General features: G+C 36.4%; 2 protein-coding genes and 1 long non-coding RNA gene across 5 annotated transcripts; 2 read left to right on the top strand and 1 right to left on the bottom strand.

Annotated features, from left to right (window-relative positions):
- Positions 1-26236: 26236 nt before the first annotated feature.
- Positions 26237-207124, top strand: LOC145679811 (uncharacterized). Of its 2 annotated transcripts, none has more exons than XR_014130566.1 (3): positions 26237-26548; positions 28645-28750; positions 206582-207124. It is a non-coding gene; the product is annotated as an uncharacterized LOC145679811 (long non-coding RNA). The 2 variants fall into 2 exon arrangements; XR_014130565.1 differs by lacking the exon at positions 206582-207124 and adding an exon at positions 33402-33754.
- Mat1 (CDK-activating kinase assembly factor) lies at positions 63121-122694 on the bottom strand. 2 transcript variants are annotated; one of them, XM_081748664.1, is made up of 5 exons: positions 122560-122694; positions 99002-99120; positions 94852-94984; positions 83145-83464; positions 63121-63708 (listed from the first exon to the last, which is right to left on the bottom strand). In XM_081748664.1, the coding sequence occupies exons 3-5, from the start codon at positions 94973-94975 to the stop codon at positions 63169-63171; spliced, it is 984 nt and encodes a 327-aa protein (XP_081604790.1). In that variant the 5' UTR covers positions 94976-94984; positions 99002-99120; positions 122560-122694; the 3' UTR covers positions 63121-63168. The 2 variants fall into 2 exon arrangements, with proteins under 2 accessions (XP_081604790.1, XP_081604789.1); XM_081748663.1 differs by having other exon boundaries at positions 122490-122632.
- Positions 151838-153238, top strand: LOC145679414 (uncharacterized). The gene has a single exon (XM_081749996.1). It carries the CDS (start codon positions 151838-151840, stop codon positions 153236-153238), a length of 1401 nt encoding a protein of 466 aa, XP_081606122.1.
- Positions 207125-269750: the final 62626 nt, after the last annotated feature.

The following is a 269750-nucleotide window of genomic DNA, read 5'->3' as shown; positions in this document are numbered from 1 at the left end:
GATGTATCTCGAAGTTTTGAGGTACAATCACTCCCGCGTCCATCAATAAGAGAAAGAATACGTTATTCCAATAAATATTTCTGTGGTAGAAATTTAAAATCCCTCAGCCGAAATAAAGGTTTGGATAGGGTATCATGCGATGTTTGTTCTTTTGTACATTGAATAATATATTCCTGATTTTTTCTTCATTCATTCAGTGACGTAATGTGTGTTAGAAACAACATAAACCATATCAAAAAATATTAAATTACGTCGTATTTGGTCACTGTCTAGAATATCTACCTAGGTATATATGGATTAACAAGAACCTGTAGGGGAAGTGTGATCACGAGAGAGGAAGGTTGAATTACTGCTAGCCCTCCTGGTCCTTTGTAGATCCATAAAGACTATGTGGTTCGTGCCCAAATGAAATATTGTTGATAGCACACATGGAACGAGATTGTGGCGCCAACTTAATGATGGCGAGTCTTTCCGAAAAGTGTGCAAGAGACTCTGTAACATCCCTTGAATTGCCCTTACAGGAAACTCTGATTCCCCCAAGTTTGTCACACATCCTTCCTCCTCCCGTTCGTTTTGCTAATATATCAATAAATGGTGAAGCGATATGGGGGCTGAGCCAATGACAGGGAAAAGCTTTGGCTTGTAAGCTGAATGAAAGTATTTCATTTTCTTTTTTATGGAGTTTCAATTAAACAGCGGCAAGCAGTAAGAAACCAGTAAAGTTTCTTTCTTTATAATTCTTTTTATCACATATCTTTCTATAGATGTTTTCTTAACATTAGAAGCTAATTTAGAGCTCAAAAATAAGAGTCTAGCTGATCTCATAAAACTCGTTACTAATTAATCAGAATCTCTACGTGCAAAGATATGTTTGTTATACTTCATGGCTGTCAACTTTTAAACAAGGAATACATATTACTTTACTATTTATCTTACATTCCCAGCACCGCTACCGTGAACATTTAAGACATACATGGATCTAAAGGATACATGTAACTATCAGGAATCAAACTCGGTACTTCGGAAAACATAGCGGAAATGATAACTAGTTAGCAACGAGAAAGATAAATTATTATATTAATGACTGCATTTGTATTAAATAGAGCTGATTTGCTTTTATGGAATTTGCTTTTTAGATTTCAGATAATATTTTTAACTCGTGTAACGTGGGTTTCTGTCACCACGGCATGGCACGTCCTCGTGTTGCGGATTGAGGAAAAAGCCTCTAGATATAGAGATTAGCTGCGAATATACTGAATAAGCAGTCGCGGACAGATGACAAGGGGTGGTCCTCCAGCTTAGGGGTTTGGGTGAGGCTAACAACCTCATCCTGTGAAAAGTGGCACTTGTTCAGAAACATTCACAGAAGCCTCGAACTTACAAAATTCCCACATCGCGACGTTCGTAAATAATCTTGGACCTCACCAGACGGAAAAAAATACATAATCAAATTGATCACGTTGTAGTAGATAGAAGAAGACAATCTAGCGTAATTTATGTCCGGTCGTTTCGATGGGTTGTTTGTGATACTTATCACTAGCTAGTAGCAGCTATAATAAGAGAGAGATTATCGTTGAATAAAGGAAATATTCAATGTCTGAAAACGGAGAGATATAATTTAAAGAAATTAGAAGAGAGCGAGGAGAGAAAGGAATACAAGATTAAAGTTTCGAATAGATTCTCGGCTTTAGAAGATTCGGAGTGCAATAGTGTTTAGGACACTTGGATTGAAATTAGAGCTAGCATTAAAATTTCAGCAAAAGAAAAATTGGGGCACGCGGAAATACGTAGGAACAAAAAATTGTTCGACCAGGAATGCATTCAACTAGGGGAGAAGAGAAAACGCAAAGTTACGTTGGGTACAAAATCCGAATGAAATAACTACACAAACTTTCGTATACACCAGGCGGGAAACTTACAATTGTGCTACGTTTGTGCTGGATTGTGCTATTGAGATTTTTCGTCTTTTTTTTTAAAAAAAAAACAATAATCAGTATGCTAATCAAAAATTAGGTGGCGATGCTGACTTGACGTCAAGTGAAAATTGCCATTACATAAAAACTATCTATTAAAATGCCACAATAGCAAAAAAAAAAAAAAAAAAAAAAAGCCTGAACTCCAACCTGTAACTTTGGATTTCAAACCTTTGATTTACGGTTATTTGTGATTTCACGTTTATAACAAAGACTAATATTTTAAAATATGTGTACGTTAAATAAATTATTTAAATAGACCTTTTTCATAAAGTTTATGTATTTAAATTATTGTTCAAAACTTTTGTATAATAACCCTTCTCCAAAATCAATGCAAGTGAATTGTGCTGCCATCTTCGGAGTTCTTTTAAACTATATGTTTGTGGACGTTTATATGTTTGTGGCCAATTCTCTCGGATCTCGGAAACTACAATCTCTAGAAAGGTGACATTTCCACTGATCGATTGCAAATTTTACATAGATTGTCCAGTTCTAATTGAATATTTAAAAAACATGGCCACTATTTCTTTATTATATTTTTACGTGTACACTGGAAGTGTTGAAATTAAAAAAAAAACCTAAGCATCATATCCTATACGCATTATACATTGCAACACCACATGGTTGTATATAGGGGTTGTATATGTCTGAGTCGTTTGATTCATGGACAAATGATAATGAAATGATAATGATAACCATTTCTCCAGTCTAAGATGAATCTTTATTTTTGGAGTGTTTTGCCCAATGAACACCGTATATAACTGAGATTATAATTGATTGTGTATGTAATGTATTTGCTTATTACATACTGTATGCAAGAAGAAAGAAAACATTGATCATACATGAATTAGAAACTTCAACCGGAAGTAGGATCAAATCTTGCAAACGGTGCGAGATATTGAATAATCAAAAAGAAAACTCCCCTTTATAGTATCCTTTGCCGATTTTTATTACGACGCCTTTAACTTTTATCTGTAAAGGGACATGTGCAGATTTGAGGAATGGCTAGGAGATTCATGCTTATATGTGAATGATGCGCTGTGTAGAGAGCGCAGGTTCAGCAAGTATATATCTCAAAAGTTTCAAAATTGTTTCAAAACGAATGTGTTACATTTGTACTGGTTTGTGTCGTTTGTGTTATGAACCGGAATAAGTATTAACGGAAATAAGGTGGTGGTACTGGCTTGATAGTCAAGTTAAAATAACGATCAATTAAAATATTTCCAAATTTATTTCAAATTTGGTTTTGACGATTGTTAATAGTTTGTGCTGGATTGTGCCATTAAAAATTACGTTTCTACTACCAACTGGAAAATAAAGTTACGATGCTGGCTTGACAGTCAAAAGAAAATCTCCACTACTCAAAATATTCTAAAACTAACTTTAAATTAAGCTTAAACGATTGTGCTTCATTTGTGCTGGATAGCGCCGTTGAAAATCTCGTTTGTGCTGTTAAGCAGAATAAACAATAAGCTAGAAAAAGTGGCACTGTTAGAAATATAATAAGTGAGGAAGCCATAGTTGATGGAAGTATAAGAAAATACAAATTTTAAAAGGGACAAAAATAATTTATAAAAATAATTATCGTAGTAAGTTTTGGTGGTTATTCAAGTAAGTTTAATTGAACTGGGACTGCAATATTTAATTGTGTGTTGCAGTTCTGCAGTTGAAATCTTCATATCTGTTATCAACTGGAATACATAATAAACGAAATAAATTGGTGATGCTGTCTTGATAGTGAAAATCGCCACTATTTGAAATGTTTCACAACCGATGTCACGTTACGCTTAATTAGGTAGTCGAAGTTTGTGCTGCATTATGCATTGATATTTTTCAGTAAAAAGAATAATAATAAAAACTTAGGTATCGAAGCGTCAAGCGAAAACTTCCATTACTTAAAATATATTCCAAATTATTCAAAATAATTTGGAAACGATTGCGTTACGTTTATGATTGCCAAAAATGAAAATATTTCCAATCCAATTTCATATAAGGCTTTACCGACTGTCAATCTTTTGTGGTGGATTGTGCCGTTTAATGTTCATTTTTGCTATGATCTGGAATACATTAAGTGTCGATACTTAGTTGATAGTCAAGTAAAAATCGCGTCATTTAAAATCATTCCCACTCGATCTCTAAAAGAGAAATTTCCATGAACGCTGTGGCATATATTGACTTGTTTTGAATGAAGAGTTTATATCAACTTTCGTTTTCCTAACATTTAAACTTAAGGGATTTCCATCTTATAACATTTCCAACTCCCAGCCCTTTTCTTTCCTTCTAAGGGAAATATTAAAGAACACTGAAACACATCTTTAATTATTTTAAATTAAAAGCCTAAATACCAATTTTCATATCTCTAACCTTAAGGAATTTTGAGATATGGCAATCTTATTACAAGAATTATAACTCCAATCCTCTTTTCTTCCCATCCTTTTTGGTCCCTTTTATATATTAAATATCGAACAATCCTTAAACATATCTGTACTTATTTTAAATGCGAAGTCTAAATCATCCATGTCTGTAATCTTAAAGGATTTCCATATAAGGTCATCTTATTTTTAACAGTTGCAACCCCAGCCTTTTCCTGTCCCTCTTTTTTTTTCACCTGTAAGTGAAATATCAAACAACTCTGAAACATGTCTTTATGGATTTTAGTCAATCCATATACGAAAAGACTTTTAAGTGAAAAGTCAATATCCCTTTTAAAGATTCGGAGATACGCACATTTTACTACAATAATTGACACTCCCAATGCTCCCTTCTTCGAAGAATTTCCAAAAATTCTTCCTTAGTGGTATCTTATATTACACATTCTATGAACTGTCAAATTTTCAAATTTCTGGCTTAAGGTGTTTGGCTTGGGCGGTTAGCAGTCACTCACTTTCTCTTAGGATTTCTTCTTTTATATGTAGAGATTATTGCAAGTTAGGGTTAATCGATTATGTAGTTTGTGCTGGATTGTACCGCTCAAAATTTCTAATATCTTTAAGATAAGAATAAACGATGAAGAAAATATATGTAACGCTAAATGAAATTCACCGTTATTTAAAATAAATTCCAAATTGATTAAAACCCACTTCGAAACGATTGCGCTGGATTGTGCACTTGAAATTAACGTTTGCTGTTAACCATTCTTACATTTAATGTTTGCTGTTAACAGCAAATTAATATTTGCTGTTAACAGTGTTTCTGTTCTTACATTTAATTGAAAAGAGTATAAAATAGTAGAAATAAGGGTAGCTTAAAAGTGGTAGAGCACTTACCTCTTGCGCGTGGGATCCCTGGTTTGCTCCCCGGCCAAGTACGTTTGTGGTGAAAACTTCGTGACTGTGGGGTATCTCGGGGTACTCTCGTTTCCTTCCAAATTCTCATTCCAACAATTCTTCTATTATCATTCACTTGCCTTAATCATCCGTCTCCCTTAACCTAAATCGTAGACGCTAAACTGAAAGATTTCATTTTCATTTTCATTTCAAGTTATCCAGTTTTTTTAAAAGCTGTAGTGTGTGCTACACGTATAAACAAACGAAACCAGTTGTGATATTAATTTTATTTAGTACCTTGATATAAATGGATATTATATACTGCCTGAGTTATTACATTGAATAATGTCCTCATGTTTAGGTAACCAACCGCCATTACGAAACGAATTAAATTCATGCTTAAGAAAAAGAATCAACGATATAAAAGCATAGTGGCTTTATAATATTAATGTTAATTTCTGGTATGAAAGCTCTTCGTGGATTCGAGAATTATGCATTCAGGGTTAAGCTCGAGGAAATTTGTCCATGACAAAACATTAGTAGACTTGTCGCTTCTTGTACACAACAATAGCCCAGCAGCGGATCTAATTGAACTGGTAGTGTGTGTATATCCATGTCAGTGAGGCCGGACAGGCCCTGGGTAGGTCCATGGGGGAGGAAGATTTATTTTCTCATGTCTTTTGTTTTTGTCAACTCATTGATTATGGCAAAAATATATTTAACTTGAACTTGAATTTAACTCGAAGCTGTGCAAGCAATCCTGCAACGATTTGTTTACGTACGTCAATGGCTGTCTGTACTAGTTACAGAAGACAAACAAGGCGCAACACTAATATAATTTGATTTTTTTCTTTTTTGCAAAGGGAATCAATAAAATACTAGTGCACAAGTTTTGTTGTGAATTGAATAGGTTGCATATTTACGAATTTGCTGGATAATTTAAGTTTTGCACACTACCAAATGTTCACGCTAAAGTTATAAGTGTTCTACACACATATTTGATCCTGATGGCGTGCGTGTGTGTGTTTGATTCCATATATTTCAGGCTCTACTGCGGCGGTTCAAGGGTTTTCTTACAGTGGAGTCCTTATCTCAAATTACACATCAATCCAAAGTTGTCCTACATTGTCTAGTAGCTAATGCGAGTGCTCTCTGCGCGTGTAATCCCTTGCTTCTTCAATAGTTGGAGTGCTTGCCTCAGATACAAATCTGGGAAATGATTCGGATCCCACCTTAATCTGAAAATTTCATTTTATCATAACCTCGCTGCTGAAGGGATATTCAATTCCAATTAATCAAATGTGAGTGTAGAATTGAGAATATTTGTCTGTTGAATGAGAAGAAAGTAGGAAAACAGACATCTGCACATTATTTAACGCATCATCCAGATATTGTCCATCAGCAAAACGAAAGACTATGATAAATCCTCATAGTGTTCCTGACTTGTCATAGAAAATTCATTCTGAATAATATTTTCTTAGAAACATCGTTTTTTTTTGTAAAATATAAAATTCCTTCCATAAAGTATTATTGGAAAATACCGTCTTATTGAAAAAATACGGAAATTTTCGCTTCTTTGATTATTTGTGATTTTCTAATTCAAGTATAACGTTGGTTTCTCTGTAAAGAATTCTACAATTACAAAAACAACTTTACGTTATTCACTACTACACTAATCAACTCCCAATAAAACATTTTTTTGTTCGTACATTATTCTGATAGTTCCATAAAAATTTCGATCGAACTAGAAAATCCATTGCGTTCCACAGATTAGCCCTTTTATTTTCCTATCCAAAGATTTTTCATCTTTGATTATTTATTGAACTTTTTTTTCATTTCATAATGAATTAATGAAATGCTTTTCCGTATTATAATGAGGAAAGAAATGTGATACATACTATTATTTTCTCATTAAAGTTGAAATGTTCAAAAAATGCTCAAAAGTTCCCAGGCCAATCAGGTGTAAAAAAAAACTTCGTTTCTTGATAACAGAAAGCATTTTTTATCGTAAAAACGCCGTTCTTCTTAAACATTTGTATTTCTAATTAAGAGTAATCTCGTTATTTATATATCGCTCGTGTATACTGATCTCTTTTTCCATTGTTTCTTCTGTGTCACCCAAAGCGAATACCACATTTCTTTCTATGAGCTTCTTAAAATGTCTCATCAAGACCTGCGGATGTAGATTTTTATTTCTTGTTTTCAGTCAACCAATTGATGGAAATTTACTTTAATCGTCTTAACACAAATAGCAAATTCTTATGAATATGAGTTTTTGTATTAAAATATTGTATTTTATGTTCTGAATCAATTTTTCAAATAATTTCTCCTGTGAAGCTCACGAGAATATCCATGATTATTTCAGGGAATGAATCTCCTTATGTAGGAACTATGTATCTGCGATCTTTTTAGTCAATTCTCACTGTATGCTTTACTGAGTTTGCATTAGTTTCATAGTTTCTAAGACATACATTTTCTACTTTTAAACGACCCTAGCTCGTTAACAAAGCCCTTGTTGACTTATTTGGTGACTACCGTCAATTGATAGACACCTTACATTCGTTGTTATATGAGTAATCACTTCTGTTATTCTCATCTTCTTGATCGGGAATAGCCCATATAAGTAACACATAATCACAACCAATTGTTATCTTCGCTGATCTAGTGGCTAGCGCTTGCACCTTTTGTGTACGTGGTCTGGAGTTCGATTCCGAGTGAGAGAGCATTAAAATTTGAACGCATTATGGTGGTTCAGATTTTTAACTTAAACTATATATTCATGTCTCACAGGATTCGAATCAATCGTTATTCACGAAGAGGGGGCAGACTTTTCCAGGTATATTCATATATTCTAGCTTTTGTTTTACATATTGAGATAATAATACAGAGTATATAGGGTCTATATAAAAAGTAATGAGAAAAAATTCGAGAGGAACTTTATTGAAAACTGCCAATGAATTTTCCACGCTTGAAAGGTGACCTGGAATTTCTTTTCTAGAATGTCCTTCAAGCAGCGCATCGGGGAAGCAGCTTTGACCTCTTCTACAGTCTTATGGCAGTGTTCTTTGAGGGCTATCTTCACCCAGGAGAACAGTAGAAAGTCCACTACGGCCAGATGGGGACTGTAGAGAGGTTGAGGAAGAGTTATGATGCCGTTCGGGGTAAGGTAGTCGTTGATCACGAAGAAGATATGGCTTGCTGCATGGTCATGCTGCAGCTTCAAATTAGCGCCAAGTCTGGCCTCATCCGGTTGACCCTTTCCTTCAATTTTATCAGCACCTCCACGTAGAAAGCACCCATGACGTTATAATCCTTAGGTACACTCCGCATCAAAAAATTGCGACAGCTAACGCCGTGCAATTAGACCACCCAATATACACCTTCTTATCCCATAATCGTGTCAGGTAAAGATCCCCTCTCTCTGCTCCTTCCTTCTCTCCCATACTAAAATTAACTAACAACATGAGCTAGATTCTTATTTGAAACTACACATGTATTAGTTTCGGTAAAATGAAATAACAAAAACCGAGACAAAACAAGATTCATAAGTTGATGTAGGGAGAAACTGAAACACACACACAATGAAAAATTGAAACCAATGGATGTCTTTTACATAGAGATTCAGAAATGAGGCAGAGAGAGAGAGAGAGAAGAGAAGGGAAGAAGAAAAAGGAAAGGGAGAACAGATAAAACTGTGGAATTCAAACGTAGTAAGGAAATAACCTAACATTATAAAATTCCGTTTCCAGAAATCCAACAGTAATATAGAAATAATGTTTGTTTTTACATATTTTTTTCAGAACTATTCGAATGTATTGTAAGGATCCCCACATCACGACAAAAGCACATGTTAACACAATACGTGTTAGTGATTGTAAACAGCGTAGCAGACGAGAAGCCGACACGAACGACAACGAGGAACGCCGAAAGCAGACGGACCTCACGAAAAGACCCGAAGAGGACAGATGAAAGCCTGACCACCGAGGGACCCGGCATCAGTCGACCAACTGATCGCAACCTATCCTAAACACTGGAGGCTGCTATGAAGCGAAGAGATCATCCTAACCACAACTAATCCCTGGAGGCTGCTATGAAGCTAAGAGGATCACCTTAAATACCATACCTCGAGAGGGCTGTTATGAGCGGAGGTTTCCTAGAATCCTTGAGAACCCTGGAGGCTGCCATAAAGCTAAGGGGTTACCCGTACAGAACATTATAACCTGCTAACCTTGGACACTTTGTTGTTAGAACTTTTGTAAATAGAAAAGACTTATTTCATAATAAAATTGGTGAAGGGATAAAATCTCGGTCCATCATTGACTCTACACATAAGTCAATACAATATAGAGGATGCTTTAAACATTCATTATGTAACTTTCATAATGGATAACATACTCAATTTCAAGTTCATGATGGATATCATACTCAATTTCAAGTAGAACTGTAGATCTCCGAGACACATTTAGGATAATGTCAAACGTTTAACACATGCTTTGTTTCCGCGTGGTTCGATTGCAAATTCGGTAGTGTCCATTGGACGTACAGATCCAAAATACATTCTAATATACTCCATAGATAGCGTTGGTCATATCCTCCATTTCAGACTACTAGTGCAAACTGAACAAAAGAAACGAAACTAAAAAAAAAGAAAGAGATAATTAGAGTTATATTTTACTGTTAAATATTAATCAGAAATACCCTATATTAAAAGTCCAAACTGTATCGTAATGAAAAGTTAAAAATGTTGGAAACGAAAAGTTTATGTTCCTCATACATGTAGCATGTTTCAAATTTCAATGTGAATAAAACACATTGAATTATATAATGGGAACAAATTTTGTATCGAACTAGTATAAATAAAATTTTGTTTTCAAATAATCAAAGAGGTTACCATTTTCTAGTATTTTCCAAAGATTTATCCCAGCATTGGTTTCATCTCTTCCGGATATAACGTAATCTGCACAGATAGAATGGACACGCTAAGAGCTCAAACGGATCATCGTGTCAGTTGGATGATGTTGGTTATGTTATAGACCACCACTGGGCCGAGGATTCAAATTCGTAGTGACCCGGTAATTCGACTGAGACTCGGTAACCCAGTTAATAAAAAAATATTTTATTTATTCACTTGCGTTTAAACAGTATTTCGGTCAAAGATGACCAGGACTGGAGATGTTATCACCACAGCAGGAAAAAACAAGACGCCGAAGTTAACAGTTAATTAGATTCTCCAGACCAGGTATATCGGGCTCTTGCTCCGTTTTAACTTTGGAACATGAAGTGCATGTGTGTGAGAGAAGGAGAGAGGGGAAGAAATGGAAGATGCAAAGATAGGATAGTGAAACGTCAAGAAAAAGAGAAAGGGGACCGAATATAAATATGAAACTTGCTTATCATTGCAGTGTATGATGTAGACCACACACACTGTTTACTCAAATTATCGCCAGTGATGCCTTGTAAGTTCTCCATCAGAAGATGAATCTCTGTTTGCAGCCATTATTTATGTGAAAAAATCATACTACCTGATGGGGAATCGAACCAAGATTTTCCATTTGGAAATCTGGCCCGTTACCACTACACCACCGATTGCTTTAGCCAAACTTTGTTTAACAAATGGTGTAGTGTTTCTTTATGAGAACGATAATATGAAAAGTGTATACTGCAAATCAATGATGTCTTTGGAATGTCCTGGTAATTCTCTTGCCCTTTCCCAACCAACATTCCTAAATCATCTCTATCATCATACAGGTGTTTGCTTCCACATTCTTACGTAGTGCATGTCCAGTATGATATATCGATTCTTCACAATCACTTTGTAAAAAAAACTTTGGCGTGAACAGGAATTGAAGCCATGTTAGATAGCTGTATTATTAATAAGGCCATTATGTTACGCCTACACTATCATGCCATCTAAAATTACAAACCAAATATTACTTACTTTAGCCCTGATCTTTGGAACGAACCGGCTTCTTCCTGTAACGTTGTTTGCACCAAAATGCCCAAAGAAATTGATTTATTCGACGGCCTAGAGATAAATTAGTGCCTACTGATAAAGGAAAAACATACAATCGAGGAAAAAATACCGATCTCTATCACCAGACCGATCTCTATCAAACTTTCAACATAGATAACGTTTGTATCTGGGACGACTTTTATCAATGCAGTTTGACGGTGCAACGTAGGGGCCGGAGAGAGGGAGATATTTGTAAAAAAAATGAAAATGAAAGTGACTTCTTTGTGACTTCATCACTCTTGAACCACCCGACCGATCTCGATTAAATTTTCAACATAGATGAGGTTCTGGCCTAAGATGGTATTTATCTATTTTCTTTGACGTTATAACTTAGGTTTGAGGGGAGGGAGGAGTTAAAAAGAATAAATAACGCTTAACTCGTGAAACAGAGGATCAATCATGATTAAATTTTTAATATAGGTGAGGCTAGGGCCTGAGAAGATTTTTATCATTTCACTTTCACGGGAGAATTTGGGGAGGGGAATGGGAGAGGGAGATATACAAAAATAAATAAAACTTAATGACTCTTGAACTACAAAACCAATCTCGATCAAATTTTCAACCTAGACGAAGTTCGAACCTGAGATATTTCTGTCATAGCACTTTGATGGTGTAACTTAAGAGATGGTGAGGAGGAGTGACATTTTAAAAAGAACGAAAATTTACCAGTATAAGTGGGAATCTATAATTTTTTGGAGTCGCTGAGATTAACAGTGACACATCTGATGCTGTTTAAATCCAAATTCAGCCCCTCAACTTGGAGGAGGGGAGACATAAAAATGATCGAAATAATCAATATCAGTGTGCAATTCATAGTTTTTCAGTTCGCTGAGATCAACAATGACACTGCAGATGCCGTGCCCCAGAAAATAGGGTGGGGAGGGGATATATAAAACTCATCAAAAATGACCGATATCAAAGAGCGCTTTAGTAATACTAAACAGTGGCTGAGTAACGGAGCATATTACTATTTTTTCTCATTTTCACCCATCGAGCAAGTAGTTGATATTACTACTACTACTACTACTACTACTACTACTACTACTACTACTACTACTAATAATAATAATAATAATAATAATAATAATAATAATAATAATCACGTTACAGGAAGAAGCCGGTTCGTTCCAAAGATTAGGGCTACAGTAAGTAATATTTGGCTTGTAAATTTAGATGACATGATAGTGTAGGGGTAACGTAATGGTCCTATGAATAATACAGCTATCTAACATAGCTTCAAATCCTGTTCACGCCAAAGTTTTTTTTTTTTTACAAAGTGATTGTGAAGAATCGACATATCATACTGGACAAGCACTACGTAAGAATGTGGAAGAAAACGCCTGTATCATGATAGAGATGATTTAGGAATGTTGGTTGGGAAAGGGCAAGAGAATTGCCAAGACAATCCAAAGACATCATTGATCTGCAGTATATACTTTTCGTGTTATCGTTCTCAGAAAGAAACACTACACCATTTGTTAAACAAAGTTTGGCTAAAGCAATCGGTGGTGTAGTGGTAACGTACCAGACTTCCAAATGAAAAAATTTGGTTCGATTCCCCATCAAGTAGTATGATTTTTTCGCATAAAATAATGGCTGCAAACAGAGATTCATCTTTTGATGGAGAACTTGCAAAGCACCACTGGCGATAATTCGAGTAAACAGTGTGTGCGTTGTACATCATACACTTTTTTTTTGTTCAGTTTCCATTAGTAGTCTGAAATGGAGGATATGACCAACGCTATCTATGGGGTATATTAGAATGTATTTTGGATCTGTACGTCCAATGGACACTACCGAATTTGCAATCGAACCACGCGGAAACAAAGCATATGTTTTAAACTTTTGACATTATCCTAAATGTGTCTCGGAGATCTACAGTTCTACTTGCAATTGAGTATGCTATCCATTATGAAAGTTACATAATGAATGTTTAAAGCATCCTCTATATATTCGAATAGTTCTGAAAAAATATGTACAAACGTTATTTCTATATTACTTTGGATTTCTGGAAACAGAACTTTATAATGTTAGGTTATTTTCTTACTACGTTTGAATTCTACAGTTTTATCTGTTCTCCCTTTTCTTTTTCTTCTTCTCTTCTCCTCTCTCTCTCTCTTTCTCTCTACCTCGTTTCTAAATCTCTGTGTAATAGACATTCGTTGGTTTCAATTTTTCATTGTGTTTGTTTCAGTTTCTCCCTACATCAACCTATGAATCTTGTTTCGTCTCGGTTTTGTTATTTCATTTTATCGAAGCTAATACATGTGTAGTTTGAAATTAGAATTGCGCTCATGTTGTTAGTTAATTTTAGTATGGGAGAGAAGAAATGAGGAGAAAGAGGGGTTGTCTTTACCTGACACGATTATGGGATAAGAAGGTGTATATTGAGTTGCCTAAGTGCACGACGTTACCTGTCGCAATTTTTTTGATGCGGAGTGTAAAAATTCGAGGTGGACCACACCTTTGGCCTCAAAAACGACAATGATCATGACCCTGGTCTTCAATACGCTCATTCCAGCCTTTCTTGGTTGAGGGATTTTGCAGTGTGATATTCGACACTTTGGCATTTTGTTTCTGTGTCGTACTTAAAAGCCCACGTATCCTCACCGGTGATAACATTGTTAAAAAACTGAACTTTAGTCGTCTTTCGAAAGTTTCGGGAGAAACTTGGCACAGACTTTTCTCATCTGCAAATTCTTGGTAATGATGGTGTGCACAGCCGTTTTATCAATTACTACACGATCTGTAAGCATTCGAACATTTAGCGATCGGTCTCAGTTGAACACATCACACATACGTTGCACATTGTCCTCGGTTTTGCTCGTGGACGGGCGTCCTGCAAAGAGTTTGTTTTCCACACGCTCTCGACCGTCTTTGAAGCACTTGTGTCATGTCGAAACAATAGTTTTCGATAGGCCTAACTTCTGAACACTTTCTGGATCAAGAACAACGTCTCTATAACCGACTTTCCGAATCCCACAAGATTTTGATGGTGTACGCTCTACGATAGACAGTTGCATTTTTAAGCTTCGACCGAGCCTATAGATAAGAGTCAACTTAAACCGACTGCATGGAAGCTCATAGGCAACTGACGATAGGAACATATTGAAGCTTACTTTCCCCTCCATACAACTCGCTGGGGGATACAGTCGCGTCAAAAAGAAATTGGTTTCATTATGTATATATACAGGGTGCGACACGTAAAACCGGCCCGTAAAGTGAACACATAAAATAAAATGTAATGTATTGAATATGATTAACTACAACACATAAATGAAATGTAATGTATTGAATATGACTACTCACCTTCACAGCAGCCTTCACAGCAGGTGCTGAAAGTGTCCTCCGCCCACTTCAACACACATGTGAGCACGATTGAGGAGATTCATATATACCCTTGTCAGTTCTTGTGTTGTAATGCTATTGGTGACATCCTGGATCCTGGTTTTGAGTTCTTCAATTGTGTGTGGATTTGTTTCGTATACTCTTCCCTTTAACAGTTCCCATAAGTAAAAGTCACACGTGGACAAGTCTGGTGACCGAGGAGGCCACAAGCCTTTGCTGATTGTCCTCTCTCGTGTAAACATCTCATGTACAAGGGACAATGATGCAGCTGATGTGTGGCATGTTGCACCGTCCTGCTGAAAGTAACATAACTGACGCTCCTCTTCGGTCAAGTGTGTATAAAACTCCTCCAGGATTCCCATATACACGTCACTGTTCACTGTCGTCTCAAAGAATATGGGCCCAATAACGCGTGTGGCGGAAATGGCACACCAAACACCAATCTTCTCATCATACAAGGGTACCTGGTGGATTGCGTGTGGATTTTCTGTCGACCAATACCGGTTGTTTTGGGAATTTACGTACCCAGACAGGTGGAACCATGCCTCGTCACTCATGATGAGTATTAGTGGCTCCAAGAAACCACTGGCAACATTGCTCAACAGCCATGAACAGAAATGCACCCTCTTCTGCAGGTCAGGCTCCTTCAGTTCTTGCACAACACTTATCCGGTACGGTTTTAACTTCAGTCCCCTTAAAACACGTCTGCAACTTCTCTCACTCGCATGAACCTGTTGACTCAATCTCCTGGTTGACTTTCGAGGACTTCTTGTCATTATCTCCTCCATCTGCATCTTTAATTCAGGTGTGCAGACAGATGGTCGTCTGTTCCTGGGAGCATTTTGAACCGATCCTGTATGCCGCCATTTTTCAATCAATTCCTGAATGGTGCTTTCTGCTGGCACAGAACATGCTGGAAATTTCTCCCGAAACAAATTCTTTGTTTTCACAAAAGATCCGGTGAGAATGAACCCTTCAACAATGGCAACACGCTCGGGTATCGAATATGGCATTATCACACACTGACACTCACCCGGCTTAACAAAACGAGGCCTTTTTCTCAACTGGTTTCGACAAGTTTCACTGGCTGCAGCTGCACGTGACTGCTGCAGGTCACGTAAGTCGACCCGACCTCGACACGCCATCTCTTGGTAGGAAGGTAGATTGCCAAAAACACAATATACCAGAATATTACGACGGGCCGGTTTTACGTGCCGCACCCTATATATATATATATATATATATATATATATATATATATATATATATATATACAGAGTGTTAATGAACTATACCGACAAACTGAGAGAGGTGATTCCTCACATTAAAATAAGTGAAAAAGTTCATATAGACCTATGGTGAAAAGTGCATAGTTTCAGAACTAGGGCTGTCCAAAATAATGAATAAGCTCAATTTCAACAGGCCCTATTTCGAATTCCAGAAACTGTGGATGGAAGTCCTTATCAACGTCAAGGAAGATATGCGTACACAATCCAAAAGTGGATATTTCATCAATTTTTCAATAAGTGTACAGAGTATTCCCTACAGGGTGTAATTCTCATATATGCTTTCAATAGCATTTTCAGATATATCCTGATTTCAAGGAGGGTCCAAAGTAGGCAGGACGTAAGCCTTGACAACATTGCACATCCAATGCTTCGGAGGGAAGCCGGAAGTAGGAAACGGCACATCGATGTTTGTTTTTTTTTCGGAATAACGTGTGATGCGATGTATTTCGTCATGGTATATTTAACGTTTTCTTCACTTATAAGCGTGAAAGAAAAAATCGCAGCATGCATTTTCCCGAGTAGGAGAGACCGTTCTGTGCGCCAAATGATTCCGTGTTCCCTGCAATGAAGGCTTATCATTTGTCTACTTTGGACCAATCATAAAGTCAGAGCATATCTCAAAATTCGGTTGATGGCATGTCTGTGAATTTCACTCTGCAGGGAATTCTCTGTACACCAATTGAACATTAATGAAATGGGGATTGGGTATTAGTGACTTCCTATACGCTGATAAGGACCACCACCCACAGTCTCTCGAATTCGAAATAGGACCTCTTGCAATTTGGCTTTGTCGCGATTTTGGACAGCCCTAGCTCTGAAACTATGCACTTTTGCCCACAGGTCCATATGAACTTTTTCTCTTATTTTGACGTAAGGAATCACCTCCTACAGTTTGTCGGTTTAGTTCATTAACACCCTACGGCCGATGCTTGAATCTAGCGTAGTTGGCTGTGCACAGACCATCTCGCTTTCAAGGGTGGAATAATGACCATGCCACCATTGCCGACGAGTGGAAAAGGTTTCAAGATGTTAATTATCTTTAACCTATCAGAAACATGACGCCAGAAACCTTTGCAAAAAATATGAGAGAAAAATATATACTAATAAAAATGATAATTGAAAGCTGTATAGGTAAAGAAAGAAAAGGAAACAAAGTAGATTATTAAACTAGTTTTGGGTACATATACAGTATATGTATCAATATTAGTGAAGATCTGAATAATCAAAAGGAAATAAAACGTAGAATTGCTAGAAAAATGCTCTGGAAAAAAGAAAATTATGTTTTATTGTCTTTTGAACAAGACTCATCAAATATTTGGTAAAGAAATGGGTCCTAACTACACGGAGGCTAGACATGTGCTTATTGCCCTGACCCAAGGAACACAAGGCCAAGCGAAACTGTTTATGTATTGTAAATGTATTTCCTTAGATAAATATTTTATATATAAAACTACTGTGTGTGAAAGCAACGCATTATATAGTGACTATTTCGGGTGTATAGTTTTTATTATTAACTATTAGGGAAATACGCTTAATTAACCTTATCTCATGTACGTCCAATATCTTTCCAAATTTATATCAACAAAATGTTAATGACTCTACGAAATTGAGAAAAAATAGGCGCCTGCACTTAAAACTGACCATAAACCATCGAAATGTTGATACGAGAAAATTACGTGGTGAAGCGAGTAACCAATAAAAAGATTAGGAAAGATGGTTAATTTATTTGTTTGATAAAACGTAATAACTAAATGGAGGTAAAGTACTGTGTATGAAGAAAAAATAAGAAAATATGAAAATCAAAATTCTAAAATATGAAAAATAATAAATCTTAGTATGTAGTCCAATAAAGTAATTTAAAACATAGTAGTAGAGCATTCATCTCTAGGACATGGGGTTCGTGACTCGACCACAGCTGCCGCCAGTTTGAGGTAAGCTAACACCGTGTGTGTGTGGATTTTCTAAGGATTCTCCTGTTTCCTCATACTTTCTTCATTGCACCATTTTCATTCATTCCATAATCACTGTCTCGTTTAGCCTTCACGGCATAACCGTGAGATATAAAACTGAAAGATTTCATTCGATTTATGTCAAATATTCACTCAACCTTTTAAAACATATCAGGCGTCGGTTTACACCATTATCTATATCTATCTATAGTACTATACTTAGGTAAAAAAGAGCAGAAATGACTCATTCCTCCTTACCTATGATATACTGTCATAGATAAAAACGTGAAATTTGGGCAGAAAAGTATAAATTTTAGTCACGAAAGCGAGAGATAAGAAAGAAGTTTTGAAATACGTATCAAATTAGGGTAAAGAGAGGTTCAAATTTTGTTTGTCAAGAATAGAGTATCTCGCGAATCCCTTAAGTTAGGAAAACGAAACTCAGCATATAAACTTCCCATTAAAAATAACTTAAAGTGTAATTTTTTTAAAAAATTCCACACCTAAAGGGTAAGAGGGGATAATTTGTATAGTAATAAAATTTTCTACTATTTCTTCAGAAAATGCCAAATGTATGTATTCGTCGGGACGCAGACAAGGTTGGATGACGACAAGCCTGGACACTTAATTTTGGTCGCTCCCGACAAGGTTGGACAACGACAAGGTTGGACGACGACTAGCTTGGACAACGACAAGCTTGGACACTTCTCAATTTATCCTCTTGCGCCAGACTCGGACGAATTCCTGAGGTGTCCAAGCTTGTCGTGGTCGATCCCGACAAGCCTGGACACATCTCATTTTGGGTCGCTGACGACAAGGTTGGACGACGATAAGCCTAGACACATTCCTGGGGTGTCCAAGCTTGTCGTGGTCGATCCCGACAAGCCTGGACACATTCCAATGGGCCGATTTGGTGCATTCAAAGCACGTAGCAATAAGTTTGTTTAGCGCTGAAAGAGCAGCATTGCGTGAATTTCTACCAGAAGAGTTTCGTTGCGTTTCCAGGTTCGGGAGATGATAAATACCCCGGAAAGTTGCACCGCAGGCTCCATAAAGTTGCTTTGTTCTTTTTACCAAAAATATTTCAATCCAAATATAAATTTTGTGAAAATGAATATATTTGTGCGTGTGTATGAAAAGGTACAAGTTCGCGGGTATTGAGCTATTGGTGTTTTCTTAATGTTTGTTAAAAAGCAATAACCATATAGAATGCGGTTTGAATACAATTTCAGCATTAAAAATTACTTTCATAAGGTTAACAAAAGGGTATACACTTTTATATACAGGGTTTTTATGTACATTTAATTTGACAAATCAAAATATCTCTGGAACGAAGAAGAATTTTCAAATTCGGTTTACGCAAGAAGATAGATATTGTAGGGGGCACCGTGAGACGCTAGAGAGTAGAATCTGTGGACCTAGTCTTCTTCTTCTTCCCGAGTATTATCGATATGCAAAATACTCATTCCCCATTTCATCCACGGTAGTTCGCAGTGGAACAACATAAACAGTCTCTTTAATGTATCCTACCCCACACAAAGTGAGAACAGGTGATAATCCACTATTAGAGATCCTCATGCCAGAAATTCTAGAAAATTTCTATGCAGATTTTTCGAATATCACTTCTGATACGAACATCACCCTTATTGGAAATATTATACTGATATTTCCAATAAGTATATTATAATATATACACGGTGTCCGGTGAGGAAATGCAAAGATTTGGGATGTGATGGGGAGGTGGGTCGGGAAGGTCATGCTAAGCACAAATGCTTATGTAAACATAGGGTCTATCAAACGGTGGCGCCGAACTGAGCGGGTCCGTCAGGTTTTAACGCAGCACCTAGTCACAATTAACCACACATACATTTAATACAAAAGAGAACGCTAAGACTGCGACTATTCGCCGTGAAAAGCAATCGCAGAAATTTTAAACGTGTTCGCCTCTAGTGTTTGTGATTGTATTACGTGGTGAACGTTTTGAAGTTCCAATTCAAAATAGAATCAATTTCCAACTAACGTATTCATTGATTTTTCGCGTCTGAAATTTAGAATGGCGACGGTTTTCTACATGCTTTCAATTTATGCTTTAAATCCTGTTCACTTTCACACGCGACCACCTAAGAAAATGCAATGTTACGCATTTGATTTGCAAGATATCTTGATCAAAAGTTGTTAGTACATTCTCCTATCCTTCGACAATAAGGATATAAAACTAAACTATGATCAGTCTGGCGGTTTCTTATACAATTTTTGTCCCTGCGCATCTCAGAACGTTTAGTTCCTAGACCCGGGCTTAGTAGGCCTATTGGGAAATCCGGGCCTGCAGGAACAGATAATGAAATCTAATTGGAAACTTTCGAAATGTGGGCATAGAGAGAAAGGTTAATTATCAGACAAAATATATAATGAAAGAGAGCAGAAGAAATTAAGTGCTGTAACAGCAATATTAAAAAGATGGAATTAAAGAGAAGTAGAATGGGTGAGACTACGCACTAACTGAAGAATGCGATAGGCCAGGGGGAGCGAGAAAGAAGCTTAGTATTAATGCAGACTCTTCAGATCAAATCTGTAACACTTGTACTAAAAGCAAGTATCAGCATTTAGCTGCCCGTCTGTGTCTTTTTCCTTGGATTAGAGTCATAAAACTATCCACTCTTTCATACACTGATGTCAAGCAAGAGAGTTCCACACAGAATTTTTTCTACCATTCAAGACTACATCTGTATAGCTCAAACGATTGATTCAATTCTAACATTGCAGTTTGGAAACCCACACTTTCTTGTAACATTGTTCTCCATTGAGATGGCGTCTGTAGAAAAACACACTGTGCGATATTGGAATATTCTTGGTTTATATTTCAAAATTGCTCATGTTCTCATAGTCCGAAAATAACATTAAGATTAGCACAAATACTTCTTGTCCCAGCCTAATGCTGCTATGACACTGTTAGTTTCCTTTATTGTAGTTACTGGTTTAAATAAAATACAGTGATGCACCTATGAAAATATCCTAAATATAGTCTATACCCTCCTCAAAATATTCTAAATATATCCTATACCCTCCTCAAACAAATCCTGGGTACGGCCCTCTTTAAGACGAACCCCATTCTCAGCTTTTGAACATCCTACTAAGATACACGCAAACAAAAGTGCTCTACATGGTCATAGATCATGATTTTTTTTTAGATATTCCTTGTTCTATCAGATAGTCTTCCAGAAACCAGATATACTTAATTTGCTTACGATTGCTCATCAGTTGATCTCCCCAAATAACTCACTTCCATAATTGTTCATCAAAAAAGTCCAAATTTTTTTGCGAAGTGTAGGTCTACTCACGCTAATAATTGATTCACCTCCTGTAACGAAATAAGCGTTTTCACGAAAAGAATTTCATAACACTAGGCATTTAACCTGATCAAAGAAAGCATTTAATCTGATCGATGTTTAAGAACGCGCCCCTAGAGTCAGCGGTGCATGAAAACGTGGCTTTCACGGCAGATTCGAACGGTCCGTACTTACCATGATTTTTTTGGCGGAAATATTGCAACGATTGCTAAATACTGCTTGTAATTTTTAAGTAAAACGAAAACTTTGTAAATAATAATAATATCTTTTAATAAAAGATAAATAAATTTATAATAATTCGAAAATCCTCTAGTAGAGGGCAGTAGCTGACTGGCGAAAATCAGCCAATAGCGATATAGATACGAGCCATGCAACTCTAGTATATTGAAGGGCATGTATGTATGAACTGGAAACGCCTTAAGTGGTAGAGTTTGTTGGAACAGACATTTCAAATTGGGTCGTTGACGACAAGCCTGGACACATTACTCAAGTGTCCAGGTTTGTCGCGGTCGATCCCGACAAGCCTGGACACATCTCATTTTGGGTCGTTGACGACAAGGTTGGACGACGACAAGCCTGGACACATTCCTGGGGTGTCCAAGCTTGTCGTGGTCGATCCCGACAAGCCTGGACACATCTCATTTTATGTCGCTGATGACAAGGTTGGCCAACGACAAGCCTGGACACATTCCTGAAGGTGTCCAGGCTTGTCAGGATAGACCCCGAGATGCTTTGACATATCTCATTTTGGGTCGCTGACGACAAAGTTGGCCAACGACAAGCTTGGACACAAAACCTGTCCAGGCTTGTCGTCGTCCAACCTCGTCGTCGTCCAACCTTGGCGCGGTCCCGTATTCGTCTAAGTTGGAGGTATGAAATTCGGTATTTATAGTCTTAACTAAAAGTGAACATACATTTCAGCGTTTTCGAAATTTACAGTCCTAAGGGATAACGGGATGCAAATTTTTATAATACTAAACACTATTTTTCGAAAAAAAAAAGCCGAGGAAACGATTCCCTTAAGTTGGAGTTACTAAAATTGGAATTAAAACCCTTAACTAAAAGTAATAAACTACATCTTTAAGCTTTTTTAAAAATTATCTTCTTGAGGGAGTAATAGTAGTTATTTCTATAATACCATATTTTCCTTTCAGTAGTCACTGAGTTTGAGGATATGTTTAAGTTGGAGGTGCAAAATTTAGTTTATAAACTCTTAATTAAAAATAAAGAAATGTAAGTTTCGACGTTTTTGAAAATTCAACTCGTAACGGGAAAAGGGTAGAAATTTCAAAAATATTTAATTTTTTTCTTAGTTCAGAAAGGGCGTAGCGTACCTTAAGTTCAAGGTACAAGATCTCTTCATTTGTATTACAAAATATACACTGAACAAAACACCTTTGTAGCAGTTTCAGCAAGGTATTATCAGAACAAGGCGTTGATACATTGCCGGAACTGTTGCACAAGTGTTTTAAATGTTTTTAATATTTGGTCAATGTGCGTTTTATTAATAAAGAAAGTGGAATATATTCAAACCTATTCCGAACAATCGGTATTTCTCCATTAAAAATAACCGAACTTAAGTTTAAGCGTTCTTAAAAATTCCGCTGCTGAAAGAGAAAGGAAGCATTTTTTGTAACAGGCCTACACAAATTTTCGGTTTTATATCTATTATACATACAAGGGGGAGTGGAGTGGTTAAGAGTTCACCTCATGAAGGAGCCCTAGATTCGACCTCAGGCCGGGGCCGCGGTGGCTCATTGGTAGAGCGTTCACCTCTGGTGCTTGGGGTCCCGGGTTCGATCCCAGCTCCCGCCAAGCGAACTTTGTGGTGGACAAACACCGCGTGCGTGGATTTCCTCGGGATTTTCCCGTTTCCTCCCACTTTCTTCATTCCACCCTTTCATTCATTACTCATCACCGTCTCCTTTAGCCTACTGGCATAATCGTGGGACGTAAAACTCAAAGATTTCATTTCATTTCATTTCAATCTCAGGCCAGCTGAGTTTGTGATGGATAACATTGTATCCGTGGCTTTTTCCGGGTCTCAAAAGGTCCTCACACTTTCTCATTCCACCATAATCATTTACTTTCATTAATCACCCGTTCATTTAGCATCGTTTAGCCTACAGGGCATTATCATAGAACCGTAGGACATAAAACTAGAAACTTCATTCTTAACATACAATCAGGACTGTAGTCGAGGGTACACGCCGTATATGCTCTGCTTAAGCCTAGTCATTGGAGTATACCTTCTGCTTCAAACCATATAATATAGTATTTTCTACTTTCGTTTCATTGACTCCAATGATAAAGAGACTACTAAGTTGGTTACTAAATTCTCCATCTCTCTCTCTCTCTATGTATGTATGTATGTATGTATGTATGTATGTATGTATGTATGTATGTATGTGTGTGTCAGTCTGTCTATTACTTGCGAAATTTTCAATTTTGAGCCCCCCATTCGGTACAGCATCAAAACTATCTGAGAAAGTGATGCATTTTTTCGCGTCACTTTTACCGTTCCCGAGATATTGGCCAAAAAATTGACGATCTCGGGAGATTTGAGGAGCCATATCTCGGGAACCTTCATAGAGAGATGATATTGGCTTTGATCAATATCTAACAGGATAGTTATAATTTTGGTACCAAATAATAACCGGTGGCTACTGACAAGTAGCTTCCGGAGAAGACTTTATCAAGGTTAGTTTCACGTCTTATATTTTATCAAAGATTTTCATTGTTACTGTTGTGACTAGCTACTATTATTTGGATGTTATTATACAGGAAGCAATTAAAACAAAATTGTTAGTTTTAGGACCAGCTGGATAGATCGATGTAAAATGGCGCATTTTTGTTCTGAGTAGATATTCAAGTGTTTTGAAGGTCTATGGCTGTGATATTTCAATTGCTTAATAAAGCCTTGTTCTCTGCTGAAGAGAACAAAACTTGTTCGATATTTTTAAACTAGGGTATGGATATTTTTACTATCACGCCAATGGTAATACAAACTTTGATCGATGCAGAACCAATTAATTGAGAAAAAACATTTCACGTTTTAATGATTTTATAGAGTTAAATTCTGGCACATTCTTTTACTCCTGGCACATCAGACGCGATTTTTTTCTGTTCCTTCTAAGAATGAGTTGGTTCCTTCTCCATACCTACACTCATTTGTTATTAATGGTGTGATTTAAGTGAGGAGTGTCATCAAAAATAGCATGAAATGGTTTTAGAATGTTAAACAGTGATGCATCATTTATATTTTAATTGCATTAATTAATACATGTGTTTTACATTATTCCTTAAAAATTCCTTCTATGTTTTTTATAATAATCATAGATAATCATAAAACAGCATATACCCTCTGAAAATTTTAAAACTACAGCACTGCATACAATAAACAAAAAACAAAAGGACTTAAGCCTGAGGATATTCAATATTACTATCTCAATCCCAAATTTTGAGTTAGCATCACACAGCTTCGTCCCTCGTGGGATATAGTAGAGTAAAACTGTTTGTATTAACCCTTTATCGCGCCATTTTTCCGATCAGACTGTTTTTTTTTTTTTTTTTTTAATTTGTAGTGGTTTCGGTGTAGGAAACACGGGAATTTTTTTTTAAATAATGCAAATAATATGCGATATTTTATGGTGTTTCCATATAGGGTCTATGCAAAGTTGCGCGTTAAGATCTGCAAAGTACACTATCACCAGATGGAACCAATAAAACGCGACGAACGTCATCGTACTTGCACTTTTGCACTCATTACTAAAACCCGGAATTAATACCAAAATGCCATAAGTGCCATTATTGCAATTTTCATGATATTTTCAGGAAAAGTGCAATTTCACAATTTAGAAGCAATTTGTTGCCATTGTCACAGATTTTCTCTCCCACTACTCTTTACTTACTCATGAATGACAGCATACCACAGATCTGAGTCGCTCTTATCTGGCCAAGCGATAACGGTGTCTGATAATACTGGTCTATTTCCGTTAGAATGTGAAAAGTGGAAGAACGGGGATGCTAGTGTGTATTCAGTTCCCGGAATTTTGAAGGAGTGTTCGGTTCTTGGAATGACAAACGAAGATGCTTAATTTCAAGAAGTAGCCAGGTAGGCAGTTATTGTGAATCTTAGGCATGCGTGATACAGAACTGGTATTTATGCGTTTCAGTATTTCAAGATGCCGAAAGTTGATATTTTTGATAAGGATGATGCGTCTTCAATTAAGGTTGCTCAAAGTTTGCTTAAGAAGAATTCATTGAAAAAGGACAGTCTTCATTGCAACACATTTTGCAAAGTTACCAGATGCTATTGCCAAGCTTGAAAAAAAGAACAGACTCTCGCTAGTTCTCTGAAAATCTTCAATGATACTCTCAACGATCTGAGTGTTGTATCTGGTGACAAGGCCAAGTGTATTCGGCGTAAGTGTGATCGTGTTGTAAGTGCTAATCCAGATTTGGGAAAATTGAAGTACATCGCTAGTGTTATGGAAGGTGATGCTGATACAACTGTTGACGGTGACATAGATCCTTCCCAAATTACATACTTCAAGTATGCTCCAGTGACATCTGTAGATGTGGGAAGATCATTTTCACATCTAAAGCGAATTCTTTCTGACAGGAGACAAAGTCTTTCCTTTGAAAATCTTAAAAAGATGTTAACAATTTCAGAGAACAAAAATATGAAAAACCTTTCGTACGTGAAAATAAACTGCTAGTGTAGTGTAAAAGGACTTCACTTTAGTATTTCTTGTGCTTTGAATGTTTGTTCTAACGTAGCAACGTGTGAATAAAATGTGATAGTTTTTTAAAGTTATTATTTCATTGTTACTACTGAAAAATGGCGAATGAATTGTTAGATGTCGTCCCTTCCAGGGGCGGATCCAGGATCGACTTATGGGCGGTGGGTTGTCATACTGCTACTTTTAAGGGCTCCAAACTTTGGGATGCACTGTTAAAAATGATTTATTCAAAAATGAATACATTTTACTACTCAAAAAAAATTGAGTAAATTAGTCTCAATTTTGAGGAGAAAATAACTCAAAAAATGAGAATGAGGAAATTTAGTTGCATATTTGAGTCAGAGACTGGTTCTCAAAAACGAGTAATAATGTAGTCTTAAAAAATATTGTTTTATGATATAGATATATCATGGAATATCGTGAGATATAAAAGACAATTTGCAAATGCAAGATTATGGAAAACAAGTACGAACAAGCTAACATAAGAGCACAAAAGTCCTTTATAATCCTGAACTATATGTTCTCATTCTGGCTGATGGAGGAACTACTTAGCGGATGGATAAAGAGAAAGTTAACATGGACGACTTGTTTGTTTACAAATCATAGAGGATTTCGCAGGTAAGTACTGCTAGCAACATGAAGTTTTAAGTGTGAATGCAACATTGCTTGTGTGCGATCATTGTAATCGATTGACGGTTAATCAAGGCAATCCATTATTTTCCTTCGAAAATCATGAGTAATGCTTCTAGGTACTGGTTCCCAGATAGAATGCCCGGAAGCCTCACTCTATGCTTCTGGGCATTCTATATCTTAGACAAAGTTGTTGTGTTAATGATATGCGACTTTCCAATATATTCAGTAAATGGTTTACTTCTTTTTTTTTCTTTTTTTTTTGTGGTGAATTGGGGCGTGCAGGTTTACTTTTGGCGCTGCACTCTAAATAACTGTTGTTAAAATACAATTCTTTTAATAATTTCCTTCTTATTGTCCCCTAAAAGATTTGTGGCGGGTGACATGAAAAAACTCCCTTGCGGGAAGGTTCTAGATTACTGGTCCCCCATGTAGGTTAGTAGCTGGGTTGGTTTCTTTCTCTACTAAAGTTTATACATTTAATCTACACAGTATTGCCGAGCGAGCGTTAGCGAGTGAAGGCGGTTTAGAGCCCCGCAGGGCACGTTGTTTTCTGTCTTTATTATTTCTCAATGGGAAGGGGGACCAGTAATCTAGAACCTTGCCCTCACTTGCAGGCCCGTATCCACGCGGGGGGTCTAGGGGGTCGGGCTCCTAAATTTTTACTGCCTGCCTAAAATGTTCACAGTAGGCTTGCAAATGAACTATAATATGGTTGGATCCCCCCCCCTACATTTTTGGGCTGGCTACCGGCCTGCTCACTTGCACAGATAAAGTTTCAAGGGACCACCAGAAGTATTAGTTGAAAAATTGCAATTCCTTTACGATTGCCATATAAATACGGATTCCGTATCTGTTGCATAAAAGCTACAATGTAAAAAAAAAAAAAAAAAAAAAACAGGCATTACTCGAGCAGACTGTTTTATCAGTTTTGACACATTTCTTACATTCTCAGGTTGGGTTAAAGTTTTTTTTTTTTTTTTTTTTTTTTTTTTTTTAGCAGCACTAAATAACAAGCTCCAGTACTACATACAGATTAACTTCAGAAGGGCTCGATGTAAATACAGTGTGGACGTATGGCATAAACACGAACAAACTTGTGCTAGGTGGCAATAAAAGCATGAATGCTATCTAACCGAGTCAGTGCAGGACGAACCTGGTGGCACTGTTCGTAGGTTTCTTTAAGAAAATTTCCCTCGAGTGACACAAACTTTTCACTTTATCAAATTTTCCGTTGTTTGTTGAGTGTCCAATACTTATGACAGAAGTTATGTAATAATTTTAATTTAGCTATATTAAGGGAACTACCACCAGTGGCGTCATTTAGGGGGCAGGGAGGGGTAATTGCACCCCCTGAGATTGAGATTTATATAGATTTTTTGAGTAGAATAGTAATCAGTGAAAAACGCAAAATTTTCTTATATCAAGGGGTCTTGCCCTCTCACAAGCAAAATCTGAAATGACGCTTCTGCTACCAACCACATTTGTTTTATTCATTTACTTTTTCCTTTTTTTTTTTTTTTTTTTTTTTTTTTTTTTTTTTTTGCAAAAGTATACACACAGCCAACAAAATGAAATATAGTGAAATCTTTCAGTTTAACATCCCATGACTATGCCTTTAGGGTAAGGGAGACGATGATTAAAGCGAGTGAATGATGATGGAAGAATGAGAAAGTGGGAGGAAACGGGAGTACCTCGACAAAATCCACGAACACAATGTTGTTTATCACAAGCTTGCTTGGGTGAAAATCGTACCAAGGAAACCATGCACCTGAGGTAAGCGCTCCCCACTGAGCCACCGTGCACCCCACTAGCTAACAATGGGTGCAAATTATGCTACTTGCAGCACACACAAACTATTGCAATTGTATTGGTTTATTTCTGAATAACAAAGAACAATTTAAGTAGTGATGTTCGTTAACAAGAGTCTAATTGCTACTTCACATTATTCATGTATGCGCATTTCTAACATTGCAGTAAAACATTATGACAATGAACTACTTTGGAACTTCATGACTAGAAAAAGGTAAAATATATTATTTAATAGAATATATTTGTATGACAATTAAATCTTTATATTTCAGATGGATGCCGAATTTAAAAATTTGTTCGGCGCGACAGAGTCTGTTTTCAATGTCATCTGTTTGGCAGTGATAATTTTCTTTAAGGTTTCGCTAGAGAAAGTTCTTGGTGAGTAAGATCAAGTTTTCGTGTATATTTATCATATTTCAGGTTGCATGTATAAATATGTACACAAGAGTCTTATTTGTCATCAACACAACCCTACTTCTGGCAAAGCACCCATTTGTTTTTTTTCTTTCTTTCTTTACATTATCTTTTTATAGTGTCTATTCACAAACATTGTTTTATTGTTATAATACAATCGCAGCAAATAGTAGCTTTTATATGCTTTACTTTGAAAAGTAAAAATAAGTCAGTATTTTGAAACACGTAATACCTTTTAAATAAACGTACATGAACTCAAAATTACACATCTTTACAGAGTTAATACATTTACTTTCCAGGTTATACGTTTTGGAAATATCTAAATAGAAGGATGGTTTTATAAATAATTTGATTTGCATACTAATGGATGGTTCTAACGTCATCTGTATATGTAGCAGGGTTGGCAAAAACCATGGCTTTTATTGAAAAAACAAAAAAAAAACGGGTTTTTTGGTTTAAACCAGGTTTATTTGGTTTAAATAATTTGCTCTATATATTCATATCATATATGGACAGAAATAAGTTTGTTTCGCCTTGATGTTATTATGCAACAGCCGGGTTATGCTGGAAGGGGTCACATAAGCTTAAAGCGGAATAAAAACTGCTTCTCGAGTTACATCCGAGAAAAATTGTCCTCCATTTGAACTCGGAACCAGGACTAATTGGCCACAAATGCGATACGTCTGCCGACTCACTCACGAAGGAATCCTGATAAAAATACGTTGTACTGATCTTTAGATGCTTCTTAATATAGCTCTCAAGAGTCATTTCAGAAGGACAAAAAGATAAACAGTGCACAAGTGAAACCATTATACTGAATTACATATGGACAATTTCAAAGTACTACGGAGTACAGACGAACTAATTTAATTCAAGTTAGTTAACAACGACTTTTATTGGTCCAAATTAAAGAAATACAACGACTTAATTTGCATATCACAAAGATACGAATTATTTGAGTCCACTTTGGCTCAGACTCATTTATACATAAATAGATATCGAAGATACTTCTCATTTCACTAAATGCCTCTCGTAAGGTCTGTATGACCCTCCTTCCCCCCCCCCCCACACACACACAAAGTACGGCATTTCGATGTATTTTATCAATAGTAAACAAAACAATTTTTAGAATGTTTCTTTGATTGCAATTACATAACAATAATAACTACAAAAAAAATAATCACAAAACAAACATTTATAAACTTACATAAAAAAAAAAGTTGCTTTTGTAGTATAATCTTTTTGAGTAATGAATGGGGAATTTAGGTCTGAATATAATACGAATAATATACGGGAGTGAAACGTGATAATTCACAAATGTGTGTTCATCAAGATTTTACAAACACTTACACTTTTACGAACATTTTCGTTATTTGGTTTAAACCAGTTGGTTTTTTTGAAAAAAAAAAAAAAACAGCTGCTTTAAACATTGGTTTAAACCAGCCAACCCTGATATGTAGTCATTAAGTTTCCTTTCTATGAATAAAGAATCTGTATTCTCAAGCAGTGGCGTAACTAACAGGCTCCCGGTATTTAAGTTTCGGAGTATAACTTTATAATGTTTGGATGTTAAAAGCACTTTGCAGAGTTCCTCCGTGGCTAAGCGGTTAGCGTACGCGCTCTTGGCGCGGGAGACCCGGGTTCGATTCCCGGCGGGAGCTCATGTGGTTCGGATTCCACGTTAATCAGTAGGTCCACGTCTCACATAGCCTCGCTGCTGAAAGGGACGCTAAACTGAAATTCAACTCCATTCAAAAGCACTTTGCAGGTTTCATATTACTGCAAGAGTACTCTACTTAGAGGAAAAAGAAATCACGGAACCAGCTATAATAGATTTAGTGAATTCTACTCGGAAAATGTATCGCCTTTTGTTGCAACAACTAACAAGTTTCCGATGAGTAGTGAAGAAACAATTTAGTGAAATTTTAACTTGGAATTAATTAGCCAATTATTTAGTCGTAGATAACTTCCTATGTTAGTAGTGTTCTGGATTTGTGTACTTCTTTGCAACTGTATCTCACTGTGCCTCTGACGAAGCCAATCCTGAGCGATCATTCAGTACCGGTACATTAAAAGCCATCAAACTTTATATTCGTAGAACAAGGTCGAAGATGAAATTGAGCTCAGCCCCGTAACTTGGGCTTTTTCTTGGAAGACCAAACATTAATTAGACCTCCTAAAATATGTCAAGTTGAGGCCCCCTAGAATAATGATGGCATTCGAAGTGAAATCCTTACTAAACGTGTTCGATACTTCTTGGGGCGCCAGTTGATGGTTTACTAAAGTAAGCTCCAGATTACATATATGCTACATCTTAAAGGAATGTATTTCGTTCAGATAGTGGGGCAGCAGAAACATCTTAAACTATTTGCAATGCTTTTGAAAATAGTACGGTGCTTCACAAATTAACTAAATGAGACAATATGTTGAAAGTCTTACTAAATATATATTTTGTCTGGGGCTCTAATAGGACACATTTTACTGAATGAGGCTCGGAACACATTTTCGTTTCATTTTTTTTTTTTTTCCTGTTATGTGGTAAACCTATTCCAAGCTTTATTTATAAGTTCCTGTTCATATCACATCATACAAAGCAACAAAGTTTTAACTCAAATGAATCCTATCAAACAACTGGAAGCTTCATTGGGGGGGAAGGGGGCAGTTTCCCCATTCCCCCGCAAAAGTTACGGCACTGGTTGAGCCCTTTGCCAATCCTGAGCACTGAAAGCGAAGAATGGCACCACGTTGATATTGAGAAAGTAGTCAGCGAATTACTCTCCGAAAAAAAAAAAAAAATACGCCGGTTTAGAAATATGTGAGCAAGTTCCACAAGTTTTGACGAGTTTTCATATGTTAGTTGTAATGTGAACGTTAGGAAAAAAATTATTTCTGCTCTTGCCTTTGAGGTGAGCGATCCCAGGTTCGACTCCTGGTGGGGACACTCGGCCGAAAGAGTGTAATAGCTTTTTCAGACCTGCCATCTTGAGTGAAGTCTTTCTTGGGTTTCGTTCATTCATACCATTCAAATGCCGGGATGGAGGTACCTAATATAATGGTCCCAGGCTGCTTCCTTCCTTTCCCAATCCTTTCTTCCTTCCCTTTCATCATACAGTGGGCTCGTTGAGGGACGTCATCCTTTATACGGGATGGGCTAACGTGGCCTTAGATGCCGACAGCCCAGAAATCTAATTCCTAATTCCTAGAAATTATTTCTTTTAAGAAGCTTTTTAGTCCCATGGAATTGCTTAATAATAATAATAATAATAATAATAATAATAATAATAATAATAATAATAATAATGTGCAATTTTTGTATATTAGCAAGTAGTGTCTGACTATTAAATAGATGGAAAAGTAACTCTACTACTGTATAAATTGTACGTGTGCCATGAACGTAGAAAAAGGAAGAGCCCTTTTGACATTTTCGCGGTTGGAGGGGGGCATGCATTCTTAGTTACGCTACTGTTCTCAAAGCATTCTAGTAATTTGTTTAACAATTGCTAAAAAAGTAGAAATCGAATAACGGTGAAATTTTATATAACTTAGAATTTGTGGTGTGATTCATTGTTTCTTTCTTTCTTTCTTTCTTTCTTTTTTTTTTTCGTCACACATAAGCAGAAATGACTAATTTTCAGGTTTATTGTTTCCTTGTCTTGCATAGATGAAACAGATCGAAATGTTTTTGGTTACCTTTCAATTTCCTTATTTTTATAATCTTATTTCAATTGATATTAATCCTTCCAGAACGTGACAACCCTACTATTATTATAAAGATCGCCATAGACGAGTCATTCATTTGATGTTTATTAGGATCACGCAAGTGGGATATATATAATATTGTAATGTTAGTACCATAGGTGTTCATTTTACTCCGACCTCACTCACCTTCATTCTCACAGTGAATTGGCCCTCGCCCTCACCTTCGAAGAGAGTTGACCATCGCTCTCGCCTTCGTGTTGGGAATTTGTCCTCGCTCTAGCCCTGACAGTGACAGTTGGCCCTCGCCCTCGCTGTCCAAGCTTGTCATCGCCCTCACGTCATTATGGTTGAGAGAGAATTTGAGGGTGAGGATGCCCTCGAGAGGGCCATCCTCGCAAGGGTAAACACCTCTGGCTTAGTACGTCCGTTACACCGCTCAATAACTCTTCAACAAAAGATAATTTTAAAATTGTTTTCTGCAATCAACAGCTAGATAATTATCTCGGAGGAGTTCGTTAATGGATGTGATCCACCTACTTGTAGTGCTAGAAATAAACCATTTCCGGTTAACGTTGATCACTATAGAGCATAGACAGTAATCTCACATTGTATATTTTTTAATCGATTAAGCGTCCCTAGAATATATTCCATTTCCACTCTAATCACTCTGCTAAAACACTAAATGGTAGATCTACTACAACTTCTGGTTTCAATATTAATTGAAGAAATATTGCGTAATTCTCTTTACTGTCTTTACCAGAGTCTATATTATCGTATTTCAATTGATACTAATTCAAATTAGAACGTAGCAACACTAATATTATTCGAGATATCGCCATACACGAATAAGATTTATAAGTATTTCATTTTATTTTTATTTCTATTGTCATTAATTACACAATCTCTTTGTTTCCAGGGAGATGAAGGCATAGACACATTTATAGCAAATGAAAAACTTCTGGGAGGATCTCGAACATAGCTGTTGTTTATCTTGTCCATTGGCAGTCGTCACAGACTATTTTCCAACGAATGCATACATCTATCATAGTACTTTGTAGGCATATTCAGAGGGTTCATGTATCCAGTGGTGCCCACCCCCCCTTATGTCTATGACGCACCCCCCCCAATTGTCTATCCGTAGGTGTTCTTCCATGAAAAAATCTTCTTTTCGATTAATTTTACCCCCCCCTCATCAAACATATTTATATAGATTTTAACCCCCCCCCAAATATTTCAATGACGCAGTTTGCGTCATAGCCCCCCCTTGTGGGCACCCCTGATGTATCCTCATTGTCTTATCTAAGTTGTTATAAAAATTGTGCTCATGTATAGACTTAGTTTATTATTTGACAAATAAAAAATACAATGTACAAACATATTTTCCTTTAATCAAAATGAAACTAATATATATACATTTAAGTTTGTTTGTGTATGTGTGTGTGAATATATATATATATATATATATATATATATATATATATATATATATATATATATATATATATATATATATATATGTGTGTGTGTGTGTGTGTGTGTGTAACGTCGCATGATTATGTTTCAAGGCTAAAGGAGAAGGCAATGATAATGAAGTGATGCAATGAAGAAAGTAGGAGGAAACGAGAATACATCCAGAAAACCAGTGCACATAAAATTTGTCCACCATATCAGGCTTACTTGTTTAAAACTACGCAAACCAACATCACGAACAGTTTAAGTTACAAGAAGCTTGTGTGTTGATTAAATTAAAATTCTCATCTATGCTATTTATGGAAACAACAGGTATCAGCATAAAAATGTAACCTTGCAGATTCAAAATTGAGTAAAAAAGTACTTTAACAATTAGATTATATTAGTATCCAAAAATAGGAAAGGGAGTATTTATTCTGCTGCCTTGTTGGCACAGGGAAACTTCCCCAAAATTACAAAGGTAGATGAATTTCACACTGCACTAAAAAAATTATAGTAAGTACGCCTTCTACACATTAATATTGATGTTAGACATTTTCATCTTCAAAGCTGGGAAATAGAAGTAATTTTTGAAGTACTCGTATTTTTTCAAAAACTGATTTCTATTTTCCAACTTTTAAGAGGAAAATGTTTTAACTTCAATATTAATGTGTAGAAGGCGTACTTACTATAAATTGCCCAGTGCAGTGTAAGAGTAATCTACCTTTCTAGTTCCAGGAAACTTTCCCTGTGCCAGCAAAGCAGCAGAATAAGTACTTTTTTCTCATTTTTGAATACTAATAAAATCTCATTTTTGAGTACTTTTTTACTCATTTTTTTAAAAAAACCCTTCTCATTTTTGAGTAGAGTTTTTCTTAAATTTGAGAGGAAATATTCTCAATTTTTGAGAACGTGTGTTTCTCATTTTTGCGGCTATCTGAGCATTTCGAATACTTTTCTACTCACTTTTGAGTATACATGTTCTCAATTGTGAGGAGAGCATTACTAGTTTTTGAACAAAGAGTTTCTCAATGTTGATTACATTCATCTCATTTTACGGTTAACTTTCTCATTTTTGAGAAAATATGTTCTCGTTATTTTTGAGAAATAGCAGTTTCTCATTTTATTTAAGAATATTTTATCTCGCTTTTAAGAGAATTTTTACTCAAAAGTGAGTAAAATTTACTCAAATTTGAGTACATATTGTTCTTATATTTTGAACACCCACACATTCTCACTTTTGAGAACAATGTATTCGGAGCTATTCTGAGAACACAATGTTCTCAAATTTGAGTCAATTTTACTCATTTTTAAGTAAGTATTTTTAACAGTGTGGGTTTTATATATATATATATATATATATATATATATATATATATATATATATATATATATATATATATATATATATATATATATATATATATATATATATATATAAAATAAGAAAGCTTCGTCTTCTGGGGGGGGGGGGGCAAATTGCCCCTGGTCCCTTCACGGCTTGCGCAAGTTTCCAGAATTTTAAGTGGTAAGTACAAAGTGCAAAATTAAATATCTATTTTATTCGATTAGTAAACGAATTATAGCCTATTATAGCTTTTACATATTTTAGTATCTATTTTTCCCCAAAGTTCGTGATTGCTTGTTAATTTTATTTTGCCATTTTACCTGCCATTTTTGGGTGTTTATTTTGCAACTTTGCCAGCCATTTTCGGGCTTTTATTTCGCCATTAATTCCGGGCTTTACTCATTACACTCTGTCTAACACAGAAAAAGTCAACAGTTCAAAACTTGTCAACCTAAACGAGCAAAGAAAGCTCAAAAATGACAATATGTCATTACTCCGCGTGCAAGGGTCCAACGCAGGCTTACTATGACATCTAGCGGGAAATTTAGAACTTAATTAGTGAAAGGACATCTTAGCTGATACGCAAAGCTGCTTTTCTATGTCTGAACTAGAAACTACATGGTGCAATACAGTTTCAAAGTAAACCTTGTATATATGCAAAGTTGCACGCTAAAGGATTACATAGGAAGGTATTGTAGGTACATAGGAAGAGGAGGGTTCGTCTCACTTCTAAATGGATGGATTGCACGAGTAATTCGGTCCTAGTTTGAGATAGGTAGGGCTGAGATTGTAGCCCCTATTTGATCTCAAGGAGTTCCCATATCATATCTTGGATTCTGGTAGGTTGTTGTCACACCATAGGATTAGGCATCTTGTGCCAAAAAAAATGAAATGAAATGGTTCAGTTTTCCTTTCCACGGTTATGCCGGCTAGGCTAAAGGAGACGGTGGTGATGAAAAATGAATGGAATGGTGGAATGAATTAAGTGGAAGAAAACGGGAGAACCCCGAGAAAATCCACGCACACGGTGTTTCTCCAGCACAAAATTCACTTGGCGCGAGCTGGGATCGAACCAGGGACCCCATGCACCAGAGGTGAACGCTCTACTGCTCAGCCACCGCGGCCCTATCTTGTGGTGTCGAGACACTTCTCGAAAAAATTGGAGATATTAGCTTGTCTTAAAACCCTCAACCCCAATACTGTAGATATTTATAGACTCGCGGAGCTCCTTCGTGGCTAAGCGGTTAGCATGCATGCCTTTGGCGTGGGAGACCCGGGTTCGATTCCCGGCGGGAGCTCATGTGGTTCGGATAACAACTTAATCGTAGGTCCCGTCCCACAGTCTCACTGCTGAAAGGGACCGTTAAACTCAAAATCAACTCAACTCAATTTATAGACTCGCACTCGCTAATGGATTTCGCTCTACATTTAACTGTTGATCTCATAACAAAGGGACTCCCATTTTGCATATGAGAGGGTAAGTGCACTTATCCTTGATGCGAAATCACGGATTTATCGAAGTTAGACATCAATTTAGGCATATAACATATACCTATGAAGTATATAGAACATATATAGAATATGAAGTATGAAGATTTATACTAAATATGAAAATATTAAACAATTATGAAATATGAAAATTTAAAATACGCTAATTTGATTAAATATATCATGATACACTAAGATTCTACAGTAGTTTCTAATGCTCTACGAGACACGAAATTTTATATATTGCCTCTCTCTAGTAATAATGTTAAAGATTATTTTGCACGAAATATACTTTAAGTTTTTTTTTTTTTTTTTTTTTTTACATAAATTAGAAACAATTAGACATTTTAAAGGAAACAATTTGTATTCTATTGTAGACTATTATAACGGACGTATGATACGCACAGTGTATGGTGAAAAGTGAAGCAGGGAGAAGAAGAGCACTACATCGATTAACCTGATAACTTCACCCTCAAAGTTGAGACTAAGATTTTAGCGGGGAACCTACTACAGTCTTGGGAAGTAACGTAACGCAAGTAACGCGTTACTTGTAACGCGTTACTTTTTAAGTAACGTTTCCTAGTAACGCGTTACATTTTTTCCAAAGTAACTGTAACGGTAACGCGTTACAAATTTTTAAGTAACGTACCTAGTTTGCGTTACTTTTTTGCGTAACATTTCGGATGAGTAACTACAATATACTATGTATAAATTTCTTAGAATGGAATAATGGAGCACGAACGATGTCAGTGACCGACAATTCCTGCACTGTTCGCCTTTTTCCGTTTCGCCTTATGACCTCTAGCAATGAAATTAGCATATAAAACCTGTTATCACTTTTCATCTTAATGCAAGGCGGAACGGGAAATCTCGATGTGCATTTTCCCGTTTTGCCTTACGAACTTTACGTTGGTAGGCTTGCAAATACATTCCTAGATACAATTTGATTTGTATATTTACATAACAAAATATAGTGCCACTTGCTGCTTTTGGAAGATGAGAACAGCCTCAGGGAAATCACGTGTAGTGATTGCAAGCACCTGGAAGATTTTGTCGTAGATTTTGACAGCTCCAAATCAATACATTCAGTGAGTGAACTACGAGTGCAATGGTACTGGTAGTCTATTTTACTTTGAATGGTGTTGTTTTTATAAAGATGGAGAACGAAAGTATTTTATCGTTCGAACATTTGAAAGAATACTTTTTCTTAAAAGCTGATGATGGTGATCAGCAGTGGCGTATTTAGGGGTGGGACTTCCGGGCTTAAGCCCCCCCACCCCGGAATTTTACTTACTATAGTAAAGTATATAAAATATCTTGCAGAATTTTCACATTTTCAGGCAAAGACCCACCGAAACAAAATCGTAAGTACGCCACTGCTGAACAGAATTTAAAAGTAAAGTGGTGCCCCGGCGGGAAATATTTATCAACAATTAGGGTGCCATAATGAACGACATTCAATAAGGGTTTAATATGAATAAACGATGTTCTGATGAGCAGGCGTACTTTATTGATGTAATGTTGATGGTATGTAATATTAGAGTTCTTTTTGATCAGTTTTGCATATCCTAAAGTCCCGTGTTATAGAGTTTGGAACAACTAGCTTTAAAAAGCATGTATCGATTTTAGAGTTATTGGCAATTTTGATTCACCCCTAGTTCATGTGTTCTCATTTCGTCAGTTGTAGTGTAATGTTTCTCTATATTCTGTATTTTTAATTTTACATAACAACATTGTTATTATTATATAATTAGTTTAGCAGAATAATAATAAGCAACCACTTTTTCTAACGCATAGAGATGGCCACGAATCAAGCTAAAACTCGACTCGAATCCAAGTCGAGTTTCGAGTCAAGTCAAAAGTAATATTCTCGAGTCGAGTTCCGAACCGATTCACTGTTTTTGGCGTCGAGTTTCGAGTCCAGTCGAGTTTGATAAGTGGCTCGCTCGTTTTAACTCGTTTTGAAATCATGGGCTGATTACACTGGGAAGCGAAAGCCATGAGAAATGTAAGCTAAGCAGTAATATGGAATACTTTTATTGTTGCTCACAAGAGGGGACACTGCTCGCATCTCGTCTCGTCACGATAGCGAGACTACAAGAGATTTTTTATAAAAAGCTTAGCTCATCTCGGCTTAACTAAGCCGATGGCTCGAGCCGGCTCGCTTGGGGTGAACCATCGGTTCGAGCTGGTTTGGTTGGGATAAGCCATCTGCTCGGTTAGACTCAACTGAGCGAAGGGCTCTAGCCGACTCGGTTGGATGAGTTGTTGGCTCAGCTCACTTCTCGGTTTGAGTCTATAGTGAATGAGCTGTGAGCCGATCTGATCGAGTCGTTGACAATTCTAAACCCGGGCCGAGCAGTTTTGAAGATATTTGCCCAGTGCCCTATAACTTTTAACAACGTTTGGCTCGAGCCCGAATACTCAACCTAGACCCTCAACCCAAATTCAGAAGCTGGTGAACAATGTCCTTTACTCCTAGGCTTCACGACTACCGAGGTTGGTAATCAACTACTTTTTCAGTATTCATATATAAACCGCCTATCTTTCATGTTTATACATAGTGTTGTTATAATAATAATAATAATAATAATAATAATAATAATAATAATAATAATAATAATAATAATAATAATAATAATAATAATAATAATAATAGAAGTAGAAGAAGAAAAAGAAGTTGTAGTAGTAGTAGTACCATTGATAATAATTATATTGTCTATATAAGATACTTGAAGAGAGTACTCGAAACTATACACCAGATTTGACTCGACTCGACTCGAAACTCGACCCGAATTCGAGTCGAGTTGGAGGAAATTTTTCAAGCCGAGTTCTCGGGTCGAGCTCAAAGATGTCTGTTTCTAGTCGAATCGAGTTTCAAAGAAAACTTGCTCGAATTCACTCGTGCCCATCCCTACGAGTAACGCAGTATGGCATTTTAGTCAATGTTACATTACATTAAAATGTTCATATAGTTATCAAGTAAAAATTTGTCCTTGCATTTACATAAATCGATTTAGAACGTATAATAATAATAATAATAATAATAATAATAATAATAATAATAATAATAATAATAATAATAATAATAATAGCGGTAGTAATAGCAGTACGGAAACCTGAAGTAATAAGATTTTTTTCCACATATTCAAAGTTTCGTACCTAAAAGTAACGCGTTACTTTCGAAGTAAAGTAACAGTTACTTTTTTGAGGTAAGTAACGCGTTACTAACGCGTTACATTTTAAGAGAAAGTAAAGTAACTTGTAACGCGTTACATTTTTACAAGTAACTTACCCAACACTGACCTACTACAACGTAGAAGTTTTAACTTACGGCAAGTGACCTTCCAGGGACAGCAGGATGCTTATGCCCCTACTCCAGATGATGATGATTACCTGCTGTATGCCTTTTAGGTGGTTAATTTATTGGTTTTATTAAAAGTAACTAATTTTTAAGGATAGTTTTGCTTGAGATAGTTTTTGATATCAGGTCTACTTAAAAGTATTGAGCCTTTTGCGCACGAGATGGCGTTAGTGTCTCAAATCACAGGATATATGATTCACAGCAGGTCAAACCTAATGTCATTTCACAGCTAAGACTAGGTGTTGGTAGATACGTAAAAAGTGTTGGAATGTTTATAACCAGAGATAAGGTATTGCGCAATGAAGATGAGGGAACTCTCTACAAAACCGCGCAACATTTTACGGTTATATTTCGAAAAAGATGCAAATGGTGCAGAATGCTATGAAGAAATTTGTGCTGCTTACTGACATGATACGTTATGAAATAGGACAATCGTAAGATTGTTCAATCGTTTTCGTTCTGGAAATTTCAATGTCCAAGGTGCTCCTGGCAACGTGTGACAAATCACAGCAAAAGAACAGGATATTCTTGCAAAAGTCGAGCAAGACCGCTTTGTAAGGAGTCATGGTTGGTCCTATCCATTACGAAAGTGTTATAGTGGCTGAAGAATGCTGGCTACAAGAATATGCTTGACATTTGGATGCCACATGTATTCGATCGAATTTCCATTTGCGAATCTCTACTGAAACGTTAAGAACTTGAACTATTTCTGAACCGGTTGATAACAAGTGATGAAAAGTGGATAACATACGATAACAGTGTGTGAAAAAGATAATGGTCGAAGCGAGAAGAGGTACCATAGACTATGGCAAAGCCCATATCGATGCCGCGTTTGGTGGAATTGGAAGGGTATCGTGCACCACGAACTGTTGCCGCCAGCAGAACGATATACTCGGACCTGGTTTGTCGACAATTACCCCGAGTACATCTACCAATTCAAAAGAAAGAGCCAGAAGTTATCAACAGTAGTGTCATATACCATGCTGTCAACGTCAGACTGCATATATTTTTAACGAAAATTGAGAGAATTTGGGTGGGAGATTTTAGTTTATCCATCGTATACCTCGGACTTGATACCGTTATATTATCATTTGTTCTGGTCTGTATGGAATTCCCTGAATGGTGATAAATTAGTTTCAAAAGAGGTATGTGAAAATCAGGTGTCACAATTTTTGGACCAGAAACAACAGAATTCTATACCAACGAGAGTATGGTCTTGCCAAAACATGGTAGGTCAATGAACAAACCTGTACATACATGATTTCATAAACATTATTTTCAGAGCACAATAAATGTGTTCTAAATTTTTACCTCCAAAGACTCAATACTTTTTAGACAATCTGGTATTATTGGGTTTTAACTAATGTACTTTTCTTGTATTAGGAATTAGTCTATAGCGATATTCTTGTAATAACTACTTATAACTCCACATTTTTTTTGTCACTAGCGCATAAAATTTCTTTTTCTTTTCTTTTTTTCTTTTTTTTTTTTTGGCATGGAAAAGAATGGAATTAAAATATTATTTTTGTCAATTATACTTTACATCACACTATCTAAAATGCATAAATTAAGTACTTACATGGTGGGACAGACTTCTGTAATTACGAATAAGAATGTATAATACTCATCTCCTCAAACGAGATTTAAAATTCTTCCACGATCGTCAAGTGTGAGTCCCATCTACTTCAGCTATAAAAGCTACATAATTGGCGGAACTAATTTTGCATTTAAAATATTCTGTCGCGTAAGTGTTGTTATGGTAATAACACTAAACAATCAATCTATAAGCTATTCATTGTATCAAACCATGAAAGTTAACAGTCTTACAGTCGAGACTACAATTAACTTCTACGATCAAGATTAACTTGTCTGTGTTAATATCTACTATATGTAAACTACTTGGTTTGATATGAGTTTTTCTTTTTCTTTCTTTCTTTCTTTCTTTTTTTTTTTTTTTTTTTTTTTTACATATATTTCTACGCATTCCTCTTAAATAATATTGCAGGCTTAAAACATTTATTTTCTTGTTATTAAATATATTTTTGATCATAAAGGGTTAAATCAAGAAAATGAATTTTTCAGATAAACCAAGACAAATTGCAAAATATGCCGTTATAAAGTCTTTAAAAATGTTATGGTCAGTGGTTAAAAGTACGTTTCTAATTGAACCCATATGTACGCGTATAATACAGGGGAAACATAGTGTTTTTCTAGTGAAAAATGCATCACAAATTGCAAAGAACCAACAAGTTACTTTAGCCTTTATGACCGTGCACCAAAGATACAGGTAAATGCTTTGGAAATTATTTTTGGTGAAAACAGTGAATGGAAAGTGGAGTCTTAGGAAAGACACAAGATATTACTTTTTATATTTTAACATTATTTTATAACAATAAAAGTAATTTGAATTTCATTTTTGAATTTGAATTTATTAACAATAGTGACCACAGCAAAAGCCATAATTGGTCAGAAATATATAAACAATGTACACTGGAGAATTACATCATAGTTAGTACAAAATAAAACAAAATGAACAAATTTAAAAAAACAGTACATCAAAATAATTCAATCAGATACAATATTATAAGTCATACATAAGCTTTAGATATAAATAACAAAAGCTTGATTACAAAATAAAATTTCGATATTACCTCCATTCACATAGGTATTACTTAAATTGAAAACTGTGATATAATATATTACAATAGTAAAATATAATTAACACTAATAAAATTAGACAAAGATTTCATAGGAATATATATAACAAAAGAACACATTAAATAAAAATAAACATACATCAAACAAAAGACAATTAGAATTTCATAGACAATATATTAGACAGGGCAATGGCGAAATTATATATTTACTTGATAATACATTCTAAACATTGCTTTTTAAGTAAAGCAAAATTTTCATTAGATAGATCATTTCTTAGAGATTTTTTTGTTTATATTCTGTACACTATTAAATAGTGGAGTACCAATTAATTTGTGATTACTTAAGATAGATCGATAGTCCCTAGGATTGTGAGAAGGAACTCTAATACACAGATGTTCAATTAGGTCAACCCTGGCATGTATTGAACCATGAATAAGGACAGTCCACTAACATCTATATAACGTTGTAGGCTATATAACGTTTATAAAAATTAAGAACAATAGGTAATTAAAAATAAGATGATACTACTACTACTACTACTACTACTACTACTACTACTACTACTACTACTACTAATAATAATAATAATAATAATAATAATAATAATAATAATAATAATAATAATAAGCTCCGTCTCACAATAAGAAACTATACAGTAATCTTCCAAACTGCGTTAATTCAATACTGAAAGCGGAAGTAGTGGATATCTATAACTTCCGGTTGCAATAGGTCAAATATGGAAGTTGTTTTTCGGACTAGGGACGCGTTACTCAATGGTAGAGTACCCATCTCTGGTATCCGAAGTCCCTGGTTCGATCCCAGGAGATCTGAGTTAATGGTGACAATATCGTATCAGTGCTTCTACGTATGCGGGGGGGGGGGGAGCTTCCTTCTGCATCCATATTCCACTAGTTTTTCTATAGTCATTCATTTTTATGAATTATTCATCTCCTTAGCCTAAAGAGCGAAACATAGAACGTTGAACTAGAAATTTCATTTCACTTCTGTTCTTCGGACGCTGAATTTATATGAAGAATTCCTTGCTATCTGTTAAAGTTACTAGAGGAGAGGGTGCATATGTGGAAACCCAGTTTGTATTTAATTTGTAAAATAGCAGTGAATCGTTAATTTAACCTGGAAAATTGTCTGAAAATGCCTTAGAATGTTAGAAAAATGGGACCATAATTCGCAACTGCAAAAACCATATACGTAAAAAATAAAAAAGTATTTGGTACATGTACTAGCATATTTCGATTTTTTAAAAAAGTGAGGGTAATGTGGAAACACCCTAAAATTACAGTAAATCAATGTGTAAACACATAATGTTGTTGGATCATAATATGTTTTTAATGATAGTATGCTTTTAATCTGTAGATGAACAAAGACAACAAAAGATCTCAAATGATTACAAAGTTAAAAAGCTGAAAGTTACAAAGTAAACAAATTTCGATTCAAGGTTTTGTTGTAAACAGACAAAGATGTTATTTAGGCAAGTCCTGTTTGCAGAAATCACAAATATAAATGCCTGTTTTCACACCGGCACACTAAAAGTGACTCCATTTCTCACATAATTGACATTTAATCCATAGTTCACCACGCATATCTTTCGAAAATGGATCCCCATAAAATATGCACAGAGTGTATTTTTGGCTCTTCTACTCCAACTGGAAGGGAGACTGCAGAGTTTTTTTTTTAATTGGAGGAGGAACTTTGGGTATTTTTTCTAGTTTTGTTACCGCCTGTAGGCGGTTTCTGTTTAGGCCTATTCGTTAACTCTTACGGTTAGATAAGGATTCTTCGAGCTGTTTATTGTACGGAAACGATCTGAAAGCAGCGCAAGAACTCGGCTTACGATCTGTATTCGAAGTTTTCCTCTTCAAAAAGGGGTATTTTCCTGATTTCATATGGTGATACACAAACTTTATAAGAGATGCTCGGAACGTTGGGATCCTCTGAAGAGGTGCTTGGTACACTGGGATCCTCTAAAGAGGTACTCGGTACGCTGAGACCCTGTAATAAAAATCGTAGAGACAATTATTTGCCTTTTTTCCGCCTCTTTGTCAGTTTCCACTTTGCTTTACTCCTAAGCCTTACCCCTCTGCCCTGCCCTCATTTAGGCCATGAATAAAAAGTATCTAACATATAATTGTATGATTCAAATGTGTGTTATCTTCAATAAATTATTTACTAATAATAAAACAATGCAATGGACTTTAGGGTATTTCCCTCATCTGCGTGTTTCCAAGTTACCCGCACTGTAGTCAAATTGGATTATACGAGTTAAGTTAAAAACACGTTTGCTTGTGATTGATTGAATGCCACCAATACCTTCCCAATGACTCACTTTCACAATGCTCTGATATGTATTACACTACATCTATGATACTTTAGACTCAATAATACTACACGCTTACCTCCAAAAACTTCACGAAAATGTGTCAATAACAATCGACGCACCACCATTAACTACACTGGCCGACCGCTTCATAGCGTTATGCCGTGCCGAATGGGGACGAGGGTGATTGTTTACGGCAATCGCCGCAAGGGTAAGCTCTCTGCAGTCAACATATGTTACGTTTCCACATTTGCACCCTTTCCTCTACTATACAGAAATTGATATTGAAACCAGAAGTTTTACTAATTTGCACTACTTCTTGTGCCAATAGAGTAACTTAAGACCTGAGATTAAATATTTTTCTTTTTTCTGGGGGGGGGGGGGGAGAATTCTGAATACATATCAAAAAGCCGATTGTCTCCTTTTATTTTTTTCGCTTTTTTCCAGTTAATATTTTAATATTGAGTCTGAGACTGGTGGTAGATGTCTACCATTACTGGTTACGATAGACGAATAAAGTCAGAGATATAATATTTGCGGTATTGAATCTATACAAAAATAAATATTCTTCAGCCATATATGACCATTTTTCACTATGACTACCAGTGTTAAACCTGAAATCCTTAATTTTCACTCCTGGTATACTACAGGAATAAAACGTCGAGACAACTGCGTCAAGGGTTTAAAAATCTTAATAGTTTAGCCCCTATTAAGCTAGAAAGATAATTTTGGTATCAACATGTTCCTGAAGGATGGAGCTTACCACCGATATGAATTTCATATATGTGAAGGGTACCACGACGGAAAGTGGGAGGGTAATGTGTTTTTTTTATCACGTTTTTTTGGGGGCATTCTTCCCTTGAGGCACAGTCATAAAAATTGGAATGTAAAGCAATGAAATAGTCTACACCTCTACCCATTCTACAACTGCTTCAAATTCGAAAATGTTATTATTATTCTTGTTTACCTTCACTTTTAATATTCCTGCTCAAATAGCAGCTTGCGTGTGTGTCTTCATTTCTCATTTTTCATACTTTCATTCTCACCGTCGTGATTAGTATTATAAGAAAAGCGTGATTAACTAATCAGACTCATCATCAAAACGCCGAACACATATTTCAGACTTTGACCGTTTCTGGTTTTGAAAACTCTCCTACGTACAATGTAAGTCAATACTCGGCACCTTGTATATCACATCGTTAACAAATCATTATATAATTACTTTCTGTAAATAATAAGCAAATTTATAATAAATAATAAGCAATATTGATTTAATAGGGCGCCAATACTTTTACGGGGCACCACATCGTTTACTCATTTTCAACACTTCTTTTTTCTTATTGCTTGTTCGGCGCCCTCTTGCTACCAGCCCCCCCCCCCCCCCGTAGCTACGGCTCTGGGTGTGGTTATCTTCTCCGTCACGATGTAGGTTTTGTACATTTGCTAATCGTAAACATAAATATCATTCTCTGACAGAAGAGTTGCACTAAGTTGGAATCTCGCTATCTTCGATTCTGGACAGTGAACACAATGGCGAGGAAACAGCTACCATTTCCCACTTTCATTTCTCTTTATTTCATCACCATACGGCCAACAAGTGTGATTACAGAGTAATAAAGGAGTACACACGTGAGAATTTGTAGAAGATCTAGGCTTAATAATAGACCAAGGGCTTAGCTGGAATAAACACATTTCTGAACAGTGTACTAAAGCTAAGCGCATCTTACTACAGCTTTATAAATTAAAAGGCTATTTGTTGCAAGAAACAAGACTATATCTGGTTAACACTCTCATTTTGCCTCTGTTCGATTACTGCGATTCAATATATGGTAGCTCTCTCTCCACTCAAAATACTAGGGCAATTCAGAAAATACAGAATTACTCTTTACGCTTCTCTCTCAATTACAGAAAGCAGGGAGTAATCTACACTCCCCCAACACCCCCCTAACACCCCTCCAAATTTCTTTACACACACCCCTGGATGGAAAAGGAATACTCCCCCAAATCCAATTGTATCAATCAGTATCTTATAGGTTATTTATTACATCAAGTTAAAAAAGGTTTAGTGTTTAGGAAAGAAGGCAATATTCTTATTTATTTATTTCACTTCAAAATACGAAGCGACCTCGTTCTCATGTACGGCTTCGAGAACCACATGACCTCATTGTTTCGGGCGGTGTTTCGGTTGAAACAATTGACAAAACAGACCCGCTCATACCTACCCTGCTGGGCTTTGCGGTCGTTTCCGAGAGAAGAGATTGATAGACAGATGCAGATGACTGAAATTGGTAACGTCTCGAGCGGTCATTCATCTACCTTCTCCTAAATAAGGAAAAATGTGACAATACAGTAATAAGCATATACCAAATTCAGTTGGTAATTGCTACTCTGCAACAGGCTCGCAACCAGAGGGGGGCTAAGGAGGGCCTGGCCCTCACTTTATTTTTCATGTCCCCTCCAGACTTCAATACAAATTGCACAATTTAGATATTTCTAAGAGAATTTTTAATGATTTGACCCCTCCTAACATATCCATGGTCCCCTAAAGCTCTGTGGATGATTTCGAGCCTGCTCTCCAAGTGGTGTATCAACGGACGGACGTTAGAAGGGTGTAGTCAAAATATTTTTAGAAATGAAGAGAATGATCGAAGTAAGAATTATATATATTTTAGACTGAGTCTAGTGTTATGAAGGAACGCATTTGGCGCTAGCTTAATATTTTGTAAAGTATATTTTTATTTACGTAAATTCATTGAGTGGAACAAGGCTCATAGTGAGTTACTGTTCAGAGCCAATAATGTAGCCAGGAAGGGGAGATTAAGAGATCAAATAATATTACAACAATTAACGTTAACAACAGGGTTAGAATATTAAAATAATGAAATTGGAACTGTGTACAGTATAAATTACTAAACGAATGTGATTTCAGCATGGGACGAGGCAATTTTTTCCCAATTAATATTTTGGAAAAATATCACCCACTAAAACTTGCTGGCGGTGAATAAATTGAAATAATAGCAGAATTGTGCAAAATAATTACAATAATTCGTATGTAATCAATTCACGTCTAATTACTGGGTAAAATAGTGGAGGTTAATTCCTAATAGAGTGAAACCTTTCTTAACGGGCATCTCTCAATAGTGGACATCTTCATAAGAGGACAAACTTTCTTATTCTTCCATTCCATAAATATGTGTAGTGTGGTGTTATGAAAGATAATCCTGCCTTTTAGGAACACCTCTCATATACGGACAAATAATCGTGTTCCACCGATGTCCGTTTTGAGAGGTTTCACTGTATTACTTAGTTTCATAATAATAATAAATGCTCAAATGTGTGAACTTACTTTATTGAACCTGCCACTGCAAAGAGTTGATATTATTATTATTATTATTATTATTATTATTATTAGTAGTAGTAGTAGTAGTAGTAGTAGTAGTAGTAGTAGTAGTAGTAATAGTAGTAGTAGTAGTTGTTGTTGTTGTAGTTGTTGTAGTAGTAGTAGTATTGTAATAGTTGCGTAAAAAATATACTGTTTTCTTGTTTGAGTTTGTTTAAAAATTATATCACTATTCTGAGAGCACCCCCCTTTTATTTTGAACACTCCCCCAAGTAAAAAATTCTGGAGTACTTACTGAAAAGTCTTAGCATATTCTGCCGGTACTTAATGAAAACAATATCCTAACCATGTCCCGAAGACAATATCTCCGATACTGTTGTTTACTATACAAAATAAATTCACATAAAACACCACCTTACTTGCATCATAAATTAACATATAGATCAGAAATTCACCGTTACAATAACCGAGGAAGTAATAAACTGATTATGTCCCGGCATTCTTGAAAAATAACAGAGAAGGCATTTTCAATTTTGGCAGTAAGAATCTGGAACTCCCTACCAAAGTCAATCACTGACAAACCATACAATTCATTTAAATCATCACTCCAAACATTATTATTTAGAGATCAGAGACAAAGCATTGGCACACATGAAAGGTTTACTACAGTATGGAATTGGACTGAAATTGGTATGAAATTGGACTAACAGTATTAGTTTTTTTTTTTTTTTACATTTACATTTACTGAGTGTTTTGTTTATCCTTAGTATTATTGAATGTACTATGTTATGTTGTTATTTGTATATTGTATCTTATTTGTCTTTGTTTTTTTTTCTTTCTTTTTTGTAATGATGACAAGGGTTAGGTGGCAGGGCAGCCTCCGGCTAAACCTCGTCCGCTGAAATAAAGAGAAATTCAATCAAATTCAATTCAAATTGGCAGACATTGATCTGGCATACGGGAAAGCGGACGGTAATGACCGTGTGGCACAACGGTGTACAGACAAGTTTCCTAATCTTAGAATTCCACACCACGCAACCTTCTTCAGGTGTAGATCGAAGATTACAAGAAACAGGATTGCTGGAAGCACACAGGTCCAATGCTGGACGAAACAGAACCGTATGGACTGTGGCTTTTGAGGAGGAAATTCTTGCTTGAGATCAGAGAAAACCGTCCACCAGCACACGGGTAGTAACTGCTGAAATTAACACCTATCATCGGCAGGTTTAGAACATACTTCACGAAAACCAGATGTACTCTTTCCATGTCCAAAGGGTGCATGCATTACACGCCATCCTAATATATCCCGCTTCATGTCTCGTATTCTCTTCAAAGATAAAGCTATGTTTTCCCATGATGGAGTGATGAACACTCACACTCAACATTTGTGGTCTGAGGCAAACTCATATGGAATGTCAACTCGTGCCCATCAGGAACGGTGTTCTGTGAATGTGTGGGCATGAATCGTTGATAATTCTCATCAGACCGTACCTACTACCACAATGACTAACCGGGTGGGAGTATTGGATATTTTTGAAAGAGATTCTGCCTGAACTACTAGAGACTGTGCCACTGGCTGTTCATCGAAACATGTGGTTTATGCACAACGGTGCTCCAGCACATTTGCTGTGGAGGTGCGAAATTGTCGCAACACATCCTTTCCGAAAAATGGACGGCAGAGAAGGACCGGTATCTTGGCCACCTCGCTCATCCGATCTTAACCACTTAGATTTCTTTTCCTGGGGCCATATGAAACAACTAATCTGCGCGACGCCTGTGCAATCAAAGGAGGATTTGGTTGCTCAAATTGTTGCTGCAGCGTGGAGCATTCAGGAAACGCCAGGAGTGTTTCAATGCGTTCGCAGCGTCTTTCCCTTCGACGCCGCTGTAACCTTTGCATTGAAGTGGTGGGTTGAAACTTTGAACACCTTTAGCAGTATCCGTTCTGACAACCATCCTCTTTCCATGTAAACAAAAACTCCCCTCTGTACCTTGCTCCCTACAACTACCTTTTGTATGCAGTTCCATTATACGATTTAGATCCAGAAATATCAGCCCTTGTTACAGTACGTACAAATATCGTGAATGGAAGGAATATTTTGTTTCACACCCGTCAGTTTAGAACATTAATTGAAAAAAAACGTACTGTAGTCGCATTTGTGTGATGTACTGATCGAAATGAATGTGCTAAAACAGTTATGTATATTATTATTATTATTATTATTACGCGTTCTTTATTTGTCTGTAGTTCTTGTTCAATTACTGTAGTTGTAAAGGCAGATGCGTTCTCAAAAGCGTTGCGATATCATTAATATGAGCAGATCAGCAATCAGAATTTCTTTATTTTCTGTTACTTATCGGCTTGTGCCGTACGTATTTTTACATTCTAGAAAAGTAAAGTTTCCAGTGAGTTCTTGTACAACGACTTTACTAGTACTTTTTGAGGAGGTACGCAACCACACACAGTAATTTTTACTTCATCCGCCATCTTTTATCTTTGTGTATGAGTACTGACCTGCCACGTAATATTATTTCCAGGCAGTGAAATGTCCTTTACATGTTGTTGTCCACTCAATTTACGACATAAAATATCAGGGAATTCCCTGTCCCGCCATTGCACAAATCTGAAAACTCCAAATTTGGATAGAGCAGGTTAGGATATTTTGTCGATATCATGCCGCATCACATCTACAATCAGTAGTTTGTGCAATATTTAACTCCATGCTTTCGGCAGCCTATAACACGTAAACGACACGCTTTTCGTCCTATGTGTACTGGAACTTTTCTTTTCTTTCTTTCTTTTTTTTTTTTTTTTTTTTTTGTTTGTTTTGCTCTCAGGAATCACCCCTCTGTTTTTGTACAACGAATTTAGCTCCATACTGTGTAGCGTCATCAGAATCAATTTGACTACACTAACGCGACAAAAGTAACTGTTCTCAAAAACAGCATAAATTTTCTTGGTTACCTGATAATATTACACCACGACAGTGACGACGCCAGCTTTAAGTTCCTAGGGGGGCAAAGGAGGGGCAGATACATTTTCAGGGGGGCGGCTATTTGCCATACCAAAAATGACATATTTATTACGTTTGACTTATTTTACATTACATTGTGTATTTCGTTGCTGTTTTCATATTAGACCTATATGATTATAAATTAAACTTATTTCAAGTAAAATTTGTAACTAACAAATAAGTAATGTCTGCACATGAAATATTTTTTAATGAAACTTTTGAAGCCTAAACATAAATTGAATTACTTTCGCGTATGCTACAAGTAACACATTCTAGTACTATATAATACGTCTCTCTCTCTCTCTCTCTCTCTCTCTCTCTCTTCTATATATATATATATATATATATATATATATATATATATATATATATATATATATATATATATATATATATAGAGAGAGAGAGAGAGAGAGAGAGAGAGAGAATTTACGAGAAGCTGCTGAAAATGTCGTAGTCCAATACAAAAGGAGTGTAGGTACTAGGTAGAAAAATGAAACCGTAGTTTAGAAAAACATCTCTCTGTATGTACAAATCCAAATTTTCATATTAATAATGAAATTCTTATTGTTTCTTAGGCCTCTGAAGTGATTATGTGTGCCCAAACAGATAATTTCACAAACGTCCAGATCCTAACTATTATAACATTTTTGTTCCACCAAGGAAAGTCATCGAAGTAAATTAATTAGTAAATCAGTGAAACACCACCAGACTCTCCTCCGTTATACAGTGGTGAAGAAGTAAGTGGCTTAGTATAAACGTGGCGATTTTTCAACAAATTATGCTTTACATCCAGGATGATTAAAAGCAATGACTCTTCCCGAAATCATGGATGCAATTTATGACATTATTCTTGAAAATTACAGCATTTCAGCCAGTGGTGGATATAGCCCGGGGCCGGAGGACCTAGGCCACTCCAGTTTTTGAGTGACAAAAATGATATAAGCTATTATTTATATACTTTTTAAAGTGTATAGTACGATATACTTATTATAGTCGGAAGTCTGGCTGCACCTCGCTTTCTCAGTTTTTACCTTCTCAGCAAAACTTGTGTCAGAGGTTCTGGGCATTTCTTTGGAACTCGTCGGTAGCATAATTCAGAATGGCTTGGGTATGCGTAAGTTCTCGGCATAATGTGTTCCCAAAATATCTGTCAGGAGAATAAAAGATTGACGTCATTAAGAGAAGTCTTCTTCCAATTTGACCATAATGCTGATCAATTTCGCTCACAAATAGTAACCATAGATTAAATATGGTTGTACCACTATGATCCTGAATCCAAACAACAGTCAATGGAGTAGTAGCACTCATTTCTCCATCTCCCCAAGAAGTTCAAGAAACAGAAGTAGGTTAAGAAACTGTTTGCAACATTCTTCTGGGATAAGTATGGAGTCTTACTCATAGAATACCTCCGCAACGGTCAGATATTTAATCCAGAATCTCTATATTACTTACAAAACTGAAAGAAAAATTCAAAGTTCAACGCCGCGGAAAATGAAAAGAAAGGAATTCTGTTCCTTCAGGAGAATACACCTGTTCATCAAGCCCCTGCGAACACAACTGACATTGCATAATCTAGGATTTCAATGTCTAGATCATCATTCTTATTCCACAGATTTAGCTCCGTCTATTACGTGACTTATTTCCCAAACTTAAATAACAGGTGAAAGGATGCCATTTTAGATCTGATAGGGATAGTACTACGAACAGTGGTGCCAGGAAATCTTCAGATTTTTTAACTTTTCTGTAAAAACTGGAGCATTGCACAAGGTAGTATATTGACTCTCGGGGGAAGTGTAGAAGAAGTAAAACTTCACCATTCCACGTGCACTCCTTCTGGGTTGGGCTACGAATTTTTCACCAGTTCCTAGTCAATATGGTAGACGTCACATCAGTACCTTCAAACAAAATAAGTAAGGGAGCACTAGTATAAACCGATTACTAACTAAAGATCAGCACTCTGACATTATGTTTTATTGGGAATCAATTTAATTCCATAAATTTATTATTATCATTTGCAGGAAGGGAAAACACAACTCTTTTTATCCTCTTCAAAAAATTAAGCCCTGGGAGTTGCAAACTAAGCTGTTATAAGCACATCCTCTGAATATTGAAAGCCGAGAATAACGTTGCAGAAAAAAAGAAGTAGGGCCTATAGAACTTGAAATAAAACAAAATATGAAACTGAAAACTTCAAACCTGGATAAATGCAAACAAGTTACGTACTGGTTTTACCTTTCTTTTGTTTCCAATCGAAGTTGATCCAATAAGAAGAAAACAAATCGACCAAATCTACTATTGTTCGCTAGGCACAATTATTAAAAATCATAAGAAAGAAGTATAACTAAAATTTACCTCAAAAAGCGCTAAATTAGAAAACAGAAATATGCGTGCATACCCAGACGCTCAAAGAAGAAAGATTGAGGACTAATCTGCCGCAAAGTAAATGCGTGGAAAGTAGACTACAATTTGTCAATGAGATTGGTTATGATACTGATATAAAATGCTACATGTAGAATGTTTAAAGATTGTAGGAGTCTGGGGGGGCAGTCTAGGTGGCAGAAGTAGCTACTAGGGGGGCGCTCGCCCCCCTTGCCCCCCCTCTAGCGTCGTCACTGCACCACGATATATTCCACATACAGGTGTAAATCATGCCCTCCCCCCATGTCATTTCAAGATGAATTTAATGTTTCATTCTAAACGTAGCTTCTCCTGGAATAGCATCCACCCTTCAAGTAACTGCCACCCCTAGCACGGTGTCTCCTAAATCCACCCATGCCGTAAAGTTGTCTTCCAACTGATATTAAGAGTTTTATTCCAAAATCCAAAGTACCCACACAAGTACGACCCCTAAATTGTTTCAGTAACATCGAAATAATTTTAATCTGAATAAAGTTATACCGAAAAACGTAACATTCACCCTTATTATAATGTCTGGGTGGACGGTTGCTAATAATGCAAACTGCATTTCTGTTGATTTCAAATATTGAACTGAAACCGAACAAAACAGTCCTCAAAAAGGGCCCAACAGTTCTTAAACCGAACCGAACCGAACAGTTCCCAAACCGAACCGAACCGAAACCGGTTCTTGGAACACCCCTAGGTACCGAGTGGATCCATTAAACTCGAGCCTTAATGAAGAAATATGAGGATAGATTCAGTATAGATTGATATTGTGGTTCGTAGCGGAGTTAACGTTCTGATAATCTAACTGTCCCAATGAAGTCAGATATAACATATTGCAACTTTGTGTTATGTAGTTTGATTGATTTAATTATTTGCAATTTTGCTTATTTTAGTAACAGCTTTTCTTTATTTATTCACTTATATAAGTCCCTTGTCAGAAACATAATAGTTGCTTTTGTTTATCAAACTGTATTAATATTTCCATTGTATGCAGTTGCGTATCCAGGGGGAGTTTCCGGGGATCTGAACTCCCAAGAACCAAAATTTTAAAAAGTTGCTAGAATAAAACCTAAATTTGCGCTTTCAGTCTCCACATTGACAATAAGAGTTTTCCGGAGTAGGACACTGACCCCCCGAATAGAAATCCTGACTTTGCCACTGATTGTATGTAAAGTTTTGTTTATTGTTAGTGTGTTTTGATCATTGCACGTGGTAGATTAACAGATCACTAACAATACACGTCACTATTGATGGTAGAGGAAGAATATTTTTGGTAAATAAATAAACGATGAAGAAATTGATTCCCGACTGACGATAAGATATTAGCAGACTTATATACAAATGCAACTGAAGTTTCTTGTTCAGGTACCGATATTGAAATGAGACATTGAATAGTTTTCTTATTCAGAGAATGGGTTAGAAGTTTGAAGCGTAGCACCTACAGCTAATGCAAAAAGCAAAACTCCGGAGAAAAGCGATCCTACAAAGGCTGCCTTGTTTTGATGACAACATCGGCGCTATTAGAATACCTGATGACGGAACTGTTCCTAATTCGTGAAGTTGCAGATTCTTCACACACGCTGCAATATAATTTTATTCTTACATATAATATGACTGTAGACAAACAACTTCTCATTTTTTGGGTACGCTGTCTCTTTTCACAATATATACCCAGTAAGTTCAGCCATTTTACAATTGCAAAACACAATGCACAACTATCCTGAAGTGGTCACTTCTAGAGCGGGGGTAAAAACTCAAAGTCATCATAATCAGACGCTCACACTGACAATCATATGACTCGCTGTTACTCCACAATACAATGAACAAAATGGCCTGACAGTATTTTACATAACTGATGTAAGTGGACTCAACACTTATGGTATTGTGTCATCAAAGCGTAATTTCAAACGAGAAACAAGCATTAAAAAGTTTGAAATGCCGTAAATTCTTCATTTCGTCTGGTTAGCAGTTCGCCAACGTTGAGAAGAAATCACGGAGAATAGAAGCTTCCCAGCATACTAAAGAGGAACAGCTTAAGAAAGTCTCTCCAGCAAAGAGAGAGCACAAAACAAGAACTTTCTGTCGCAAATGTAATAAAACAATTACCTGTGACTAATTAATTTTATATTTTGTTACGCACAAATAAGAAATGTCACACGAACACGAAGTACATACTGCAGCAGTTGGGATTGTTGAATTTTTACAGGGAGAATGAGAAAGTCCGATTTCTATGGAATAATGGACGGATTTGTTTTCCTTCTCTCTGACAAGGGTCAGAAGGGATGGATTGCTTACGGCAAATCGTACCAGAAGAAACTGAAGAATTCCTAATTTATTTTGATCAACATTACGTATCAGGTAGTCTCTGGAGTATGCGACTTTCATCTTATGGTGATCTTACGATTCGATTTCTTTGCTAGCCTCTTTTGTTTCCTCGCAACATACCCGTTCACATAGGAACAATACAGAAAGAGACACGAACGAGGAAATTCCAAAAGGTTGAACCTGCCTATCCTTCCTTGTGGATGGACATTGGAAAAGGATGAGGCCATGGTTTCAACTGCATCGAACAAGTGTTGCTAGATGAATTACCGAAGAAGAGGGTAAAATGGAAGACGACTAGCCTTCAAAGGCGCTTGTTCAACTTAGTGATGGATTATTCTCAAGGAAACACCACTCATTAAATATCTGATTGGAATTGATTACTGCACAAGGCTGTAACTTTAGGGTATAATGTGTACAATAAGGGTCGTAGAGCGATTAACTTATTGGTTCGTAAAGTAACGTTTTTATTATTATTAGAACGTTACGTTGTTTTTCAGTGCTTGTAGTGTATATCAATTGCTTAACTATATAGACTTATATTAAGCATAAAGTTGTGAAATATGTATCACACTTAATGGGGCTAGCTTGTTAGATGTTTTCTCTGAAACTGTGTAATACCATATGATAATTCGACTTTTTTCTTTTTTAGTATCGAACCCGATGTTGTTATATAGTCAGAGTTACCATATGTCAGGTTTTTACCGGGACAGTCCCGGTTTGGAAGCTCTTGAAATGAAATGAAATCTTTGGATTTTACATCCCACGATTAAGGAGATGCGAGTAGGATAGAGGAGATAATGATTGTGAGAATGAATGAAATGGTGGAATGAAGAAAGTGAGAGGAAACGAGAGAACCCCGAGTTTATCCACGCACGCAGCGTCTGACTACTACAAAGCCCATTTGACGCAAGATGGGATCAAACTAGGGACCCCATGAACCAGATGTGAGTGTTTCTACCACTGAACCACCGTGGTCTCCATGAAGACTCTTATCCCGGTGTTTCGCCAGTTTACATTTTGTCCCGGTTTTCAGTCGTGAGAATATGTTCACCTTTTTTGTATGATTGTGGTATTCTAGATTACGTCTGTTTTACATATTTTTCACATTAAAAGCTACATATGTAATCTTAGTTTATAGTACATTTAAATATTGGTAGCATTGCATATCACGGCGTACAGTTATATAATCTTTGGATCTAATATGCTTGTTACTTTCCTATTCATCATCATTGATACATCCAATAGAAATTAAATAAAAATGTCTTAAACTGCTTCTGTCGATGAAAAGTGGTGGCAAATAGTGCGCTTTGTCGAATTATAGTGGCAAATTGTCCCTCAGCCCCGTTCTTCCAAACATGTTGTATCATAATTTATTTAAAGTTATAATAACTTATAGTTTTGGGTATTAAAAAAAAAAAAAAAACTACTGCCCTCCTAAAATTTTCTCTGCCTCCCTCAAAGACGTTAAAGCTGGCGTCGTTATTGGTCGGTCATAGCGCCAGGAAATTATAGTTTGGTTACTAGTTATTGATAATTATGCCCATAAACTTCCTTTGAGGTCCCGCTGGCTCAGTGATAGAGCGTCCACATCTGGTGCCTGGGGTCCCTAATCGATCACAGCTCGCTCTAAATTGGCCTTTGTGATAGACAAACACCATGCATGGTTTTCTAGGGGTTCTTCCGTTTCCTCTCACATTCTGTATTCCACTATTCCATTCATTCTCATCTTACCATACCTGGCATAACCGTCGGACGTAAAACTCAAAGATTTCATTTCATAAACTTCCCTTCACACTTTCTCCAGGCTTAGGACTGGTTACATTCCTTACAGGAATATAGGCGTGTTTATTTATTTTTTAATTTTTTTTTAAAGTGAATCTTGCAATGCTATTTTGATTATTGTTTTAGCCAATCAAAAACATTTCCTTTATATTTATGTATTAATTTTCTTAAAATAATTTGCAGGTATTACCCTTGTCAGTGATGATATGCACAGGAAGCGTGCTTTTATTTGTTACCCTATTCGCATACTGTCTCTGACTACAGACAAAATGAAGTTACGTAATTAGCAATTCGTTCGAACTTCCGGACATAAGCCAAAGCAGTTAAACATTTTTGCAGATCCTTTGTTTCCTTGTATTTCTCTAGAATATTCTTTATTCTCGTGTCGATGTTGATATACTTTTTTGCTCTTTTGGTGCCTGGCTTTCCAAATTCCATTCTCCTCCGCATAAAGATAGTGTTCACAGCTTCCTCTTTCAGCTTCTTCACCAACAAAAATATGTTCGAATGTTCTTTTCCCTATGATGCAATTAAACTTTCCATTCCATTTTTTCACAACGTTATTTGTTCTATTCTTTTCTTTATAGAAATTCCAACTCTCAATTTGCCATGTAGTGTTCTCCAAGCACTGATCTACAAAATAATTCGCAAACTCTACTATTTTCGGCGAGTCAGGTGCGTTCGACATGATTATCAATTATCCTTCCTCTATATCTTCTGTGAGTATAAGACTTAAAGCTCCACATCTTCTACAAAATAATTTAACATCTTCACTTTCTCTATAATCTTGCGTAAGTCCAAGCTCTTGTATTTTTCGCCACAAGCATTGCATGAAATGGAAATTACATTCCGAAACTTTTGTTTGTGGGAAGAGATCATTAAGAACCTTTTTTACAGCCGCTTCAAAATCAATTTTTAAAAGCTGAGGACTTCACTCTGAGGCCCATCTATTAAGCAAATTGAAGAATCTCCTATATGTTAATTCGGTTTTGCTTGATAGTAACGCGAATACAACGGGGAAAATGCTGTTTACTTCGTTAGTACTATCTAGCTCCACATGGATGAATATAATTGTTGAAATTGTTGGAGCAACTACTGAAAGTTCCATCCATAAAAAACGATTAGCCTTGTTTCAGCAGTATACTGGCGTCCTCAACCGCAAATATTAATATTGTTTGATCTTCAAAAACGTCGTCCACTACAAGAAAATTACCGCCATCAGGTAGACTTAAAAGTTCGTCCGGAAAACTTATGTCCAAACTTGTTGCAGGATTTTGGTCTGTACCTAATGCTGCTCTTCTTAAATTACAGAGACCAGACTTAACAATTTCACACCTCCGAATTTCTGTCACCAGATCCAAACCCTTTTCTTTCAATTCCTGAAACAAATGAAGAAAGAAAACATGTATTGTTAAGTTAGACGATACCAAATACAAATAAAATGATGAACTGAGTGCAGGTACACACACACATAATATTATATATATATAATATAGGGACGTAACTGTGGGCACGGTCCTCCCGAAGCTTGTCTTGTCTCTCCAAATATTTATTTAAAATTATATGTTATTCCATATATACATAAAATGATTATATATATATATCGGGGGTCATTAAGGGCTTGAGACAACATAGTGCTATGCCATATTTATGTTGTTCCGAGAAAAGCAAAATTCAGCAGCAGGAATATCACACAAATTAATGGAGGCAAGAAGAACACTATGATGTTTTACTGCCGTCTAACTCCGATTATTGCAAGCCTGTCTACGCGTCACCCTCTTCTTCGGAGGTTATGATTCATTGAAGCGTCATAATCAGTGCTATCGACTGCTGCTCTCTCTCTCTTTCTCTTCATAACAGTTTTACTTAGTGGACGCTAAGTTCACGGAACACGGATGTAAGAAAATAACAGGAATTAACGACCTGTGGAAAGAGTGGTAAAATGAACTGAACATCCCTGATTGAGATAAAATCAATAGAAAATTCCTTCTGTGAGCCAGAAATACTGGGCGCTAAATCTACGGGCGCTACATATATGGAACCGTTCCATCATTGTGACTGATGATGCGTCGCATTAAGTAAATTATCATGGTATTGATTGATCTCCCTCTGCTGAAACCAGCTGTTTCAATGAGTGAAACTTACAGTTGAAACTACAGCTCCCTTATATAGCAGAAACATGATTTCTTGGTTATCACACTGTAGTTGTACGTTTAAAGGTAACCGAAATGATGACTCTAACATTGCTTGGCTCATAGCAGGTCGATTTTAAAAGAACTGCGCCAAATGTCTGAATTCGTTCTGTCCAAATCCTTGAGCTGGGAGCTTATCACTAAGCAATGTATGATTATCTACAATTTAGTATACCAAAAGCGCTTTATTTTATAAATTCAACTCCGGTTAAATCTTATAACAATTCAATCTACAAAACAATATCAACATAAACTGTCCCAATTTATTTTTATTTTCTAAACTTCCCAGCATGTTATCTAAAAGTACTTCTCGCCCAACAATATATATACCTAGTCTTATCATAAATACTGTCTCAAAGTACATTGACACAAAATGGTTAGAGATATTTTAGTATCCTAATAACATGAGTTACACGGATGCATTATGAACCAAAATCACAAATAATTATTTAAAATGGCCACCATTAGTATGCATACAGTCCTTAAGTCTTTGTGACCACTCATCAATTTCATTATGCACCAAAACTGGAAAACCTGCAGCTCCCTTCCGAAAACACCGCTTTAAACTTTCAATATTGAAATGTCTCTTCTTGCAAGCCATCTCCTGAAGCTTGGACCACAATCTCCTGGTAAAGTTCAAAGGGTTTAGGTATGTACTTGCAGAAGGCCAATCTGAAGTGGAAATAAAGTCTAGAACATTTGCCTCCAGCCACTGTTGGGTTGTCCGTGCCTAGTGTGTGCCGGGGCTGAGTCCTGCTGTAGTTCCAGTTCTGTTCATGGAAGAGGGTGTTGGTGAGATTTTTGACTAGTCTCTCCTGGTACAATTTTGCTGACGTTTCGACCTCCCTTTCACAAAAATGGAGCTCCCTTGTACCCTCGTTGATCACATCCTAACACACCATGACTAAGGCAGGATGTTAACCCCTCTGGATCCTTGGAGACTTTTCACCAGATTCTCTAGAGAATGTTGCAAATATACTGTCATTTTGGGCACTGAAAGTCTCCTCAACACAAAGTCTTTCATCAGTGAAAAAGATATGACGGTGCCCATTTGCTGTGTAACGCTTAAGTAAGCGCTTTGCTTTAAGGAGCCTTTGGTGCTTTAGTTCATTTGTCAGGAGTTGTCCTTTGCGTTGTTTGTAAGCATGGAGTCCCAGGTCACTGCTTAACGTAAGAAGACAGACATTTTCGATATTTTTAGCTCACGAGTCATAACTGACTGTTTTCTAACTGGATTTTGTCGGACACGTGCCGTCACTGCTTTCACAAGTTCCGGTGTTCATACTGTGCGTGATCTTCCTTGTCGCAGACGATCCTTCACAGCTCCAGTCTCAACAAAGCGCTGGATAGTGTCGTGAACGACTTTTTTTAGAAACTAATTTGCAGCTTCTGGAATGTTTTGAAAATCTCTCCTGGTGATTTGCCTATCTTGTGCAACTCTATCACGACGACATGATTTTCATATTTGCCCCATTCCATTTTGAACTTTTACAACTGATACTTTTACACTTCCTCAGCTCATCCAGCAATGATTCACGCTTCACGATATCGCTCTTGACGTCGCTCGCTTGTATCGGCGGAAATATAGAAACCCTCAAAAGTTGGGACGTTGGGATTGTATTTTTGGTAAGACTATATATATATATATATATATATATATATATATATATATATATATATACCTAGGTATATATACACTACACCGGGTGTATCAAAAGTCTGGGGCCACAGGCTAACTTCTTCATGTGCAAAACTTTAAAAAAAAAAAATGTTGGACATAGGTGGTTTTCCCTCTAAAATGATGGATTTTTTCCAATCACATCAGGCGTTTGGGCACCACATTGCCACAGCACCCAATGTTAAATGAAAATGCAACGTTGCTAGTTCAGCACCCTGCTCTCTTGAGCCCTCATCACACAAATAATACAGCATTGTTGCGAAACGAATTTGAAGTATTCTACATTCAACTACACAACAAACTGCATGTTCACTGTGTCATTTTTGCGTGCCCTTCAGTTTCATGCAAACAGACTGCTGAATTGAAAATTTTCTTTTTCGTTTAGCAAAGGGCCCCTCACCAAAGTGGAGCCCAAACTGCTGGTGCATTTGGAAATATTCCACAACTTTAGATTGAAAAACATCTACGTCCAAAAACTTTCCTCTCTTTCCTTTTCTTCGTATCTGTACTCATAACGGAGTTGGCTATGGTCCAGCCTTTTGATACATTCGGTATATTACTAATTCAGCATGCGTCAAAGGAGAGAGACTTTACTCCTGGCACTAGTGTGGGGTTCGTATGTACTTGCAAGCTATAAGTGTTCATTTATTTATTAAAGTAAACTTCAATTTTGAAGAAGTTTCCACTTTTCGAATAAACTTAAAATGCTCCAGTATCCATGACACTATCACTGTAATATTAGGTATCACAATACCATTGCGACATATCTGCAACAAATTACCGTTGTTCAACATACCTCTGTAAAACTATTTAAGTACTGAATTAATCTTCTATTAACAAATTCCAGTTTCACAACTCTTAAAATTGTTAACAAATGAGTGCAAACAATTCCCATCAATAAAAATTGAGGGAGCAAGCGATATGGCACTGTTAAGAAATAACAAGTAGTGGAAATAACAATCTTACGTTTTTTGGAGGCAAAACATTTTTTAAAAATTACAAATTGGGTGTTTTTAAAGATTTACTGAATACTTCTACACTAACAAGCTAGTATATATATTTTAGTTTACTAAATGTAGCTAAACTTAATACTATGAATTACAAAATAATTATACTTTTTCCGTTACTAAATTTAGAAATTGTAAAGAATTTTACCATACGCACTTAAATAAAAGGCTAATAATATTTCAGTTATATACAAAGTTATAAAATCAGGTCTAATTGGTTATGATTAGTAACATAAATAGTGATACGTATTTAAACATACAAATAATTTATTGACTTTTGTATACAAAACATCACTGTTATCTCATCTCATTATCTTCTTCACTTTCCTCTGTCAAATGACTTCTGTTCTCTGGAATGTGATAAAGTCCAGCAAAAGCTTCCTGCAACGCTCTCATACAAGCTAATGTCGATTTATAACCACCGGCTTCTTCCTCTACTGTCGTTTCTCTCACATTATTCACGAAACCTTTGCGTTCCAGTTCACTCCAACCTGGGGGTACCGGACCGTTAATAATAATTTCGGGAGCACTGTACAAATACAAAGGTCCTTCCTCTACTTTAGGTAAGAATACACAAGATTGTTGACTCGCATGGCCGAATTTAATACCCGTAGAAAATTGTTTTACTGTTGGAAGTTTTTCAGGCTTCGATTCCTCATTTTCTTTCTGCATAATATTTGCATAAGTCTCTACAATGTTCTTGGCATCTCCTTCCTCCGCCATTAATTGGTCTATCATCTCCTCCTTGTTCTTAATTTTCTTTTTCTTCTCCATTTCTTCTTTAACCAAAAGCTTTTTCCGAAACTCTTCTTGCTGTTTTTCTTCCTCTAATAACACCTGTTATGGAAGAAAAAATATTAAATAAATAAAAGAAATGATGAATGGAGATGAAAGTTCGAATTATTAACCTCGTCAATATAATAAATCTCAAAGCATGCTGGTAACACTTATTACATTTAAGAGCCCTTACTACTCAAGTTCTTCCTTAATGCCGTTACACCACTTATGGAAGGTCGTTCACATTTGTGGTAACAAATCCGATCATTAGGTAGCAGTACGTATGCAAACAGCAGAGCGGTCATTCCGGGTAGTTCGAAAGCGCCCGTAGTTTAGATTCGTAGTGAAAATGGCTTCAATATATATGAATGGTCATATGGCTCCGAAAATAGAGGCTTCATGGGAAGGCTACATTGTACTATTTCCAACATTGTTTACAGTTATAACCAAATAAGTAAATGGTGTACGAAAAAAGGTTTTCCTGTAGCAAAGAAAGGAATCAACGTAGTATTGAATTGCAAAAACAAGGCATCTCTAATGTTGCTGCGACCTCAAATAATGGGCATCGTACGTGTAGGAAGTTTCCTTGAAGTAAGAATCCACCCACTCAAAGACAAAGAGCAAAAACAGTAAAATGTTCCTCCACAATAGAAAATAATCTGATTCCCGAAGCTTTACAATTTGCAAAGAAACACGGTTTGAGGTCACATGCTGAATTTGTTATATATCATAGAGAGAAAGATGAATTTTAGAAAGTTGAAGGAACACTATCTTCGAGAAGACCACTGAAGTTTGTAGCGACCCTGGACAAAGCACCTGGGGGGTTTATCTAACGGGATGCGATTAAAGTTTAAAAATAAATAAATAAATAAATAATAAATAAAATAAAATAAAATAAAAATACAATTTATTGTAAACGTGATCCCGTAGGTCTTCAAATTGATTGAAATCTCTCTCATGGCTTTATAGTTGTTGGTTGGTTACTGATGTACTGGAAAAATTCCTCTACGCACAGTGAACAAAAAGTCTAACGTTAATGCAACAATAAGGTCTATTCTAGTAGAATATTTCGGAGCAACTTTAGTGCCAAGATATTCTATCCTTATATGGCAGCGATACGTCTCGCGTTGTAATTTATTAGTATAAGGTGCTCAGTCATACGACAAAATCAACGGTGGCATACATGAATCGGGTGACATGTGTCATGGGAATTCATTTTACAGGCATTTCTGTGAAATCTCCTAATGGCTCCTCTAAGGTTTCTGTTGCTGAAATGTCAACGGCCGCGCACAAGACGGTCTCGAAAATTTTGCCCAAAAGAATGAAATAGACGTGATCAACGTGTTCTTCAATGTAGTTTCCTTTAGTGGAAACTCACATACAGGGCGACAGCTGACATACAGGCTTCTACATTGGCACACCGCTGGTGGCGTTATGGTTTTTCTTAAGGAGATGCGGGAGACAAGTTTGTGACCATAAATATGAAATGATTTTTTATGTATGTAAAATCTCAAACTACATTAATATGTAATTCAACTCTACCCTAAAAGTTACATATTCACTGTCTTGTACAGTTACTCCCCGATAGACACTGCCTTTACGAAGATATTTATATGTGGAGTAGAGAAAATTGCGGCTTCAATGAAATTTAGACCTACGTTGGATTGTGCTCACTACCAGAAGGGTCATCCCTTCCAAATTGGTCTAAATGGAGTATCAGACAAAGGGCGTCTTGAGAGAAGCCAGCAGTTCCACCAGTGATCAAACTGGCGGTTGATTGAAGTTTAATCGGGACTTTAGCTACGAGGGTATTTGTTCCGGTCAAGATAAAGATAATACCCGATGGAAACTGCACATTGAAAGTGGTCATTGAAACTTTAGAGCAGCGTTTCCCAACCATTTTCAACTTGCGGCACACTATGGGTGTAACTTGAATTCTCGCGGCACACACAGATTTTATTATGTTTAAATATAAAATACCATGCTATTTTTTTCTGTGATTACTGATCTCAAGCTCGATCACTGGTTTTCCACCATGGTACATCATTATGCTTATTTTTCACTCTAATTTAAAAATAGGAAACAATTGCAATGAAATATTAGACTTAGGTTTTTAAAAATACGCTTTCTTTTTCAAAAACTGCACACAAACTTCCACTAACAAGGAAGATCACTAAATAACGAACAAACAAATCTCTTTTACTTTTAAAACACAAATGTAGGTAACTCGTATGCATGTTTGTTTTGTCGAAAGGATTGAATATTTTAAAATTTGAAGTTAAAATAGTTTGTAACAATAAAGAAGCAATAATGGTCATAACGTCATAACAATGATAAATACCTTTTTCAATATTAAAAATGTACAAAAAAAGTAACGCGGTATGAAACTTAAAATATATTGTAGATTTATATTAGAGGTTCATAATAATGTGAAATACAAATATACATTTTTCCCTATGTCCTGAGATTTAATTGCTATATAATTAATAATTTTATTTTGATTTACTCGCGGCACACCAGCGGCCCATTCACGGCACACCGGTTGGGAAACGCTGCTTTAGAGAAACGATAAAGGAATAAATAATAAAATCTAAAATATATAACAAGAAAATGATTGAAAAATAACAGAAACTCATAACAGGAAAAAAATCTAAAACAAAAATTTCTCAGTGCATGTTAACCATTCCAATCGTACGAATGAAGAGAGAATCTAGTCACTAAATATCGCATTATTTCCTAGACCTGATCAAGATCTTTAGGTAGTCTGAGTTTTCTGGACATTCTACAAGAATGTGCGGAATATTCAGTGGAACGATAATTTTCACAATACGGACGGTTAGCGCCATGAATAACTACGGAGATCCGAGCATGGGAAATATTGCTTCAATGCAACATCTGAAAACGCAGCGTTCTTGACTGCTGTGTCAGCACGCTCGTTTACCAAAATGTCCACGTGTGCCGGCACGCAGGAGACAACGACGTCGCAATTTTGTTGTAGCTGATCCTATCTCTCAATAATGTCTTGCACTAAAGGGTATTTAGTGAAAATACTCTGCAGGCTTACAGTAACGCTTTGTGAATCAGTGAAGATAGGCACATGATGTAACAAAAGTTGAAGAACATGGTCAAGGACAAACTTAACTGCTGTTAGTTCAGCAGTAAATACTGAACACAGGCGATGCAGACTAAATTGAGCTATTCTTGTCCGTAACGAAGGCACAGTCAACAGAGTTATATCCTTGTGAGACATTGGTATGCATCACACTAGAATCGGTGTATTGTCCTAGTGACACTCCGAACTCCTGCAGGAATTCCAGTTGCTTGTGTGCTGTTTAGTGTGTGACGCCAAAAGAAAATCGAGTCTGGGTGGAGTAAGCAGCCATGTGAAACAGCACAAACACATAGCAAGCAAAGAGACGGCCACTCAAATTTGTCAGCAGTAAGACTTTCGCACATACGAACACACTATGAGGACGTAGAGGTCGTGCAGTCGTAAATCTGACCACTATGCAATAGGAAGTTGCTAAAATTATCAGATATATAATGCACATGTGCTGTATAATTTCTGAGAAGCTCTCACAACAACAGGCTAACAGTGGTTCATTTCCTTCTGCATAAAAGCTAGGAACAAGACTAGTGCGAAAGACCCCATTAACTAGCAGAATTCCCAGCGTATTCATTCCCGTTCTCCTGCTACTATCAAGTTGTTTCAGCAGGAGAACGAGCAGATGAATACGCAATACTCCCGTAGTCTAATTTGGACCGAATTAGACACGATATAATCATAGTAAACAGTTAAGTTTAACACCCGAGGTCCGGTGGGAATGTACAAGAAGTAAATTCAGAGCTCAGAGACAAGAAAATGAAATTTTTGAGTTTTACGTCCCACAGTTATGCCGGCTAGGCTAAAGGAGACGGTGATGATGAGAGATGAATGAAATGGTGGAATGAAGAAAGTGGGAGGAAACGGGAGAACCCCGAGGAAACCCACGCACACGGTGTTCGTCCATCACAAAGTTCACTTGGCGGGAGCAGAGTATGAACCCGGGGTCCCAAGCACACTCGGGGACAAGAGTACTCATGATTACGAATATGCTGTGTCCACGTTAAGCAGCAATCAAATGTCAAATCCAAAAACTGGGTTGTGTCTGCAAATATCAGACAAGTGCCACCGTGATACAAGTCCGGATCAACAAAGCAAGTTCGTTAGCGACAGAAGTGCACATACTGTGTTTTTTGGCTAGGATAGCGAAAGTCTGTCAAGACGATTTAACGTCAACTAAAACTGTCGAGTAATTCTACGAAAATATCTTGAGCGGCAATAAATAACAAGATTGTCAACGTAAAGCAGATCACATACATGAATCTTGATCTGCGATAGGAACAGTGTGGTGCTGACACTGCTTTGTGGCCACGAAGAGCGAAAGTCGTATAGCAGTTTCAAGATTCTATGGCGCAAAGTTGTGTCATAAGCCTAATCTAAATTTTTAAAAATACAGCAACAAGGTGTTGACGATGGAAGAAAGCTTCTACAATCTGGTTTTCGGGATTAGTAATATTCGAAAATTTGAAATGTTCAAGCATGGAAAAGATAGATGAAGGTATTAACGTGCGATGAAAACATACTCAAATTCACATGCATTAGGTTGCAGAAGTAGTGCTACGAACAGAAAACGACTAAGAAATTAAGGGTTACGGAACAGATGTTACAGAAAATGAAGGAAAGGAAAACATGGAAGGAGGTTAATACAGAAAAAACGTACAGGAAAATAAATTAAACAACGAATTCCAAAGGGAAACAGACAGAGAAAAGGACGAATTTTACAAAGGAAAATGGAAGACCAGAAGAATTAGAAAGAAGTAAGGAAATATGAGGAATTGTACAAGGTGAAATCTATGAAACTTCGAAGGAAACAAAGAGGTATTACGATGACAGTAGAAAATATGAATGAAAATGTGGCCAACGGGTGGAACGAAGTCTTAAGAAGATGAAAAGAAAATACTGAGGACTTATATGAAGATAGGAATAGACCACGTAGCCTAAATGTTGAAGTAAAAAATACAATAAATGACAATTATGAAGGGTTTACCATACTTTAGGATGAATTTGAAAAAAGATATATTGAGATGGGGAACATGAACTGATAATATACCAATCAAATTCATTAAGAAAAAGGGGGGTAAAAGGGCATAAAAGAATCAACCCGACTTTGTAATGAAATATATGAAATGGGAAGGTGACCAAAAGATTTCCTAAAAACCACAACGACATCGCTGGGTAAGAAAGATGTGTGAACTACACATCCATTACTATCACATCAGATGCAGCAAAAATTATGCTTCGAATACTGAACACAAGGCAGGGTTGGCAAAAACCATGGTTTTATTGAAAAAAAAAAAAACAGTTTTTTTTTTGTTTAAACCACATTTTTTCTTTTGTTTAAATAATTTACTCTATGTATTTATATTAGATATGGACAGAAATTAGTTTGTTTCGCCTTGGTGTTATTATGCAACAAGGTTATGCTGGAAGGGGTCACATAAGCTTAAAGCGGAATCCAAACCGCTTCTCGACTTACATCCAAGAGAAATTGTCCTTTTGGACACGAAACCGGGACTAATTGGTCACAAATGCGATTGCCGACTCACTCACGAAGGACTCCTGATAAAAATACGTTGAACTGATTTTTACATAGGCGTACTTGTTAATATAACTGTCAAGAGTCATTTCAAAAGAACAAAAAGACAAACAGTTATAAAAGTAGAATTACATATAAATCGTGAAACTCCCGCCTTAGCCATTGGGAAAATCCTGTTATTACTTTAAATGTATTTGTATGTAAAATTTTAAGGTCAACATATCGTAATCACTACGCTAAAACTGAGGTATTAAATTACAAATTTTGTATGTAAATATCATTCAATAAAATTAAAACAAAGTCATATCCAAGTTGATGTTGGAAGCTACGTAGGCAGTTGTTAAATTTTGCCAATTTTTATCAATATATTTAAGCGACCTTGGCTTCTTTATAAAGCAACAGGCATTCATTCAAGAAGAAATGTATAATTTGGTTTCATTTCGTATGTTTAGACTTAATATTCCTATGAAACACCACGGTTATCACGGAGAACACTTTCGCTTAATGGGACACCTCGAATCGCTACTTGGTTTACACTTGAAAGATGGGTTGTGGTTCGACCCAGGGCCGCCCACAGGGGGATGTATGGCGCAAGCTGCGCCATTGAGAAAAATTTTGGGGGGGGGATTTTACTCTACTTTCGAACTAGCAATTTTACTGTCGGAATAGCATTAAAACACGATTTTGAGAAGCTAATTTTCAAAAATTCTCCGGGGTGAACCCCCGTACCCTCTGCTTCGATACTCGATGAATGAAGTACCGCGCAAGTAGCCGTATGAAAGGAAAGGTTGGTTCGTTTTAAGAGAGAAGGGCCGCCCACAGGAGGGATGAATGGCGCAAGTTGTGCCATCGAGAAAAAAATTGGGGAAGAATTTTACTCTAATGTCGAATAAGTAATTTTGCTGTCGTCAGAATAAAATTGCAACACGATGCGATTTTTTTTTTTTTTTTTAAATCTCGAGAATGAATCCCCCTACCCCCTGCTTAGAAACTCTATGAATGAAGTACCGCGCAAGTTGCTATATGAAAGGATGGGCTGGTCGGTTTATCGCTTTGTGTAGGTAATTTACCCATTTTCTGCTGGGAGCATTTATTTATTTCTTATTTATACCATGTACGACACTTAATAAGTAATGCTGTTCAATTGCTACATGATGTATAATAAATAAATTTTGTATAGTTTTCTGTTTGTGCGATTACATTTTCCAGGGCCTGCGGTAAACTGAAAACCAGCTCAAAAGTGGCATCACTGTGTAAAATAGAGACTTTCCGTGAGAGGCCCCTCCAGTAGTATTCTATATATTCAGCTCCATGTATTGTACAGAGTGAAGCCAGCTAGGCAGTTATTCGTTTTTCGCAGATCCTGGAAAATGTAATCACACATTCACACACATAGAAAACTATAGAAAATATGATCATTCATCATACATCAAGTAGTAACAGAATATTGTTACGTATTATATGTCGTCCATAATAAATAAATAAATGAATAAATAAATAAATATAAACGTAACCGAACAGTAGATCGGTTAAAATAGCCTGGTACTGCGGTTCTCTCATATAATTTTATACTGCGTGAAATGACATCAATAAAACGACCTCAGCACGCACTCTGTATAGTATTTATCTCTATGACTTAAAGTGGAGAGAGAATGTTTCAGCAGACTACTAATAAAAGTAATGCCATTTTTATAATTACTACTGCCCCTACTACTACTACAAGCATTCTATAATACTACTACAGGAAATAAAAACAACAAAAATAACAAGTACTAGTACTATAAAAACTACTGCTACACTGGGCAATTGTTTTTAGAGGACTTGAGTTTTGAGGAGGAAAGAGATTATTAGTTTTGGGGGGGGAGTGCGCCATCAGCTTTGGGGGGATGGGCACCCCTGGTTCGACCAAGAATTGAACACGGGACCCCTTGATTAAAAGGTGAAAAGTAGATAAACGTAATGCGGATGGTTTGATATGTGGAAACGTCACCATTAAGTTCACACGATTTAAAGCATTTTTCGTTTCTTTCTTTTTTTTTTTTTTTTTTTTTTTTGTGTGTGTGTGAGTGTGTTTAAACCACCTTGGATTAAACCAGCCAACCCTGGTGTTAATATACAACAACCGGGTTATGCTGGAAGGGGTTACATAAGATTAAAACGAAATCCAAACCGCTTCTCGGCTTACATCCAAGAGAAATTGTCCTCTATTTGAACTCGAAACCGGGATTAACTGGCGATACGTCTGCCAAATCACGCACAAAGGGCTCCTGATAAAAAAATACGTTGTACTGATCTTTACATACTTGTTAATATAATTGTCAAGAGCCATTTCAGAAGGAAAAAAAAAAAAAAAACAGTTGCACAAATGAAACCATTATTCAGAATTACATATGGACAATTTCAAAATATTGCAGAGTACAGAAGAACTAATTTAGTCCAAGTTAGTTTACTACGACTTTTATTAGTCCAAGTTAAAGAAATGAAACGACTTAAAATTTGCATATCAGGAAGAAAAGTGAATAAAGATACGAATTAATTTAAGTCCACTTTGGTTCTGACCCATTTATACATAAATAGATACCAAAGATATTTCTGATTTCAATAAATGCCTCTCGTGGGGTTTGTATGACCCCCCCCCCCAAAAAAAAAGTACAGCACTTCGATGTATTTTACCAATAGTAAACATTATTAAAACGAAACAATATTTAGAATTTTTCTTTGATTGCACTTGCATAACAATAATAACAAACTATAAAGAAATCACAAAAGAAACATTCATAAACTTATAAAAAGAACAAAAGTTGCTTTTGTAGCATAATCTCTTTGAGTACTGAATGAGGAATTTAGGTCTGAATACAATACGAATAATATATGGGAGTGAAACGTGATAACCCACAAATGTATGTTTATCAAGATTTTACGAACACTTACACTTTTACGAACATTTTTGTTTTTTTGGTTTAAACCAGTTTTTTTTTTAAACCATTTGGTTTAAACCAGCCAACCCTGACACAAGGCAATACAAAAAAAACGAAATGAGGAAACAGAGAAAGTTGTTCCTGTTTAGGGCGAATAATGGTAAAGTGCTGCTTTTGGCTTATTAAGCATAATTGGAGAAAAGTTTGAATAAAAAGGGAAGGAGGTGAATATTCTGTTTATTGATCTAAACACACCTTTAAACACAAAATCTTTTGACCTGGTGAACTGGGGTACGTTGATGGGAGTTCTAAAGGAGGTGAGGTTCGAATGGAACGATCGAAGACTCATAAGACACTTATATATGAATCAACAAGTAAGTGTTGAATAAGAAATGAAATGAGAAAAGAAAAGTGAAATTAGAAGGGACGTTATTTAATACGTACGAGGGGATGCTGAAAAATTTGTAGCCCAACCCAGAAGCAGTGCAGGTATGTTGAAATTATACAGTTTTAAAGAACATATATGTATGCACTAATACAAATTTTCATATTAATAACAAAATCCTTATTGTGTTTTTCAGCCCCCTGAAGTGATAATGTGTGAACAACCAGCGAACTTCACGAACATCGAGACCAGAACTGTCATCAAATTTTTGTTCCACCAAGGAAAGTCACTGAAGTAAATTCATGAGGAAATCAGTGAAACACTATGGGACTCTTCTCCGTCATATGCAATGGTGAAGGAGTGAGTGGCACGATTTAAACGTGGTGATTTCTCAACAGATGATGCTCCACGTGCAGGAAGACCAAAAACAGTGACTGTTCCCGAAATCGTGGATGAAATTTATGAAATTATTCTTGAAAACCGCAGAAGCTCAGCAAAACGTTTGGTAGAGATTGTGAGCTTTCTCAGGAATGTGTCGGTATCACAATTCATAACGACTTAAACATATGCAAATTCTCGACAAAATGGGTTCCCAAAACTCTGTTAGCAGATCAAAAGCGTAAAAGAGTGAGGGCATTAAAGGAAGTCATCTTCCATACTGACCACAATGCCGACCAGTTTCTGTCAAGAGTAGTAACCATGGACAAAACATGGTTGTACAACTACGATCCTGAAACGAAACAACAGTCATTGGAATGATGGCACTCAGGTTCTCCTTCCCCCAAAAGTTCAAGAGACGGAAGTCGGCTGGGAAAGCGTTTGCAATATTCTTCTAAGATAAGGATGGAGTCGCACTCATAAGCTACCGGCCCACGGGTCAGAGTATTACTAATCACAAAACTGAAGGACAAACTAAAAGTACGACGCCGCGGAAAATTGAAAAGAAAAAAGAAATTTTGTTTCTTCAAAACAATGCTCCCGTCTATCGAGCACTGCAAACGTAACTGACATTGCACGATCTAGAGTTTCAATGTCTAGATCGTCCTCTTTACTCCTCAGATCTATCTCTATCAGGGTATTACTTATTCTCTAAACTCAAACAACAGTTAAAAGGACGTCATTTTCGATATGATAAGGAGATGATTAGTGCTACAAAAGAATGGTACGAGAAACAGACTTCAGATTTTTTTATGTACTAGTCTGTAAAAATTCAAGCACGGTGCAACGAAAAAGATTGGACTTCGAGGAGAGTATGTGGAATAACTGTAAAATTTTATCATTCCACGTATACTGCTTCTGGATTGGGCTACGAACTTTCCAGCAGCCCCTCGTCTCTAGAAGAGATAGTGAAGAAGCCTGCATAATGAAGATGGTATTTTGGTAAGGCAAAGGTTTAAGTCAGGGATGCAAATAAGCAACTAAATTTTACTAGCCCAACAAAAAAGCTACTGGCCCACATCTCACAATAGAAATCACTTACTTACCTTCGGTACGATTTTAAATACTCGCCCGCATCGATGAATTACTCGCCCGGCGAGTGGTTATTTGCATCCCTGGTTTAAGGGTATACGGTTTGGCATTTGGTGAGAAATCTGAACATAAAATTATTACGATGTTAGAAAAGTTAAGGAAAAGCTATGAAGAGTATGGAATGAAAATAAACGTTTAAAAGACAAAAGCGTTGGTGAAGGTAACGAAGTAGTCGGTATGAAATGTAGAAGTTGGAAGGGAGGAAGTAGACAGTATTACTAATGAAGATATGAAGTGTGAACGTAAAATAAAAGCAAGAACAGGAATAGTGAAAGAAACATTTAAGAAGGAAAGTCTAACTTACGGGTTCTTACAGGAAGAGGTAGGAAAAATACTTACTTCTAAATGTTTCGTGTGGAGTATTGTACTTTATGAAACAGCAAAAATGACGAAAAAAAGACTGCAGGGTTTAGAGATGTGGGTGCGGAGAGAGAACAAATTTAGACTATTTAAAACGAGGAAGAGAAACTGGTTGTAACATTGACTGGAAAAAAAATTATACCATGAGGAGCGTTTGAAAGAGGTTCGGGTAGGCAGATCATGTAGTCAGAATGGAAGAAAGTAGAAACGCTTTCAAAGTCTTGACTGGAAGACCAATCGGAAAACGACCATTAGGAAGATCTAGGCGCAGATGGGAGGACAATATTAAGATGGATCTCGCAGAAATAGGAATACAAAGTAGAAACTGGATCCAGTTGGCTAAGGACAGAAGTCAGTGAAGAGCTTTTGTAAACGCGGCATTGATTCTCTGGGTTCCATAGACCATAGAATTAGTTAGTTAAGGACCACAAAGAGCACTTGGTTCCCGAGTAACAGAGTTCACTTATGAACGTGGAAGTCTCTCGACAATAATAGGCAAACCGAACCGACTACATTACGCATACCAGACACTCAGCACCCACCAAAAACGTATACAGGATATAAATGCGACATTGACCAATTTATTTAAAATCAAAGAGAAAAGCAGTAAAATACAACGAAGAAAATAAGAAGGAAATGGAATATGAAAAAATTGGAAATTACAGAAAACAGACAGTTTGAAAAGAGAGATAATATTGTAAAATAATACAAAAATAAACAGCAACAGGTTAGAATATTACACAAGAATTAAAAGAAGCAGCAGACAAAACCTTCGGACAGAATCCAGAGGAAGAAATTAGAAACTGGTTTGATCAAGAATGTAAGAACATAATAATAATAATAAAGAAAATGGTCAAAGAAAGATGCTGCAGAGGGAAACAACAACTAATTATGAAAAGTATAAGGAGTTACATAAGAACAGAAACAACGAAACATGCAGGAGAAGGCAAGAAATAGAACACTACAGTTTTACGATGAAGCTATAAAAAGCAATACAAAATTAATAATGAAAACCTACCAAAAAACACAGGACATAAAAATCAAGAAGGTAGGATTAATGGAAAATGTGAGGAAAATGATACAAAAATGGAGAGAATATCTTCTAATACAATATGACAGACAGATACTCATAAAAAGGAAAGAAATGAACAAGGGACAAATAATCCTCACAGTGAAGAAAACGAGGATAATTCAACAAAGGAAGAAGAGGAAAAACTATGAGAAAAGCACGGAACAATAGATCAGCAAAAGAAGACGAAATAGTAACAGAATGAGAAAACTGGGAAATCCAAACGATAGAAGAAATTTGCTGATTAATAGAACAGACATAGAAAGAAGATAGAATACCCGAAAAATAGAAGGCACGAATAGGGCAAGGAGAGAAAACTGAATTTTCTAACTATAGAGGAACCATGTTACTAAATACAATACATAAAATATTAACAGAAATGATCGCCAGAATAATAAGAAAAAATACACGGTGTTTTCGAAGATCATTTACGAAGCTTGGGAAGCGAATCTAGTCATACAAACAAGAAAAAAAAAGTACCAGTACATATTTCCTCAGAATAGCTGAATCTCGGAATTACAGGCTGATGAAATCGAGGAAAAATGAACTTTAGAACTAAGTATCTCCAAAATAATTAGTCATTGAGCTGAAGAGACTAATTGACCAACTGACTAATTGACTAATTGTCTTAGATTTTAATATGTTCTACCCAAAAATACGTAATTCATAATCTTTAGGTGGCGGTGCAAGGGATTCACCCACAGAAAGTAAGGGTTTCTCGGATATTCCGTTAGGAAATTTGGGTGTAATTCATGACATGTAAAACGACGGTCCAATATATATATATATATATATATATATATATATATATATATATATATATATATATATATATATACATATATATATATATATATATATAAAACAATGTTCACTACCACAAAATCACTTAGCCTGGGATCGAAAGTGGGAACCCTAGGTGAACGTTCTATCACTGAGTCAACCATGCACCCCTTCCTCCCCACCTCTGCTGTAGTGGACAAAAGATGGTTAACAATGCATGAGAGGCGATGGCACATGAAAGCAATAATGTGGTTATGTAATAAACAATTGAACAAGGCTGTGCTAGAAAGATAAACATCTCAAACTGCGTATGTAAATAAACCTACGAGATGTATAATAACAAAGACGACAATACTACAGAAGTGCTGTGAGAGGCTGACCAAAGAAATCTATTTAAATATACAACGATCAGACATGTAAAATGAGTCCCCCTGTATCATCATCCAATACATTGGGACTTTTCTCTGCATCAGTTCCTACATAATATTGTGAAGTTGGTTTCTGTGCGACAGAGGAACGCGTCAGAGACGGTGCTGAAACTTTCCGCCATTGGCCCCATTACAGAGTTAGCATCCATAGCATCGTGTTGCTGAATACAGTCATATACGCCTGGCATTTCTTTAGATCATCATGCTGCAGCTGCAGTAATACAGGCAACGAGGTCTTCGCGTGTTGCGATAGGTATTTCGTACACTAGTTTCATCTTATCTCATAGAAAGAAATCCAACACAGTTATGTCAGGCGAATGTGATAACGAAGGCGAAGGCTCAGGACGGCCACTCCAACGCACTGCGAATATTTCATTTACGAAGTTTCCAACATCCGTATCAAAATGTGCAAGTGCGCTGTTGTGTTGCAACTATATTTGATGCTTAACTGCTAATTGGCACATTCTCCAGAAGTTCCGGCAAGATATCACGTAGAAAAGTACGGCAGCCACAAAGACGAATTAGATTAATAAATAAGAACCAATAGGATGGCCCTGCACTACCACACCGGACATTTAATATAAACATGTGTTGTTGGTGGTGGAAAAGAATAACATGTGGATTCGCAGAACCAAAGTTGGAAAGGCAGGTATAGTAAGCAATTTGCTGGAGAAACCATTGGCAAAATGCCTGATTGGCGGAGAAAGTTTTATTGCATCGTACATAAATTGAATGAGTGCATCTCTTCCTCATTGAGGACGCGCTACACATTGACATAGTGAGCGTTGAGCGCTCGGCCAATAGCATGTGGTGGTGTTACCAGGACGTGCCGCTATCGAACAAATACTTCTTCAGACTGATCCGTATAGACTACACGAGGTCAACCACGTTCTTGTCAAGGTGGCAAAACAGATCTCGTCTCTCAAAAGCAAACATAAAATTGTTATATTATATATATATATAAAGTGACGCTAACTTCCGATTCGGGAACCGTTCACTATATTGGTGACCAGCTTCCCGGCTATTACTTCTTGCCTCTCCAAAATAAAGTGTATGTCTGCCAGCTCAGAAGTGGAGTAGTCTGCCATCCTTACTACTGTAAATATACGTATTTTACTGCAGAAGATCAAGAGGTATGCAACACCATCACAATTAAACAGGGAATTACTGTCGTTTTACTTTTCTCACAAACTGAATAATAATAATAATAATAATAATAATAATAATAATAATAATAATAATAATAATAATAATAATAAAAAGAAAAAAGTGGCGACTACAACACGTTAATGTCCTTCTACACTATTAAGCCATACTACTGCAAGAAACCTGCGGAGAAGATACGAAGTTCGGATGGAAAGCTCCAGTGGAACCAACATGTGTTTTGTTACTACTAGTGACTACTACTAACACTGAAAACAGACTTTAGTGAATGGCCTATGCACCTTCTGTACTTCATTGTCATATATACAGCAGAAAAACAAACACTATTCTCATTCCTTCCTCTATTCTTTATGGAGTTACCTACAATTGCAAAAGTACACGACGGATATAAGCAACATCTTCCACACTAGTTCACGTTACTAAATTCATAACACTAGTGCTTTCGTTGTCCTGCACGTTTGATTTAACCCGATGCAAACGGCTATCCTACGTCCGTGTCCCCATACTACATATTATTATTCATTGGAGATTTCTAGGCGGGTTGTGGTGTACACAACCGTGTCCACGGGTTTTCTCAGGGTTCTCCCACTTTCTAGCACATTCTCGATCCGCCAACTCTTTTAATTATTCTTTAATCATCCATCTCCTTTAGCCTGAGGGGCACCACTGTGAAACGTTAATTAAAAGAAAGGTGGGTAAGTAGCTTCACAATACATTAGAAATTATATTTCTGGGAATTCAACATCTGTGGCCTTTTAAGCTCGTCATGTACGAGAGATGAAATCCGAGGAAGTAAGGCATCGCTCTGAGATCTTTAGGTTCCTGAGATTGCCTCGTGTGAATGACAAAATCCCGGAGAAAACTCACTCAGGATAGTTGGGCTGAAGACGCTTTTACACATTTTGACCGAGTATCCCGATCAGGAATCGCACCGGGACCACTCGCACCAAAAACTTCACAACTCTAATCAATGACGTAACAAGAGAGAATCCGCGCCTGTGGCGCGGAAGATTCGGATGCGATTCCCGACGGAAGCTCATGTGGTTCGGATTCCACGTTAAGCTCTAGGTCCACGTTTTATATAGCCATGCTGCTAAGAGGAACGCTAAACTCAAACCAAATGAGAGAGAATCCGGCCCTTAATCTATCTTCACAGTGGTACGGAGGATGGATAGATTTTACACGTTTTATTTTATCTTTGCATATTTGAACAATCCATGTTGTGTTCCTCTGTGAGTCGGCTGTACTCCACTTCTGTAGTATTATTGTCTTTGCTATTATCTACCTCAAAGGTTCATTTACCCACGTTTTTCGAAATACTTATCTCCTTTACACAAACCTGTATATTTTTTTGTTATTAACCAGTTTTGTTGCTTTCATGTGTCATTAGCTTTACTCCTTTTTTCTGCTACTGTGGGTGCGGAAGGAAGAGGTACATGGTGACTTAGTGATAGAGCGTTCACCTCTATTTCAAGAAGTCTGTCCTATATTCGATCCCAGGCAAAGGGAGTTAATGGTAGAGAACATCGTGTCCAATTTTTATTTTTCATTTTCTCCCATATCCTTATTGCACCAGTTCTTCCAAATCATTAAATATCTTAACCGGCCACAAGACATGATCGTAGGTCATTACACTGAAGATTTTGTTATGCTTTTATTTTACCCATTACAGTCATTTCCTGTTGTAATTTTGCAACCACACACAACACACCAAAAATCTATAAAAAAAAAAAAAAAAAAAAAAGTCAAAAAGTTCAAATACGAGCATTTAGGACTACCAATCACAGACAGAAATTTCATAATGGATATCATTAAAGGAAGAATACAACAAAGCATGCAATGCAAACACGCAATTTCTGAAAACAAAAGAAGACCGATAAAAATGAAAAATCTACAAAACAGTAATAGGCCAGTGGTAGCATATGACTCAGAAGTGCGGCCAGTGATAAAATAAAATCAAGTACATTTAATAATTTTCGAAAGAAGAAGAATAATTTAAAAAATCTATGGAGCAGTTAAAGAAAAAGAAACATGGAGAATTGGAAATGGTAAATAAATTTATGATATAATTCAAAGTTGGAACATACTTAGATGTATAAAATTTAAGTGAATAAAATAGCTACAAGAAGTATTAAGGATGGGGAATATCTACTACCACGGAAAATAACGAAGGAAAGACTTCATTCCAACAGAAGAAAAAAAAAGCAAAATAAATGCATAGATGGTGTTATAAGCGACAATACTGGAAGTCCAAGGATATATGGAGAAATTCAGGAAGATAACAGACTGAAGACAAGCACTGGAAGAAGCCAAAGTCACCCGGAGCCAGATGGTAAGATAAGGTAAGCATATAATATAAATTACAGATATCAATAGTAACGAAAAGTATATTTAATGTAACTTCCTACAATTTCAAAATGAATAATAAAGAGTGTAAATTTCGATGCGAACAAAATAGTGCAGAAGCAATATTAGCAATAGGATTTTACAACTATAGCTCAGAGCAAGGTATGAAATCTTTGAATTGATGAGGGTCGTCATTATTCTCTCCCCTCTAAGCCACTTGTTCTCCTTGTTCCACGGTGTTGTCGGATACATATTTATCCCTGCAAATGAGCACGACACATCTTTTGTAAAGAGCTGGACTGACACTTGTAAGCACAAATAATAGTGGGAAGATAAAGTAGAAGCAGTCTTGAACCAACTATGGTGTGTCATTTTTGAGGGATGTTGTTACATAGGAATCAGCAGCAGCTGACAGGATGAACTTTGCATTAAAAGAATGTTAAAATTTTATGATTTAACCGTAGGCAGGCCTAATATAATGTCTTTACATTTTAATACGATAGCAATTTTACAAAATAGTTTGATTTTAGTACTTTAGAAACAGACTCGACACTGGAGATTCACATTCGATTCAGCACACTCATATAGTTCTGATTCCTAGGTAAAGCTGCAGATCCACGTCTCATTAGCCTCGGTGCTGTTAAGAAACATTAAACTGGAAACAAACGACGAACCAAAAAAGAATTTAAGAGCTCTACTTCTCCAAGATAGGATTACCGATAATAATTAACGTAAACTTGAAATTAATAACAATAATAAAATATTAATTTCAACATTTTCAAAAATGTTCAAAAACTAAGAAATAAATACCGTAATTAATGTAGGAAAACACATTGCTATTTTGCGAAAGTAAAACAATTTGAAATAATAATAATAATAATGGTTACTTTTTCATTCCTAGCTTAGGTTGGAGGGAAATTTCTGTGCTGTTTCTAAGCCATACTTTGCACTAAAGAACCAAAAATATATTCAAGTACTCTCAAATACGATTTTGAAACACGTTTTCACAAATAGTGTCAAAGTTAGTCCCAAACAATTTCACTCACGCTTTTTTTTTTTTTTTTTTTTTTTTTTTTTTTACACATTCGTTGCAAGATTCACTACGTATACTTAAAGAGACTAAAAAGACACGCACATCAATTACTTTTTTTATTAACATTTTTTTATTATTTTTTGTTTATAACACAAGAAATATTTTATTATAATAAAAGATTAAGAAAATGGTTAATACTATAAATTTGAATTAAACTGCAAATTATAGTGATATTTGATTGTTCCGTTTTTAAATATAAAATTATGTATAACAATGAAACAATAATAAATTCCGGTTTATTTCAAGTAAAAAAAAAAAAAAAAAAAATCTCCCATTTTAAAAGAAGGCAAGGAACTTAAAATGTAACCTCGCTGAATTGCTAAACTACTGCGCTGAAATAAAAATTGTGCACTTCTCGGATCCCCCGTCTTGAGATTTAATTTCGGCTCAATTTTCTTTAGGAATTCCCTAGATTCTTGGCTAAAAACTCCCATAGATTCTGTAGCAAAGGCGATGAACACGAAATATTCTTTTAGTTTGGAATATTTCGTGTAGAACTACTACAAATATCCCTGAGCAGACAAACCGGTCAGAAAAGTTATTGATAGAACACGGTCTCTTTGCAACCACGTGTTTTCTTCTGCTGAAGAAGAACGGACCAAGCGTGCTAGTTTATACCTTGCTCTGGCATATAGCAAGAATGTATGTGATCAACGACAAAAATAATTGTATCATATCATTCTACTTACAGGCTTCTGTAATTTCTAAATCTTTAAATTTCCAGAGCTTTTGACTCTCCCCCTGGAGTCTTGGTCACAGAGATTAAAAACAGGAAGAAAAGGATCAAAAACATTAAGGAATGATATTTCTGTTCTTTTTCTTCCTATCTTTAACCTCCGTGAACAAGACTCCAGGGGAGAGTCGAAAGCTTTGGAAATTTAAATATTCAGAAATTACAGAAACCTATAAGTAGAATGATAGTTACAATTCCTGAGAATGGTTTTGCAATGTCTAATTGTATAATAGTTTTAAATGTGCAACATCACAAAGATTGAATTTTATTTAAATAATAACTGCGAACTGAATGTTACGTTTCAAAGAGATTTCATCAACATCTAACAAATTTTGATCAATGATAAAATGGAATTCAAGATATCCTCAAACTTCCCAGAACAATTCCATAAAAATGTCGTTTAAAAAAATGCCTGAATATCGGCGAAACAGTCTATAAAGCTGAAATACCTTCACCGTAACACAACATTCATCGTCAAATACTTAAATAACAATACAGAAGATTTACTTAAATAGCCCGCTCACATCCATTATTAATACAGATGAAATTTTCAATCAAATACACTTCTCCAATTGAGCTTAACTTCAGCTAAATTAGTTGTCACGAATATCTGTGGAAAGCAAAGTGATGATATAAAATTTAGGTTCACTGAAGTTCAATTTCAGTAATGTTGGCATTCTACACTTGTTTAATTATTGAATAAGCTCAATTCATATTAATTATTTTCCATTGACATTACAGCATATTCAATATCTGTCAGTATTTCGAAACAATAACTCAGTAAATAGAAAAAGTAACTAAAACGCAGACGTGAAACGTTATTAAAGGTAGAGAAAAAGCCGATGTTTAATAAACGCTACAAAATAAACTCTTCAATATTTTTTTAATTAAACTTTATAAAATAAATATTAATTTTCTAAACATTTAAAATCAATCAGAACAAGACAAAGCAAAACACAAGACAGTAAAATGTAAATTTACGAGCACACAATGACTGGAAAGGGTAAGGATGAGGAGAAAATACGCAATGAAGATCATTGTTACACACCTCCAGTTCCATTTCCTCCCGACTTAATTTCGCCTTATTTCTCAAAATTATCTCCCTGTTTTCTCTTTTGTATTGGTCAATTCTCTTATTCGTATTAATAATATCGATATTGTAGGTTAAATTAAATATTATTGTCTCCACTTCTTCCAAATAGTCATTATATTCCTTCAAAGTAGAAAAATCTTCTTCCTTCTTATTGAAATCCCTTAAGATTCTTTTCCGTATATCCACTTCTTTCTCAACAGTGGGATCTTCGAACATCTTTTCTCGAAAATTATTTCTTCGAAGTGGCACATTGCACTCAGGGCACGCACCTGAACCTGGAATAAACCATACTGGAAATAAGAATATTTTCCAGACACAAAAGATCAAATATGAGAAGTGACAATTAAGTAGTAGCAACATTAGTATATAAATTAGTTACGATGCTTGGACAATCATATAAAATACTGCCATTCACCTTTCTTTCAAAAGTCGCATTGTTAAAACCGTACATAGGACATTTTAATATTTCGGTTCCAAATCCAGATCTGAAAAAGGCAAAAGACACTTATTTGTTTGTTTCAACTCCATTTATGTGCCATTTCAGAAAGATGGCCAGAGGATTTTAAACATATTGTACATTTACACCTATTCAACATAATTGCCTCTCATATTCTGCACGTCTCCAAATATGTGGGATCCATCTGATACGGTCACCAGAATAGTTTTTGCTAGTAAAAACAATAAAATGTCCTGCTGCTCCATAAATCTCGTGCAGATTACATTAGCTGTGATGTGGAAGATTTGCTCCAGTTTCGGAAGCAATCTATACCTCAAGAAACTAATTCTCAACGAACGGAAATAATGATCTCGCCAACAGTTTTCCACATACACCTATCCAACACTTCAGTTACCAATGTAACGTGAGAAAGTGGATTACGACAGAACACATACAACTTACTGGTAGCAAGTCTGAAATCCGAATGTAAATTTTCATTCGGTCTTCTGAAATCCGGACGCAAGAAATCATGAGTTCGTGGGTACACTAACAGTGGGACTTAACGTGACGTAGAATGACTACTTCAATATACCATTACAAATGTACTTTAACTCTTCTACATTTCTAGTCTTTGGCGTGGGAGATCCGGGTTTGACTCCTCCCAGGAGCTCATGTGGTTCGGATACTACGTTAAGCTGTAGGTCCACATTTCATATAGCCTTGTTGCTGAAAAGAATGCTAAACTGAAAATCAAATCAAATCTCCTAAGTTTCTAACTTTTTCTGTGTGAGTGCGCAGAAACCTTGGCACGTGTACCCGGACAGTGGTCCAAGGTAGTTGTTATAGTCATGTACATGTTTGGATGTATTTTGCAGTGCACACAGAAATGTTCATTTTAAAGCCTTCACTCCAAATGATCGTTTGCGAGAATTGGATGTAACGGCTGCTACAGCATCCAAACAATATATAACAGCTCTCTCTTGATCTATAGTCACAGTCGAATAGGATTCCTCGAATTGTTCCCACTAGTTTATCGCAATCCTTGCAAACTAAACATGCAATGTATAAAAATGCACATGCAACGAACACTAATAATTCCTATCACTAATAATAATAATAATAATAATAATAATAATAATAATAATAATAAAATACAACTTTGTAAAGAAGGCATGTGTAAGTTGGAACAAAGAGTGGGCCAACCACCGAGGACTTACTGGCGTCGAGGGCAATACGAGACAATGTACAACATTTTTCTCAAGAATTGAATAGCCATATTCAATTTATAAAACAGTTCGTCATACACTAATATCAGAGGAACATAAAAACTGTTATAACGTTAAACAAAATATTTACTTACTAAAGAAAAGCAGAAAAATCCATTTATTTACATTTATGTAAAATAATAGAACACTTGACCAGTCTGCCAATGTACGGTGGTACACTCTACACTGGATGTTTCAACGCGAAGGATATTTTCAAGGCGGACATCAGTTATCCAAGAAAAAACTTTTAGCTCGATTTGAGAGATTACATAAGACATTCATTTTCAACAACGAGTCAAGCGGGCCGGATTAAAATGCTCAGTGGGCCGGGAGAGGTCCGAAGGCCGGTTGTTACACATGGCTGTTATAAAGCGTACCTTAGAATTGATTATGAAATACTATAATGAAAAGGGTTCAATCAGAAGATGTGTTCATCAACTCAAAAGTTTAAATGACATTTGCATTCACATTCACAGAACAATTATTTAATTTATTCAGTTATTAACACAACAAATTTTTAATTACTTTTTATTTGAATACACAATATTATCAGCTATTTACTATCTTTCTACAGCAGTATGACGAAAACTTGTTTTACGAAATTAAAGTAATAAAGGAAGATATAACCAATAAAAATGTACAGAAAAAATATCACATACAAATAAAAACTGATAACATAATTAATGGCATTTCACAAATATATTTAAAACCTTTAAGCTATTCAAGCAAGTATTAACATTTTTTTTAAAAAATAATAATATAATAACAGTAGTAGTAGTAGTAGTAAAAGAAAACAGGAGCAGAATAGAAAAAAAGAAAACATCTACATCAGCATACGATCATGACTGTCACATAAAAGACTCGAGTCATCTGACTTGGCGTGTACTGCCACTTTTTGCACTTAGCCACTTTTCAAGAAAACAGTATTCACAAGGTTATTAATTATTTTCGCAGATAATTAATTTCCAACTATATACAGGGTATTTCAAAATGATTTAAACAATTTCAACTCCATATATATATATATATATATATATATATATATATATATATATATATATATACAGTGTGCGAATTGAAAAATTTTCCCAGAGGGGGATGAATTTCACCTATATGCGCACCCAGTCCTCCCCCCCACACATTATATATATATATATATATATATATTTACTAACAAGTACAAAACAGTTGAGATGTGAGATCTTTCATAAATTTTCACTCAAGTAATATTTAGGTTCGCTACGCAAAGTAAGAATTGTTCCCTTTTTCTATCTTATCTTCATGTCCATTTAAAAATAATCCAGAGGGGGAAAAGTTATCCCTGCCAGGGATAAAATTTTTCTTCTCCAGGGTGGGAAAGATTTTTGTCAGGGGGGGAATCCCTGGCATCCCCCCCGCCAATTCGCACCCTGTATATATATATATATATATATATATATATATACATCTTTTCATTAATTGTGCAAATTACTTAGAAGTTTACACATAAGCACTCTAACTGTCCACGTTTCAATAGTAAAAATTACAATACAGTAGCTAACAAATGCTCAATGTGAGCCCTCCTTTTTGTTATCCTCCATACATCAGTTCGGAATCATGGAGGCCTCAGATGTGGAAAGCCTACCAGACGATTTTCCATTGCAAATGCACGCTGTTGTCTGAATCGTTGGTATCACTTGCGAATAGGGTTCTTTGATCGTGGCTCTGCACCGAATTTTGTGCGAAAGTCACATTAACACTCACAACAGACCGACTAACATGAAACTGGCGGACGCAAAATGCTTTATCTGTGCCACAGGCAGTCATTTTGCAACTCAGTAGTCTCAGACTTGCAACTCTTGCCTTTTGTCACATGGCGGAAAAATTTCGAACTACTATGACCATGCCAAAAACTTGAGGGTGTGATCGAAAGTATTTCAATACAATTTTAAACGTCGATAGAACTTTAACGCTATTGAAATGATCTTATCGTTCAAATCATTTTAAAAGATGCTATAAAATCGTAAAAGGATATTTTTACATGACTATCCATTTGACGTCCTTGTGGATACATGTTTTCATGGAAAGGACTAAGTGTTTAATTTGTTTAATATGTGATTTGGTATATATTGAAATGGTTCTTCACATTGTTCTGAGTTATTGAGGTCAAGTGCAGAAACTGACCTAAGTTTTCTATATACCTTGAGTATTTGTTTCTTCGATGATTACCGTCTCTTTAACTCCTGCAAGACACATGAGACTCCCTTGAAAGTCTGGTACGTAACACGATATGCACTACTGAAGAAGAAACCAGCAAGTGTCGAAATTATATAATAGTAAGTCTTTAGTGGCTATAAAGGTAAGAGATTCTTTTCATTGCTTAATGTGTATGAGCATCTTTAAGTAAATAATAACATGCAATAAGTCATATGAGTTGGGAATTATTGCCACAATCTCCCTACTTACATGACATAGCAGAAATTTGGATAAACCGTTGGAGCCAGAAACTCAGGGTCCGCAATCTTGTCTGGTCAAAACATCACCGCCCAAACCCTCTCGGATCAAAATCTCGCCTGGCCTCACCATACGAAATCTCGCCATAATGATTTCTTTACTGCAGACTGTTTAAAATATTGTCGCATACATAAATATTAACAGTTAAACCTTCGTTAACGCACATTTCTCAATAACAGGCTCTTTCTTTTTTTCTTTTTTTTGTCTCGAGAAAAAATATATGTATTATTACGGCACAGATCCTTTATTTTAAGTATATCTACGATAAGACATGGACAGACTTCATAACGGACAGAAACTATCAACTCTAACACAGGGAACACTTTCTGTAACTTTTAAAACAAATCTGAGCACAGTAGAACTAACTAACTCTATGGCCTATGGAACCCGGAAGTTCAATGCCGCGTTCACAAAAGTCCTCCACTGACTTCTATCCTTAGCTAACTGCATCCAGTTTCTACTTTGTATTCCAATCTCTGCGAGATCCATCTTAATATTGTCATTTCCATCTGCGCCTAGGTCTTCCTAAGGAAGGGTCGTTTTCCGATTGGTCTTCCAGTCAAGACTTTGAAAGCGTTTCTATTTTCTTCCATTCTAGCTACATGACCCGCCCACCTAAGCCTCCTAGACTTGACGACCCTAACAATGTTGGGTAAACCATATAAATTATGTAGTTCCTCGTTATGAAGTTTCCGCCATTTCCCATTCCCGTTCCTCTTGGGTCCGAATATTCGTCTCAGGATCTTGTTCTCAAATACTTACAGTACAGTACAGTACAGTACAGTAGAGTAGACAGAAAATTCAGTTCAAATGAATCAGCTGTTTTTCCATGATAATGATACAGACAATGTTGATCTGAATTTGGAAAAAAAGGCCTCTTCCTCTCTTAAAAACAGAATTTTCGAAAACGCTGGGATACACGTTCGCTTATTTGTAATAAGTTTACATTCCAAGTTTTATCTTCCTAATTCGTGGTATTTTTGGCAGAAATTTTGAACTCCTCTTCACCTACAGGATAAACGTTCAATCAAAATATGATATGATAAAATTCCAGTCCGAGGAAGATACTACCTAACGGTTCAGTGTTTCCCCTGATAATGGAACACACAACGTCCATTAAATAAATAAATTTAAAAAAAAAAAAAAAAAAAAAAAAACTAGAAATTGCATTTCCCTCCGGAAGAGTGAAGTTTTCTTGCATATTTAGGCAATAATTTTTCTTCTTTTGCAACATATTTCTCCTGCAAAATTTCTAAATATTTGAGAGCTTTTCAAAGTTTGGTATGCACGTTTAGAAACGTTGGGAGAAATTATTTTTGGTACGGATTCACGTCCTAAAAATGAATTTCATCTTTATCCTTATCCTTCTATTTATACCAAAAGTGGTAGGAATCTCCTACCTCCCGTTTTAGTATTACATATATACAGGGTATTTCAAAACAACAACGACAACGTTTGGGAGGTGATTCCTAACACCAAAATAACACGAAAAGTATAGACAAACTTGGGTGCACAAATGCTTCCTTTCGGAGTTATAGGCCGCCGAAAACATGAAAAAATAAACTTTAAAGGTCGCTAGCTCCAAAATTATGGGACCTACCGTAGTCAAGACTTCACTTAGGAACCAATATGTGCGCTATCCAAACATACATGTTTCAGAATCCTAAGGTACTCACACAACAATTTTTATAGAGGCAGTTCGGCTACGGTCATATACTTTGAAGCACTCACCAACTACCTTTATAAAAATTGTTGCGGAAGTGCCACAGGATTCTGAAACATGGATTGGATAGGACACATACTAGTTCCTAAATCAAGTCCTGACCCGACTACGATAGGTTCCATAGTTTTGGAGCTATGGACCTTTAAAGTTCATGTTTTCGGCAGCCTATAACTCCGAAAGGAAGCATTTGTGCATCCAGGTCGGTCTATACTTTTTGTCTTCTCTTGCTGTCAGGAATCACCTTCCAAACGTTGTCAGTGTTGTTTTGAAACATCCTGTATTGCACAAAGGTTATATGGAAGTGGACTTATAGTTTAAAGTGGGATCCCAATTCCCGTAATGAGTTCAAATTCAATGCTCTCCTACAGGAAGTCGAATCCGAGATCATGTATTTCAAAGGTGCACGAGCTGGTCTCTAGATCATAGGAGAGCTTATATTGTATTTCATGTTTGACATATTTCAACACCTTATATATCAATCTTTGATACTAAAGAAATACAGAACACTGAAAGTGAGGGGCTATATTTTCGAAATTTTAAAGCGATACGTCACGATTCACTAGGTACTTTCTGTAACAGTCTTCAAAAATTAGGATGTTGAAATGAAGTTGTTTAACTAAGCTCCTGTACAGCTTTAGTTATGCCATTTGAATAAATTGACTCATGCGAACTCTTTCCATGAAACCAAACTACTTCCTACGACTCTTGGTAGATAACATGGAACCCATCATGTCTGAGGCTTTGTCATTGCTGTTTGTTCAAGTTTAGCATACCATTTCCTATCAATCGAGGTTACGTGGGCCTACAATTTGAGGTGAAATTCGAACCACCCTAATGCATTCAATGCTCTCCCACAGGGGAACGAACTGGGACTACATGGACCAAAGGCGCGAGCGCTAGCCGCTAGATAAACAGAGAGGACTAGGTTTTGTCGTAAGCTCCTGGCAAATCAGTACTGGATTATAACTTAGTTCCAACCATGTGTTTTGAAACATTAGGATAAATTTATTATTTGGTTATGATATAACTAAAATACTGGTATTTAGAAGAGCGTAATGAAGCATTTGAAACAATGTGGTAAAGTAGAATTTTTTTTTTTAAAGATAAGATAAGATGATCTGATTGTTCATAGCTTACTTTAGCAACTTACTTTTTTGTGAAGAGCTTCAAGGGACTTTCCACTTAATGAATCAATTTACAGTATTTTATTATTATTTTATCTACACCAATTCTAAATAGAGGTTTAGACAAGGGATGGTTGAGTAGCGAATGGGAGGCGGTAACTGGCATGACAATAAAAATTATAAGTTAGCAACCTTCCACCAAGGAACAAGAAAGGCGCACAAATTGACTTCGCCAAATTTTAGTTTGCATCATCTTCATCCGTTGATCGATGATGTACTTGACAAGTGTTTCCGTACAACCCAGTTCCTAAGTTGATTTGGCCATTTTTATTCCTTGATGTTTCTATTCTTCTTCTTTCTGGTTTCAACCTCCGTGACCAAGACTCAAGGGAAGAGTCGAAAGCTTGGAAGCTTAAAGGAAATTTAGGAATTACAGAAATCTGTATGTAGAATGATAGTTAAAATTGCTGAGCGTGTTTTTACATTGTCTTACATCCCTTTAGTCTAACACTATAATATCTACAATAAATTAAGGAAAGTATACATAATTTCAAGAGGCGTAGTGTTAGGAAGTGCAGGACAAAAGAATGGAAATAACAGACGCAAAAGGGAAAAAGGAATTAGTCTATGATGGTTACAAATATGTGGTGAGGAAAGGGAAAGATTACATCTGTTGGGCATAAGCAAAGGGTAGGAAACTGCAAGGGAACTCTTTCAACAAATATGGACGTAAGGAAGTATTTTATGTATTTTTGTTATTTCTTAAACCTGTATCACACTATGCCTTCTTACGTTGGGCATTATACTTTTGATTTTTTGAAGATTTTTGTTTCAATAATGTACCTGAGAAATTTTATTGTGTATATGTATATATATATATACACAAAACTGCATCATTGAAAAAAGGTTCAACAGCAGTGGAACACAAGCATTCTGCAAATCGTTTAGGTTCTGTAATACCAAGAATACGCCAAGATATAAATCTAAAAGCAACAACGACATTTGAAAAAGCTCCGACAGTTGATTGCACAGGCAGGCACTATACACAGTACCAGATATTGAAAGGGCGACATTTCCAAGTTTGGAAAACAGTGAAGCGAGGCATCACAAAGCAACGTTGAAAACTTATCCCGAAAGAATTCCAAACAACTGCTGATTTATTATTAGGCACAATTTTAAAATTCTCTTATTCGGTTTTCATTAGATTTAATTATTTAATTCATTTGTTGCATTCAATATTTCTCATATTAATCTTAGATCACACTGTTTCAAATGGTAAATGGAGTATAAAGACGTATTATACTTTTTTTTCCTAAATGTTCAAGTTGTGTACTTATCTTTATGATACACTGGAACTTATCTTAGCTTTTACTCTTTCAGATGAAGAGTGTGAGCTTTTGCTGTATGGTAATGGTACGCACCAAGCAGAGAATAGGAGAATAGGATGTTACTCTTCAGCACAGATGAGAAACTGAAGCATTTTGAGATAAAATTTTCCCACTAACCTTGCACGATTTATTATTTTATTTTGATAGAACGTTCACTAGTAGTACCTTAAAACACATTACATCTCACACCAACACAGGCCTTGTTTCCAGATTCAAGAGGTGCCCTCATCTGTTCCCTAAGGAAACGTGGAACGTATACGAAGGGGACAGAAAGGGCAAATAATTTAAGTGAAGGATGGAATCGCAGATTTTCCGAACTCGTCAATGGAACTCGAACTCGTCCACGATTCTTCTGGAAGACTCTCAGCAACATTAGAAAGGATGAAGCTGTACCCAGTACAGCCATCTCTAGCATCAATTAGGAACTTTTCCAGGAAAACGTCAAAAAAGGGAACATAGAATACTAGGTCAAACATTACTGTTTCTCTGCAGAGAAATTATAGATGATGAAAGGGATATACAAAACTTTTTTGCGAGCTATTGGCTATTCTGTCAGGTTTTAATTTCTGAAGTTGCAAATTGCGCAATTCAAATTGTTTATTGTATTCCAATTTGTGTGTTTCAAATTCATTCGACAAGTATTACTTCGACAAAGTTATGCTGCAATAGCGTGATTTCAACTATGTTTAATGTAAACAGTGTACTGTGAAGTACAGTTGCAATTTGTGCAATTCAAATTATGTATTGTATTGCAATTTGTGTATGGCAGTTGTAATTTCAAATTCCGTACTATGTACTCTTTCGACAAAGCTATGCTGCCATAGTTTTAATTATGTTTAATATACATAGGGTATTATGAACTGTGTACTCTCCATTATGCAGAAAAAAGAAACTCGTATATTTGTTTGACATGCTAATGTATGTCTAACATACGATATATTCTTGAAATGTTCAAGTGTTATCTACAAAAGTCGTCGGAGAGATTTCCCATCACGAGTTTTTTTTTTTTTCCGACTCTCCAGTCCTTTTGTAGCGCCGTACTGATTATTTAGTGTAATTATCAGTAATCACTATTTATTTTATTATTTATGGTAACTTTTTTCGTCGGTGAGCTTTTTTCCGCGACACTGTTATTTGTGATTGACGTTTGGCAACACAGCGTGTATCATGTTTCATGTATATTTGGCGGAGTACAAAAATGAAATGAAATGAAATCTTGAGTTTTACGTCCCACGATTATACCAGTTAGGCTAAAGGTGACGGTGATTATGAGAAATCAATGAAATGGTGGAATGAAGAAAGTGGGAGGAAACGGGAGAACCCAGAGAAAACCCACGAGCACGGTATTTGTCCACCACAAAGTCCACACGGCGCGAGCTGGGATCAAACCAGGGACCGCACGCACCGGAGGTGAACTCTCTACCACTGAGCCACCCCGCCTCCTGGCGAAGTACAGTTTTTGTTTATACAAAAATTAATAAATACCTTTACCACATGAAAAGAGAAATGTTTCATTAACATTGACGAAAGTCACATTGCAGTCAGTGCGCATTATTGGCAATGCTTGAATAAAAATGTAACTGAACTGTCAATTTTAAACTATACACAATACAGTACATTTCATGCTACCTGGTGACAGAGTTATGCAACACAATTATATTGTTACTTTAACCTTGATTTCCTTCTAAAAGATACAATATACTTATCATCAGATGTAGGTAAAACATTGACCTAACAGACTCAAAAATATTTACGAACTGTCTTTGACATACAACACAATCTTAACATAAATGAATTATCCCCTATACAACTATATTCTTTTAGCTTCCCCTTAAAAACGAAATTCTTCAAAATGCTGATAACATTTCCACTTATTTTTAATGAGGAGTCATGTGCTTAACTTATTTATGAGATAGATTTCTGGCATAAATTTTAAACTGATGTCAGGATTTGCAGTTCATGCTCAACAAATAATAGATTCGACGGAAAAGATTTTTCCTGATTGTAATTTATTTTACGATGATAATACCTGGTATAATATTCTTATGGACGGTGAGTGACGATTATTTATCCATTCATCTATAAACCAGTCAATATTTTGCGTTTCTAGTTTCTAGTTTTGGCCTAAGAGCTTTCGGCCAGGCGAGATATTGGTCCCCGAGATTTCGGGCGGCGGACTTCAGCTGAGTAAGATTTTGGCCTTCAAGGTTTTGGCCATATGATGTTTGCCCCGCGGCGGATTTTGGACGGCAATGTTTTGGCCGTAAGATTTTGTCCGTATACTGCCCGAGACTTTTCCAACAGGGAGGAGGGGAGAGAAACAGACACAGATGTGGTCGCGAGTATACACGCCTTTATCCAAGCCTGCACATAATGCGTCATGTAAAACTATTTACCAACATTGCAAAATTTAACTACAATAAACATACTATAGAAAAAATCGGGAGTCGTGGTAATTCAATGGTAGAGTGTTTAACTCTGGTACGATCCCAGTTCACGCCATGTGGGCTTTATGGTGAACATATACTTTGTGCATGAGTTTTCTCGGAGATCTCTCGTTTCCTCACACTTTCTTCATTCCATCATTTCATTCATTCTCATCACACCCTCCTTTAGCTTACACAGCATAGAAGTGGGACGTAAAATTGAAAGACTTCATTTTATTTTATAGAGGAAATCCTTACATAGTATGCGTTTTCAGAATTTTAATAACGTAAAAAGGTGGATAGAAGACATAACAAAATGAGCAAATGCCGTAAATAATAGATGAATAATAAACATTTCTTAAGAGTTTATTTGGGGAAGGTCTTAAGGAGCTAGTTTTACTTTGGGTGATTGGACATTATATTAAGAAAAAAAAAAAAAAAAAAAACTACATATAAATCTACTCAACATTCGAGGCACAAATTTTACTCAATGAAACATCAAACTGATACGAGTTTTCTTTCCTTCTCCTTTCATTACTTTTACAAAAGGAATTATTATGGCTTCTATGACTGATTTAGCCGCCTTTTTGTTTTATTTGATTACAATAACATAAAAAAGTATCGTATAGTCGAACTCGAAAGATATAGATCAATTTAATCTGAGGGATTCAACGATAAATTAAGAGTTGTACCTAAAATTCTTATTAAAATAAATCTAAAACATGTGTATAAACTTTTTATTCTTATCGGTACGATAGTGGGTACAGAAAACACGCTTAATGTGCTGCGAAGTAACTACATACATACCTTTTAGAAACAATAGATCTACACAGCTTTCACATAATGGATGTCCACAGTTGTTAACCATAAGTTTCAACGAAGGATTCCGATATTTAGTAGTTTTACACCGAGGACACACCTGATCATCCATTTTTCACACCTACAAATAGAAAGTAACAGAAGAAGAAAAAATTAAATATACGAGTAAATCTACATGGAAAAGACTGCTTATCAACTATTCCATATTTTAACTGTACCCAAAAATAATAAAAGTATATTTTAACAAAAAATGTTTATTGTTCTAATTTAAACCATTTATTTTTTTCTACAGATGAATTTTCGATTTCCGCTGTGTTTATTCACCTACATAAGTAAATAAACGATGCATATGTTATTACAACAATAACACTTCGAGCTACAACTTTATTTACCAACCAAGAATAATTATATTTGCAACTGTAACAGGCTGGTTCATGAGAAGACATCAGTCGTTTTTCCAACTTGCCAACTGAAAGTCAGATCCTGCCTTTATGCTCAGTTACGCAGGGAAAGAGTAAAAGAATGGGATGAAGTGTGAAATAAGTACAGAGAAGTGATGGAAGCGTACCAGTAGTCATGAAACCGTAAGTGATGTACCTGTCACCACTGCTTCGTTAACGTCCGGCTCCTTGGTTTGCTATTTTAAGTCTATCTGATTTATAAATGAATATATATATATATATGGCGTACCAAAGTATCGAATTGGACTTTCCCGACAATATATTTTATTTTGGTACATTCAACATAACCTCCATTGCGATGTATAACCTTTTCAAATTGAGTACCATTTCCATAAGTTTTCATGGGTTTTATAATATGACGAAAGAGCACAAAAACGCATTTTTAATTTATTTAGAAGTAAGAATATTTCCTCTTTCAAACAAAAACAATCACCTAAGTTGAAATCCGAGCTTAATGATAGCAACAACAATCGACAAAACAGTCAACATGACCTGTGCTGACTGAATTATCTCTGGTTACAGACATTTTCACGAGACAAATCACGTACGCGATTTGAGTGTTGTGCAACAGATGGTCACTTTTTTTACTTGATTGTAAATGTGTAAACCATTTGTGACTACACACTACTTATAATATGTTCGAAAATCAGTTATGAACTTTCACGGTGACAGATTTCAAGTAAGAATGAACAGTCATCTGCTAAGTAAAGTGAAAAGTACCGCACCCACGCTCTTCTCAATCCTTAATCTGTTCTAACGATTTTCAGTATCTAACGTATACACAACGAAAAATGTACCATTCTGCCATCTTAGAAGTTTGTTAGTAAGGGGAGTTCTGCATAACTATGTTCTGCTCCTATCATAAATAAAGTAACCCGATCTTCATATCGTTCTCTGATAGTGCAGATATTTCACAATAACTGAACTATGCGTCTTACACATCTCAATCAGATTTTTAAGCTATACTATACTGTGTTCACAAGTTACTTACTACCATACACTAAGTGGTAGAAAACCATCTTGATAAAACCGTAATATTGTACATTGTCTCAGAATTTGTTAGAACTCCACTCAAACAACCAATTTACTCATATGGAGGTAATAACTGTACTCAGTTACAACAAGTCTGAAGCAATAAGTGTAATGATGTGTTTGGTCCTACGAAATGAGTCGTCTCAAAATTGGCTTGCAGTCTCAGGGTGATAAATGACAAACAGAAGTCAATGGCAATGAAATAAATTGACGGAATTTATTTTAAGCTTAAGCTCAGGAATTAAATTTCTGGATTTTCTGCATCTATAGCCATACTAGCCTGTGACGTATGAGCGATGACGTCCCTCAGCGATCAGATTGTCCGGGGAATTGAGGACGAAGAAAGAAATGGAGACGAAATTGTTTAAGTGGAAAAGAAAATGAAGTATCCGAAGAGAACCGACATGATAGTGATAAGCATAAAAGACACATGACCTTGGATGAAAACTAGGATCCTACGCAAGAAAGGGAGTGCTTCACTACTAAGCCACTGTGCTCCCGATCACGGTTGAGAGAAAAATGAAATGAAATCTTTGAGTTTTACGTCCCACGGTTATGCCGGTTAGGCTAAAGGAGACGGTGATGATGAGAGATGAGTGAAATGGTGGAATGAAGAAAGTGGGAGGAAACGGGAGAACCCCGAGAAAACCCACGAGCACGGTGTTTGTCCACCACAAAGTTCACTTGGCGGGGGCTGGGATCGAACCCGGGACCCCAAGCACCAGAGGTGAACGCTCTACCACTGAGCCACCGCGCCCCCACGGTTGAGAGATTTACGTAGTAAATCAGTTTGGCTTAAACCAGGGTTTGTGGTTTAAACCAGTTGTTTTGTTATATAAACTCTTTCTTTCTTTTTCGACATCTTTTGCATAACGCATCTTATGAAGATGCGACTAGAAACAGAACATTTAGGTGAGACACGTGTTCTTACATAGAGTTGTTCAGTTCAGTATTAAACTTACTTGTTAGTCACGTGTAGTTATTGTCTCCTAATATAAAGAAACATAAATCAGTCTTGTAAAATACTTCAAGTACAATCACTTTGCAAGTGCGGTATACAGAGAAGATAGAAACCAAAACTTGCTTTTCTAACAGAGGACAGTGGAAATAGTTTTGTAGATTGTCTGAAACAGTATGTTAACAGTTGTTTAACAATTGTGAAACCATGCTTAAAAGAAAGATTAGTAGTTGATTCAGAGAAGTCTCCAAACTGGCATTAAACGAAAAGCTGAAGATATGTTACGTCTTCTTAAACCTATTTATATCTTTGACCAAGTGTAGAAGAATAAATGCATTACAGAAGATTTAATAAGCATATGGCAAATTTTGAGCTTTAGTTGCAGAAGTATATACATTTTAACTCAGAAATCGCTACGATATGGTACTTTCTGAAGTTCATTTCTTGGTATTCCTGTTAGATTAAAATAAAAAAAGAAAAACACAGGAAATGATTTAACAACTATGGAAAAAGAAAATTTTTAGTTACGCAAAAAAAAAAAAAAAAAAAAAAAAAAACCATATTTCTAATCGCTTCTTTCTTTGATTTTGAAGTGACCATAAAAGCAAGCCATTTAACTATATTTTGATTCGACAGTAACGAAACAAGTGTCAGTACAATGGTGGAAAAGCCACAAATTTCGAGGAAAGAAATAGCAATGATTTATTTTCCGTTATCGAACTGCACATGCGTATATAGATGACGTTGAAACACTTTTTTCCTAATTTGATTTTGTTCACAATCACTAAGAAACAGTTTGGGAACCGAAAAGGCAAATAAGCTGGATTTTTTGTTTAAAGACTTTTAAAAAGCAAAGCTGATAGCTAGTTTCATGCATGGATATATGACTAACTGGTTTAACTGAAATGAGATACTAAGTTTAACATAAAAGTTACAAATGGTTTGCAAGTGGTTAATGGAAAGGGGCAGAGTAGAGTATAAATTATAGTTTCTAGTAGAATCAGTGTCTAAATGTCAGTAATCTTTGATGTATTACAATAACTTACTTACATATATTACTCCCAACATATATACAAATGATCATTATTAGCCATAATTTCATTTGAAATATGTTAATTTTTACTATAACAAGTTAATTACACGTTTGTTCTTAATGCTGAGTGTCATAACGCAATTTGCGAAAAGTTTCAGGGTAATATATATATATATATATATATAAAATTTTACGATCTACGTAGAGGAAATTTAAAATGGAAATCCGCGTTGCTTATATATATCTATATATAAAATTTTACGATCTACGTAGAGGAAATTTAAAATGGAAATCCGCGTTACTTTTTCAATTTGCGATACAAGAAGTTTATACTAAAAATAGTAATGAGAACAAAAATACAACTACAATATACACTACTACACTACTACGCTACTACTCCTTTATGTGGAAGAACTCTATTTAGTATTTTAATACAAATACAACTTCAAAATAATTTTTAATATAAACAAAATATAAATAAATAAACTGATTTAAACAAGCAAACAAACAAAAACAAGTTTAAAACAAACAAACCATGTTTTTTGGTTTTGTCACAACCCTGTTTCGGATACACTAATAAAGCAAAGTACTGACTCACCACTTAATCAAGTTTACAGTATTGCTGAATTCTCACTAACTAGTTGCAACTATTACCTTTTAAAAATTTATTTCTCTGTCTAGAAACAAAATGTGATGCAGCTTCAGGAAATCTTCGCTTTCTTCTGTGGTTCAAGACAGGCTGAACTAATGTGCAGCCCTTGTATAGAAGGAATCTACAACATAAAAGAGACAATAATTTTATTGGAAACACTGTAAGATACAAATTTTCAATGCGAACTGTTACAATGTATTGAAATGTACATTTTTGGCGAGCAATTGAAGCCGACAATGTGAACATTGGAAAGGATGCATAACAGGATTCCATATGCATTTTTAAAAGAATAATATTAATTCAGATTAAGACAATTCTATCATAGCACGAGATCAGAATTCAACATCTTAGTTTCTCATGAGTTTGACAAATAAATTGAAGCAATATTGGTTGCTCTCCCGTAACAGTCAAATTCCCATCTACCTATAACAAGACACATAACCCATAAGTATCTTGAAAATCCTTCCTCCATAATCTTTCGTCCCCCCCCCCCCACCCCAGCAAGAAAAGGGAAGAGACTTGTCAACGAACCGTTTCCTACTCTTACTTCGCTAACACTATCCTCACTACATTCGCTCTGTGTTCCATTTTTTTCTTCTTCAGTTGTTTAAATATTTGTCGACTTCTTTATTATTACCTTACATGTTGTTACTATTATTATTTACATCACTTTTTATTCTGCATTACTCCCATTTTTATTTATTATTGTATTTTTATAATTTAATTTATTATTTTTATTATTAATTATTATCTTCTGCTAATTTTTATCTTTCAATCCTTTTCTCTATATTATCAATTTTCTCTTTTAATTTGTAATTCTTTAGCTACCCTGCATATCTACCGCCCTAGCCGTTACGTTAGTTTTGTTTTCCTCCACTAAATTTCATCTACATACAGCTTGGAAAGACTATCATGTGACAAAGCGACCCTGCATTCCAAAATGACGTCCAACGGACATTCTAAACTTATATTTTGTTCTAATTTTTCCATTCCTTTTTCCCTATTTCTTTCCCTCCCTATTGTTTGCTCCTCCAGTTGTATTTTGTTTATTTCTTGAAGTTTAGAGTTCTTTTCCAACACCGAGACAATTTGTGATGTGTAAGACGGAACATATTTCCTTCTCTAGTTCCAAAATTTAAGGATTTCAACGAAAAACAAAATACAGAAAGCAACATAGGAATATGATGGAGATCCCATTTACGATTTTTTTTTTCTACAGTAAAAGTATGGAGATGTCAACGTTAATACAAGAACTGGATATCATGAATCTTCGTTACTTCCACAGTGAACTGGATCAGATTACTATTATCTAACAATAATTTGAATCGCAAATTCTGACCGTCCCTTTTCCTTGTCTTCATTTCACTGCAAATTGCGAAATAAAGAAATTCAGTCTTTGTTACGTATTTTTGGGGTGTCCCCATGAAGGCACACCTTCCAACCTCTAGAATAGTTTTAGTGTCCCTCTTTAAAAGCTGCATTCCAAATAAAAAATATATTTTACAAAACTTGTCTGAAAAATCTTGTTTTGTGAGACGTCGAACATTTCATATTGGCATTGAAAAAGCATACGAAAATTAAGCTCAAAGAAAAAGCGAGAGAGAGAGAGAGCGAAACTTTTTTGGATCTCACGTACCATAAATATTGTTCGCAAATTGTTGCATCATTTTTAATGCCAGAATAATTTTAAAATAAGAACAAACACTATTTTTTAAACTTATGAAACGAATCATTATATTTAAATAATCAACATGCACGGCAGTGCATGGCAACCAAGTTCCGCGAATAAAATGAAAACTGGCCTGCACTGCCTTAAGCATATTATACACGAACAAGAGTTTTGGGTAAAATCGCCGATTTCGAGGCTTTATAAAAACGATTCTATTAAGGGTAGAAACATGAAATTTAGAATGTAAGGAGATATCACACAGATGTACACATATGCCAAATCTCACATTCCTACCTTCAACCATATTTGAGTACGGGACCCCCAAAATATGCAGTTTTCAGGCTCACTGACTCACTCATCAAATTGATTAGGTACTTCCCAATTAGATAGAAACGCGAAACTTTGCATAAAGGTACCCTATAACAATTTGAGTACGGAAAAAGTCCAAAATCTGAGGAATGTCCTATGGGAAATTTTTTATGGGCAAAAAACTGTCCTTAGCCAGAAAAAAAATCGTTTCACTCACTCACTCATCAAATTGATTAGGTACTTCCCAATGAGATAGAAACGTGAAACTTTGCATAAAGGTACCCTACAATAACTTGAGTATGGAAAAAGTCCGAAATCTGAGGAATGTGCTGTAGGATTTTTTTATGGGCAAAAAACTGTTCTTAGCCAGGAAAAAAATCGTTTCACTCACTCACTCATCAAATTGATTAGGTACTTCCCAATGAGATAGAAACATGAAACTTTGCATAAAGGTACCATATAACAACCTGAGTATGGAAAAAGTCCGAAATCTGAGGAATGTGTTATAGTAAATCTTTTATGGGCAAAAAACTGTCCTTAGCCAGGAAAAAAATCGTTTCACTTACTCACTCATCAAATTGATTAGGTACTTCCCAATGAGATAGAAACATGAAACTCTGCACAAAGGTACCTTATAATGACTTGAGTATGGAAAAGTCCGAAATTTGAGGAATGTTCTACGGGAAAGTTTTTATAGGCAAAAAACTGTCCTTAGCCAAACAAGAAATCGATTCACTCACTCACTCATCAAATTGATTAGGTACTTCCCAATGAGATAGAAACGTGAAAGTCTGCACAAAGGTACCTTATAATGACTTGAGTACGGAAAAAGTCCGAAATTTGAAGAATGTCCCATGGGAAAGCTTTTATGGGCAAAGAACTGTCCTTAGCCAGAAAAAAAATCGTTTCACTCACTCACTCATCAAATTGATTAGGTACTTTTTAATTAGACAGAGACGTGAAACTCTGCACAAAGATACATTATAATGACTTGAGTATGGAAAAAGTCCGAAATTTGAGGAATGTTCTACGGGAAAGTTTTTATAGGCAAAAAACTGTCCTTAGCCAAACAAGAAATCGATTCACTCACTCACTCATCAAAATGGTTAGGTACTTCCCAATGGGATAGAGACGTGAAACTTTGCATAAAGGAACCCTATAACGACTTAAGTGTGGAAAAAGTTCGAAATCTGAGGAATGTACTATGGGAATTTTTTTATGGGCAAAAAAATATCCTTAGCCAGGAAAAAATCGTTTCACTCACTCACTCATCAAATTGATTAGGTACTTCCTAATGAGACAGAGACGTGATACTCTGCACAATGGTACCTTATAATGACTTCAGTATGGAAAGCGTCCGAAATTTAAGGAATATACAATGGGAAAGTTTTTATAGCCAAAAAACTGTCCTTAGCCAAGCAAGAAATCGTTTCACTCACTCACTTATCAAGTTAAATAGGTACTTCCCAATGGGATAGAGACGTGAAACTCTGCATAAAGTTACATTATAATGACTTGAATATGAAAAAAGTCCGAAATGTGAGGAATGTGCTATGGGAGTTATTTATTGCGAAAAACTGTCCTTAGTCAAACACAATCGGTTCATTCTCTCCCTCATCAAATTGATTAGATACTTCCCAATGAGATAGAAACGTGAAACTTTGCATAGAGGTATACCCTATAATGACTTGAGCATAGAAAAACTCCGAAATGTGTGGCATGTGTTATGAGAATTTTTTTATTGGCGAAAAACTGTTCTTAGCCAAGTAGAAATAGTTTCATTCTCTCAATCATCAAATTGATTAGGTACTTCCCAATAAGGTATAGACGTGAAACTTTGCATAGAAGCACCCTATAATGACTAGAGTACAGAAATAGTCCGAAATGTGATTAATGGGCTATGGGAATTTTTATGGGCGAGAAAATGTCCTTAGCCAAACATAAATATGTTCTTGTGCTATTGGAAATTTTTCATGGGCGAAAAACTGTCCTTAGAAAAGCACGGTTCATTCAGTCACTCATCACATTGATTTGTTAGTTTCCAATGAGATAATGACGTGAAGGTGTGCTTAAAGGTACCTTATAATGACTTGAGTGTGAAAAAAGTCTTAAGTGTGAGGAATGTGCAACGGGAATTTTTTATGGGTGTAAAACTATTTTTAGCCAAGCAGATATCGATTCATTCATTCACTCGTCACATTGATTAAGTACTTCTTTATGAAATATTGACGTGAAAGTCTGTATATTGGTACCTTATAATGACTTGAGTATGGAAAAGGTTTGAAATTTAAGTAATGTACTAAAGGAAATTTTTTATGGGTGAAAATTGTCCGTAGCCAAGCAGAAATCGGTTCACTCACTGATTGACTAATTCATAGCATTAATTAGGTACTTCCCAATGAGATAGAAGGATGAATCTCTGCATAAAGGTATCTTATAATGATTTGAGTATGGAAAATGTCCGAAATTTAAGGAAGTGCTATGGAAAAAAATTATGGGTGAAAACTGTCCTTAGTCAAGCAAAAAATGGTTCACTCACTCGCTCATCACATTGATTTTGTATTTTCAATGAGATAAGTCGTGAAACTCTGCATAAAGGTATCTTATAGTGACCTGAGTATGGAAATAGTCCGAAATGTGACGAATGTGCTATGGGAATTTTTTTATAGACGAAAAATTGTCCGTAACCATTAGGTACTTCCCAATGAGATGATTATGTGAATGTCTATACGAAGGTAGCTTATAATGGCTTGAATATGAAAAATATCCGAAATTTAAAGAATGTGCTATGGAATTTTCTATGGGCGAAAAGTTGTCCTTACTCAGAGATCGGTTCATTTACTCACTCATCATTGATTCGGTGCTTTCAAATGAGATAGAGAATTGAAACTCTGCATAATGGTACCTACCTTAAGTAATGACCTGTGTAAGTAAAGATTCCAAATTTAAGGAATGTACTACGGAAATTTGTATGGGCGAAAAACTGTTTATAGCCATTAGGTACTTCTTAATAAGATAAAGATGCGAAAATCTGCATAAAGGTACACTATAACGGCTTGAAAATGAAATTTGAGGAATTTGCTACGGAAATTTTTTCATTAGCAAAATAAACTGTCCTTACAATCAGAAATCGGGAACGATTCCGTTATTGAACACATCATGTGCGTAGTGATAATGTTGTCAATCGTCTGAGTGGTCGAGTTGGTGCCCTCCTCGCAGGTCTATTGGCTACCACGTGCGCCTTTGGTGTATGGGGTCCTGGGTTGGATTTCCGGTGGAAGAGCCTTTGGAATCTTAACTCTCCTCGATGTTTCTGTGTTCGTGTCCCTGTCGTTTTAAGTTAATAGAAAAATGAGCTAAGGTCACTGAGAAAAATCCGTTATCCGGATAGCGGTATAGTGTACAAATATACGGGATCCTTATGTTTACTACAGAAATCAATACTTAACATACGTTATCCATATGCTACTGCCCTCTTTCCCGCTTAGATGTTACACAATGTCGTTGCAGGATGTCTGACATCTAACAGTCTTCCGTACATTACGTACATCAGCTATAAGTTACATACGGTCATCTGTATGTGAGATCCTGATCGCCTACATACAGTCTTTTCGTTCGTGTGGAAAGTACGTTTATTCGGAACACTTATACCGAAAGTACGTTCAAATATACTTTTCAGTTATACGTTTAGTGTACGTTAAGTCCAACAACTACAGGATTTACACATGTAACAAACGTTTTTACGTACGCCACATACAGTTTTTCTCAGTGTGCGAGTAAAATAAGTGAAAGCTAGTAATAAGTAGTTAAGCAAGTTAATGAGGAACGTTCTGTGAATCAGTTAACTTTTGAAACCGTGGGCTAAGACACGTACATACTGCCGTAAATTTCGTGGTTGGAAACCCAGACCAGTGTTGCCAGGTCCCCAGCTAGAAAAGCCGCTACTGTACCGTCAAAATTCCACCAAGTTCCGCTACCCTTACTGAAATTCCGCTATTTTCCGCTACATTATAAAATTAAACTTAAATGATATAAAAAAAACTCTGTTAACAAAACTGAAAAAAAATCACACATTAATAATAGGCCTAACTTCTAAATGGAAAGCCCTGATTTAGTGCTTCACTAAATTTTATGAATTAAAAAAAAAAAAGAATTTCAGTCTTATTTGAATAAATCACTCACGGTCAATACTTATCACTTTTTTTATTATCATGTTCTTTATTAACATATTAACATTGTGTAACACAGGCCGGTAGTTAGCCCAAAACTGTAGGGGGGCGGTAGAAGTTAGAGGGGACACGATCCAACCATATTATACTTTATCATTATATTATAGTCTATCTGCAAGCCTAGCGTGGAAATTTTAGAGGGCAGCAAAAATTTAGTGGGACCGGTCCCCTGATTACGGGTCTGGTGTAACATCAGTTGTAATCATTTTTTCTTTTAAAAATAGAAGAAATGAAAGAAAAGGGATACACATGTTTCATTCGTTACTGCATACAATAACTTCTAAATAATTATGTAAGAATAATTACAATAATGTCACTTGACAACAAATTTAACAAAGATTAGCGTGCAAATAATGTTAATACATATATCAAACATAAAATTAATAAACGTTTCATTGCAATTACCTTCAAGAAAAAATATTTTTTTCGTTTAACGCTAATTTTTTTAAATTTCTCTCCCTATGAAACTACTATAAAATACTATTTAACTGCATAAAAAATTCTATACTTTTGTCTCAACAGTACTTCTACCTTACACCAAGTGTACCCTCTCTCCCCAAAACCATACTCTGATTTAGCCTGGACAAACATTAAATGCACAAGATAGATTTCATCTTATGCAGAATCGTTTTCACATATAATTTACGTTATACTAAAGACCTGACTACTGCAGGAAACATTTTGCTTGAACTGTTTAGTATGTCACGTGTCAGAACAACTAAGTCCCGAATTGATTAAATTTTGTCACATATTTTCTAACCTAACATAAATAGGCCTATTTTGTAATCTAATTTGTTCATTTCTTTCAAGCTATGGGGGAAAATTGGAGGTTTTAAGATAGTTTTCAAAAGTCGCTACATTTTCCGTATTTTTCGTCAGTCGCCGCTTTGTCGCCAGGGCAACGAAAAGTCGCTACGGTTGGCAACACTGACCCAGACAAGGAAAGCCAATATTTTTTTCTTTTTTCGGTAAATATTTTTCCTTTATTGCAGTCATTTGTATTAAATAGATATTGAAATTAATTTGATAAGTAAGATAATGTAGAGGTGAGAATGTTTAAAATTAATGAAGTTTTCGAAGAAATGAGAAATTCAATTGTTCGAATTTATGTGAGACTAGCAACAAAATGTAACCGATTTCGTAAATATATTGGTACCAGAGTTATATTATAGTTACCACAGACGTTATGTAAAAATGTGCTTGATACTTCGTGTCTCTATCTGTGAACAGTGTAAGAATCTCTTACGTATCAGCCTTTTCATCAACAGTGAGTTTCGTGCATTTGCTCTTCATATTTCCTGAATTTGCCCTTCGAGGGTTCGCCCCCAGACCCTCGCCTTTGCTCGTCCTACTTCCTCACACCTCTTAAGCTTACAATTCCCGAATTTCAAGTTTCTTTTCCTATTTCAACTATCTAAAAGATAAGATTTTGTATTTCAGGAAAACGCCTATTTAAATAACATGGTGATTTCTTCATCTCCCTTTAGACTCCTTAAAAATTAAAAATATTCAATTTTACCAATTTTCCTGTTGGTTAGTCCCGGGAGGCTACAATCGTGCCAAATTTCACCATTCTAACCCTGCCGGAAGTGCCTAAACATTTTGGGGTGTAGAAGATGTCCAATATAAATAACATGGAAAAGGTTTTTCTGTTCCCCATAAAACCACTCTAAATTTGGATATTTTCATTTTTACTGACTTACTTAGGTAATACTAACGAAAACATTGAAGCATACCGAATTTCACGTTTGTATTCCAATTCCAAGTACCTAAAATATGAGATTATTTGTCCAAAAAAAAAGGCCTATTTAAATAGCATGGGGAATTTCTTCATCTCCCCTTTAGACTCCCTAAAAATTAAAAATATTCACTATTGGCAATTTTTCTGTCGGTTAGTTCCGAAAAACTACAATCACGTCAAATTTAATCATTGTAGCCCTACAGGAAGTGCCGTATAATTTTGGGGTGTAAAAGGTGTCCCATATAAATACGTACCATGGGAAAGATTTTTCAGTTCTCCAGAAAACCACTCTAAAGTTGGAATTGTCTATTTTTACTGATTTACTTAGATAATACTAATGAAAACGTACAAGCATACCGAATTTCAATTTTTTATTCCAATTCCAAGTTTCTAAAACATGAGATTATATTTTAAAAAAAGACCCATTTAAATAACGTGGGAAAATTCTTCATCCCCCTTCATCATTTCAACTTTCCACGTCAACCGGAAGCACCCCTTTAATTTATGCCAGTTCATGTAGCTTTATATACAGTTAGGATATGTTGGTGGCAAATATTATTAAGTTTACAAGTTATTTGAAAGGTGTATATCATTGGAAGGAAAACCCGAGGCAGTATGAAACTGCGCAACATGCGCGTCATGTAATGAACTCCGTAATTTCGCAATGTGAAAAGGTAGAGAACAACTAGGTATATTGAAACAACAGCTATGTCTAGTGATGTAGCAGCGAGGATTCAGCATCAAGGGTTTTGGGCCCTGTTGATACTCTTCGTATTTAGGTAATGAAAAATGAGATGTTAGCGATCGTGATTTTGTAGTTCGGGTAAATGAATTGGAATCTCGTTTGGACATAACGCTCTGACAGATATTTAATAGAATAAATCCCCCTCCCCCCGCTGTTCTAGTGCCTAGCATGTGCACCTTTCTTATACAGATCTTGGGTTCGATTCCCGGTAGGAGAGCCCTTGGGAACTAATGTTGTATGTGACACATTATGACTCCTTTAAAAATGTACAATTTTAAATTTAAATCCAGCAATATACCACAATTGAGAATTCCAATATACGATATTGACATGGTGAACTACAAAAAGAAGTGAAATATGAACAAAAACACCAGTGGTGCAAAAAGTGCAGCCAAGTTCGTCAGCCTCAAAAAGTGTTGAGATGAGGATGGATGAGCCAAGTTCCTTGGCCACTGCATCTGAAAGGGACAATGGAACTTGGCGCGAGGTGTCTAACATATTCGAATACATTAAGATGTCTGTACCTAGTTTCACGGCCGAGACATTTCAGTCCTAAGGCTAGTGGTGACCCCCAAATCCACCACGATCACAAACACCACCCCTAAGGCTCGTTAACATCATTTACTTTGACACTTCGTGGAGGAATATAAATTTTCCTTGTCTGGGTTTCGAACCACCAATCTTACTGCATTATTCTGTATATGTGCCTTACCTCATTAGCAAAGTTGATATTCCTAAGGTTGATGGTGGTCCCAAACCCACCACGCCCACCACCAGTATCCCTAAGGTTCCTTAACATCATTTTCCTTGACACCTCGCGCCAAGTTCCAGTGTCCCTTTCAGATGCAGTGGCCAAGGAACTTGGCTCATCCATCCTCATCTCAACACTTTTTGAGGCTGACGAACTTGGCTGCACTTTTTGCACCACTGGTGTTTTTGTTCATATTACAAATGATAATTATTGTTGGAAAATGATTAAATATGTGCCTATAAATGTATAACGATAAGCAAGCATATATCGCATTATAACCATAAAGTAGAAAGTACACTTTGGTATCTATAGACGTATCTCATATTTAAAGATTAAATGTATGATTAAACTAATCCGGCTATCCAAATGTTTTAATAGAGGCTTAGAAACCACAGATGATTTGTTGAAAATATGCTTACAACTAGCAACATGTGTTTTCTTGCTTGACTCAACTCTTCTTTTCTACCTTCTCCACAAGTAAATTTTTCTCATCACTGAATGTTTCCACAGAAAACTGTGCTGACGTTTTGCAAATTCGGTTCATAAGTGTGTTTGTTATGGACCTAAGCATATGATGCATGGTGTGGACAAAGAAAAAGAACAACTTCAATTCAAACAATAACATAACAGCTCCTAAAACTAACTAAACTGCAACACTTGAAAAAATAAAATAAAATAACACAATTTACTAAACTGCAGCACATGGAAAAAAATTCAATTAGAACACAGTATAATTTAACATCTTTTAAAAATTGCCAAACTGCAGCACCTCCATGAACTATTAAGGTCCCAAACTATGCTTCATTTATCATTGGGGACATACACAAAACATTTAAATTGCTTGTAAAATTTGAAAATTTTTGTTTAACCTTCCAGAGAAAATAAAATACTGACTTATTTAAAAAATACTGACTTCGTCAAAAATACTGACTTTACTGACAGTTTGCATCCCTGTAATAATAATAATAATAATAATAATAATAATAATAATAATAATAATAATAATAATAATAATAATAATAATAATAATAAGAAGAAGAAGAAGAAGAAGAAGAAGAAGAAATTGAACTTACCGAGTCCTGTTGTTTTTTTTTTCGAACAGTTTCAGCAGTTTCACCTGCATTGTCAGCGGATCGACGTTCTTTAATAGAACATTATTAAATATCTTAAAATGTCATCTTGCAGTAATTGTGTGCAGAAAGACTAATAGTGTTGAGGAAGACTAATTTTTATAAATAACAGCAATTAAATTTGCTGTTAAAACGGATTTTCAGTGTATATAGTTTACATATTGTAAATATCTACAGTTTACAATATATTATCAATCACTTAATAGCTTATCAATAATCAAGGTCATCTTCAGTCTTTATTAAAAATTCTGTTATGAAGCGAAAAACTTTTAAGTTTTACGTCCCACGCTTATGCCGACCAGGCTAAAGGAGATGGTGATGATGAGAATGAATGAAACGATGGAATGAAGGAAGTGGAAGGGAACGGGACAACCCCGAAAAAAACCCACGCACAAGGTGTTTGGCTACCACCATGGTAGAAATAAGATAAGGTAAACCCACGCGCAGCCTGCCCGTTCGCGTGACGTCACCTTCGACACCAAATCACTGACCCTCCGAACAAGATGATACTATTGTCGCGCCCTCTCAGTTGACAGGTTGCTAGCTACATTTCTATTGAAGATTTTCTACGTTTTCTTTGATTTTAACATTTGGTTAACTTGTTATACGCTGTTGTGTATGACATTTTCTATGTATTAATATAAATATTGTATTTTGTACTGTACAACTCATCTGTATTTGTTACATTGACTAAAAGCTTTAAAAAATACCCTCATGCGCTGTGTATGGCTGTCATTTACAAAGCAGGAGGATTTAAGCAATTGTTAGAATTTTACCAAATGAATGAATATACTGTATACAGTAACACAACATATATGTTCTTTGCTACTACCACTTTAAATACTGCTTTTGGCATTAATTTGCTTATTATGTATCTCTCTATATAAAAGAACAAGTCCTGACTGACTGATTGATCAACGCCTAACAGGGCATAGATTTTTTTTTAAAATCCAAAGGGGAAAGAGAGAAAGATGAGTGGAAATTATTATCTTAAAATCTCTATACCTTGGAATCTTTCAATGTTAAAGACATGAAGTTTGGTATTTGAACTTCTCATTTAAAACAATTATACACACTTTTTTTTTTTTTTTTTTTTTTAAGCGTTTTGTGATATTTTGCCTAGACGAGAAGGAAAAGAAGTGGGAATGAGAAAGAGGTGGGAATTACAATTAATATAATAAGATGTCCATATCTCGGAATCTCTTAAGCTTAAACACATGAAATTCGCTATTTGGACATGTCATTAAAAATTATTAGATATGTATGTAAGCGTTTTTGATATTTGCTCTAGAAGGAAAGAAACCAGGGCGGTTATAATTGGACAGCCATATCATGAAATCCCTTAAAGTTATTGGCATGAAAATTGGTGTTTAGGTTTTTAATTTAAAATAATTAAATTTGAAACAATTAAAGACATGTTTCTGCGTTTTTTAATGTTTCTTTAGAAATAGAAAAAGGGGTTGGGGTTGTAATTGGTAAGATAAAATGACCATTTCCCGTAATCCCTTAAGAGTATAAACATCTTAACTAATGTATTTTAGCGATTTTGATATTACCGTTAAAAGGAAAAAAGACGGGAAGAAAATAGTTGCGAGTTGCAATTGAAACGGTTAGAGGATAAAGATGGTTTGTAACAAATTGTACATTTTGGGAAAATGTACACTATATCCGTTAACATACATCCCTCATCGTTTTCAAAACTCTTCACTGGGACGAGGACTCACTAAATGATCTGTTATGTAACATGACTTTCCACGTGCATGAACTGCCAAAATTTAACGTTTCGAAAAATATAACATAATACTTTCATCCTAAGCGCTTCAATTGTTATAATAAGGTAATATATCTCAAAATCCCTTAAGATTAGAGTTCTTAGGGATATGAGAAGTGAGAGGTCGTGGGAAAAGCAAATGTAGGGGTCTGAGGGCGAAGTCCCCGGCTAACCGAAGGCAGTTATTCAATAAAAAATCTGCATGAGCTAGATTTTACATGCCGGTTTCTTGGTGTTTGTTTTTGAAGCTCCAAGTTAATCACGTAACTTTAATCTATATGCACTTATTTTCTAATGTTCAGCAGTGGTTTATAAGAGAGTATTTTGGAATGAAAATTTATGTTTAAATTAACGTTTTTTTTTTTTTTTTTTTTTTTTTTTTTTTTTTTTTTTTTTTTTTTAAATCAGAGGCATGGGTTCAAGCAACGACCATCCAGATTCTCTAGGATTTAAGTACAGACTAAGAGGATATATAATGAGTAAGCATTCTGCTGCTTTATTACTCACGGTAAAAATGTTAAAGCTATCGAAGAATCTTCTGCGCAGCAGGAAACAGTAAGATCTACATTAATTGAAGATATATACTTGAAAAATTCCGTACTGTATGATCAATTATGTACAACAGTGCATCTGTTGATGTATATTTTACCAGAAAATATAAATAAAAATGAAGATCAAATATGTTCATTAAATAAACATGACCATGGTCTTGAATTTATAGCTGGGCGGGTAGGTTTCAAATTTAAAATCAAATATTCACAGTTCCCTGTGGAAGAATCTGCTGCAATACAACTGGACAAAATCAATCTCAAAAAGAGGACTGACATTTCTATCAAAGGAAACGTCTGGATACAATCAAAGTAGCTAACAAATATTTTCTTGCATATCACAAAAAAGAACGAGAATTTATCTGGAAAGAAATAGAGCATCATTAGAAAATTAACAAGTATAATGAAAAATTAATTTGTTAATAAGTGTGAATCGAAAGTTTTAACATATTTTATCCACTTAGAACAAGTATAAGAATAAATGAACTAAACAATCAACTGAAAAACTCTTCCCGTAAAAGAATATTTTAAAGAAAATGAAGAAAGTGGTGAAGTGAAAGAATTGAGTTCAGTAAAAAAAAAAAAAAAAAAAAAAAAAAACTGGTAAATGCAAGTGGATTAGGCCTACTGGGGACACCATTTAATAATAATAATAATAATAATAAAACACGACGGGCAATACTTCTAAGGTTGTGGGGAAACTTGTCTATACCGTATATATATAGATGAAAGCTTGATTGTTTTTGATGTAATAAGAGTATATTGAAATACTTGATTTACCCTACTTTTCTTTTTATGTGCATTTAAAAAACAAAAAAAAAAAAAAAAAAAATTCCCATGCCAGAATAAAATTCCAGTAATATAATAGGCATCTAAATCTGAAATAGCAAGTAGATATCTTGAAGTTAGGAGAAAACAGTAATTTCACATTGAGATTCCAAAGAGAATATACGGGAGCAAGCAGACGACAGAGCGACTCCTTTCCCGAGCGTGTGTCGAAGGTGACGTCATTGCGCGAGTAGGACGTAAGCGCGTTCGGTGATGGACTTACCTTGTCTTATTTCTACCATGGGCTACCACAAAGCTCATTTGGTGCGAGCTGGGATAGAACCAAGGACCCCATGCACCAGAGGTGAACGCTCCACCACTGAGTCACAGCATCCCCAGTTATGAAGTGAAATTTTAGGCAACAAGTGTATAAAAAATTTCGGAGTTCTTTCCATCTCTTTAATCTTACAGAATAGTAGATCTGATTTTTAAGCATTACAGGAAACAGAATTTGAATTTCAAGAGTTTTTCAAAGACAAGAATCCTAAATATCTATGACTGGAATCTTCAACACTGTGTACACAAATAGTGCAAGATGGCAATTTGAGATGTTAAATTATTTTCCAGTAAAGAGCACCGATCTGCTGCTGATGGCAGGAGAAACTGCTGAAGTAGTATGTCGAAATACTTATTATTATTATTATAATCATCAACAAGTGTCAATTTCTGTCAATAAGCAAGTATCCTACAACCTCATCAAATTTAAAATTACAATGTCGATACGAGGCAAAAACTGCTAATCAACAATCCTATATAGAAATACATTTTTCGTATTGTCAAAGTGTATTGTTAAAGACTGTACTATTTTGCTAATAGAACTGACTTAATTCTTCTCGACCTCAAAGAAACATTGTTAGATTTCTCACCATAGGGAAACTCGAAATTGCAAAACACGAGTCCATCAAAAGTCGCATTACCTCCTCTTTTGACAAGATGATACTGGATACAGTATAGAAAAATTTGAAGAGGTCATATCATATGCTGTGGAAGCCTATAGCATATGAAGATAGCCAGAGGGTCAACAACGGAACAAATATTGTACAAGTTATCAGCTGCAGTTAACAGAGAATGTTCTGTACCACTGGGAAGAAACAAGTTTCCCTTATGGTTTCGTTGCTATCTGTCAGCTTTACCATGTCGTCAACTGCTTTACACTGCTAGGAAAGAACCCACAAATATAAGTGGGTTCTTTCCTTTCCTTAAGATGCCTTAACAGGGAAACAAGTGCACTAACTTTATTATGAGTACGTAGTAGAACAAAATACTCAACGTTAAATTTGGATGAAGGAAACATTGACAACAACTGGGATTTAATTATGAACACCTTTATTTAAAAACGAATCCTTTGTGACTTCAAATTATACAGGTATGGAAAAAAAAATCAGATTTGTATAAGTTGATATGGTTATAACATTTAGTATAAAACACATGTTTAAGAATGCATTGTAGATTGTGTCTACATTGGTACTCCCAGTCGTGAGTTAGTATGTGTGGTGATTACTAAAATCTTAATAACTAAGTGCTAATTTTAGTGTTTTGTGTGGAAAAAGGACTAAGGCGAATAAAATGCAAAAATATTTGCGAAGCCGAACCTCTTCATTAGTATCTAGCCGTCAAAGGCAACAGGACTGGTTACCGAAATTATATTACAAATATAAGAATCGTTTTAAGTTTCCTAGGTCACACTAGGTGAATGTCAGTTAATCTTAACAAAATGTACCAGATGGTATCTGTATTAAAATAATAAACCAATAGATAAAATTTGCAGAAGATTAAAGATGTACTTCACACTCATTGAGCAACTAAGTGTAATGAAATAACAAAAGATACGTTTTTACCTGTTGTATCAAAATTAATCAGAATCTTCAGCATATTATGTTATGGCATAAATGGAAAGCCTCACATTGTGCTTTTCGAACATACTTTGAATCAGCCCTAAGTGATCATATTTGTGATAGGGATTAATAATAAGATGGTTAGAAGGCAAATTCACACACACACAAAATTCAAACAAGTCTTACGTGGATCAAATTAAAGAGTGAAATAGAAAATAAGATGCTAAGAAAGATTTTAGCATGAAATAAAAGGAAATTCTGCATTTGAAAGAAACCCTAAAGTCTATACCAGACAGTGTTCTGAGTCTGTGTGTTTTGCTACATGGAATTCGAACTAGGGAAATACTAACGTAGTAATATACGAAATAAATACGAAAACTACACGTGTACACGGACCAAACGAATGGTGTTTTATAGTTATGATTTAATAACTTAGGTACAAGTTGAGTTATTTACCGTAACTTCACATTGTTTATTGATTCAATTAGATTTAGTTTTCTATTAAGCTCAAAGACTATTTAAAATGTGGACCTACATCTTAACGTGGGATCCGACCTACATGAGCTCCCGCTGGGAACTGAACACAGGTCTCCCGCGTATGCTAATCATACACACTAAGTGACTCTTCACTTTGTTTACTGTTCCCTACATTACCATACTCTGTCCACATTCTCAAACAATATTATAATCACTTTCTTAACTTTTGTCTGGTACAACAAATGACGCAGACCGAGAACAAATTGGTAGGAACACAGAAATTCTACCTTAAATAAATTCTACCTTTAAAGAAAGACGATAACCGATACCCAAGAAATCAACCTATACTTACAATTTACTAGAAGCCTTTCCCGCTGGTCTAGTTTCTAACGCGCGCGCCTTTGGTGCACCGAGTTCGAGGTTTGATTTCCGTAGGAAGGCCTTGAAAATTGAACGCATTATGAATCGAATTCTACCTAAAACCGTAAGATCCATATCTCATTATAGCCTCGGTGCTGAAAAGCGAATACTAAACCTCAAATCAAGGTTGGTTGATTTAAACCAAAGTGGTTTAAACAGCTGTTTTTTTTTTTTTTTTCAAAAAAACCAACTGGTTTAAACCAAAAAACGAAAATGTTCGTAAAAGGGTAAGTGTTCGTAAAATCTTGAAGAACACACATTTGTGGGTTATCACATTTCACTCCCGTATATTATAGTATTATATTCAGACTTAAACACCCCATTCATTACTCAAAAAGATTAAACTACAAAAGCAAGTTTATATATATATACAAGTTTATAAATGTTCCTTTTGTGATTTTTTTTTATAGTTATTATTGTTATGCAATTGCATTCGAAGAAAATTCTAAATATTGTTTCGTTTTAGTAATGTTTACTATTGATAAAATACATTGAAATGCCGTATTTTTCTGGGAAGGGGGTCATACAAACCTCACGAGAGGCATTTATTGAAATCAGAAGTATCTTTGGTATCTATTTATACATAAATTGGTGAGAGCCAAAGTGGACTCAAATAATTCGTATCTTTATTCACTTTTCTTACTGATTTGAAAATTAAGTCGTAGTATTTCTTTAACTTCGACTAATAAAAGTCGTAGTGAAATTACTTGGACCAAATTAGTTTTTCTGTACTCTGCAGTATTTTGAAATTGTCCATATGTAATTTTGTATAATGGTTTCACTTCTGCAACTTTTTTTTTTTTTTTTTGTCCGTCTGAAATAACTTAATAATTATATTAACAAGTATATAAAGACCAGTACACCGTATTTTCATCAGGATTCCTTCGTGAGTGAGTCGGCAGACGTATCGCATTTATGCCCAATTAGTCCCGGTTTCGAGTTCAAATGGAGAACAAATTCTCTCGGATGTAAGCCGAAAAGCCGTTTGGCTTCCGTTTTAAGTTTATGTGACCCCTTTCAGCATAACTTGGTTGTTGCATAACACCAAGGCGAAGCAAACTTATTTCTGTCCATATGTGATATAAATACATAGAGCAAATTATTTAAACCAAAAAAAAAAAAAAAAAAACTGGTTTAAACCAAAAAGAAAAAACCTGGTTTAAACAAAAAAACTGTTTTTTGGTTTTTTCAATAAAAACCATGGTTTTTGCCAACCCTGCCTCAAATAACCAACACAAGAAAGAAGCAAACTTTAATACAAAACATACAAGGTAGTTTCCAGCGGAAGACTTGAAGCTTACGCAGTTCGGATTCTACGTGAAATTGAAAGAATAAGTTTCATATACCTTCAGTGTCAAAGAAAACTTTAAACTAATACCAGCCGTAATGTAACTACTGTACACAGTACACACTAAAATAAAGTACGTAAACTTCTAAATAAAAGCTTTTACATGTATCTACTCTACTAAAAGTGACGAATTGTGAATTGGGCCTTAACCCCTATGCTAATCGTCTACATTCGCTCGCAGAAACTTACTTCGGTTTCCGCACTCACCAGTAAGGTCACGGTAGTTATTATCTTGTGCACGCGTACGAAAAATATAAAAGTCGCTGATTGGGAAGGCTTTCGAAATATATGTACTGTAGTAACTATATGTATGCTGGTCTATCTTACAACAATAAATGACAACAAAAAACAGGTTCGAACTCTTAACTGCAATTTAGTAGGTTAAGCAAGTTTCAATATTCGTAAAAATACTAGCGTCTATTGTATTGCTTACTGATTACTATACAAGTAGGTTCTTTGTCCTATAAGACACAAATAACAAATTCTATCCAAAACATAGAACTCAATAACAAATCTCAGGACAGATTTACTTTAGCCCAGTATAAGAATAACGGCAATACACTTAGTATTTTTGCAATATTGGTCTATTATTCCTTAAAACTCTTAACAACAAATTTACATTTTCATTAGTTATACTAGGATGAAGGATTTGTTTCGCAGCCTACCGGGAAGTGTGGTAGCCGAAGAAAGCAAAGGACACAGGGCAACTCAAAAGAATAAAATGCTGAAACTACAGGGGCAAATGCTATTCAAATTCACGGACACAAAATTGAATAAATCCATGAAAGCAGCTTGTTCGAGTATCTATATAGTATGTAGTATCTCTCTTATGGAGATTACATAGTAAGACCTTTTTCATTGAAAGCGAATGTGAATGTGAACTAGAGTGTCTTCCCTTGGCTCGAAGTTTTGCGATTGCAAATTAAGTCGCTGTGTCTCAGAAAGATTCAATAATAGAATGTTATGTTTTTAAAATGAAAGTTCTTATCTTAAACTTGCGAAGATCAATGTGGATAGCTGACATTGTTTTGTTAAGAAATGAAGAGATAGAGCTTAAGCTATTCTCACAGTAAGAGCAACATTTCGTTTCCTTCTTTCTTAAATGATAAAGATAACTAAAAATGTTTACACTTTTTAAAGTAGCAACCAAAACAACTTCCCCAAGTACATTTATTTTATTGTTTTGTGGCACCAAAATTCTGTATGACTGCCCATTTTATTAATCGCGAGGAAATCTGCTTTAGGGACTCCTGCATAAGGATTCTGTTTAATCTTCTTCCTCCTATTATTATTAGTATTATTAAATGTTTCTAAAAATAGACATTCTACTCCCTATCCATATGAACTGTAGGAAAAGCTCCTGTCACATTACGGTTATCTGGGGGCAAAATATTGACACTAGCTACGAAAACGACAAATTTATATTACCATACGATATTTAGTGGAGATATTTTGTTATATAAATATGAGTCAGTATAAAAAGTAGTAAGCCTTTTGTGAATGAGAGGCGTTAGTGTCTCATTCCAAATCTCACGGCATGACGTCATTTGATACCTGAACCTAGTAAATATGCAAAAAGTGTTGATAAATTCCTATATCAGATGTAAGGTATTGTGAAGAAAATATGAGTGAACTTCCCGCAAAGTTGCGCTACAATTTACAATTTAATTTCGATAAAGGCTCAAATGCTGCAGGGGCCTGTGAAGGAACTTATGTTGTTTATGGAGAAGACGCGTTATCAAAAGCAACAGCCAAAAGATGGTTCAGTCGCTTTCGTTCTGGAAATGCTTTCCGCGGTGGGCGACCAATCACAGCAAAAGTGGATGATATTCTGGCAAAAGTCGAGCAAGGCCAGCCATCGCCAATAGCCTAAACATCCATTACCAGAGTGTTAAACTATTTGGAAACAAGTTTGACGTTTGGATGGCATATGATCTGACTCAAATACATTTACTGGATCGAATTTCTATCTGCAAATCTCTACTGAAACGCGACGAACTCAAGCCATTTCTGAAGTGGTTGATAACGAGTGATAATCTACAACAACAATTTGTGAAAAAGATCTGTTTGAAGCGAGGAGAAGCTCCACAGTCTGCAGCAAAGCTCACAATGACGCCTAAGAAGGTTAATTTAATTTTAATGGAGACGTCAGCATCGAGGCTATTTGTCTGCTCGCCTACGAAGGCTATGCTTTGCGTTTGGTGAAATTCGAAGAGCATCGTGCATTTAACAAGAAAGAAAGAAGAAAACGGTCAGAACTGGTCAACAGAAGGGATGTCGTATACCACACTAACAACCCCAGAAAGTATACACCTTTAACAACTCGTCAGAAATCGAGAGAATTTAGCTAGGTAGTTTTTTATGTATTCACCGTATAGCCAGGACATGGCAATGTCACACTATAATTTGTTTTGGTCTTTCCAGAACTCCCTGAATGGTGTTAAATTAGTTTCAAAAGAGGCTTGTGAAAACCACGAGTCTCATTTTTTAGCAGAAAGCACAATACTATAGCGATGGGATTATCGTGTGGCCAGAAAAATTACAGACGGTCACCAAACAAAATGGTGCGAATGTGGTTTTATACTGTTATTATTAGATCACAATAAATGGATTCTAAATCTTGACCTCCAAAGTTTTATTCTTCTTAGACATTCTGATATTAAAATAAATTATTCAGTCTGACAACGGATTAACACTTTTCGCTTACTGCTATTTTGTTATCGATTCAAAGATTAAAGACAATTCGCAAAGAAAGAAGCTTCCATTAGAAGGATCTGACTGCCTTTAGCATCTTCTATATACTTCTCGAAATGAACTAATCACTTCCTTAATCTGTGTTATAATATAATATCAGATTCCCTACAAACTGTAAAGTCAGAGAAATATGACAAACTTTCTACACGAGGCTTTTACACGAAAAACAACTTAAAGACATCAATGGATGAATAATTGAAAAAATAAAAGAATGATAAATACGGGAGTTATTATTAACAGCTCAACTATTAGAACAGGAAAACAGTAAAACTTATTTTCATTTTATATCTTAATTTATATGGCTTACAAAAATTCGTTACGGGTAAGGTAAATCCTCCGATTAATACGCAAAAAATGTTTTGTTAAGTACTGCATATATCCGGTAGTGTATGAAGCTATATTAAGTCAGTGTGATGGCTAATATCTTAGTACAACCAAGGAAAATATCTACAAACAGAATCAAGGAATATATAAGAAAATTTAAAAATCACGATCTGCTGTTTCATATCTATCCATTTCTAAGAAATATCTAATCATAGTATCACGGAGATCGAAATCATCAGTACAACTACATCGAACATTGAAAGAAATATGTTTGAGTTTTACAAGAACGAAGGAACCCAAGTTAAATTTGGTTGATAGACGCAAACTGGACAAGAATGGGATTATATTATCAATGATTTCATTTGGAAATTGAATTAGCTTCAAATTTGATATTAGCCTTCAATTCTTATTATGCACTTGCGCAGAGGAGTGGAAGAGGACCAACTAAATATATAGTAGTGAAATTCGTGGTTATATTCTGTGAAGTGATGTGGGATAGTTAATGTACTTTATGTTTCGGTAATTTTCATATTTTCTGCACAGCTGAGTTAAGATTGTGTGCTAGTTGGGCCAGCTATTTTTTTCGCGTGTTTTATGTATGAATAAGCATGTGAATTATATGATTTCATAATTCTTTGTATATTAAGCAACTAAGAATAAGAACAGAAGCGGTTATCGCAATCACGTCGTTTTTAGGGTGTGCTTTGCATTCTTATTCGGTACCAAAGTTATGAAGGGCAGGTCCTACTAACGGGGGGTTCTGATCCACGACCAAGGCTAGAATCCAGTGCACTTGCGGTGCATACGATTACACGAGGACCAATTCACACAGTACAGATCACTCCTCACTGCATAATCTCGCACATAGTAGCTGGATTACATAATTACACCACAGACTGAGATACGTACACTGCACTGTAAGCTTATTTCACTAATTAGGTTACGTTTTTACTATTAAAATAATGGAAAATGGTCCCACAGATGATTCTCTCTTTGGATTGTATAATATCTTTGCCTTTCTTGATCAGAACCTGTAGGTAGTTTCGAACCCTGAATATTGGGGGGATTTATTCCGTAGATGTAACCCAGAATGTTAGACAATAGATTAAAGCACTATCAGATATAACCTCCCTATTATACAAATGTCTTTTAGTGGTTTTAGCCACCTCTTCAAATAATGTCTCCCAACCTAAAGATGGTACCTAATGTTTCAACAAATGTGACAGCAACACAATCTTTTGGTTGGAAGACAAACTATTTGAAGAGACTGCTAAAACCGCGCACTGACTTATAGAATAGAAGGTTATATCTGATAATTCCTTAATCCATGGTTTTACTTTACAAATTTCTTTAAAAAATTATTTCTAACATTTGATATTGTCACGTAGTTGATAGTTCTGGCTCACATCTGCGGAATCTGACCCAATATGGAATAAGAATTTGAAATGTGAGTTTCTCAAGAAACAAAACGGTGTAGCGTACATGTGTTTCCTAAATTAGACCTTTGTTGGCAAGAACATTATGAATTCAGATGCATTTCAGAGGATTTAGGGACCACGTGTTTTAGTTACTCCTTAAAAATAACTCGTTCAACACGACATAATTATTTTTTAAAATAATAATTAATAAAACAGAAAGTACAAAACGGTTGGATAATTCTCTTCTTTAGTAAAATTTATATTTCCATCTTCTTCAATTGTATTTCCCCTACATATTGTTTACGTTGGCTTTTCCCTCGATTGAAATTACATTCATTTCAACGAAGATGACAAGTACTTCGCACCAATTCGAACATACCCGGCATGTCTAGTCCGATCACATCGCCATGGCTTTGTTTGCCTTTACAATTCGAACTTGCTTTCACTAGCAATTATATTAGGATTAGGAATTTGATTTCTGGGCTATCAGCACCTATGGCTATGCAAGCCCGCCATGTACGAGATGACGTCCTTCGAGGATCCCACTGTCCGGAGAATTGGGGACGAAGAAAGGATTGGGAAGGAAGTGATTGAGACAATTATATTAGGTAGGCTACCATCCCGGTATTTGCCTGGTGTGAATGAAGAAAACTTTACTCAGGCTGGTTGGCTTCAAAATGCTCTTATACTTTTTCGATCGAGTGTTCCCATTGGGAATTGAAGCGTTAGCAACAACGCTACGGTGGACCACAATTATTTTAGATATGTAACATGCATAAATGGGTTTGCTTGACATTATTTTTATTTTTGAAGTACAATGTTTCCGTTTCTAGTAGAGTCTAAAGTAAATCACATCTTTATTCTTAGCATTGGACTGTGAAAATACGGCAGTGCAAAGGGACATATTAAAACCCTTGTACGCACCGCATAAACATTTTTCACATGTATAATCCTTTTCATAAACTATTTCGTAATTTAAAACGTCAAGAACTTGAGTTTATTTTATTCTAGTAAAGATACTGACATGTTTTTAAAAGTTTGGTACTGAAATATAAATTCATTAATATAGTCCATCGCTATTTATAACATGCTTGACTATATTATAACAAATGCGTCTGGATTATTTTTTTTCTTTAAATACTATATCTACTTTTTAATCATAATTGTTTATATGCAACCATGTTAAAGCTTACCACTACCACATTAATCACTCAAATTTCCTTCCAAAATTTCGTGTTTACAACCGCTTACTCCGTATCCCACCTGATTTCTTTCTCCTTTTCTTCTTCTCTTATCTTCCCTTCCCACTATGCTCCAAGCAAACTTCGTCAAAATGAGCAGTTTTCGGTAGGTGAAATTCAGAAGCTACCCACTCGTTATTTGAACTTCTCTAAATTTTTGTCCACTCTCATAGTTTGCCATGGACTGTCATTCTCTTATTAAAAGCAAACACAAGTAGTCTCACTTTTTGCAATATGAATTATTTGGGGTATGATGTTCCGTACCAGAGTGTAAACGTTACTATATTTCTTGAACGTCACGAATGGTAAACTCAGAATTTTTGCATTTGTTTTTATAAATTTGGTGTTTTATATATAGACTTCTCAAAACAAGAAATACAACTAACCCTACAGAAAGCATTACCTTCTGCAGTTAGCCTTTCTTTAAACAGGGATGATTTTTTAAGGTACATACATACAACTTTACAAATATATGTTGGAGTGTGTATGTGACATTACGACTTATTTGAAAATGCCAAAACAATGTCTAAAGATCAAGGAGATTACTCAGAATTGGACTTTAAAAAAAGAACAACAAAAACTATTGCTGAAAGAAACAATTGGGATCTCTCAGACCCCACCAAAGTGTAAGTGTAGCTTATTTTAACCAGATGCAATTCCAGTTTAGGTATACATACTGAGAATCACGGGCGGACTGGGATGAAAATTTCACTGTGGAACAATTCCACCAACCAGTCCCTTTCAAAAAAAAAAAAAAAGAAAGAAAGAAAAGAAAAGAAAAGAAAGAAAGAAAGAAAAGAAAAGAAAAAAGAAAAAGAGGTCTACTTTATGCTTAGTATTCTCAATGTTCCTTTAGCACACAATCGTCGCATTAGTATGGGTATTCTACTATTTTAAGAGAAAGATTTTTTGTATATTTAGCTTTTTATATTCAACTTCATACAAAACAAAATTTTGGGAGTTGGCTGACTGTTATATAATTTAGCAATTTTATGAAATTATGAAGTGAATTAGAAATATGAACAAATAGCTACAGCCAGACATTGACATAGACCCCCTATACCTACATATCTTTCAGATTACATTTTCAAATTATGAGCAGGAGATAAAAATGAAGGGGAACATGGGGGGACGTAGTCCCTCACTACTAGAAAATATATGTTGCGTCCCCCCAACTTTTCAAAAATATTACAATGGGCAAAGATAGGCATCAGGGACGGCGTGCCGTTATGAGTCCTTCTAGTTCCCCTACCTTTTCAGATACACTTTTACCCCTGGTTATGAGTATTTTTTTTAGGACATCACTTTTCTGTGCTGATGTTGTCTACATGAATATATTGAAACATTTCCTTCTCCACTGACATAAGCATAAAGGATTCCAACTTATCCTGTGATAAAGTCGTTCTCAGTATATTTTTTTTTTTTTTAACGAAATTTAACACAGAAAAGCTTTTCTCGTATGCTACTTGTGTAAAAGAAAGTGTGAGCATGTACTTGTAGGCAAATCTTACCTTACAAGAAATTCCTGTCAAAAGATTATACATACACAAAAGTCTGTAGAAAAAAAAAACAACAGTCCTGACATGAACGACTGTTCAATAGGCCTAGATTTTACAGATATAGCCTACATCTTTTGGTTGGGTTATATTGCGCTGTCTGGAAGTCTTTCAGATCTACCGGCCCCTTGAAATTATAATGGGTCGTCCCCTGTGAAAAGCTCCACAACTCCACTATGGCCAAATCCACCCCTGCTTAGAATCATAATATATTTACTTCATTCATGGACATTTTGGGCCTTATGAAGAGTCATTCTGACGCGTGATTAGTGCCTTACTAAAGAGTTCGACTAACATGTTTTCTGCAGTAATAAGGCCTTTAGTATGATGTTAATGATACTTCGAAACGACTCTGGATAGGGTCATTTTATTCTTACTATCTTCCACAGTGTTTCTTAACGTTTAATGAATATGCTTTATTTCTAAGTAACTTAGGCAGTGATATGAGTTCGTACAACAGTTGTAATGGTTTCCCACTAATAATGCTACATACTTGTAAATGTAAAATACATTTCTCTACACTGTACATAAATTCTTCGCGGGTAACTATAACACTCTAATACAATCCTTTTTTCATGTGCACTCACTCGCTCAGTGCACCCTTTAGTACTCGTCAGACTTTCAGAGTAGTAACACTGCACTTGTAAACATAAAACACAGGGTAAATACACTGTGCAAAAATACTTACTACAGTTCTCTTTCACATACAGCCACTCATCTTACCGGTAAAATTATGATTGAATGACAACCTATTGTCAATCTGTACCCATAAAATTAATACAAACTATTTATAATATAAGGATTTGGGGGGGTAATGAAAAACAGATTCATATATATTTGGGAACCTACATGCAAATTTTTATTGTATCAGGCTGAATATTAAGTAATTAATGTAAGTAACATATTTTTGTGTTTGGATGCTCAACTTGGTCACACTATTAATCGACTCTCTGGATTTGCGAATACATCGAATCTACTACTCGAATCCGATCGTTCGATTCTGTTAAATTATGCCAATCAAAACTGAACTACTTGATTTGCTCACGCCAGGTGATCGACCAGCAGTTTTAGTTCAGAGATGTCGAAGTGAAAAACTATTACAGCAATGTGTCGTGTTATATTAACACAATAATCACAAGACGAAATTAAAATAACAATGAATAGTACAGAGAAAAGAAAATGATGTTGGGTAGGTAAAAGGGACAAATGCCGCCACCCTTAAGGGAAAATAAATGTAATTCAACCATAACACGAAACAATTGAATAAAAGCTACTGTGTTTACTCGCGTAATAGTCACTTTGTGTACCAATTTTTTAATGCGAAAATCCAACTGCGACTATTATGCGAGGAAAGCTGCTATTCAATTATTGCTGCGATCAAAATAATTTCGAATTTTGATACATACAGAATTTTGAACATAATAAAATATATAGTCTACATACGGTAAATATTAAAACTTGAAAAATTAAACTCGTAACTTACTGATTCATGGGAGGCAAAGAGTCTTTGCATTGGCACAGAAGAACGATATATTTACATAATCGGGAAACACATGAATAAGAACTAAATGTCCTTAGATTCCGAAAGCCCAGAAATCTCTCCCTCTGTCTCAATGAATAAGAACTATGTAATACCAGAAAGAAGAAACACGTTCGCACAAGAAGTGTCAGAGCTGTCCATACATCCAAAAGGCACTATTCATTCTCATTCGAAGTTTTACTTTGTCGTATCTGCGCCTGACGAATCTGAGTAACTGTTCTACAGAGCATCATCTTCACTTCTGCCCAAAGCGTTTAGGGATGAGCACGAATCGAGCCGAGTCAAAGGTAGTTTTCTCGAGTCGAGTTCCGAGCCGAGTTGCTGTTTTTGAAATCGAGTTTCGAGTCGAGTCGAGGTTGATACATGGTTCACTCGTTTAGCTCGTTTTGAAATCATGGCCTGATTAAAGTGGAAAGCGAAAGCCATGAGAAGTGTAAGCTGTAATGTGGAATACTTTTAGTGTTGCTCACGAGAGGGGACACTGCTTGCATCTTATCTCGTTTCGATAACGAGACCACAATAGATTTTTTTAAAAATAAAAAGACAGCCTCAAATGTCGTGAGCACCAATATATGTATATACTGTAGTTTTTACCATCAAGGATGAGACCTGCACGGTCGTATTTCTGAACCTAAGCAGAAGCCCAACCCGGGTAGTGATGTCAACGGGTTCGGCTCGGTTCAACTGAGCGAACAGTTCGAGTCGGCTCGGCTAATTGAGTCAATGGCCTGAGCCGGCTCGTTCGGGATGAGCCACCAAATCGGCTCAGGTGAGCCATCGGTTTTTGCCATCTCGGTTAGGTGAGGTGTTGACTCGGCTCACTTCTCGGTTCGGCTCGATACTAGATGAGCTGTGAGCCGAGCCACTCGATCCGTTGACAACCCGAAACCCGGGCAGAGCACCGCGATGATTCAGATAACTGCTAACTCCAGAACAGAAAAATAACAGGGTTGCCGGGGTATTCTAAGACGGATATAGGCCTATACAGGATGTGTCTCATGTAACCCCTCTTTAATCAAATTGATGTGGGTATCAATTATCTCCTGATATACACCTTTATGCTATAGCCGTGTTGAAGCAGCTCTCACGTTATGAATACTTGTAATTAATTAATTAATTAATACGTAAAATTTACCGTATTTTACAATATTTTATCATATATATATCGAATTACCCCCTCTAACCATAATTATCAACATTAAATCTCCTTGTCTTTATATATGTGACTGTGTATAGCTGTGTTGAAATGGCTCCCATTATGAATGATTAATAAAAGGGATAATTCAAAATTGATCACTTCTCTGAATATCTTATCATAGGCTATATGGAGAAATTACTGATTTTTCAGTATTAACATATTGCTTTATTAGTCTGTTTTTCTGTTAGTATCAATCATTATAAAGAATTCTAGTAACAAAAGAAATTATACTTAACTTTAAATTATCTTCATAATACTCTTTCGTAATATTCCTATATTGTCTTTAGCTTTATAATTTTCCTATGGTATTTTTAAATTCCTCATATTTAGAATTTCTTGCGAGAAGAATAATCGTCATCTAGTTTCTACATATTATTATTATTATTATTATTATTATTATTATTATTATTATTATTATTATTATTATTATTATTACTATTATTATTATTATTATTATTATTATTATTATTATTATTATTATTATTATTATTATTATTATTATTATTATTATTATTACCAATATTTGCAAAAGGTCTATTCCGGATAGTAATGTTGTTATTTGTATAATATGGGCAGCTCGTGGAAACATAATTGTATGCCACATCTTCTGACTTTCGAGTAAGTATGAAAAGAAAGTTCATCATTCCTATGCAATTCGATACAAAGACACATATCAAACAAGTTTCCCTTGTGGTTTAATACCAATCCAGTCCACCTAATAACTTAGTTTTACGAGAAGTGACAATTATCATGGTGTTCACTAAATCCTCTCATATCATGGTAAAAATGAGATGAAATCTTTATGTCCCACGGTTATGCTAAAGGAGACGAGTGATGATGAGAGATGAGTGAAACGGTGGAATGAAAAAAGTGGGAGGAAACGGGAGAAACTTGAGAAAACCCAAGAGCACGGTGTTTGTCCACCACAAAGTCCACACGGCGCGAGCTGGGATCGAACCAGGGACCCCAAGCACCGGAGGTGAACGCTCTACACTGAGCTACCGCGCCCCCCCCATATCTTGGTAAATAAAGTGCTGACTTCGGTTCTTAATATTTTGTATGGCCGAAAATTCTCTTTTATCTTATTCATTGGAGGCAAATGTTCTTACAGATTTAGACTGGCCTGCAACTGAACACGTGTGGTTTATTGTTCAACAGTCCTGCAACTCCGCAATTAAACAAGTTACCACCAAACGGAATCTGTAATCAGAGGTCCCTACAGAGGTTCAAACTTTTCTTTACTGAATAATATTAAGCTCTTTCCTTTTTTATAGTAGGCAATAAAAATAGGAGAAAAACAATATTACTTTTCTGAGGCAATGTGTCATTTATTTGAGAAAAGCTATGGTAGTCAAAATTTGCAGACACTCCTCAAATAACAGGAAGAATCCCAGAGCTATTTACAATTCTCTGCTTTCACGAAATATTTACGTGTGACACTTTGCGTGCTGAAATTATTATTATTATTATTATTATTATTATTATTATTATTATTATTATTATTATTATTAGTGAATATCTACAATATATTATCATTATTCATACTTTATCTTATTTCTGACAACAGTGTTACATACATAATTTTGTCTTCTTCAATCACAAGCCACTGTTGTGCTTATCCGATTCAAATCTGTCCTCCATATCGTTCTGCCTATTTACTCAGTAAAGTACTACTAGACTAATATTCATTCACAACAATTCTTTGATCCAATACTTGATCCAATTTGTTTTGTATATACCCACATTCATGTCCAGTTCCATCTAAAGAAACTAGTGTAAATACAATTTTGTTCCCGAGCGTTATAGTAGTGTAGTCTATGATTGAATTCCGGATATTTGAAGGCCCATAAATATGCAAATTACATATGGGCCGTTAAAATTAGAGCAATATGCATTGGGCCGTGGAGAACTTTGCAATTGAATAAATTTTACATGAATACCGAGAGAACACTTCGCAAATGTAGCATAGATTGTGTCTTAAGTTACTCACATACAGACCATGACAATAGTCTAGGAGACAAAGTTTGTGTTTGTCTCGTATCGAAAAAGTATCGTAAAAGTGGTGGTCTCTTAGGAAGTGTATATGTACCTGGAAACGTATGACTTCATGCCCACCATCACCCATCTTTTGCAGAATTAAGTGAACGAGAGATATATTTATTTATATATTACTAAGCTACCAGATACAATCAAAGAGGCCATTTTACATTGGAGCACTCAACAAATGAACAATAATAATAACACTGGGAAAGGAAGTGAAAGGATGGCGGCCAGAATCTGTATTTTAAGGTACCATCTCAACATTGACCTGGTGTAACTGAGGAAAACCGTGGAAAACCTCAGTCAGGATACTGAACTCTGGATTAGAGCATGGGACCTTCCGATTGCGAAGCAAAAACGCTGTAATAATAATAAATCTTTGAGTTTTACGTCCCACTCTTATGTCGGCTAGACTAAAGGAGATGGGGATGATAAGAAATGAATGAAATGGTGGAATAAAGAAAGTAGGAGGAAATGGACGAGCCCCGAGGAAATCCATGCACACGGTGTTCGTTCACCACAAGGTTCACTTGGCGGGAGCAGAGATGGAACCCGGGACCCCATGCACCAGAGGTGAACGCTCTACCAATGAGCCACGTCGGAACTTATAATAATAATGATAATGATAATAATAATAATAATAATAATAATAATAATAATAATAATAATATAAGTAGTAGTAGTAGTAGTACTGTCATTGATAATAATTGTATTGTGTATGTATGATACTTGAAGAGAGTACTTGAACTACACACACGATTCGGCTTGATTTGGCTCATTTTGGCTCGATTCGACTCGAAACTCGAACCAAATTCGAGTCGAGTTTCGAGTCGAGTTGGAGGAAATTTTTCGATCTGAGTTCTCGAGTCGAGTTCAAAGATGTCTGTTTCGAGTTGAGTCGAGTTTCTAAGAAAAATCGCTCGAACTCGCTCGTGCCCATCCCTAAAAGCGTTGGATATGCCGGTCTTTTTTAACCTTTTTGACACAGTGTCAGATGTTATCGAAGACCAACTTTGTACCGTCCACTTGCATAAAATTTATGCAGGGAAATTTTTTGACGAATGTGTTTACTTCACACTTAGCCTAAGGTGCGACTATTATGCGAGGGCGACTATTACGCGAGTAAACACGGTAAAGTAATATAAAATATAAACATTTTACCTTCATTCTTTGCAAAAAAATACACTTTAAGTACCATTACAAAAGCACAAATTTGGATTTTTCAAAAATTATCAATTGACTGTACCACTCCATACATCGATGTAATACCACCACGTAAGACAGGTAATGCCGAAACATGTTTTAAAGAAAGAAATTTGACTAAGATAAAGAACATTTTAGACACATTAATACTTTCCTAAATTTTTATTCATTTTCAACATGAATAGCAATTAAAACAAATGAAAGCATCGTCCGGTCAATACCTGAATACTGACTATTATAATGATTATATGTATTGTATTTAAGAAGCTTAGAAATTTCTCAAACTACTTTTGTTTTACCATGGACACTTGTGTTTACTATAATTTATACTTACATTTACCCGAAATTTGGACATTTATTTATTGATGAATGTAATAATAGGTCTAAAGATATGAACAAAGAAAGAAAATTGAATATTAAACTATATGTCTAACAGAATATCGTTATAACTAAATAGTTAAGGTGGACTCATAGTTGTTCAGTCTTATTAAACTATATTAATTATACGACGTATATGACTTTAATATAAATGTATGGCTAAATTATAATAGCGAGTGTTCAGAAAGTAACAATGCAGTTCATAACTTGCCGTATTTTATTTTCCATATACCACTTTAAATAACTGAATTTAACTTGAAGCTAAACTTTAATGTCATGGAAGTTAAAAGAGATGCTGGAAGTAATTCCCTTGAATTTGAAGACAAAGTTTCACACGTTTCTGAATGTTCTTGAAGACGTTATGCAGAACATCGGGAGTGATGTTCCGAATGTGATGACGTGTCAGTGCAGCTTGGAGTTCTTGTATGGTGTGCGGATTGCCTTCATATGCCTTTCCCTTCAACGTACCATACAGCATTGCGGTTAGGCATCTTCACTCCTGAGAACTTTGCTGCAAATGTAGCTTCTACTGCTGAGGTAAACTTGTCTCCATTGCGGAACACATGCTCCACAAGAAACACTCTTTGTTCAATCTTCAGGATGATGACCTGGATCTCAATAATGTCACACAAGACGTTGGTCTTCAATCAAACCGGACCTGTGAACAAATACAAATACCTGGTCAAATATGGTTCAAATATGTTAAACAATGGAAAATGTTGTATTACTAATCGCAATCATATCAGTCATCACTTAGCACACCACAACATGGCACTGCATAGTTACTTTCTGAACATCCGGTAGAATAAATATGTGATTAAACTACAACATTAAACTATATGCCTAACAGAACATCATTATAACTGAATAATTAAACTGGACTCACAGTTGTTCAGTCCTATAATTCTCAATAACATCATGAATATTCACTTACAGAGATAGTTCACTTATGTATTTAAGGGTATGAACAATAATCACAAATATAATTTTTTGCAGTGTCAAATCCACTGCAACTTGTATGTGCCCATTTCCCAAACATTACACATCTATACCACAACTCATTGGATTCAAACTCACCATAAACAGAGCAAATTTCATTATATACGTCGCTAATATATTCTGAACTGTCATAACAGAGTTGTGTTTTGTTTATTTCTTCATCTGGAGATGAATCAAAGTTATTTCTCTCTCTCTCTCTCTTTTTTTTTTTTTTTTTTTTTTTTTTACTCGTCTTCCATGTGAGTTTCTTTTCTTTTCTTTTTTCGAGTAATTCAATGTTTGGCGATTCATTAGGTTTCTTCTTAAGATCTTGTCCAAGTTCTTTCTCTTTCTTAGCCACAATTTTATGTTTTTTTTTTCCTTTTCCCACCTTCGACAAAAGTAGTCCTCATTGGTGTTTCCGTTGAGATTGTGAAATGTTGCTTCTAAACTCTCTTCTAATGTTCAGTATGATAATTAGTAATTATTTGTAATGGCTTTGTTTCTGTAGGAGACACAGAAAAATTTGATTTAAATAGTTGGTGATTTACCATTTACGTTGAAGAATTAGAAATTAAGGTAGCAGATTTTTTGTCCAGTTGAAATAGGACCAGACCCGTATCCACGGAGGGTCTAGGGGAGGCTGGCCCCTCCTAAATTTTTTGTCCCCCCTAAAATTTTAAAGGTAGGCTTGCAAATGAACTATAATATGGTTGGATCGGGCCCCCCTAACTTCTACCGCCCCCCTACATTTTAGGGCTGGCTACTGGCCTGAATAGGACTACTAAAGAGTGACGTTGATAGTTTAGGTTTAGTTGGTATTTGATGAGGAGGAGATGATGATACACATTCCTTTCGCTTCAGATTACTATCTGTTTTGGTCCATGGCAGTTCCTGAAATTACGATGATTCGTTAACTAGCGTAGATGGAAACAGCAATGACTGTCTTCTTTGCCTTTAAGGGCAATACATGATATCGACTTGGAATCGAGGAACTGACAAGAAGGTTACTGCAGACAATACGAGGGGCTATTCTCTGAACGTTAACTGCTTTCATTATATTGTAATAAATACAGATATAGCGTGAACCAGAATATTGCAAGACTTACGACTTAACCTTGTATTAATGTTATTTAGCTCCTGTTTAGCTGAGTTGTTAGTGTGTGCCACGTCGGTATGCATGATCTCTGGTCTTCTCAGTGGAAGCACTGAAATTTTCTTGAATTGACCAAGGATCATGAGGGAATTAGGGAGCTGCCTAAATTAAGAGGTATCGAACTCTAATCCCGAAAGCCAGAATAATAGGGCCTCGGAACCGATGAGCTCGCCAGGCGTCACTCATTTGAACGTAAGCCATCCGGCTGGCTATAGCCTTTCGTGGGTTGTAGCACCAGGAAGTTTAATTTAGTTCTACTCAGGGGCGGATCCAGGGGGGGGGCGATCGGGGCGATCGCCCCCCCAGAAGATGAAAACTTTCTTATTTTATACATATAAAGAAAACCCATTCCAAAGTTTGGTGCCCTTGAAAGTAGCAGTATGACAACCCACCGCCCCCCCCAGAAGTCGATCCTGGATCCGCCCCTGGTTCTACTTACATGTTAGCAAAAGTGGTCAGTATTTCAATACTGTGTAAGTAAAGTAAACTAGACGTAATTTTTTCTTATCTGTCCTACAGTTCACCTCATCTCAGTGTATTGAAAGGAATTACTAAACTTCTTGTCGCAGGAGCCCATGAAGTACTCAGGCTGACCATATGGCCCACACTTCAACCGATGACGCCACATGTGTCGTTGTGTATGTGCAAACGCGTTTCTTTATAATGGTAATAACGCTCTCTATGGTGTGTTTCTGGGAGTTTTGATCAGTTTGGCACCAATTATTGCATTTAGAAGGTTCGTAATTATTATAATGTGTTGACGTGATTTCTAATTGTTTCTTTCATATCTGTACTATTATATAAAATTTACTCACTCATCAAAGCATACTACTATAGCTAGAAACATAAAACTTGGACATGAAACTTCATTGCCATAAAAATAAGTGGTAAGAAACATTTCTTTGAAACACGTATTCTAAAGGAAGTTAGACCTAAACTTTCAAGTAAAAATTCCTTTAAAAAAACTTTCTTAAATCAAAATAATATTCGTTTGTTTCAAATAAATAAAGCAACACCATACTGTCTGTAATCTGAGACTACAAAATATGTAATTGCACAAAATGTGTAATACCGCCATATTAAGTTAAAGATTTGGAGTATCACTTCAAGCCACTGCTGCCACAACTGTTTTGCACGACGTAGGCCTTATCAGTACATCGGATACAACGTTAGTGGTTGACAAGAGCAAAATATTATGAGAAAGATCTCGAACTGTGAAAAAACTTTGAAGTGAGAGTTTGGAAAATGTATGTGGTGCTATTTTAGGTCTTTACTTTGATGGCCGACTTGATAACACATTGTCAAGAGAAAAGCTTGGCGAGAACTACTATCAGAGAACATTAATGGAAGAACATTTTTCTCTTGTGAAGGAAACTCTTTCTGTCTACGTTGGACACGTTACATCTACCTCTGAATTCAGTCTGGACATTTTTGAAAGTATTATCAAATAATGCCACAGCAGAGATGCCCGGAGGCCTCAACAGCGTTCTTGTGCTTGGTTGTGATGAAACACCAGTGAATACAGGAGTACATAATGGAGTACTCCGCCGGCTTGAATTGAAGTTAGGCAAACCTGTTCAATGGGCTGTTTGCCTCTTTCATTTTAATGAATTATCCCTACGTCACTTGTTCCAGTTCCTTGATGGCCCCAGTTCTGGCACTTTGTGTTATCTGGCAATCTTTAGACGACTGTGAACAGGTTCCGTTAGTAACACATGAGCTAATTGATTTCACCTTGCCTTCGCTTGATCCATCCATTCTTAGTAAGGATAAAAAAAATTATCTGATTGATATTGCTCTTGCCATTTCCTCAGGAATCTCCTCCAGTAGATTTAGCTGAACGCGATCCAGGGCGACTCAACGTGTACTGTTGGTTGACAACAGCGAACAGGATCTTATGAGTGTATGTTTCCACAACTAAACCTTCGCACAACCTAAACACCGTAGTGGAGGTTTATTATGAGAGTGTATGTTCCATTCTGGTTCCATATCAAAGTTCAACATTCAATTAAGGATGGATCTCGACTCGTTCACCAATTCATTGTGACCTCTAGGTATTTGGACAAAACTCATCTCGACGTGATCGACCCTGTGATTTCGCGAAATGCTTTCTTCCCATCTCCAGAAAACATTGTGATTGCGATGCTAACCGACGAAAGAGCACACATTCGAACACTTGCAATTGGAAGAGTAATAAAAGCCAGGGCCAGAGAAGTTGAACCAACCGGTGAAGCTAATGGTGTTCGCAAATTCAACATTCCTAAAATAAATTTTGAAGATAAGGGCTACATTGACATGACCGATTGTCAGACAACCCAAATGACCTCACCACCAGTCTTGAATAACATAACTTCCGAGAATCTGCAAACCATGCTGCAAGAAGAGGTTCCAACTGAATGGCCATGAAACACCCAAGCTGTAGAAAGATCTGTACAACTAGTTATGGAGGCATCCAAGAAAGTTTATGGTCATGTAAATGTGAAGGCTTCATTCGGGCTACCTTGAAATCCAGGAAGAGTATGGTCAATATAAAATTCAAGGGTCAGTATGAAATGTGAATTGTGAAACCTTCGAGAAAAACTTTTACAAACCAGAAATTGACAGTCCATAAGTTTTATAATGTATACGTTTATTTTTCTGTTTATTAAAACATAAACATTAAACATTCTAACCTGTCAGGCATTTGTATGAATGAAACATTTGAAGTCTAATAACTGTGTAGTTATAAAATGTTGCTGCTTTACTTAAAATAAATTAGTTATTGTGATTGAAGAATATAGTTCATGTACTAGTAAGAAAAAAAAATATCAAGTTCAAGTAAGTAAGTTCAATCCAACTGAAAGAAGAGAAAATATTATCCCAGGGTTCTAAAACCTTTTATAGTAGTTAAATATAACGTAAACACAACTTTTCTTTACTACTATGAAAGATGCTGTGATAAATATAGTATTAAAAAATAAAAAAGATAAATGTTTTGAATTTTTCAACGAATTTTCAAAATTTTGAAGCACCTCCTGCCAGAAAATAAGGTATCTATTTTCTAGGGTTTTGAAATTTCGCACAGCTACCTACATGTAGGTACAACTTTTCCGCACTATCACCAAAGGGCCTACGATTCTATTGAAAATTTACAAAATTTTAGATTTTTGCTTTTTTTTTTTTTGCCAAATTTTCGAAACTTCAGAGACCTTGCCAGAACAGAAGATATTATCCTAAGGTTCTGAAGTTTCACAGGGGTAATACAGGTACATGCAGGCATAACTTTTCCGTCCTACCGCAAAGAGGTTCTCAAACTTTCGACTTTTTCGACACCCCTTATGTTTAGACGTAATTTGAGTAACATCAGGGTAAACTTTAACACCTCTCCTACTCCAGTCAAACTCCCGACTTAAACATTATTGAATATCTTTGGAAACTTTTAAAGCAGCAAGTCGATATATATATTTCCTCTTCCATCGTTGATGACTAACTGAATACTTTATCTAGTGAATGATAAACTGTCTACCATTCATCTGGAAACAATTCATGAGTTATGTGCCTTTATAATAATACTCGCTAAAGCTCGCTGGGGGCTCCGCCCCCAGGCCCCCGGTCAGGCCTTTGCCATGAGGTGTCATGTTCTAGAAAACTATTCCTTCAGGAATTCACTTCCCTTTACAGCAGACACCTGTTACCAACACATAGTTCAATTCAACCGGTATTATTCCTTCCATATAACTTTGAAAAGCAAACACACAATTTATTAGAAAGAACTCTATTACTACTTCTACTCTGGCAATCATGTGCATGGCTTATTATGTACACTTTGCGCACACCTATACATGTTAGAGACAATAACAGAATTTATTTTCTCAAACATAAACAGCGGACACTGTCTTCCAATAGCCTACCTATTAAACCTTGCATTTTGCGATAACACTCACTGTTTACAAATGTGATTTTTGCAACCTTTCAAATATTTGTTCGTAGCATTTTTTTATATTATGTTTTGCCGTGTACTTTAGAACCATGTACTATAATAGTGTCCTTGTAGTTAATTGTACATATTACCTGCAGGAAAAGTAATTCATATCTGTGATATAAGGGTGGGAAAATATTTCAGTCTTCCTGCACATTTATTCTTGTATTTACAATGAAGACTACAATTTACTAGATAATTTACAAATATGAATATTGTTGGAGATTGTTTAAATATTTTTCATAGCATTTGAGTGAACACTACTTTTGTACTACAATGTAGTACAGTGGATTATAATGGAAACCTTGGGCATAGTTGTACATATTACCTCAGCAAGATTTCTTGAAAAGTTTCATATATACTGCACAAATTCTTGCAGTCTCTCTGTATATTTATTCATGTATTTTCAATGAAGACTACAATTTGTAGGTGATTTACAAATATGATTATTGTTGGAGGCTTTTTAAACATTTGTTGGTAACATTTGGGAGAACACTACTTTTGCACTGTAATGTAGAAAAGTCCCTTATAATGGAATCCTTCGGCATAGTAGTACATATCACCTGCAGAAAGACTTTTTGAAATATTTCATATTTACTGGACAATTTCTTGCAGTCTACCTGTATCTCTCGTCTTGTATTTTTATGAAGACTAAATTTGTTCATAATTTACAAATATGAATTTTGTTAAGGCTTTTTAAACTTTAGTTCATAACATTTGATTGAACACCAGTTTTTGCACAGTAACGTAGTACACTATATTACAATGCTGTCCTTTGGTACAAAAGTAATTATTGGGCAGCAGGACTTGCTGAAATGTTTATTTATACTGGACAATTACATACAGTCTTCCTGAAACTTTACTCTTATATTTTGAAGACGTTTATTTACTAGGTAATTAAGAATATGAATATTATTGGAGGCTTTTAAAAAAATTGTTTATAGCAACTTAAACAACACCACACTCTGCATTGTAGTAGAACATTGTACTAAAATCGAGTCTTTCTAATTTCTTATTACAATCAAATAACAAGACATCATTTCCTTAATCATCCTAAAAAACACATATATAACACGATTACTATTCCGATTTTAGAGGTGTAATTCCACGGACGCGGGCCCGCTACGTACCAGTATATGTGAGCAGTAAGTAGGAAGTCCAAAATCAAAGGAATTGAGTAGTGTAGAGGAACGACGTGAGCCTACTGTGCAAAAGACCTGGGTTCGATTCCCCACAAGTTTTTCTCTCACTTTTTCTTTCTATGAAAGTTTATTTTCTAGCATAGGTGATTGAAAATAAGCTTACACCGAACATGACTATTTTTTTCAAGTTTAAGGGCGGATTCGCAAACTACGCATCAGAATAAACATCACCTCGAAATTTCAACATCCTAGGTACAGCCATAACAAATTTCACATTTTTTCGATTTGCCCCGCGAGACATAAACGAATTTTAATGCTCTTTTTTCTGTCATAAACTATGTTCCTAGCTTCACTGCCTGACAAAATATGACGTTTCTATGGCGTGCGGAACTACTCTAAAAACCAGCATTTCGAAACGACAAAAAATTTCGACACTTCATTTAAATGGAAAATGTCCCCTTTTTCGTGATATCGGAATTTTCCCATTACTCACATCCCATGACGAACAAGTATGCAAAAATTGGTGTTTGTATGTTTTGTGGAAGTATGCAAACAATTAAGTGTGTTTCCGACTTTAGAGGTATATAATTCCACGGACGCGGGCCCGCTACGTACCAGTACTATGTGAGCAGTAAGTAGGAAGTCGAAAATCTAAGGAATTGAGTAGTGTAGAGGAACGACGTGAGCCTACTGTGCAAAAGACCTGGGTTCGATTCCCCACAATTTTTTCTCTCACCTTTTCTTTCTTTGAAAGTTTATTTTTATAGCATAGGTGATTGAAAATAAGCTTGACTTTATTATATACGGCATTTCATTCCAACCGGACCCGCAACTAAAACTATTAAATCGAAAGGGGCACTTTTCCACGTATCTTATATATTAAAATTATGTACGCTGCCGACGAGACAATTTTCAAAAGGTGCCCATTTGTGTGTGTGTGTGTGTGCGTGTATGAGCGTGTGTGCGCAGTAGCGTACGCAGGAATTTATTTCGGGAGGGGCCAAACTCAATATCAGTGTATTTTATATTGAAATTCCTAAACTTGTCCCAAAAATTAGGCTAAATTTACTCAAAAGTTGGAATTTCGGGGGTGGTCCGGACCCCCAGGACCCACCCCCTGCGTACGTCCCTGTGTGTGTGTGTATTTCCCTAAAATTAATATTTTATACTTTCCATTTGTGGTATTCACTTCAAATTTGGTATAACGCATGTATCTTAACGAGGAACATAAAAGGGGAGAGAGATATTTTGCAATCGTTTCCGGTTTGAAGCAGACACTGTTGTCGCGAGACAAAATGTATTGTTGTCTTGTATGGACACTATATCGTGAAAATGATGCCCAATGTTTCTTTCAGACTCTTTTTGGGGCACACTGCCTCCTCAGAGCGCCCCTGGCGAGATCAAAATAATACGTTTATAATACAATAACAAATAGAATGTTTACAGCAGTGCCCCCGGGGTAATACTCCGCCCCCCGAACATTGCTTCCGATAGAGACACTGGTGATGCTCCCTTTCCAAAGCTACATATGTTTGATTTTAAATCCTTCAGTATCGTCTCGAAACTTTACACGAACATACTGCCTAGTTTCGAGACCATCTCAACAGTTAGCGTATAAATATATCCTTTCCGTCTATGTCTGTAATAACGAAAATAAGTTGTTCACGCAATGCCAACAGAAACTATTTGGTAAAATGAAGCAACGTGATAAGAAAAAAAACGCAAGATAAAACAAGGTCTGCGGGGATTCGAACCCAGACCTGCTACTCAGAAAGCAGACACTTTACCGCGGAGCTAACTTACTACGTTGAATTCCGTTTGTTCTATTCTCCTTAATATACCACATAAGAGGCCAAATGAAGGCAATTCAAAAATATGGCAATTTTGAATTCAAGATGGCGACTTCTCCAATGATTTGTTTCTTCACTTAAACTGAACTACGTCCTTAATAACATAGCGAAACCTGGCTTACCTACCAAGAACACAACTTACAATTTTCATGCTTACAAATTTTTGAGCCGCCATTTTGAATCGAAGATGGCGACTTTTCCAACATGTAGGATTTTTCCCCTCACATGCACTGTACTCTACACACTTGAACGCAATTTCGTGATTCCACCATATCTACAAGTTGTGTAGAATTAGACGCCCGCTTATAACATTCCTAGCACTTTCTTACACCGAACATGACTATTTTTTTTCAAGTTTAAGGGCGGATTCGCAAACTACGCATCAGAATAAACATCACCTCGAAATTTCAACATCCTAGATACAGCCATTACAAATTTCACATTTTTTCGATTTGCCCCGCGAAAGGAAAACGAATTTTAATGCTCTTTTTTTTTATCATAAACTATGTTCCTAGCTTCACTGCCTGACAAAATATGACGTTTCTATGGTGTGCGGAACTACTCTAAAAACCAGCATTTCGAAACGACAAAAAATTTCGACACTTCATTTAAATGGAAAATGTCGCCCTTTTCGTGATATCGGAATTTTCCCATTACTCACATCCCATGACGAAAGAGTATGCAAAAATTGGTGTTTGTATGTTTTGTGGAAGTATGCAAACAATTAAGTGTGTTTCCGGCTTTAGAGGTATATAATTCCACGGACGCGGGCCCGCTACGTACCAGTACTATGTGAGCAGTAAGTAGGAAGTCCGAAATCTAAGGAATTGAGTAGTGTAGAGGAACGACGTGAGCCTACTATGCAAAAGACCTGGGTTCGATTCCCCACAATTTTTTCTCTCACCTTTTCTTTCTTTGAAAGTTTATTTTTATAGCATAGGTGATTGAAAATAAGCTTGACTTTATTATATACGGCATTTCATTCCAACCGGACCCGCAACTAAAACTATTAAATCGAAAGGGGCACTTTTCCACGTATCTTATATATTAAAATTATGTACGCTGCCGACGAGACAATTTTCAAAAGGTGCCCATTTGTGTGTGTGTGTGTGCGTGTATGAGCGTGTGTGCGCAGTAGCGTACGCAGGAATTTATTTCGGGAGGGGCCAAACTCAATATCAGTGTATTTTATATTGAAATTCCTAAACTTGTCCCAAAAATTAGGCTAAATTTACTCAAAAGTTATAATTTCGGGGGTGGTCCGGACCCCCAGGACCCACCCCCTGCGTACGTCCCTGTGTGTGTGTGTATTTCCCTAAAATTAATATTTTATACTTTCCATTTGTGGTATTCACTTCAAATTTGGTATAACGCATGTATCTTAACGAGGAACATAAAAGGGGAGAGAGATATTTTGCAATCGTTTCCGGTTTGAAGCAGACACTGTTGTCGCGAGACAAAATGTATTGTTGTCTTGTATGGACACTATATCGTGAAAATGATGCCCAATGTTTCTTTCAGACTCTTTTTGGGGGACACTGCCTCCTCAGAGCGCCGCTGGCGAGATCAAAATAATACGTTTATAATACAATAACAAATAGAATGTTAACAGCAGTGCCCCCGGGGTAATACTCCGCCCCCCGAACATTGCTTCCGATAGAGACACTGGTGATGCTCCCTTTCCAAAGCTACATATGTTTGATTTTAAATCCTTCAGTATCGTCTCGAAACTTTACACGAACATACTGCCTAGTTTCGAGACCATCTCAACAGTTAGCGTATAAATATATCCTTTCCGTCTATGTCTGTAATAATGAAAATAAGTTGTTCACGCAATGCCAACAGAAACTATTTGGTAAAATGAAGCAACGTGATAAGAAAAAAAACGCAAGGTAAAACAAGGTCTGCGGGGATTCGAACCCAGACCTGCTACTCAGAAAGCAGACACTTTACCGCGGAGCTAACTTACTACGTTGAATTCCGTTTGTTCTATTCTCCTCAATATACCACATAAGAGGCCAAATGAAGGCAATTCAAAAATATGGCAATTTTGAATTCAAGATGGCGACTTCTCCAATGATTTGTTTCTTCACTTAAACTGAACTACGTCCTTAATAACATAGCGAAACCTGGCTTACCTACCAAGAGCACAACTTACAATTTTCATGCTTACAAATTTTTGAGCCGCCATTTTGAATCGAAGATGGCGACTTTTCCAACATGTAGGATTTTTCCCCTCACATGCACTGTACTCTACACACTTGAACGCAATTTCGTGATTCCACCATATCTACAAGTTGTGTAGAATTAGACGCCCTTTATAATATTCCTAGCACTTTCTTACACCGAACATGACTATTTTTTTCAAGTTTAAGGGCGGATTCGCAAACTATGCATCAGAATAAACATCACCTCGAAATTTCAACATCCTAGATACAGCCATTACAAATTTCACATTTTTTCGATTTGCCCCGCGAAACAAAAACGAATTTTAATGCTCTTTTTTCTATCATAAACTATGTTCCTAGCTTCACTGCCTGACAAAATATGACGTTTCTATGGTGTGCGGAACTACTCTAAAAACCAGCATTTCGAAACGACAAAAAATTTTGACACTTCTTTTAAATGGAAAATGTCGCCTTTTTCGTGATATCGGAATTTTTCCATTACTCACATCCCATGACGAAAGAGTATGCAAAAATTGGTGTTTGTATGTTTTGTGGAAGTATGCAAACAATTAAGTGTGTTTCCGACTTTAGAGGTATATAAATAATTCCACGGACGCGGGCCCGCTACGTGCCAGTACTATGTGAGCAGTAAGTAGGAAGTCGAAAATCTAAGGAATTGAGTAGTGTAGAGGAACGACGTGAGCCTACTATGCAAAAGACCTGGGTTCGATTCCCCACAAGTTTTTCTCTCACTTTTTCTTTCTTTGAAAGTTTATTTTTTAGCATAGGTGATTGAAAATAAGCTTACACCGAACAAGACTATTTTTTTCAAGTTTAAGGGCGGATTCGCAAACTACGCATCAGAATAAACATCACCTCGAAATTTCAACATCCTAGATACAGCCATTACAAATTTCACATTTTTTCGATTTGACCCGCGAAACAAAAACGAATTTTAATGCTCTTTTTTCTATCATAAACTATCTTCCTAGCTTCACTGCCTGACAAAATATGACGTTTCTATGGCGTGCGGAACTACTCTAAAAACCAGCATTTCGAAACGACCAAAAATTTCGACACTTCATTTAAATGGAAAATGTCGCCTTTTTCATGATATCGGAATTTTCCCATTACTCACATCCCATGACGAACAAGTATGCAAAAATTGGTGTTTGTATGTTTTGTGGAAGTATGCAAACAATTAAGTGTGTTTCCGACTTTAGAGGTATATAATTCCACGGACGCGGGCCCGCTACGTACCAAACTATGTGAGCAGTAAGTAGGAAGTCGAAAATCTAAGGAATTGAGTAGTGTAGAGGAACGACGTGAGCCTACTGTGCAAAAGACCTGGGTTCGATTCCCCACAAGTTTTTCTCTCACCTTTTCTTTCTTTGAAAGTTTATTTTTATAGCATAGGTGATTGAAAAAAAGCTTGACTTTATTATATACGGCATTTCATTCCAACCGGACCCGCAACTAAAACTATTAAATCGAAAGGGGCACTTTTCCACGTATCTTATATATTAAAATTATGTACGCTGCCGACGAGACAATTTTCAAAAGGTGCCCATTTGTGTGTGTGTGTGTGCGTGTATGAGCGTGTGTGCGCAGTAGCGTACGCAGGAATTTATTTCGGGAGGGGCCAAACTCAATATCAGTGTATTTTATATTGAAATTCCTAAACTTGTCCCAAAAATTAGGCTAAATTTACTCAAAAGTTGGAATTTCGGGGGTGGTCCGGACCCCCAGGACCCCCCCCCCCCTGCGTACGTCCCTGTGTGTGTGTGTATTTCCCTAAAATTAATATTTTATACTTTCCATTTGTGGTATTCACTTCAAATTTGGTATAACGCATGTATCTTAACGAGGAACATAAAAAGGGAGAGAGATATTTTGCAATCGTTCCCGGTTTGAAGCAGACACTGTTGTCGCGAGACAAAATGTATTGTTGTCTTGTATGGACACTATATCGTGAAAATGATGCCCAATGTTTCTTTCAGACTCTTTTTGGGGGACACTGCCTCCTCAGAGCGCCCCTGGCGAGATCAAAATAATACGTTTATAATACAATAACAAATAGAATGTTAACAGCAGTGCCCCCGGGGTAATACTCCGCCCCACGAACATTGCTTCCGATAGAGACACTGGTGATGCTCCCTTTCCAAAGCTACATATGTTTGATTTTAAATCCTTCAGTATCGTCTCGAAACTTTACACGAACATACTGCCTAGTTTCGAGACCATCTCAACAGTTAGCGTATAAATATATCCTTTCCGTCTATGTCTGTAATAACGAAAATAAGTTGTTCACGCAATGCCAACAGAGACTATTTGGTAAAATGAAGCAACGTGATAAGAAAAAAAACACAAGATAAAACAAGGTCTGCGGGGATTCGAACCCAGACCTGCTACTCAGAAAGCAGACACTTTACCGCGGAGCTAACTTACTACGTTGAATTCCGTTTGTTCTATTCTCCTCAATATACCACATAAGAGGCCAAATTGAGGCAATTCAAAAATATGGCAATTTTGAATTCAAGATGGCGACTTCTCCAATGATTTGTTTCTTCACTTAAACTGAACTACGTCCTTAATAACATAGCGAAACCTGGCTTACCTACCAAGAGCACAACTTACAATTTTCATGCTTACAAATTTTTGAGCCGCCATTTTGAATCGAAGATGGCGACTTTTCCAACATGTAGGATTTTTTCCCTCACATGCACTGTACTCTACACACTTGAACGCAATTTCGTGATTCCACCATATCTACAAGTTGTGTAGAATTAGACGCCCCCTTATAACATTCCTAGCACTTTCTTACACCGAACATGACTATTTTTTTCAAGTTTAAGGGCGGATTCGCAAACTATGCATCAGAATAAACATCACCTCGAAATTTCAACATCCTAGATACAGCCATTACAAATTTCACATTTTTTCGATTTGCCCCGCGAAACAAAAACGAATTTTAATGCTCTTTTTTCTATCATAAACTATGTTCCTAGCTTCACTGCCTGACAAAATATGACGTTTCTATGGTGTGCGGAACTACTCTAAAAACCAGCATTTCGAAACGACAAAAAATTTTGACACTTCTTTTAAATGGAAAAGGTCGCCTTTTTCGTGATATCGGAATTTTTCCATTACTCACATCCCATGGCGAACAAGTATGCAAAAATTGGTGTTTGTATGTTTTGTGGAAGTATGCAAACAATTAAGTGTGTTTCCGACTTTAGAGGTATATAAATAATTCCACGGACGCGGGCCCGCTACGTGCCAGTACTATGTGAGCAGTAAGTAGGAAGTCCAAAATCTAAGAAATTGAGTAGTGTAGAGGAACGACGTGAGCCTACTATGCAAAAGACCTGGGTTCGATTCCCCACAAGTTTTTCTCTCACTTTTTCTTTCTTTGAAAGTTTATTTTTTAGCATAGGTGATTGAAAATAAGCTTACACCGAACAAGACTATTTTTTTCAAGTTTAAGGGCGGATTCGCAAACTACGCGTCAGGAATAAACATCACCTCGAAATTTCAACATCCTAGATACAGCCATTACAAATTTCATATTTTTTCGATTTGCCCCGCGAAACAAAAACGAATTTTAATGCTCTTTTTTCTATCATAAACTATGTTCGTAGCTTCACTGCCTGACAAAATATGACGTTTCTATGGCGTGCGGAACTACTCTAAAAACCAGCATTTCGAAACGACAAAAAATTTCGACACTTCATTTAAATGGAAAAGGTCGCCTTTTTCGTGATATCGGAATTTTCCCATTACTCACATCCCATGACGAAAGAGTATGCAAAAATTGGTGTTTGTATGTTTTGTGGAAGTATGCAAACAATTAAGTGTGTTTCCGACTTTAGAGGTATATAATTACACGGACGCGGGCCCGCTACGTACCAGTACTATGTGAGCAGTAAGTAGGAAGTCCAAAATCTAAGGAATTGAGTAGTGTAGAGGAACGACGTGAGCCTACTGTGCTAAAGACCTGGGTTCGATTCCCCACAAGTTTTTCTCTCACTTTTTCTTCCTTTGAAAGTTTATTTTCTAGCATAGGTGATTGAAAATAAGCTTACACCGAACATGACTATTTTTTTCAAGTTTAAGGGCGGATTCGCAAACTACGCATCAGAATAAACATCACCTCGAAATTTCAACATCCTAGGTACAGCCATTACAAATTTCACATTTTTTCGATTTGCCCCGCGAGACATAAACGAATTTTAATGCTCTTTTTTCTATCATAAACTATGTTCCTAGCTTCACTGCCTGACAAAATATGACGTTTCTATGGCGTGCGGAACTACTCTAAAAACCAGCATTTCGAAACGACAAAAAATTTCGACACTTCATTTAAATGGAAAATGTCCCCTTTTTCGTGATATCGGAATTTTCCCATTACTCACATCCCATGACGAACAAGTATGCAAAAATTGGTGTTTGTATGTTTTGTGGAAGTATGCAAACAATTAAGTGTGTTTCCGGCTTTAGAGGTATATAATTCCACGGACGCGGGCCCGCTACGTACCAGTACTATGTGAGCAGTAAGTAGGAAGTCGAAAATCTAAGGAATTGAGTAGTGTAGAGGAACGACGTGAGCCTACTGTGCAAAAGACCTGGGTTCGATTCCCCACAATTTTTTCTCTCACCTTTTCTTTCTTTGAAAGTTTATTTTTATAGCATAGGTGATTGAAAATAAGCTTGACTTTATTATATACGGCATTTCATTCCAACCGGACCCGCAACTAAAACTATTACATCGAAAGGGGCACTTTTCCACGTATCTTATATATTAAAATTATGTACGCTGCCGACGAGACAATTTTCAAAAGGTGCCCATTTGTGTGTGTGTGTGTGCGTGTATGAGCGTGTGTGCGCAGTAGCGTACGCAGGAATTTATTTCGGGAGGGGCCAAACTCAATATCAGTGTATTTTATATTGAAATTCCTAAACTTGTCCCAAAAATTAGGCTAAATTTACTCAAAAGTTATAATTTCGGGGGTGGTCCGGACCCCCAGGACCCACCCCCTGCGTACGTCCCTGTGTGTGTGTGTATTTCCCTAAAATTAATATTTTATACTTTCCATTTGTGGTATTCACTTCAAATTTGGTATAACGCATGTATCTTAACGAGGAACATAAAAGGGGAGAGAGATATTTTGCAATCGTTTCCGGTTTGAAGCAGACACTGTTGTCGCGAGACAAAATGTATTGTTGTCTTGTATGGACACTATATCGTGAAAATGATGCCCAATGTTTCTTTCAGACTCTTTTTGGGGGACACTGCCTCCTCAGAGCGCCCCTGGCGAGATCAAAATAATACGTTTATAATACAATAACAAATAGAATGTTAACAGCAGTGCCCCCGGGGTAATACTCCGCCCCACGAACATTGCTTCCGATAGAGACACTGGTGATGCTCCCTTTCCAAAGCTACATATGTTTGATTTTAAATCCTTCAGTATCGTCTCGAAACTTTACACGAACATACTGCCTAGTTTCGAGACCATCTCAACAGTTAGCGTATAAATATATCCTTTCCGTCTATGTCTGTAATAACGAGAATAAGTTGTTCACGCAATGCCAACAGAAACTATTTGGTAAAATGAAGCAACGTGATAAGAAAAAAAAACGCAAGATAAAACAAGGTCTGCGGGGATTCGAACCCAGACCTGCTACTCCGAAAGCAGACACTTTACCGCGGAGCTAACTTACTACGTTGAATTCCGTTTGTTCTATTCTCCTCAATATACCACATAAGAGGCCAAATGAAGGCAATTCAAAAATATGGCAATTTTGAATTCAAGATGGCGACTTCTCCAATGATTTGTTTCTTCACTTAAACTGAACTACGTCCTTAATAACATAGCGAAACCTGGCTTACCTACCAAGAGCACAACTTACAATTTTCATGCTTACAAATTTTTGAGCCGCCATTTTGAATCGAAGATGGCGACTTTTCCAACATGTAGGATTTTTCCCCTCACATGCACTGTACTCTACACACTTGAACGCAATTTCGTGATTCCACCATATCTACAAGTTGTGTAGAATTAGACGCCCCCTTATAACATTCCTAGCACTTTCTTACACCGAACATGACTATTTTTTTCAAGTTTAAGGGCGGATTCGCAAACTATGCATCAGAATAAACATCACCTCGAAATTTCAACATCCTAGATACAGCCATTACAATCTTCACATTTTTTCGATTTGCCCCGCGAAACGAAAACGAATTTTAATGCTCTTTTTTTATCATAAACTATGTTCCTAGCTTCACTGCCTGACAAAATATGACGTTTCTATGGTGTGCGGAACTACTCTAAAAACCAGCATTTCGAAACGACAAAAAATTTCGACACTTCTTTTAAATGGAAAATGTCCCCTTTTTCGTGATATCGGAATTTCCCCATTACTCACATCCCATGACGAAAGAGTATGCAAAAATTGGTGTTTGTATGTTTTGTGGAAGTATGCAAACAATTAAGTGTGTTTCCGACTTTAGAGGTATATAATTCCACGGACGCGGGCCCGCTACGTGCCAGTACTATGTGAGCAGTAAGTAGGAAGTCCAAAATCTAAGGAATTGAGTAGTACTGTGTTTGGTTGTTGAAGTGAGTAGACGTGTCTTCGCTCTCTGCAACAAGCTCTGACGTGTTTACCTTCAACGGTGCTTTCGTTAGCATTCAGTTTTGCTGTTGTTATTTTTCGTTTTTTTTTCTTCTGTTATTTTTGTGAGTGAATTCGTTGAATGAACCATGTCGTTAAAAAGGGTCAATACATTAAAATATGATTTTGGTGGTGTTTCACAGCGACCAAGTACCTTGAGTTTGCATCAGTGGCTCAGTGATTCTTTCAAGTTTTCTGTTGATGATGTCTTGAGTATTGAAATGGATGTTTATCGTAAATTGTTGTATGTGAAACTTCGTACCGAAGAACTTTGTGAAAACGTTTTGCGTGCTTCTGACGGAACTGTGTACTATAGTGATACAGATGGTCAACATGCGGTACCAGTTTTGTGGGCTGATGTGCAAATTGTAACAGTTAAATTGCTTTGTACACCAATGGAACTTGACGATTTTGAAATTAAGAAAGTTCTTGGGGACTATGGGATCATCTCTAAAATTTCTGATGAACTATATTCCGTTGATCATGTTTACCCTATACGAACCGGGCGTAAATTAATACGTATGGAAGTAAAAAGGCCTATTCCATCTTTTGTTGTCATCCAAGGACAAAAGTTTTGTGTCACGTACCCCAACCAGATCCGAACATGTCTCAGGTGCAATGGGGCTCATATGTACTCCAATTGTCCCCTTCGAGCTCCCAGTGATCCGAACAGTTATGCAGGGAAGGTAGCTCCTATATTTCGCAATAACGATCCTGCAGAGCGTCTTATGCCTAAATTTGACAGTTTGCCCATTCCTTCCCGACACTGGAACAAACCCACCCCTAGTGTATCGTGCTCATCTGATGCAAATGTACCTACAATAGACGCTTCTCAATTTCCGGAACTACCAAGTACGAATGTTTCCTGCGAGCCGAACAATGCTAAGAGTGTTTCCTCAGAAACGTCCGCAAGTGCGTGTTTTAGTTGTTCCACTGAAAAACAAGATGGTTCACAGCCGTTACTACTCCCATCTGATGCACCTTTATCAAATTCTGTTTCTGATCTCGAAACAGTTCCTGGGGGACAAGATCTCTCTGCTGCGCCGATTTCTACAACAATTAATCGTAATGAGAGTGATTCCCAAGCAAAGTGTGGTTCTCCTGAAGAAAGGTTTCATGCTCCCTCCCCCCATCTCAGTCTAGTGAGTCGGAGGTCGCTTCTCCTATCATGGAAGTAAGTACAATTAGTGACGACAATCGAAATCGACGCAAGCGTACGAAACGTAATGAATTGAGCCAAAAGCTATTTAAAAAGTCTGAAAATGAAACGAATGCGTCTCTTCTGTCTCCAAATACTGACGTTATGTCGTAATATGGTTCTTAATACAGTACATGTGCTATATTTTAATGAATTTAGTTTAAGTACCTTAAAACACGTTAGTCTCTTCTATAATACGTTAGAGTGATATGTATGTCATTTAGATGTTTTAAGCTTTCTTTTACTGTTTCTCTTGTCAGAAATTATGCCGTTATATTTACTTTCTCTGCTCATTCTTTTGTGTCGGTGGTTTTCTGTGCTTACCAGTGTGATGATGCTTAAAATTGCTACGATTAACATTAATAATTTGCAAAGTTCCGCCAAGCAGTTTGCTCTTTGTGACTTTTTGCGCATAGAGGGCATTGACGTTGCCCTTTTACAAGAGGTTGGTATTTCTGAATTAAATCTTAGTCCGTCCTATGTTGTAGAAAATAACTTTGACAATAGTGGCACAGGTACAGCTATTGCTTACCGACATTCAACAAATTTTTCTTCACCTGTGTTCCATCCATCTGCTAGAATAATACGGGGTAATCTAGGAGACATCAATCTTGTAAATATTTATTCTCCGAGTGGTTCCCAAGCTCGCACTAGGCGAAATGCTTTCTTTTCCCAGGACGTTGCTCTGTCGCTTGGACCCAATGTTGACAGGTTAATTTTGGCTGGAGATTATAATTGCGTTTTAAGACCTGAAGATCAAACGCCGGGATTTAACTACTGCCATGCTCTCCAGGAATTAGTTACTGGACTTAATTTACGAGACACATGGATCTGTCTGAAGCCGCAAGCACGGGATTTCACTTACCTATCACACCAGAGTGCGTCACGCCTTGACCGCATATATGTATCTCCCGTATTGGTGCCATGCATTAAGCAAGTTGAAATTGTCCCCACCTCCTTTTCTGATCACTCAGCTTATATTGTATCCTTCACCGTTCCTGATCTCACTGTTGAACGAGGTCGCGGTTATTGGCAATTCAACACATCGTTATTGGAAGACGATCAATTTTGTGCTGAGTTTCAATCCAAATGGCATTACTGGCTTAGACAACGTCAATACTTTCCCACTGTTAGTGATTGGTGGCATGCTTATTTCAAACCACGATTTGCAAGTTTCTGTCGCTGGTACTCAGCTGAAAAGTCCAGAGATCTTCGTAATTTGCTTTCCTTTTATACCAGGTGTTTGCGAGAAGCTCGCTGTGCTGCTGTTTCTGACTTATCTATGTTTTCTCAGGTTAAGCGCTATCAAGCTTTGCTTCTCAATTTGCATCGCCGCCGTGTAGCTGGCATCAAGGTCAGAAGCAAGGTTCCCATAATAGATGCTGATGAAGAGCCATCATTACATCATGTCCTCAAAGAAATCAAACGAGGCCAAGGAAAATGGATCCATCAAATCATAGATGACGACGGACACCTTCATAAGGATGTTGCTTCCATTAAACATGTGTTTTGGATGCACTACTCCGAACTCTATAGTATTGTAGACACTACTACAACGTCTGGGGAATTATCTGCTTCACTTTCTGGTATTCTTGATGATGCAGCACAGCAATCTCTTGTTCGAGCGTTTAGTATTGAAGATGTACATCACGCTGTTCTCGCAGCTCCGAAAGGTAAATCTCCAGGGCTAGATGGCATATGTGTAGAATGGTATGTTAAGTTTTTCCCTCTAATTGGTGAAACACTCACCTGTCTCGTTAATGAATATTTCAGTAATAACCCACAGAGACTGTACAGAAGTCCTGGTGTCACAGTATTTATTCCTAAGCAAGCACACCCTACAAGTGTTACTCATTATCGACCCATCACTCTCCTGAATTGTGATTACAAGTTGCTTGCTCGTTGTTTGAACAACAGACTCTCCCACTATATTGATCTTCTCGCTGGACCATTTCAATATGCACGAGTCGGAGTGAAAAAAATATATCACGTACTTCAAACTGTTCGAGATGTTATTGCAAATTTTCAGACTCACACTACTAGTCATGCTTTGCTATCCTTAGATTTTAACCAAGCCTTTGATCGTGTAGATCACAATTACTTGTGGTCAGTATAGAACCATATGGGCGTTGGAGACTTATTTGTCCGTTGGATTCGCGTCCTGTATGGTGACGCTCAATCGAAATTAAAAATCAACGGGTTCCTGACTACACCTCTTAAACTCAAACGCAGCGTTAGACAAGGATGTCCATTAAGCATGACTCTTTTTATAATTTCCATCTGTCCCTTCCTACACAGCATTGCGCAACGTATCCAAGGCCTTACTATCTGCAATGTTCCTGTTAAGGTGTATAGTTTTGCTGATGACGTGCATGTTTTCCTTCGTGATCCTCAGGATTTAGAAGTAGTTGAAGATTGCGTTCACAAGTACTCTGAACAGTCAGGAGCACGTCTTAATCGCTTGAAATCTAAACTTATGCCATTAGGAAATGGTTCTACGCATGCATATACCAATTTTCCTCAGATAGTGAAGGTTATGAAAGTACTTGGTATTTATTTTTCCTGCAACTTGGATGAGAGTATAGCAAAAAATTTTGAAGATGTCTTTCTGAAGGTTCGCTCTGTTTTACATCAACATACATCTCGTTCCCTGTCGTTGATATCTCGTGTCTACTTTGTGAATACATATGCATTTTCCAAGTTGTGGTACGTCTGTCAAATTTTGCCTATGCCTACATTTTACATTCAGAAGTTTACGAGCATTGGTAACTGGTTTGTGTGGACAGGTACGATTTTTCGAGTACGATATCCAATTCCATGTTTCCCATATGGTGCAGGAGGGCTCAACTTGATCCATGTTGCAAGTAAAACGAAAGCTTTATTCTCCTATATAGGATTCCAAAACATTCAAGGCATTGGAGATCAACTCAGCACGACCGTTCTTTCGTCTCTCCTAGCTACCAATGACGGAGTACTACCTGTCAACTTATCTCAGATTCCTCCCGACTTTTGGTATTTTAAAGATGTAATATGTAATTATTTTTACCTGTCTGCCCGTGGCCATCAAGCCTTACCTCACAGAGTGAAACTTCTCTATAACTTATTTCTACAAGAACAACCAAGCCAATGTCCTCACATAGTTACAAAATTCCCATCTGCGCATTGGCAACGTATTTGGGGAACAATTTCATCTACTGTTGTGTCAACCTCAGCCCGCTCTTTATGGTACAGACTTGTTAATAACATTATAGATACTAAGGCTAAACGACATCACCTTCATATTACAGATGACAACCAGTGTTCTCTTTGTGGACAAGTTGATACTATAGAACACCGTCTCACCACCTGCAACGGGTCGACCTCAGTTTGGAAAACCTATAGAGAAATGGTTCAATATTTGTGTAAAATAAGCATGGATTCTATTACTGTTCAGATGCTTTTGTTTCCTGATTTTAAGTTTTTTCCTAATGAGAAGCAAAACTCTGTTGTATGGCTCACTGCTCATACCATTGAATTTATTCTGTCCCCTAGTTCTCCTCAAGTACATCACACCTACAAAGATTTCCTGTGTTTACGATATGGTAAATTACCACCACCAAGAAAGAAAAAGCTCTTTGCGCATTACCTGAATTACCTCTTGTATGGGTATGCACTATAATTGACATGAAAGTACTTGTTATTTTCTCTACTATATATATTCACTTTGTAACTACAAACTGTACCAATGTGTAGTCTTAGTTGTTTTTTTTTTCTGGATTTTCAGCTGATATGTAATATGACTTATTAACAATAAACAAGTGAAAAAAAAGTAGTGTAGAGGAACGACGTGAGCCTACTGTGCAAAAGACCTGGGTTCGATTCCCCACAAGTTTTTCTCTCACTTTCTCTTTCTTTGAAAGTTTATTTTTTAGCATAGGTGATTGAAAATAAGCTTACACCGAACAAGACTATTTTTTTCAAGTTTAAGGGCGGATTCGCAAACTACGCATCAGAATAAACATCACCTCGAAATTTCAACATCCTAGGTACAGCCATTACAAATTTCACATTTTTTCGATTTGCCCCGCGAGACATAACTAACTAACTAACTAACTAACTCTATGGCCTATGGAACCCGGAGGTTCACTGCCGCGTTCACAAAAGCTCTCCACTGACTTCTATCCTTAGCTAATTGCATCCAGTTTCTACTTTGTATTCCTATCTCTGCGAGATCCATCTTAATATTGTCCTCCCATCTGCGCCTAGGTCTTCCTAATGGTCGTTTACCTATGGGTCTACCAGTCAAGACTTTGAAAGCGTTTCTACTTTCTTCCATTCTAGCTACATGACCTGCCCACCTAAGCCTCCTAGACTTGACGACCCTAACAATGTTGGGTAAACCGTATAAACTATGTAGTTCCTCGTTATGAAGCTTCCGCCATTCCCCATTCTCGTTCCTCTTGGGTCCGAATATTCTTCTCAGGATTCTGTTCTCAAATACTTTCAGTCTATGTTCTTCCCTCAGAGTAAGCGACCATGTTTCGCAACCATACAGAACAACAGGCATGATTATCGTTTTATATATTTTAAGCTTCAAATTCCTCGACAGAATTCGCGACGACAAGAGATTTTGAACCGAATAGTAACACGAATTCCCTGCTTTTAGTCGACATTTAATTTCTTCGTGAATATGATTTTCGTCTGTTAATATTGATCCTAAATATTTGAAAGTATCTACTTTATCAAAAGCATTATTTAATATTTTAACGCCTCCACAATTTGCCGTATTACGGTCCCGACGCACTTCCATGTATTTAGTTTTCTCTGCATTTACTTCTAAACCCATGTCCCTGCAAGCGTTTAATAAGATCTCTGCATTTATTTCTACTGTTCTCCTATCATCCCCTATTAAATTTACATCATCAGCATATGCCATAACCTGGTGAATGCCGTTCAACTCTAGGCCCTGGTTGCTATCTTTGATTTTCCTTATGGCGTATTCCAGCACAAAGTTAAATAATAATGGCGATAACGCATCTCCTTGTTTCAGGCCATTTTCGACGTGGAAGCACGTGGACAAAAATTTTCCTACCCGGACTTTACTTTGGGATTCACTTAAACATATCTTAATTAATCTAATTAGCTTTCTCGGTATTCCAAGTTCTGTAAGAACGTTGTATAATGTTTCTCTCCTAACCGAGTCGTAAGCCTTTCTAAAATCAATAAATAGTTGATGCACCGGGGTATTGTATTCCCACTTCTTTTCGAGTATTTGGCGAATGGTAAATATTTGGTCGATAGTTGATCGATTTCGTCTAAATCCGCACTGATAATCTCCAATAATTTCATCTGCGTATGGAGTCAATCTTGCTAACAGAATATTTGAAAGTATTTTATAGGATGTTGAGACATAAACGAATTTTAATGCTCTTTTTTCTATCATAAACTATGTTCCTAGCTTCACTGCCTGACAAAATATGACGTTTCTATGGCGTGCGGAACTACTCTAAAAACCAGCATTTCGAAACGACAAAAAATTTCGACACTTCATTTAAATGGAAAATGTCCCCTTTTTCGTGATATCGGAATTTTCCCATTACTCACATCCCATGACGAACAAGTATGCAAAAATTGGTGTTTGTATGTTTTGTGGAAGTATGCAAACAATTAAGTGTGTTTCCGACTTTAGAGGTATATAACTCCACGGACGCGGGCCCGCTACGTACCAGTACTATGTGAACAGTAAGTAGGAAGTCGAAAATCTAAGGAATTGAGTAGTGTAGAGGAACGACGTGAGCCTACTGTGCAAAAGACCTGGGTTCGATTCCCCACAATTTTTTCTCTCACCTTTTCTTTCTTTGAAAGTTTATTTTTATAGCATAGGTGATTGAAAAAAAGCTTGACTTTATTATATACGGCATTTCATTCCAACCGGACCCGCAACTAAAACTATTAAATCGAAAGGGGCACTTTTCCACGTATCTTATATATTAAAATTATGTACGCTGCCGACGAGACAATTTTCAAAAGGTGCCCATTTGTGTGTGTGTGTGTGCGTGTATGAGCGTGTGTGCGCAGTAGCGTACGCAGGAATTTATTTCGGGAGGGGCCAAACTCAATATCAGTGTATTTTATATTGAAATTCCTAAACTTGTCCCAAAAATTAGGCTAAATTTACTCAAAAGTTATAATTTCGGGGGTGGTCCGGACCCCCAGGACCCACCCCCTGCGTACGTCCCTGTGTGTGTATGTATTTCCCTAAAATTAATATTTTATACTTTCCATTTGTGGTATTCACTTCAAATTTGGTATAACGCATGTATCTTAACGAGGAACATAAAAGGGGAGAGAGATATTTTGCAATCGTTTCCGGTTTGAAGCAGACACTGTTGTCGCGAGACAAAATGTATTGTTGTCTTGTATGGACACTATATCGTGAAAATGATGCCCAATGTTTCTTTCAGACTCTTTTTGGGGGACACTGCCTCCTCAGAGCGCCCCTGGCGAGATCAAAATAATACGTTTATAATACAATAACAAATAGAATGTTAACAGCAGTGCCCCCGGGGTAATACTCCGCCCCACGAACATTGCTTCCGATAGAGACACTGGTGATGCTCCCTTTCCAAAGCTACATATGTTTGATTTTAAATCCTTCAGTATCGTCTCGAAACTTTACACGAACATACTGCCTAGTTTCGAGACCATCTCAACAGTTAGCGTATAAATATATCCTTTCCGTCTATGTCTGTAATAACGAAAATAAGTTGTTCACGCAATGCCAACAGAAACTATTTGGTAAAATGAAGCAACGTGATAAGAAAAAAAACGCAAGGTAAAACAAGGTCTGCGGGGATTCGAACCCATACCTGCTACTCAGAAAGCAGACACTTTACCGCGGAGCTAACTTACTACGTTGAATTCCGTTTGTTCTATTCTCCTTAATATACCACATAAGAGGCCAAATGAAGGCAATTCAAAAATATGGCAATTTTGAATTCAAGATGGCGACTTCTCCAATGATTTGTTTCTTCACTTAAACTGAACTACGTCCTTAATAACATAGCGAAACCTGGCTTACCTACCAAGAACACAACTTACAATTTTCATGCTTACAAATATTTGAGCCGCCATTTTGAATCGAAGATGGCGACTTTTCCAACATGTAGGATTTTTCCCCTCACATGCACTGTACTCTACACACTTGAACGCAATTTCGTGATTCCACCATATCTACAAGTTGTGTAGAATTAGACGCCCCCTTATAACATTCCTAGCACTTTCTTACACCGAACATGACTATTTTTTTCAAGTTTAAGGGCGGATTCGCAAACTACGCATCAGAATAAACATCACCTCGAAATTTCAACATCCTAGATACAGCAATTACAAATTTCACATTTTTTTGATTTGCCCCGCGAAAGGAAAACGAATTTTAATGCTCTTTTTTTTATCATAAACTATGTTCCTAGCTTCACTGCCTGACAAAATATGACGTTTCTATGGTGTGCGGAACTACTCTAAAAACCAGCATTTCGAAACGACAAAAAATTTCGACACTTCATTTAAATGGAAAAGGTCGCCCTTTTCGTGATATCGGAATTTTCCCATTACTCACATCCCATGACGAAAGAGTATGCAAAAATTGGTGTTTGTATGTTTTGTGGAAGTATGCAAACAATTAAGTGTGTTTCCGGCTTTAGAGGTATATAATTCCACGGACGCGGGCCCGCTACGTACCAGTACTATGTGAGCAGTAAGTAGGAAGTCCAAAATCTAAGGAATTGAGTAGTGTAGAGGAACGACGTGAGTCTACTGTGCAAAAGACCTGGGTTCGATTCCCCACAATTTTTTCTCTCACCTTTTCTTTCTTTGAAAGTTTATTTTTATAGCATAGGTGATTGAAAATAAGCTTGACTTTATTATATACGGCATTTCATTCCAACCGGACCCGCAACTAAAACTATTAAATCGAAAGGGGCACTTTTCCACGTATCTTATATATTAAAATTATGTACGCTGCCGACGAGACAATTTTCAAAAGGTGCCCATTTGTGTGTGTGTGTGTGCGTGTATGAGCGTGTGTGCGCAGTAGCGTACGCAGGAATTTATTTCGGGAGGGGCCAAACTCAATATCAGTGTATTTTATATTGAAATTCCTAAACTTGTCCCAAAAATTAGGCTAAATTTACTCAAAAGTTATAATTTCGGGGGTGGTCCGGACCCCCAGGACCCACCCCCTGCGTACGTCCCTGTGTGTGTATGTATTTCCCTAAAATTAATATTTTATACTTTCCATTTGTGGTATTCACTTCAAATTTGGTATAACGCATGTATCTTAACGAGGAACATAAAAGGGGAGAGAGATATTTTGCAATCGTTTCCGGTTTGAAGCAGACACTGTTGTCGCGAGACAAAATGTATTGTTGTCTTGTATGGACACTATATCGTGAAAATGATGCCCAATGTTTCTTTCAGACTCTTTTTGGGGGACACTGCCTTCTCAGAGCGCCCCTGGCGAGATCAAAATAATACGTTTATAATACAATAACAAATAGAATGTTAACAGCAGTGCCACCGGGGTAATACTCCGCCCCACGAACATTGCTTCCGATAGAGACACTGGTAATGCTCCCTTTCCAAAGCTACATATGTTTGATTTTAAATCCTTCAGTATCGTCTCGAAACTTTACACGAACATACTGCCTAGTTTCGAGACCATCTCAACAGTTAGCGTATAAATATATCCTTTCCGTCTGTCTGTAATAACGAAAATAAGTTGTTCACGCAATGCCAACAGAAACTATTTGGTAAAATGAAGCAACGTGATAAGAAAAAAACGCAAGATAAAACAAGGTCTGCGGGGATTTTTTTTTTTTTTTTTTTTTTTTTCACTTTTTTATTGTTCTTTAAGGATTACAGAGTAATTACATATGGAATACAATATACTATAACAGCAGGAGTATTACATGATTACATGATGAATATACAAATAATATTTACAGCATTTATACAGTAGAGAAATGTCACACAGATATCAACAAATAGGTTACAAGAGTGCTAAAATCGTGATTTGATGGAGAGAAGTAGAATTTTACCATGCTATTTTTGAACTTCAAATATATTCAGAAAGTACAATGTCCAGGTAGTTCGCAAATAGCTTTTTCTTTCTAGCGGGCGGAAAGTGTCTGTATTGAGCGCACAAGAAATCTTGATAGTCTGTTACAAAGCGTAGTTTTGAGGATTGTAGTATGTATTCAATCGTATGAGCTGCTAACCAGGTAATTGAATTGAGTTTAGTGGTTGGATAAAAGTGAAAGTCCGGTAGAACGAATATGCGAACTGTGGTAAGAGTAGGAACTGTACGGCAGATTTTGCTGACAGCTGTTTGGAATTTGAGCCATATTGTCGCTGCAGATCCACATTGAATTAAGCGATGCACAATATCATCTTCATTACCACATGTGACACAACTAGTAGTGTCACTAAATTTGAGACGGTGCTTTTTGGCATTCGTGGGGAGAAGCTCATTGACAACAGTGTACCAAGTCGATTGAACAGATCGTGGAATGTGACGAGCAAACACATTGCCCCAAATCTGGGACCAATTGTTGTTTGGATGTTTCAGTTCCATACGAGGAGGCTCAAGGTTCAGCTGGTTGAGGAGCAATAGATAAAAGCACTTCACTGAAGTTATTGATGCTTGTTGTTCAGCACTCATATAAATATAATCAACAACCACGTCTCTGAAATACCAGTAGCAACAAGGGATTGAATTAATATGGAGAGGCAAGTTTTTACCTATACGTTCGATACAATCAGCTAAGATACCATGGCTGACCCAATTTACATTGTGTTGAATATTTTCTAATGATCGAAACTTGAATAAAGCAGTAGCTTTACATTCAATATGAACAAGACCCAAACCTCCATGTCCGGTGGGTAGACATGTATATGGGTGTTTGACTCTGAAGACGTGACCGTGCCAAAGAAACCAATTTCCAACACTGGTAAGACGTTTCGCAATGTGTGAGGGCATAGGTAGGATCTGGGCTAGATACCATAGTTTGGAAAATGCGAAGACATTTAGAAAATACACTCTGGACCGTAAACTGAGTTGACGGGATCTGTGAAGTGGGAGAACATGTCGCACAGTATTAACTAACTGGTTGTAATTTAACTGTATGGTTTCAGCAAGGAGAGGCGTGAAGGTTATCCCAAGGATTTTTAATTGGTCGACCGTTCGTATTTGTGTGATAAAAGAGTTCTGTACAAGTGGCAGTATTTTAGTCTTTGCACGATTTACCAGTGTGCCAGACATATTCACATAATCTTCAATGCATGCTTCTACAGAATGAAGATCCTCTTGGTCACGTAAGAACACCGTCACATCATCCGCATAACTGCAAACTTTTAATCCATTATTATGAAAAGAAATCCCTTGTATATGTGCTGCAAGGTGCCAGAGTAGAGGACTAAGGGAAATAATAAAAAGGGTCATGCTCAGAGGACAGCCTTGTCGGACACTGCGTTTGATTTTTATGGGCTCACTCAAAAATCCGTTTATTTTAAGTTTTGTTTGTGCTTCATCATAGAGTACACGAATCCATCTGATGAATTTCTCTCCTATGCCAAACTTTTGTAGAAGCGCCCATAAATAGGCATGATTTACTCTATCAAATGCCTGATGGAAATCAATAGATAAAACCGCAGGAGTGCTAGAGGAAGCTTGGCAACTAGCAATTACATCCCGAATCGTTTGCAGAAGATGATAGATTTTCCTATCTCCTACACTTGCAAATTGGTATGGCCCTGCCAAGGATTCCAAATATGGTTGTAGTCTGTTATTCAAGCAGCGGGCCAGAATTTTATAGTCAGAGTTCATTAGTGTGATGGGTCGGTAATCAGTAACTAAAGTCGCAGTATTTACTTTGGGAATAAGGACTGTCACTCCTGGAGATTTATACTTTTGCACAGGCGCATCACTGAAATATTCATTGACTATGTCTGTTAATGTGTCTCCTATCAAAGGGAAGAAGCGTTGGTACCATTCTGCTGGAAGTCCATCTAGACCAGGAGATTTGTTAGAAGGGGCATTCATCACAGCAGATTCTACCTCTTCTTTCGAAATCGGGGTGTCCATCGCTCTAGCTGAATCATAATCGAGCACTGGAGAAAGGTTGTGGAAAATCTGTTGTTGGGTGTTTGCTTCGCCGCAGTCACCAAATAGGGAACTATAGTAGGTGTAAAACGCTGTTTTGATTTCAGAGAAAGAGGAAAATGTGTTCCCTTCGTCATCTTGAATGCGTGCTACTAATTTACTCGCACCACGCTTATACTCCTGTATAACATGATGTAGGGATGGCTCTTCTTCGAGGTCGAATATAGGAGATTTACTTCTGATAAGTACACCTTTCATTCTGTTTCTGGTCATGGTTAAAAGTTTTGCTTTAAATTTATTAACAGTACATAGAAGCGTACGATCAGAAAGTGCTGAATGTTGAGCATCACATAAACATCTGTAATAAAAATTGTACAGGTTACGATCATCTCGACTCTTCTCTGACGAATACCATCTGGAAAAACTAGAAACACGAGGTTTCAGATATTGATGCCACCATTCGCTGAGCGTTCGAAAATGTCGTCGTTGTGTCACCCAATAGTGCCATTTAGCTGTAAAAGCTTCACAGTAATTAGTGTCAGCGAGAAGGGAAGTGTTGAAGTGCCAGTATCCTCTACCACGTTCAATTTTGACATCAGGAATTTTCAAAGATATGGCGTATGCGTGATGATCAGAAAAGATGGTAGGAGTTACTTCTACGTCTATAATCTTTTTAGCTAGGCTGGGAGACAAATATATACGGTCAATTCTTGAAGCTGAATTATTCCGAACGTAAGTATATCCACGTTCATGTGGACGTTTCAATGGCCAGCTGTCTTGTAAGTGAAACCCTTTAACCAGTTCATTTAAGGTAGGACAGTAGTTAAAACCAGGAGATTGGTCTTCAGGACGGAGTACGGCGTTGAAATCTCCAGCCAGTAAAAAATGGTCAGTGTTTGAGGAGAAGGCAGATGGAACATCATGTACATAAAATTCATTCCTTTCTACACGATGTTGTGATCCAGATGGTGAATACAGATTTACGAGCTTTATGCTTCCTAACGTGCCAGTCATTATTCTGCCGGTTGGGTGAAATATTTCAGGTGTGAAGTTTACGTCACTCTTGACTACTATTGCAGTACCTGTGCCATTGGTGGTGTAATTATTATAAACTGTATAGGCTGCACCGAGATTTAGCCTTTCTAAGCCAACTTCCTGTAGTAGCGCGACATCTATATGCGACTGACTTAGAAAATCACGTAACGAAAATTCTTTCGTAGGTGACTGCAGGTTGTTAATATTGATAGTAGCTATTTTAATAGACATGATGATGAAAAAGAAAAACATTGTAGAAAAATGTAAATCGGTTTGTAAGGACATCATATTTTACACAAGCTATTGAAATCAGGAAGAATCGATATGCTGAATAGAAATATCCTACAAACTGCACTATTACTGGAAACGGAAATGTCATACAACGTTCAATGTTGTCAAGAAATTGACAAACAGGAAACAGACACGAAGCGTATACTGTACACAACTAACCTAAGGTTAGAGTACTTACTTTTTATCGGAGGAACATGTAGAAACGCTATGTTCAGACTGTTGATCACTTCTCTGAGAGAGGGCTTTACTCAGTTCCTGTCGTTTGGTGCGTTTACGTTTAGTATGGTCGGGGGAACTGGGTGCACTTCTTACTGTTTCTCGTGGAGACGGGTAGGCCTGCACTTGATCATCTGCTGGAAGACTGAGAACGGGGGAAGACAGAGACGAAGCACTGAGAGTTCCTAAGATTGGTTGAATGGGGGTTGCACTTTCATCGGTAATCATGGTACGGGAATCATCTTCTGGACAAGAGGGTAAGGAAGTAACCATATTTGAAGGGGTGCCAAGTGGAGAGGGAGTTGAACGTTGAGGTTGCGGTTTTGCCTCCGGAATATCACCTGGTTGTTTGTTCAGAGAGGGGCGCTCATCAGCCTCATTATCACAGGAAAAGGTGTTGTCACGATCAGCAGCACATTGAGACATGAGGGGTGGAAAATCACTGGTATTGTTGATATCAGATGACACAGGTGTTACGGTATTATGCTCACTAACATGGGAAACACAACTTTCGGACACTGAAATCTTTGGAGACACTGCAGGTAAACTTGCTTCACTTCCTCGTGGCAGAATAGGTGGGGCAAGGTTGGAAAATTTCGGAACAAAATCCGGGGGTGATGTCAAATTGGAGGGCTTTGGAACAGATACTCGTCCAGCATAACTCAAGCTACCAGAAACAGCCTGTGGGGGAGGACGGAGTGGACATGCGGAGTGTAGATGTTGGAGAGAATTGCAGCGTAAGCATGTCTTTTGTTGACCGGGATAGGTAACACAATATCTACTGTTCTGAATACTTATGAACGAAGGGATGGCATGTTTCAGTTCCATTTTGATCAACTTAGTACCTGTTCGTATAGGGTAGACATGGTCGGCTGAATAAAGTTCATCCTGTATACTATATATCTTGCCGTATTTCTCAAAGACATCCCTGACGTCATTATGTGACAACTCCAAGGGAGTAACATGCAGTTTCACTGTTAGAATGCTAACATTTGCCCAAGATACTTTTATGTCATATGAACTTTGTGAATCGCGAAACTTTACAACACCATTTGTATCACGAAGGATTTTTTCACATAAATGTAAAGAGACCAATTTGACAAAAATACATTTACGATACATGTCCATTTCGATACTCAACACTTGATCAACAGTAAAGGCGAAGGTGTTATGCAACCACTCATGAATTACAAGAGACGTAGGGCGCTCAGAGACAGGGCCAAAATCAAACTTCAGAGTGTTTACTCGTTTGAGAGTTGACATCTTTAAATGGAGCACAGTATTCAAAAGGAAGAAAACGAAAACTTAAGAAAAGCAAAAAAAAAAAAAAAAAAAAAAACACTTGAAAAAAATTAATAGAAGCTTCACTATATCAAACAATGGGAAAACAAACACTCACACGTAGAAAGCGAGGTATTTGACAACCAAACACTACGAAGTGAATCAATCACAGAGAGCGCGCAGCACACGTCCACACACTCCAGCAACCAAACACGTTATGGGATTCGAACCCAGACCTGCTACTCAGAAAGCAAACACTTTACCGCGGAGCTAACTTACTACGTTGAATTCCATTTGTTCTATTCTCCTCAATATACCACATATGAGGCCAAATGAAGGCAATTCAAAAATATGGCAATTTTGAATTCAAGATGGCGACTTCTCCAATGATTTGTTTCTTCACTTAAACTGAACTACGTTCTTAATAACATAGCGAAACCTGGCTTACCTACCAAGAGCACAACTTACAATTTTCATGCTTACAAATTTTTGAGCCGCCATTTTGAATCGAAGATGGCGACTTTTCCAACATGTAGGATTTTTCCCCTCACATGCACTGTACTCTACACACTTGAACGCAATTTCGTGATTCCACCATATCTACAAGTTGTGTAGAATTAGACGCCCCCTTATAACATTCCTAGCACTTTCTTACACCGAACATGACTATTTTTTTCAAGTTTAAGGGCGGATTCGCAAACTATGCATCAGAATAAACATCACCTCGAAATTTCAACATCCTAGATACAGCCATTACAAAATTTCACATTTTTTCGATTTGCCCCGCGAAACAAAAACGAATTTTAATGCTCTTTTTTCTATCATAAACTATGTTCCTAGCTTCACTGCCTGACAAAATATGACGTTTCTATGGTGTGCGGAACTACTCTAAAAACCAGCATTTCGAAACGACAAAAAATTTTGACACTTCTTTTAAATGGAAAATGTCGCCTTTTTCGTGATATCGGAATTTTTCCATTACTCACATCCCATGGCGAACAAGTATGCAAAAATTGGTGTTTGTATGTTTTGTGGAAGTATGCAAACAATTAAGTGTGTTTCCGACTTTAGAGGTATATAATTACAAATTCCATCTGTACTATAAACTAAATGTAATCCAACACCTCGTATTAATCATGTAAGTTGCATTTTGTTAGGATGCTTCCATTATTTTTTAAATAACTAAAACCATTGTCGATCCCCTGCTGCATAAAGATCACTTTCATCTCTTTTCCACAACCATCTTGAGGAATTCTTTTCCATGTTATTTCAGTGCTTTTAAATTTCGTTACATTCCCGTGCATGGGGAAGCTGTTTTTACATTTTGTTTTGTCTCATTTTTAGTTTGCATTTGTTCACCTTCTCATCATCAGCTTCTTCCAATATGTCCGGCTCACTACCGCAAATTATATACAGGGTGTTTCAAAACAACACCGACAACGTTTGGAAGGTGATTCCTGACACCAAGACAAGACAAAAAGTATAGACCAACCTGGGTGCACAAATGCTTCCTTTTGGAGTTATAGGCTGCCAAAAACGTGAAAAAATAAATTTTAAAGGTCCATAGCTCCAAAACTATGGGACCTACCGTAGTCGGGTCAAGACTTTACTTAGGAACTAATATGTGCGCTATCCAAAAATACATGTTTCAGAATTCTGAGGTACTGACACAACAATTTTTATAGAGGGAGTTTGCCTATGGGCATATAACTTGAAGTACTCACAAACTACCTCTAGAAATATTGTTGCGGAAGTACCGGAGAGTTCTGGAACTTAGATATTTAGATTGGACATATACTAGTTCCTAAGTAAAGTCTTGACCCGACTATAGCAGGTCCCATCGTTTTGGAGCTATGGTCCTTTAAAATTCATTTTTTTTTCACGTTTTCGGCGGCCTATAACTCCGAAAGGAAGCATTTGTGCACCCAGGTTGGCGTATACTTTTTGTCTTATCTTGGTGTCAGGAATCACGTCCCAAACGTTGTCGATGTTGTTTTGAAACACCCTGTATATCTTTGAATTTCCGTAGATAATCTTCTGTGAGAGGACTATTTGGTTCCTGTTAAATCCCATGCAGGCCTATGGTCACTTTCAAGTGCATTGCAATACTATCAATACTATCTTAAGTTATATTATGCAGTCATTGACAAATGAAAACAACATATATTATTCGTATTAGTTACAAAACACACTATTTTTTCATCCTTAACTGTACAGTCATGTTGGAGCCTTTATCTGGTTCTCCGACTGCTTCGTGCAAGTCTTAAGTTTAGCCTTGTGCATGAGTAGATCGGGTTAAGATGACGGGAGACTAAGGACTTCATTCAAGAAAGCACTAAGCTAAAAATTTTGAGAACCACTGATGTGATCTAGCTTTTCTAAATAAGGCAAAACTAATGTTTTTTATATATATCTTTAATATTAATAAAACATATAATAATAATAGCCTTTACTAATGTAAAATATTGTAGAAGTAACTTCAGTAAACACTGCTCATGGCTATTTATGAAACACAACCTGATAATAAATAATTATTTTTCCCAAAGCACTTAGTAACAATCCCAAACATTCCTTTTGTTTAATTTCGAAACAAAAAATAAAAAGTAATAAAGGTGGAATAAAAGATGATACAAAAGTCTAAGGGAGTGTAGGTCAAGGTAAAGGCACTGGATTACGTAATGCATTAGTCTGCGAAGCTCATCCATCAACCACGGCCGCACCAAACATGAGTGACGTTGAAATATTGACAGTGGTCAAACCAACAATGGTTTTATAACAAGATTTGTTAATCGATACATTTTTATCTGTCATTCATTTTATTTTGGAGAATGTCCGATGGGCTCTCCCGACTTCTATGAGTACAGAAAATGCCAAGTCATTTTAATACGCATTTCTTCACAGTGAAATGATAAGTATGGCTAGGAGTTTCGGTGGGTAAAAATGCTAAACTTAGTGGGAGAAAAGAAGAAAGAAAGTTTTTGGTGGAATTTATGATTATAGTACTATTACAAACACAATTTAATATTTTTGTATCAAATTCTATAGAACTAGGTATTTGGTCACTTAAAAAAAAGAATCTTTAATTGAACATTGAAAACATGTAAATGAATATCACAATTTGACGGATTTGATGACGTTTCAAGATGTGGAAGAGTAAAATAAAAATAAATTGAATTTGAGAGCATTCATCGTCTCAGTTTTGGGAAAATCACAATTTCGGTTTGTCAGGAAAATATTACATTTTGATACTGCGAGAAAGAGCTTAGAATTTTTTCTAACAATGACTCAAACTCTTTTATTTTACAAAAGCTAATTTGTAATTTTACTCTCTTTGGTTGGGAGTAGCAAAATTTTTAATTTCAGCAAGTATTTACATACTCCGCAATCTAAAAGAAGCAGGGAAAGTTTTTCATTTCTCCACTTGATACCTTCTTGGGTTGTTTTGATATCTTTTGCGCTATGTTGTGACATACTTTAAACCAAATTAGGGAACTTCTTCGTGGCTAAGCGGTTAGCGTACACGCTTTTGGCATGGGAGACTAGAGTTCGATTCCTGGCGGAAGTTCATGTGGTTCGTTTCCCTCATTAAGCTGTAGGTCCACGTCTCGCTGCTGAAAGGAACGGAAAATCAAATCAACAATTAAACCAAATTGAGATATTGTTGTATAATTAAGTATGCAATAAATCAACGTTAGTACTGGCGCGGTGGGTTACAAGAAAGAACTGAGGCCTACAACCGTATAATATATATGGACAATGAACGAAAAGTTAAAATTTGGTGCTTATTTAATGAGAATTTCTTGATTGGGTGTACAAGGATCTTTTTGGTGGAATTTGATGGGCATAAATTCTACTATAATTTGGAATCCCAAAAGTCATATGCAAACTTAAAAATACTCTAACAGCAATTCCCCACCAAATTCTATGATTAGGTGTAGCACCTAGGGATGCGCACGAGTCGAGACACACTTTGTAAAATTCGAGACGAGTCGAAACAAACTTATTTCCCGACTCGAATTTTCGAATCGAGACACGAGTCGAGTCGAGACTGCTCATAAAAATCTCGACCGAATTAGGGTAATTCACTATACTTGTCTTTCGGATATAAAATCTTCGTAGAATACGTTTGCTGAAATGATCCGATAGTTTCTGCAATGAATCGAAAGGTACAGTGCGTTTGGAGTGGGTTAAGGCAGTTTCATTCTACTTGTTAAACATGAAATGGCCTGATGAAAGCAAGATCATGCTGTTCGGGTCCATATTGTTTTGTATTCATCTTCTGAAAGCTAAATGTTCAATCTTAAGTTCCAGTTCCGATTATCAAATATGATAGCACTATATTGTATTTTTAAGTTTTATATCCCAGTGTTCTGTCGTTTAGGGTAAAAGAGACAATGAGAAATTGGTTATGGTAAAGGAATAAATGATGATAGGACAATCGAGATTATCTATGCGCTGAACAGGATTCGAACCTATGGCAGACAGGTCTTATAGTTCACCAACCAATTGTTTTAGACCGCTTAATTACGCAAGGCAGCAATATGTTGGCGAATTGTGCCTTGTCTTGTGGTACATTGTCTTGTCGTAGAATGCTTCTCTTTGAGCAGAATGCGGCTTCTACACCACATCACTAGAATTACGGGAGGTATATACGTTATGCTAGCTTAGAACGTTACGCTAGCTTATGTGTATTAAAGATGTGGATGAGGAACCAACTAGACACGAAGAAAATGACGACAAGTAGGTACTTTCGTTCAAACGATGTAAAAGATTGATTCTCATGTCACAGAATTACTCTCAGGAGATGTCTCTCTCTCAGTTCTTGGACTTGAACGTGATCAACTTTATGTAAAGGAGTGGAAAGTCAAATAGCAGGAAATAAGTCTAAAATATTGCCTGAATATCAATTATGTCCAGGCAGAATGTGCTACTTACAGAAGAAAATCCGCCACACATATAGAATAAGTGGCAAGTTGTGATTCGTGAAATCTAAAACGAGATAATTATATGCTCTGTGACATTACGCGTAATAGTTGTGGAATGTCTGGTTGCAGAAGTAATTAGGAAGTACGCATTGTCACTAAAATCATTAGTTTGAGGCTTGTTTGAGCTTCCTCAAATAGAGTACTCAGAGAGTCAATGGATTCGGATCATTCATCGAGTCATCTGGGAACCAAATGATAGATCAGTCGTGATAAACGAAAAACAGAAGTAAAATGAAATGAAATGAAATCTTTGAGTTTTAAGTCCCACGGTTATGCCGGTTAGGCTAAAAGAGACGGGAAAAACAGAAGTGTAACAATGTAAATTTATTGTGTGTAAAATAGAGATGTAGGTTTTTCCCTATAAACGCCGAATGTTTTACTTTTTTATTCGAGTACCATCTTTATTTTCCTCAAGTGAATTCTAAAATGAAGAAATTGCATTGCAACACTCGGTGCTTGTGAGTCCTATGTTCAGTGTGGTTCACTTTATCTTGATTGTTTTTTAGACTGACATTGCAATTGTTACCAGTAAGTGTGAATTACACAACCCAGAATATTACAAGCGTGTATTTAGTTGCCTAACCACCTTACCAAGCGCCTCAAAATTATACGTCTTGTCATGTATGATTCACCGGTTGCCTAAATTTAAGAAACACTTTATCGTAAACTTCAGACATTTTGTTAAAGCGTAATATGAGTACAATTTAGAAAATTAAAATTAAACGGACATTTTGGATTTAATGTTAGTTTAACACGGTGGCAAAAGTTTATTATTCATAAGATTTCGTCTTTATCGTTATATCGTGTCAGTATGCTTGAAATAGGAAACATGTGGAGCATTTAAAACTTTTTCCTCGTAGAATTTTATATTATAAGTATACTTGTTCTGCATTTATACTTCTACGCAAAAATGTCTTTAGCTTCTAAAAACATGTCATTAGTTGGAGGTTTTGTTAATGCATAAATTGAAAATTACAATTTTCTGCATAAAAGCTAACTATTATACATTTTCAGAATAGTTATTGCTAAAACTAGTAAACCTTTTACTAAATATTTTTCTCATTGAACCTTACTTTAATAACTCTACAGATAATTCGTTGGAGCTAGAAAACCCACTACATCCATCAATTTGCTCGTTTTCCTTCTTATCGAATGGCCGATTATCTTTGATGCTTGAATTTTCTCATCGTTTTTTAAAAGATGAAATTAAATATTGCTTCATGTTATGTTGAAAAAGAAAAGGTGAAGAGTATTGTTATATCTTCATTAAAAGTGATATTCTTTCAAAAAATCAAAACTTCCTGCAAAAAATCCATGCAAAAATCTACGAAGAGTACTTTATTCATGGGGATGTTCTTTTTGAACGATTTTCTCAAAAACGACTCAGACCATTTTGTTCATACTTCATAAATAAATATTTCGTTATTATTCTTACATTCATTATTCGTTATTATTCATTACGTTAATGTTATATATACAAATCACTTCCACGGGAATATTCACAAGGAGTAGTTTTCTCATTGCATGAGTATCTTTTCCTTTTACAATTTCTTAAAATAGCTCTCACGAGATTTTGTTGTTATTTTATAAATAAATATTTCATTAATAACCATAACACATGACATGACTTATTTCTTGTGGAAAAGTCCACAACGGATAGTTTACGGATGGGTTCTCTTTCGCCGAAAATGCCTTACAATTTTCTTCCCATTTTACAAGAAAATGTTTCATTAATAACTACAGCACAATATGATTTGGTCTGAAGAATTGGAACGAGAAAATTAATTCCGATGGTATATACCTTTTATATTGTTCTCAAAAGTCAAATCTCATCTGAATGGAACACATTTTACCTACGTTAATGAGGTTAAAAGAAAATGGAAAACGTACTAAAGATTCTTCCAGAATAACAACCTCCAACCGTCGTGCCTAAATTGCATGGGGATAAATCAATGTGTGACGGTTGAAGATCGCTACTACTCACCATCTGTAATGAGTAGGTACGAAGTGGGAACAGAAGAAAACCACATAAAGTTAACTTTCATTTAAATATTTGTATTCTTGAACTATCATGTGTTAATGTTGTTAACGTAAACTGTGTATAACGCATCAGATCACATATCGTAAGCATCTAAGAAGTTAGTCACGAATAACTCGTGCATAGCTGAGATACACATACCTTCTAATAGATGACTGCCTGGACTGGATGTTGAAGTCTTATAATGATGAATAGCTCGTGCTGCCAATAGTCTATCCTCGCCGACTATTGTTCAACCATAATCCAAGTTAATGGTTGTACTGGATAATGCTAGATCTTCCTAGATCTACTCCTGGACTGGGCTCACAGTTGACTGATTACTGTGATAAGAGTACAAGTGGTTCTCTCTGTTGATACTCCACTTCTGATCCAAATCCTTACGCACCATTTTTATTCTCAGTTTCCAGACATTCTGGAATTCATGTTGTTGACTTTTTGTATATCTCAGCTATTGGTAAAACATTGGTTTCACCCGAATTACATCGTGATCAAATTCTCAGACCAACAAATTTCTGCAAACCTGACAGTTATGCCATAGTCAAAGTATGTCACTGTTACAGCATTACATCTTGATGACATTTCAATTCTTCAACCAAAACATTGCAAATCACAATAACATACAAACTGACGACTTAGCGTCTAGCCATAACAAAACATAACATTCAACGCATTTACAAATTATTGACGTAAACAAATAAACACAAACACGTGTTTACACTATATGACAACATTTCATTACTATACTTTGATACAACATCTAATGACTGAGATGCTCTATTTCCAAAATAATATGTTCCAAAACCGTATATATCCACATGCCCCCTTCAAAACGAGGGAACTGCGTTCTCGAATAAATTTCTTTATAGAAATTGACAAAATCTTTGGTATAAAATACAAACAAAAATAATTGAATATATATTTTTCCAACACCCTGTATATATATGCATATTAATATAACTATTTATCATGTTTTGAAAATCTGTCAAACATCGTTTATTTATTTACATTCATTCTTTTTTTTAAAAAATCTTGACGAGAGTCTTTATAAAAAGTATCGGCTCCTGCCATCTATTGGATTATACACATAACTACATGTAACTATCTGTCACTCCTTGTGCTCTCAAATGTACATACATATACTTTCTGTTCTCTCGTTCTCGAAATTTTCCGTTGCTTTTAGTAGCAAAGTCCAAAACAGTGTTTGTTACCACTGCACTTATTTCACCAATATCAGTGTCTTCACCACTGATGTTTTAATAAACACAAAACACTTTATTATACACTCTTCATCTCCTCATGATACACTAATATATTCAGAAACAACGTCCCATCTCGTTGCATGACTTTTACAACACAATTAAAATTTGAAAATATAACAACCACTTCACTGTTAGTATCTTTCCTATTCGTACAGTTAGCAACTCTGAGTAACTTCCTTTCCGTAGATTGATTGCTCAGCAAAGTTTTTGGCAATGACATTGAGAAAGTTCCACGTATCTTCCTATTAGTCGCGTCGCTTCGATACTTACAGTTGACCATGAAAACGTGTCCGCACTTTTTCGTTAAAAATTAGAAAATTGTTTACAAAATTAAAATATCACATGGACGTACATACACTTTTTCACTTCTCGAGTTCGTGGATAAATGTTCATCCGTTTTTTCCGTCTCGAAATTAGATAATTTCGTGATTTCTAGTGCATCACTCTGAGTTTTGGTGTTGTGGAACGTCTCTTGTGTACCAACTATATCTGAGTTATTTTGTGCTAATTCCCTGTGCTTTGGATAGAGATCTGAATTATTTTCTGTGTTACTAGTGTGTTTTCTAGTGTGATTTTTATTACTAGTGCATATATTGGAACTGAATCGTAGTGCTCTATGTGATTAACATCGTCATATACCTTATTTTTATTTTCAACATTTCCTATCTGTTCTTTCTTCCTACTAAATTTACGTAATTTAATAACTACATATACTATAACTATAAACGTCGCTAGTACTAACACAGTTAAAGTTGTTAAAGCAATAGTAACTATCATAGACTTCTTCTCCATATTGCCTGTAAATATAAATAACTAGTTGTGAAATCCCGTTTTTATTTATATTAAAAACTAACATTACTAAATCTTTGTCTATGGTTCTTTTTCGTAAAAATATTACGTACTCTTACCATAGGTCTAGTATCAATGTTCTAAATCTGTTCATTATTCCCTATAAAATGCACAATTGATGCATATTCTGAACAATGACTAGTGTTCTAACAGTTATGTAACCTATTCGGATACTAAAATGCTATCCTTGTTACATTTTAATTCGTTTAACGCCGTATTTCTCATTTTTTTAAAGTCGTAAAATCCTACATTTTCACGCATATTTATGTATTTAACTACACTTTACTACTGGTTTTACTGTTATATGTAGGTACTACTATCTTTATTGATGTTTATTCCATCATTCTTTAACATTACAAAGTTCTATTTACTTAGAATTCATTCATATTGCATCAAAATCGTCGTGAATAAGAGTAACTTCTCATGAGTAGGCGTGGCTTGTTGCTATGAGTCAGCCATCTTGGCTTAGAGGCTACACCCATAACTACGGATTCCTCTCTCTCTTGAGACAAGCGATTCCATCCTACCGTGAGTAGTAACTTTCAGTGAACCGAAACGCTATAAGCTGTTGCTTCTCTACACATGAATATTGAAATAAGTAATGAACTGAATACTTTAACTTATTATTATAATAATAATCGATATGCCAATTGATTATTCTGTAACAATAATGAATCAATTGTCGCGGCCACGAACGGTCTCAAGGGGAAACTAGACCTTCGTGGTGGACTGGTAGGATTCTCAGTGTTAGAAAGTTGTAAAAACACCGCTTCTATCATTTGCATTTAAAGAACAACGAATAGTTTGTTCACGCTCCCAAGTAAGCTCTGGTAGAATTCAAAATATAGGTTTTATATACACGAGCGCTTAACTAATTTATGGGCGTACTGACAGGGTGTGAAGACACCGGCAGAGAACGATAGCCAGGAACAACAAGTATTTATATACCGCCAGAGGATAATTATAACACAACAAGAATAATTCACATCAGGGCCACCATTTATGTGGGCCAGGGTTCGAATCTCAATGTAGCCACCAAATTATGTCATCGGGTACATATCCCAACGATTCTGTCATCAAATTATGTGTATGACGCTGGGTATCGCATGTCACAAGCTGTTAACAATTATGTCGCGCGAGAACATTCCACCAATCTGTCACCAAAGTATGTCTTGGTGAAGGAGGTTGTTATTAGCACAATAATAATGAACAATAGCAAGAGGTAGCCTTGAAAAAGGCTGTTTATATAGGGACTTTAAATTAGTCCGTGTCAAAGAGGAGCTATGCAGCTCAGATGATAGATGGTTAAATAACATACAGTTTCAATAACAACCGAGTGAGGGCGCAAAGGCGCAGATGTCCATTTCAAGCAAATAGGCTATCGAATGACCACTCGTCAAGGGGACAGCTTTAGGGTCCCGTAGCAATAGAAATAACAAAAGCAAGGCGGTTTTCGTCAGAATAAGGACGAGGGTGATCAGTACACAAGAGAACGAATGATTACGAATATTAGGATATTAGTGAGTAGGCGTCAGCGAGTTGGAATACCACTGCTATCAGCCGGTTCAGAATACTTAGCAAATTAGCATATCAAAACATATTATATCATTAAACACGATATTACCGCTTGAACTAAAAGAGATCTAAGAAATCAAAAGTAATTAACAATTCATACAAACGATATTTAAGCAACAAAAGGTTTCAAAGTAATTTTGAAACTACTTGGGAGGTGATCCCCTTTACAGTTAAGCGACTTGATGGAAAAGATAATGCAAATGATAGGTACATGAAAATATTAAATAATCAGTGGTAACCCACCTGAGGTCCGTGGTCCTACCTCCAGGCACTCCAAGTCGAGATGGGAAGACTGGGTTACCTCGACGTTGCTGTAGCCATTTCGTACGCACCAGGTAGCACAATCACTTAAAAGCACTAAAAACACTATTACGATAAACTTACTTGTACTTCGAGCGGCTGAAATACAAGAGCAGGATAGACGGACGATGATCAGGACTTCATGTAAGACGATGTCGTCACTGAGCTTCGTACGGGATTAGAAGTCTTCGGAAATTTGGGACTTCGCACAAGCTGGTCTTCTCCTGGATGGATGATGGAATAGAGGTGAGACGAATGGAAAATGCAGTTCCCAGGTTAGAACGAGGTCCAACAGGATTTCATTCCAAAGGTCATCTGCTGTCTCCAGTAGACTACAACATTGGGCACGTCGATACGAGGCGTTAATATAGATATTGAGAAAGATTATGAAACGTTCACCAAAAGGAAGTATTGAGATTGTTTTTGAATGACGTAAACAACGCAAGTTCGAGTTAGGAAGAATTTTATTAGCTGGCTCGAATAAGTCCGTGGACTTGATACAACACAGGTGTGACTTCCTACATGAGGTCTTCTATGGATACGTAAATCAGCGTTATCACAGGTTAACTAATATTGTATGAGGAAGCGTTTAGGTACACAAGAGTTAAGGTTAATGAGAGATCTTGAGGAGATCCGTGTAGAGCCAGTGCTCAGATTAGGTAAGCAGAATCTGAGTAGAAGTAACTAAGTTTGTAGATTGGCTGTATACTCACAGTGAGAACAGAAGTACTGTCTAGTTGAGCACTTAGGATTGAATTAGTGATAACACACACTGCTCGTCTCCAATGATGAATCTTTATGAATTGACCGTGGTGAAAGGAATACCGTCGTTACGCCGTATGATGGAAGTTAACAGTCACTGCCGACACAATAGCACAAGTCAGAGAATGATGTAACAAAGTTTCTCCTGACCGAAGAACGGGCTAGAATAAGAGTGTCAACGTTCCGGCGTAGTTCCAAGTTAGACTGCGGACGATAAGTCCATGTCGTGGAGTTTGATGGAACTTTAACTGAAGGGGGAACAAGCGGGAGCTTGTGCCTCTTCGAAAGGTTATCGGAATTCCCCCGAAGGGGGCAACGTTCGTAGGCCCGCGCCTCTTCGAAAAACTATGTAGTTATTCCCCGATGATAATACCCCAATGAATCCCAATGAATCTCCTCGAAAAGAGAGAGTACTCACTTTTTGTTTAGCCCTTATCATGTTCACACGGCACTAAGATAGGGACGTGTGAATACAGGGGTAAGCCAGGGTTTTACCTGATTGGATTTCTAATTATTTATGAAACGAATTTAAGTATCTGCGGCTGCGCAAGCAGTCGGAGGGCGTATCATAAAAGCTTCCTTTACATGGGAAAATTTCTTGATACAAAAACCCTGATAACCTGAGAAGGTTAACATTTGACTTCATGTGTACAAAGAGTCACTTTTAGTTACAGATAGTACAATTTACTAAGACAATTTTAATTACACCGTGACTCTACCGACACATTATATTTCCAATAAAATTTCAAGGGTTTAAAAGTTCAAACTTTGCAAGTGTGCTTGTAAAAATAATAACTTAGGTCTGTGACAATTTATATTACTAAAACGTCCAAAAACAGAGTGAATGATCAAATTTATAATCGAACACTTGTGGTTGTATTGCGAGAAAAAAAGAGACTCTGTGTCATAGTTATTGAATATATTACTGGCTAGCAAAATAACCTTTTTAACCTTTAAGTTAACTAAATGAAATTCGGATTAATTCTGTCGTCTCTATTTATTTAAGATTGTGATAACCGAAAGTAGGAATCTATTACTTTCCTGTAGGAGGAAATATCTTCTTCAGACGAGAAAGGTTATGGTTTAACTGCTTCTTGAGCAGACAGTCAGCTGGCTGGGAGGGATGAAGCAGACAGAATATTTCATCCAACAAAAAAAATAAAGACAGCTGGAAGGAGCTTGAATGAGCGCGAAGAGAATGACTAACATTTCCCTGTTCTCTCGCTTTTCCTTGTTTTAAGATTTATGAAAAAATAAACTTGTCTACGCAATTAGAAAAATAATTGTCGTTAATTGTTTGAGTAATTGTGGAGTGTGGCAAAAATTTTGGCGCCAATTGAGATGGCGCGTGTGGCACACTACACAATAATTTTACTCTCATTTTAAAAAAAACTTGAATTTAGAAAATGAATTTTAACTTAAAATAACTTGTTTACATACAACTTAACGATAAATATAGACATGATGCATTATGACTGTATTCTATTTTTGACTATTTCTCGTCTATTATCTATTATTATTCCTACTTTTCTGTTTAAACTGTTTACTTCTTTTAACGACTTTTTCATACTTTTTACGACTTCTATTCTTTATTCGTAAGTTTACTTATCTAGTTTATGTTACTAGCATGTATACTATTTATCTATTTGTCTAGCTTTTACTAATAAACAATTCTTTTTACTTTTTGCTGTTTTTCATAGCTTTGAGCTACTGATTTCACTAATATTATGCTGTTATATAACCTAGCTATCATCTATTTACATGCTCGTATCTATTTTTATCTATGATGCTCTATTTACTATGCTTATTGTCTACTGCTTTTCTTTCTCTACCAAACAATGAGTTTTGCAGTATTAGTACCGCGTAACCATTCTCATTCAAAAACTTATTTGTTTCACCAATTCGAATAGACTACTCCTAGTTTTGTCTAGGATCACATAACCTAGGCTTTTCGACTCGTAACTACCACATGCTGTTGGTAAGTATTTCTACATTTTACCAATTGTTCCATAAGCTAATAAAATATTCCTTTTCAGGTTTTTATTGCAACATAGAATCATTTTTTTTTCAAAATATACCATTCTTTATATCCAAAAATGTAAAACTTTTTTTCACAACCCAAGGCACATACACCATCGATTTACATAATATGCTTACTTCATTAATACTTATTGATGATTATTATTATTATGATTATTATTATTATTATTATTATTATTCTTGATTTTGAACTTTATACTGCCGAATTGATCTATAAAGCTTACAATACAATACTAATAACAATAACGTAGTTGAAATTAATGCTATTATTATTCCAAAAAATACATATATAATATAATCTGTTTTTAGATGTAGTTCTGGGATTGATGTATCGACTTTTAATTTCAATAACTTTTCTTTTAAACTATTTAACTCCTGCGTATGTAACGAAAAATTAACCTGTCTCTCCGTCCAATTACCAATCAATTTAATATGTTTATTTTGAACTTGAATTACGCGCTTAGTTGGAATTACCAGCTCTCCTATTATTATGTTGTCAAATTTATCGTATTTTATGAAACTTGATTTAGATTTAGTTTGATCCAGTCTTGTGGAAGTCACTTCTTGATGTACACCCACTTTTGTCATGTACGCTTCCTTTTCAACAGAAGAATATATCACACCTGCGTGTGTATATCTGAATATCACATTCCCCAAAAATTTCTCAGAATTCTGCTGGCATCCTTCCAAAGAATTATTTAAAATAATATTATTCAGACACTTTGCCTCATTATCCATAGTTATGCTTTCACAGAAATACAGAAAACTTTTAAATTCGCATTTACTTTTATCTAATGAATGATATTTACCTTCCGCCAAGTAAACTGCTTCCGGTAACTCGTAAAATATTCTGGTATTATTTATTAAGTAGCCCATAGATATTATGTCATACATGATTGAAATACTAGTATCATATATGATTGGCGTTTTTAATATTAAATCAATATTATTTTCTTCGTAATGATATTTTACTAAATATACGCTAGACATTTGGTAAAACATCCCAATGTCTGACCTATAAATAGTATTCTTCAACACATCATGAAGACTTATTAACCTTTTAACATCAGCATTAGATAATATATGATATGTTAATTGATTATTTAATATGCTATTTACTATTTTATTTACTCTCTCCTGTACAAGATGAGCAAACAAATTTGCCATTATCTTGCGTTGGGATTGATGTAAATAAGAATATAGCTCTTGAATTTTATTTTTAAAATCTTGCAATACATGTTGCACTTTTACTACAATTCCATGGACTACAGAAATTTCATTATTAAATGACGCTTTTAGATCTTTAATTTCACTTAATAAATTTTCATGTTTATTTAACTTATCAATAGAATGAGACAACTGTTGATTATGTATTAGATTATATGTCGATAGACCAATAGACGATAATCCCAGTAACCACGAAAATATAAACCTTTTATTTCTATAATTATTATTACACCTAGTTTTTCCATTTTCATAAACAAAATGACAAGGTAGTAAATTTACTATGTTTTGTCTGAATTCTTTTTCTTTTACAGCATAGTCGTTAAGAATTTCGTATGCATCAGTACACTTATCATGTACTGGCACAGATTCTTGAAAGTTCAAATGCATCTTTACAGTAGTAAACACCATATTTATAGCATGTACGGCATATGCATTCTGCGTCAAAGCTAATCCAATTTCCGTTAATGTTATCTGTTGTTGTTCCTCCTCTGCTATGCCCATACTGATCAATAGTATTTGAAAAATGAAAATCTTGAACATGATGTTAACTGCAAATAATTGAAACTTAGAATTACTACCTGAATTTAATTTATTTATTTTAATAATTTTTTAACTCTTTTATTTAGTTAATACTTATATTTTTATTTATTTAATTTATGTTGTATGCGTACCTTGGATTATTCAACAATTCAAACAAATTTACTACATATCTCTAATTTAAAAAAATTCTCTATTTTCCTAATCACTCTAAATTCTGTAAACAATACATATTTACCAGTTCAGGGATTTTTCTGATGGAAACCAAAATTTCCTTTGATTTCGGGACACGGACTTTTGTTGATAAACAGCGGTCCAACTCGCTGTTCCACTGATAAAAACATTTTGTCTACAGATCCGTAACAAACAAAAACAAACTTATATACTTAATCTTATTCGTGTTTTTCGTCGCAAAAAAAACTTTTAACTTTTTGTGATGTAGTCTTTGAGTCGCAAAACCCCTTGGTTTTCACACGCGTTGTTTTTTTTTCTTTTTAGACATCACTGTCTAAATCCGAATCATCATCTTGCTTATCAGAATCTTCATCATTCGCGCTAATAAATGGTTTTAAACGCCGAATATCAATCGTGTCAATCTTTTCTTGCCCTTTCTTCGTCTCATATTTTACTTTATATGAATTGCTATTCATTTTTTCCACTATAACTCCACGAGTATTGAATCTTTTCCCAAAACAAGCTGGAATGCTTGCTCTCGGCAACTCATGTATCCATACCTTTTGACCAATGTCAAAGTTAAGTTGAGAAAACTTCTTCTCGATCTGCTTCTTTTGAGACTTAACTCGTTTTTGCAAATTTTGGTACGCTACCTTCCTTGCTTCTTTGACAGTTCTTATTCGCTGATCATTCTCCACATACTCACAAGGAATGTCCAGATCTTGTTCTAAGAACGTTCTGGGTTCACGCCCTGTTAGCAAATAATATGGCGAGTGTTTCGTTCCGTCATGAATTTGCGTATTCATGGTAAATACTATGCAAGGTAGTATTTGTGAATTCACGGTCTATATAATGCTTCATGACCTGCTGTATGGATCCTATGGCTCTCTCAGATGTTCCTATGTTATAGTGAGCATCTGTATTGGCGAAGTTTAACTTCATACCAAAACGCTCTGCCATTTCTTCCATCACTCGGCTTCGATGTATACTATGCCGGTCCATGGCTAGAATCTCAGGAATGCCATGTTTCGTGATTAGTTCTTCAAAAATCACTTCTGCTATAATCTCGGATGTTATAGCAGGAACTGCTTTAGCAATTATATAACGTGTAGCACTATCTACAAATACAATCACATATTTATTCCGATGGTTTTTAGATCTTTTAAATGGCCCAATCTCGTCCATAGTTACATGCTGGAATGGCATATAACTTGGGTACGTCTGTGGATGCAATGGTGTCCTACCAGCCTTACGCTTCTGAATCTGACAACTGACACACTGGCTGACCTTCTCCTGAAAAAACTTTTTCATATTCGGGAAATAAATAGATTTTAATGCCCGATTATAGCATTTGGTATAGGAGTAGTGTCCTCCTCCATAAATCGAACAATGCAGGTTTTTAAATACTTGTTCCCTTAATGAAAAAGGAATGCACAATAGAAATTTCTTTCCATTTGCCATCTTTTGTGTTCTGAAAAGTTTTCCATCTTTTACCACATACCAGCGTGCTTGACTCTCAGCTTTCTCGTCTGCTACCTCAGGATGTTCAATAGCATTCATAATTGGCCCGAAGAAAGAATCCTTTCTCTGCAATTCAGCTACGTCTACGTCTTCATCTAAAGTGATGTTTACTTCGAGATCTTCGGTCTTCACTGGTAATGCATCCAAATCAATGTCTTCATCCGTTGGTTGAATATCGGTACTCCTCGACAATACATCGCTCGGGTTCTTCCAAAACCGTATATATCCACAAGAAGATGATTTCCAGGGATGTTACAAACAATGGCAGCCGCAATTGAAAAAGTGTCTTGAGCAAGAGGAACACTACTTTGAAGGTGACACCTCCAACGGAACCAATAAGGGAAGTTACGTTATTGACAGGAACCAATAATGTAAGTATTTGAGTTACTTCAATCCTTTTTTTTGTATGTGTTGTAAGAAGGGATCACACCTCGTAGACTTTTTTTTTTAAACATGAGCGACCGCTTGTCGCACTGTTTTTGAAAATTCCTCTTCTAAAGGAAGAGATTGGGGTCATTTGTACAATTTTCAAATTTCTGGTTTTATATCCATTAAACCTTTTCTTTCCGTTTGAAAAAGAGCACATCTACTAGTAATTGTTATGAAACTGTTGAAAAGTTTATTTCTATTTTATATATTTAAATATTTACCGAATTGTATATGCACATTGAAGTTATGTAACTGAAAATCGCTATTTGTCCTAAAGTGTGTGTGTTTTTAATTTTCTAATGAACCAGCAATATTAGGGAAGACCCTTGAAATGATGAACAGTGATTCATATCTGGCGAACTTTAAAAGTAGCAAGTTTGAAATGAAATGAAATCTGTGAGTTTTACGTCCCACGTTTATGCCGGTTAGGCTAAAGGAGACGGTGATGATGAGTAATGAATGAAATGGTGGAATGAAGAAAGTGGGAGGAAACGGGAGAACCCCGAGAAAACCCACGCACACGGTGTTTGTCCACCACAAAGTTCACTTGGCGGGGAAGGGATCGAACCCGGGACCCCAAGCACCAGAGGTGAACGCTCTACCACTGAGCCACCGCGGCCCCAAGTAGCAAGTTTATATTGAATTTTAACTAAACTAGGTTTGAACTTGTGAAGAGAAGTAGTACAAACACGGTGACGAAAAAGACGACATGACACCATGGGAAAGGGATTATTTTTTGCAAAGTGCGTCACTATAAGAAAAAAGGTTAACTTTGGCATAATACTTACGTTAGATTAAACTTTGATATATGAAAGTTATGCTACTAAAACACATGGCAGAGAAATTTACATAATGAAAATAGGGATGCGCTCGAGTCGAGACATGTCTCGAATCTCGACTCGACTCGACTCGAATTCGAGTCGAGATTCGAGTCGAGACACACTTTGTAAAATTCGAGACGAGTCGAGACAAACGTATTTCTCGACTCGAATTTTCGAGTCGAGACACGAGTCGAGTCGAGACGGCTCTTAAAAATCTCGACTCGACTCGAATGTCTCGAAAATCTTTCTATAATTTTTAATATTATTTTGAAGAAAGTATTCACTCAGAAACAGCCTTGAAACCAACTCCAGCTTTTATTCCTTTAGAAAGGTACAGAACGCATAAAATTAATAGTTAATCTTTAAAGATCAAGATTTAATTTTCAGCTCAATTCAGTTAATTAAAACTAGTAATTAATGTCGTTGTATTTGGTTGTACTGTAAATATAATGATAATAATAATAATAATTGATTATCTAGTTTGTATAAAACTATTATCCGTAGTCTAAATCTAGTTTGTATAAAACTATTGCGATAGAGTGAACTTCATAAATTATCTGAATGAGCAGTTGGTAGTCTATAGTAATTTAGCATAGTTATAATTATTGTGTTTTCGTTCCCATGAACGCAATAGGGTTACGTAACTTCTGGATTATTCGCTTGCCCAACTATTCTCAGGCTTTAATATGTTGCAGCATATCACGAGCTACGGATAATATATAATGTAACATTTGTTGTACATCACATATTATGATATGAGACTATTTTACATAGTATATCTTATCTAATATAAATAAAATAAAGAGTTTGTTTGTGTGTTTGTCTGTCTGTCTGTGCGACCTGGGGACTAGACGAGTGGACCGAGATTTCCCAAAATTTGGTCACGGGTACCTTAGTCCAGGCCCCAGATCAAAACGAAGCGTATTTTTTTTAAAATTTCGAACCAGGGGGTCTCGGGGGGGACGTTTACTGGGACCGACCTGGGGACCAGACAAGTTGACCGAGAGTTACCAAATTTTGGTCACGGATACCTTGGTCCAGGTCCCAGTCTAAGGCGAAGCGTTTTTGTCAAAATTGGAACCAGGGGGTCTCAGGGGGGCGTTTAGCGAGACATGTAGTAAAAGTAATCCAAATTGATCGACATTAGTGTCAAATCCATAGTTTTCACGGTCGCTGAGATCAATGGTGACACTTCCATCAGCGATGACTTGCAAATTCAGCTACTACTGTATGCGGGCCAGGTGTCAGCGGGTGAGGAATACCGAAACATGTATAAATAGCCCATATTGATTGATACTAGTGTCAAATCCTTAGTTTTCGCGGTCACTGAAATGAATGGTGATACTTCCACAGGTGTTGACTTTCAAATACAGCCCCCATGCGAAGAATGGGTATATTAAGCTAGTATTACAATAAATGGACTGCTTGGATGCCAAGAACTAGTACAGATAAGTACCATCCACTTCTATGAATAGGTATTTTTTAAAAGGATTTTTGTAAACACTAAGTTATAAAACAATGAACTACATACAGTAGTTATGGTTTTGGTTCCCAACATAAAAGAAATATGGATTGTTCATGAGATATTGAACTTCAACTTTCACTCCTGGAAAATTTCAATTTTGGAGTTAGGCCACTTGGCATCAAAGCAGTTCACTGTAAGATAAATACATTCCGCACATTAGTAACATAGTTGTTCAGGGGCCTTCGATTTCCATCCTCTCAAATGAAAGCTGAATGATTCCTTAATACATGCTGACTATATAGGAGAAATAGTGTATTAAGTTTTCGAGCTTTGGTGCGTATCCGTATTTACACTCTGATATAACTTTAAGTTCACACTCAAATCGAGCTAATTGTTTAATGCATTCCGAAAGCTTTTGTTTTTATGCAGCTCATTAAGGAAAATCTATTTCATAATCGTAACATTTATGTACTAAGAAACTATGAACGTAAAGTGGACTCGACCTAGCCCCGTGGCCGCTGTGATTCAGTGGCACAACTCTCACCCTTGGTGTGTGAGGACTCTGATTCTGTGTGTGTGTGTGAACTCCGCGGCTAGTGTATGCGTACAGAGTCGGAAGCGGTATGTATTGTTTATACTACTTACAACGTTACCCCCCACATAAAATATAAATTCACCCTTTCTCCCTTCTCTTTTTCGAATACAATGAACCGACTCTTTTGCTGAAGAACGATGCTAAAAGAAAATTGAAACATCTGTGTCTAAACTTTCTTTGAAGCGCAGTCTTTTATATTTGTAAGGTTTTGCGAGTGTTTTCGAGATAGCCAAATTTTTACCATGGACTCCTGCTGCGAACTGACCGTGAGTAAACACCCGATCTCGCTGTGCTCAATTTCTCTCGCACACGTGAAATGGGTTTGTTGTTTCCAAAACAAATAGGAAGTTACCTTGTGCTTCTGCATTTCTGCACGCACACAGGTACCATTGTTATTTTAATGATCAGAAGAAATATCAAAACCATCCGATATATATGATACAAAACAGCTAACAGAGGGAGGCAAAGATAAAAGTAGGCCTATACCAAGTTTTCCGCGTGATACCATTATGGAGAATAAATATTTGATAAAGTCACGTAGATGCGCTTAAACCTATTCCATCTGTCCTTATAATTTTTCTGGTCTCATCAATTTCTCAGGAGAATACGTACAACATATGTCCAAATTCCATATATACTCTTTCTAAACTAATGAGTAAACTCATTAAGAACACCAACTGATATCAATAAACAGGAAAGAAAACAATACTTTATACTTCTATCATTTGGTACACATCTCTATGAAGCACAGCTTGTTTCTTTTTGAAATAGCTCCTTCGTTTCACAGCTGTGGTTAGTTTTGTTTTGCGTTAGGATGAAAGAGAGAAATGCAACATTTGCTTCGAGGTGAAGTTATATATATTATTAAGATAAGCGGTGATAAGCGAGGTTTAACAAAGAGTGCCTTACGGATGCACAATTTAACGGGTAGTTGCAGTCCGTGTTGAGAATCGAACCAAAGCTATGTAAGACATGTTAATATTTAGCTCTTTTGTGGTAAAAGTGAACTTCAGAAACACACAAAAGACTTGAAACATCAAGCTAATGTAAAGTAATATAAAAATAGCCTACCTATCGCTGCATCTTTTCTGTGGCTAGAAACATGCAGTGTGTAGCAACAAGAATCGTGTTAAGGACTTCTTTTTCGAACATAACATTCCCTTCCACACCATAAAAGACAATATAATGTTTGTTAAAAGAAAGTGCACATAATATTTTTAAATTTTGTTTGTGATCCTATCATGCATAATTATAAATAATGTCTTTCATACTACGAGAATGAGTTCAACTATACGTCATGGCCCCTCTAAAGCGGGGCCGCGGTGGCTCAGTGGTAGATCGTTCACCTCTGGTGCTTGGGGACCCTGGTTCGATCCCAGCTCGTACCAAGTGAACTTTGTGATGGGCAAACACCGTGTGCGTGGGTTTCCTCGGGGTTCTTCCGTTCCTCCCATTTTCTTCGTTCCACGATTTCACTAATTTCTCATCATCACCCCTCTCCTTTAGCCTAACCGGCATAACCGTGGGACGTAAAACTCAAAGATTTCACTTCATTTTTTTCCCTCGAAAGCGTTATCTTTCAAAATTATTTATTGTTAGATATTGTAAATTTACGGTATCTATTTTAGTGGATGGGAAATTTTGCATCTAATCGGATAATTTCATGGCTTCTAACAGGAATTCGCAGTTACGAAATTTGCATCACTGTCTTTTGAAAGGATGCCTAGAAAAAATACTACTAGAAAATAACTGAAAACACAAAATGGATTTGATAGCCAAATTCACGTCATCTTGGTGCGTCATCATTTTTCTTTAAATATTTGTATTTAGTATTAGATTAGAGTTTAGTGTCCCTTTCAGCATCAAGGCTATATGAGACGTGAACTTACAAATTAACGTGGGTTCAGAACCACAGGAGTTCCCATCGGAAATCGAACCTAGGTCTCCCGCACCAAAGACGCGTACGCTAATCATATGGACAAGGGTGTTCGATATTTATTAATGTGTACATAAAGTTGTGAAATTGCGCTTGTATAATGGAATGCAATTCCTGCTACTGACATAAACCTTCACAATACTTAGCTGGACAAAGTATCTTTAAAAAGAAAATGTCACTCTTTATGTTTCAGTTCCTGGTTCGACTGAAGGATGGAACAAATTGCAATGAGCGTTTTTGGATCCTACTTTGTGTAGTTGATTCATCATAAACTTGGTATTTGATACGGATATGAACTATTACACTTATTTGGTGTTTATTTCTAAATAATAAGTCCTAATACAATTTCATAAAGTTGTAATTCTTCTTTAGTTTGTATCACTTTACACAATGACAAATCCAAAAGGTGTGTTGTATCGGTTCAGTACCAGTTTTTCACGTTTTTCAAAATGTTCCAAAACCCAAAGAATAATCTTTAATTTCTGATATTTTAGTCGTCACAAATTACAATTTTATAATGTAGTCAATGTTTATAATTACTGGACAGTTGGGCGTTTAAACTAATGACATCATAATAAAGTCAAAACCCTAATTTTGAGTTGAATTGATTCTGATTTTAACGTCCCGTTCAGCAGCGAGGCTATGTGAGACGTGGACCTACTGATTAACGTGGAATACGAACCTCATGAACTCCCACCGGGAATCAAGCCCAGGTTTCCCACGCCAAAGGCAAGTATGCTAACCGTTAGCCACGAAGGAGCTCCACCATAATTTTAGTGGGCGATAAGAAATATCTCGCCAGTGCTTTTACAATAAATAAAATTTTATAAGTATTAAAGAATAGTGGTAAGAGATTTTATAATAGCTCTTTTATTTATGAGATATGAGTATTTTGAAAAAAAACTAAAGAATAGATTAGCGGAACCACAAAAGACTCGTAAAATAAACTTTCTTATAAATACATACGCACCTTACTCACCTTTTATAATTGCTATGCTTACGTTCTCCATAAAACCAGAAATTCTCTTTTAGTGATACTTTACACAAGATCATGAAGTGGGTTCAAATTTAATTAAAGGCAAAATACAATACAATAATCCACAAATATTGCCTCAAGTGAGTTTAAAGATTTCTAAACACTAGTGCGAAACCGGGCTCTGCCGTTGCGATCGATTTACAGGTCTTGAGACGAAAGTAAAAAGGGTCTTACGCACACAGTAAGTAAAAACAATTAATATGCCGGTAACTTTCCCCCAAATGGGTGTATCTTAAAACTAATCTCACCATTATTTTTCTAATTAAATTCTAGCCCGAAATTATGTATCATATTACCCTATTCCCATTTTGAAAACTTGACCTTAATTCAAAATGGCGGATTTTAAGATGGCTGCCAACAAGGTCATATCTACCATACGACTTCCCCCCAGGACTTATATGTATCCACATGGTTTTTCTTCACTTTTCTTCATTAACGCTCCGTTTACAAAGGGTAGTAAGGGACTTCTGTGGTAATCTCTAATAATCACATCACAACTCTTAAAAGTTATTAAAAAAATTAGAAAACATGCACCATGGCAAAAATTTGTCATCACAAGTAATGATGCATACATGCCTTCTATCAGCAAAAAAAGTTTCATTGAAATTGGAGCCGGACATTTGAGTGATGTCCCTTGTGGGATGTGATTGAACGTGACGTCAGAACACATCGCCCCCCTTCCCGGAATTTACGGGAATTAGGTGACTGACTGAGCACATGTGGTGCCAGCTCTCTCCAGCGACCTATCAAGGATCATTGCGTGTATGCCAAGACGTGTCGCCGTTTTTATCCATGCCAAAAGTCGACATACTGACAATTAGGTAGGTAGTCATGATGGTCTGGCTGATGTGTGCGTATATTTTAACTCGTACATTTTGTCTCGACTCGAATTTCGAGACGTCTCGACTCGAATTCGAGTCGAGTCGAGACAGAGACTGTCGAGTCGAGACACGAGTCGAGACAGAAATATATTTTCGAGTCGAGACACGAGTCGAGACAACATTTTCTCGAGACGAGTCGAGACAGGCTTAAATCTCGACTCGACTCGACTCGAATGCATCCCTGAATGAAAAAACGTTTTCTTATCAAGAGAAAGTACTGACAATGATATCGGCAACGACCCGCAAACTTCAAGGTGCGAAACGAACTTTTGCCCAAAGTCGTTTGTTTAAGGCTTATTCTGTTCTATTCTCTAAGAGTATCGGTCAGAGTCAGTTTTACCGACACTTAGTATGAGCTTCGATATTCCATATCTCAAGTGATGGTCGTATTGACATTTGCTTTTTCCTGTTTGAGTCTAAGAAACCAAAATTTTTCTCGAAAGGGTGAGCTGTGACATCATCAAAAATGGTTTGAAACGGTCAATATTGTGTCCTGGGAGTATTACAATTTTAGATAAGCAGAGCCGTAGCTAGAAATTTCGGCGCCCGAGGTGAAGTAGAATCCGGCGCCCCCTACAATTACCTTACCAAGCTTAAAAAAAAAAATAAGAGCAGTGCCTTTTGTTGTTATGCTACGCTGAATTTTTATCAAGCTGCTTGGACAGACACTGCAACAACCAAAAGCGTTCATTATGTGTAAAAACTCTTTTCAAGAGTCTTATTGTGGACTTTTTGTTAAATATGACAAAACTACCTTTGGTTGTACACAAATCCACTTGGAGAACTAACTAACTCTATGGCCTGTGGAACCCGAAGGTTCAATGCGGCGTTCACAAAAGCTCTCCACTAACTTCTCTCCTTAGCCAACTGGATCCATTTTCTACTTTGTATTCCTATTTCTGCGAGATCCATCTTAATATTGTTCTCCCACCTGCGCCAAGGTCTTCCTAACGGTCGTTTTCCAATTGGTCTTCCAGTTAAGTCTTTGAAAGCGTTCCACTTGGAGAACAGTTATGGAAATTTACAATTATTTACAACGTTTCATATTATCGATAAGAAATGAATAAACTTTTGTAATTTTATTCTGTATGTGATCACACAAGTAGCATTTTAATTTCGATTCTTTTACGGTAAAAATATTTTGTGAAATGTAAGGGTTTATTTGCGGGTATACAAGAAACCTTCTTTGTGAATTTCTTAATATTGATCGATGGAGGTGAAGAATACGTTTAATGTTTGAACTTAAAATCCAAAATATAGTTTGGCTGATATGTATGTTTGAAATTATAGTAATTACTTAATTTCTTGATGAATGAAAATTCTGTATTTAAGGTTAGTTATTATTAATTAACATATTAAAATACACTAACTCACATACACACACGTATATATATAATGTGTGTATATCTTTTGTATATAGATAGACAGATAAAAATATCACGCAACTAGATACGTGTGTACAAAAAAGTAGCCTATATGTATATCTCCTGGCGATACAAGTAGTTGATCGAGAAATGATCCCAATAAATTCCTTCAAATTGGAAGTATTTCATACCAATGGAATAAAAAATCACTGGTAGTGATCAGTCTCTTAAAAACACGAAATTCGTTGGATTAACCTCTGACCTGTTAAGCTCCTATTCTACAACTGCTTCATATTCCAAAATGTTATTATTCTCCTTGTTTACCTTCATTTCGAATATGCCCACGCAAACAGCAGCGTATGTGTGTCTCTTCATTCCTCTCATTTTTCTATACTTTCATTCTCACCGTCATGATTAATCAGATTGGGTAGAAAAGCGGGATTAGCTAACCAAACTCATCACCATCAAAACGCCGAACACATATTTCAGACTCTGTCCGTTTCTGATTTTGAAAACGCTCGTGCGTACAGTATTAAGTCATTATTTGGGGGGATGTATATCACATCGACATTAAGAACGCATATATAATACCTTCCTTTAAATAATAAGTAAAACTTTGTTGTGACTTATTGAAACGTTTGGATTGCGAGCGTAGCGAGAAAATTTTTAACAAATCTATTTCTTTGAAGCCAACAATATTGATTTAATAGGGCGTGATTACTTTTTCGGAGAGACACGTCGTTTACTCATTTCTAACACTTTTTCCTTCTTCTTGGTTGCTCGGCGCCGTCTTGCTATCAGCACCCGGGGCAACCGCCCCGCTCGGCTTCCTCCCAGAATACGGCACTGTAGATAAGGCACCCAATCATATCACAAAACTTTAAGATTTCCAAGCACAGAGTGGCAAAAACGAAGTATTTGTCCTAGCTAGAACTTGATTCAAACAGATGACACTGCTCAGAACATTATTTGAAAGAATGGCTTACCTACCTTACTGAAAAGGCAGGCTATGTAGCACTGCATGCATGGCTTCCCAGTACACCTAAATACATTATAGTAATTCCAAAGCTTGACATACAAATGTTAGCCTATGTGCTTAATGTGCCGGTGTTATGAATTGTGGATTTACTTGAACCTGAGTCAATGCAGCACTTATGGACGGGGCGCCGGCAACAGGGAGCAAGAAGAGGCAATTGCCACTTATGCTTCAATAATAATATTAAATAAAGTGTTGTGTGCATCAATTTGTATACAATCGCCATTTTCCTATGTGTGAATCTTTTGCCCCTTGGGAAAAAACCCTGTGAATCAATGAAACACTTATCGGTTATTCTCTTTAGGTTAAAGGAAGCGGATGATTAATGAAACTGAAAGATTGTGAAATTAATTTTTTGTGTTCTGTAGGGAATCGAACCCGGGAGCACGTGCAACAAAGGCACATGTGCTAGTCACTAAATCAGCAAGGAGGGTGATTAAGATCCGGCTTTCCAATTTTTAAGTATTGTAGAAAAGCAAGATTTCTGAAAATAAAAGTTAAGGTAATTTGTTTAGAGAATGTTTTAATTTTCTTATGTTACGAAAATCAAGATTTAGTTAAATTAGAATAGCTTGCTTACTTCTTGCAAAGGTTTCGTTTCTTAAGACGTGAAAACGTTTAACACTTTTTTAAAATTTTTTTTAGATAATTTTCCAACAATTAAGCTTCTAATGTTACCATGAAAACTGGCTTCTCTGTTATGAGAATTTGTGTAGAAATGAGTAGGTTAGGTTTGTGTGTTGAATTTCTTTAGAAATGGGTATGGAAGAGTTAACTACGGACCACGAAAACGGAGAACAAAACACCCAGGCCCAAACACAGGAAAACTGTCTACTAAGGAAGTAACACTACCTCCCAAACAGACACTGACACCTACGTCTTCAATCTCTGTAAGCCCCAAGCCTGCTTCAGAGAATCTTCCTCGAAGTGGCTCAAGTACTTCTTTGTTTGAGTTTTTGATGTCATCGCCAAAGACATGTCGCTCTCCATAAGAAGGAAACAACGCTCCTGCACTGTCAAAATTGTAAAAGGACCGACTTGTTAATATTTGTAGTCTTCTGATGCATTCTTCCTCAACAGCATACCTAAGACTGTTCCTATGTGTCAGAAAATTACGACAAGCTCCATTGTTGAAAATCCACTGCTGACCTGACAATTCTTCTTTCTTCCCATTTCCACATCCAACTCAGTTATAGTTTACATGAATCGGAAAGATTCGTACATCAGCCACTTCATCAGGGACCGGTTTGAAAACTGAAGGACATGATTTTAAAAAAAAATGGAGCTTCTGTTCCATTGGCAACATTTCATTCGCTGTATTCTCTTAGGGCATTCTCTGTTATTCATGCCAACACTTTTGAAGTAATGAAATCCCTGGACTCTTCTTGTTTATAATCTCAAGCAGACAATCATGAGATTTGTTTTCTAGAGCCGATATATTTATCACCATCTGTGCAGAATCCTTTTATTTCCGACATCAACAAGGAAATATAGGTCTGAGAATAGAACCAGAAGTTAGACAGGTCACAACAATTGGCCAAATAAGGTTAGTCGGCTGCCCATGGGCAAAAGCAATGTATGAGAAAGATCATAAAATCCAAGATGACGTATGTATGTATGGAAACGACAGACATTGCATCTTGTGAGTGATTCCTTAGGAGTACACGAATCTCATCATAATCAACCCTTTTGAGGAAATGCAAACACCAAGTATTGATAGTACCTACGTTTCTGATGTATGGAGCATTGTTTGCTGAACCACTGAGTCTAGTGTTTGTAACTGTTTATACATTGTGTACAGAAACAATCGATGGAAGTGTTTCAGATGTCTTATCCACGGTTGTTATTCCTGTTGTCAGAAATGGCGTCTGTCTATCATCTGACTCAAATGCAACAGTGAATGATTGTACAGCCGAGGGTGATAGTCAGATGCTTGAAGGAGTGTGAAGTGCATCATGGTACCCAACAACTTGATCTTTCCGATGCGTAGAAAAAGCTTATCGTAAAAATGGAGAACAAGGCCAGGAGCAAGTTTAAGAAGCATCTGACCAAGCTTGAAAGGAAACTTAGACATACTCAAGCACCGAACAAAACTGAACAACAAGGAACAGAGCTAGGAGGTTACGGTGGATTGGTTGATAATTGGATTGCAAACAGGGTGACCATAGTTGTAAACGAACTTCTTCTGTGCTTTTTATCTTCAGAAAGTACAAGAAGATGAGAAATATTTTAAGAATAGGCCTAAATTTAGAAGAAATTCCAATTTCGTCACTAAATTAATTGAATTTGAAAGGAAGTTTTTTGGAAAGCCAAAAATGAGTTTAGGAGAGAAATTACGATTTGGAGAATGTTCGTCTGTTGCAGCAGAAGATGATTCTAGCTTTATCTCTTCTTGAACTTCAGTAGGGTTTGTGTATGTGTATATATTGTTATACAAAATGTAAATATATACAAGTTTGTAAATATGTACATACATTGTAAATGCAATTCTATAAGCTGTATATAATGTAAATAATTGTAAAATATCTTAATATTATGTACCATATTGTAAATATTGTATATAAATGTAATATAATCTGCTGTAAATATGATGTACATATGTATATACATTAAAATGTAAATATGTAAATAGTAAAATATGTATATTATTTCCACTTTTCTCTTGGAAGGGTACGAGCGTATCGGAAGGAAGTCAGCCTTCGGGTCATGGCGATATTAGAATCAGTTCATAATATAATACAAGATGTCTCATTTTAAATGCAAATATCAGACAGCATGTTTGCTTACCGAAAGCTTGCCTGTCGCTTTTATTTGATTTAATTTCGCTTTGGCTTATACACAAAAGCTTATTTCTGCTTAGCGCAAGCTGTAGTGCGGGCAACCCACGCTTCACTTGCGAGACGCTTTTCTTTAGATTGAAGTAAAAAGCCAGCGCGCGTTCGATTTTCAGTTGTTCTCAAAAACCACGTGACGCTGACCTCTTAACTTTCGGCGACAAGGTAGTGTTCGCGTTGTTAGCGTCTTGTTAGCATTCAGCTTGAATAAAGGACAAACTCAATTATTTTTTTTTTAATTGTGCCGTCTAGTACTCTAGTACTCTAGTCCCACGTACCTATAATGTCGCTCTTTATTTCCTCATATTTCGGTAACCATAAGGCATATCAAATTATAGTATTTATGTATAAAGCATAAATGTGAACATAGATGGCAGCAGGTTTGAGCCTACTTATTTCGCGAAAGAATACAGAATTGTTGCAGATATTTTAATATAAACTTCAAGTTTAACTTACAGTATAAACTTTATCTGAACGCTGTGTTTAAAGTATAAACAATTTTCTGCGTTTTTATATAAAAAGGTAGAAATTTCAAGTACTCGCGGCTAATATAATAACATATTAAATATTTGTAAGAAGCAACGGCGCGTTGCTTGTCTCAACCTCAGCCCCCACTATATGCCTTACAATTTGCTGATGATACCGCTTATATCGCATTGGGATCTTCTGTGGATCGCATTAATCAACTCCTACAACCAGCTTTGGACAAACTAGTTACATGGTGCCTGAAATGGAAGCTCAAGCTGAATTCAACTAAGACTCAAATGATTCTCTTTGGGCTCAAACGCAATAAATACTGTAACAGTCGCAATCCGGAACGTCTACATTTAACCCTTTTTGACTCTCCAATCCCAATTCAAAACAGTCTCAAATATCTGGGAGTAATATTCGACAAACATCTTACTTGGAAGCCTCATCTAAAACAATTGGAAGCTAATATCCGGCGCCGCTTGAACCTTTTACGAAACCTTAAAGGCACCACGTGGGGTCTTAATACAAAACTTCTACTGCTAACATATAAAGTCTTCGTACGCCCAGCACTCACGTATGGACATCTTGCCTGGTTATCAGCAGCACCAACTTACTATGAACGTCTGAAAGTTCTCGAAAGACATGCCTTACGTCTGGTCTACTCTCTCGCTTTCGATACTCCCACTGCTGAAATATATCGTCGTGCGCAATTTCCAACTATTTTGCCACACCTCTACCATCTACGGCAACGCTACATAGCGACACGAATCCAATTGGCACATCCCATTGTCCATGAGCTGTTAGACCAAGTTCCTGCTGTACCACGCTATGCCTACCCACCACTGGATCATCTGTTAGCAATATACGAATGCACCGAAGCCATAGATCAATATAATCCTGACCGCCGTATCTACCACCGAAATCCACATATATATTGCTCATAACCTCCGCACATGTACCCAAGAAACATTTTAACACAATAGCCACCTCTTTCACATCCTCGTCAACTTGATTTGCTATTAGTTCCTTACTTCAATCCACATTACTCTATAGCCTGAAATCATTCTCCATGTCATCAAATTTAAAAAAGTTGAAAATATCTCTGGCCACAGAGAAGGTGTTGCCTTCTACGGCCCGCCCATCCATTGGATGGGAATGAAACTCTTGTTTTAAAAAAAAAGCGTTGCTTGTGGAATTGGCCATCTGGAATCTCTAACCAGGTAAAAAAAATAGGGTATCCGTAGCTGGCGGAGAAAAATAAGTAAGTCCTTTCGTATTTTCATCCCCATTGATTCAATCGTAATCGCGATCTTCTGTTGGATTACTTGCCTTTTTCAGGGTAAGGAAACAACCGTCGAATTGACTATAAGCCTCCACGGAGGTAAACAGACGAAATTGGCTATTTCTTTGGCTTTTCGATTTATTCTCTCCTCTTCGGAGGCGGAGCTACTGGAAATCAGTTGTGTGCTGTTTATCGCTTTATCTTCAACTTCTTACTCAATTTTTGACAAGGCAGTACTTAAATAGTTTAACTAATGCCGGGTTCTGATCCGCCGGAACGTCGAGTTCAAAGGCATAAACTACCGCCAACTGTTATGGGTCCATCAATAGACCGCCCACGGGCGCGTGCACGTTCAGCATCTCACTCATCTACCTCTAGCCTCTCACCAACTCGCGAACCAAACAGAGACCGTTCACGCTCACCTAAAAAGCTTAGATACACTGATGCTTTGCGCAGTCCTCCTAGAACCAGTACAGCCAGCATCCAACTTCAATCTACGCCATCTACTTCAGAAGCTACTATGGACATTGTTCCTACTCTAATTTTTACAATTCTATTTACTAATCTTCCTGCTGAGCTCATGGACATCAAAAAGTTTTACCAAAAACTAATACGTTACTGTTCTAGACTGGACCTCCATCAATTAAACAAGACCTCTAACGGAATCATCCTAAAAACAAAGAACCCTGATTTTTATAAGCATCTCATCTATAAAGTGGGACCAGCAATGTTTGGCGTTAACACGAAAATTCAATTCCTTAAAACTCCTCATATCAAAACCCCACCTCCGCCTCGGCGTACTCCATTACTCTCTGTAGTTATCCGTGGAGTTGATCCTACCTATACCGAACAAGATATACTAGAGGAACTAAAGCAAGATGGGATTCAACCTACTAGAGCTCTCCGTATTAAAAATGCTAATGGCCCTACATATATGGTCAGACTACTAACAGATGATCCAGCACTGGTAGACGATCTTCTAAATAACGGTGTCTACATCTACCGTTGCCACCATCGGGTCGAGCCTTCACGCACACCCCCGCCTCTCTCACTACGGTGTGAAAATTGCCTAACTTATAATGCGCATCCAGCGAACAAGTGCACAAATCCTTCCGTCTGCTCCCACTGCAAAGGAGATCATAAAATAAAGGAGTGTCCTAAGCTCAACGAACCCTCCAGATGCAACACTTGTGACGGGGAACATCCAACTTACTCCTACAAGTGTAAGGGCAAACCTAAACCACTTCCAGATAAGCCCGAGACTGTTGTACCTTTACGCGTTCATGTCTCATCACGTCCGACTAGTACCACAGCGACCACACAAACATCTTACTTACCACCACCTACTGTGGAAAGTATTTTGAAGTTCATCACTATCGTTCTTCAAAATGCCTTTCCCTTCCAGCATGAGGCTATACTAAATCATGCAACCAAAGCCGCCTTCGATATATTCCAGCTCCACATGGCAGCTACATATTCCGGACTCTCAACCTACTTCCATTTTCATACAGACACCCATCATAAATAGTACAGGTCAGAGAAGGATGACTATTACATTGCTATTCTGCAATATTCGTTCGCTACCTACCAACCGAGGTCTCCTAGAAACTTTAGCAACTCAGCACAATGCAGATAGCATCCTTCTTAATGAAACCTTTCTAAAACGATCTGACCGCTTCTATCTTCCACGTTATCATCTCATACGCTCTGATCTGCCACAAAACATCGCACGTGGTGGTGCAGCAATAGCCGTTAAGCATTCTATTCCAAGGTGCCATATCATACCACCTTCTCCCGGGCAATATCCCGAACACGTCATACAGACGCTCTATTTTCCAGCTACTACTATTACCATCGCCACCACCTATGTTCGATCTACACAGCCACTTCCGTATCGTTTTCTGACATACTTAGATCTCAACTTTAAAACATACATCTTCTTAGCAGACATCAACTACCATTCTCGTACAGCAGCTCAGAAACAACGCTTTCATGATTTCCTCCAAACTACTCATAGTTCTTTACTGCAGCTGCCGCATCCTACTCGTCCGGAAAGCGACATTAGTCCCGACGTGGCAATCATTTCCAATAATCTGTTACCACTTACTACTATAGATGTCCTTGGTTCCATAGGTAGTCATCATCTCCCAATACTTCTCTCTATAACTCCACGTCTGACATCCACTGCATCTGCATCACCACACACACCCAGATATAACTTTAGCAAAGCTCGGTGGAATCAGTACAGCACTTATATTACCGAAAATCTGCCGGCTACTGCACCTACTCTACAAACAGTTGCATCTATTGAAACACTCTCACATGCTCTGACTGACATAGTCTCTCACGCTACGGATTACGCAGTTCGTAAATGTACCACCAAATCATCTAGACCTCGTTTACCAGCACGCGCCCTCGATCTTCTCCGGCGCTCACACGAGTATTTAACAGAGTTTCGTCGCACACATGACCGCCGATTTCTTCTCCATCGTCAATTCCAACGAACGGTACAGAGCTACATAGTAGCCCGCAAACGACTAGACTGGCATGCCTCCTGCAATGCTTTGCGCCAAGAAACAAATCCTATTTTACTAAATTCTGGAATACCTTTAAACGTCTAACATTTCAGAAACAGGGCCCACAATACCCCATCATATGTGCTGACCAAGTACCAACGACGGATGAAGAAAAGGCAACTGCTTTCGCTACATATCTTGAGGGAGTCTTCACTCCACACACTACACCTTTGTTCATTTGTCCTACAGATACCCATATCTCACACGCTGGTTCTCTAGTGCAGCCATCATTTCAACCTGATTTCAACTACCACCTTGATCCCACAAATCAGCTCACTGTTCCAATAACATCAGATGATATTACAGCTGTTCTTAAATGCCGTCGCAACACAGCTCCGGGGCAGACTCAATTACGTATCGTCAACTGCTTAAGGCACCTGTGGCGTTTCTACTATCCATTTCATAAAGATAGGCCCCTGACTTGGCGGTGCTGCCGTGACGTCCAGTCAAAACTTATATTACATTGTCATACCTCGTTGGAATTGTTGGAATGTTGTCTTTTAAATACTTAAGACATACAAATTTCCTTTGTACTGTGTAGTGAGAAAAAAACAGAAATTAATGAAAAAGTGCATATTTTTTCGTACTTTTTTGGTAAATCAATGTTTATTGGACTATATCTCGGAAAGGAGATAACATGAAATAATTTCCTGTGCTCGATATGTAGATGCATATATTACCTCTAAGTTCTGAAAATTTCATTACTCAACACGTAGTAATTTTCTTGTTATTCAGTAAAAAGCGAGACATCATTATCTCTGAATTGCTGCGGTGTATTTACAATCTGAAAAAACTTTTAGAAAGAACTTGAAGTAGCTTTTTCAACCAAACTGTTTTGACTTGTTTTAAAAGATAAACAATCACAAATATGACATTATGATTTTCTCAGCTTTGCGCCCTTTCCTATCGCAGTTTATACGGAGTGCTACGTTGCCACATTTTCCTGGCCAATACACTCTCAGCCGGACGGGTATTTAAACTTGTCATGCACACTGTCCGGCACTTTTTTTTCTTTAGATATTTTTAAAATTTTATGTCTCCACAGATTTTGAATCAATTTTTTAGAAATTAACAGGATATACAGTAAATGTGTCAAGTGTTCAAAATTAGAAAAGCGAACTCTTATTTTGTTTGGATTTGCATGTGATGGTCCTCGAAAATTTGTTGCTTTTTGTCAGTTTTTCACTTACTGCACGCAGTACAAAATACACTTGCACAGAAACAAATACAAGCACAAACTTTATTATACGACACAACCTAAGTTGATATGTAATATTGAGTTTACACTTCACAGAAAATCTGTTTTCAGATCTAGGAGTTCCAGTACTTCTCTTTAGTGTTGTAGATTTTGAAGCACTTTCCCACGCAAAGTCCAACTTTATATATCAGGCAATAAACCAGGGATGCAAATAAGCAACAAAAGTTTACTCGCCCAAGAAAAAAGTTACTAGCCCACATCACATAAAAATAATTTACTTAGCCTCCATATGATAATAAATACTCGCCCGCACCGATGAACCACACGCCCCGGGCGAGTGGTTATCTGCATTCCTGCAATAAACGCTAATATTTATTAAAAACTTCCTTTCACCTTGCGGCTGCTACGTGTTGTAGTTTGGATTCCACGTTTATCAGTAGGTCCACGTCTCATATAGCCTCACTGCTGAACAGGACGTTCAATTCAAAATCAACTCAACGTTTTTTTTTACTATAAAACCATCGATAAAAACAGCTGAAACACTTTATATGCAGAATACTCTGTAGATAGCTCAGCATTTTGATCAATTCCCGGTACACCACTAAACAGGGGTTTTGCGTTTACTAGAATTTTATCGCTCCAAGCTACATCAGAATCTGTCTTTGAATAGGAACGACACGTTTCTTTCTCTCTTTCCCGGCGCAGCCTCAGGTTCACTTGAGACCGAGTTAATATCTTGTTCACTCCCGAATACGCCACTGAGCACAGAATAATCAATGTCATTACTATTCATTACTAACTCATAACCGTCTGAGTCGGAGTCATTCATCAGTTCTGCAATTTCATTATCGCTAAAAATTTTGCCTCTTCTTTTTGTAATACCGCCGCTCGTAAAGGAATATCCATATATATATATATATATATATATATATATATATATGTAAGTGTGTAAGTTTTTGACGCCTACGAACCGAAGGAAAGTGTTGAAGACGTAATCAGTGCGACGTGATTAGACGCAAATACAGCCCTCGTCAGCTATTCATTGCATTGTTTTCTTTCGTTGAAAGAAAACAGAGGAACCATTCTGTGTTACTGTACATTCGGCAGGGGAATTGATCGCAGAACTTGGGTGAATACGTGATTGCCAAGGCTACATTTCTTTTTAACCTTTAACATATTCCTAAGCTGGAAAGTGTGTATACTGATAGATCTTGAGGTAGAAATGGAGCCATTGTTAATAAGTGTTCAGGAAGATAGCAGGAACAGCGATGAGTCAACAAACCCATTACGAAAGTGAATGAAGTAAATAGATTAAGAGATGAGTTTTTGGATGTTTTACTTCAACGTTTTATTTTTATTACATTGAGATGTATAATGCATTATTATTATTTTTATGATGTTGTGAAAGTTTATAATAAATACTTTTTCCTATTACATTCTTTATGAAGTAGGCTTCGCGCTACAGGCTTCCTGAACGCGACAACACTGTACGACAGTGGTGCCGCACTTCCACTTACTGTATGCTGTTTCTTCATGTAAGCGCGGGGAATTTAAAGATTGGGCTGCAACATGGCTCACCGCTTAACGCATAGAATATGTTGAAGTAATTTTTTTTTAAATAAATACTCTACCAACTAAACCTTTTTTGTTAATAGTTTCAAATATTTGGAACACTAGACTTCCAAATTTTCGAACAGTGTTTTGTACATTTCTCTACCTACCATGGTAAAGCAAAAATGAAAATGAAATCTTTAAGTTTTACGTCCCACGGTTATGCCGGTTAGGCTAAAGGAGACGGTGATGATGAGAGATACCATGGTAAAGGAGATCAGAGCGTCGTACATCATTTGTTTTAATTACACAAAAAGTATCAAGTGATGAAAATTGAATTTTTCACAACTTACAGTTAATGGATGCATCTACATATTGTACACAGGAAATTATTTCACGTGATCTCTTTTCTGAGATATAGTCCTATAAACATTGATCTACCAAAAAAGTACAAAAAAATACGCACTTTTTCATTAATTTTTATTTTTTTCTCACTACATAGTACAAAGAAAATTTTTATGTCTTAAGTATTGAAAAGACAACATTCCAGCAATTCCAACGAGGTACGACAATGCAATATAAGTTTTGACTGAACGTCATGGCAGCACCACGAAGTCAGGGGCCTATCTTTATGAAATGGATAGTAGTCTTACTTGCTTCTTTGTATACAACTATTTTATCTACAGGCTATTTTCCAACTACATGGAAACTTGCTAAGATTGTGGTCTTTCTAAAACCTCGCAAAGATCCAACTGCTGTGTCATCTTACAGACCCATTAGCCGTACTAACGTGTTTAGCAAGACACTAGAACGCCTTCTGGTAAAACGGCTCCATCACTATCTACAAATCACGAACAAACTACCAATTATTCAAGCTGGATTCCGTCCACTCTATAGCACTGCTGATCAATTACTCAAACTTTCTACACTACTTGTCAACCATTTTAATAAGCGTTTACCATCTGTTTTGATCTCCTTTGATATTGAAAGAGCGTTTGATACTGTTTGGCATGAGGGGTTAATTTACAAACTCAAACGTCTGCTTCCTCACAGCTATATCCGATTAATAGCCAATTTTCTACATCAGCGCCAGGCTTTCGTTCAGATCAACAGGGCAAAGTCACGCATGTTTCAACTCCGCGCCGGTGTGCCCCAAGGATCTGTTTTATCTCCTCTATTATATATTCTTCATGTAGCCGACATGCCTCAACCTCAGACCCCACTATATGCCTTACAATTTGCTGATGATACCGCTTATGTCGCGTTGGGATCTTCTGTGGATCGCATTAAACAACTCCTACAACCAGCTTTGGACAAACTAGTTACATGGTGCCTGAAATGGAAGCTCAAGCTGAATTCAACTAAGGCTCAAATGACTCTCTTTGCGCTCAAACGCAATAAATACTGTAACAGTCGCAATCCGGAACGTCTACATATAACCCTTTTTGACTCTCCAATCCCAATTCAAAACAGTCTCAAATATCTGGGCCGAAGCCATAGATCAGTATAATCCTGACCGCCGTATCTACCACCGAAATCCACATATATATTGCTCATAACCTCCCCACATGTACCCAAGAAACATTTTAACACAATAGCCACCTCTTACACATCCTCGTCAACTTGATTTGTTATTAGTTCCTTACTTCAATCCACATTATTCTATAGCCTGAAATCATTCTCCATGTCATCAAATTCAAAAAAGTTGAAAATATCTCTGGCCACAGAGAAGGTGTTGCCTTCTACGGCCCGCCCATCCATTGGATGGGAATGAAACTCTTGTTAAAAAAAAGGGTTGCTTGTTACAACTAAACCGTAACAATTATGCTTATTTTGATGTTTTGCAGAAGCGGATCGGAGACTTGGGTATTTTCACGGTTGTGCCTGTGCTTCAATAATTGGGAAGGCGAGGGGAAAATATATTGTAGCATAGATTTAGTCAGGCGGTTAAATTATACTGATTTCATACTGTTTTATCTAAATTCGTTTACTGCAAGCTTCCATATAACTTGTTTGGCGTGTTTTCGCTTGCAATAAGCTTAATAAAGCTTGCCATTGATGAGAATACGCTTATACTTGGCTTGAGTTTGAGATAATTTAACTTGTGAAGACAAGCTTGCCGCAAGCCTTGCCCAAATGTAACTAACTAGCTGGCCACAAGCTTTCAGCAAGCTAATTGGCTTGCATAGTATAGCTTGCGGCAAGCTAATTGACCTTGCAACAGCAAGTTTGTGGCAACTTGCAGCAAGCTTAAATTGCTGTCTGGGTAGGGGATTCGATTTCCAAAATAGAGTGTAGAAGTGCAATTTAAGTGAAGTGGATGATAGTATAATAATATACTAATGAAAAATGTGAATCTATTTATATTGGTGAATTCTTCCTTCACTTCTCCCTCCCCTTCCAAGCACATTTTCCAATGACGACACTGCTTCAAAATACGAACAAACGTACAGAAAACAATGAAAAATGAATCCCGAATTTAAAGGTTGGTTGTGTCTTGTAGATAAAGACGTGGCTACACCATATTGCGTGAAGTATTATTAGTACTAGACTTTGACGAAACCATATACATTATATCTGCAAATTTAAAACAGTGCATATATACAATAAATCTCACAAATAATTTTTAGCGACTTTTAACGAATTGGAGTCTTTTCATCTCGAGTTTAGCTACTTTTTGTATCAACGTTTTGGCAACAGTGGACACCACCGAAATCAAATAGTGTTAGATTAGTGAGTACTTTGATGAGTGACTATTGATGGAACCTGATGAAAAAATATCACTGTTCATAGTGAAGAAGACAAGACAAAGAATATTGATGGGGAACCAGATGGTGTGAGGGTTCAGTAGATAGTGTGATGGTGACTAATAGGAGAGAAGAAAAAGAACTAAGTGACATCTATTAGGAAAAGCAGTCCTACAATACGACATGAATAATTTCTTTAAAAAAAAAATCAATAAGGAGTACTTTGCTTCTGGGGATTAGTTTTCTTCGGTACAAAATTTTCCGAAATCACTTACTAAAGTTTTGTTCAATTCAAGAAGCGAGAGTGAGAAAAGCTAATGCGGTGCTCCGTACCTTTTATTTTAAATTGTCCTTGCATTAAACATATCAATTTAATTTCCATTTGTTTTTAGATTTTTTTAGCTTAATTTTTAGATTTTTAAGTACATGCACATGATTACATGCACACATTCTACTGTTTTAGCGCAATTATGGGCATAATGTGTGACATTCTTTAAGATAAATCAAGGTAACCAAACAAACAATCAGTTATATCTAATTGAAGGTAAGTAATAACATAGTTTTACTTTCATATAGTTAAAGAAAAAAGTTTGCAAGGTTTCTATACAGTGAATAATCATTTATCACTGTCTGTTGACGAAACCCTACCGAGAGGATTCCTGCTGATACATCCGTCATATGATTTCCTTTCATTACATGTAAGAAAACAATTACTTACTTTCAAGGTCTTGTGACTCTCATTGCTTTATTTGGGATGAATCAATGTGTAGTGAGACGCCCCTTTCCTATAACAATTACTCTTTTTAAAAAATCTACATATCTTGACCTGACCTTGTATAATAATGAAGAGTAGTTGTTTTCCACGTCTTCGCATAAAAATAAACTGAGGAGAAGGAAAAGCAGTGGTAAGTGACTCATATGAACATTGTGTGTTTGTACTTGAAACTCCACATTGTAATAGCACGTGATTTTTAGTTTTCCGTGACGCTACTAAATAACAATAAAAAAATCTATATTTAGTATTATTTTAACATTTCATTCATTTTAAAATGTTACATGGGTTATTACAGCAAATGCACAAACTTAGTCACGAATACAAGGTGAATAATAGGTAACATGAAAAAAAAAATGCACCAAGTACATAAAGCAGGGGGGCTATAGTTTGAGTCCAATCTTTAGAATTCTTCGGAAACTTGATCTTGAAATACAGTCAAACCTGGATAAGTGAGACCTGAATAGCTGAGAAACTTCTGTTATTGCGAGTCTTGTAATAGAATATTACCTCTATAACCTCTATAACTAAGACGTCTGCTATTTCAAGAAGTAAGAAGCTCGGTAAGTGAAATATCTCTATAAGAGGGATCAAGTTGGTGGTCCCTTGCGATTACTCTTATCCAGGTTTAAGTGTACAATATTCAATTCGAGTTGATTTATCAGAAATGGCATGAAACTGCGCTTCAGTCGTAACATTTTCTTCTGTATTGTAATTACACATTTAGGCTTACCGAGTCTAGGAAGACCTGTTACAAATCCAGTATATTTAAAACTTTTATTCAAGTTACGGATTGATTGTCAAGATGGAGATACAGTGTTTGAAGAGAATTACATGAATAATCCAATCATATCTTGGTAATTTTAATCATGTAACCATTAAAAACACACGTCCATCTTTTGCTAACTTTCTATTTATTGCAAATTTACTTAATTACCAATGCAAGGAGATTTTTTATAAAATGACTTCATACAACGTATTGTTCACAAACCAGTTTTGGATGGCTGAATTTTTGCGCTCTGGATAACCACACATTTCAGGCATGCCGTTAGTCTCGGTCGTTTCGATCTCGAATCTACAAATGTCTTTCCGTTCTGTCTGGAGTCCATTATGATCTTGTCAACATTTGTTAACATTGCAAGTAACATACAATGGTGCGCTACACTCTGTCACACTCTCAACGTCGAATTATGTAACCTCAAATGTGCTCCTTACAAACACATCCGAACGCAGTGGTATTACTTGTTGTACTGCATGCTTAAACTAACACATACTTCATACCCAACGGAGTTTCCGCTTGTTTGGTATTTCTACAATATCGTGTTATGCTGTAATATATTTACGGAAACACATATAAATCATTTCATATACTTGTCCATTTCGACGAAATTCTTGCCAAAGAATATATATCTGTAGAGTTTATCCTGTAAGTATTTGAAGATCCTGTTAGTAGTTGTGTGTGCGAATGCAATATGCGTATATAAATATCAGTCTGTTTCTGAAAAACCAGAACAATGTTCATCCAAGGCAAGGTTGCTTAATTAAGTGCCTTCTATTATGGTTGTATAGTTGGGCCTCGAGAGACCAGGTGATTGTTCGGCAGAATTGCTGCACTCGGTTGTGATGTATCGATAGTCTAACCGTGGAACACGTGGGCAGAAGCTTTGTTCAAATTACCTTAACTGTCAGGACGGTGACTGCTAGCGCAACCAGAGCACCCGAAAACTAAACTATGGTCGTTGGATCAGGTCTTCGTTTCAGTTTTACTCTTACACGTTTACCCCTGACACAACTTTCTGGCCGAGAATATCGTTAGAACTATCAAGAGAGACTGCAAAGTTAGATGAATGAAGGCTGATGGTATTTAAGGATGAGAGTTGTTGCTATCGCGGTAACTACCATTTGAGTCTCCGTAGACGTGAGCAGGAAAATTCAGTATGTGTTCGCATTAATCACACAAGACCACACCTACTACTCGGACAATGAAGTATACATCCCACTCTCCTGTGGTCTTCATTCAGGATGTGTAGCTAGTGCGTCGTACATTCGTGATGTCAGCAATTCTGTCTTCCACCTAACCTAGTGTTATTGTGCGAACCCATGTTCCAGCAACATAAAGCACATCGCTATACTGCTAAGAATCTACGCCGCAAACTCTTTCTACACATGCCTGATAAGTCTACAGATCTGAGATCTTTTGATGACATACATTGCATAGTGAGAAGGCGCGGGCGTCTGATCGGCTGCTGGGCTCTGCAATAATCATCGTTCAGTACGTTGGTTATACGCACCATTACTAGACGCTTTCCAATGTTCGAAATATCCCATATTGGAATCACTATTGTCTGCAATGATATTTTTTGTATCGGGGTCGCTAAAATAAACATATTATAAACAATGATACTTCCGATGCCGTTTAAATCCAAAATTTAGTCCCGCAACTTGGAGAGGGAAGATATATAAAAGTGATCGAAAATGACTGATATTACTGTCGAATCCATAGTTGTCAGGGTAGCTGAGATTAACAGTGACACTTCCGATGCCGTTTACATCCAAATTCAGCCCACAATAGTAATATTTATTTTTCATTATATTTTCTTTGTTTCTATCGAATTGAGAGTATTTCAGTAAAAAGTGAGTGACTAACGAAACTTACCACTAAATTTTCTTATTTTAACCCAAGAAGCTCATATATATAAGTTATTTTTTATTTACTATTGTTGGCAACATTATTTTTGCATGTTTTGTTATCATGATACTGTGCTTTTGTTTTCCAGGTCAGCGTTTCTGGAGTATCGTCATGGAAAGATACAGTACAGAACAGCGAGTGTTGATTGTTAAAAGAAGAAGAAAGCAAAACACTTGCGGTATCGACATTTGCGGTACTGCGACATATGCGGTACTTCGAGTATCGACAGTTGTGGTACTAGGACATTTGCGATACTATTCAAAGTAACTTATTTTCCAAGCTAAGAGAGGATATTTTCGGGTGTTCAGTTGGAGGACAGGCATACAGTATCAACTGCTACGAAAAGACCAAGTTTTATCAGACTGGTATAGCCAGCAAGTTGTTCTAGGGGAAAATAACATAACTTTCAGGAGACCTAGGATTTTTGCATTCTAAAATCAGATTACAAATCTTCTTTCAGAATATAAACCATTATTAACTCACCATACAAACATACAAAGCTTTCTCACAGTACTTAAGAACATGTAAATGTAAATATAAGGATCAATTACACAGAAAACGGAAAGAAGATACTATTAAGATACTGTACATGGTAAACATAAACAATGCATGTTTATGATTGACTAAAACTGGAACATGTAAATAAATCCTTATCTCTGATTGGGGAACGCCTGACTGATATTTAAAGGGAACTTCTAGAAATATATTTAGTTTTATTTTACAGTTTCCTTAACAGTATTCCAATAACTATTTACCAATGGTTACTCGGAGTTGAAATATAATATTCTTCTTTCTTCATTTTTTAACATATTGAGATATTTGTAATTACGACTAAGTATTACGAGATTATCCGAAGAACAACTTGCTAGATGAGTGACTTGTCACAGGTCACTCCCTTGGGACATAATTGTCCATTGTTATGAGCATATTTAGGGACTTTTGGTCAGATCTAGCTCAGAATAAGTATAAGAAACAAAGTCAAAATCAACTTTCAATTAATTAGTAATTTATTTTTCTGATTTATAATAGAGTTCAGTTAGTACATTAGTAGATAGCTTCTCTTCTGGAACAAAAAAAAAAAAAAAAAAAAAAAAAACCTACAACTTTTGAATGTGTGCCATTTTCCTTAACAATTTCTTGACATCTTTCGAGGCTACATATTCAGTTAATACGTTTTCCATTCTTCTGTCCATCTTATGTACTGATGTCGTCTACCTTTTCCTTCAATGTTTGAAGTTTTGCTTTCATATAGGTAATCGTTGCATACAGTTTCACGTTTTAAATACCTCACCAAACAGTACACATTAGATGTTGACTTACCTAATGATTTGAGTCCATGGTTTCACTGCTTAACAACACTATTCGTTCTGTGCTGTTGATTCGAACCGTTGCATATGGAGATGTCAATGTTGGAAGTATTTAACCACAGTTCAACAAAATAATCTAAAAAACCTCTCAAGTCTTTCGTGATGTGGTGCATCTTCCATAATGGTAAGCCATCAAACATCGACGTCATCTACAAGGAGAAATAGTAGAACAGAACACATTCTGAGGAGAGCTCCACCTCTGGAACTGATTTATAGTCATTTGTGAGTCCTAATTCCTGACTCTTACTCAAGAAGCACTGATTAAAATGGAATTACACCCACTAATGTGCGTTTCCGGGAACAGTGTTCTTTGAGATGTTATTACAGCTTAATCGAAATACAATACACATTGAGATGCGGAGAACTTTGGATTTGAATCAAGTTTACACGAATCTCAAGGGCAGAGCCGGCCTTAGGTGATGCGGGGCCCGATTGGTAACATTTTGCGGAGCCTCAGTTTACAACTAACTTGCACTAAGGTCTGTAGAACCAATCGTGCCTCGCATTTTTTCAAGGTGGTTCTGGTACCAGTGTTTCATAGTTTTCTTCTCTTACAAGTAAACATATCGATGTCGAAATCTAGTTTCTTGACCAAATTTGGCAGCAAAGTGTGGAATATCAAGAAACGAGCCTAAGCAAAATTTAAAGTGCTTCCGTCCATAAAGACGGCCACAGTGGCCAAAAATCTGATTAATCATATTAAGCCATAACAATGTGTTTCAAGTTTGAAAATTTCATTTTATTTGTAAAACGGGTAAAGGGATTAAAAAAAAAACATTAACAGATATTGGAAGGAAGTAGACATCTATTTGGGGTATGCTTATCATGACCGTCATCTTGTATTTCGCTCAACGTTTTTTTAAATAGGAAGCGTTTCATGTAATATATCAAATTGGGCTGAATTTTACGACAAGTACAATGGTGAAGTCTATGTTTCCAGAAGTTTATATTTGTAAGACATAATTAAATGCGCATTGATATGAATTCGTTGGTTCAAAGATTTCTTAACAGCTGGATCTTTTTGAAAATAATTCAAGACAGGAGAACCTAATGTACGCTAGTGAGAACAACGTAGGTAGCAACAGTACTTATGAAAGGTATAATCAGCTTGAAATCGTTATCGACTGAAGACAAAATGAAATAGAGAAGAGACGATCATAAACCTTAAGGAACTGATAGAAGATGGATGGCATAGGCCCTATTTTTCATTGGATTACTTGAGTTAGAAGACAAACCTTCATAAGCAGGCGCCTATTTAGTAAGTAAGTAAGCAGCCACCTATTCAGTATACATTCGGTTTTCCTGACTTGATTTTAAAAAATACATCCACGGAATTTTTCGCAGGAGAGAACAAAGTTTGTCCACCGGTTTTGTATTTTAATATAGCTATAATAAGAGAAAGGCTATGCAAAGAAGTCGCTGATACCATCTCGGTATTCACAGTAGTGTCACAGGATATAATCAGTAAGAACGCCAGAAACATTTACTTAGTGGGGTGTTCAAAATAAAGGAGGGTGTGCACCTAGAATAATGATATACATTTTTATAAAAACTCAAAGAAAACAATATTTTTACGCCCAGGGCGTGTGTAAGAAATTTGGAAAACTGTTATGAGTGTTGGGGATGTGCAGAATACTCTCTAGACATACTTATTTTTAAAACAGAAGTTGTAAACGTAAAAAATAATAATAATAAAATAGTACAGCATTAAATTCAGAAAATATTTGCTTATTCCCGGAAACTTAATACAAACTATTCATTTACTTGTTAGGGAGAGACCATATCCTCCCTTGTGGAGTCCATGGATGTACCTGTATTGTAATATGTTGTTGTGTGTACTTGACAACGGAGTAGCAGAGCCATCTTAACGGTACCATAGCCACTTGGCCGGAGGCCTCACAAACATTGGGGGCCTCGCGAACAGAATGGCATGTATTATGTATAGGAGCAAAATTTAGTCATAGGGACCACAACACACTTGTTTGCTCTGGGGCCTAATATGCTATTAAAACGGCACTGGACAATATAGTAGACGGGACTAGCGCGGATATATATAACACCTTCCAGGCCCGAACCTCATCTATGTTGAAAATTTCGTTAAGATGGGTGGGGTGGTTTAAGCATGATGAAATCACAAAGACAGTCACTTTTATTTTTGTTTTTTTAACCTATATCTCCCCCCTACCTCTTCCCAACGTTGCACCGTAAAAGCTGAGTTACAAAAACATCCCAGGCCCGAACCTTATCTAAGTTTAAAGTTTGATTGAGATCGGTTGGGTGATTCAAGAGTTAAGTTTTATTCATTTTCATCCTAAGATCTACCGTCAAGGTGAAATGATTAAAAAAATCTTTCCAGGTTTGAACCTCATCTATGTTGAAAATTTGATTGAGGTCGATCGAGTGGTTCAAGAATTATTAACTCACGAACATAGTCACTTTTATTTTTATATATATTGATTTCAGTATATCTCCCTCCCCTCCCCTCTCCCTACGTTCCTCCGTCAAAGTGAAAAGATGAAAACATCCGAGACACGAACCTCATCTATATTGAAAATTTGATCGAGATTTGTAGTTTGGTTCAAGAGTTATTAAGTTTTATTTATTTCTTTTATAATTCCCCCTCCTCCTCATGCTTTTCCTCTAAGTTCTACTGTGAATAGCTAAAAACACTCTCAGGCCAGAAACTCATCTATGTCAAAAATTTGGTCGAGATCGGTCGAGTGGTTCAAGGGATTAAGTCACAACTATAGTCACTTTCAATTTTATGATATAGAAATTCAAAAACAGAAAATTCCACTATTTCTTCATATATAGGTCTGTTTATGTAATGACTTAACTAGATAAAACATATAAGTTTTAGTTCCTTATGAAGATTATTTTTGTAACAGAAAATGCTTTGATTTTATTGTGTTTAAAGCTATGAGAAAACTTCGTCTTACGCGTATTAAACTGACAAAATATGATTTTGTGAAATCAGAGGTGAATTTTGAGGGAAGAATAGGTCTACATTGAAATTTTTTAAATATTTTTGCAGAAATGAAGAATCGTTAGATTTTCACTTCATGAAACTTTTTTTCAGACAATATTTATTAATATATATATATATATATATATATATATATATATATATATATATATATATATATATATATATATATATATATATATATATATATATATATATATATATATATATATTTGGGGCTAAACAACGATATAGGAATAAGTGGAGTATGGTTTTATGAATCGGAAAATTTTTCAGAAAATTTTCTGGAAAATTTTCCTTTTGAAAATTTTTCGGAAAATTTACATCGCTGATTGATATTAAAATAAATTACTGATATTTTAACATAACGATCAGAAAGAATAACAGATTAATCATCGTTTAATTTCAAATGACGCTCGATTGTAATTTAATAATGAATACACGAATGACATCACATTAATTTTAGTCTTACTGAGAAATCTTTTTGTACTATTGATTGGCTGTTACTGAAAGTCGACTCTTAATGGTATTATTGTGATTCAAATCAATGTTGGTAAGTAAAATTAATATAAAAATAGCAAGTAAGTGCACCAAACCTTTTTTCTCAAGATTTCACTAATGTTCTCAAGTCAGGCATGCTAGTGAATCAAATCTATAGTAGAATGACCACCAACGCTCTGGCCATATTGCAATACTACTTCCCATGAAATGATTGAAGTCAAGCAGTGCCGAATCTCATCAGAAGAAAGATAGGTGACCGTTGTACTCACCAGATGGTGTTGAGATTGCGGCACCCACCCAGCGTCGTGAGAACAATTGAGGAGCTATTTGCAAGAAAGAAGTAGCCAACTCCGATCTAGAAAACCAGTATTAACTATGAAGGGAGCAGATGTGCTGACCACACATACCCCAGAAGCATGAGTGCCACAAGCCGGATGGTAGGTCCTCGCCTTCTACTGGTCTTATGAGAGTTGATAATACTATAGAGGTAATATATGACAATTCTCAACATTTTAGAATTTCCCGAATAGCAGAAAGAGATCTTATTTGAACCATTAAACCAGCATTAATGATTCAAACGTTTGTCGAGTCATACTTTCGTCAAATTCTTCGAATGATTGAGGCCAGAAAATTCTAAACGAGCCAAGCCCTTCCCGTAGTTAAGTAACTAGCACTCGCGTCTTTTCGTGCACGTCATTCCGGGTTCGATTTCTGGTGAGAGGGCATTGTTTGAATGTATTTCGGTGGTCTGGATTCCAACGGAAATTGTAGGTTTACGTATCATATCGTTTCAGCGCTGAAAAAACAAGTTAAATTCAACAAATCAAAGTAAAATCTAAATGGGTCAAGCAAGAAAGCTGTCAAAACTGACATGGGAATCGAACCCGAATCTCCCACGCTAAAAGCACATACGCCAACCGCTTAGCCACGGATGAGCTCGACCAACGTGAGCGCATGCAAAGGAACTGTTTACTTCTTATATACTTTCTATTATTTCATATTGTTGCTAGATGTTATCAAAACGTAAGTTTTCAAAACTTTCTTAGTCTAGTTTATTTTCATGATTTTTCTAAAAGACAGATTTTGACAAATAACTCATTTAGATTTTCTATGCCTCAATTTACCATGTTTTGCCCATAATATTTCTTTTACTGCAACATTGAGTTTCATATATAAAAAATAGATCAATACTAAAATTTTAGCGTTCCTGTGTTGTACGGGTAGATTCGGACTTAAGGTCCAGGACTAACAGGAAATTAACAGAGTTGGAACTTTAGCTAAGAAACAAACTTAATTTTTATTTTATTTATTTCACATACTTCGACTTTATAAAATAGACCAGCAGACATGGATATTGCGCAAAAGCGATGAAAAAAGACTAGAAGCCTTCGAAATTTGGGTATGGAGGAGAATGGAGAGAGCTGAGTCGGACGGAAAACAAATAAGATGTTAGAAATAGTAGGGGAGAAAAGAACAATTGAATCGGGCATTGTAGAAAGGACACTTTTTTTTTATTGTACGAGTTTATTCAAATAACAACTATCATAGTTGCGGATGGTTCCATATATTTACATTCTCAATAAGAGTTCTCTATAATTGTTAATTAACATTTTAAAATATTGCACATGTACTCTTTCTGCACGAAATAGTGAAGGAACTATATATAGAAACTTTGTTTTACTAATATATATCGATATGCTATAAACGTCTGTTTCTCGCACGGGGACAATAATTTTATGTAAAGTATTTTAATCCTTCCCCCCTTATAATACTTTCCCTTCCTCCTTCGGCAATTTAATGAAAATGTAATAATAAAGATTCGAACTGTCACACTCTTCCCAACTCCCGCCCCTTACAATGATGGGGGATGAATTTGGACTAAGACGACATCGGAAGTCACTATTAGTCTCAGTAGCGTCGAAAACTATTGATTGGATATTGACATTGGTTGGTCGTCTTCTGTTATTTGTTCATGTCATCCCTTCCTACTCCCGTCACCCACTCCCGTGCAGATGGGATTGAACATGGACTTAAACGGCATTGGAATTGGCATTATTTATCTTAGTAACACAGAAAGCTATGGATTGGACACTAATATCGGTCGTTTTCGATTATTTGTATGTCACCTCCTTTTGACCCCATCCTGATCCTTTTTCCAATGGGGAATGAATTTAGACTTGGGAGTGTCAATACTCACCTGAGCAACCCCGGAAACTATGATGAACCCTTCTTGTTCAGGATAATAATCTTTCCTTGTAGAGCATGAATATACCAATAATTTAATTTCGCCCAAACTGTTATGTGTGCCGTTTTTGCAACGACCTATTCACTTTTAGATGTATTGAAAAGAGGAAGAAAAATTCATTGGAACATTAGCTAAGACGTCATAGGACATTGTATCGTGAGGGGCATGTTAGAGGATATGATGACAAGGAAACAGGAAGAAGTCAAAGAGACCACGGTTGATGGACGGTATCAAAACAGAAGACAAGATTAGTTGAACAGCGTGGTGCATGGGAGCTTCTGAGTTGCGACAAGTGATCTACTAGTAACGGCAAAATTCTTATAATGATGAATATTATTTTTAATTTTTAAATCATTTCTGTCTCCAGCGCTGAAAATGACCATTTTGGGGCCCCTAAACATTTTCCTTCCAAGGTTGGGGTCATAGGCAGCTGCCTAGTTTGCTTAAACAGACGCTCCGTTCTGTCTACGTGTTATCTATCGCAATAATAAAGGGTATTTAAGTAAATTGCACATGCATGTTCAGCAAGATTATAATTCTGTATTCAGCATTCTATATCTTCTTTTTATTTATTTTTTTAAGAACTTCTCGCAAATAATAAAAAAAGTGTTTGCACGTGACAACTGCTCTACGCGAACTATTTGTAGTTATATTCGTTTATTTTTCCAAGAAACTTATTGGAAACATCAGAATACCACATAATGCAAGCAATTTTACTGATGTCTGTAATTTTGCCCATTTTTGCAAGCAAATCACATAGATTACTGCTTTGTACGTTGAGCAATATCTAAAATCAGTTGTTCGTTGACTTACAACAAGAGATCTAATTTTTATTCCAACGAAAGACGGATGATTGAAGACTCCGAGTAGTTATGATTCATGTCCTCCTCCTTTAATGGCATTGCATCACTGTAAAAAATGGTCTTATAATATCCATTTAGAAACTACATTGTCTGCAGAATATTATAACATTGTGTGTCACGTGCAGAAATATTCTGACGCTGGCAGACCACTCTATGACTTATGAAGCAGGAGAGTTCATCTTTGGACAAATAACACCGCTGCATTGGGTCCTATTCTGATGTCAATTCTACTACTATTGTTATGGTCCATTTTCCTTAGTTCTTGCTTTATGTTATCCTCCTTCTTTTTTTACTGCCATTCGGAAAAATCTCTTTCCAACATGATTCCAAACCAAACTCTATTCAACAATATTGTTCCTGAGCCACTCTTCTAAGAAATCTGAATCCTACGATCGTCGATGACCCATTTTTAAGTTACATATTATATTGTATTTTTCTCCTCATTCCTCCATTTGCTCATTTACCGTTGTGCTAAATATTTTCCTTAAAAAAAAAATGATTTTAAAAATCTTTATCCTTTATTCTCTCTTAAAGTTAGCGACTACCTTATCCATTCAACACCTATATTTTGTAGATTCTTTAATTTCATTGATATTAAAGTCTCTAATTAAAAGCTTTTGCAAGGAGTAGTAGCTAATATTCACTTCTTAATATTTATTTTACTTTCTCTTTGGTTCCGTTTATTAGTTGAAGTTGAGCGTCCCTTTCCAGGACCGAAGCTATATGAGACGTGGACTCTGTCGGATAGTAATAAAATGAAATGAAATGAAATCTTTTAGTTTAACGTGCAACGATTATGCCCATTATGCTGAGGAAGACGGATGATTAAGGTAAGTGAATGATGGTGGAATAATTGGTGGAGCGATAATGTAGGAGGAAACGGGTGCACCCCAAGAAAACCCACGAACACCAAGTCGTCCAACACAAGTTTACGTGGCCGGGATCGAACCATGAACCCCACACACCAGAGGTAAACGCTCTACCACTGAGCCACCATAGCCCTCGGCTAGTAATAAATGGCTCCATTTACACATGATTTTAGTTTTCCGTTCTTTAATTTCTTTTACGTTTTCTGTAATATTATGTGCTGTTCATGTAGCCTACGATATTACTATTCACCATGACATGGGCGGCAATTAGGGGGGCAAAAGGGGGCAGTTGCCCCCACTTTTTGAAGTAACCCAGTAATGTATATAGTTTCATTTGGAAATGTAAAGTTTTTGTATGTATTACTTTTTCATTAAAAAAAAAAAAATGGTGCCACATAATATTTCCCGTTGCATGAGTACGTATTAGTTGTCTCCTCGTGGAGTTAAGCAAGCTACAGGAATTGCGTTTTAATTGCAATTCAAAGCAATTAATATTGCAATTGCGTAGTTCTTTAAATTTCGTAGCATATGCTTGTAGTATTTACTGTCCTTCATTTTCTAACAAGGTACTCGCGACGTTTACCCTTTGGATTTGTGTAAAATTGATTCAAATGCAAAGTTCTTCTCGTCACAATGTGTATTGTACTAATTTTAGCGGCACATACTGGTAATTTGCATATTTATGGGCCTTCATATATCGGAATTCAATCATACACTAGTTCAACGCTCGAACACAAAATTACTTTTAGTTTCTGTAGATGTAACTGGACATGAATGTGGGCATATGCAAAACAAATTCGATCAAATACTGCTTCTCTGACACATGCTACCCACCCTGGCAGCCATCTTGCATCCACCATATTGGATTCCACTTTCGGTTTTTCAAATGGGAATAGGTGCAAGTGACACATCAAATTCATGTACAAATTTCTCGGAAATTCACTGATGTAGATTATTTTACTGTAGCTTGTACCGTTTGCAAGGTATTGCATATTAAATCTTTCCAGGCACTTCGCGAATAGACATTGCAGAGTAATATCAGTTACGCATATATTTTTGATGCTGACAAATCAAAACAATTTCTAACTGGAAAAATACTGTAAGTATAAACAAACTCTTTACATCATTGGTATCATAATCTTATTACATTTCTGTGAGTGATTGTATTACTTCCATGATATACTACAACAAAGAAGTATTGTATAACGGTCAAAATGTTTAATGTAAATCCAGATACGACCATATTTAGGTGAAGACCATTTCCGTAAATATGTCTCTGTGTCTATATTATGTACGTTCAGATAATATTTCGTCAACGATAAATCACGTAAAGGATTACATATACACAGCGGGCCCTGCACAACTTTCTATTTGATTCAATATTTGTAAAGTGCCTGACATTTAACATGCAATAGCTACGGTAAAACTCACTACATTAGTGAATTTCCGAGAAAATTGTACATGAATTTGATAGTAAGACTATCCATGGCTTTGGATTGATTGTTTTAATAAAAAGCACTGACCAAAGCTTAAAACCTACTGTATTTTAAATTATAATATGCAACGGTTTCGGATATCTAACATATCCTTCTTTAGACACTATCTGTTCAATAGTGTCTGAAGAAGGATATGTTAGATATCCGAAATCTTTACATATAATTTAAAATACAGTAGGTTTTAAGGTTTGGTCAGTGCTTTTTACTAAAATGAATTTGATGTATCACTTGCATATATTCCCTTTTGAAAAACCGAAAGTAGAATCCAATATGATGAATCCAAGATGGGCAGTTTGGTTTGGTAACATGTGTCAGAGAAGCAGTACTTGATCAAACTTGTTTTGCACAAGCCCACATTCATGTCCAGTTACATCTACAGAAACTAAAAGCAATTTTCTATCTGAGCGTTATACTAGTGCATATGATTGAATTCCGGATATATATGAAGGTGCATAAATATGCAAATTACCAGTATGTGCCGCTAAAATTAGTACAATACACATTGTGACGAGGAGAACTTTGGATTGAATATATTTTACACGAATCCCGAGGGTAAACGTCGCGAATGTATTGTACGAGTAATAATATATATTTAATGCCATGTGTGGAATTATAAATTAAATTGTTCATTTATCTTCAGTTTGAATATAATTTTTGCAAAACACGCCTCATTATTCCTTACTATAATTAATATTATCCTTTCTATTTACTTGTTTTGTAAATTTTTTATTAAATAATCTGATCACACAGTTTTCCAGACAGAATTTTAAGATGTTCATGAGCAGGGAATCAAATCTCTTCTTACACCTTTGTTGTTTAAGAGTACAAAGGGCTAGTACCTACTTCCGTTGCTCTTGTCAATCTACTTAAGTATATATGAAATACGATATACGGTATTTTAACCGAAAAAGTTAGTATCCTATTAGTTATACAACCTTTCGTCAAACAAAGTGTCAGAAACAACCAGAGAAACAAAGATTGATATACAAATATTCAGATCATGTCTTGCCCCCCCCCCCCACACACACACTTTTTTAAGGTCCAATCGCCGCCACTATACCACGGTATATGAATTCTGTCTCCATAGCAAAGTTAACAAAAATTTAATACACCTTTTAAAACATAGACATTATCAAAGAAATCAAAATCGAAGAGATGGCGTAATTATGTGTGTGTGGGATGAATGAAAGAAGAAAATATCTAAACTATCCTGGTACAAGCAAGTAAAATAAGGTTAACTTAAAATATTGAACGTCAATCAATAAAAGCATAAATCTTAAATATTCCGATGACTAATCGCTGTTGTATAAATACATTTACTAAATTGATTAAGTATAAATTAATAATATTTAAGAATAGCAGAGCCATATTAATTTCTGTTATTATGATCGTCGAAAAAAATGTTTATTTGAAGTATTTTCTGTGGAAAGTTGCTGCAATGTAAAAGAAACAACTATTATGACATGATGTAAGAATACTATTCTGTTTCGATTTTCTCTGTGAAACAAGAATTCCATTTTTGAAAGTGACCTAGCGGTAAAAGTGAAAGCATTTTAGTTGTTACTTAAATGTTCTTCCGTATTAACTGTTATTTTGATCTCGATTCTAAATTTTACCAGAAGAGAATATTAGTTAACAAACAGATTGCATCCATCTCTTTCCTATTAAAAGAAAATATATTGCGTATGTTGCCGTACTACTCGAGATAGGAAATTAAAGGTGCAATTAGACAACTTGTTTACATATTATTATTATTATTATTATTATTATTATTATTATTATTATTATTATTATTATTATTATTATTATTATTATTATTAAATATTTGTATAATAAGTAAACTCAAGTAGAAGGATTTCTACCACAAGCTCTTGAGTTTAACCCACGTTAACGACTCAATAATTTCGTTCTTAATTCAACATCGTGTAGCAAATTGGGGAGCTACTTGAATTATGAAGAATCCAACTCCTATTTGGAAAGTCAGAAAGAACTGCGATAGGAGCAAATATGCAAACAATGAACCCCGCTCTACAAACTACAATATGAACAGATACAGATTACATACTTGAAGTAGCAATGAAGGAGGTCTGGGTTAATTTTCATTATCTCGAAGATTTTGTGCTCTAGCAAACGATATATTACTTTTAATCTATGGTAGTGTAATTAATCTTAGGTCCTTTCGCAATAATTTCTTTGTGGAATACAATTCAATTATAACTTGGTGGAGAATTAATCCTAATAAAGCAAGGAAATATAAAACACAAAGTACTAAATGTATTACTCAAGGCATTTCTTGTCTCCTAGATATCTAGGAGGCCCAGTGATAGAGCGCTTATTTCAACTGCGTGAGTCCATTGTTTCGATCCTTGGCTAAGTAAATTTGTGGTAGACAACATCGTGTCAGTGGGTTTTCTTGGGGTACTCCCATGTCCTTCCACATTCTCATTCCACCAATTCTTCCATCATTCATTCATTTACGTTAATTATCCGTCTCCCTTAGACTAAATGACATAATCGTGGGACGTTAAACTGAAAGATTTGATTTTATTTCATTTCCAAGATAGCAAGTTAAAGGACAAAACCACGCCACCCGGTCCGTTCTGGCTGCAAACATCGTGCTGTTCCTGTACTGTGCTCTTTTAACAGGAAACTGCCAGTTATACATTGCTCGTGTTAGGTAACATACTATTCAAGGTATGAATCACTTCTCCTAGCCTGCACGATCTCTCCTCCAGTTAGCATGTGTAGGACTCAATTTGACAGCATTTAAGCCTATCTGCAATAATGGCAACAAACTTTGACTATCTGGGCCACCAGTTTGAAGCAATAAGATTTCAAATGATTTACGTCAGAACCCCGATTTAATAAACAAAGGATGAAAGTAGTACTGCGAAAATACTAGTAACTCAGTTTTAGTACGATCAGAAAAAGTACCCAGGGCGAGATTTTGTAGATCTGAAGGAGAGTTCCTCTCAGGCCACTCCCTGAAATCATCACGGGGAAGAAGAAGCTTGGAATACTATTTACAAGGCTGTCTCCCTCCAAGAGTCATAAGCAAGATTAAAATAGAAAAAGGGAAGGGGACAAAGTGCAGAAAATAAGATGAAAAAAGAACAATGAAAGTGCTACAGCCCTCTTATACCCTCAGATGTCAATGGGACAAACTTCGTAGTAAGTAGGAAGCAAAACTATTTAACTTCTTATGGAAGCAGATCCCACGGTTTTCACTTTTTCTGTCTTGTTGGTTCAAGTTTATAATGGCAGCCATAACATATTTCTGACTAAATAAAAAACAGTTCTATCTGCAAAGCAAATTATGTGTTCTTTCCGGTTGAAGCAGTTGAAGTTATGTCATCTGGATTTACATACACCACAAAGTGTCAAAAAAAAAAAAAAAAAAAAAAAAATGCAAAGAAAATCACACACACAATCCACGATCCCCAGCGTGTAATGAATGGGCAATTTGAAAGGATGAAACTTGTGGTTTCCATGTAGGCAGCAACGTGATTTGGGGCACTCGGAAGAATGTTCTTCAGGGTAGAAATGAACTGATTCGGAATATTGTATTGGTTCCTAATGAACTTACAAAACCTACGACGGGCATGTGTTTAACAAGGTAGGCTTGTATGACGAAGTATGTTTTAATTTTGGGAACTAAATTTCAGCAAATTAACTACGAAACCATATCTGGCCCGTAACTGCAAAAGACACTTTTACAAACTTCCCACTAGGTGGTTCTGGTTCATACTAGCTTTGTCTCAAATAACTTAAACTAGAAATTCAATTCTCTGAACAAAGCAACGTTTATTTAAAATAATAAATGTGTAACAGTTTCGCCAACTAACTGAACATATTAATTTCATTAGACAGTGTCCATTTTCAACGTCACTGCATTAAGAGGTTACAGGTTAGAGGCTTGATTCGGGTCAGCCCTCCTAGCTACGCCACTGTCCAATTTAAACTTAAGTGTTATGTCTTCTTCCTTTCAGGACCAACGTAATTAGAATTTATTAACGAAGATGTGTTATGTAATAATCCATTAGCGAGCCACGTGTTGTCATAAATATAAATTTCTGATGGATATATGGTAATTCGGGTAGTTAGTTAATATACAGTGACTCGAAAAAGTATTTGTACAGTTATTATTTTTTAAAGAATGAACGCCTATTTACGATTGTTTAACGAATAAATTGAGATGATACATGTCATATATATAAACCCTATTCAATTTCGTCCACACTATCTTGCACCATTAGTTCATCAATTGCGCCACCTATTCAGTGTAGTTTGCTGATTTCACGTCTTACTCCCGTCGGGAAAGTATTCGTACACTGTAATTTTGTTCGTAGTAAAGGTACCTGCCAAGCACTGTTAGTCTGATTACTCTTTTGCGTTGGTGCTTGAGAAGGTTGCTGACAGAAGTATCAACATCTTTCTCGATCTCCGTTCACCACAAACATTTAGGAAAAGGTAAGATGGGGCACAAAGGAAAAGGAACAACGGATGATGAAAGAAAAAATATTATCAGAGTTCACAATTAGACTAAATCGGTGTCTGAAATATCTAAAATCATGGAACGACTTCCCTCAACAGTGCACAGCGTTACAAAGTCAACTAAAAACGAATGTAGAAATGGTCGCCCCGAAGAACTATCAAATACTGCTTATTCATACCCAGTCTCTGAGCGACGCAACTCGGTCACACAAATGCTTGTGAAGCATTGCTTTAAATTGTAGTATTCGTACGAGGCAACTGCAGTTGCCGTCACTAAAACGGTTGCCGTCACCGATCGCTCTCGCGTCACTGTCTCGAGCAACTCTCAGTGTTCGTCACTCGAATAAAAGCATTGCTTTAAATTGTAGCTTTCGCACGGGGACATTGTTTTAAATAAAGTTACAGAGAATGATGAGTTTGAGTTTTGCAATATACATAGGTCCAATAATGAAAGAAATTTGATTTGAATTTTCAGCCGTAAGAGTTTTAATATTCAAACACTAAGAATTTCATTAAAATAATTAAAATAATCGGATTGCTGAAATTTATCTCGATTGATATTGTGACAAGGTGTTGAGGAAAGAACATGCACAGGAGGGATGCGGCGGAAATGATGTACACCATACTCACCGGTCTCTTCGTAACGTTAAAATTCCATTTAGCTTCGATGACCAATGATTGAAGCCAACGGACTTGCTAAATCAATTATTATTTGAAGAGTGTTTAATTTGAAGAGTGTTCTATTATTATTATTATTATTATTATTATTATTATTATTATTATTATTATTATTATTATTATTATTATTATTATTATTATTATTATTTTTATTATTATTATTATTATTATTATTATTATCATTATTATTATTATTATTATTATTATTATTATTATTATTACCCTAACAGCACAATTACATAGCAGACATATGCCTATCATGTTCCCTCATGTACATGGAAATGTGTCCAGTATGTGCCTTATATACTTCTGAGAAAGAAATCACATGGATGGCAAGTGATAGTCACAGTCTATGTCCGCACCTAGGCACATGCCTGACATGTACCTGGGGAACGTGCCTAGTATGTTGTAGGTATGTTCCCCATGCCATAAGCGTCAATGAACCACAAAATTACTCCCCCAAAATATGTTAAATCGCCTATATGCGTAATGTGTTTACATTAAGGTGAGTCTAAACAACACTTTAAACAAGTAAAAAGAATGTAGGATGGGTGCGAAGCACCAACCATTGGATTACTAGCTGCGTGCTCTTCCGACTTGGCCACAGAGGCGATGAAGGGAACGTCGCTTGTAGAGGAATAAATTCTTGAGGTCTTTTGCATTCGGCTAATCAGAGTGCTCCTTTAACCGCATATATTCTACTATAACCGTTTGGGATCAGATAAAAATCTGCTAGCAATGTAATTTTATAACAAATTGACGAGTGCCTATTTACTTTATTTCATGGTTCTTCCATATTCACTTTCAAATGATCGGCGACAGTTGCCATATAATAAAGTTGATGCGTTTATTGCTTCTGGTACACAATCGCTTAGAAAAAGAAGCAACAAATGCATCAAATGTGGGAGATGAATTTAGAACACGTAAATGGCGAATGCCTAGCACACCTTGTGCTGTTAGGGTATCTAAAACAATATGTACCTAAAGGACGTACCTAGAACGTAACAGATATATCGCACCCTTGCTACAAAAGTGCTACAACTCAAAAATTCTCAATTTTAAGTTATATATATATTCGGATTAGTGAGCCTGCCGTCTATCCAGCAATATAAGAACCATGGCCCTAGCTTTTCTAGAAGCTGCACGAGAGCGCTAGTTCCACTAGTGAATAACGTTAAAGTTAATGTATTACCAACACTTTCAAATGCAATTTACTCAAAACTAACTTTTTTGAGTTGTTGCACTTTTGTAGTAAGGGTACGATATGTCCCAAGTGACGACATAAAAACAAATGACTGTTAGAGTGTGAAAATGAGCCAAGTATATAAATGCATATATATGTGGTACATAGTTGCAAATATCAATTAGGTGTAACAAGTACCTAAAACTGTAGGTAGCTGAAGTACATACCTAGCACATGAATATTATATGTGCCAAGTGTCGGGTACCTAAAAAGTAGCTGGGACATCTAAATGGCACATGTAGTTAGAGAACTTCATTTTGTCTGCACACGGACTACAATGCAAAGTATAATACAGGCCAGTTTCCAATCTCGTTGATAGCATAGGATGCATATACATTTTTTTCCCCTCTACGTTTCTTCTTTCTGAGCAGTAAATGAAGACGAAGCGCTTGCTTACTATTAACAGCCATTTCTCAAACTGGAATAACTTGAGCCGGTAGAAATGATTCTACGAACCATATGAACTGGACAGTCGCCGAATGGATACTGCAATCTCGAACCATGAATGGCTATATGTGTGTGTTTCTGTGTGTTCCATGTATTTCTATGTGTCCTGGCAACGCCATACATAATTTGGGCAATAAAAGGAAGATAAAAACAGAAAAGAACAAGAGGCCTCGATATCTGCTGCCGATTGCCTGGTTTGTATTTCTTTTCACAAGCAGTGATGCAACTAAGTCACGTCTTTTGGTGACCACGTGAGAAGGCAGCACTAGATACAAGAACATAATAGTGCATACTATCAAAATTAATCCAAAGACAAGTGCTTCTCAGATTTCAAATGAGCAGCATTGACGACGAATAAAACTATCATTGGCTACAGTGAGGAACATGTTAAAAACAGTATGCTTTAATTGGTATCTCAAGAAACAAAACTTGGGGGGATTAACAGTAATCGCAAGAAGTGCCTAGAATTCGATCTGAAGGGCTTAAATAAGCTCTTTGACATTTAAAACAAAGTTATTTTCATCGATGAGAGTTAAGTGCAACTTGTCTGGGTCAAATGGGAGAAAAACTATGCGAAGAGTAAAGAGAACAGAGATCGATCCCAAAAATCGTACTGTCATAGTGAAACATGCTGGAGGGTCTATGCTTGTTTGGCGGTCAATAAGTGCTGTTGGGTCGGGAATATGTGTTTTGTAGAAAAGACGATAAACCAAAGGAACTACATCAGTATTTTAAATAGAATCTTCGGCAAAAGAACTGCAAAAATGGGTCCAAATAATGACTTCGTATTTTTGCACGATAAAAATCCAAAACATATACATAATACTCGTACTAGTATATAGGTACTAATAATGTACCCAAACAAGTTCACGTACACACACATATATACACACGTAGTCACCAGACATCAATCCCATACAGCATTTATGGGAAGTGTTTGACCAAAAATAAGATACAGGACTATTTCTAACAAAGAAGTTCACTAAAATGCTTTATTGGAAGAATGTGACAATATTTCACCTACAAATACAGCGAACTTAGTTGTTCTCATTTACAGAAGACTTTAGACAATTATAGTTGCTAAACGGAACCCTACAAAGTATTAATCAATTGAAAAATGAAATATTTAAGTATTACGTCCCACGGCTATGCCGGCTAGGCTAAAGAAGTAAGTGATGATGAGAAATGAACACAATGGTGGAGTGAAGAAAGTGGGAGGAAAGGGGAGAAGCCCGAGAAAATCCACACACACCATGTTTGTCTACCACAAAGTTCATTTGGCACGAGCTGGAACCGAACCGAGGACCCCAGTACGTGTTACATGTATTTTTTCAATACCTAGGTCGAGGTTTCTCTGTTTTCCTTATGTTTTGGACTTCCCGTAATGACCGGAGGTGAACGCTCTACCACTGAGCCACCACGGCCCTTATTAATCAATTGAAAAGTAATATTGTTATTATTTTCTTGAATATGTCAGCTGTACGAATACTTTTTCCACGTATAATTTTAGAATTAATTTGTTTTTATTTTTTCGTTAAGGAGAGAACATAGCTTTTATTTGAAACTCACTTCGTTAATATATTAATAGATGTATACACTAATACACATATTTTTATCATCTACTTTACATGCATGATACGAATAGTGTCATTGAAATTATACGAAACCTGGGACTGTACGAAAACTTTTTTGAGTCATTGTACATTCTGTTAAAGTTCAACATTTTCAGTTGTGGACTTGAATTGTATATCTTGCCTACCGTAATTGACATTAGCTTTTGCAGTGTGTATTTCTATATTATTTAAAGATAGTGAAAGGAAGATAAATAAAAATATGACGATAATTTGTTGTATAGTTAGAAGCAGTAATGATTTCAGAAAATGGACTGGGAAAAATTTTTCGCCTCTAGAATTCCCTTCTCCTCCGGGACCATATATTCTATCGTGTCATTCTGGATTTCCAGTACTTTTGTAGTACCACTTTTCACTCCAAATGTATTAGAATTTTTTTGCGAAAAAAAATCTGAAATTATTATTATTAGAGGTCTGCGTGGATACAGATATGTATATTTTTAATTTCTATGCGGATGGCGGATACAATTGCGGAAATCTTAACTATCTAAGTATGGTTTCCATTAACTTCGTAATTTGTTTTTGTATGAATTTTATTCCATTTTATGTAATGTATGAGCTGACTAACGATAGATAAAGAGCTTATTTAGCGTTTAGTTTTAATGTTAATAGGTGTTACAGACGCAGATGAGAATGCAGATAGAAATGCTGCGGATGCAATATTCAATATTCGGGCAAGTATCTTATTATAAAAATAAAATGTTGTTTTAATAGTAGCAGATTTCAAATGTATGCAATACTTTTGGGAGACATAAATAATAAGTAGTATGTTGCAGTAATTGCAGTTGATTTGAATCTCCCCATTATTTCTTATCTGCAATTTTGTGCCATGTAATCAATATTATTTTCTTGGTGTTCTTATTAAGCTATAAGACTAGCATACCTTTTTAGTTCCTGGAATAGTATTCTGTACTTTTCCGTTCCCCTAGTGTAGTATTTTTTTATCCATCAGATTTCAGGGCTGAAAAGTTAACTTGGTAATGAATACTCAAGAAATGACCTCTACATTACGGGAAGTCCAAAACATAAGGAAAACAGAGAAACCTCGACCTAGGTATTGAAAAAATATATGTAACACGTACTGTAATCATTTCAATCCAGTTGCACGACTTTCGATAACAATCCTTATGACGTAGTTCGTTGAAAGATGTATTTATCCGATTTTTAGCTCAAGGCGATTCAAGATCACCTCACCTCCTTCTGCGATGCACAAGATTGAATGAACAATCGAATAGCAGATAATAATAGTAGAAAAGAAAAAAAAAGAAAAAAGGAACCATGAAAAATAATTTAAAAAAAGCAAAACAAGCTTGCAAGTCTCACACTTTTTCTTTTTCCACTACCAGCAGCAGGTATTGACCTTGAAGAAGTGAGAATTCTTCCGACAAAGGTCGCACAAATCTTCCCACAAGCTGTTGTTAAGTGTTTCGCCATTACTATCCATCAATATTTGAATTTCTAGAACAATTTTGGGGAGACGTAAAGATTTTGAAATAAAAGTAAAATAAAGCACTAAAAATGATTAAAAAAGAGCTTTCAAAAAATGTATCGTGACATCAAGGAAATTTAATACGAAGATTTATGCAGAAAGATGACACGTTACGTAATAACCTTGAACTGTTAATAAACTATTTTGCCAAAAAATAAATAAATAAAATAAAATTAAATTAAAAGGTTTGAGCACTTCGGTAAACGATATGTGGTCAATTGCAAGAAACAAAGGACTCACTAATTATCTTTGCGTGTAGATTTAAGATTTAATGTCTCAACTATCTTTCTGTCCCCGGGAAAAGCAATTTTACATTTTTAAAAGTGTGCATTCTTACTTTTAATAAAACAAATAAATCTAAAATTACTCTTCTTTCAAGGTGACTCCATGTTATTAAATTAAGCTTTCTTTATTTCACACAGTTATGGGAAAAAACTTTATTTTTTGCACCATTTATGCAAATATTTTAATGCAATTCTTTCAAACTAGACTGAGATAGGAGGAAATACAACAAAGATAAATTATTCAGCGGTTCTAAGAGATTCACCTGAACAAGACTACCGTTGATAGTGACCGAATTATTATTATTATTATTATTATTATTATTATTATTATTATTATTATTATTATTATTATTATTATTATTATTATTATTATTATTATTATTATTATTATTATTATTATTTGAGTTTATTGCCCCATTATTATACGCCAAGGCAACAATGTATTTCAGATTTTGCTTGGGGTAGGGGCAAAACCCATGATGTCAGTAGACTTCCAGGTTTTTATTCGTATATTATTATCTTATAGATTAAAATGTACTACATAAATGTCAAACTTAGGGGGGCAATTGACCCCACGCCACACCTGCACCGAGGCTAAGGGAGCCTGTGATAGTGAGATGAATCATAATGATGGAATGACGAAAGTGGGAGGAGGAAAAGGAGATAACCTAACAAACACACTAGGTTTGTGCAGCGGGACCTGGGATCGAACCAAGCGTTCCATGCGCCAGAGTTGAGCGCTCTACCATTGAGCCATCGCAACCCCTTGACGAATTAAAAATAATTAGAATTGGGAAAAAGAAGTAGAATTAAAAAGAAACTGAAGAAAGCCTATAGAAAATGTTTGGCTCATATCAATATCATTCATGTAGTACGGGTACCTAAATAACTTTTAGTTGTATAAAAGAGACATTTATGTACACATTTACGAGATGTGTTAGAAAAGTAATGAGACTGATTTTGTACTAACTAAAGTTTTTATGTTTTTGAAACAACAATGTTATCATCTTCAAAGTATTGGGCAGCTATACACTGGCGGAGTCGTTGTTCCTATTCCTGGTAACAGCGCTGGAAGTCTTCAACTGGTATGGCTTTTAACTGGTCGGTCACAGTCTTTTGAATGTTCTCTAGAGTTCCAAAATGACGTCCTTTTAGGCAATGGCGGCGTAAGGGGGGCCCCGACGGTAGGTAAAAGAAAAATACCAAGGAACCTTGTTAGCATGAGCCGTACAAGGGCTGTCAAGGTTTATAATCCACACCTTCCCTAAAACTAAACGCAATTAATTGTCTATCAATATTAAACCAAATAACGGATGAAACGACAGAAGTAGAATATGTCTAATATAGCTAATCAGTACCGGACTTCCGTATAAACTAAACAAGCTATAGTTTCGGGCCTCACTCTCTTGGGGACACACAAAGAAATTTAAAGAAAGAAGTAAATGTAGATTTAAAATAAATAAAATAAAAGTTTCATTATCTTGGAGGCTCACAAAGAAATTTAAAGGAAAAAAAAACTTTGAATATAGGGGGGGGAAAAGTAAACGCTTTATACTCCTTGGGGTCACAAAGAAATTTAAAGAAAAAATGTATGGGAATTAAAATATGAATAAAACAAAAGTTTCACTCAATTACCTCAGAGAAATTTAAAGCAAAAAGCTGAATGTAGATTAAAATTAATAAAAGAAAGTCAAAGTATTGCGGCCCCGTCCGCTAGCCTGCTTCTTAAAATATCACTGTTTATTTATTTATTTATTCATATATCGGTAGAAAGAAGGGATCAACGTATATAATGCTTCATTAGGGTACTAGCATTATGTTGCTAACTAAACGATCTTTGGTGCAGACGCTATAGTAGCTGATTCACTTGTTTTCCTTCTGTCTGTTTTCTTTTTCCTTTACAAGTCGAATTTTCAGCGAGAGAAACCCTTTTGCTTAGCTGGTTTCCCCATTTCTGCTCTTGTTTTTTGGCGTGAATTTACATTTGAATCCACAAATTTAGAGTGAAGAAAATGTTCAATAAGAAAACAGATGTTCAAATATTCAAAATACTTCAGCATTATATTTAATTCAACTTCTGATTGTTCTCGTGTGGAACAGTTGTCACCAATCTCTCGATTTGTTGACATACAACGTGATTCTGTTCAAGTTCGGGAAGCGTTAATTGATTTCATCTCTGACGAAGGAAAGACTGCTGAGAGTATTTCTGCTAAAATACTGAAGAAACATCAATGTGATAGGCTTGATATTAAGATTGCAGAGGCCAGTCTTGTGATAATCAGGCTACAATGGCCGGGCAATATTCTGGAGTTCAAACTTTGATACTTAATGTAAGTTCTTTGGCCATTTTCGTTCCTTGTAACAATAATTCATTGAACCTTGTGCCTTACATGCTGCTCACATTAACGTTCTGGCGGTCACTTTGTTTGGAGCAATGTGACGTTTGTTGGTATTCTCTCTAGATCTACTCACCGATGGAATGTTCTGCAAAATCACGTAAAGGTTGTTCTGAAACGGGAAAGTGAGACTAGATGGAGTTCAAAAGTAGAAGCAAGTAATTGATCTGTTGGAAGATTTGCGTGACACTTCAACTGAAACGCTTGATACTAGAGGAGATGCTGGTCTTCTTCTTGCATGCATTCAGTCATTTAACTTCATCGCTTTACTATATTTCTGGTCTGCAGATTTCTCATATATTAATCAGATTCAAAAATACCTTCAACCTCAGGACATGAGTTTCAATCAAACTCCTATTCAGTTACAGAGCTGGTTGACACCATTTGATATCTGGAGACTTGAGCTGGGCAAGGAAATCATGTCCGCAGCTGAAGGAAGTTGCAGGGCATGGAACATAACTGTGGGTACACACAGTAGGAGAAGGAGAGGCATGCCTGGAGAAGCAAAGAATGAACCCCTGACTGCACAGGCTGAAGTGAAACGCGCTATCAGTGAAATTCTAGATGAGATAACAAATGTATGATCAGTTTACTCAGATGCATGACCTGAACGGCAGATTTGGATTCCTGTGTTCTATGGCCAACTTTGTGCAGCAACTAGATGATGAGAGCGAGGAAAGGCTAAAGCATGTTGCTCTGATCTGGATTTGTTCTACCCGAATGACCTGGATGGCTTATTATTATTTCAGGATTGTAAGGACACGTTCACTAAGGTGTGCTCAGAAAGCTAAGGAACAACTTGACTTTTCCCCACAAGTCATCCTGAAATATGTCTCTTCAATGGGGTTTGAATTTTACTAAAGTTTGGCAACCGTTCTTGATTTTGGTAGCACTGCCCGTATCTGTCGCATCTTGTGAAAGGTCTTTCAGCAAAATGAAATTGATAAAATCGTACTTGCGTTCCACAATGAGTCAAGAAAGATTCACGAATCTGGCCATTCTTTCTATCGAAAATGAAATAGAATCCACTTTGGCTTTTGGTAATATAGTTGAGACTTTCGCTGCTACCAAAGCAAGGAAGGTATCATTCTGAACGTTGGTGGAACACAGGCTAATATGATAGTGGAACTACTGTCGAAAGTAGTTTCATGTTTGAAGTAAAGGCAATAAAAAATACTAAAAGAGTAACAAAAAGCCGTCAAGATTTGTCACTTGACTGGTAATAGGTGGCAATGAAAAGTAGGATGGTATAACCCGTAGCAGAATTCTGTGCTCACGTATTTAATCTCCCCAATTGTTCAATATATTCAGGATTTTTTGTTATAATATATTCTAATACTAAGTATGTTAGTAAGTGGTAATGGAAATAGTCATAGGTGACAAGAATATAAACATGACTGAATTATTAAATACAAAATAACATAATCATAAAACAAGTGTGAAATCTGGAAACAATAGTTTAAAAAAAAAAGCAGGAGAGAAATATTATAGTACTTAACTATTCATTGATACTTCGGCAAAAGCAGTGGGACTAAATAGATCGTACATTATCACTGGAGAGAAACCTCGTAAAAGATAGATGAAGAAGACACGCAGGGGAGAAATCTATTCTAGCCATTATTTACTGATAGTTCGATTTAAAAAAAGTGTTTAAGTATTGTGTATGATCACTGGAGAGAAACCGAATGTTAAAGTGAATGGGACTACTTGTGGAAGAAAAATCTAATCAAATAAAACCCATGTAGCGTAAATTCATACAGGGAGAAACTATGAATAAACTTAACCATATGAGAAATTGCACAGGAGAAACACCAAAGGGGAGAACGAAACAAGAAAATTCTAGAAAACATAGAGCTTACATTTAGAAACCGCGTCAGTTATATTATTATTTGCAATGGTGTTCAATATCAGCTCATTGTTAAGTTGGGCACGCAAATTTCTCTAAATGTATTATTAGGAGGATTACTTCCACTATTCCATCGAATTACAGTATCCGTTGATACTAGGATAGTATAGGTGTAGGATAAATTCTGGATTCTTTGTTGTTACGTTTTATTTGTTCTTCAGATTATGTTATTTTTGTCGTGGAATGTAGTTTCCGTTACACTTGTACCCTAATCCTTTTTCTATCGTGCCCTTTGAAAATGAATAAAAAAGAAAAAAATGCAATGATAGTCCTGGTCCAGTTTTATTTTTAGATACCGTCTGAAGGCGGTTCTAAGCATTAAAAAACAGACAGGGATGCTGAATGTCACCCCTATTTATTTAATATATCCCAGATTGACCAATTACCGCATGCCGTGCCATTGCCATATATGGCACATACACTTTTTTCACTTTAGCTTTTTTGTGATTTATCAAAGGCATCAAATGACTGTTTTGTCTGCTGTATGAGATATTGATGTGTATGAATAAGAGATTTTATTGTCATCTGGCATGTTCTTTGTGAGTTGTAAGTGTGTCATACATGGTACTTACTTATTTCTCGTTGGAATTAAGTGAAAAAATCTAAAATTCGTTTTAATTCATTTTTCAAGTTCCCGTATGAGGATTTCCAATACTGATTATTTTTTTCGCTAAAAGAAAGAATCATGCAGAAAGGGGTTAAAATGATCTTAACACACACACCAACGGGAAAAGAATGAATATATAAATGAATGTCAAAAATAGAAGTGTATAAATCACGATTGTTCGAAAAGGGGCCCCGATCTACTTCACTGGCCCCGGGCCCCAGTTTGCCTTACGCCGCCACTGCTTTTAGGAAAAGGAAAAAGTCATAAGGACTAAAATCAGGTGAATAAGGGGGTTGAGGAACAACAGTAATGGGTTTTGAGGTCAAAAATTCACTGATGGAAATGGCCGTGTGACACGGGGCATTGTCGTGATGAAGCATCCACTTATCTGCAATGTCTGGTCTCACACGAATCACTCTTTTCCTGAGCCTTTCAAGGACACTTTTATAAAACACTTGGTTGACAGTTTGTCCTGGTGGAACACATTCTTTGTGCACGATACCCTTACTGTCTTTTAAAAAAAATCAACATCGTCTTGATCTTTGATTTGCTCATTCGACATTTCTTCGACCGAGGAGATAACTGAGTGTGCCGCTCTTCTCTTTGCCGCATTGTTTCAGGATCGTACTCAAATATTCAGGATTCATCACCTGTAATCACACACATGGGCGGCGATTAGGGGGGGCAAAGGGGGGCAGTTGCCCCCCCACTTTTTTGAAGTGACCCAAGATGTATATAGTTTCATTTGGAAATGTATTTTCTTTTTTCTAATAGCAAGAAATATTGATTAAAAACACAGCAATAAGAAAGAATTACTACCTTTTTCATTGTTTTACAATGTAATATACGAGTGAAGTGGTGTATTTAGGGGTGTACGAGGGTACATACAATTAAACTTACTGAATTCAACATAATTCTAGGTTTCAGGATTATTTTGTATAACTGGAGTGCGGATTGATATTAAGTATTGTTGGGTTTAGATGTATTCCAAGAAAGTGAAAACTGCACCTATGGCAACGAAAATGTTTCGGGAAGCTTACTGTCTTTCTAGAGTAACAACATACATTTAATACCTTGTGTGGAATTAAAAATATAAGTTATTCATTAATTCCTAATTCATTAATGTTTCTATGTAACTTTTGCAAAACAAGCCTCATTATTCATTACTGAGTAATACAGGGTTAGCCTAAAAGAAATAGACAACTTTAGTGGTCCCCCAAATGAAGAGTTTTAATTACATGGTAACGTAACTTACGTGAGTTGTAGGGTACATCTGGAAGTGGTTGTGATACAACTACAGATGTTCTATGTGTGATCCTTTGGTTACACGGGAAACATCTAGTCTGTAGTCCAATTCTTCCCAAACAGGCATCAAAGTCCACCAATGCAACAGCATCTCTGATTCGTTCTTTCAGTTCCGTCAGACTGAGGGAGGGGAGGGAACATACACATTATCTTTTCTGAAACCCCACAGAAAGTAATCACACGGTATGAGGTCTGGACTTCATGGTGGCCATTGAGTCATAGCCATGTTCTCATCAGTTGAACGGCCAATCCACCACTTAGAAAAAACTTAGTCAAGATAACCCCTTACATCGGAATGCCAGTGAGGTGGGGTTCCATACTGCACAAATATGAAATTGTCACTATCTTTTTCAAGTTGTGGCATCAACCAAAGTTGCAACATGTCAAAGTACTTTCTTCCAGTAACAGTTTCTTCTTGAGAAAGAACGGTCCATACACCTTTTTGGGCGATACAGCACAAAACACGTTAACCTTTCTGAGTCCCTACTCTGCTCTGTTCACGACATCACTAGTGTGAAAGGTTGATTCGTCCTCAAATGTAAGCAGCTGAATGAGGTCATCTTTTTCTTCAGATTTTGTATGAACACGCAAAACTGAACGTTGTTGTTTGTCACTTTCATTGAGGCTTTGCAGTAATTACAGTCGATATGGATAGAACTTGAGACGTTTGCATAGAATGTTCCAGACAGTCTTTTGAGGAATATCAACTTCTTTTTCTGCACGTGTCGTTGATTTCTTCGGGCTACGAGCGTAGCTCGCACGAACGCGCTCAACTGTTTCATTTGACACTGGAGGTCTTCCCGTGGATTTCTTCTTACATAGACAACCTGTTTCTTCAAATTTATGCACCCAGTCATAAATGGACTGTCGTGTGGGTGGTTCTTTCTCATACTTTGTCCTAAAGTGACGTTACACTACAGTAACTGAATTTGTTTTGGCATATTCCGGAACACAGCCTTCTCAACTTGACTCGCCATATTCCTCCAAGCCACGTCAATGTCAAGTTCGAGGGCAGGGCGCTTACGTCATACACCCATCATTGAAACAAAAGAAAAACTGTCAGCCGCAAAACTTCAAGTATGTATGCATGTACCACAGGTAAAATCTTTTTGCTCAATAATAATTTATACATAGTATAACTTGTCTATTTCTTTTAGGTTAACCCTGTATTATACTTTCTATTTATTTGTTTTGCAAGTTTGTTATTAAATTATCTGATCACACAATTTTCCAGACAGCATTTTAAGATGTTCATGAGCAAGAAATCAAATCTCTTCTTACACTTCCGTTGTTTAAGAATACAAAGAGGTAGTACCTACTTCCCTTCCTCTTGTCAATTTCCTTAATAAAATATGAAATACAATATAGTATTTTAACTGAAAAATATAGTATCCTATTAGTTATACAACCTTACGACAAACAAAGTGTTAGCATCAACCAGGTAAACTAACACTGATATACAAATATTCAAATCATGCCTTGCCCCCCCACTTTTAACGTCCAATCGCCGCCACTGATCACACAATTGAAGAATTCTTGGTCATTGGCAATCCTCTCAAGAAGATCAACGCACACGTTTTTTCGATTGTTCTTCTGTTCAGTTGTGAAATTTTTCGGCACCATTTTGGCAGAAATCTTTCGCATGTTCAAATCATCTGTGAAAATTTGATGTACGGTCAAAGTGTTTAAATTTAACTCTTCACTCATCATCCTTATTGTTAAACGACGGTCTGATCTCACAAGAGCCCTCACGCGTTCAACGTTTTCGTCAGTTTTTGAAGTCGAAGGTCTCCCTGAGCGAGGTTCATCTTCAACGTGTTCCAAAAATGATTTGTGCCAGCGGAAAACTTGTGCTCTTTATAAACAATGTTCCCCATAGGCCTTTTTCAACTTTTGAAAAGTCACACTCGCGGATTCACCAAGTTTAACACAACACTTTATTGCACAACGTTGCTCTAAATTCCGATGCTTCATTTCTGTAACACACAACAAAAACATAACTTCACTGATGGCGCTGTCAAATATAATGTGTTAGCCGTACGGAGTTGTAACTTGGACTGAGGTAATGGAAGCAGGGCTGCCAACTAAGTAGCTGGTAATTATTGTGCAAGATGGTGAAAATTATGGTATTTTCTAGGGTATTATGGTACGCTCCAAAAATCAAGCGTGATATACAGTAATTATTATTGCGTCCCCCATTTGTTTATTTGTCAATTGGAAAGCTACTTATTTCGAGCTCTATTATTATTATTATTATTATTATTATTATTATTATTATTATTATTATTATTATTATTATTATTATTATTATGTGACAATAGCACGAACGTCGTTTCTCTTACGTATTGGTACAATAACATCTGAACGAAATAAATTTTCTCAGGCTTATGATGCACTAGACTACATTGTGCAGTAAAATTAGAATAACTAAAATTCTCACTGACAGCAGTCGAGATATAGTTCAAATCATTTTATTCAAGGTTCAAATGCAAGGAAGAAAATTAGTAGCTAATGTTTCATATATAGTGTTACACGGTCTTGTACGGAAGAAGCACTAGATTCATTACATACAAGACTATCAGTTTTATCATGCTACTTTATGAGAAACCTAAAAGGAAAACGCTAAAATGCACAGAATTTTCGTGGCTTCACAGAAACGCTAACTCTTCATAAAATTAAAAGCATTGTAATGCGTTTCAGCACGTCAAATTCTTTTTTCATGCACAGAATAACAGTCGTTTTGAGCAAACTAACCTCTCTCATTTAGGATTGCTTTTCCATTTAATATTTATTTATAACCAAGGTTTCTGAGGCAGCAACTGAAGGGATGTTTTACACTCAAATACTGTCAATAACTCGGAAAGGAAAATTTGGAAGCAAGTCAGCCAGGGACTATTTAGCCCTATTTAAAGGTGCCATTCCAGCATTCACATGGTGAGAGTGAGAAAACCATGGGAAACCTCAGTCAGAATGGTCGACCTCGCGATTTGAACCCAGGAACTCCCAATTGCAAAGCCTACGCTTATCACTTACCTGCGCTCGTTCGGTGATATATGCAGAGGATCTCTGTTACTACCTTAGATGCTTGATACCTCGGTCTGATTTCCGATGGGATTTCGTATGGTTCGAGCCCGATTAAATTTATGCACCTAGTATTGCCCACGAGACAAGGGAAGACAGAATTTTCGTGATGAATTACGAGAGGAACAAAATTTTTCCAGTAAAAACAGCATTTTTTTTTTCTAGACGAGACAGCTCTTTCACTACACCGTTTAGATACAGGATAGCCCCAAACCTTGCTCAGATTCAACATTACATCTCTCTGAGCTGTAAGGAATGAAACTCCAATGAAACAAGCACGTACTATACTTTTAAAAAAAGAAGAAGAAAAGATTGGGAAACATTAACACGCACAAAATGGAATGGCTCTATGCACCGTAATTGCTAAAGTCTTCGCCTTTGGTGCGAGCAGTCCGCGTTCGATTTCTGGTTGGGACACTCGGTCGAAAAGATGCGTAACAATTGTCCTGAGTGAGGCTTTTTCTGGTTTCTCCTTATTCAAACTCACGAATGACGGGATGGCACCTAACATATAGGTCTCAGGTCGTTTCCTTCCTTCCCCATACCCGAATAGTGTGATCGCCGAGATTCGTTATCTCTAATACACGATGGGCTTAAGGGCTTAGATGCCAGTAATGCTCAGAACTCGTATGTATAAATAAATCTATATTTACATCGATAAATCTTCACTTCAAAAATTACATTCTAAAGAAGTTTCCTAAAAACTCCTCCGTATCACTATTGAGGTCTATAATACATGAGAAAAGTTATTTTTAAAAATTCCAATACAATACAGTGGCCCCCTTGCAATTGCATTTTTCTTCCCTTCTCACTGATGCGGCACAGAGGCAAAATCCTCATCTGCCAATAACTGTTTTCCGAAAAGAAAATCGCCCCAGTCACTTCGTTCTAAAGTGGAACAAAGTTGTCCTTTTGGTAAAAAGGGTAATAAAAACATTCAGGGAAGTATATGTTTATGGTACCGTACTTCAGAAAGTGGAGACAGAGAATACAAAGGAAGTGAAACCAGTGTCATATTTATAACTTTATATTCTATGTGGAAAAAAAAAAAATACAAAAATTCCATATTCGCCCGACTTTCCAATATTTAATTGAAGCAAAAGGACAGTCGCATCTCCTGGATTATGGTACTTTTGCGTACCATAATGAAAGTACTATGGTACATGGTACAGGACTTGAAATTATGGTATGTGTACCATAATTATGGTACGGCTGACAGCCCTGAATGGAAGGGATAAACAAACCGGTCTAGCACAGGCCGGTAGACACAACGTTGCCAGATCGCCCGCAGTGTTGCCAGTCTCATTACTTTTCTCACACACCTTGTATAATCGCTTTAAATAAATTTGCCAATTAAATAAATTGATTTTTTAGTGTTCCATCCCTGTTTTATTTATTTAATTTTGTCTTACCGTTTCAAATACACTGATTGCATTCATTGTCAGAGTAAAATGATTATTTTCCTACTTTGCTAACACTATGACCGAGTCAGAAACTATCGTCTCGCTGCAGTCTGTCCCGACACCAAAGATAGTCTCTGTTTTGAGCAGGTGCCAAGGGTAAACATGCGAGAAGAATATAGGCTCGCAGACTACCTCTAACAACCGATTGTTTAGTGTTTTGTACTCACATAGGGAGCTACGGTGACCCTGATTGCACAAGTGACTACAGTACCGCCAATAAGGCAGTACAGTATTTTCCGTTTGGTCAGTGTTTTCTTGTGTAAAGTGAGAGCAGTAGGGAGTATGTCTGCTGCAGTAACCCTTTAGTTTCTATAGTATACACCACCGATGGGTCACAGACGGTACTGACAGTTATCACGTACACGTGAGCGCCAACTCTGCTTAACGACCATTCGGTCTATTCTAACCCAACAATGCGGCCACTAAACCACGATAAACATTTCCTAGTGTCGTCCTGGCCTTGCAGACAGAGATTGGGATTCACACAGAGTACACATTGTTCTACGTCCTCCAAAGTACTAGCAGCATGCCCTTTAAACAAATAATTTAGCGTTCTAACAGAAGGATCCGTTCCGCTTCCACCAGTGTATATTCTGAATATTAGTTGCAGTTATCATATAAACTCTAACTCTATGGCCTATGGAACCCGGAGGTTCAATGCCGCGTTCACAAAAGCTCTCCACTGACTTCTATCCTTAGCCAATTGGATCCAGTTTCTACTTTGTATTACTTTCTCTGCGAGATCCATCTTAATATTGTCCTCCCATCTGCGCCTAGGCCTTCCTAATGGTCGTTTTCCGATTGGCCTTCCAGTCAAGATTTTGAAAGCGTTTCAACTATCTTCCATTCTAGCTACATGACCTGCCCACCTAAGCCTCCTAGACTTGACGACCCTAACAATGTTGGGTAAACCGTATAAATTATGTAGTTCTTCGTTATGAAGTTTCCGCCGTTCCTCATTCCCGTTCCTCTTGGATCCGAATATTCGTCTCAGGATCTTGTTCTCAGATACTTTCAGTCTATGTTCTTTCCTCAGAGTAAGCGACCATGTTTCGCAACCATACAGAACAACAGGCATGATTATCGTTTTATATATTTTAAGCTTCAAATTCCTCGACAGAATTCGCGACGACAAGAGATTTTGAACCGAATAGTAACACGAATTCCCTGCTTTTAGTCGACATTTAATTTTTTCGTGAATATGATTTTCGTCTGTTAATATTGATCCTAAATATTTGAAAGTATCCACTTTATCAAAAGTATTATTTAATATTTTAACGCATCCATAATTTGCCGTATTACGGTCCTGACGCACTTCCATGTATTTAATTTCTTTACATTTACTTCTAAACCCATGTCCCTGCAAGCGTTTAATAAGATCTCTGCATTTCTTTCTACTGTTCTCCTACCATCTCCTATTAAATTTACATCATCAGCATATGCCATAACCTGGTGAATACCGTTCAACTTTAGGCTCTGGTTGCTATCTTTCATTTTCCTTATAGCAAATTCTAGCACAAAGTTAAATAATAATGGCGACAATGCATCTCCTTGTTTAGACGTGAAAGTTCGTGGACAAAAATTTTCCTACCCAGACTTTACTTTGGGATTCATTTAAACATATCTTAATTAATCTAATTAGCTTTCTCGGTATTCCAAGTTCTGTAAGAACGTTGTATAATGTTTCTCTCCTAACGGAGTCGTACGCTTTTCTAAAATTAATAAATAGTTGATGTACCGGGGTATTGTATTCCCACTTTTTTCGAGTATTTTGCGATTGGCGAATATTTAGTCGATAGTTGATTGATTTCGTCTAAATCCGCACTGATAACCTCCAATAATTTCATCTGCATATGAAGTCAATCTTGCCAGGGGCGGATCCAGCGGGGCGATCGGGGCAATCGCCCCCCTCCCAAAAGAGAAAACTTTTTCTTATTTTATATATAAACAAAACCCATTCCAGAATTTGGAACTCTTAAAAGTAGCTCTAAGTGGTAGCATTACAACTCACCGCCCCCCAGAAGTCCGTTCTGGATCCGCCCCTGAATCTTGCTAATAAAGAATTACTAAGAATAAGAAAAAAATGAAATGAAATGAAATCTTTAAGTTTAACGTCCCACGGTTATGCCGGTTAGGCTAAATTAGACGGTGATGATGAGAGATGAGTGAAATGGTGGAATGAAGAAAGTGGGAGGAAACGGGAGAACCCCGAAAAAACCCACGACCACGGTGTTTGTCCACCACAAAGTCCACTCGGCGCGAGCTGGGATCGAACCAGGGACCCCAAGCACCGGAGGTGAACGCTCTACCACTGAGCCTACTAAGAATAAGAATTAATGTACACTAAATTGGTATAATGATTCACGAAATGTAATGTAATACTAAATGTTTTCTCAGGGTGCTCAGCTTTTTTAGGGTGCTCACATAACATATTTTCATTAGATTGTTCTTCTTACATGGAAGGGCCCCACAAGTTGTCACTAAAATCTGGTTGCCACATAGCACATCTAATATAGCATCATGAGAAATGAAAATAAGCAAAATTTAAGGTGCTATGGACCAGAAAGATAGGAGCTATGGGGATTCAAAATTTGAATATCCAAAGAATTATATCATGGAATTATGTATGTTTAAAGTAAATATATTGAAAACTGTTGAAGCAATCAAAACAAAAGTTGCACAATATAATGAGAACAAAATGCCCTATCGAAAACCATAAACATTGTTGCAATAGGTGAAGCAGTGTTGCCAGATCAGCATAAAAATATTTTATTATAAATATCATCATATACAAGGGTGCATAGATTTAAAAGGCAGCGTTCTCCACTTTAATTCGATAACTGCTTGATGTGATCCTCACTGTTCGGAAACTTTTCTTCTTTTGTTTCACAAAATCTCAAATTTCGTCATAATATGGATGCCATTCGAAAGTTTATTTGTCAAATTTTAAACTTGCATATGTAAAATCATCCCTCTCTGTCTCCATCTCTCTCTCTCTCTCTCTCTCTCTCTCTCTCAATGTCGTCCATGAACTCATATGACTTGGGGAAAAAACCTTCCACTCTTGAAACCAAATGTAAGCGCTCTACCAATGGACTATCGTAACTATATAGGTCATTGTTAAAAGCAGTGTCATTTTAGATTTTGCCCTACGGGGTCGGCTTAGGTTCTACGCCGAAATAAGAGTTTCACTTTTTAAATTAGTGTATTACTATACATTTGATCAAACAATATGCTCAAGAGAGCCTGAAAACATCCTTCTCTCCTACCCAAATGACGCCCCTAGAACATTTGCTAGCAATTACTGGAAAAAAAAATGAAATTAATCAGGTTTGAATAACACTCATTTCTGTGAGTAGTGTTTAGAACCTTGCGCACTCATTAGAGACTTTGGACTTCCGTGATTGACAATTTCGATAGATTTCACAAGAAGCATCTTCCTACCGTCATGTGATATTCAGTCTTTGAAGAAGGGAAAGTATGTAAATAAAGGTGATTGTGAAGCTATGGGAAAATTTTGTGACAATTTTTTTATTCAGGATCTGAAAAGGCGTTTCACAACAAACGAATGAAAGAGACGGTTTTCGAGCTATAAAGCTTGTAGACATGGTTCCTGCTTTTACCCGTCTAAATGCAAAGAGTGAAGAAACAGACTGCTTTCGACAAGGAGAGCAGGAGGGAGAGTTGGATTGAATACCAGAAGTAGTTAGTCGATCAAAACCTGTGTTTCTGAATACATAAGCACACAGCCCGAGAGTTTGTTGCTAACGTTTTGCTTCGATCTGTACAATGATGTTAAGAAGATCATGGATATTCTTTCTTGGAATTGAACAAGGTTGCGTAATAATAGGTCGAATGCTAAAGCAAAAAGAGCATCGAAAGGGGCATCATTGTCTGGCGCCACGTCGGCTGTGAATGGGCTTGGTGGGGAAGCCACAATGTGAAGTTTGGATGCAACAGTTTTATACGTTTTTTTGATGACAGAGATGAATTATTCCAGATAATGATACTGCTGGGGTACTCGGAACAAATAATCACGAGAGACCATCGAAGGCACGATCATAGTTTAACGAAAGAAAGCTCTTGCTGCTATACATTTAAATTCAAAATAGAAAATTCTTCTTGTATTTGACAGAGAAGGCATAACATACAGATATTGTGGGTGGGATGGAGAGCTGTTTGATATGCACTGGAAAGGCCTTTAGAATTGGTTTTAAGTTGTGCAGCCAAAACTTTAGTGAATAGTTAGAAGTGGGCATTGAGCAATGTGTTTAAACGATTTTCCCTTATTTTGTAAGATTCTGGACTTCGCTACAGTTTATTAAAATGCCAGTTAAAACAGAACCTAATAATCATTAGATTTCTGCGTGAAAATTGCAGTTACGTTTGTCTGGTCTAGGATTTGGATTTAGGTTACATTAATTTAGCACTATAGATTTTAACACATGAAATAGGTTCTATTTAAGGGTTGAGGTTAGCATGGTGAACATGAGAAGGCATGGCATCAAATAAAGCATCCAGGTCAGAAGAAGTGTGAAGAGAAGCGTAATATCAAGTACCAAAAGTTTTTCGGTCAATACACTCTCTGTTGTGGCGAGGTTACCAATTATACGAGAGTTATTGAAGAATTAACTTTTAACCTATTGATAAAATGTCACCCGTGCATTAGAGAGATTTTCACCTGCACGGGTACCTATTAATATATTGTTTTCATATTTTATTGACTGTAACTATATTGTTATTGATTTCGGTCAAATTTTGTAGAAAATTACTTCTGTGACCCTAAGTCATTGTGCACTTGATAAAAACAGCCGAATGTACAAGGGTAAGTTATAAGTCTGTAACCACTTACCACAACCCAAACAGCAGCGCGCGTATACACTGTAATCGTCCGTAAGTACAAGGTCAAAGTGGCTCAAGAAGTAGTGTGATACATTGATTATTTAACACAAAGGTTGCCACTACGTCAGTATCTTTAGTCCGTTTTTACTGGCAGTGACAATTAGTGCTCGTGTAAAATTCATACACAAAAAATTCTTCACTTTAAGAATAATCTTTATTGTTTGAATCGTGTTGTCGAATAAGTGCTATATATCAATGACATTATAATTTCTTGTGTGCATAATGCATTATTTCACTATATTCTGTGTGTCAGAAGAAAAGAAAAAGACACTAATCATACATGAGTCAGAAAATAATAGAAATTAACTGAAAATATTAAATCTGGAACGATTGAAGGAAATAAGTTCGTAAATCTTTGTCTCCATTTATGGACCTATTCCAATTTCCCGTCTTTCTCATCATCTGAACATCTCTTTCCTTCTTCACAGGGTATCTTGCGCATCACACAAAGTATGGATTGAAATTGGACGGTGTTATGCATCAACTGACCAAGCACCATTTTTTGATTTTCGAGATTATTACATCAGTGACTAAGAAACACTCTAAATAATGTAAAAAGAAATTGTTTGAAACCCTACTATTTGCTTAAACGTTCATGAAAAGCTATTCGACCAAGCGCCAAGAACTGGATCGTAATGGTAACACGTTTGTGTTTCCTTCAATATCTCAGAACCATGTTTTGGCACTTGGTCAATTGATGCATAACACCGTCCAATTGAAATCGAAGCACGTTAAAAACTTGAAACCTGAGAAGATTCGAACCCCCATTCGATTTTCCAACTTTCGAAAACCTTATTACCTACCACGACCACTTATATGTTGGCTACTTTTCATGTGAGACTATTTATACTATAGATACTAAATACTAAGGCCAGTATGAAGAAACGACCATTGATTGAGTTACTAATCATTTCCTTTTTCAACTAGGAAACAGAGCAAATAGATCTTTCTCAATTAGGAAACTGTCTCGAAATGTTGCTCAAGTTGAGATTGAGGTTCTAATGTTGGTTCCGCAACCTAGGAAGAAGGAAAAGTAACAGACGGTATTTTCTAATTGTTTAAATTGTACCAAGACATCATGGAAGATTAGTTAGGTTAAAATCAAATATGCTTAGCAAACATGTTACTTCCATAACTAGTACTTTAATTTGTAACTTCTACGAAGGACTTGTAGTGTAGTGGTACGTACGAAACTACTAAGCGGCAGACTCAAGTTCAAGTTCCATCCTATTAGTTAATCCTCTTCATAATTTTTATTGTTTAGGTAGTTGTTATTGTAATTCTATTATTACTTTATGATGATGATGATGATGATGATTATTATTATTATTATTATTATTATTATTATTATTATTATTATTATTATTATTAAGGATCATTTGAAAGTTCAATTAGTTCATAAATTCTGTTTTACCAACTTATCGTGACGTAAAATAACATGTGACTTGTGTGAAAACTAAGTTTATATGTTGCAAGATCTATAACCACATATTATTTGCCGCAGTCAAACCCAGTCATATCTGACTGACAAAACTTACAAGCAGGCAGAACAAGGCAGGATCAGATCCGACTCAAACTTTGCCCAGAGGACACAAAATACAAAAGAAGAAAAAATGCCGAATTGGAGCAGCCTCCATTTACAAACACCGGAGATATGCTCCTCAACATTACTCACCACGCGACAATATGGTATAAGGTAAAAGTCGCAGAATACCCGTTTATGTCGAAAACGGAAAGGACGGGTAGCACCGGGATGATATCAAGATATCTGATATGCTATAACACTAACTTGGCGGCCATCTTCAAAGCCGCAATCTTGGATATAGCGTGAGGTATTGAAACGGGAAAGGAGTCGTGTGAAATATCAGTGTCGGGTAGCATTGAAAACTAAAACCAATGCCCCAACTTCTGATAACGTACCGAGCATGGTATGAATGTGAATAGGAATTCATGCGAGCAGAGAATAGAAAAACCATTGAAGTTATGTTGTTAACGCGATCAAACAGAAACGGAATCCGGATCACATGCATGACGCGACAAAGAAACACATACACAAAGAGAGAAAGAAATCCGTGTGAGTCGGTATGCTATACACACAAACATATATATATGGATGAATAGATATGTATTGAAATAGATATAGAGAGAGATATGTGAGTGTGTGCATGAGTACGTACAGTATATAATGGACGACCGGAATAAAACAACGGTGTAGATAAGGCAAGGTTGTGTTTTCTAGAACATGCTACACACTGCTATACAAATCTGCAGACAATCACCATTTGCATATGACAACGCGTGTGGTGTGTCAAGATTGTGCCTATTGTTGAAAATCTCGGAGTAGTGGTAGTGAGTACAACGAATGGGTGACACACAGCTCCTGCAAATACCAAGCACATTTGTTGACATAAAATTCTGGGTACTCGCCTGTACAACACTCACGCTGTCGTAGATTGAATCATAAGTCAGTTATGTTGTACTGAAAAGCAACGTCCTCCACTAATTCAGGTAGTTTCCACCCACACTGATGAATCATATGAAATCGTGGACAACAACATTGGTTGTGAATGCAGCTTAAGGACAGTGTCTTGCTGGTGAAGGTTCACGTTGGTATGGTCACCCAATGCCTCCGAAATCCGTGGCACCATGTGTTTATACAAATGGAAATAATACAGATCCAACGGTTGGCACTGCGAAGTAATCTTTTGAGGTATAATATGGATGCGAATATGATCGGCGTTGAAGCCATTTTCATGGAGTAAAGGAGTAGCCTTGGAAATGTGTATCTGTCCTTTTGAAGTCCATATGAATTAAGCAACAGAAGACTGTGCGTTAGTAGCATCTGCTGCTACTTGTAGTATTACGCATTCTTTGATGAAAACCGAATAGGCTTCGCTTGCCATTTTACCAGAAGGCGTCCAGAATACCACTAAATTTGATGGGGCGAACATATTCTCCTGAACCCGAGCACTTAAAGCTAAAGGTTCCTGAAGAATGACCAAGAGTTTATTGGCCACCATCCCTGCTTTCGACAGCAACGGCACCACGTTGCATGCACAGACTGGACACAAGCCTGAATGTGGGATGATCCTCTTCTGGCTTATAGCTGGGCACTTGTCAACTCTTTCGCAAAACCAGATTCATCAACATTCCGTATTCACTGTCCCAAACGAATCCCAATATCCTCGAAAAGCATAATGTGTCAAGGCGGACGCACTTCTATGCACAGACTCTATCGCAGTTACTTGTCGCGTACCATTGTCATGGAGTCTTGCCTTATTGTTCTGCCCTTCGCATACACGTTTGTTTTGCCCAAGTCTTCCACATTGTCCCGTTCACACTATTACACAGATATTTTTGGCAGTTACATCGCTGGTTTTCGTTTTCCATTTTACCTTACATTGATATGTCACACATCCCACTTCCCATTTCAATAACTCACGCTATATCCAAGATTGCAGCTTTCAAGATGGCCGCCAAGTTAGTGTTATAACATATCAGATATCTTGATATAATCCCGGTACTACCCGTCCTTTCCGTTTTCGACATAAATGGGTATCTTGCGACGTTTACCTTATATCATAATGTCGCGTGGTGAGTAATGTTGAGGAGCATATCTCCGGTGTTTGTGAATGGGGACAGCTCCAATTTGGCATTTTTTCTTCTTTTGTATTTTGTGTCCTCTGGGCAAAGTTTGAGTCGGATCTGATCTTGCATTGTTCTGTACGTTGCTTGTTAGTGTAAAGCAGAAGAGAAGGAAATATGATGATCGTGAAAAATATCAAATTCAAGATTTCAACAGATTTACACATTTCATGGCCTCTGCCGCTCTTCCGTCCGAATCTAACGTGTTCACTCGCTTAGAAATTATGTTGTTCAACGAATCCGCACCGAGTGTTAAACTTCAGGTTCTCTAGTAGAGTATCTCAAATTTTCCTCCTACCACATAAATAAAGGAAGTTTACTGAAATGCGAAAATAAAAAAAAAATCTATCTCGAAAACGACTTTTTTTTTTAATGTTTTGTATACTAATATTGGATTAAAGCTCTATACATATATATTGGGTATATACTATATATCCTTTTCCGCCTCATAGTAAACCTTACTCATGGGAGTAAAGCTAGCGTTGAAGAAATACAGTGGTTATTGGGATACGGCTTTTAAAATTCACAGCTTAAGTTTTCTTCACAAGTAAGGGTACCCTGACAAAACTAGTTTTATTCCATCACACTATCTCTTCTCCCCTTTTGATTGCACAACCAGTTTGTTCCACTTTGGTTATAATCGTCATAACTTGTCCAGTTTGAAACAGCTTTTAGACTTTGCAATTCATGTAATCAACTTCTTTGTCCCTTGATTTACTTTACTTCACTTCTTTACTTCCACTAAAGAGTGAAGTATCCGCAATGGAACAAAAAAATAATAAAAAAAAAATATTTCATTTCACCGTGGGATCGAATCTGGATCCAAGTGTTTTTGGGCAGACGTCTTAGTGACTAGGTTATTGCATCTCCATTCAAGACGTAAAACATGTGGTTTCTTAGATTATAAAAATTACTGCTGTTCGTGGGAATGCCAATTGGTGATCTTTAAGGAGCAGCGGCGCAAATCTGTCTTCCACTTAGGGGGTAAGACCGTTCCCATATATATATATATATATATATATATATATATATATATATATATTGCGATGTCCAAAATATAAGATTTGTATATTTGTATATCTGTCCCCAATAAGATTTGAGGCTTATTCTGGGGGACACCAATCTCACGTTCCTTTGTGGCAATCGGACAAACATAATCAAATTTCTTCCCCAAAACACATTTCAAATCGGATGATTGGGAGAACAGTTCCCCTCAGTTCCAAGATTGAAGGGGAAATGTCACCTTCATCCCCCGGGATTTGCGCCAGTGTTAAGGAGATTACTAATTGAATAATATGTTAATAAAATCACATTGTTGAAGCAGCGGTCAATCTTCGATTTCCACTGCAGTCCCTCCACAAAAAGTATTGGACAGCAAGTTTAGGGAGGTTAAAAGCTAGAATTAAAGGACTAATAAATGTTCTGAAATATTTCTCAGGTTCATTCACTGTTCGTTTGATCTATTAAGTCCTTTATTTTGTGCATCGTATACAAGTTCTTCAGCATTTGTTTTCTTGCTATTCTCATAATAATGGATTTTGATATCTTGCCCTGCGCAAAAGCAATATGTGTCTGTCTACCTGTGTTCTACCAAACCTCAAATTAAAATTATCTGTGAAGTATTTCTGATGAAATTGGTTAGTAACGGTAACATCAGGATACTTAACTTTCAACAATGCGCAGAGTTTCAACACAAAAAACGCATCTGAAAGATATTTGACCATATAGCCTAGTAAAAATAGTTCGACGAGCTGAAAAAAACATAAAAAAGCTGAAATTTTCAGTATTTGATCTTTGTGTCAAATACAATGAACCCTCAAAAGTACCAAAATATCCCATGTGAGCTTCATCCTCAAAGTGGCGGTAAAAGATAGCTGCCATTCTCACGCGCCTGGTTTTCTATTTCAGCTTCTATCTGGCAAACCAATAACGATATTTCAATTTAAAAGACATCATTTTACTTTGTTGGAACTGCATTTTAATTTCGTATATCACACATTTAAATAAAATCACATCCAAAATCGTTATTCGTGTTCAAACTTGATAGTTTCGGCATTTCAGAAAGGTATTCTGGTGTATTTTGAGCTTAAGCTCCTAAACCGTTAGAAAACAGTCAATATGTTCATGTATTTTCGATTGTGTGTTTCATAAGCTGCATTTTAAAGAAAAGATAAGCAAAATCGGATCATAACTTTTCGAGATATATTACTCTGTTATCGGTGTTTTAAAAGAAACCCACTAACTAAAGGTTAAATATCATTTTTTTTTTTTAATATTTAGTTCGTCCGGTGTTCCTTAGATGGTAGAAAATGTGAACACCTAATTTAAAAAAATAATCAGAATCGCATGTTTAATTCAAAACATTTCATTTGTGTAGTATGATCTATCTATATATATAAAAGAGAACGTACAAAATCCTTTGTCCGCTCATCACGCTAATACGGCTGAACCAATTTCTTTCATTTTTGGGGGGTTATTAGGATTTGGACCCTAGATGGTTTTTATCATATCACTTTAATTTTTAATTACTAGTGTCTTGAGATAATTGACCATTCAAGTGTCCATAACGTACAAATCCTTTGTTATTAGTTCATCATAGGTAAAAATAAACGTATTTATATGCAACCCGCATGACCGTGTCACTCGGCGGGTTAACATAAATGACAGGCGATATACAGCGGAAAATAGCTTGAATCTTCTGTTTAAAATTTTTTAATTGATTTGCTTATTTTTACAGACACTTTTACAATATGCCAGCACCGGGATGACCGCAGCGAAGCGGGGCGGGTTAACATAAATGACAGGCGATATAATGTTAAGATTTACTGCAATCTTCTATGGTTTTTATCATATCACTTGAAAGCGAAAAAGTAAAAATTATCTAAGTAACAAAGTTTATTGCGTTCCGGGGTGACCGCAGCGAAGCGGGGTGAACGCTGCTAGTCATGAATATTAATAAAGCTAAACATGTCAGTATTCTGAAATAGTTTAAAACGGCATGTATTGTATTGAATGAATTCCTGTGAAACAAAACATCGATTCAAAGATGATAGATAAAACGATTAATCATCATTCTCCACAACAGATTCTTTATCCGGTTGTGAGTTTCCGCAAGAAATTCCCTCACAGAAGGAGCCAAACTTGGAACAATTAAGGTTGGCATGCTTACACTTACAGGTTTCAACATCACAAGCTTTGCGAGGAGTCATTTTGCTCTGGCAGGCAAACAAATTAAGTATTTCTTCAGGAGTTGGTGGAATACTCCTAGGAACAGGAGAGAGTCTGTCTTCTTTGACGCACCATCCTCATTCAGTTGGGTTCATGTTGTTTCCCAACCACTGTTGCACTTGCAGATAAACCCGAAGGAAATGTTGAGAGTCAGCCGCACTGGTTGGTGGTAAATTCGCTAGTTGAAAATTAGAAGAGAGCTTTTCCCAACTTCTCTGAGAGTGTCTAGTGAAGATGCTTTGGCACTTCCATTAAGTCGTAGCAAGAAAAGTTATCCAACTCCAGTAACACTTCGTAGTGTAAGATTGGTTTTATTGAAGGCCAAAACAGAAAATCGGAGTATGTTATCCCTTTGAAGTAACTTAAAGGCTGTTCTCTTTCTTTTCTGAAGATCGCTGATATGGCATCACAGACAGTGGCCGAATGAAGAAAAAGGAAGCAGTCTTTCAGTGGTCCAAGAATATTTTGTATTATGCCAGTGTCATAGCATTTTTCTTCAATGTTGCTAATTTTCGGCTTTACAAAAAAAAAAAAAAAAAAAAAGTTCCAGAATGTCCATGTGCGATTAAAATGGCTAGAAAATCTGAGTAAGTTCCTAGAACTGCAACGGAAGTAAGTTTTTGACTCAAATCTATTGCCGTTTTGCAAACTAGAGTATCAGCATCTCCATCTCCTCAATATACTATTATTCCACTTTAAGTAAAATATGACTTCAGCATGTTAATTAGTCGTGCCTTATTCTGAGTTTCGTTAAAATAAAAAAAATAATAAAAAAACTCACATTGATCTGTTGTTGCCTCTGTGTTTTCGGGATATGAGATGGTTGCAGACATTTTCGACATTGTACTCTTCTGTCTCTCAATACTCTTAGTACTGTTTCAGAAGTATAGCTATCAAACACTACTGCACCACATGGAGTAAAACTTCGTTGTACAGTCAGAAATGATATTAAGTTTAGATTGGAGACAAGAAATGATAGCTCAAACCTATACTTAATATTGTTTCTGACTGTACTAATTCTTTATATTTTTCACATATCGCATCATAGGTCTCCGATTTGGTCCAAACTATTGAATGAAGATATCCTGGTGCTAATTTATATTTGAGATACATGCGAAGATTCTCCCTCGAATGGAATACTGCTGTAATTCTACTGAATAGTTACAACGGATTGATACACACAGTTTGCTCTCGAATTTTAATGGTATTGCTTGTAGCAGATATTGGAATAACATTTTTCTTTCTTTCCAGTTCTACAGTTAAAAAGTAACTACCTATCGTATTCTTTAATGACGCTTCACCAAATCTTCTTTGCTTGATCAGAGTTTGTCTGGGTGTAAACAATTAAGCCCTTGCAATGTTCATGAGTAAGTCCTTTGGTGCTGAGTTTTCAAAAACATCATGAAAGGATAACCAGTTAGACAGTTTCTTTAGATTCTGATTATCTCGTGTCTGGCGGGAGGGTCTAAGATCAACATGTTGTTCTGAGGACACAAAATGTTTATGGCTAAAATTTTCTAATGCTTCAATCACTTTCATGGTGATGGGGAACGACAGTATCCATTTTGCTAAAATTGGGTCTGTTATTTCTCGACCTTGAGTTATCCCTCCAGAAACTTTCACTGATTCAATGATCATATCTGATGCAACCCCAGATATTCAATGTCTACTTTTCTGAGAATAGTACTATATTCTTGTTCTGTAAATTTCTTGTACTCCTGAGGATTCATTTCCTCCTTCAAACTCCCTTCTGCTGAACATACAGATATGCACATTTAGCATAAAAGTGACGGCCAGCTACGTGGAGACACAGCAGCATTGATTTGATTCCATGCATATGCAATTCACAATTTCCGGTGTGATCCGCTTGGGTGTATAATAGTAGAAGATTGAAGATTGACATCTTCGATGTATTGTAACCACGACGAGAAACACGAGAATCTGTGACTCTTTCTTCAGAAGGCGTATTTATTTTGATACCCCTCATACTATGAAAAGTTGCATGACCCTCTAATGTTTTCCTATTGACGTCAGAGTTATCAAAGATACACTGAATAAAATGTAATAATGGTTGTGGAGCACAGTATGATATATTTGAAACTTCGTATGATCGAACCTCATTATAACTTGCACAAATTCGAAGACTTTGAAAGATATCAATTGGCTGCCAAGAACCAAGATGACGCAGGCAGTATACTCTTATAGCAAGTTGATTGGGAGATATAAAAGTTCTGGGTCTGATAACGAAATAATAGAACAACATGTCATGCTCTGTTTTCGGGCTATACTGAGAAGTGGCATCACCAAAGAATCATCTAATGATGATTCTTTGGTGATGCCACTTCTTCGACCATATGTTTTAGTGATGGAGAGATGAGATCATTGTGCCCATCAACGATTTGTTCTATTTGAGTATATGTCACACTAACATATACAATGGAATGTATATTTTTTTTTAATTATTTTCGCGGTCATTATTACAATGCGAGCTCTTTCACTTTCTTCGTTCTTTTCCCTTTTCTCAAACCAAGCATCATGTAGCAGTCTCTTAATTAGTAGGAAAGTTAAAATGGATTCCCTCCCATAATCAATGCACGATCAGTTGTTTACCAAATCTCTTTTAAAGAAGGCTTTTCATATTTTTTTTGGATAAATATAAACAAATATAAAAAATATATAGAAAATATAGAAAAAGATATCTAACCATCAGTTAGTGCTTTTCTTTTAATTACCACTAACAGCTAGGCTCACAACGGAGTAAATATCTCGAAAGGTTATGATCCGATTTTGATGGTCTTTTCTTTAAAACGCAGCTTATTAAACATCGAAAATATTTGAACATATTTTCACTATTTTCTAATGGTTTAGGAGCTTAAGCGCAAAATACTCCAGAATGCCTTTCTGAAATGCCGAAACTATCAATGTTGATCACGAATAACGGTTTTGGATGTGACTTTATTTAAATGTACGATATACCAAATTAAAGTGCAGTTCCTGTAAAATGGTATCTTTTAAATTGAAATATCGTTATTCGTTTGCCAGATAGAAGCTGGAACAGAAAACCAAGAGCGTAAGGATGGCAGCCATCTTTCACCGCCATTTTGAGGATGAAGTTCACATGGGATATTTTGGTACTTTTGAAGTTTCATTGTATTTGACACAAAGATCAAATCCTGAAAATATCAGTTTTTAAAGAGTTATTTCAGCTCGAGCCCCTTTTTGGGCCTTTGTTTACTGGACTAATATTGAAAGAACAATATACTTCTTTTACAGAGGATTCACTGATATGAAGATTAAGTTTCACAAGTTCTTTCCTGATTTCTTTAAGAAGAACAGGGTTGTTTTCTTCATTGATCCTAGCGCTTTTCAAATATGTGCAAAGATTAGATTTATATCAAGCGATAAACGACACCTGTACTGGACAAAATTATTACTAATTCAGTGCATAATTGTCGAGATAATCGTTAAAAACTAATTCTAATGGCTCTAAAAGTATGTCATTCGTTTCCACTAATAATTGACCGCTTTTATTCTGCTGGAATATGAGAGTCATTTTATAAATAATGCATACTAATTATTTGTGACTTACAAGTTTATATTTTGGAGAGGCCTTCAATATACTCTGCCTGCTTGGCAATGACGGAATCCCAATGTCCGAGTAGCTTCTGTATTCTATTAAGGACGTCATCTTTGTGAAGCTGTCAATGGTTCGGGTAACCGCTGCAGAAAGTTCTAAATATGAAAACTGACGTCCACGCATACGTTGTTTAAACTTTAAGAACAAGTTGTAGTCTGTTGGACTCATGTCTGGACCGTAGGAAGCATGAGATAACATTTCCCAACCGTATTTGCGAAGCTTTATACACACTAGCTGTGTGCGGGCGAGCGTTGTTCTGGAGAACCATTGAACCCGCACTGAGGAACTGCGGTCAGGTTTTGTGCAATATTCCTGCGCAATTTCCGCAGGAATTCACAGTAATACACTGCTGTGACACTTCTTCCACATGGAACTCTGTCCGTTATGATAATGCCTTGATACTAAAAATGATTCTCCGTTATGATAATAAAAATCATCATTTGCTTAATGTTTGATTGAGATCGGCGACGCTTTTTTGATTTTGGAGAAGATAGAGAGTTCTTCACAGGTTGGATTGTGACTTCAAATCCGGATCAAAGTCTCTGATCCACGTTTCATCAATAGCAATAATGGGAAAAAGGAAGTTCTTACTTTCAACGTTGTATTTTTGTTTCAGCATCGTTGTATTGTCCAGACGTGTCTGTTTTTCAGCAGTGCAGAAGTAGGGGACCCATCGGACAGACTTTTTACTCTTCTGTAAATCACTTGTCATAATTCAGTATACTGACGCAAATTGAATCCCTCTGATATCAGAAAGTCCTCCATATGTTACACGGTGATCTTGTTCAAGTGAATCTGCCACAAGTTGCACACTTCTTCCATCGTTTGATGATTTCGGCCTTCCTGGTCTTTCCTGGTAAATTATCGGACAATGTATGTTTCGATTGGATTTCCAACATACAAAAAATATCCCTTAACGTTTGCAGCACTGTGTATTTAAGGATAACAAAGCTTAGAGCATTATTACTTTTCTGTTATATTAGTACCTTCTTATTCTATTGACCTGAAAGTTTAATTCACTTTAAATGAGTAGTTTCTGAGTAACAAAATTTTAAAAAATACCTTTAAAATGGCCGGGATCGAAGCATTTGTATATTAAAATCCTCCGGGTCTTTAAGTGCTACCACTCATAGATTTTTCTCAGGAAAATTACTTATACCACACTATAGAGTTTTAATGCAATATTCGTATATGAAATACAAAGAAAATTGTTAGAACCGTTCTCTAGAAAATAGTCTTTTATACTTGAGTAAACTTCCATTATTTTTGTGATAGGAAGAAAATTAGAGATCATCTCCTATAGAACTTGAAGTTTAAAATTTGGTGCGGATTGGTTAAACAACATGATTTCTAGGCGAGTGAACACGTTGGATTCGGACGGATGAAAGAACATTCAAAATCACTACTCTCAGAATATAGAGGCCATGAAAAGTATAAATTTGTTGAAATCTCGAATTCCGATCATCATACTAGGTTTATTCAGTCAGACATGACTGAGTTGGTGGCGAATAATTGGGGGTTACAGCTCTTGCAACGCACAAACGTGGTTACCGCACAAATCACATGTTATTTTACGTTACAATAACTTGGTAAAACAGAATCCGTGAACTATTAACTGGTACGATGGCACTCGAACCTTGAGTCTGCCGCTTGGAAGTTTCAGGGATTTAGGATTTATGATTTGGATTTCTGAGCTTTCGACATGTAAGGCCATTTAGCCTTTCACAATTTGAGGGATGACGTCCCTCGGTGAACACACAATACGGGGAAAGGGAAGGAAGAAAGGAAGGAAGCGGCCTGGGACCTATAAGTTAGGTACCACCCCGGCATTTGCCTGGTGTGAATGAGGAACACCCCGGAAAACCTCATTCAGGGTGACCGACCTGAAAAAGCTGTTACACTTTTTCGACCGAGTGCTTGGTAGTTTCGTACTATACCACTACACTACAAGTTTTTCGTGTAAAGGTTACAAATTAGACTATTAGTTATGCAAGTACTACATTTACTAAGCATATTTTTACTTTAAATTATCTCGAAACCTAATTAATATTCTATGACGTCTTGATACAATTTAAATAATTATAAAATGACATCTGCCATCTTTTCTTCTTCCTAGGCTGCGAAACCAACATTAAAACATCAGCATCAACTTGAGGAACGTTTCGAGACATTTTGCTCATTGAGGAAAACTAAATGACCTATTTCTGAATTGAAGAACGAAATTATGAGTAACTCAACTAATGATTTTCTCTTCATATAGACCTTAGTATCTAGACTGGTCTTACATGAAAGATTTTCGACTAGCTAAACATTATCGTGCAATAACATGTAAGCGGTGTGGTAAGTAGTGGTTTCTAGCAAGAGAAACCTGGTTTGAATCTCTTTTCCGAAATTTTTAACGTTTTTCGATTTCAATTTCAATCCATACTCTATGTGATGTTGGGGCGCGGTGGCTCAGTGGTAGAGTGTTCACCTCCGCTGCTTGGGGTCCCTGGTTCGATCCCAGCTCGCACCGTGTGGACTTTGTGGTGGACAAACACCGTGCTTGTGAGTTTTCTCGGGGTTCTCCCGTTTCCTCCCACTTTCTTCATTTCATTCATTTCTCATAATCACCGTTTCCTTTAGCCTAACCGGCATAACCATGGGTCGTAAAACAAACATTTCATTTCATTTTTTCTATGTGATATTAAAAGCTTCTCCTTTGGAAAAAGGGAAGAGATGGACGGATGACGAGAACGGCGGGGAATAGGAGTAGATCTATGAATGGAGACAAAGATTTACAAATTTATTTCCTCCAATTGTTCCAGATTTGATATTTTCAGTTAATTTCAACCATTTTCTAGCTCAGGTATAATCACTTTGTTTTCTTCTGACATACAGAATATAGTGAAATAATGCATTATGTTCACAAGGAATTATAATGTCATTGATATATAGCATTTACTCGACAACACTCTCCAAACAATAAAAATCATTCTTAAAGTGAAGATTTTTTCCCTAATGCATGAATTCCACAGCAAAAGCCTGTTAAAGCGTTCTACAGGCTTACCAATTGTCGTTTGGTGATTGAAATGATAAGTGTAGATTGGGTTGCATCGTTCCAGGCGTTTGTGATAGCAACAAAGTTATCCCGACCTTATTAAGTTATAGGAATCATGAAGGAGATACTTTTGTTACTGACTGTACACTATAAGAATTACGTTATTATCTGAAAAATTGATAAATGAAATACAGTATATCATTAGGCTAATTCTCTGATATATTAGAACATTAGTGAATATCTGCTCCGGACTTACCTGTCCATTGTATGTTTTTTTCATCCTAACCTGTATTGTTTTAATAAACTGATGTTAATTGTTATTATTAATAATATTCACTAGGAGTATTTAACCAACCTATATCCATAAATTATTAAATAAGATTAATTCGTTAAAATGCTTTTATTAATCTAGTTTTGTGTTTGTTATTCTCAAATCTTGCAACTTAAATGCCAAGCACTTCCACACTAACTAGATTTGTGAAATTTTATGCAAATACATGAACCTGATGACAATAAAATATTTTTACATAACTTTCGTTCTAGCTTATCGTCCTACCTGAAAATTAAATAAGTTATTATCTAGGTATAGTATACGCATATTATTTCACGCGCTACCTAGCCAACTGTCTAAAGTTGGCCACAAAGGAGCGGGTTAGGGTAGATTTACATCGAAGTTGCACCCCAAGAGTATGATGTCACGTGGTATTATAATGGGCATCAAGGTGGAATAAAATGAGCCCTACGGGGCTTCTAACCTCCTTCGCTCGCTAACACTCGCTCAGCTTTGTAAGTAAATCAATTTTTATGCATTATATGTTACGCACAAGGGCAAATGAGTATTATTTTTTAAAATCTTATTTTAATGATGAAAGTGTTATTACTTTTTTAAAAATAAAAAACTTTCCGTGCACCGGGTTTAAACCCACACCAAGAGCGATTTTCATTACTAGACTGTGAGCTAACATGGTCGGCCGTTAAGATCGACAGCAGTTGAGGTTTGATTTGTGCCATATGTATGCTACATGGTGAGAAACGGATAACTTCAACCAATCAGAACCGTGTACTTAGCTCGTATTGCTAGGGTCGAGCATGATTAAAATATATGCATACTGTACGTGAGTATCACCAGTTAATTAAGCATTACTTTAATAGATTGAAGGTTGGTTCTAGACTTTTATGTGGCGCCTTTAACAGAAAAGTTAGGAACTATTGCCTTCCACAAGTGCTTTAGGATATTGAATGACTACAAAGTAAAGGAATTTATTAAAACTGCTATAAATAATGCTCTCATGAAATTGAACATTTTGCAAGGTAAATGTAAAAAGTGTAATCGACATCGTTTAATATATAGGATCAGTACTATACAGTTTTAGAATCAGAAGTCAGTATCATTCGCTGTTATTTTGTTAGTTTTTCTTCTAAAACTTCGTTGAGAATATGCATTGTTTTTAAAAACAATAATTTAATTTACATCCTTCTTCAACTCTCTCGTGTGTGACTAATAAAAACAGGTTCTCAGCGTTTGCTCTACTGTTACATAATCACAGAAGTTGAATGTGAATTTTGAGGATCAGGTTGGTTCGCTCACCTGACACGTGGAAAGAGATAATAAAATCCAACTCAAGGTCTCGTTATTCGATTCATTAGGGAATTATTTCATTTCATGTGCTATGATTTTTAAATGTCCATAATCTCGGTTCCACAATGTTTAGTAAAAAAAATGTAATGAACTCGTGAACTATAATAAATCAAAAACAAACACGAAACTGTAATAATATTCCAGAGTTATTTTTGCATTAATCTCTTGATTCCAAGATAAGATTAATCATAATTCAGAATTTGATAGTTTTATCCATATACTTAAACATGAAAATCATCTTACTTGTGATCGCCAAGTCAGAAAACGGCTGAACCGTTTATAATGAATTCCTAAAAATACTTATCACTTTTCTCGAATCGGATTTTTCTCATGTCACTTTTATTAAAATTCGTGTCCTAATGGGAATATGGACGGTTAAAATTTAGAAGAAAATTTGAGTAAGTCACGAACTGTGTATATTAATTTTTCTTTAAAAATAAGGGGAAAGATGTTCCAGTGATTTTAAAAACTCCTCTTTTTAATGAGAGAAGGGGAATTTTCAATATGTTCCCCCAAATTAAAAGGGACATTAACTATTGTTTGTGATTGTATCACGAGAAAACACCAGACTCGATTGACATGAATTTTGGAACATGACTGAGACATGCTAGTGACGTAATGCTGCGGTAGCAACCCAGAACATTCTCGTTCGAAAGGGAAAGGTGTGAACCACAGCAACAACTCGTTGGTTCCAGAAATGTTATTCAGGTTGTAAAAATGTCGAATGGAAAACTAAGCTCTACTTGACTCAAGGTAACAGATTTTGATGCTATGCAATAGGCCATTGAGGCAAATCCATCCACCAGCACACTACGATTGTCAAACCAACTTGGGGTGTCCCAATTCACTGTAGTACACCTCGGGAAAACCATCTGGAGCTGCGGCATTGTGCGACATGAGTTAACCCCAGCTCAGGCCCACAGGAGAGTGAATGTGTGCCGAAAACTGATGCAAAATCTACATGATGTGCGTTTCTGAAACGGGTTGTCACGTGAAAAGTAAAGTAAATGTTTTCCGAAATTCAAACGTACGAAAACATTGGTTGAATAATGGCCAACTTTCAGAATCAGTCGTCAAACAGTGCCATTTTGAGCATAAAGTCGTGCTCTATGTGGGGGAAACTACGAGGAGTAATTCATAACGAGTTCGTTATTAATGGTCACACCGTTGATGCCGACCTTTATTTCTAACAGTTAGAACGGGTGTATGCTGCACTACGCCAAGAATGTCCCACATGGTGAACCGAAAGCTCGCCTGCTGCAACAGGATAACACAAGAACAGACTTCACTCGTAGAATGCAAAATAAAATTCAGGAACTTGGTAGCATCAAACTGCTGCCATACCCCAGATGTACTCTTGATCTTGCCTCTTCTGATTAGTATTTGCTTCAGTCCATGGAGCAATTCCCGAAATCACGATTCTTCACCACTCAACAGGAGGTGATTTTCTTGCCTTTCAGGACAAGACATGTATCGATGTGGAATCGAGAAACTGCCAGGAAGGTGGTTGCAGACAGTCCAACACAAGGGGCTAAACTTTGAATGTTAAACTGCTTACATTATTCTGTAATAAATACATGTATATTGTGTACCAGAATATTGCAAGACTTACGACTCATTCTTGTAGGCACATAAACTCATTAAAAATAAACAGGTATGTGTCAAAGCGATTTTCAAACTTTCCGTTTTAAGAGGGAAAGAGAGCATTTTCTTTATTTTTTTCGGCACATTGAAATCGACTTTATTGTTTGTGATCGTATCATGGGAAAATGGAGACTCGTTTGGAATAAGCTCAAATGGAACAAATTTAGTACCTAGCTCTTGCTTGGTTTTTGTCATGTCACTTTCAATAAATGGCGTATCCTAAAGGGAAACACAAATTTTATGCCATAATTAAATAGAGTACCTTACGGATTTTTATCATTACACTTTCCTTTAAATGTGTCCATTGAGCGGAGAAGGGGGTTTAAATATTTTCCGTAAACCTATTCTCACCGTGCAATTTCAGCTAGTATGCCATAAAATTAGAACAAATAAAAACACCATGGACAAATAACAACACATTTTGTCTAAAGCAGGGAGTAATCTACAACTCCCCCAACACCCCCCTAACACCCCTCCAAATTTCTTTACACACACCCCTGGATGGAAAAGGAATACTCCCCCAAATCCAATTGTATCAATCAGTATCATATAGGTTATTAATTACATCAAGTTAAAAAAGATTTAGCGTCTAGGAAAGAAGGCAATATTTATTTATTTCACTTCAAAATACGAAGCCACCTCGTTCTCATGTACGGCTTCGAGAACCACATGACCTCATTGTTTCGGGCGGTGTTTCGACCGAAACAATTGACAAAACACACCGCTCATACCTACCGTTCTGGCAGGGGCGGATCCAGGACGGACTTCTGGGGAGGGCAGTGAGTTATAATAGTGCTACTTGGAGCTACTTTTAAGAGCTCCAAACTTTGGGATGGGTTTTATTTATATATAAAATAAGAAAGTTTCCTGTTCTGGACGGGGGGCAATCGCCCCGATTTTAGTAGTAGTAGTAGTAGTAGTAGTAGTAGTAGTAGTAGTAGTAGTAGTAGTAGTAGTAGTAGTAGTAGTAGCAGCAGTAGTAGTAGTGGTAGTAGTAGTAGTATTGCAGTAGTTGCGTAACAAAATATACTGTTTTCTTTGAGTTTGTTTAAAAATGTATATCACTATTCCGAGAGCACCCCCCTTTTATTTTGAACACCCCCCCCCCAAGTTAAAATTTCTGGCGTACTTACTGGTCTAAAGAACTTCATTATTATATTAGTAATCGTTTTATTACAAATCATAAATTTCGTAAATAAGAAAAATCCACCAAATACCTAACATCACATACGTCATCCAAAATTAGTATTCCTATATATAGGGTAATTTTGGTAATATGGGCAAAAAATTGTAGTATTTCTTACGGATACTATAATTTGACAACAAATATCGCAGAAACGTAACGTTAGATTGATACATTGTCTATAGTCTCATAGAGTTTACTTTCAAAAATATTTGAATGGTTGTCGAGAAAACTAAAAAATATTAATGTGTAATGAGCAGGCATTATGGATAAATTGAGAAGGTGCTTCGCATCAGTAATTAAATTATTATACATGATAAACTAACATAAGACCAAATCATAATAATGGAATAAATAGTACTAAATACTTAACATTTAACATATTTGAGCCATGAAATAATACTACAGAATACATGAAAGCATTAAAAAAAAAATATACTGTGTGCATTGCAAAAAGTTTTAACCAATTGAAAAGTTCAGTGTTGGACACTGAAGCCAAATGTCATAAATTAGTATATATAGGGTATGATAAAAGTATATGATCTGATAAAAGTAAAATATAGATTTTACTCATATGTTCCAGTTAATTTCCAATGTAATCACCATCTGTTATTGCATTTGGTTAGAAAATTCGAATCCTTATTGTGCGGAATCCGTTGACTGTTTCTTCCGTATTTTCTGAATTTTCCGACGGTTGTGATAATATGTCGCAAAATTCAAATTCGGTGAAAGGCCGACCATTGTGATGACGGATTTAAATTCTTGGCACAAATTCGAAATAGTATTTCTTCAATTGTCATAACAGAGGTTTGTCAGCCAACTATATAGTGGCGTACTTTGGAGCAAAACATTTTTTTACTGAAAATACTTTTTTTAAGAATTATCTTTAATGTTGAACAAGTTCTGTATAGCATGAAAATGTTCCTTTGTTTATTTGATAATTGCTAATTGCTTCTTCATTATATTTGCCCATTTTATACAAAATGAATATGTCTATATTATTTGCAATTACAATATTTAGTAATTTGCAACAGTACAGTGAGAAAGTAATCGGAAGATCGCTCGTGGCTAACAAGGAACCCCTTGAGTGCGAGGTCGCAAGTGCAATCTCTAGTAAGGCTCATTTGAAAGTGTATTGTGAATAATGTTGAAAGGAAAAATATTAGCTGCTAATGGCTGGCCATGTGCATCAGGAGGGCGATAGAAAATATGTGTCCGGGAGGTGCAGAGATCAACTTTCTATGGGATGTATGTATTACTCATCACAAAATGGACATAGTCAACATTCACGAAATGTTAAAAACAAATCATTAACTTACACTATGAACACCGAACGAAAACTGACGCGCCACAGTGATCACAAATGTTCGCACTATCAAGATCGAAGGCGAACTCCTTGGGAGTTTCAAACCGTTCAGGGCCTTCAGGTAGGTATCCAATTCCAAAGAATGCATATAGAATCATATTGGTACAACGGGGGAGATGAGAACTGATGGAATGTGATGGCACCCGTTACACCAATATGATTCTATATGCATTCTTTGGGATTGGATACCTAGCTGAAGGCCCTGAACGGTTTGAAACTCCCAAGGAGTTCGCCTTTGATCTTGATAGTGCGAACGTTTGTGATCACTGTGGCGCGTCAGTTTTCGTTCGGTGTTCATAGTGTAAGTTAATGGTTTGTTTTGAACATTTCGTGAATGTTGACTATGTCCATTTTGACTAATACATACATCCCATAGAAGGTTGGTCTCTGCACCTCCCGGACACGTATTTTCTGTCGTCCTTCTTATGCATATGGTGAGTCATTAGCAGCTAAAATTTTTCCTGTCAACATTGTTTACACTACACTTTTAAATGAGCCTTACTAGAGATTGCACTTGCGACCTCGCACTCAAGGGTTTCCTTGTAAGTGATTAGTGTAAGGGCCTTCGGCGAGGGAGACCTGGGTTCGTTTCGCGGTGGGGGCTCATGTGGTTTGGATCCCACATTAAGCTATAGGGCTCTCTTATAGCCTCCCTGCTTAATGAGACTCTAAACTGAAAATGAAATCAAATCAATTTTTCAATTTAATCGGGCAGCTCAATTCTTTGCTGTGTATTGATAATGCAATGTCTATATATTACTATAAATGAATTGATTTTTAAACCTTAGATCTGCCAATATTATTGAACTGCTAGTATTAAACAACATGTTACCTTACATGCTTTCAAGAAAATCAAGCTTTCCTGTTTGTATAATTTCTTGTTTGAAAATGTCATAAAGTGTGAGAAAGCTACAGCGAAAGCTTGGAAGTTATTGTTTGGTTACATTTGTTTACTTTCAGAATCTTAGGAAAGTACATACATTTACGACACACTATTACATATTTCAATAACGGAATGTCTCTAAAAATAACATTTGAGCAATTGTGCAGTTTGTGAGTGGCAAAGGCGGCTTAGAATATCGGCTTACGTAAAATAGCTGCTAGTTGACAGATTGTTTGAATTTTATGAGTTTTAAAGTGTTTTGGCTCTTTAGGTGTTGTGATTATTTTAAGATATTTTTTAAATGTCTATATTTCAACTAATTAACACGAACTACATAATATTAAAAAAGAGAATAATGACAATAACATTATTACAATACTTTCAAAATCAGTTGAACTGTTGATAGATATCAAATTTTCAACAGAGATGAGGTTCGGGACTGGAAAGTTTTTTATAATTTCACCTAGTTGAAGGGGATATCTATCTATCTATCTATCTATCTATCTATATATATATATATATATATATATATATATATATATATATATATATATATATATATATATATATATATATATATATATATATTGAGTTGATTTTAGTTTAGCGTCCCGTTCAGCAGCGAGGCTATATGAGACGTGGACCTACTGATTAACGTGGAATCCGAACCACATGAGCTCCCGCCATATAAAACAATAACCCTTGAATCACACAACCGATCTCAATCAAATTTTCAACATAGATGAGGTTTGGACCTGGGACGATTTTATCATTTTACTTTGACAGCACAACGTAGGGGAGGGGAAGCGGGAGATATCTTTTTAAAAAATAACAATAAAGTTTTTGTCTTTGTGACTTCATCACTCTTGAATCACATGACCGATCTCAATCAACTTTTCAATATAGATTAGATTCGCACCTGGGGTTGTTTTTGTCATATCATTTTGAATGTAGAAAATGTAGAACTTAAGAGCGAGGGAGAGGAGGGGGAATATGTAAAACAAAATGAATGAAACCTTAACTCTTGAACCACTCGACCAATCTCGATCGAATTCTCAACATAGATGACATTCAGGACTGGATTGTTTTCATACTTTCTCTTTGACCTTAGAACCTAGGGACGGGGATGGGAGGGGTATATATACAGGGTTTGTCCGGAAAGTAATAGGACTGAGTCGATTTAAAAAAAATATTGAGCCAATCGTTACAATTCTTTAAAAACTTTCAAAATAGGCTTCTTCTGCGTCGATGCAGCGCTGCCAGCGCGATTTCCAAGCATTGAAGGCGTCACGGAAGTCATTCTCCGGAATAACCTTGAGAGCCGCGGTGCAAGCTGCTTGGATCCCCTCTGTCGTCTCAAAATGCTTGCCTTTCATCGGGCGTTTCAGGCGAGGAAACAAAAAGAAGTCCGGGGGGATGGGCTGTAGGGCGGCTACGGAAGCGTTGGGATGCCGGCCTTGGTCAGGTAGCTGTTCACAAGAAAGGCGGTGTGAGCCGGGGCGTTGTCGTGGTGCAGTTCCAGTCTTCTCCGATATCTGGTCGGACCCGATTGACCCTTCGTTTGAGTCTCTTGAGAACTTCCACGTAAAACTTGGCGTTGACGGTTTGTCCAGGAGGAACAAATTCATGGTGGACGATGCCTTTTAGGGATGCGCTCGAGTCGAGACACACTTTGTAAAATTCGAGACGAGTCGAGACAAACGTATTTCTCGACTCGAATTTTCGAGTCGAGACACGAGTCGAGTTGAGACGGCTCTTAAAAATCTCGACTCGACTCGAATGTCTCGAAAATCTTCCTATAATTTTTAATATTATTTTGAAGAAAGTATTCACTCAGAAACATCCTTGAAACCAATTCCAGCTTTTATTCCTTCAGAAAGGTACAGAACGCATAAAATTAATAGTTAATCTTTAAAGATCAAGATTTAATTTTCAGCTCAATTCAGTTAATTAGAACTAATAGTTAATGTCGTTGTATTTGGTTGTACTGCAAATATAATGATAATAATAATAATAATTGATTATCTAGTTTGTATAAAATTATTATCCGTAGTCTAAATCTAGTTTGTATAAAACTATTGTGATAAAGTGAACTTCATAAATTCTCTGAATGAGCAGTTGGTAGTCTATAGTAATTTAGCATAGTTATAATTATTGTGTTTTCGTTCCCATGAACGCAATAGGGTTACGTAACTTCTGGATTATTCGCTTGCCCAACTATTCTGAGGCTTTAATATGTTGCAGCATATCACGAGCTACGGATAATATATAATGTAACATTTGTTGTAAATAACATATTATGATACGAGACTATTTTACATAGTATATCTTATCTAATATAAATAAAATAAAGAGTTTGTTTGTGTGTTTGTCTGTCTGTCTGTGTGCGACCTGAGGACCAGACGAGTGGACCGAGAGTTCAAAATTTGGTCACGGTAACCTTAGTCCAGGTCCCAGATCAAGACGAAGCGTTTTTTTTAATTTCGAACCAGGGGGGTCTCGGGGGGGACGTTTACTGGGACCGACCTGGGGACCAGACAAGTTGACCGAGAGTTACCAAATTTTGGTCACGGATACCTTTGTCCAGGTCCCAGTCTAAGGCGAAGCGTTTTTGTCAAAATTGGAACCAGGGGGTCTCAGGGGGCGTTTAGCGAGACATGTAGTAAAAGTAATCCAAATTGATCGACATTAGTGTCAAATCCATAGTTTTCACGGTCGCTGAGATCAATGGTGACACTTCCGTCAGCGATGACTTGCAAATTCAGCTACTACTGTATGCGGGCCGGGTGTTAGCGGGTGAGGAATACCGAGACATGTATAAATAGCCCATATTGATTGATACTAGTGTCAAATCCATAGTTTTCGCGGTCACTGAAATGAATGGTGATACTTCCACAGGTGTTGACTTCCAAATACAGCCCCCATGCGAAGAATGGGTATATTAAGCTAGTATTACAATAAATTGACTGCTTGGATGCCAAGAACTAGTACAGATAAGTACCATTCACTTCTATGAATAGGTATTTTTTAAAAGGATTTTTGTAAACACTAAGTTATAAAACAATGAACTACATACAGTAGTTATGGTTTTGGTTCCCAACATAAAAGAAATATGGATTGTTCATGAGATATTGAACTTCAACTTTCACTCCTGGAAAATTTCAATTTTGGAGTTAGGCCACTTGGCATCAAAGCAGTTCACTGTAAGATAAATACATTCCACACATTAGTAACATAGTTGTTCAGGGGCCTTCGATTTCCATCCTCTCAAATGAAAGCTGAACGATTGCTTGATACATGCTGACTATATAGGAGAAATAGTGTATTAAGTTTTCGAGCTTTGGTGCGTATCCGTATTTACACTCTGATATAACTTTAAGTTCACACTCAAATCAAGCTAATTGTTTAATGCATTTCGAAAGCTTTTGTTTTTATGCAGCTCATTAAGGAAAATCTATTTCATAATCGTAACATTTATGTACTAAGAAACTATGCACGTAAAGTGGACTCGACCTAGCCCCGTGGCCGCTGTGACTCAGTGGCACAGCTCTCACCCTTGGTGTGTGAGGACTCTGATTCTGTGTGTGTGTGTGTGAACTCCGCGGCTAGTGTACGCGTCTTTGCCGTGGAAGACCCGGGTTCAATTCCCGGCGCGAGCTCATGTAGTTCGGATTCCACGTTAATCAGTAGGTCTACATTTCATATATCCTCGCTGCTGAAAGAGACGGTAAAGTCAAAATCAACTCAACAATATATATATGTGTGTGTGCTTATGTGAATTTCCTGGTGGCTGTATGGTTAACACATACGCCTTGATCGCGGGAGACTCTGGTTCGATTTACGGTGGAAGCTCATGAAGTTGTTACCGGTATCCCACTTTAAACTGTAGACCCATGCCTCATATAACCATAGATATAATATATATGCCTTTGATACACTTATTTTCCGACTTGGAAGCCATCGAAAATTTCCGGACACAGAGTCCCGTAGACCGAAAATGAGAAACATGGGTACAGAGTAAAACAGCCATAGAAATTTAAGCTTTTTAGGCTAACTTAATCCTTACATATAATGCAACTAGCTTGGCCAAGTTATAATGGAGGAAATGCTATCATTGCAACACTCTGAGAATAGAAAATGTTCGTCAGGTATTACTATCCCCCCCTCTCCTGCAGAATGAAAACCCTGACTAAAACTCAATATATATATATATATATATATAAAACTATTTTGTGTAATGTAACAAACAGTGGCGGATAGTATTCATGTTTCCTTGCAGAGGTCCTTACGAGGGTTCGCTTCCATCTTCCTCTCCCCAAGGACTAAAATAAATTAAAAAATTGCTATTATTTGTTAATCTTGTACAAAGGACGCAATTAAAGTCCCAGTGTAACACCCCTTCACATTTAGATTTTTCCCCTGGAAGAAAACCAGTTATTATTGTTTCTTGATTTCTCAGTCTCACCTACATAAACATACGAATAGAATTACAGGATAGGACATGTTTAGAGTGCTTGCACGTGACATCTAACTATATTTCTCATCAAATGTGTCACAGATGAAAATTTCCGTTTGTAAATTTTCTGGTACATATGTTTTATTTATGTTATGTTGCTAAAATTCGTTAGGAAACAAGTACAGACTGCGCCTGTGTGCCTGACAAAACGTAAATGTACTGGATAATTATTTCTTCACTTTCTTCCAGAAAAAAAAAGTAACCCATCTCATGTCGGCTACCAAAAGGAGATAGCGGACCAAAGATAGCCGTTGTTTACCTAAGGTCGTTACACAGCAGGGGTTTCATTCAGTCAGAGGGAAAAGAAAAAATAATTTAAGGTTTCTACATTTGTTTTGAACTGCAATATACTTCTTCCTTTTATTTTAAGAAGAACCATTTCCTTCTCATTTGTCTGCATCAGACATAAAATGCAAAAAAATCACTAGAATGTGCCTATTTACCCAAAGTACGTACTAGATCACTAGTTCAATAGTAAAATCACTAAATCTAGTACAAAATCATAAATGTGGCATCCCTGGGTTGGAGCGAAAGTAATGGGTGGAGTAAAAACTAGTCCGTATTTCTACTGCGTTCTGTTGTTGAATTCACAGAAATGTTCAAAAATAAATTCAAGAAGTAAAACACGATCCTACAAAAGACTGTTTACTTGCTGACTGGAAACTCAAGTGCGCAGTCGTGTTGAATACTTCTGTCCCTTTCTACTTTACAACTTGAGGGGGGATGAGGGTCAGGATAGATCTAGTGATATACCGCTAAAGGAAGTGCTTCAGTACAGAGTCGGAAGCGGTATGTATTGTTTATACTACTTACAACGTTACCCCCACATAAAATATAAATTCACCCTTTCTCCCTTCCGTTTTTCGAATACAATGAACCGACTTTTTTGCTGAAGAAAGATGCTAAAAGAAAATTGAAACATCTGTGTCTAAACTTTCTTTGAAGCGCAGTCTTTTGTATTTGTGAGGTTTTGCGAGTGTTTTCGAGATAGCCAAATCTTTTACCCTGGACTCCTGCTGCGAACTGACCGTGAGTAAACACCCGATCTCGCTGTGCTCAATTTCTCTCGCACACGTGAAATGGGTTTGTTGTTTCCAAAACAAATAGGAAGTTACCTTGTGCTTTTGCATTTCTGCATGCACACAGGTACCATTGTTGTTTTAATGATCTGAAGAAATATCAAAACCATCCGATATATATGATACAAAACAGCTAACAGAGGGAGGCAAAGATTATAGTATAACAAGTTTTCCGCGTGGTACCATTATGGAGAATAAATATTTGATAAAGACACGTAGATGCGCTTAAACCTATTCTATCTGTCCTTATAATATTTCTGGTCTCATCAATTTCTCAGGAGAAAATGTACGACATATGTCCAAATTCCATATATACTCTTTCTAAACTAATGAGAAAACTCATTAAGAACACCAACTGATATCAATAAACAGGAAAGAAGACAATACTTTATACTTCTATCATTTGGTACACATCTCTAGGAAGCATAGCTTGTTTCTTTTCGAAATAGCTCCTTCGTGTCACAGCTGTGGTTAGTTTTGTTTGGTGTTAGGATGAAAGAGAGAAATGCAACATTTGCTTCGCGGTGAAGTTATATATATTATTAAGATGAGCGGTGATAAGCGAGGTTTAACAAAGAGTGCCTTTCGGATGCACAATTTAACGGGTAGTTGCAGTCCGTGTTGAGAATCGAACCAAAGCTATGTAAGACATGTTATGACAAATCCAAAAGGTGTGTTGTATCGGTGCAGTACCAGTTTTTCACGTTTTTCAAAATGTTCCAAAACCCAAAGAATAATCTTTAATTTCTGATATTTTAGTCGTCACAAATTACAATTTTATAATGTAGTCAATGTTTATAATTACTGGGCAGTTGGGCGTTTAAACTAATAATATCATAATAAAGTCAAAACCGTAATTTTGAGTTGAATTGATTCTGAGTTTAACGTCCCGTTCAGCAGCGAGGCTATGTGAGACGTGGACCTACTGATTAAAGTGGAATCCGAACCACATGAACTCCCACCGGGAATGTAGCCCAGGTTTCCCACGCCAAAGGCAAGTATGCTGACCGTTAGCCACGAAGGAGCTCCACCATAATTTTAGTGGGCGATAAGAAATATCTCGCCAGTGCTTTTACAATAAATAAAATTTTATAAGTATTAAAGAATAGTGGTAAGAGATTTTATAATAGCTCTTTTATTTATG

This window comes from Thermobia domestica, chromosome 2, assembly GCF_964235325.1.
Source record: "Thermobia domestica chromosome 2, izTheDome1.hap1.1, whole genome shotgun sequence".
Lineage (NCBI taxonomy): Eukaryota > Metazoa > Arthropoda > Insecta > Zygentoma > Lepismatidae > Thermobia > Thermobia domestica.
Note: the sequence above shows the minus strand (reverse complement) of the source record. Positions and strands in the feature narration are given on the sequence as shown.

What these genes read in the sequence shown, in the direction of transcription:
- Mat1 (XM_081748664.1), bottom strand. Translation starts at nt 94,975, where the DNA reads ATGGATGATCAGGTGTGTCCTCGGTGTAAAACTACTAAATATCGGAAT. An exon ending in AGATCTATTGTTTCTAAAAG is followed by an intron (nt 83,465 to 94,851) that starts GTATGTATGTAG and finishes GGTTTATTCCAG; the next exon opens with GTTCAGGTGCGTGCCCTGAG. An exon ending in GGGAGGAAATGGAACTGGAG is followed by an intron (nt 63,709 to 83,144) that starts GTGTGTAACAAT and finishes CTTCCATAACAG; the next exon opens with GTGTTATTAGAGGAAGAAAA.
- LOC145679414 (XM_081749996.1), top strand. Translation starts at nt 151,838, where the DNA reads ATGACTCTTTTTATAATTTCCATCTGTCCCTTCCTACACAGCATTGCG.